We start from the raw sequence: 253,599 nt of genomic DNA on the forward strand, positions 1-253,599 counted from the left end.
GGTTGCTGTGCGACCTGGGACCCGTGGGCTGCCTCTCTGAGCCTCGACCGCGAGGATGGGGATCCCGCAGAACGCTGCGCTCCTCCGAGGGCTGGCGGGAGCGCTGGAAGAAAAGGATCCCGCGTGGGAAGGCAGGAGGACCTGCCTGGCTCATTTGGGGGTCTCAGGAGATAGGTGGCATTTGTGTGATCACTAGCAGCTTCCCCCTAAGGGTACCTTTCACGTGGCTCTTCCGGGACCCATCACCCCCCACCCCCAAGGCAGTGGACGCAGTGGGCCAGAGGTCATCCAAGTCCAGGGGCTTTGGCATCTTCAGGACACCTGGGACCAAGCCTGGTCCTCTCCGGGCCTCCGTGTGCCCTGCGCACCTGAGGGTTGTAGGCTTCTGCCCCTGTCACGGGATCTGCAGAGGAAAAGCTGGGCAGGCCCGCAGTGGGGCCGTTCCCCCACCAGCTGGGCGGCCCCAGCTCTCTGACACTCCTCGAAGGGAGACCCCTCCCCGCCTCCAGTGCAGCTGGCGTGAGAAGTGGTGTGCCCGGCGCTGGCCTGGCCTCTCTCTACTGCCTTCCCCCCCTCCCCCCTCCAACATTCTCTGCGCTTTACTTTTTATTCAAGTCCCATCGCGAAGCACATGAGCTCCAGCAGGGCAGGGTGTGGGTCATCTGTTTCACCGCTGCACCCCCCCCCCCCACTAGCAGGGGCCCTGGCACATACTGGGAGCTCAAAATCAATTTATTTCAATGAATGTGTTTCCCATTCACCTGTGCTGACCTGGCCCCAGGTGTCGGGGGTGGGGGGGGGGTGGGCAAGGTGAATATTGATTAAGCCCTCGCCTGGGGCGGGCAGGACCCCATGCGCTTTACGTGAGGTGTTTCATGTCACCCCACGAAGTAGGTGCTGTTAGTGCCCCCGCTACCTAGATGGGAAACTGAGGCCCGGAGAGGGGAGGCCATTTGCTAATGATGGCAGGCTGGAAGTCTGCCCCTGTGTCTGGCACCCCGTCCCAAGCCTGCTATCAGGAAATAAGAACCAAACTGAGCTGAAACTGGGACAGTTCCCCCAAGGAAAAAGGGAACTGAAACCAGGACAAATGGAGCCAATAGGGAGAGGGCTGGGATTGGGCCCGGAGGAAAAGACTCTGGGGTGCCAGCCATGATTTGGGGTGTCAGGGGGACTGGGACTTGTCCTTCAGGGCCTGGTGAAGAGGTCCAGAAGACAAATGTCAGCTCAGCATAAGGCTGAGCTGAATCAGAAGATGCTCCCTTAGAGGGAGTGAGAGAGCCCAGTCCCTGAAGGGTACACAAGACCAGGCTAGCTGCCGTGTGGCAGACAGAGGTCCTGGAAAGGAAGGGAGGGGAACCTTCCAACTCTGAGATGCAAAAATCCCTAGGAATTCTCAAGTCCCAGCCTCTGGGAATCATGTTCCCGAAGTCTTGGAATTCTGGCCCACGGGCATCTTGGGGAGATGGGTCCCGAGGGGCTGACGGGGCCCGGGGGGGGGGGGGGTTCCAGCTGAGACAGCACAACTTGGAGGTGAAGCACGCTGGCTCTGGGTTGGGCAGATCCCAGTTCTGCCAGTTAATGAGATGTGTGACACTGGAGGCTAGATCTGAGCCTTAGCTTCCCAGCTATGAGATGGAACTAATGACCACGCAGGGTTGGTGCACTCGTTCAGTCATTCTCCAAACCTCACTGGAGGGCCTCTGTGTGTCAGGCGCAGTGCCAGGCACCAGGTCGTGCCCACACGAGCTCTCCCCTGCCGTTGTACTCTGGGTTCAGCAAACGTGGCTGGGATGGTGCTTATAAAGTAAGGCACCTGGTTAGAGGGCCAGTCACCTCCCAGAAGGGCTGCCACAGGCCAGGGAACAGACCGGTTCTGAGGAGCTTCCAAAGGACAGAGTTAGGGCCGGCAAGGCTAGGGTGAGGGTATGAGAAGCCAGTTTGGTGTAAGCGGGGGGGGGGGGGGGGGGGGGGGTGGACTCACGAACAGCTGGAGCTGGCCCCGCATGGCTACTGGGAGAGGTAGTGGATACTGTGTCTTGGGAGGTATGCAAGGCTCTGAAAACTAGCTATCCAGGAGGCCACTGGGTCATCATGCACACGGTGGGCAGTGAGCATGGCTCATCTTCAGAGATGCCTGCCAGTTCTGAGACTTCTAGAAGCTGCAGCCCCTCTTCCAGGATCTCCAGGTGGTGGTGGGGGGCGGGGGTTGGTCTTCAGGCTGGGCAGGCCAGGAGCGCCACCTGCTGCGCGTCGAAGGCACTGGTCCCTGGCAGAAGTGAGCCAGGGTCTGGACCCCTGAGGGTCTCATCCTGCTCCTCACCCACCTGCTGGTGCTCTTCTCGGGGTTAACAGATGCTCCCCTTCATCGGCCCTCGTGCACACAGGGCACCATACGATCACCTCCCCCATGCCTACCTGTGCATTCCAGCTCCGCCCCAGCGCCTGGGGTCTCCCTTCACCCGCCGTGGTGACCCACACAGGCATCTGGCCCACCGGGCCCCTCTGGGGAGCCTCGCTGACTTCCCTGGGCAGGGCTGGACAAGCCCCGTCTTTGCGCTCCCCACCTTGTTTTACTGGCTCCCCCGGAAGTGGGAGCACCTCGGTATCCCCAGTGGACAATAATCGCAGAGCTCCAGCAGGGCTGAGTGCGGGCCCAGTGCTGCTCTGAGAAGTGCGCGTGACATTATCCTCACAGAGAAGCTAGGAGACCTGCCCAAGGTCACAGAGCTGGTGAATGAGAGCTGAGATCCTGACCCAGGCTCTTAACAATCACACTGTAAGGCCAAGTCCAGAGGTAGGTCAGGAAGCTTTGGGTGAATGAGTCAGTAAGGGGATTCCCACTGTCGCGTGAACACAACCAACTCGCGGACATAGTGGGATGAGCCTGGATCCAGATCAGCCCTGGCAGGCACGCCTGACCTCCATACCTCACCACCGCATCCAGTCAGACGGTTCTCTGCCCTCAACCTGGCCCCTGGGCTCCAAAAAGACAGCACAGGGGATGTGGGAGCCTCGGCCAACACCTTTGAGCTCAGTGCCTGAGTCACCCTGTTGACAGTTGCATCTCCAGGCCTGGCATACGGTAGGTGCTCAATAATTGTTGCCTGACGCTACCCGCCCCCCAGAGGTTTGGCTCCACAGACTGGCTCTTTGTCACCCATCATTGCCATGTAAGATGAGAACCAGGATCCACGGAGGGCTTCCTGCTCGCCAGGCACTGTTCTGAGCACCTGCTGGCAATGGTCTCCTTGGCTTGTCCCCACAGTCCTGTGATGTGGGGACAACAAACACACTTGCCACCATGAGGACCAAAGAGCGAACACTTGGGAGCCCTTCCAACAAAGCCTGGCCCCCGGGGAGTATGATGCATGCATTTGATGTTCACGTTTTACACTCGGGGAGACAGGCTCTGAGAAGCTGGTGACAGGCCCCACGTGGCAGAAGCGGGCCTCCCGACAGCCCTCACAGTGCAGCCCCCCGTGGGCACAAGGCACTGCTCCTCCAGGCAGTCAGGGGCTGGGGGGAGAAGTCCCCGTGTCCCCCAGGCTGCCCTTCCTCCCCTGCTCTCCTGCACCTTCCTCGCCACAACTTCCAGCCTTGGCTGGATTCAGGATGGAGGCCGGAGCCCGGGCTTGCTTCTGAGCAAGTCCTGAGGTGAGTGACCCCAAAATTCAGGAACTGAAACAGGATTCTAGCAAGAGCCCACAGAGAGAGCTTGGGACACTCACAGTCAGCTGCCCCAGCAAGTAAGAGGCCCACGGGGGTGAGCCTCAGCTTCTGCGGGAGTCCTTGGGTCTGGGAAGGGGCCAGAGCGAGTAGGTAGATGACTTGGCCTCCGTCCATGGGGGCCTTCATCTGGGGGGGGAGCCCCCACCCACCCAAGGGACCTAGCTGTGTGAGGGACAGGCCCATGCCATGAGCTTGCCCGGAGCCCCACGTGTGTGCTTAGGCAAGTCCTTTGAAGATGAGGAGTAGGTACACAAAAATAGACTCAAAATGGATGAAAGACCTAAATGTGAGACAGGAGTCCATCAAAATCCTAGAGGAGAACACACGCAGCAACCTCTTCGACCTCAGCCGCAGCACTTCTTCCTAGAAACATCGCCAAAGGCAAGGGAAGCAAGGGCAAAAATGAACTATTGGGACTTCATCAAGATAAAAAGCTTTTGCAAGGCCAAGGAAACCGTCAACAAAACCAAAAGACAACCGACAGAATGGGAGAAGATATTTGCAAATGACATATCAGATAAAGAGCTAGTATCCATAATCTATAAAGAACTTATCAAACTCAACACCCAAAGAACAAATGATCCAACCAAGAAATGGGCAGAAGACATGAACAGACATTTTTCCGAAGAAGACATCCAAATGGCCAACAGACACATGAAAAAGTGCTCAACATCACTCAGCATCAGGGAAATCCAAATCAAAACCTCAATGAGATACCACCTCACACCAGTCAGAATGGCTAAAATTAACAAGTCAGGAAACAACAGATGTTGGCAGGGATGCAGAGAAAGGGGAACCCTCCTACACTGTTGGTGGGAATGCAAGCTGGTGCAGCCACTCTGTAAAACGGTACGGAGGGGGGCGCCTGGGTGGCTCAGTTGGTTAAGCGACTGCCTTCGGCTCAGGTCATGATCCTGGAGACCCGGGATCGAGTCCCGCATCGGGCTCCCTGCTCGGCAGGGAGCCTGCTTCTCCCTCTGACCCTACGCTCTCTCTCTCTCTCTCTCTCTCTCTCATTCTCTCTGGCTCAAAAAAAAAAAAAAAAACTTTAAAAAAAAAAAAAAAAAAAACGGTACGGAGGTTCCTCAGAAAGTTGAAAATAGAGATACCCTATGACCCAGCAATTGCACTACTGGGTATTTACCCCAGAGATACAAATGTAGGGATCTGAAGGGGTACGTGCACCCCAATGTTTATAGCAGCAATGTCCACAATAGCCAAACTGTGGAAAGAGCCAAGATGTCCATTGACAGATGAATGGATAAAGAAGATGTGGTATATATATACAATGGAATATTATGCAGCCATCAAAAGGAATGAGATCTTGCCATTTGCAACGACGTGGATGGAACTGGAGGGTATTATGCTGAGCGAAATAAGTCAATCAGAGAAAGACATGTATCATATGACCTCACTGATATGAGGAATTCTTAATCTCAGGAAACAAACTGAGGGTTGCTGGAGTGGTGGGGGGTGGGAGGGATGGGGTGGCTGGGTGATAGACATTGGGGAGGGTATGTGATATGGTGAGTGCTGTGAATTGTGTAAGACTGATGAATCACAGACCTGTACCCCTGAAACAAATAATACATTATGTGTTTAAAAAAAGAAGAAGAAGAAGAAGATAGTAGGAAGGGAAAAATGAAGGGGGGGAAATCAGAGGGGGAGACGAACCATGAGAGACGATGGACTCTGAAAAACAAACAGGGTTCTAGAGGGGAGGGGGGTAGGGGGATGGGTTAACCTGGTGATGGGTATTAAGGAGGGCACGTTCTGCATGGAGCACTGGGTGTTATGCACAAACAATGAATCATGGAACACTACCTCAAAAACTAATGATGTAATGTATGGTAATTAACATAATAAAAAAAAATCTCAGCCTCGGGCAACTCACTGCCCCTCTCTGAGCTTAGTTTCCTCATGTGTACAGGGAGCTGACAATCCCCTCTTGACAGGATCCATCGGGGCCGAGCAGCCATTCCAGAAGCCATCCCACTAGCACACCCCCATTCTTGGGAACAAATTGCACATTTGGAGTCATTTTCCTGGAAGAAAAAAAAAAGCCTCTCTAAAAATATTTTTTCTTTCTCACCTCATCCTGGGGCTAGAGCAGCCCAGCTGGGTGACAGCCAAGGAAGGGGGTGCAGGAGAGTGACCTGGAGTGGGAGGGGGGCACGAGGAGGACTGAGGGGGGCAAGGAGACCCCCCTCTCCCTGAAGCCATGGGATCTGGGCAAGCACCACTGTCATTGAGGTACTTGGTGGGTCTTGTGTTTCTCTGAGTGCTTTGAGGTTCACAGGGACTCCTTCCAAACCTCAGCCTCCAGTCCTGGAGCCCCTGCTCCCTGGCCAGGCGGGCACAGACTGGGAGCCAAGGGAGCTGGCGTCCCAGGGCGGGCGTGGGCAACGGACAAGCAACCACATTCGCGTGGGACAGGTCCCTGCTCTGTCCCTCACCGCCTGCGTGGCCCCGCGCCCTGGGCCTCAGTCTCCTCACCCATACGTGGATCAGGTCCAGGGTGGGTGGCCAACTTCATTCCCAGCACCCCGCAGGTGGCCCTGGGACGGGCCTGGCAGAGGGCAGGAGCAGGGACGGACTCAGCAGCCCGGGTCAAATCCCGGGTCTGCCACCCCCTGCCACGTTCCCGCCATGGAAGTTAGAGTGAGTGGCTGTCCCGCTCCAGGGTCTGAGGGAGGTGAACAGGGTAATGCAGGGCAGCGCCCCGCTCAGGGCCAGACCCACAGTCACCACCCGATTGGCCGCTGTTTTCCCGCCATTCCCTGTGTGGGGCGCTCCAGGCCTGAGGTCGGTGGGCTGGGAGGGGGGGGCCTCCGCTGGGCCTGAGAGACCGGGGCTGAGCCACCTCTGGAATGGGACAGCTGTGGCCTCCTGAGAACCCCTGGTCCAGCCCCACCGCAGAACGCGTCTGCACCCCGGCCTCCGCAAAGCGCCGGGAAACTTCCCAGAGTCCTGGGGAGGGTGTGCAGGGGCCGGAGCCGGCTCTCAGAGGCCGGCACACATGGGGCAGCCTGTGCCTCCCGGGCCCTCTGATTTGCCAGGGACCGTCCTGTGCTACAGCAGTTTCGGGGGCTGTTGCCTATCGCTGCGTAACAAGTTACCCCGAAACACTACAGCTTAAAACAGCAACCAGCCCTGACGGTCTCAGCCAGCTCCTGTGCGGCAGGAGTTCCGGAGCAGCTGAGCTGGGTGGGTCTGCCCTGGGCTCTCCCACGAGCCTGCAGTCCTGGAAGGCTCCGTGGGGGCTGGAGGCTCTGCCTGCAAGGTGGCAGGTGTGACTCCTAGCCACGGGAGACCCTGGCCCCTCCCCACGGGGACCTCGCCATAGAGTGTCCTGGACAGCGAGCAAGCAATCCTCGAGAGAGAGCACGCTGGCGCTGCAATGTCCTGTGTGACCTGGCCCAGAAGTCACACCCCAGGTCTCCACAATGTCCTCTCATGTCCCTGCGGCCCTATTCATCAGGGGGGAAAACACCAGGAGGCAGGGGCCCATTGCATGCGGGCTACTGAGCAGCGATAACTCGGTGCTTCTGCCTTCATGCTGGAAAGCGCCCCAGTTGGGAAGCTAAATTGAGTAGTCGCTCTAGTGAAGATTCCAAGGGCCCCAACATGGCAGGGAAAATCGGAGGCAATGATAATTAACAACAATTCCTACTTATGGCTTACTCTGTGCCCAGCCCTGTGCCGAGTGCCCAAAGGGAGGAATAAGATTCACAGAGGTTGCACGGGGCCAGTGGAGCTGGGATCATAAAAAGACAGAGGTTTTAGTTGTTTGAAAGTTTGGAGCAGAAGCCAGGGATGTGGCCCCATCAAGTGGCACCAGGGCCTCTGGTCATATTAACAGAGACATGGGGCTGCCCCCGTCAGCCCCACCCACCTGACCTCATACCATCCCCGTGAGGGTGGCAGGGCTGAACCAGTGACAGTTGGCTCAGAGAAGTCAGTGATTTGGCAGAGGTAACCCAGTGAGTCAAAGGCAATGCTGGGGCCTGTGAGCGGGATTCACATGACCATACCCTGCCATCCCAAGCCAGAGTGAGGGACTAGCCCTAAACCCAGGAGAAGCTGGGGACGGAGGGGAAGAAGAGGGGAAGCTCCATCTTAGGGCAGATGCCGGACCTCCGGTCTCTGGGTGGGCCTCCACTCTTGAGCCCCTCAAGCCAGGGGAAACCCATCCCAGCCCTGACCTTGGAGGCGGGAGCCCTTTGACCTCTAGAATGCTTTCTTTAGGTAGCAGCACCCTCGTGTGGCTACAGCTGGTAACTACATGAAGTCCCCAGCTTCCTCCCGCAAAATGCTTCCCTCTCCAGCGCCTCCCGCTTCTGAAACCCGACTCTGAGCGCGGGAAAGACAGAACACAGCTATTCCTGGGGCTAACGGAAGGTGGCAAGAGCAAGACGGCACGGATAGAGCCCTGGACTTGGGGTCGGAAAACTTCAGACAAAATCCTTACGTGGTTATTGACTCATTCGTTGTATGGCTGGGATCTCAAACTCCTCATCTGTATAATGGGCTGATAACGTCTACCCACCCTTAGCCCCCAAGGCTTTCATGAGGATCAAGGAATCACAAATACGGATGCGCTCTGTAAACCGTAAAGCACTGCGACCAGGTAAAAGACCATTATATAAACGGTGTTGGAGGGACTCCGGAAGGGAAACCCAAGAACGCAGCTATCTGGCTGGTGGCAGCCCGGGGTACCCCATCCTGGAGCAGAAGTGGTGGGCGGCCAAATGCGCAGGCGAACAGGAGCCCCGGAGAGAAACTCAATCCTGCAGAGGGAGGGGCCTGCGCCGGCCCCGCCCCCTCGTGATGCCCGAAAGACTTGCCTCAGATCCCAGACCTGTTCCCCTGGGGTGGGGCGACCCCATTCCTCACAGGACCGGGGTGAGGAACAGCTGGTTCACAGCAGGTGACTTTATAGTGACGGACAAGGGTGGTTGGCTTCACCAGCACCCGTGCGCAGACGCGGGATGAGTGAAGTCAAAGCTGAAACACGACCCTACCAGCCCTTCATTGCCCCGATGTGCCGGGCACGATGCTGAACTACATAATTTCACATAATCCTCACAACCAACCTTTGATACAAAGCTTCTGTTACTTCCCTCACTTTGCACAGAAGGAAACTCGGCCTCAAGAGATGACACGCAGGGCACCTGGGTGGCTCAGCCGTTAAGCGTCTGCCTTCAGCTCAGGTCATGATCCCAGGGTCCTGGGTTCGAGCCCCACATCGGGCTCCCTGCTCCGCGGGAAGCCTGCTTCTCCCTCTGCCCCTGCTTGTGTTCCTTCTCTGTGTCTCTGTCAAATAAATAAAATCTTGAAAAAAGAGAGATGACACGGGATAAAAGGGATTAAACCCCATGTTTGACCGTACCGCCTCCCCAGGCCTCCAAGACACAGGCCTGAACACGGTGGTGGGGAGGGGGCTTCTCACGGTGCCAAGCTAGTACCTGGCTTGCTACCACGAAAAAGCACCAAGACAAAACATTTCACAAAATGCTAAGAGTAAAAGGGAGAGAGAAGAGACACAGAGTGCGACCGTAAGTGGCCCGGGTGGAAAGGAAGAAAACCAACAAGTGAGCGAATGCCAGGTACGTGCCGGGCACGGGACACCCGTCTAGCAACAGTGCGGGCTCACGCAGTGCCAGTGCTTCCGAGGGAAAGCGGGGTGCCAACAGCTCATGCCGCTCGCCCAAGGTCACCAAGGTGGCGGGTGGGCAAATGGCAGAGCGAGATCCGGGCCTCCTGCTTGGCCTGCTTCGCACGCCACCCCTGCGAGCGGCCGGTAAACCCGCCACCACTTCCCAGCCATGACTTCCCAAGGCATGAAGTGAGATCCCCACCCATGTACGTATTAGCACCTTCAGTTTCCAGGGGGAAGTTTGATTTAAGACGAAGTAACACCCCCAGGCCCAGTGAGTGGAGGGACCCGTATTTGAATCTGGTCCGATTCCAGAGCCATGACACTCGTGTCGCACAGGCAGTGACAGATGGCGATGCCCCTCTAGCTCTAGCGTGCAGTCTCTGGTGGGCCCATGAGGACTATCAGTGAGAGAAGCCTCGGGAAGGACCTGATTTCAGCTACTGCAGCACAATCATCGAAACCTGCCTTAGCTTAGCTTCCTTCCCCTCTCTTATCCCCAGGACCACAGAGCCTGCTAGTGACAGTCCCTTACCTTCGGGAGGGGATCCGGGCTCCACTCGCAGAGGTGAGGTAGTGCGGGCTCCCACCTGGCCTCCCTGGCTGAGCCTATCCCGTAGCTGCCAACACCGACCAGTCTTCGTGGGGCAAAGGTGGTCAAAGGATGAGCATTCCCAGACATAGGTGGCAGGCCCACCTCTGTGAGCTAGAGCCTCCTGTACTAAAAACTGGACGGCGGCCCCAATCTGAGGGTGATGAGCAAGATGAGCAAGCAAGGCTCCTGGGCCAGCCTGGTTGGGCCGGATGAGGACAGCAGCAGCCCAAACTGAGGAAAGGGAGGGGGGCCTCGGGAGGGGAGGCTGAGACAGCCCAGACAGCAGTCCGAGACGCCTTAGGGGCCGCCCACCTCAGAAAAGGAGATGCCCCAGCACGTAGCGGAGCTGGGAGACATCTGTAACTGACTGGATTCAAATCTAGACCCCAGGCTCACAATGTTGCAAAGGCAAGAGCAAATGAAGAGTATCAAACTGGGTCCCGCTGCAGGGCACTGGCTCTTTGAGGATGTTCCCTGTGACTGATGGGCAGACCCTGGGCCCAGGGAGGCAGATACTCTGACTTTTCAATAGAAGTTGGAAATCTGGACTAACAGTCTTGCTTTTGAAAGCACGACAAAGGCTAACGCCAACATCTTTGGGTCAAAATGCACTCCAGAGCTATCAGTCTGCCACCCCAGCCATATTCCAATCCCACTCCCACCGTCCTGCAAACAGAAACCAAACAAGGAGGAAAAAAGGCATAAAGAAGGAATGGGCTGTCCTGGGGCACTAATGTTAAGGGGGAGAGGAGGCGTTAACACAGAAGCACAAACTCAGATTCCAAAGTTCTGTATTTTTCAAAATAAAGATCACACATTGTTTAGAGACAATCTACACGAGTTACAAAAAATAGTTGCCCAGGCATAAGCATACACAGGTTTGTTAATTATACACATATGGTTACAAGTGTGCTTGCAAAAAAGTTCATTGGAAATATACACAAGGCTCTGGAAATGTACACCGTGTAGTGTTACAATTCTATATTCAAACAAGGAAAATTGACAGTATGTTACATTCACTTACAAGTAGACAAAATGCAAAATACAGTTCATCTTCTGTACAAAAAGGAAGGGCAATTCACACTTTACAAGGTGAGGGGGCTCTGATTGTAAGGAAAGCTAGGGCGGGGCTGAACTTTGCACGTCCTTATGACTGTCACAAAATAAGCAAAACATTACTTTTTTAGGATTAAAAAAAACACTAGTGTGAACTGAATCATCTTGAATAACATTTAAAGGATCTTGCTACTGTGGGACTAGGTGACAAATAAAACCAAGCTATTTTTTTCCTTTTTAAACATTTAACTAGGCTGTATAAAGAACATTTATTCCTTCAAAAGAAAAAAAATTTACTTCTGGTTGAAATTACAATTTACAATATACAACACTATATGCTACGACCATAAAAGGTGTGAATATACACTGAATGCACAGGGCTGGCTAATTCTCTTTTCTTACCAAAAAACGCATTTATGTTGATTCAAACTTCTCCACATTTACATTACAGGTATACAAATGTACAATTGTACAATCCAAAGTATGTTCGACTACTAGGGTCCATTATAGATACAGATTAGACATCAAAACAAGAAAATACTACAAATTTGTATATATGCAAAGTCTACACCAAGTATACACTATATATTTATAGAAGCAAGACCAAAAGCAGAGTTGGATTTTTTTTTTCTCATGCTAAATAATCAGATTTTGCCTTTCAATGTTAACAGACAAAAATCCAGTAGGCAGTAAACAAATACACCCACCCGGCCTTGAAACAAGACAGCCTAGGAGCTCACAGCTCCTCCTCCCAAAACAGACTACACATCTTCTTCAGCATAATAGTCTCCAAAAAAGGCAATTTTTCAAAGTTTCCTAAACTTAATGTCATAAACTGAAGCTTTTGCAATTCTAAAACAATTTTCATTTTATATATATATATGTATGTATGTATATATATATATATATATATATATATGTTTTATAAACAGTGTTAAATGCCAGTTTAGGGTCATTTAACAAAATTCAAATTTCTGAGGTTTTTTTGTTTGTTTTTGTTTTTTACTAAAATGAGGAGGTGGGGAAGAGCTATTTGCAAAACTTGCCGGCAAGGCAAAATGGGTTAAAAACCTTTTTTTCTTTTTTTTTTTTAACTTTTTTTGTTAAACCAACCACCCTGAAAGTTTCCACACGTGTAATATAGATACAACATTGAACAAAATATGTGGCCTCCCATGTACATTGGTTACCTATGTACAAGTATCCTATACACCAGTAAAACAACAGGGCAATTAGTCAATTAAAAAAAATAATTAGTACATGTTATGCGTAATAAAATTAAACAAATTTACAAAGGCTTTTCCACTTGTGGAGTTGATTCCTTTTTTTGGAGGAGCGGGTAATCCTGGAGCAACCATTTACCCATTTCAGCTTCTCTACTAGAACATGTCTGGTTGCTGGTTGGATTCGCCAGTGGGCCAGTGAGGTCAGTGGGAATGAGGGGACAGGGTGACTGCCTCAGATAATACCATTAGGGGGACCGCAGATGGGCCCTAAGTCAACGCCATTCTTCATGTAGTACTTCTCCAGCTTGGCCAAAATGTGCTTGCCGTAGGTGTACTTGCGGAGAGTGGCGATGTGGGGCCGGATCTGGGGAGGAAGCAGAGTGTGTGTTACTCTGCGCCCACCGCTCCCAGGCCCCGAAGCGTGCACGCGAGTCCGCGAGGCAACACCTCCCCCGGGTTCTCGGTCAGAGAACAGTGACCACGCTGAGCGCGCTTGGGACGAGCTCCTATTCTGAGCACGGGCACGAGGGCTCGGGAGGCGGCTGGCCACAGACCACTTCCGGGTCAGGACGCGGAACACGCGCGTCCTCACTGACAACCACACCGCCGCTGCATGGCACCCTCCGGGGCGAGCTTTCAGCCTCGCTGGCCCCCCTCGAGGCACCTCAGCTCCCCTCAGCAGTGCGGGAGGGTTCTTTCTGGGCACCATGAACCCTGAGCGCACCATGTGACCCTGTCGTCCAGTTCACAGGGGATGCCAGAAAACGACTGACAACAGTAAAAATGACAAGTGTGGGCGGGGTACTGTTCACTGAAGCCCCGTATGGCAGGTGTGATTGTCCCCATTTTACTGATGAACCCTGAAGCACGGTGGCTAAGCGGCGCATCCAAGGCCGGACGGCTACTCGGGTGCAGGCGCTGGGTCCTGCAGCAAGGACTCTTCTGCCCACCGCGCCCGCCTGGCCCCTCACCCCCTGCACCAGGTTCGGCTCGTGTTCTTCTGTTCTCCAGTCCCCAGACACGAGAGGTGCTTCCTCACTGGAGCCACCCTTTCTCTGCCGGGAGCTCATGGAGCTTTCTACGTGCCCTGGCTAGGGCGTGGAGCACGCCACCTCGACAATCCCTGGCTTAGCCGCCGACGGGTCCACCAACAGTGAAGGACCGTGCATACCTGCTACCCCACCCTGATGCGCACTTGCACACTCACACACTGGACACCCACACCAGGGTACATGGACGCTCTCCACGTCGAGAGCTCCATGCAGGCCACTATTTTTGTCTGGTTGGCCAGGTCCTCAAAGCAAGGAAGTCTCGAGCAGCTCTAGAAACCACTGCTGCGCCACAGGAACAGACCCACAGCAGCTACTACGTTCTCACCTACGAGCCCATGTGGGGAACCGTTAACAGCCCTGGGTTCAATTCTGAGCTGGGTGGCCCAGAGCACTCGCCTCAACAGCTCTGTAAAAAGAACATGCGATAATGCTACACTTTCATTTGGGTAGCAGTGAGGACGACAGACACGGCTGGTGTTTCTGGCATTAGAACGGGAGGTTCAGGACCCCCTGGGTTTTTGGTGGCTCGCCTTTTAGAAACATTAATGACATTCACATTCAATTCTTCCACCTCTCTGTCCCTGGGACTGGTGACTACTAAGTCCAGCTGCTGAACTTGGATCCCTCTCCTTTCCCAGGCAAGAAACTAACGACCCTCGTGCACAAGCACACACACTGTTATTGAACTCCATTTTTTACTTGATTTGGTGGGAGGTGGAAAGGAATCAACCTGCTCCACGGTCTCCTCTTGCTGAAAAGGACACTGCCCAGCAGTGAAAGCTGGAAAACTCTCAGTTTTTTGGATCCGTGAGACTCTTCCTCCTCTTTCCACTCCCTCTACCAGCCAACTGCCAAGCCCTGTTCTGTCCACTTGTCTTCAATCCCAAAGCCATCACCACCTCTTGGCTTTAAAACCACCCATCCAGCCTCCTCACTGCCTCCTCTCCTGCTGCCTGGCCTCCTCTAAGTTACTCATCAGCCAGGACAATCATGTGAAACGTAAATGTGACCTGGCACCACAGGCCTGCCCTACTGAACACGTCTGACTTTTTCAAATACACGGTCTTGTCTCCTGCTCCTAAGCCTTCATGCACCACGTTCCCTCTGCCTGGAAGGGCTCAGGGGTTTATTCAAATGTCACTCTCTGGGGGAGCCTTCTCTGTACCCCCACATTAGAAGAGAGCCTGACACATTCCCGCACAGCCCTCCCCCATATGTTCCCAGCACGACTTCAGCTACCCGTCAAGGTACTGCCCTATTCACAGATACCGGAGCCCTGCTGAAAGGAGGGCTTGCTCTCCAGTCTTCCAGCTCTCCGGTTTCTCCAGCTTTCACTGCTGGGCTTGCTCTGAGGATGCACACGAGCCTTTGACAAATGCAGGACTGAACGAATGGACAGGCTGAAAACTTCTATATGACTCCGACATGGCCTCGGCCTTCCGCAGCGCCCTGACCCGCGCATCCGCGAGCCTCACGGCTGGAAGGACTCTGGACTCCCCCAGCCTTCCACCGCCACCGCCACCACCACCAGCACTGCAGTGTTTCGCTGTGTCGTGCTGTGTTCCCAACTGGAGGCGGGGGTGAAGGAGGGGGCCCTCGTCTGGCTCAGAACTGGAGTCCGTAACAAAGATTCTCATTACCGAACTTTGTTCTCAGTGAGGGCAAGTGGCTCATCATCGCCAGACCGTGGCCAACCTCTCCCATGACAAGGGCCGAGGGAGTCCAGAGCCCAAAGGCTGGGCTTCAGGTCAGGAGCAGCTGGGGCTCGCGGCCCTGCCCAGCACAAACACAGCTGCAGCGGGCCTGCCCGTGGGTGTGTCTTGCTTCCCGAGCCCAGGGGGGCTGCGCGGGGCTGGCTGGACCGGCTCTGCGACTGTTCCAGAAGCCATGGGCGGCTCTCGCTGTCAGCCCCACACACAGCACCTAACAGTTCAGATTTCCGTCCCTGTTCTCCTCACTCGTCCTCAGCCTGGACTTCCCTCCCGCAGAGCCTCCCGCAAAGCCGTGAGCACGGGCTCTCACGTGCTCACCAGCCCTTTCCACTGCTCTTCCCCACCCCAGTGCTCTGTGGGCAAGGACCGATCTGCGTCGTGTCTGCGCTGGTGCCTGGCACAGAGTAGGCACCAGGCCAGGCACCGGGCAGGCACTCTCTCGGTGAAAGTGGGGAGGCGGGGGGGATGAATGAGAGGAAAGAGGAAAGGAAATAAGGCAAGCAGGCTGATTTGCGGGACTGAGAGCTGGCCTCCCAGGAGCAGAGGGGCAGAAGCCTGCCCTGAGGAGCAGACGGAAATCCCCCACAAAGACCGGAGTTTAAGACTCTTTCACACCAGTGAGCTACTAAAACATGAAGACAATGGCCACTCTAGATAAAAGGGAGCACAGCATGAGACCTAGTCCAGCGACAAACTCCACAAAAAGAAGCAAGCTGTCTACCTTCATTTGCATTTCAGAAATGTCAAGAACCTCAGGCCTTGCACCCTTTCTAAGTGAGATCTGCCCAACCTGGCCTACCTTATGCATGACGATCTTCCGCTGGGCTGGCTCTGCCACATCGATCATCTTCTGGACCACATAGTTGGCATACTGGTCCTTCATCATGGTGTATAAGGCACTGTGGGGACCGTCATTCATGGTGCATACCTCATCGATAAGCACAGCACGCTCCGTACGGGAGGCATGAGTGACACACTTCTCCACAACATTGCTGTAATGAGACAAATCCAGGGACAACTCTTAGAACAAAGACCTTGTTAGGCTGTGTTTGTTTGGTCTCTGTCCTGACTCACAGTCAGCAGCAAAAGAGAGCCTGACATTTTTGGAAGATCAATTCACCAACTGTCTGGCTCTATGAGTCTCCCCCTTTGCCATCTGTGGCTGCCAATGTGAACCGTGGCTGACACCAGGTCTCGGGGGAAGAGCAGGCCCAACCTTCTCACAGGTGAGGGTAACAAACCCAGGTAAGCGAAGGGACTCACATATGAGGCTCACGTGACAGCTTAATAGCCGCACTTGTTAATGATTATAATTTCAACACACAACCAAAATCCATGAATCCTCTCCTTTCTAAGTGTACGGAGGTCAGGAACAAGCCTTCCTTATGTCTCTATCTCTAGTGCCCACCACAAAGAGCGGCCCCCAGGAGAGGAGGCCCTGCACGCTCAGTCAAGGAGGGTGTAAGCAGGAACCACAGCACTCATTCAGCAGCCTGCTGCTGCCTCTTCAGAGTCTAAGAACAAGAACCACCCTACGGGCCTGCTGGCATTTCTGAGCACTTCTCAAATACATCGCCTTGGGAAAGGAAGACAGGACTGTGGCTACACTAAATCCAGGGGGGCCAGAGAGGGCGATTTAATTACACACGGCTGTGCTAATGGGTCTTTACCATCTCGGAGTGATTAAGTCCGACACCACTATGCACCTGTGGCTCCGTGGGTATGAGGAGGTTGTGTGATGTCCAAGAATAATATGTATTCTCTGTATCACTGGAGCTGGCAAGGAGGGCATCTGCTGGGTCAGTGTGCAGCTGAGGGCTTCGCACAGAGTTTGTGACTGGGGGAAGAGCTGCTGTGGGTCACAGAACTCTCACAGAGAAAAGGAACTTAAGAGTCCAGACCTAGCTAATGCAGGAAGCTCTTCTGTGACAGTCCTGAAAGATGGCCACTTAGCGTCTGCTTGGGAATTTCTCATCATCCGGAAGTAATTACTTTCTAGGGCAACCTACCACATGGGCGAAGGGCTATGAAACAGTCTTCTCTACATACTGAAGCAAAACATGCTCTCCCCTCAAATTTCACCCATTCGTCTTAATTTTGCCTTCAGGGACTGAAAAAGGACATGTATACCTATGTCAGGAGCACCTTAATGCAGGGACTCTTACTCCTTCCAGAGGCCAGCCCTCCGGATATTTGAATAGTCCAGGAACTATCACCAGAATAATTCCCTCCTCCACAAGTTCTTACACTGTAAGAGGATGCTGTTCCACAGAGCTCTCAGTATTAGCTCACTGTGCACACTGAGCTTTTATTTGGAAAACAAAATTCTCAGGGAGCCTGGGTGGCTCAGTTGGTTGGGCGTCCAGCTCTTGGTTTCAGCTCAGGTTGTGATCTTGGGGGTCGTGGGATCGGGCCCTGCGCTCGGCATGGAGTCTGCTTGGGATTCTCCCTCTCCCTCTGCTCCTCCCCATCCCAGTGCGTGCATGCTTTCTCTTTCTCTCTCTCAAATAAATAAATAAATAAATAAATAGGAAGGAAGAAGGAAAAGAAAACAAAATTCTTAATAAAATTTTAAAAAATACCATCCTACCAGTCATTTCTTCAAACTTTAAGATACACAGTGTCTGGGGTGCCGGGGTGGCTCAGTCGTTAAGCATCTGCCTTCAGCTCAGGTCATGATCCCAGGGTCCTGGAATCAAGCCCCACCTCGGGCTCCCTGCTCAGCGGGAAGCCTGCTTCTCCTTCTCCCACTCCCCCTGCTTGTGTTCCCTCTCTCTCTGTCTCTCTCTCTCTGTCAAATAAATAAAATCTTAAAAAAAAAAAATACAGTGTCTGTCAAGTCTGGTGACCTAATCAATCAAGTCTAATTAAGACAACAGCCTCTCCCTTTGACATAGCATCGTAGAAAAACTTCTTTCCCCACCTTCCTTCTACAGCACTATCTAACTACTATACAGTACTGTTCTAGTGTGAGCTCAAAGTGTAGCACTGTGGAAGTGAATCTCCTAATAGCCATCGGCTTCTCCCTTAGCAGAAAAGGGACTTAAGATATTACTGATCCCGTTCAGAGAGGACAAAGCCTGTCATGATCTCCAAATGTTCAGGCAAAGAATTCATCAATTTTCAGGACTGCTTGGCTGGATTGTACCTTCATCCACTCCAGGCCTGCTTCCCCTAGAAACTAGTCAGGACATCCTACTAAACTGGATTGGGGACAGGACACTCATTCTTCTGTGTACAGGACTCAATCCTCAACACTGACCTGTCTTCCAAGAAAGCAAGCAGGTAAATCAGCTACCACCATGGGATCCCACTTGGCCAAAGACTTCCACCTTAATACATGATCGAGAGTGTTGCAGTCTTTAAAGTTTATTCTAGGCATTCTGAAACTACAGTTCCCAGCCCATTTGTGGGTGGTGAGATCAACTTAGTAATTTGTGACCAGCTTTTTCTTTTAAAAAAAAAAAATGAAACAGAACAGTATCAGAATTAATCATGGACAACACAGTTTCAGTTACACGTGTATGCGTGTGTGTGTGTGTGTGTGTGCAAAGTCAATGAAACTTTTACTTTTTATTTTGGGTCACCATCAAAACTGTAAGTCACTAATCTATTTTATTTCTATTGATCTATGTCCAAATGTATCAGCTCTTTCTTGTGTTATCTCTAATCTGCTGTTGTTAAGGCCACACAGCGAATTCTATTTCAGAGGACTTATTTTTCTATTCTAGAATTTCCATTTTATTCTTTTTATAATAAAGCTTCTAATTCTCTACTAACATCTTTTCATTCATTATGATCATATCTTCCTTTACATCTTTGACTATAATTAAAATAGGTGCTTTATAATCATTCTCTGCTAACTCCAATATCAGGGAGGTCTGGAACTAGCTGGGGTTTTTTCTGTTTTTTTCTTTTTTTTTTTTTTGACTATAGGCCATATTACATTTTCCTGCTTTCTAGACATAATGAATGATACACAACAGAAACTGAGTTCTGTTACATTCCCCCAAGGATATTACTTCCCCCACTCCTTTATTCAGTGCAAGTAACTTGGCTGAACTCAAACTGCAAACCTCCCCTGCAAGAGGAATCTGTTCTTTCACCCTTAGCTGGGCTGCCTCAAGTTCGCCCTATGCAAATGTGGTTCAGGAGTCAAGCAGATTTTTGGGAAGTTTAAATGTGGGCCTCCGTGGCCCCCCCACCCCGCCTTCTCTTCCTTTCCAGGATTTCTGCCCTGTCGCTTTGTCACTCTCATTGACATGGCTGTCCCTAACTCTGCCTTCTGGGAACACTGGAGATTTTTTTATCCCAACTTTAGAAGCCCAGCATGGAGCAGAATGGGAACTGCCTACAGGCTAAAAGCCGATTAAAACTGGGAAGTTTCCTATCATTATAAAAAGTCATTAAGAGACTAGATCTTGGGCACCTGGGTGGCTCAGTCGGTTGAGCGACTGCCTTCGGCTCAGGTCATGATCCCGGGGTCCTGGGATCGAGTCCCACATCGGGCTCCCTGCTCTGCGGGGAGCCTGCTTCTCCCTCTCCCACTCCCCCTGCTTGTGTTCCCTCTCTCGCTGTGTCTCTCTCTGTCAAATAAATAAAATCTTTAAAAAAAAAGAGAGAGACTAGATCTTAACAGTGTTCTCAACATAAAAAAGAAGTAATAATGACATGATAAAGGTGTTAGCTAATGCTACTGTAGTCATCATACTGCAATATATAAATATATCAAACCAACGTATTACACACGTCAAATTTACATAATGTCATTCGTCAATTATATCTCAATACAACTCAATACAAAAAGAAAAATCAAAAGGGGAGGCGGAGAGGGACAGGGAGATTTCCCCAATGCAATTACCTCCTTCCAAGTATCAACAAGCCTCCCGTCCCCCAACCCCTTCTGATATCTACCTACTCTTGGCCACTCTCTTAATGGCTTAATGCCTTCAGGAAGGTTTTTGGCATTTTGTACACAATTTATAGTTATCTGTGGGAGGATTAGGCCCAAAGTAGCTACTCAGTCATTACCGGACCACAAGTCTATTGTAATATTAATACTTACATCTAAGAATGAGATATTAAATACACTGGAAAAAAAAAAGTAAACAGAGGACAGTGACCCAAGGAAGAATTCTAAGAGATTCTGCCCCTACTTCCCTGGTCCTGCCAAATGTCAAAAAAAAGACAATACAAAGGTCACAGAGACCCTGATGTGGTCAGGCTACTGAGACGCTGGATCTATGAGTTTTTATTTTATTTTTTTTAATTTATGGATCTATGAGTTTTTATTTTATTCATGGATCTATGAGTTATTATTATCTACATTTTTATTTCTTTTCTCTCTTTTCCATGCTGCAATGTTACAAAATTTCAAAACTTAGAGATGAACAATCAAGGCCATAGAGTCATACCTGCTTTGCAATCTATTCTAAGAATTCTTATTTGGGAATAAGAAAAATATTCCCAAAATACAAATTACTATATTGTGTGCTATAGGGTACACACATTCCACTTAGAAAGACCATACCGCTAATCCCTTGGAAAGGCCATCAATTTCTTCTCCAACCACTGCTAATAATCATAAGTCACCTAAAACATCTTTCCAAATCTGGAGATAACTAGTGCATTTTATTCTTGAGCTGGCACAATACAAAGACTGGAAAAGAGACTCTAAGAATACTGTATACGTAGAGATGGCACGCTAATTTTGGCACCAGAGAGGAAACTGAGTAAAGAACACCTCACAATTGCGAACAAATAAAGTGAATAAAATGTCCAGTTCACCAAAGTATAAGATTTAAGTTCTTCAGAAACATAATCCCCAGATTTCAAAGTGGGGAGTGAGGAGGCATTAAGGGACCTGCTCTATTTTATACTTTATAGTAGAACCATTTGACTTTTTAAGCTGTGTATACTTTGAGAAAAATAAACATTTAAAAAAAGAGAATGAAAATTCTTTCTCTCTAGACTTGAAATACTATTTCATCATCTTTTCTGGAAAATGGAGTCCATGTGATTCAAAGCACGCACCTTGCAAATTTGTGCTGACTCAATACAAGTACATTGCCTCGGATTTCTGCTACAATTTTACTTTTATCCTCAGGACGACCGTGCTCCAATACATGCTGGATTACATAATTTCCATATTGATCCTATTTGAGAAACAACAGAAATAAAATTTATGTAAAAATGAGTTCTGTGGATTACCTAAATCCTTACATCTAATCAGCACCTACCTACCTTCCTATAGCACCACGATGGCTTACCTGAATACTAATGAACACTTAAGAATTGGATAGGGAGTGATAATTTTTCCCTGTGGTTACAAAAAAGGAACATATTACCAGATGATGGAATATTTCTCTCTATATTTATGCCCAAAGGTCTTTTTTGGGCTCTTACTTCATAAGCTACTAGACACAAAAGAGTAGGCCTCCTCTCGTTTAAAAACAACAACAACAACAACAAAGAAACAAAGAAAGGAAGGCGCAGGTGGGAATAAAGAGCTATTTTTCTGGGACACCTGGGTGGCTCAGTCGGTTAAGCGTCTGCCTTCGGCTCAGGTCATGATCCCAGGGTCCTGGGATCGAGCCCCGTGTCAGGCTCTCTGCTCAGTGGGGAGTCTGCTGCTCCCTCTGCCGCTCCCCCTGCTTGTGCTCTCTCTCTGACAAATAAATAAAATCTTTTAAAAAAAAAAAAAAAGAGCTATTTTTCTCTCAAACAGAAGTTTATCTCTAAGAAAAATGGGAAACACTGTTTATGTCCAACAAAACAGACAATACCTAATTAAATAACATCACAAGCATACAATAGATATATTCACTCATCTAAGGTTAAAGGTATTGGAGAGAATAAATGTGTACAAGGAGGCAAAAGTATTTATTTGTAAGATGGGAAAAATTAAGAATGTACAAATAATATTTTTAAAAACAAGTGCAGGGGCGCCTGGGTGGCTCAGTTGGTTAAGCGACTGCCTTCGGCTCAGGTCATGATCCTGGAGTCCCGGGTTTGAGTCCCGCATCGGGCTCCCTGCTCGGCAGGGAGTCTGCTTCTCCCTCTGACCCTCCCCCTTCTCATGTGCTCTCTCTCTCTTATTCTCTCTCTCAAATAAATAAAAAATCATAAAAAAAATAAATAAATAAAAACAAGTGCAAAGGCCAAATGTGTTTGCTTCTGGATGGTAGGATTATGGATGATTTCTTTTGTTGCTGCTTTCTGCACTTCCAATTTTTTTCTACAATGAGGATTTAATACACTTATAACCTCACACATCCCCCCAAACAAACCACAAACTCCAACAAAAATGCTGCTTCGGTACAAAAATACTACACATAGAAAGTATTCTACTGGTTACTGTGATGGGGGAGAAATTTTTAGTGGCAGAAGCAAAAGAAAGTATCAAAGCTAAAAGAAGTCACCTAATCCACTAAGTTCATTTGAAATGATGAAGTTGAGACCCAGAGAGATGAAGTGGCCCGCCTGAGGGGATGTGGCTGGCCAGGCTACGACAGAGGGACAGAAGGCTGGCAGGCAGCGCATTTCCCTCCAAGGCCGGGGCTCCCTTCATCACCTGTATTCAGAAAGCACAAACCAGGATGGTAGAAACGAGAACTTGCCCCAAAGCTTCAGTGGGCATTTTAAACACATGAACACGAACTCTTCGGGAACGGACACCTGTGCTGAGAAAACACACAAGCTCTGGGCCTGCACGAGCCCACAGTGTTTGCGGTTACTCTACTCGCAACTCCACTACCTGTACAAGCTGCTCTGTGTGCTGGTGAAGCTCCTCTAGGATAGGGAGTGTCTGGTCAGGGAGACAGTGCTCCAGGATCCTCTGAATCACTCGGCAGCCGTAAGGATGTGTGGACAAAGCAAAGACCTAGGGCAGACAACACAAACAACAAAGCCAAAAATGACAGCTGCCACTTTCCATGCCTCGGTGTCGTTCATACACATTATTCATCTTCCCAAAGACTCAGAGAGAGAGTGAGTGATGAGTATTCTCAGCATACGGAAGAGAACTCTGAAGCTCCTAGAAGTTTCTACAGTGTGCTTGCAGTCATACAGACACTGACAAAGCCAGGATATTATGTCCTAGTCTGACTCAAAAGCCCAAATTATAAATATGGCACATTTGAGTTCTCTCTACAAAGAACAAGGTGTGTATGTATGCGTATGTGTAAACCCGTTTCATAACTATACTAAGAATTTAGAGATGTACATAAATTCAGACCTGAAAAGGACTTTTCCAAGAAGCCTAGAACCAACAGAGAATTATTCAAGGTCATAAAAAACACAGTTAAGAGTCCACAGTGTCGAAGAACAGGGTTAAAAATAGAAAAAGAAATGGCTGGAATCAAATCCTAAATGCTTTCACCTAACCGTGCTGCAATCTTCTAAATTTAATTAGGGTGTTTTCCAGCAATAAGAAAAGCTTCCTCTTTTCTTGGGTCTGGAGAAGATAAGCACATGGGCTTTAGCTCTGGACCACCCAATCTCAGTTCTGGTCTTCCTAGCAAGAATGACATGGAATAACCTGCACCTCAAGTCTGTTATTAAGAGTAATCACAGGGGGCACCTGGGTGGCTCATTCGGTTGAGCGTCCGACTCTTGGTTTCAGCTCAGGTCATGATCTCATGGGTCTGCTTGAAGATTGTCTCCCCCTGCCCCTCCCCCGTGCACTTACTTGCTCTCTCTCTCAAATAAATAAATAAATCTTAAAAAAAAAGAATAATCATAGGAATAATAAGAACAGTAACAACAGCTCACACTTGCTAGATATTGACCAAGTGTCAGCACACTAAGTGCTTTTTATGTAGTTTTTTATGTGTAGTTGTATGTGTACAACAGTGTACTTCCACAGTATAAAGTACGGTTCTTCCCCATTTTATAAAAATGCTAAAAACTCGCAGTCTATAACGAATTAACTTATTTCACTCAATGTTATGTTTCAAGTATTTACTTATACTGTGGAGCTTCTGCTGGGCAAGTACCTGAGTTTGTTACTTTAATTTCTAACCCTCTGCTGACCGACATCTAGATTAGTTAGTCTTTCCTAGGAGAATAAGGCTGCTTTCAACATGTCGAAATATGTCTCCTAGTACCCACGTGTAGATGTTCCACCAGATACACACCTAGGCTAGGAATGCTGGGTCACAGGAAATATAAATGTTAGACTTTGAAAGATGATGCAAAATGATTTTCCAAACGGCTGTGCTAATGTCTATTCCCACCAATAGTGACCGGATCCCACAATATTGCCAGGACACAGCGGCCGACCAGTGGGGAAACAGTGGTCTATAATCTGTGCCCTTATTATGCATCTTCCTGATTACTAATGGAATTATTTTGTCTTATGTCTACTGGCAATTTGTGTTTCTTTTGTCTGTTAGTGCTTGTGGTCATTTTTGCACTAATTTGTACTCTACTTTTTGATTTACAGGAGTTCTTTATATGTTCGTTACTAGTTTTTGGTGATTTAGTCTTGAAAGTATTCTCTCCTCTTGGGCAGTTTAATCCTTTTACTTTCCTTGTTGTCTATTTTGATAAATGTAAGATCTTAAAGATCCACTTTTTTTTTCATTAACTCAGAAAACCCAAACAACCCCCTAAGTTAACGCCTGCAATCTCCTCACTGCTTGCCATAATTGAGCAAACCCCAAAGCCTAAACAACTCTAAAATCCCATTTCAATCTAGGCTTAGCAGTACACGTGACTGCACCTAAAAATCTACTTGGTATCAAAAAACAATTTCACAGACCCAAGAAGGAGGTGTGTGTTTTACTCTCTTTGTTCCACATAGCTTAGGAGGGTGTGAGGACGATATTTTAGGAAAGAGAAATTAATGATAATAGCTAATTAAGGGGCAGTTCTGGGAAAATGGTCTAAGAAAATATCAGCTCTGCTTGGAAGCTGGTGCTAAGAGCATAGAGGCTCTTACGACATACAGGTAAATAGGAGAAACTAGAAGCTATCTCTGGTGGTGTGGCCACGTGGGGACACCCCACAAATGCTACCCTGTTCTCTGCTCACGGTGGAAACACCCAAACACTTGTTTCCTTTGTTTCTTTCTTAAGTCACTTACCTGCCCCTTAAACGCATCAATGATAAACTGCAAAGACTGGGGCTGCACACATTCGATGCATTTCTGAACCACATGATTACCATTCTGGTCTTTCACACACTTCAGGACGTGGCCGTCTAGCTCCCGAACCATCTCGTTCTATTAGGAGACAAGGAAAGAAAGCACCACCAGAATCACAGCAAGCCAAACACCTGGAAAATGAACAGTCTCCTTACCCAACACAAAGCACGAGGCAGGGAATCTATGATGATGAAGTGGGAGCACACTGCCGTGGCACCATGACAACAACACAGCAGCACCAAGTGAGGACTGCAGGGTTTCCATGGATTAGCAAATTTCCTGTAACAGCAACCCATCTTTAAAAAAAGTTCCCGGGGCCCCTGGGTGGCTCAGTCATTAAGCGTCTGCCTTCGGCTCAGGTCCTGATCCCAGGGTCCTGGGATCGAGCCCCGCATCGGGCTCCCTGCTCACTGGGGAGTCTGCTTCTCCCTCTCCCACTCCCCCTGCTTGTGTTCCCTCTCTCGCTGTGTCTCTGTCAGAAAATAAAATCTTTAAAAAAAAAGTTCTCTAACTTGCAAAAGACCTCAGATTTTTTAAAAATGTAGACATCTATAGAAACCTGTATGACATACACTGTCTTAGAGAATTTCACGTATAATCTATCATGTTCTAACATGACAACCCTGTAAGGTACATGTTATTAATAATGAGAAGAGTCAATCTACAGCTTACGATAGGCTAGGCATATCTGTAAGTGCTTAACATGTTATGACTCAGTGAATCCTCATAATAATCCTATGCACTGGACACTATTATAGATGAGGAAACCAAGGCACAGACAAATTATCTGACTTGCTAAAATCACAGACCTACACTGCCAAGATTCAAACCCAAGCAATCTGGTCCCTGTGTGGTAAAACAATGTGGGTCAGTAAAGCACCTGTCAGCCAGCTATATATTACCCTGTACACACCCTCCACCCACATGGATGAGGGAGGTGACTGAGAGAGGGAGTAAGTAACCAACATGATCAAGACTGTAGATAGCGACTGACCCAGAATTCTAACCCAGGTCTGGAACTCCAACGTGATCTTTCCACCAGGCCAGTGACAGCAAGGACAGCAGGAACAGTACTCTCAGGGAATACAGAAGACCAGATGTGGAGTTGGGCAAGTGCTTGAGGCATGTGTGTGTACGAGAAACTCAGCGAATACAGAAGACTAGACACTGGAGTTGTGGGAGATTCAGAGTGTGAGCGAGTATGTGCACGTAGGGAATGAGTGGAGGTGACAAGGGTACAGGAAGAGATGTTGAGATCCCTTCCTTAAATCTGAATACCTGCACCATGGCTGGGCTCTGGCACCTGCTGCCCAATCTCCTTGCTGTATCCAATGTCTGTCTATTTGTTCCCTTATGCTGAGTATGTATTTATGGTGGAAACTACAAGCCACTCCATAATGGTGACGTTTATGAGAACAATGTCATAAATCTCTGAGATGTGGAATATGTCAAAGCAACTAAGAGATTATCCCATTAAAGAAATTCAAGATTACAATGCCAGGGACTAAACAAGCCAACGGCAACAGACTCAGGAAAGTTTCCTAAAGCAATTAATCAAATGTTAGGAAGAACATTTATTCTGGAAATATAATTATCGGAATGGTAAGTGGAGAATGATAGTATATATAAAGAGAAAGACTGGAACACTTTTAATCAAAATAAAGGGGAGGTGGCTTCCTTGCATATGTTCTGGAGCCCAAAGAGGTAAAAACTCCACTGGAGAGGAGTTAATTTCACCTAAAATAATAAACTTCCATCTAGAAAACAGTAAACTACCCACAAGAGGAAGAATCATACCAGGCCCAGAACAAGGTAGACAAAGAAACCAGACCAGAAAAGAACACACAGAAATATAGGATAGAAAAGCACAACGAGGGGGAGCGAGAAAGGAAGTGAAAAACTACTACAGTGTAGCCATCCAATCAGAAAAGAGAAAACAGTAAAATCTGAAAAGATGGAGACTAAATCAACAATTTATCACAGTCATAAGAGGGCAAAGACTGAGAAACTGTAACATTCTTCCTGCTTTCTCTGAGCAAGTGAGCATTATAGTAAAAAAAAAAAAAAAAAAAAAAAAAAAAAAAGAGTAAGAAACTTCCATGTTCAAAAGAAACGAGAAAATTTAAGAGGAAAAATTCAACCATGAAGTTTTCATCCATGAAAATTGCACGGAAAATTAAAACTGATAATGATCTGAACATTAGGAAAAAAAAAAAGAGTAGCAGCTCTGCCCTGCTCCTAGCTCCTCACATACAACACCGCGTCATCACCGCCGCACCTGCAGTGCTGAGCGCTGCACAAACGCCACGGTCTCCGACGCGGCCTCGGCCTTCCGCAGCGTCCTGACCCGCGCATCCGCGAGCCTCACGGCTGGAAGGACTCTGGACTCCCCCAGCCTTCCACCGCCACCGCCACCAGCACTGCAGTGTTTCGCTGTGTCGTGCTGTGTTCCCAACTGGAGGCGGGGGTGAAGGAGGGGGCCCTCGTCTGGCTCAGAACTGGAGTCCGTAACAAAGATTCTCATTACCGAACTTTGTTCTCAGTGAGGGCAAGTGGCTCATCATCGCCAGACCGTGGCGGCCAACCTCTCCCATGACAAGGGCCGAGGGAGTCCAGAGCCCAAAGGCTGGGCTTCAGGTCAGGAGCAGCTGGGGCTCGCGGCCCTGCCCAGCACAAACACAGCTGCAGCGGGCCTGCCCGTGGGTGTGTCTTGCTTCCCGAGCCCAGGGGGGCTGCGCGGGGCTGGCTGGACCGGCTCTGCGACTGTTCCAGAAGCCATGGGCGGCTCTCGCTGTCAGCCCCACACACAGCACCTAACAGTTCAGATTTCCGTCCCTGTTCTCCTCACTCGTCCTCAGCCTGGACTTCCCTCCCGCAGAGCCTCCCACGAAGCCGCGAGCATGGGCTCTCACGTGCTCACCAGCCCTTTCCACTGCTCTTCCCCCCTCCCCCGGTGCTCTGTGGGCAGGGACCAATCTGCGTCGTGTCTACGCTGGTGCCTGGCACAAAGTGGGCACCAGGCCAGGCACCGGGCAGGCACTCTCTCAGTGAAGGGTAGGGGAGGACGAATGAATAAGGAAGAAGTGAAGGAAAATTGTAGGTGGGCTAGATCATCTAAGTTTGATTTGTTGGAGTGGTCAGTTCTAGCATTTTAACCTGCTTTAATTCTTGTCAAACAAAATACCCACCTGTAAAATTGCGCCTACTAAACTGGTCAATGAGAGGAGTGTTTGAAACCAATGGCTTTAACATAAGACACCGGATCTATTGTAAATTTACACGATTAATTGCACAGTTCATGCTTGCCATGCACAGGAAGGCAGCCACAAGCACCAAAAAAAAACACACACACAACTGTACAAGAAAACTAAAGACTGACAAATTTACAGGGCTCACTACATGTACCATGGAGAAACATCGAACACCAAGAGAAAAGTTAAAGGGGAAACTTACAATTACCTGCTGGTCTGAGGGAATAAATTCAAGAGCTTTCTGGATAACACGGCAGCCATACATCTGCAGGGCCAGTGACAGGACATGGCCTCGAATCCGTTCTGCCAAAGCCAGCTTCTGTTCAAGGCTGCCAAACTAGACATAATGTGTGGGTGAACACCATTACTTAGGTAGAAGGAAAGAAACCAGAGAAAGCAAAGCATCCATTATTCTGTATCAACCACTGGCATAACCTCTTTTAACCCTGTCACCCTATGATTAATTAACTAAACTTTTTTGTTCAAAAACTCTTTGTTTTTTCAAGCCAAGAGTTCTCAGCCTGATTATGAAGAACCCATTTTAATGTTGAAAAACTTCTCACATACCCAACAGCAGCAGTTTCACTACTTATCTGCTAATTCCTCAAAGCTGCCATTAATTCACTAATACTATGAACCTATATTCCCATTAACTATAAGAGCACTTACATTTATTCTAAAAATAGTAATACATGTGGGAGACACTGTTTACTGGAACCTTAGGAAGTGTATGGGAAAGATTCAAGGACTTCCTAGAGCAAATCTATAGCGCTCAGGTGTCTGAGGCCCACGGGTTAGAAAGTTCCTCTTTCATCCACATGAAATTAAACATATGGACATTCTGTTTTGAATTAGGGTTCTACATCACTCTAAGAATTGAAATTTTCTCTATATATAGGGCAACAGAGTCCGGGGGGCCAAGTTAGCAGAATAATTTAGAGGTAAGGCTGCACAAATGTTAAAGCTCTTCCTAGAAGGATTTCCCATCCCTGGCTTTTTATTTTCATTTGAATGACATAATCATGAGACTGGAGGAGATTTTATATATAATCAGCTTCCCAAACCCACTCAGTTTCCACACAAGGGAACTATGGACCAGGGATGCTGTGTGAGCCAGGGAAGTTCTCTAGCTTGTCCCCAATCATACAGCTATAATCCCCTGTTCAGTCAGCCATCTCTGCCTGCACATGGACCTCTAGAGCTGGAGAGCTCTACATTCTTCTATCTGGAACAAGATGGTGGGAAAAGACATTCTAAAATCAAAAATATAAGTCATTCTATGTTGGTTTCTTATTTTTAATTGGGGATTTTTAATTTTAAGTGAAATTTAAGGGGAAGAAGCATAGGATTCAAAGTCACTGGTTTCTTTTTGTTTTTTTTTAACATTTTTTTAAATTTATTTGACAGAGAGAGACACAGAGAGAAAGGGAACACAAGCAGGGGGAGTGGGAGAGGGAGAAGCAGGCTTCCCGCCGAGCAGGGAGCCCGAAGCAGGGCTCGATCCAGGACCCTGGGATCATGACCTGAGCTGAAGGCAGACAGACACTCAATGACTGAACCACCCAGGCTCCCCTAAAAGTCACTGGTATTACTTTACCAATTCAATAGATGCATCTCAGAAACAAGAATCATCATAAATCGTTTTTCAGTTCTCTGAATTTTTAAAAACAAACCATATCTAGTACAGCAACCCCCAGTTTTTGCTTATTCCCCAAACTGATTTTGACTGATAGTTGCCCCTCAAGTATTGGATCAATTTAAAAAGCACAAACATTCAAATTAAAGATATAATGGATTAACTCTAACCTTTCGCTAGGGCACATGGATTGTTTGCTACCAAATATTACAGTAATTTTACAGGGACCACAAAAAGGTTACTCTTTGTTACAAGAACCTAAAGTAATAGCAACAATTTTTCCTGCTTTAATACAGACCACAAAGATGACAGATGTGTTTATAAAACAAAGTTCCTTTAAAAGTCACTGCATTTTCACTTTGCTCAGAATTTAATCACAAAATCTCAGTAAATAAAAATGTTACAAATATGCTGGTTTCTTAGTGCATCACTAAGGAGTTAAGAGTCAAAGAAGTAGGGCACCTGGGTGGCTCAGATGGTTAAGCGTCTGCCTTTGGCTTAGGTCATGATCTCCAGGTTCTGGGATCAAGCCCCATACTGGGCTCCTTGCTCAGCAGGGAGCCCGCTTCTCCCTCTGCCTCTCCCCCTGCTTGTGCTCTGTCTCTCTCTCAAATGAATAAATAAAATCTTAAAAAAAAAAAAAGAGTCAAAGAAGTTCAGTCTTTGTGAGAAAAGGTAGGAATACAAAGGCTGTGAGTGAGCCTTTTCTTTTTTTTAAATCTTCACACAAACTGAACAAAGTAAGATGTATAAATTGACAAATTTCTTCTGTCTGGAGCAGGTAATGTGCAGTTCCAGCATTTTCCCCTGTAACAGAGGTTCTTCATCTCAATGTCTCATTCCTTTCTGGATTTAGGACTTGGTTGGAATTGCTGATACCGGCACACCAGGGTTACAACAGCATACAAAAAAATCCCTGCCTTTCCGACATTTTAGTTTAGTAGGGGAAACAGACATTAATCCACCAATCTCATTAATCCTTTCCAAAAGCAATGGTAACAAGAGTGGACGTTATTCATAATAACAGAAGTAAAAGAGGAAACCAAGGCTGAAGGATCACCTAAAAAGAAGCATTTAACAATCCTCATGACTGTAGTTTATGATGAAAAACACTACAGTTGACATTCAAAGATAACTCTTTGAAAATAGATAACAGGAATCCTAAAAACCCATTTTTTAGAACACTTTATCGTGATCCTGCTAAAATTATCTTACGAGGATTATTTCCTCTAAAAATGACATGTTTAGTGAATCTATCATAACAATCAGAAATAATGTGCTGGATCCTAATGGGGACAGCGGTTCTCCAAACACATTCCTAAAATAGACTGGCACATCTGCTTGGGTATTTAAACGATATACTGCTGCTAATAACTTGGAGAAACATCTAAAAGCTCTTCAAAAAGACCACACACACTTCATTTTGAGGACTGGAATGAGATTGCCATTCTAAAAACAGCTAATGAAAATCAAAATGCTCCGGAGATTCTCTAACGTCAAAGAATAGAAAGAACAAAGGCTTACTTCAAAGAACTTCTGAATGACGTAATTTCCAAATACATCCACCATTAGCTGGTAAGCGGCCTGGAGGATTTCATTGAAGACAAGCTGGCGTTCAGCTGGTGTGGCTCGTTCCAGTTTCAGCTGAATGAATCTGAAGTACAAAGTAAAAAATGGCAATCCTAGCATCTCAGGAAGACTTGGAAATCAATAAGGATTAGTTCAATTTATATAATGTATCCATTCTGAAACTGTGCGCATGTGCACGCACCCACATATATGGGCACACACACACACACACACACAAATAGTGTTATTTAAATGAATTAGTCGAGCTCACTTCACTGAAATCTCTGAAAAGGAAAAAAATTATAGTGTGAAGTACCCCTAACTTCACTGAGCTTTTAAAAGTATATTTAAAAGTATATTTAAATTTTAGTATATTTCATTACAAACATACAAAACCGTATGTATGTGTGGGGATGAGGGGGAGACAAGCAGGGGGGCAGGGAAATGAGGGTGAAGGTGGGCCTAACTCAGGGAGAACTCTACCTGACTTTCTCTTCTAGAAACCAGCCCTACATCAATGAACTCCATGCTTACAGCCCTTCGTTGTCTCCTTTAGCTCATGGGCATATGAAGCAGTACTCATTCATGATGTGGAAGAGCTGTGATTTATGCCTGCAGTGTCTTCTGAAGTAGTACTCAAGTCTGCGATTTTCAGTTCAGGTAACTATATAAGAAAAAACATGCTGTCTCCCAATCTGGTCTATAGGATCCAAATAGAAGAAATCCTTGCCCGGTAGCAAGATGGCAAAACTGAAAGAGGAGATGGGTTCTTTAGAAGCTGTTTCAGTGGGCACAGAGAGCAAGAAAGAGAAATGGAGACAAATAGGAAAGGATGGGTGATGTCACCATAATTAGGCTTTTCTCCCCCAGAACCAGGGTGGTCCCCTTCTGCGAAGGCCACTAGAACAGCCAAACGGGGAGGGATAAGCCAAAGCAGATTCTGTGTTTTAGAGTAGCCTCTTCTCTCTCACCTCTACGTAGACTCACTTCTACAGAGTGGAACGACACAGAAAAGTAGTGAAGCTATCTTATTCCTGAGCAAGCAGACAGCCAAACTTACATGTGAATAATTTCTCTTTAACAGCAAGACTCTTGGGGTGCCTGGGTGGCTCAGTCAGTTGAGCATCTGCCTTCAGCTCAGGTCATGATCTCAGGGTCCTGGGATCGTGCTCCATGTTGGGCTCCCTGCTCAGCAGGGAGTCTACTTCTCCCTCTGCCCCTCCCCCCCCCCCCCCCTTTTGTCTTCCCCCAAAAAAAAAAATTTTAAAAAAAAAAAAAAAAAGAGCAAGACTCTTAATAGTGATTTAAGTAACAAAAGTGTACACACATCTTTGTGTTAGTGTTTCTGTTCCTTAAATTATAAACATTCTGTGAGGTTCCCATGAACTAGGAACACCACAATAAGATAAAAAGGTTTGTTTGAAGCATGTGATCCAGATTACTAAAGGGCTCTTTTCAATCACCTGTGTATCTGATGACCCTCATATCCCCACATCCCTCTGAAATAAATAATAGGAAGCATACTAAGAGGCAAACTTTGTTTCAATTACTTCATGGCTATTTACTTAGTATATACCTTATCTGAGGCATGGAATTTAAGGCATTAAGATTTCAGTTACCTTAAGTGCCAAAGCCAAGTCCTCACCTGGACCCATGCTGGTCTTGGGAAAACTCCATTATATGCCCAGCGATCTCCCGCAGTTGTAAATTGGGGTACCGGTTATTTCGGAAATCCTCCAGAAGCCTGCTCCTGCCAGAGGGCATGACATCAGACATTCCGTATCGCAACCGGGAGGAAGAAAACAGGGTGCTGCTGGGGCTGAAGAGGCTGGAGGCACTGCTCGCGCTGCGGTACTTGGCTTCAGCGCCTGGTGCAGCAGAGATGTATCTCCCACTGCCATTGGTGAGGCCTCCTGTTGGTTACAGAACAAGACAACTCAAGACTCATTCTTAAGGAATTCTGTTCAAGGAGGGAAAAAGCATCTCACACATGAAAGCCTGCATCGTTTCTGATTTTGTTTCAATTCTATTGCTTTTGTGTTAAGATCTGATTCTATCAGTGCCACAGTTTTTATAAGGCCAACTCACCAAGACGGAAAGAAACTTCTGCACAAAGACTGAGAGGGGAAATGCTTGGACCCTCTGATAGGGGACCGCTAGCAATAACGGAGCAATGGTTAACACAGCCCTTAGTAAGGAAAATGATGGGGAAAGTGCCTGCCCTGTGACCCAACACCTCAGCACCAGGAATCCGAAAACACACAATGCACAGAGACTGCAAGTCGTTTTCTGCTCTGAGCTCTGGGGAGATTCCTGCCATGAGAAGAATAATCCCATTCCCAACGGAAACCCTTCCTTAAAAAAGGAGAAAAAAAAAAAAAAAAAGAGTATCCAGATTGGTCTGTTTTATATAAAGAGCTTCCCAAAAAGCTTTGAAGGAATGGTTCTGCCACTAAACAGAAATCTGAAAAATCACTAAGGCACCCTAGGCTGAGGAAGAGACATAAGGAGTAGGAAAAAAGGACATATGCTTTGCAATGGAAGGTTTTCAAGATCTGCATCCGGAATGGGCAGCTCTTAACACCTTCTTTTGGGACAGAGCCTGAAATGATTGCAGTAGCAACAACTTTCATGCCACGGAGACTCATGACTGAATTGATGACAAGGGAATAATAATTGTGAATCTCTACACAGATAAAATAGAGGTAAGACCAAAAAGCTTATCAAAATGTAAAGCAGAGTAAAAACGTATCATGAGAATATATATTCAATATTCTTTCTTTTTTACAATGGTAGTTTTTTCTTAAGTTTACACTATAAAAAAAAAAAACAAAAAACCCTTTTTGTGTGTTACTTTACCCCACTCCTTTTAAACAAAAAGGCAAAGTAGGTAAGAAAAACCAAAATAAACCACAAAGAGCACAGATGAACAACAACTCAGAATCCATGAGAAAAGTCACCCAGCATGAACTGTCCATTAACTTCATGAGATGTAATGAATGTCTGCTCTGGAGTTTAATGGCAGCTACAAAAAGATACCCAGCTTGGATTTCTCCACAGAATTCTAGGGCCCAGCTTCAAAGGTCTGGATCTCAATGAAAGTGATGGAACCAAAAGGAAATGGCTCAATGTTAACATTTGTGAAACATTTACTGAGCACTTGTCCTATGCCAGGCGCTATGCTAGAAGTATTCCATATACACTTTTACTGAATTCTCACTGGTATTTTGGAAAAGAAGTTTTAAATTACCATTTAAGTAACAGATAATTAAGGCCCAAAGAGGTGAAATGCTCACCCAAAGATACAAAACCCAAGATAATTGTGGCTAGAATCTGTGACACAACTCAACTCCAGAGTAAGTGCCTTTGCAACCAAATGAGACTCATTTTCAGACTCAGTTATATCAAGAAAGGGAGGAGGTTTATAAGAATAGAGAATAGTAAGTAGCCATATGGCTGCTCTTTATTAAACCATTTCAGAAACAATTCTTTATTCCCTGGCCTGAGAAAGCAGAGAAATGGGCAAAGAGGTGAAAATCAAGTAAGTCAGCAGGTCCTGCAGAGTGTGGGAACAGCAAGGAACGTGCTTAAGAAGAAGGAATGGCACAAACACAAAGAATTTTGAAAAGAAAGATATTTTAGGAATGTAGTCACTATAATAAAGGCATTTAGGAAAAAGTAACAAATCAACAGAGAAACAGAACGAAACTCCTAAAAAAACCATCCTAATATGGATGACAAACCTAAGGAAACCTGAACTGTAAATGACAAACTGCTTTATTAACTTAGAATGGGCAGCCCTGAGAGTTAAAACCCCCATATTGTGAGATTTACCTCCGAGATTGCAACCAGGTTCCACAATAAATACAAGAGAAAAATTTTCTCTGGCTTAAGTAAGGTGAAGGGAAAAGAAACCATTCTGAGACAGGCCAGAGCACTCTGTTCTTCACCAAGTCTGCCCTCTGGGGAAACCAGTTAACCAGAGCGTAACCTCCTGGGCTATCATCAAAGACCGACTGAGCTGGGGAAGGGAGATACACAACTCCAGCCTATTCAACCCATCCTGTCCCACCAAAAGGGGGAGGAAACAAATGAGAAGCCCTTGTGAAGCTGGAGGTCCGGAAGCACGGGCTCCCTAAAAGACCGAGCCCCAAAGATGGGACCACAGAGCACTGCCCCTCCCCACACACCTCGCCAACACATGACCGAAAGCCTCTTTACAGCAGTTCTTTTTACCCGGCACATCATAGCTGGCTCTCACGAAACAATTACAAGGCATACCAACAGTCAGACAACACAATGTGAAGAGAAAGCAAGCATCGGAGACATACACGGCAGGGATATTCAAGTCATCAGACTGGGAACTGAACACAACTCTGGTGAATACGCTACAGGCTCTGACAGGAGAAAGTAGACAGCATCCAGGAACAGGTGGGCAATGTGAGCAGAGATGGAAGTCCTAAGAACTAAAAAGAAATGCCAGTGATAAAGACTTCTGTGACCAAAATGAGGAACTCTTTGATGGGCTTCTTAGTAAACAGGACCCACCTGAGGGAAGAATCCCTGGGCTAGAGGATGTATCAACAGAATCCCCAGAAACCAAAAAGGAAAGAGAACAAAGACCAAGAAGAACAGAATCGAATACCCACGGGGAAAAATCCTGCCTTCTTCACCTTTAAAGAAAAAACGGTCAAGGTCCCCAACATCTGACTCTATTTAATACAGGCAGAGGCAACACCGCTCACCAAAATGTTTACAGTAAGTTCTCCCCAGTCTACTCTCTAATACTAATACCACAGCCAGGTAGCCCTAAATTAAAATAAGCCCAAAATGAGTTGTCATCAGTGCATACTACTGAGTACAAAATAAGTTAATTTTCACATGGTTAATTTTACAGATGACAAGTCACTTTCAGAGAATCAGGTGAGCAATCACAAAATACTACATTACCTTTTAGAATGGAGAAGTAGGAAAGGCACACACATGACTAGTAAATAATCCAAAATTAGTACAAGTTACTGAACGATAAATTAGAAACATCTCTTGCAGTTCATGCAGGGACAGAGAAAACCATTTTGTGATTGAACTTTGCTTTTCTTAAAGGACTAAGTACTTATAAGAACAGCAAGAATTAATTTCAAGAAGACAGGAATTCTATCATATAAAACTAAGTGCTTACATTTTTTTTTGCCTTGGACAGATTATGAACTTTCAAGCTTACTTTTATTGTATTTCAACACTGTGGGAATTAACAAGCACAGTATACTTCTTCCAGGACACATGATAAGGCTGGGGGTTGTCAACCACGCACATTATATTACATCTGCTACTTCTTGATGCTTAGAGTTTAAAAATGGCACTATCCGGAGATTGCGGAGAAAACCATAAGCATGAAGAAGCATTTCAGGAAATGGGGAGGAGATGGGTGTGGAATGGAGACATCTACAGGGAGGCAAGACACAAAACTATTAAGTAAGAATCAGACCTTTGGGAGACTCATCTCCACATCCCTTACTTTTTCTAGCTGAGGTAAGATGGAACTTATTAGAGATGAATGTTTTAGGTACAGGTGAGACCCTAAAGGCTTCATCTCACCTACATATAAGCCACAAACGGGGACTGTAAGTCTAGTTGTTAATAATATTATCAATAGTAATATTAATAATTACAAAAACAATACTTTTTAATTTAGAAGTGTAACACACACCTAAGACAAACTATTTCAGCATCTGACTTGCTCGGGGTCATACAAAACTTACTTATATTACTAAACACACATATGCACATATGTACGTTTATGTATGGGAGAGATGGAAGGGAGAGACTGAGAAAGTGGGTGGGAGATTTTATTTCTTAAGACATTTCCACTCTAGGCCAACAAATGTGACAACTTAGAACAAATTCCTAGAAAGTCACAAATTACCAAAATTGACTCAAGAAGAAATGGAAAACCTGACCCCGTAAGATGTAAACAGAAATTGAGCTAGTAATTAAAAATCTTCCCATTAGTAAACACCCAGGCCAGAATAGTTTCACTGTTGAATTTTATCAAATTGTTTAAAGAAATAATACCAATACTCCACAAACTCGTCCAGAAAACAGAGGGGGGCGGTACATTTCCCAACCTATGCTGTAAGGTCAATGTCACCATGCTAACAAGTCAGACAAAGAAAGGAAAATGACAGAACCCTTCATGAATATAGATGCAAAACTCTTCAACAAAAATATTAACCGACTCCAACAGGACCAAGCAGAGTTTATCCCTGGAACACAAGGGTGGATTAACAACCAAAAAATAATTAATGTAACATACCATATTCACAGAATAAAAGATAAAAACCACACAATCATCAATAAACACATAAAAAGCACTGAACAAAATCCAAACCCCATTCATGGCAAAACTCTTAAACTTAGAATAGAAGTGAGCCTGATAAAGGGCATCTATGAAAAACCTACAATGATCATACTTTAAAAGTAAAAGAGTAATACTTTATCCTCAAGATCAGGAACAAGGCAAGGATGTGTGCTCTTGTCTACTGTATTTAACACTGTGCTGGAGGTTCTAGACAATTGACAAGAAAATAAAATAAAAGGCATCCAGATTGAAAAACGCTTTATTCACAAGTGACATGATCCTATATACAGAATATCCTGAGGAATCTACCCATACCTATTGGGACTAATAAGTAAGTATGGTGAATTTGCAGAATATAAGATCAATACACAAAAATCAACTGTATTTCTACAAGCAAGCAACAAACAATCCAAAACCAAACCAAGGATACAATTCCATTCATAACAGCATAAGAAAAAGAAGACAGGTAGGAACAAATTTTTTTTTTTAAAGATTTTATTTATTTATTTATTTGAGAGAGAGAATGAGAGAGAGAGAGCATGAGATGGGGGAAGGTCAAAGGGAGAAGCAGACTCCCCGCTGAGCAGGGAGCCCGATGCGGGACTCAATCCCGGGACTCCAGGATCATGACCTGAGCCGAAGGCAGTCGCTTAACCAACTGAGCCACCCAGGCGCCCAGGTAGGAACAAATTTAACAAAAGGGTGTAGGACCTGTACACCAAAAATTTAGATACTTTGCTGGGGGAAATGGTGCACGCTTAAAAAAGATGCACTTCCACCTCAGGCAATAACACAAAATTAACTCAAAACGGATGATAAATTTAAATGTAAGAGTTAAAACAGTAAAATTTTTAGAACAAAACACATGGGAAAAATCTTTAAGAGCTTGAGCTGGGCAAAGATTTCTACACCAGAAAGCATGATATGCTGGACCTAATCAAAATTAAAAACTGCTGCACTTCAAAAGATACTTTTAAAATATGAAAAGACAGGACGCCTGGGTAGCTCAGTCGGTTAAGCGTCTGCCTTTGGCTCAGGTCATGATCCCAGGGTCCTGGGATTGAGTCCTGTACTGGGCCCCTCACTCAGCGGGGAGCCTGCTTCTCTCACTGCCTGCCATTCCTCCTGCTTGTGCTCACGGGGACTCTCTCTCCCTCTCTGAAAAAAAAAAAAAAAAAAAACTAAAAAAAAAAAAAAGATTGGTGTGGAGTATTAAAAAAAAAAAGGAAGGAAGGAAGGAGAAAAGACAAGCAAAAAACATGCAAAGCAGGTATCTAATGAAGGAGTTGTAGCCAGGAATATAAAAAGAACTCATACAACTCAGTAATAAGACAAACAACCCAAATTTTAAAATGGGCAAAAAATATGAGCAGACATTTCACCAAAGATACATGAATAGTTAATAAGCACATGAAAACAATGTTCAACATCCTTAGTCATGAGGGAAATGGAAATTAAAACCACAATGACATACCATTTCAAGCCCACCAGAATAGCTGTATTAAATGAGGCAAGAACAACACCGGTAAAGATGCAGAGAAGTTAGAGCTCTCACTGCTGATGGGAATGTAAAATGGTGCACCAACTTGGAAAACACTTTGGCATTTTCTAAGTTTAACATAAAACTGAAACACAATTCAGCAATTCTACTACTAGAGAAATAAAAAAATGTGCCCCACAGTAAGACTTGCATGCAAGGTTCATAGCAGCATCATTTCTAATAGCCAAAACCTATAACCAACAAAAATCCTTCAACTGTGAATGGTTAGACAAGATGTGGTATGTCCATAAAGACGACGACAATTCAGCAAGAAAATGAAACAAACTACTGACACATATAAGATTATGAATGAAATCTCAAAAACGTGCAAATGCGGTGGGGGTGGGGCTGGGGGGAGGGACACACCATGAGAAGGGAAAGAAGCCAAACAAAAGAGATCACATATTGTATGGTTCCATTTATATGAAATGTTCAGAAAAGGCAAATTTAAAAACAGAAAGTAGATCAGTGGCTGACTGGGGCTAAAGGTATGAATGCAGATTAATTTTAATTGGTCTTGAGAAGTCTTACTGAAGGGATGAAAATATTCTAAAACTGATTTATGGTGACGGTTGTACAATTCAGAAAGTTACTAAAAATCACTGAACTGTAAGCCTGAAATGGGTAAATTTTATATGTAAAATGTAACTCAATAAAGTTTTTCTTTAAAAAAAAGAATTTTGGTCTTTAACCAACTGCTAATGGAAAAAACATTTAAGAGTCATAAGCAGGCACCAACAAGTGATTGCTGAATAAATAATGAGACACCAAAACGTGTTGAATAAATAATAAGGGGGAAAAAAAAAACTAAGCTAACTAAGCAGGTCAGTGATCATTTGGAGAGTATCCTAACACATGTGTGACTTCGGGGAAGAAGTATGAAAATCGTTATGATGGAGAAAAGATCCACACTGGGAAAACAATAGAGATCTACAGGCTGGTATGTACGTTCAAATACTTGCTAGCTGTGTGGTGTTACGAAAGGCACGAGACCATGCTGAGTGTAGAAGAGAGTTACGAGAGAAGTGAACACAGTGAATGCGCGCACAGCACGGCTCCTGGTCTGAGAACCAATGGCCGGGGTCAGCAGCACAGCACTATTAACAGCAGAAACCGTATCACGTGTGGCCAGTATATATCTGGCAAAGCAATGTTAAGTCTCCTGCACCAAAAATGGCTTCAGGACCTCTACATGAACACTGTTAGAAACCAATTCCCATACCTCTATTTTCTCTAGGTTAAGACTAAAGCACACAAGAACCCTTCTGTCAAGGAAACAGACTGAGCGAAGGCAAAGCTCTACTGATCAAGACACAGGGTTCCTGAGGAATGACATGTCTGACTCACACAGTACCCGCAGCCATGGAAGTTCCATGCAAACACAGGCAACTAAATTGCTTAAATGAGCTCAATTGTTTCTAAAAGAGAAGATACGTTAGAAAGAAAACCAGGCAGACAGCAAGAGTCATTAAAATGAGAAATCGCTTGCCCCAACAGTCATTTCCTCCTTCACAGGGGAAACAGGAATGAAGAAGGAAGTATACTTCATGACAATGTTGATCCACTGGGAAGAGGAAAGGTACCATGCATGCAAGTACTGATTCCAGCTCCATTTTCAAACCCCAAGAGCCACAGCATCTAGTTCAGGGGCTGACAAACTACAGCCCACAGGACAAATCTGGCCTACCACCGATTTTTGGAAATGAAGTTTGACTGCATGATAGCTACATGTCCATTTACATTTTGTCTGTGGCCGCTTCTGTACTTCACAGCAGAACTGAATACTTACTACAGAGACCATCTGACCTGCAAGCCTAAAATATTTACGACCTGGCTCTTGGACCACCACCACCCCACCCCTCACCGCGCCCCCCCCACAAAAAAAAAGTTTGCAAGATTTAGTTGGCTTACTATGAATGTCAATATGAGCTGACATAGTTCAAATGTTTAAATCAAGGAATTAAAAGGGAAGACTTCTGGATTTGATAATGCACTGGTTTAAAAGATACCCTGGGCACATCACGTGACAGGACGTACAATGATGGTGTGGGCTTTGGAGCGAAACACATTTGATGCTAAATCTCTTCAGATAATGAGAAGACTTCAGCAAGATATTTCAGGCAATTTCCTCACTCCTGTACCATGGGCAAAATACCTACACCTGCCAGAGTTATATGTACAGCACTCAAAACCATTAATAGTAGCAGATAATAACTACAATAAGTATTAGCTCCTTCCATCTACACACTAAACTGGGACTTTCATTTACCCCTTACAATTTGCATTAACCCTCAGTCTTTAAAGCCAAGCATTCTGTCACTAGGAAACACTGTTGTGCAATGTACCCCCCATTGCCTTATCTGTCCAACATGGATTTACCAATCTAGAATGGCCTGACAACTTCTCTAAAGTAACGTCCATATGTAACCTGAGACAATGAGTTCCACAAGGACAGCTCTGACCACGTGAGATTTCAGGATACACACACACTCACACAAATGTGTATGTACATACATAGGTACGTATTTTTGCCTTAAAAACCACCTCTCCAACTCAGAGATAGCATTCTTGGTCCTAGAATAAGACCTCTACTATCCTATCCCCTTCAGGACTTCTTTGACTTTTATAAATCACTTCCCAGTCTTTGTCTTTCCAAATGAAAGCATACTATTCATGTTTAGTCCATCCTCATCTTGGAGCCCATAAAGCCACTTATAATCTTGCTGGTTAAAAACTGAAAAGAGTCCATGTAAACTATGAGCTCTGGAAGATAATTGTGTGTCAATGTCGGTTCATCAACTGTAAAAGGTACCACTCTGGCTGGGGGTGCTGCTACTAGAAAAACCTGCTCATGTGCAGGGCAGAGGGTACAGGAGTAATCTCTGTACTTTCCCCTCAAATTTGCTATGAAGCTAAAACTGCTCTAAAAAAATAAGTAAACAGAGGATTAAAAATAAAAACCAAACATAATCTTCTGGGGAAAGTAGCCATACATGATGACTTTTCCTAGGACAGTTTGGGTCTGTCATCACAGAGTTCATTGTTAACAGCACTCCCATCTACTCTCAAATGTGTCCTACCTTGCACCATAAGTTGTATGGTCACTCTACTTCAATGCCTCAACTCTCCTCATCTAAGAAATAAATCAGCACTTCAAAACGCAAACTCGGTAAGTATCTGAGGAAAGGAAGTATGCACCACCTTCCACCTCTTGAAGGACTTAGGAATTTGCCACCCGAAGTATTAATGTTAAGTTTCTTCTCATTCTTACAGCCTGCTGTTTACAATCCTCTTTTCCTTCCTCATTTTAGGATCTAGATGGTAACATTTTTAAATCCCCATACATAATAACAACCTAAACATACAGTTGAGAAATACACATCTATACTCATTAGCATACTAGGTAGTTTATACCAAAAAAAAAAAAAAAAAATCAAGAATCTGGCAATTTTTTCAAATAAAACGTTTTTGTGTGGGAAAGTAAGATATTAGGCGTATATGGGGGGGAGGGAGTCTGAAAAATAAGGCAAAATATTAATTGTGATATTTCGGTGGTGACACTAGATGAACACATTCTTTGTCTATGTCTCTGTGTTTTCCAGCTTTCCTGAAAATGAATCTGTACTGGATTTATAATGAAAGACTCCCACGTGTAGCCAAAGAACAAGATGTTCAGACTGAAGCTGAAGTGAATATATAGTGGATGCACCCAAACTTGAATAAATCCAAAACTGCTATGCTCTCTAGGTACAGCCTAAATAACATGAGGCACTTAAGGAAGGCACAGAACACCCAGGACACTCCTGGGATAAAGGGACTGTCCTTTGCTTACGCAAAGTACTTGTAATGTCATCAGTGGCAAGAGATTTCTAGAGTTCAAGGTGGTGTTAGAGTAATGGTTCTTACCCAGGTTTAAGCTTGAAGAGGATCCATGTGAAGAGAGGGAAGGAGGTGGTGTCTGTGAATGTCCTGGTCCCTGACTAGGGAGAGGCATGCCCACGGGTCCAGGAGAGGAGGAAAAGCTAAGGCCGTTATAAAAACTGTGTCCAATGGGGGTCAAGCTGCTCGATGTCCTCTTATAAAGGTCACTGCTGCCAGTCAGGGAGTCACGGCGGGAGCCACTGCCAGTGTTGGAGTTTGCAACTAAAATGGAATTAAAACAATGCAGATAAGAAAAGGCCTGTTCTTTGAAGAACAAGCCCAGTGACCTGTTCCTAACACTTTGATCCAGACTCCTTACCACCGCAAATTTGTCAGCAGAGACAGCCTAACTGTTCATGTGGCAGTTCTAGGGGGCAGGTAAAGTAATAAAGAGGACATGGCTCAGGTTAACATGAAGCTTTTGTTCAAACCATCACACGAATGCTAAATTTACCTTCCTTTGGTGTCACATATTATGGGGTGGGGATGGGGTAAAAAGCTCGGACGGCCACATAAGCTATGGAAAAGGTGAAAGAAAATGGGCTAGAAAGAATGCCTTTCATCAACCCAAAGGTTCTAGTAGAAAAATGGAATACAGAAAAAAGATTTGTAAATGGGGTATTTCCCCACTACACAAGACTTACATGTGAAAGCCTATCTTCTCAAGATCTTCTCTTCTCAGGGTTCAATCAAGAGTTATTGCTAGCTCCCAATTCCAATCTAAGATTCTCTCTCTCAAACATGCCCTTCTGTTCTGAGATCACATTGTTCTACAAACACTGCAATTATCCCACTGTTTTCCTAACTATTTTCCTGCTTTATCCTCCCATCGAAACATTAAAAATATCTTGGTCTAATGTCCTTCCCACTTTTCCATAATATCCACCTTAATTCTTCTCAAAAGACTGGAGCAAACTCCTGACTCTGTAAGGCCTGCAGATTGAGGGGTACACTACCCTGTCGTCTTTGGTCAGTCCTCCTCCCTCAGTTTTTAACATTCACATTTCTACACTTCCCTCCACGTTCTTCCCAATGCCTGCAAAAAACCTCCCCTGGTTTTCTGATCCCTGAAACAAATCAACTATGAGAGTATAAATAAGTAGCAATGTGAGCATAAACCTGAAATCAGCCCCAAATGTAAAACTTGATTTTAACAGTCCGTCATCTCAAAGATATGTGGGACGGCCGAATTCCCACGGGGCTCGGTCCAGATCTGCCTGGGGTATCTGTCCAGGGTTCCATGCATCATCAGTGTTCCACAAAGATTGCAAAAACAACAAAAATTCAGTTTTAACAGCACTTAAGTCGGATTTCTACCTGCTGTTCCAAACCCTCCGAGGGCTGATCCCAGGGTGGCGCCGAGAGAACTGCTACTTCCGAATCCCAAGGATGTGTTGGCAGGCTGGGCAGAGCCCTGGGAGAAGAGGGAGCTGCTCTGTGAATTGCTGCTCAGAGAGTTGTTGCCATAGAAAGAGCTGGATGCCAGGCTGTTACTGGGCTGCTGCTGGGGCTGGGGCTGGGGCTGCTGGGTTCCTAAAGGGCGAAACGGTCCATTTGTTGTTCCAGCAAGACCACCGGCTGCTCCATTTGCTGAAGCTGCGGCCGCCGCAACAGCTACAAAGAAGAAAGCAAAGCATTGGGCTGGGAAAGGCGCTGGCCGCGTACCCCAGCCTCGGCGCTAGCCTTCCAGAAACGCTGTCACGCGCTCCTAGCTTCGCAAAGCAGACATGAGCTTTGTAAAGAACTACACGAATCTGCCTTTGAGCCCTCCATCTGAGGCTTCTATTTTCTACTTCTGCTTCCAATTTGAAGTCAAAATACCATGGAAGCCAAATTCACTATGGTGGTAGCTTTAAAGAGTCTGCAGTTTAAAATAGGTACAGATGTCAAATGTAGCCATTTTAAATACGACTACTTCCTAAAATCTCAAGTTCCACAAATATCAATGTTGAGGTCTTTTCCAGAACCACTGTTGGCAATATACGCAAGCCCCTCGAATTCCTGAACATATTGCTCTCTTCTAGATGTTCCCACTATTGTTCTTAATTTATATTCCTAATATATATACACACATATTTAAAGCTTAAAATAAAAACCTATTCTGTCCCCCATCAAAATATATTGCTCTGCCCACTTCTCACTATTCCCTCCATCCCGCCCCCCTCCAAAAAACAAAAAACAACATCCCCTCCCCAAAAAAAACCCACAAAAACAAATATTATCTTAAAATAATGTCAAGGATTTCTGTGAAATTAGCCTTGGACTTCTGCCAACGGTGCCATTTTGTGTGAGTAATCCAACTTCCTATGTTCACGGTGGAGCAGGTCCTTGCTGCTAACCAGCTGGTACATGGCTGTCAACAGAATCTATCGAGGTCACTTGCTGCTTCTGATTTTCTCTTTGAAATATTACAGGGCAGAATTGCTATATTGAGAACTGTCAAATAAAGTACATTTCAACATATTGTAAGAACATCATCCATCGCCCCTTTTGGACTACTGACAGGAGTTCACGAAGACAGAAGCTCACCTGCTTGCGCGGCCGAGGAACTGATGATGACTGGGGCAGGAGCTACAAGCCGAACAGGAGCTCCCAGACCATTTCTCGCTCCTGCATTTACCACAAGGGCGCCCGTTTGGTCATAGTAAGCAGCAGGAGCCAAGACTGGGTAACCTGGGAATATTAAGCCACATACAAGTATATATGAAACTAACAGTGTTTCCTGGGTAGTTGAATATTGTCAACAGTCACAGACTCTCAGCTGTGGGGACAGACAGACGTAGATGTCTCTCCTGTCTTCACCACCTAGATAGCTGTATGACCTTGCATCTCTGAGCATCCATTTCTTCAATTAGGATAATAATAATACCTGCCTCATAAAGTTCCTGTGACAATTAAAGGACGAATGTGACAGATCTAGCATGATATCTGGCACAATAGGGGGTAGTACTACTTACCAGCCGCTAAGTGTTAGAAAGGGAACTCGGGGGGACACCTGGGTGGCTCAGTCGGTTAAGTGTCTGCCTTCAACTCAGGTCATGATCCCAAGGGTCCTGGGATCGAGCCCCACATCGGGCTCCTTGCTCAGTGGGGAGCCTGCTTCTCCCTCTGCCTCTGCCTGCCACTCCCCCTGCTTGTGCTTTCTCTCTCTCTCTCTCTCTCTCTGACAAATAAATAAATAAAATCTTTTAAAAAAATAAATAAAAGAAAGGGAACTCGGCAGGATAGTGAACACCCGTGCTCTTCAAAGTGCTAACCAAGGTTATCACCAGAAATCATACACCGACAGTATTTTATGTTTTTTGACTAGAGAAGTAACGGAGGGTACAATTACAGTACTTTCATACCTCACAACAGTGTAAGCACAAATATCCTGCAAGTTAGCAGGTAAAACCTAGACACACTTCAAATAATAGGATCTTTCACATCACCATATGAGATGGAATCTCCAAATCCTACTGAATAATAGGAGAAATTACAGGTGACTTCCCAATAAAACCTGAATGCTTAATAACTAATATAACAAATGATACATGTTAAAGTTACTCAGTGAATTCATAAATAGATCAATTAATTGGGCTACACTCCATGATCAGTAAGAACCCATACATTTATGCTGAGGTCTTACAAGGACCTGTTTCAAAGGAAGAAACACAAATTACTTCCAACCCATGCAAAGAATAGGATCAGGTGACAGTGAGCCAAGAATAACATATATTCAAGATAAATATTAATCACGGGCAGGCAGCTATAAAGCACCTCTGCTGTTGGCTTGGGAGAAATCCTAGAAACGTGAGGGATCGCCCCATCAAGGAACACTAGGAACTTCCTAATAATACTGTTCAGAGACATCAGCATGAAGGCTAAGGCCCTGGAGTGATGCTAAAGTAGCCTGCCCACTCCTTCTATTATCCCTAATCCTAAGGGAGAGAACAGATCATCACAAAGGAATACAGCATACTCCAAGCAATGCGTGAGGAGATATATGTAAGACGAAGACTGGCTCAGAACAATTAGGTGCTCTCATCAGCGAACTACGGTCTAAGTGAGGGCAAGTGTATGTCATCTTTGCCAGTGCCCAAATAATGACAAGCCGACACAAGCTTAAAGCACTGCCTGTTCTCCTCTCAATCTCCCCCAACAAGCAGACTGTTTTTCCCTCCAAGTATTAGAAACAAGAATGCAGCCTCACCTGGCATGCCTGCAGCCAGTCCTTGTCCAAAAGCAAGGGCAGAATTCACTGCTGCAGCTGCCACTAGTGGATCTGTTTGCTGTCCCTGCTGGTTCTGATTTGGGGTCAAAGGACGCTGGCTGGCTCCTCCACGGAGAACCTGGGAGACAGAAATAAGTCAACTACTTTCTTGTCACTGAAAATACCTAAGACCCACCGTGTGCTTAAGTTGGGCCAACTTTTAGAAACTGATAGTTGTAACTGTTTTTCCTATAATGTTTTCTACGACATTGCTGTTAGGATAAAAATTCAATTAGCAACATCTCATTTAGTGAAATCTCATTCTACCATTTTTAAACATTATTACACCTTTATAAGCAGCCAAAAGCATTAAAAAAATGATGATTCATTAATCAAACACATAATGACTATCATCTGGCAGGTACGAGAGATAAAGCAATGAAATAGACAGAGCCCCTGCCCTCTTGAAGCTTTTATTCTAGTGAATGAGACAGACAATAAATGGCAACTCTATAAAATATCAGTGCTCTGACAAAAAGTGGGTGGAGGAGTCTGATGGAGTGGGGAGGGGAGTTTAGATAGGATGAACAAGGGTAATCTACCCACACAGATTAAAATATCTGTGTCTAAAGGGGGGGGGGAAAACCACCAAAAGTCTGTATTTTCTTTATGGAATATAAGAGCACCTTCTCTACCTTATAACACTATTCCCATTCTACAAGGCCCAAATGGCCCCAAATGAGCTCCCCAGATTTGACTTAGGAGGCTTCTGACCTGTTTCTATTTCTCCTCTCATAAATTCCACAATAGACCGCAATCTAAATGGAGATGAGTGTCAAGAACACTGCCTTTTTCAGTACAGAAGACCAGTTCTGTCACTGTGCTGAAGGATCCACTTTTTATGAATGAAACACAGGTATCAAAATGGTGGTAATCATTCTTATTCTGAATGCTCTTAAGAATCTACTCCACATCCCTGGATCGAGTCCCGCATCGGGCTCCCTGCTCAGCAGGGAACCTGCTTCTCCCTCTGACCCTCCCCCCTCTCATGTGCTCTCTCTCTCTCGTTCTCTCTGTCTCAAATAAATAAATAAATAAATAAAATCTTTAAAAAAAAAAAAATCTACTCCACATGATCTATATACTCCAGCAAGTAAAAATGCAAAACCCACAGACCAAGGCTAAAATTATAAAATGTGTTTTGCATGTTTTCAAAGGCAAAAAAAGTTCTTATCAAATCACTTTCACTATCACTCTGCTTTTTATAAAAATTAGACATATGATCAGGAACCTGGGTACAGATTATTCTTGGTACCATTTGGTAAAAAATGTAAAAGAGAAACACCACTAACACTCAACTATTAAAGGAGCATAAGGGAAACACACACCACCATCCATACTGGCAAAAAGAGTCGTGTAGACACTTGGTTGACTCCAAGTCTCTTATTTTCTTATCTGTAAAAGTAGTGAGAGTAATGGCTGATCTTGTAGATCTGTTGGGAATATTAGAATTAATGTCTGCAAGGCACAATACCTGGTACCCAGGAGACAATCAATAACCAAGAGCTAATTACTATCAAAATATTTGTTTGTGACCTAAAGAATCTAATGGACTTTAAAAGAGAAGGAGTGCTTCAATCCACATCGACAGAAGAGTCAAGGGAGGCTGCCCAGTTGAGTGTTTGCACCAAGACTTAGAAGATGCCTCACCAATGACCCAGAAGAGTTCTCACTCTAGGAATAAAGTAAACAGCGTGTACAGAGATATGGCAAATACTAACAGTTCAAAAACGACTAAAACATCAATGAAAGCATCATTTCCATAGGGTATTGTGAACCAGGTTGGTTTATGTATGGTTAGGAGTTGTGTAAAAGGTTGGGGGACAGGCGAAGGGACAAGGTGCCTGAAGAAAGAGGTAGTCCAGACTACTGGGCCCAGTTTTAATGAGAAGAGCAGCAGGTTTCCTTTTTGTCCACTGTCTAGAAATCTGTGTGGGACCCTGATGATTAATCAACGTTCTTAAGTCAGCTGCCAGTATTCATGTATTTTAATTTCATCAACAGCTACCAAGTCTGGATTTTATGGAAACAAATATGTACAATTTTACAAGTAACAGTTTAACATCGAATAAAATCAACAAAAACGACTGAAGATCTGTGTAAAACACTATTCTCAGAGTCTGCTTACTATCTACCTTTACAATGCAAAAGCTGTTAAATTCAAATTTCTTTTCAAAGGTTATTGATCTACATACACAGCTTTTGAGATCTACCAATATTTAATATGCAAGTAGATGCTCAATGGGGATATTTTAATTAATAATCATTCATCCTTCTATAGTTCACTATGCTCAGTAGAATTATCATCTACACAGTCTCCCCCAATCTAGAAAGTTCAGAAGCCATTCTAAACGCTTCTCTGTCAAAATGCCACATCTAACACCAAATCACCACCAAGTATGCCTACGTGTGCTTGGCTTCAACTCAACACCCAAAGAGTTTTTCTTTAGCAAACATTTTGAAATAGAAAAGAACAAAATTTTTGTCAAATGTCAAAGGAACCTTCACAAAAAGGATGAAAAGGAATCAGAAGTAAGATGGAGTGCCTGGAATGTCACTGACTGTGCTCAAAGTTCCAGCAATCAGGTGTGGAACAGTTACCATGCCTAGAACATAACAAATGTTCTGTTTTCTGAAAAAATGTCAAGGCCAAAAAGGTCAAAAGCAAACTTTTTTTTAAAAAGGGCCTCTCATTTCAATGACTATGACAAAGGAGTTCACCAAGAAAATCGTATTTTCCTAAAACAACTGAAACCAAAAACTGACAAAAACAACGCTGGAACTAAAATATGGCTGCTTATCAAAAAAGGAATGCCAGTAACCTTTTCTCAGTGGGATCTGTAATAGTGGATGACAGAAAACCCTGAAATGCAAAGGATTACAGTGCCCATTTTACAGCTAAGGATATAGCTTCTCTATATTCTCTATATTCACGCAACACACCCCTAGGTGCAAAACCAGTCAGTAATAGAACAAAGACCAAATCTCCGGTTTTCTGTAACTCCAAACATCACCATATGGTCAGAAAGTAACACAAGCTGTGAAATGACAGATTTGTGTTCAAATCTTAACAATTTAATATCTGTGTGACCCTGGGCACACAAATTCTATTTCCTCAATCTTATGAAGGCAAGTCATATAATTTATCAGAATTAGAAAATATAAAAGAAATTGTAGGTAGAGCACTTAGCTTTAAACAAAAAGCTTTCGGGGCACCTGGGTGGCTCAGACGGTTAAGCGTCTGCCTTCAGCTCAGGTCATCATGATCCCAGCGTCCTGGGATCATGACCTGAGCCGAAGGCAGACACTTAACGACTGAGCCACGCAGGCGCCCCCTGGGCAGCCATTTAAACACAAAGATCATCACACAACTACATACTGACTATCCACAAAGAGTAAGCTTATTAAATATATTCACAAGGATCACCCATTATGTCAACAAATTATCTGCTAAATTCCCTTACATACCTGGGACAAGAGTTGTATCTACTGCACAGAAAATCATGTATTAGGGCACCTGGGTGGCTCAGTCGTTAAGCGTCTGCCTTCGGCTAAGGTCATGATCCCAGGGTCCTGGGATCGAGCCCCGCATTGGGCTCCCTGCTCAGTGGGAAGCCTGCTTCTCCCTCTCCCACTCCCCCTGTTTGTGCTCCCTCTCTCACTGTCTCTCTCTCTGTCAAATAAATAAATAAAAAATCTTTAAAAAAAAAAAAGAAAGAAAAAAGAAAATCATGTATTAGCTTCCAAAAATTTATCTTACTATAAAATTACTGACCAAGGATAAATTGGCTAGAATTTCAAGACCTGTGTTTTTTCTATAATTTTGCAGAATCTAAAAAATTAAACATACACTCTCTTAGTGGGACTAGTAAAAACCAAAGCGTTCTTGTTTGCATCATGTCACAAGTACATGGACGAGCATGGTGTCTTGCCTCTTTAATTTGACAATGTGTACCAAAGCCTAAATGTTCATTTTATTTGCTTGAAAAAAACTCCACTTCTAGGAATTTATTCCATGGAAATAATCACACATTTATGTAAAGGCTATCAGTTATTTATAACATCAAAATATTGCTAAATTAAATACCAAATAATAGTAAGCTGGTGAAAATAAAATATAGGATACTCTGACAGATTTAAAGATAGCCAGTAAATATTTCTAAAAAGCACTAAATAACATGGAAAACTGTAAAAACTGTAGGAACTCAAAACCATTGGACAGCATAACCCCGAATTTATCAGAACCTGAAAAATAAAGCTAGAACAACAAATACCACCCATTAATTTTGTTTTATCCTGACATGAGGATTTTTCTCCTTTGAGTTTTCCAATTCACCATAATTTTCAGCAATAAACAGGTATTTTTCTAGTAAGAAGGAGAAAATGGCCTATTCAAAATAAAAGGGCATACTTAGTTTTGTAGTTCATTATTCTTTCCCAACTCATTAAAAAGCTCTAAGTTAAAACAGACGTAATAGGTTTAAAGATTTATATCCAGTTCAGCTGATGTTCTCAATAAGCAGTCTGGAGAACGAGGCTCCCCGTCCGTGGCAAGCTGCCTGCGGGAGAGGCAGAGGTGATCTGAGACCAGTGTTTGGAAAGCAGCAACGGCATCCCATAGTTATGGCAGAAAAGTAGCTCTTACTAGCAGTATGAATACCCGTTTGCCACTTGCTAACCATGTACCCTTAAGTGGATGATCCTCTACGTGCTTTGCCCCTACACAATCTCATGATCTTACCTAGGTATGCAGACCAAGAACCTGATCATAAAACGCATTCCGGTAAGCCCCGTTAAGTCTCAGCCTGAACTCAGGTAACACACACAGTGGGAACTCGCCGATCCACAGCATTTCTCTATCAGGAGCAGCATTACCTTTTAATGATACACGATTACTAAAATTCACACTTAGAGGGGGTAAATTCTGTTTACATTTACCTGCTGCTGGCCTTGCTGAGCCTGTGGGGTAGTCTGCTGATTTGCAGAATTAGTTGCTGCCGCGGCGGCAGCCGCTTGCTGCTGGAAAAGACTGGCAGGGTAGACTCCCCAAGGAGTGACTCCATAATACTGGTGAGGGACCACAGCCGGGCCTAAAAATAGCAAGAGAAAAGAAGACAAGTTTAGACTAGTCAGAATCATCTCAGGGTTTCCGAAGGCTACATCGGACTCAGCAGATCCTACAGTAAAATAGTAAGGATATATTGATTCGTTCTAACTGATTATGAATTCTGTTTTTGAAAAAATAGAACATATTTTTATATTTTTATGAAAGTCTTCTGAAGTCACTAATTTACTCCAGGCCTAGATGAAGAAGCTAGTGAAGGACAAAACACCAAAGATATCACAAAAGGGAGAATAACTGATTGAAGTTGGAAGGGATGGGTTTAAGAACAGAAGAACTGGCCTTGGTAGGAAGAAGGCAAAAGGCCTGTGCTTCCCCTGAGAAAGAAAGGACATGGGACAGACAGAAACACAGTTTGTTGTTTGAAGGGAAATAAATGGCGAGTCTGTGTGCATCAAGTGAAGAAAGAGAATAAAAGATTAAGCTGTGCCCTGCTCTCAATGGTAAGGAGGGCACCTGAAATGACTGACAGGGACAGGGGCCCCGGTGCTTCATTAACTCCTGAAGCAGGAAAATCCATCAGTCTTCAACGACATAACCCAGACACTCCACTGGACCTCCACTGCTCAATTTCTAAGAGGCTTGGTTCTCCTATTTCTGTGTTGGAAGTCATTCAACACAACTACATTCAGACATTGATATATGAAATTTTGAATTTAAGTCAATGTTGAAAACAAACAAACAAAACCTTACAGACCTGCCCAGTGTCCTAAACAAAACCAAGCGCTCTGCTTCAATCTCAATGATCTGTTCACCTTTGGCAACAGGCTCTCACTACAGTGTCTGCCGTACACAGTATGCAACACAGAGGTAACACAGCCATGCAGACAGCAGCCTAGGTGTGGCAGAAATCTACACCACAGAATTCTCTGAAGATGGCAGCAAGAAAAACCAAGGCTTCAGTTTGCCAACCAAGACAAGCTCCTCATATCTGCTGAAACACATCCCCCAATCAAAAGTTTCTTAAAACACAGAGTTTAAAATATCTGCAACTTGACTGAATATAGATAGAGTTCCAAAGAGCTATTTCGAATGTGTCTATTCTGACATGGTAGCTAATCCTGCAGAAACACAGATTACAGGGTGCCTGGGTGGCTCAGTCAGTTCAGCTCAGATCATGATCCCAGGGGCCTGGGATCGAGCCCTGCATCAGGCTCCTTGCTCAGCGGGGAGCCTGCTTCTCCCTCCTGCCTGCCGCTACTCCCCCTGCTTGTGCTCTCTGTCAAATAAATAAATAAAATCTTTAAAAAGAAAGAAACATAGATTTCATTAAGTCAAAATTAATTGGAACATATGTTTTGTTTCCCAGTTTTAAGCTTCTAAGATACAAGTAAGTCAAATTACATCACTGCCCAGTACTGCTCTGACATTTCTGATTTGGTATTTTCTGCCCCTGTGGGCCTATTAGCCAAGATCAAGCAGCTCTGTTTATAAGGTTACCCACTGTGAAATACTACATCTGGATGTAAAATAAACATGCTGCTTAGAGAACCTAGGTTACAGTAGGAGCTATTTTTTTTATAATAAGCAAAGGGGTAAAAATCTTTTAATTCCTCAGAACTTGAAGGGTCTAAGAACCATACCTCCAAGTTAGAGAGTAGGGAGCCCCAAACCCACCTGACTAGTGTTTACAAAGTAGGGTGGTCTTGGGCAATTACAGAAGAGAATGGAAGAGACACCACAATGGAGACTTAACCTATGCCCTAGTTTCCTCACCTGCGAATGGGTATAAGGGTGAGGATGTTGCCACATCGATGGGGAAAGGCTGGATTGTAACCTGCAATGACAATCTCAAGGCTCTGCCACATGTCAACAATAAAACCTTCAGCTGTGCACAGACTGCTGTTACCATAAATATTTATATAAGCCTCTTCAATTTTCTCAACTAGCATTTCTACTACTTTCCCTGGTCACATGGCCTCTGACTGCAGTTAGGAAAATACCCCCCGGGATGCATGATCAATGGAGCTTGGCTCATCAGGATGCCTGCTCCAATTCCTGTGTGATGCACACCCCACAAGCATATGCAATTTCATAGTTTGGGTGGTTAACATTTCTGGTTCTGTGTGAAAGCCCTGAAGTCTTTTTCAGTCTGGCTCAGCTGATGGGTAGGTACAAAAAGCAACACTCTCATCACCAAACTATGATTTCAGTGAGGACAAGTGTGTTGTCCCTAAGACAGTTGTTTTAAATAACATATAGTAAGTCAGCAGAGAAAAGAAAGAGAAAAGATAATTCAAGATAGTGTGGGCATTGTACACTATAGTGAAGTGCTTGCAAGGACTCTGAGATAGACCTGGTTCAAACCCCAACTCTGTAGTATTTAAGTAGTGTGACCTCGAAAAAGACAGCTGAGTTCCAAATTCCTAATCTGTAAAATCAACATCCAGAGCACCTAGATGGCTCTGTCAGTTAAACATCTGACTCTTAGTTTCAGCTCAGGTTGTGATCTCAGGGTCATGGGATCGAGCCCCGCATCGGACTCCATGCTCAGCGTGAAGTCTGCTTGAGATTCTCCCCCTCCGCCCGCCGCTACCCCTGCTCACACACGTGCACTCTCGCTCTCACTCTCTCTCTCTGAAATTAAATAAATAAATAAAATCTTAAAAAAAAATAAATCAATCATCCAACAACTCATGAAAGAAAAGCACTCAGCACAATGCTTGGCAAACAGTTAATAAGGGCTGAATCAATATTAAAGATGGTTAGCAAAGATCATTCTGCCAGGAAGAGCTTTCTATCTCCCTCAAAGGCAAGGGGGACAGAGGAACTATACTACATACACTCCCATCACAACGCACACCAAAATGTGAATAATGCTAAAGAAAATAGTAAGAAATTCTATACTGCATCTGAGTTCACAATGGCAAATCGCATGCTATAAAACAGTAAGTAAAATCTTACAATAATAATATTTAATTATGATTAACATGACTTGGAGGGATCTGTTCCCAGAGAATTTTTACTTTGGAAGACACTGACTCTGTCCTAACGTTGAATTCAATCTACCATACATGTGTGAGTCCATTATGGTGCCAGCAACTGTGCTCCAGGGTCAAGTAACAGAAAGGCCTGCTTTTGAAAGAGTTCAATCTCAAGGGGAAACAAACCACTCATGTATATATCCACAAACAAATAAATACAAAATAAAAGTAAGTAACAGAGAAAGAACAGGGGAGTCAGCAAAGGAAGGGTTTCTAGGTGGTGACAATGCCAGCTAAGGAGATCCCCAGGAAAAGAATGGGAAGAGTTTACTACGGAGGACTAAAGAGACCAAAGACAAAGAGGCCTAAGCAGGTGTGGTGCCTGCAGCAAGCTAAAACCAGTTTAGCACTGCTAGAATGTATGGTGTGAGCCAATGACAGCCAATCTGGAGGGGGAGAAAGTGGTATGCATGTAGAGACATCCATATACAAGTCATAGAGAGATCAGAGTGGGTCCCAATCCTCACTAATCCTCAGTATGCCATGGCAGCTCCTTAAAAATAGTGATCCAAGGAACAGCACACCACCACCCAATTAGGATGGAATAATCAGCCATGTCTGATCTATGGTTTGGGTGGATAAGACAGAAATTGGTGACGGGCTTCTTCTCCGAGAAAACACCAAATGGCAGATGACACTGGTGCTGCGGGTTTATTAAAGATAATACAGCATGAGGAGGGGGAAAAAAAAAAGAGAAAGAAAAGAAACTGGTGATGGTTTAAAGCAGAAAGGTAAGATCATGTTTAAAACAGTTTTCGAGAACACTGGAGGGGAGGGGTAAGGAAATTAGGAATACATAAGTGAGAATAGGTGCCAAAGCCTAGGTAAAGAGTATAAGGACCTGCACTGTGGCAGACTACAGGTAGTACGAAGACCTAGGAAAGGGGATAAATTCCCCAACTACCTACAAGCAACTTGGTGGTTTCGTGGATCACAAATACCCATACAGGAGGCAGCTCATGAATTTGCCTTTGGATATGTTCGAGTCTGAGGTTACAGCTAAGGAGAGCTATCCAAACAGGGAGAGGACACTGGAAACCAGGAGAAAAATCTCCACCGGAGACCTGGATTCAGGACAGAGTACAAAGAATGCATGCCAGCCCCCACGACTTTTTAGCAGGGGATAAAGTCCCGCATGCAGAAGAACACCTCACCTAGTGTCGCCGCTGCAGCCAGTCCAGCTGTGTAGGGGTCCGTCCCCGGGGGAGCAGCGCTGATGATGTATGGATTGGGGACAAACGCAGCGGGCGCTAAACCTGCTGAAAACACACCTGTCAGTAAAAACAAACCCAACTAGAACTGCAGCCCTACCAAATACCTACACAATTTGGCTACTCACTGCAGGTGAGGAAAAAAAGAAAAAAGACAAGAGAGGATAGGTTGAGAGGAAAGAGGACTTTTAAAAAGACAACATAATCCCTATACTAAAGATCAGGGTGACATTTATCTGTTGTCTTTCTTTTTGTCGTTTTGTTTTGTTTTGTTTTTTGTTTATCTTTGCTAACAATTTAAACCATGAGGCAGTTTTAAATTCAGCACAATTTCTCAAGGACTATTAAAATTATGGCAGGCTAACATAAAGCAACTTAAAAGACTTTGTAATGGGATGGAAGGAAGAATTTATCTCCATTTAAAACAATTTTCCAAACAGTTTTTCTCAAAGAAAATGTATAGGTATTTATAAACACTAGCATCTTCAATTATAAATTAAACCAGACCTAGGCAAAAGCCATTATGCCTAGCCTTAACACATTTAGGTTGGAAGCACATCTTTTCTTCCACAGTATACCACAATCTATGATTAGCAATCTCCTTTCTATTGACCCATATCATTTTGACACATCAAAAAAAAAAAAAAAATTCTACACGTACTTGTTTACACACACAGCACTTTGTTTCAAAGAGACCTTAAAAAGGTCCGGGGGGGAAGGTCTAGGCAGTAAGACAAAATATGTACACCAAAATATTAACACGTGCTATAGGAAAAGGGCAAAGCTACTTTAAAAACCAGTAATTAAATGAGAATACTTTTTCAGATCCTCAATATATGCGGCCTGGAGAATGGATTTACACATACTACCTGCTACTTAGTAAGATGAGAAGTTGATACATTCACAGTCGAGGCAACCCTAACAAGAGTAAAACTATTCTTATGCCATCCATTTCATCCAACCTTACCAACAGAGTTGATGCTAGTCCCTACCGTAGTTACTTTAAATCCTTCAACAGCGGAGGCAGACCAATACCGGGACACTAAGAAATCTTATGAACTGAAGTCTAGAAGGTTGCCAAAAATGAAGAATGTGGCAAAAGATAGCAGGACAAGAGGAAGAGGCCATCTACTCTGAGGGATCTGCCTGGACTTGATTATAACCACTCTGCACTACTGGGTTTCGCGGCAGCTGGCGCGCTCAGCTCGGGGCATGCGCCGCACACTCACGCACTTACCGATGTGGGGCTGATGAGCCGCTGCCAGGGCGTACTGCTGCTGCTGGGCAGCTGTCAGCTGCTGGACAGCAAGGGCGCTAGGCCTTTGGAACAGCTGAAGTAGGAAAAAGACGTGATGAGGTTAGAGAAACTGTCTCGTGAAATAATTTTAAAACCTCTCTGAACAGAAATTTCTACAAATCCTTGTTCAGGAATGACATTTTTCAACAAAAATGTTCTCCTGCTCTACTCCATTCCCATTTTGATGGTACCGTGAAACTTCACAGTAGGGTTTTCCCTCTCCTTCTTTACCTCAAGTTGGTGCACCTGGTCCCCACGTGCTGCCCACTACTCTCCCAGGTTAGCCTGATGTCCCCTGAACCACAAGCAATCATACAAATGCTCTAACAGCCGTCAACAGGTCTGAGGGTCCTGCCTGATCCAAAGCACACTCAAAATTAAATCTACTACAAAATGAGCCACACCACATTAGCCCTAGTGCTGTTACCTCTCTTCGGCTCTTTCGAGAACCCCACAAACACTTTGGAAAGGAAAATGAAAAGTTCATTTCGTCCTCTGGCTGCCTCTTCCAGGGAAATGATACTGGATACCTTCCTCAACTAGTGGCTTATCATAATGAATAAATTAGACAGCTGCCAGCTTTTGGGAGCCCTCCAGTTTCCTAGGATACCTATTCTTTATGTGTAGGAACTCAAACAACAGAAATACAGCTGCTACTAAAAAAAACCTGGATTTTGAGCTCAGACCTAGCACACTTCTGAATTCACAAGACCAGGATAGGAATGCAAAGGTCCTGACACTAAGAATATGCTAAAATTCTATCTTAATAGAAGGTCAATCATTCACTCATTCATCCTACAAATATTATGAAACCAGTAATACCTGCTAGGCACTGTGCAAGGGACTAGGGATGCAACACTGCATAAGATGGGGACACACTTTAGCATGAATAGTACTGGTGCAAAGAAAGGGGGTCCTCGATTGCCTTGACATGCCACCTTCCAGGGAGTCATACTGAAAACGTCTGCATTTGCTAAGGTCAGACAGAGCTTACTGAAGGCACCTCCCTAGAAAGTACCCTCAGCCTCCCTACCTGCTCTTTCTACAGTTTTCAATAGCTCAGCTGCCATCACTGGAGGATCTTAAATGGATCTTAAATAACAGATTTCCTCATAAAGAGACCTGACTGTTTTAGACATTAAGACATAATGTCATCCCACCAATTCAGCTTAATTATCGTCAGAGCTGGACTTGTAATGCGATCTTAGGTGGTGGAGAGACTTTATACAAGTAGGCAGATTTTAAATAAAAAGAAAAAAAGGTGAATATTTCAAATATACTAACCAACGTCACCTGTTACCTCTCTTTGTAAATACTCATCTTTTTAAAAACCAGAGTAAAATTAGCCATTGCCTTTATAGTATGAAAGGAAATCAAAGTAACCCTGTAGAGATTTCAAAAATACTTTTAGAGTTTTATTTTCAAAGGTTACAGAAAAAAGAAACTTCATTATGATGCTGGTAAAAAGACAAGTACTCCTTTATGGGCAATGATTATCAAGTCTTCAAAAGCAGTACTGGGATTTATAGACAAACCTATCAAAACAACTTTTTGGGAGTGCCTGGGTAGCTCAGATGGTTCAGCGTCAGCCTTCAGCTCAGGTCATGATCCCGGGGTCCTGGGATCGAGCCCCGCATCGGGCTCCTGGCTCGGCGAGGAGCCTGCTTCTCCCTCTCCCTCTGCCTCTCTCCCTGCTCATGCTTTCTCTCTCTCTCTATCTCTGTGTCTCAAATGAATAAATAAAATCTTTAAAAAAAAAAAACTTTTTGCTCCAGGAAGGGAGCCAATCAGTACTATTGGGTAACTGTGATCTTGTGATTTTTCCAAGTTGTTTTTCACGTGTCTGTCTTACCTAAAGGACAGTGTCCCACAGTATTCCTACCAACAGGAAGCAGCTCACCCAAGAGGGGCAGCCAGGAGGGAGAAAACATTACAGTAAAATAGTGGAAAGTTCTAAGTTTTTTCCAACGTTGTAAAAATACCTCATAGTTTCACTAGGTATCTACTGTGTCTTCAGTGGGTCTCTGGAATTTTCCTAGCCTCAAACCTTTTGAAATATTTAACATCTCAGACACTGCTCATGCTAGCCTCTTCCCTCTACACTTCTTTGCCCTGCTACAAACAAAATAATTCATTCAACATTTTTTGAGCACCTATTAGCGAGGCGCTATGACGTGGAACCAGGGAAATAAAGACGGTGTGTTCAGAATAGAACTCTTGAAGTGTAACCAAAAACAGTACTCACTGTCATGCCATCCGACTTATCCCCACTTCACAGGTTTTTAACATGGCGTATAACTCCTTAAATATATGTGTACTACAGCCATATATATCCAGTGTGTGTTAATACCAACCATCCTGCACAACATTAGTTTGTGGTTCGCTATTAGCACCACTTCACCACACTTTGAGAAGTAGAAACTATTACTTTTAACTAAAAACATACAGGTCCTACAAGAGCTCCCACATATTCTGTGTTTGAGAGTTGACTGATATCGCAGTGATTATGGTGAATAGAGAAGGAGCTGTTTTCTTGAGTGCATTTTGCAGTAAACAATTAACAAAAGTAAATTATCATCTACAGCAAGCAGATTTGATCATAGCATAGATTACAGCAATTCTGGCACATTCTCTTTATGTAAATGGTCCAATATTAACTGGAAATACAGGGTATTCAAAACAAAATTGGGTAATTGGCAAGTAATGGATTCCAAAGGATCCTGAAAAACTCATACAAATGCCATCTGCTGGGCAAAGCACTGAGCTCTGTTAACATTTTCATCATTTTCGAAAGCAAGCCAAAGGTAACTGAGAAACAATACTGTTGAGATTTGGAGAGAACACTGGTTTTAAGGGTGGTATAATGATAAATGTGCCACTACTGATTACAATGTACTTGGGTTGAATTCTTAAGTTGTTCAAGAGACTGAATGCAAGGGAAAATATATCAACTATTTCAAGCTCATCGAGGTTCCTAATAAGAAACACTGAAGGCAGGCGCCTGGGTGGCTCAGTTGGTTAAGCGACTGCCTTCGGCTCAGGTCATGATCCTGGAGTCCCGGGATCCAGTCCCACACTGGGCTCCCTGCTCGACAGGGGGTCTGCTTCTCCCTCTGCCCTCTTCCCTCTCGTGCTCTCTGTCTCTCATTCTCTCCCTCTCAAATAAATAAATACAATCTTTTAAAAAATAAAAATTAAAAATAAATAAATAAATAAAAGAAACACTGAAGGCATAATCTGGGAACTACACAAGCAAGCTGATTTGACTCCCTTCTCTGTCACTACATGACTTTACAAAAGATAGCCTGCAGGGTTTTTATTCCAGAAAGGGGCAGTCAAAAACCCCTAGTATAGTGCTAAGTGATAAAGACAGTTACTAGTGTTATTATGTTATCAATAATACCTGTTGGCATAAAAACAGTTGCTGAATTTTCAGAATGTGGAGTAATACCTAAATATGGAGCTGATGTATGTGAAAGACTATCCCCCTCCCCCACCAAAATAAAATGTCCCACCAGCCATGGCTTCTGACCAATTTTTAAAGCTATATACAGAGTGGACAGGGGATAAGAGCACAGACTCTGGGGCCAGAAAGCCTGGATTCATATCTTAGCTCCAACACAGACTACGTGACATGGGGCAAAAATAACCTCTCTGTGACTCACTCTCCTCCTCTCTCGACTAGGGACAATTAAGACATGTCTAACACATAAGGTTGCTGGAAGTATTAAAATTAACACACGTAAAACACATGCTAGGAACAGTCCTTTATGTGTGTTCTGATGAATGGGGGGAGTACCCCCATACAGACACGGCCCTTCTGTGAGTCACCTCTTACAACTCCTCCCCCAACAAGGCAGCTTAGGATGAGGAAAGCAGAGGGCAAAACTCCTTGCAGTGAATGTTAATGTTAAAAATCCCAATGAGTTCATGAGCACCAACTGCTGTCAACAGGGCACAAAGGTAATAGGGAAGGAAGAAAAACCTTTTTTGTTTTGTTGTGGAGGAATATGCTTGACCATATACTCCATGAAGAGAAAACCACGAATGCAACTGAATTTGCAGGTGAGACATCCCCACATTATCAAAAGGCTTTGTGTTTCTAGTACTAGGTCCCAAGGACAGAGCCCAGAGCTAGACACCAGAACACAGACGTTCCCACAGCTTGGAGTATATGACCTTCAATAACTTTCTTAGCTTCATGAGGTCTTAATTTTCTTATCTGTAAAAATGTAGTACCTGCCCTATCCCATGGGGATGTTGTAAGGGTTCACAGAGAAAAGATCTTCAAAACACTTAAGGTATTATTACATCTATGGTGGGACTATAATCTTTTCCAAAAAAAAAAAAAAGTTGATCATGGCAACCAGTCTTTAGTACATGAAATATGTGGAAGTCTGCTACTGTCTGAAGCTTCCAGATCAAAGCTCATTTTCGACCAGGTTATTTGAACAACGACAATGTCCTTCTAACCAAGTAAACAAGTACTTTTGAGGAAAATCATAAAATTTCAGCAAAGTCAAAGAACAATAAAGGTAAGCTTCAACTGACCCAACCGCTAGCTAAAGTCAGCATTTTACCAGTGCCTATACGTGACACTGATAAAATAATCTTCCTCTCACTTGTCAATTGAAAGGAAAGCCAAGAATATTAAAGACCTATATTAAAACTGCACAAACTTGGCTTCAGAAGAATGACATCTAATCACTACCACACTTTTAAAAGCACTGTGTGCCACTTCCTCTCCTATCTGTCTAGAGCTGTGAGGGAATGAATCTGTACTTCCATTATGATCTTTGGAGTACTGTTTCTTTGCTAAAATTCATGCTTAAGAAGTGAGAGTTTTAGTACATCAGTATGCAATTTTGTACAACATGCTACATTAGGCTATTTTTAGATTAACTGAATTCTAAATAAAGAGCATCAACAATTAACCTGATTAATCTATAAAGATGTAATCCTGGCTTTGATTTCTGCTACATATAATTGTAATATAATGAAATCTAGCAGTAACTTTATAAAATATATTTAGGGGAAATATAAATAATTGTATGGCTCTTCATTAAAATAAAGAAGATCACTCATGTACCATAAAACAAAATGGTTCACATTATTATGAACTGTTCACTGTTTCTAATGCTCACTGTTCACTGTCCAGAATTAAGAAGACAATGAAGGGAAAGTGAGGGAAAGAAGGAGAATACTCCAGAGATATCAATGAACATTTCAAAGCGCCATAGATTAGGGGTACTTAAACCACAGATCTTCATACTTGGGATAGTAAAACTGTCCTTATTTTCATGAAATTTAGCATGCCTTCAATTATGATTGTAGGCAATAAACCACATTAACCTTAGCTATACACTTGTGACTTAATCACCAATACAAGTCACGTATGGGGCGCCTGGGTGGCTCAGTTAAGCATCCAACTCTTGATTTCGGTTCAGGTTGTGATCTCAGAGTTGTGAGACCAGCCCTGCGTCTGGCTGCAGCGCTGGATGTGGAGGCTGCTTAAGATTCTCTCTCCCTCTTCCTCTGCTCCTCCCAGCCCCTCTCAAAAAGTCAGATACATTTTCATGTTCCTTTACAACTATTAGACATCCCAAAGCCATGTTTATCCTCATCATGATCATTAGGTACGCCTACTTCTGCTGCATGCATTGTTTGATAAAGCAGATACATACTCAATTTGTTAAATATTTCTGTAACTATTTCTGTATAACTGCTTCTTTTGTAAACTACTTATACTATACATCATTCACAAAATTCAGCCCATAGATCTCACCAAACTGCTAAGGGTTCATGGCACAAAAAAAGGAATCCTTGCTTTAAATAAATCTTAGGTTAAATTTATGATAAACAAGTAACTTAACTATCCAAAACCCAAAGTATCCCTAAGTACCATTATGTTTGTGATGAACTAAATGAAAATTACCTTTCCTGTAGTTACAGGCTGCTCTATACTATGTATCTCAATAGAAGTTGATACTAACAGTTTTATGAAACCAAATCAAAATCCTGATAAAAAGGAAATAGGACACAAGAAAGAATTATTTATTTTGTCAACTTCCAAACCAGATCCCATCATGAAATCACAAATAAAGCTACCATTAACTATAGCAAGTAACTCAAAACTTAAAAAAAGAGAGAGAGAGAGAAGGATAGCCTTTGATGCTCATTTAAGAAAGCCAATATAAAAAAGCAGAAATGTATAGAAAAACACGCACTACACTAGATCTGTGGTTTAATTCTCACAATCATTAATAATGTCTGGGACTCAAGCCTGGCTCTCAAGCCTCTGGGACCTAGACTCAATAGCCCAACGCACCAAGCTGCATTTCACTCTAAGTGTGCCTTCTACTGTTGTCAGTCGATGACCACACCATGCTCATTTCTATCTCCACAACTCTATTCTCTTAACTGCAGCAATATACACTGCATCTGTCTTTCAAGGAAGGTCTATACAACCTTGGTCTCCATCAAGCCCTCCCCTGGCCTGACAGCATTCCTCACCAACCAATTCAGCACTCGGCTCCTCAACTGTCCCATTCAATTCCACGTCTGACAGCCTTACTATGAGCACCAGCTCTGTTCACTACCGGCAAAACCAGCTTCCTGGAAGGACACAATCATCAATAATTAACTGATTAATATGGGTAAGTAATGTCTACAGTTGCTACTGAACTAACAGCACAAAAAACCAAAACATGGTAATTAAGTCATTCCTTCTTAAAACTGTCTTGTCACTGTCAATCAGGTAGCACGACAAAGTTGCTAAGACCCACAACCCTGCCTGTGCGACCTCAGAGGTCGCTGTTTCCCAACCTCACCCACCACCTAGGATGACTACTACGTTATCTACCGAACGTGCACCTGTTAAGTTCTCATAGTAAGCCTTTAAGTTTTACTATTTCCTCCAGTGGAATTTTCACTCTTTTCCTGATATAAACAAGTCTTACAGGACGCCTGGGTGGCTGTCGTTAAGTGTCTGCCTTCGGCTCAGGTCATGATCCCAGAGTCCTGGGATCGAACTCCGCATGGGGTTCCCTGCTGGGCGGGAAGCCTGCTTCTCCCTCTCCCACTCCCCCTGCTTGTGTTCCCTCTCTCGCTATGTCTTTCTCTGTCAAATAAATAAATAAAATCTTTAAAAAAAAAAAAAAAAAAGTCTTACAAGGCACAGCTCAAGATCTACCTCTTCCAAAAATCCTTCCTTCCCCAGAATAGAGTATGCTCTCCCTTGTCTAAGGTTCTAGGACATAGGCATGTCCTACACTTGTCTTCAAGGATGTCCTTGCACTACTGAAATGACCAAATGAGTCACAATACCTAAACCGCGAGCTATGGGAGGGGGGAACCATAGTTCATTCATGAAATATAGGCCAAGCTACAGGTGAGAACAAAAAATGCAAACACAAAGTTATAATCCACAGTCCACAAATCTGTGATCTCCCTGAAATTACCAACAAAATTGGATTTCGAACAAATTACATACTTTTTTTTGATCAGATGGCAACAGAGGGCTATGACCCTAAAAAGGAGGTAATTTCCTGGATATTGTGCAGGTCTAGTTACAAACATGAGCACAAGTTTAGTGGGCTAGATCTAAAGGACTTGCATAGTAGAATACAAGCTAGGCCTCAAAGAATGGCCTCCAGACCTCTTAGAAGGCTAGTTCCAAATTTCAGTTTGGGGAAGTGTATTTAGTAATGGGGGATATTCTGAGATACTATAATAGGAATATGGAAAAAGCTTCCTGAAAAGGTCTGCTAAAGCAAAAGCAGAAGACACAGAAGAACAAGACCCAGGGCTTACCCTCAAGGAGCTTACAATCTAGCAAGGACTCTTAAACAAGAAATTATACACAAGGCAGAACATGGTGACTCCTTCTCTTAAGGGAAGTACAAAGCACTAGAGTTCAAAGGAGACAGATAATGCAACTCATGGAGATCAAGAAAGCTTAACAAGCATTGGATCTTCAAGAATGACAATCAATTAAAATAGGAGAAAGGGAAAGGGGAATAAAACAATGTAGAGCAAAGAGTAAGGAATATTGGAGGGATAAAAAGTAAGATCAAACACCAATTTCCAGTAGAAAAAGGATCCTACCATCTTAACAGCTACTCCTACCTCTATGCAGGAGCCGTTGGGAGGTTAAGGGTCTTGAAAATACTTAGAAGTCTTGGCCCAGTAGTTCCCGGGCATGCTATCAGGGAGCCCACTACATGACCATGTAAAACAATCTACTCAGAAAAGCAAGAATTATAGGCCCACGGGATAAAACAACAATGATAACATCATGTGATTATGGTCTACCTATGTAACAATGCCCCTATGTTACCACAACCAAGACATTCATGGGAAGCCAAAAACCAACAATAGTTTAACTTTCAAAATAATGACATTCACCTTCAAAAATTACTGAAGTGGGATACGTGGTGAAGGCATCCCAGGCTTCATAAATCTGAGTGGGTGTTGTCTTTGATGTAATCATGTTAACTGCTTGTGAGTTTGCCAAAGGACACATCTGTTCAAGTTCTAATAATTATCCAGCCTCCCAAAACATTGGTAAAATTAGTTTGAAACGAGAGATCAATACATCAAAAGAAAATCCCAACTCTGATTATGAAGTAAAGAACAATTCAATGAAAGAGCATCAGATTTTTCTTCACAAAAGGTTGAAGACAAACACTTCTTAAATAACAAGCAAAGGGTTAGACTGGATTAGATGAGGAATGGGAAGCTAAGCACCAAAAATGGCCAGAGTTCTAGGGGCTGCTATGGAAGTTCAGACCACAGAAGACAAAGTAAAAGAAAGAATTCAGATAAAACTTCTTGATATAACCAGGTTAAGAATCCTGATTAGAAGTAGCCTACACTCCCTGAGTGTAAACAGAGATGTCACTTGAGCATGTGACTCTTGATCTCAGCTCAGGTCTTGATCTCAGGGTTGTGAGTTCAAGTCCCTCATTGGGCTCCACAATGAGTGTGGAGCCTACTTAAAAAAAAAAGAAGGAGAAGAAGAAAAAGTAGCCTACACTCACGAACCTCAATTTAGACAGAGAATTACCACCACACTCCTATCCTAAGCTGAGCAAGCTGAAGTCTACTTGGTAACAGTGTCCCCTACACATTTGCTGATGTGGCACAAAGTTGAAGTCTAATCTATCTTCAGCACCTAAGGTAATTTCTGGCTTCACTCAAAACTGCTGTTTTGAGGATTCACTGTGAAAGGGGGCAAAACAGTGAAAAAAGAGAAAAAGCACAAAAATCATCCTTTCAGAGAGATGGCACATCTATTGGGAACCACAGGGAGAGTAGCGGACACTTAAAATTTACTCTCTCTAGAAAAAGAGTCTGTTAATTAAACCTAATAGATCCACCTGATATGACCAGAGCACACATATCACATCATCCCTTAGAGGGATTTCCTTTTGTAAACTTTATTAATGTTATTATTATTGCTATTAATTCTTATTAATATTAAATGGTTAGCTTTATACATCAAAATTCATTTAAAGTCAGCTATTTATAACAACAAAGGGATAGACCATAAGCCAATTTCCCCCATAGATGTAGAATTCCTAACTATCAAAATGAGATTTTAACCTTTCAAGCCTAGAGGTTTATATTTATGTTCCAGTCCAAAACTAATGAATATCAGAAATTCATGGCCCATCAAAGTGCTTTCAGCCACAAGAGAGAGCCTGTGGTACCTGACAAGATGGGGAAGCTACCTGCCCCGTTTTATAATTCAGACAGCTGGTTTTTTACTTTAAAAAAAATTAAACAGAAGGATCAGTAAACCCCAGAGTTAATCATGCCATGCCTTTAAAACCAGAAGGCACATATATAATGTCTTCCAAGGATTCATGAAGAAAAGAAAGAGCCACATAATTTCACTGTAGATTTTTACAGGAGTGATTTGTGTTTTTCCCCTAATTGTATTTTAACTCTTCGGAAAGACAGCAGGTATGTTTGTTATCTATAGTTACTCACTTAATTAAAAGACATGACTAACAAGACGACCTCACACTGGACTCCTGCCAGCAGTAGGTAACAGAGTTTACTATTTTAAAAACAAAACCAACCAACAGCATCACAATCTTATTAATCTTCAGAGAGGTCAATTTAGCATCCAAGAAGATTGTGTCACAAGCGGTAACACGACCTCACCCACTCCCCAGGCCCTGGGGTGACAGAGGAGCCAAAAGAAGCACATGTCGAGCAGAGTGATCTCTTGCCCATAATCTCAGCATGGGAATCCGCCTCTGGAGGGGAAGATACAGAGGCTTTTGTATGCCCACATCACTGTCGGGTTAAGAAGGGCTGGCTACAGCCTAAAATAATGCCACCCTCCTCCCATCCCCCCGATTCTTAGTCACTTGAATCATGTGCTGGCTGGAGGAGAGTAAAGAGAGTGACAGAGAGACACACACAGTACCTGTTGTTGAGAATTGTAGTCAAAAAGTCCCACAGTTGCTGCTGCTGAGTCCACAGGTACCTGCGTGCCTGAATAATCAAACTGAAGAGGCTCCATGCCCACATGTTCCATGGGGTCCAAGGGGACACTCTGGGACTCCATGTTGGAGAAATCCTCCACAGGCTTGGCACCATTGGTGCTGGTCAGCTGGGCTAAGCCCTCAGAACCATTCTGGTTTGGACCCAGAAGATCCACTTCATTAGCAGAGTTCTGGCAATTACCAGGGGTACGGCTAAACAGAGAAAGTAAAGGGCATTAAACCTTATTTTGAGCGGGGAGGGACACTACAGCAACCCAAGTTTAAGGACGATGTCCTTGAACATAGTTTATCATCAACAGTACTTAAAACTATTTCTACAAAACAACCAGAGGCACTTTACGGGGCTTACATGTTATAGCCTATAAAACAACTCTTCTATTGCTTGCCTTCCCACCACAACCCACCCTGTAAATTCACATTAACTAGTATTAATTTACAATTCCTTTAACCAAAGGGCCCAGATTTGAGGAACAATGAATGAACTGGAAAAAACACTGCCTGTGGCAACCATGAAAACAAGATTCCCAAAATGCAGGTAGTAAATTATGACGCCCCCGCCCCCCCCCCCCCCCCCCCCCAGTAACACCTACTCTTTAAGCAGAGAGCCAATGGAAAAAGTAGTTTCTAGGGGGAAATTCCATATATGAGAATGATTCTATTTTTAAAAAAATTTTTTATAGGTGAAAAAAATTTTAAGTATTATCTTGGTACTCCTGGTCAGTGCTAAACCTGTCTGCCTTTTCCCCTTCTAAGAAACCAGAAGCAAACCATTACAAAACAGTACAAAATAAATTCATTATCTAGGATATGCCCCTGCTGAGGAGACAGCTCTAAGAATTAAAAGTAGTGTGAGAGTATCATTTATCATCCAAACCAGGATATTCCTAACAGCAAAAAAAGGGGCACTATGAATAAATATCCTAGGACATGGCAGAAACGAGTACTGTCTCAGGTGACCGGGAATATAGGATCACCCTATGTAAAAGGGACTGCAGGACAGTATAATTCCAAATCAGACTAATATAGAACACTGTTACATTCTAGTAAGGGGAGCATAGCCTGTGGCTACATTCCGTGCCCTTCAGCCCTTTAAGCTGGTACAAGTTAAAGCTACTGCCGTATTCCCTCTCACACACCTGCCCTACCATCACCACCCAGTCAGAAGTCAACTACTACCAGACCCTACTACAGGCTGCCTGAGGTTCAGGATGGAAAGGCTATCTACTTCATCTGAAAGACCTTAGGTAAGTGGTTATTACTCTGTGCCTCAAATTTCCTCCAAAGACTGTAATTCTTTATACTCACAAGATTAACATAGTAAATTAGGAATACTAAACAACTGAATGTTGTTCTGCATACAATGATCCAAAATGAATTTTAATTTTGGCTTTGATAGGTATCAGGATCAGAAATAGATGTGTGTTTAGACACACATATATTAGCTTCAGACTAACATTAAAATTATTCAAAATTAAATTCTCTATCTGTATATCACTGACCAAGGATTTTTACCTTTTTAGAATTATATACCATCACTAAAGGTTACCTACATAAATGAGGAATATTGCCAAGTGTAGAAGACAAATATGCAACATCATCTGAATAGTGTGTATATTAAATTATAGGGTAAAACCTGCAAATCAGGCATCACCAGAGATGGAATGAGAGGCATCCATGGAAGGGAGACGACTAAGAACAAGTCATATAAGCTGCATCTCTGGTTCTTCAAACTGAGGAAAATGATACTGACCCACCTACCTCCCAGGGAGTTTAGGAGTCTCAAATAAAATAATGCGTAAGTTCTCAACTGTTTCTCTCCACACTAACATGCCGGAGAAAGGGGACACGCTTCCATTAGTGACCATGGTTACTCCCAAACTAGTGATTTGGGAGAAATTTAGGGAAAATCCCAAGGCACCCATCCCAGGCGACTTTGATATTTGAGAATCACTGAAATGATATTTATAGAATCATTCTGCAAATAATAGAGCCCTTTGCAAATGCAAAAGTCTATTGTTTTGGGAAAGCACCAGGCATTGACAGCTCTTAGAAGTTCTACCTTACCAGTAAACTTACAGTCTTTGTGGTATGGCCTGCACTGGACCCAATTCTTAAAAAGGACAGGTAAGGAAGGAAAAAAAACCTAAAATCCAAATAAAACTAAATCAAAACAAAAACCCATAGCCCCCATTCAAAAGTCAGAAGTGTAAAACATACAAACCTAAAATCTTTGACGTCTGTGTCAATCCCATTCTGCACTGGCAAACCATTGGTCTTGTCCATCACATCACCCTCCTCCTTCAAATCTCCTAGCTTATCTCCATCAAACGCACCCTTGTTCTTCTTGTCACCTTTGTCGTTTTCATCACTGTCTGCATCCCTTGGGCCCTGTTTAAAAAATAGCTTCAGCTTCACTAATCATCATCAACTAACAACAGCGGGCAACCACTGTGGACACGAGACTACACTAGATGCTAATTAAAACAGGGTAGTGTCCATGCCCTTTCAAGACATTACAATCTAATTAACAGACAACACAGAGGCAGGAACACTGCAGAAAGTCTTGCCAAATGGGGGAGACAGACATACAATTATGTTACAGAGTTTAGGACAGTCTTACCATACCCAAATGTCCCACCATCCCATTTTTTCCTTTCTACCCGAAGCCCAGCCACAACTTTACATCTCTTGGTCCCACTTCTCTACTTCCAAATCTAACACTATTCAATAGCACAACTCCTAGTAAGCCCCAGGTATGGCAGCTAACAGTATAGCTGGAAAATGGTAAGCCTACAAAAAGAATTCCCTACTTCGCCATTGCCTGTGTAAACTCTCTTACTTCTGAGTACTGAGCTAAGTGTGGTCTGACATCATTCCAATTCAATTATCCTCCACTTTACCTTGGGACACACGCCCTGCCAATTTGTACCACCTACCATCACCCCAGCTCCACTCTCCGTCTCAAGGCTTACTGCATCAATAATTCACCGATCATCCTTCACTTTAATTTTTTTCTAATCCTTCAAAACACGTTAAATCTGTGAAATTCTTTGAAGAGTACTCTGAGTGCTTATCTGTTGTTTTTCACTCTGAGCCTGCCCCATACCAGATTATTCTGAGACTACAGGGAAGCCCCGTCAGCTGGATCGCTGATGCAGCAGACTTTATCTCTGAAAGACTAGACCTAAAGAATTATTTTGGTGCCAAGCACACCGATGCTTTCTCTTCTAAGGAAATGAAGTCTGTCCCCTCTTAGCAACATCCTAAATTAAGACCCCGACATATAAATCAAATGTGCCTTGATTTCCAAAAGGAAAAGAAGATTTGGTAGAGTGACTTGACACGGGTCAGAGATCTTGGCAGAATCCTACCAAATGGTAAGTAACCTTTGCTTTTATAAAACTGGAGAGGGGCAACCTTGCTTGTCTTCACCACTGACTTCTGGACCAAATTAAAGCTCCCGGCAAAAGGCAAGAACCAGAGAGAAAAAGATGAGAGCTACTTCACAACATTTCCAGTCACCACAACCAAATTTCACTGGGGCGGGAGAGGATCAGTAATGGATGCTGGAGCAGCAGACACTGGGTTGTGAATAGGCAGGCCCGGGAATGGGCAGTTCCTGGAGATCTCTGGCCCAGAAAGGGTAACTCATGAATCTTGACATTCTTAGAGCTTTCACCTGCCAGTTCAGAGCCCATTTTACTTTCAAAATCATTCTCTGTTCAAGACACAGAAAAAGACTTCATGGCTAATGTGAACCAAGGACCACGTACAAGAAGGACAAAGAAAGGATACACAACTTCATTTCATGCGGCATCAAGATGGTAAACTACAGTTTTGGCAGCCACTGAGATGTGACTTTCACAGTAGAATCTTCAAAGTGTAACTATTACTGGTTCAAGAGGAGTGAATGACAGCCAATTAAGCACCACAGTGAGATCCTAAAGCAGAGATGGAAATATGATAGGATTCTAAAGACAGAAAGATCTTTAAAAACGTCCAGAAACAATACCTCCCTCCTACTGCAAAGGTAAAACTGACAAAAACCATGTATTCATTTTCATATCCCCAGCACTAAATACAGCGCTTGGCAGAAGTTCAAAAACTATGACAAAGTAAACTGAAATGACCAAAAAATCCTGAAAAACTGAACCACTAAAATTAGAAGGATCCTCCCATTGTCTTTATCATAGGAGTCCAGGAAGTAGTGACACGGTCTAGATAACAAACAACTCTGCCTGCATTAGCCACTATTAATGTCAGTAACAAAAGTATTAATTAGAAGGATCATCCCACTAACACACCTAAGTAATCCTCCGTAAATCTACAAGTCGCTGGCTCAGAAGGAGCAGTCCAGCTCCAATTTCTCATCAGCACCTGCAAAGGTCTACCAGCAAAAATAGGAAGGAAATGGGATAAAGAAGCAGTAGGAAGTGTCACCAACAAGCAAGAAAGCTGGTGACGGGGGAGAGTCACTCACCAAATCAACACCCTGCAGTATCTCTCCTCAGTGACCCTTTAAAAGGAGGCCTAACAGAGACAGCTCGGCCTGTCTCTGAAAACAGTCCCTGATACTTAACTTTCTTAATTATACTGCCAAGGGCTAGATTTTCAAAGGAATCCCTAGGATGGGCTGTTTTTCACCAATATTGTACAGTCTATTCATATAAAATATAGCTACCTGGTTTTCTGCTCTGAGTAGGCTATAAATTCCTCAGAATAGTAGGTTCCTTCTATTTGAAGGCGGGGGGCCCAAGGGAGACTTCCATTCCTTGATCTGGATGGTCACTGGGTGTATTCATTTTGTAGAAACGCATGCAGATGAACATTTATGACTTAAACACTTTTCAGCACACAGGTCATATTTCAGTAAAAAGTTTACTTAAGAGAAAAAATTTCAGGAATTCAATAATAGCCCTAAATAAAAATGGTTGACAAGTCTGATTTTTAAGGATACCAAAAGCACAGTGGGAAGACTTTTTGTCAAAAGTCTGCTAGTAAAAGAGAACACAGGGTTCAAGATCATGAAAATGGTCTCTTAGAAATGTGAACACCCTGGGGCGCCTGGGTGGCTCAGTCATTAAGTGTCTGCCTTCGGCTCAGGTCATAATCCCAGGGTGCTGGGATCGAGCCCCGCATCGGGCTCCCTGCTCCGCGGGAAGCCTGCTTCTCACTCTCCCACTCCCCCTGCTTGTGTTCCCTCTCTCACTGTCTCTCTCTCTGTCAAAAAATAAATAAAATCTTAAAAAAAAAAAAAAGAAAAGAAATGTGAACACCCTAGAGAGAGAAGAACAAGGGTAGAAATGGGCTGGTACATTATGGGATTTTTATAAATATTTTTAATATTTAAGATAAGGGTTGGTATTCACAGCTATGTGGTCTTAAAGAACTAATCCAGATTGCACAGAATCTACACTCCATCTCAACTGCAGACACATACTGGCAGAGGACTTTGGACAGGTCATGAAATCCAAGTCTGAGTTCTCTCATCTACAGCACAGGGGTAATTTTGTGATGGTATTTCTTCTGTAACATTATCCATGATATCAAGATTAAAACTCTTAAATGGCCCAATTAAGTGGTTTAACTCTAATAGAAGTATACAGCCAATCTGGCCCTCCAAAGGACACTCATTTTCACAGTGTAGTGGCTGTATGGTTAGTGTTGAACATCACAATCTTTTTAAAATTTACAAGTGTCAGGGGCGCCTAGGTGGCTCAGTCGTTGTGCGTCTGCCTTCGGCTCAGGTCATGATCCCGGGATCCTGGGATCGAGCCCCGCATCGGGCTCTCTGCTAGGCGGGTAAGCCTGCTTCTCCCTTTCCCACTCCCCCTGCTTGTGTTCCCTCTCTTGCTGTCTCTCTCTCTGTCAAATAAATAAATAAAATCTTTAAAAAAAAAAAAAATTACAAGTGTCTGGGCTCGCACCCAGAGATTCTGATTTAACTGGTCTGCAAAAGCTCCCACAAGTGTTATAAAAAGCTTCTCCTCCAGCAATTCTAATAAGCACTCACAAATGAGAACCACTGTAATTAAGTCCAACATAAGCATCATAAAGGCAGGGTTTTTGTTGGGCTTTTTTGTCACATATTCCCTAGTATGTAATAGTGCTGAAAAAAGTCTATTAGCTAAATAAAAGAAAAAACAAAGAAGGATTAATAGCATCTTTTTATTGTGGGCTTCCTTTAAATGAATGTTAACCCAAACCTTTAGTACTCACATATAAGCTTCAATGAGTGCTCAAAACACACATAGCCAAGCCCAATTAAAATCTCAAGAGTGGGGCCAAGAACGGTTCTGAGAGGTCCCCTGCGTACACAGAGGCGCAAGACTATGTTCCACTGCAAGATACCAAAGAACTGAGAGAAGAGCAGACAGAGAGAAGAACCTTCTATTGTGGAGATTAGAGTCCCTCCATTTAGGGATCAGCTTCCTCAAAGGCCTCACATAAACAGGAGGAATATTTCAGAGAGTATCTATTAATTCTGAATGAGTCAGAGAAATGAGAATTTAATTTCTCCTCTTACTGCAGTGATCTTACCCGCAGAGCTCCATGGAACAAGTCATATTCGATAAGATTAGTAATTTTCCTCCCTTCTTTCTAAAAAGGAATATTTTGCATATTTGAAATTAGAATGAAGTTTGAATCCAGGCCCTACCACTTCCCAGAAAGCCTCATTTTTCGCAGCTATAAACTCATAGGGACAACACTGTCTACACCTCAAAGGACTGTTTCAAGGATTCAATAAGGCAATTCATAAAAGTGCAATTCTTTTTTAAAAAATTCTTAAAAGTACTTTATTCCATTTTCACATTTTTCCCTACTGCCTTTTTCAAATATATCCACCTTTCAATCTCCCAAAGCCTCAAAATTGCTAGTTACCTTATGTCTCTCCCCTTGGAAAAAAAACTTACAGCTCTGATCATTAGACCCTTTGTACCACTGATTTTCAGGAGATATGTGTGCAGAACTGAGCCACCACCAACTACATTTCATCAAATCATCAATTAATAACAATACCATCATTTTATGAAATGCTGACAATTAAACTATGATATACTACCATCTGAAAGATGCATCCCAATTTCAAAATGAACAAAGTGGGGAAGTGTATACTTCAGAAACAGTGGAACACAGAATATCCCAGGCACTGTGTACACGATCACCTAATTCCTGGTGTACAGAAAGGTAAGAAGAGTGGTCCCCTCTGCTGTGGTAACCACCAAATCCAGAAGGGAGGAAAAAACAAAAAAACGTATCTTGACCATGCGGAATGGTATGTTATGATAGAGATGAAAACAAAACAAGTTTTTCAAAATTTGATTGGTGCTTTTTTAATTTTTTATCTAGTCAGTACTTAAAAGCTTGACAGGGCAAAGTAGAGCATGTAGAATTCTTGTTCAAGGGAAGTTCAAATCTGAAGTGGCTCTACCCTGTAGATGAAGTTTCTGAATGTGATCCATGGCCTCCTGGTAATTTAATCTCCCAAGAAAATTATGTATTTTTCAAACTTCAGTGTGCATGCAAATCACCCGAGGCTCTTGGCAATATACAGGTTTTGATTCAATAGATCTGGGGTTGAGTCAGAGATTCTAAACTGATAATATATAATAAGCTCCCATGCAGTGATAATGTTATTGGCCCATGGACTTTGTGGAGCAAGATTCTGTAAGGTTTACAAAGCATTTTCATATACAGAGCACCTGGGTGGCTCAGTCAGTTGAGCGTCTGCCTTTGGCTCAGGTCATGATCTCAGGGTCCTGGGATTGAGCCCCACATCGGGCTCCCTGCTCAGCGGTGAGTCTGCTTCTCCCTCTCCCTCTGTGATCCCTCCCGCTCTCCCCCTCCCTCAAAAAAAAAAAAAAAAATCTTTAAAAAAAAGGGGGGGGGGGGCATTGTCATATATATTACACATCCATATAAATTAGGGTTTTTAATTACTCCATTTCACAGATGAGAAAATTAAGGTCAGTTGAAATTCAAACCCCTGACTTCTAACTGCATTACACTGCACACAGTTTTTAAACAAAATCAATTAAGTAGCACTAGTTACCTAAAACAAATGCAGTGAGAAAAACAGTTATCAAGTTTTGTGACCCAAATGAATTGCTAGGAGTGTGTATGCCTCTTCCAGGTCAGAAAGCAGCCAGTCTCTACATACAAGTAGAAAGGCCGGCCAAAGGTATTTTTTTCTAAAAATCTTTCCTATGCAAGGTTAAGGTGATCTTCACCTAAAATTGATGCTTAAGTGGTCTTCTCATTTCCCTAGGCACCATAAACCTTCTCAGAAAGGTAGAAATTATGATCCACTCTTCTGACTGGCTAGACTTCAATCTATTTGAAGATCGACTGGTATTCCAAAAGGCAAACAGCAGCATCCTTCGATGGCATATTTCACTCAGTGGCCTCACAATACAGTAGTCACATGTGGTTTTGTAACCACTCTGAACCATGCTTTGTTGGGGGGGGGGCAGGGCACGGAGGGGAGGCTGTCTTACTCCAGGAATAAATAAAATAAAGGATAGAAAAGAAAACTTTAGAATTGACAGACTCTGACTTAACTGGTATTCTGAGTTTTGCTATTATTCTGAAAACTGCTACCCTGAAGTTTTGGATTCATATGTAGAAAAGTACCAAAATCTTACAGTGGGTGCTAAGAACAAAATATTGCTCTAGGATTCTTATTGTCAGCTTGAAAGTAATCTCATCACAGAAGCCAAAAGTACTCAAATGAGTCCATTTGCATAATCAAAATGAACTTAAGCTCAGGAAAGCTAGACAAAGAGTTAAACACCTTCATTCAAGCTGTAACCAAGAAACAACCTTACCGAAAGTGGAAATCACTGTAGAAGGAGTAGATTTAGTTCTAAACCACCTCTAACTGAAAAGTTATTAGAGTCTGGATTACCTGTTGTCAGTATCCAAGAACGGCCCCTAAAGCGCTTGCTTTGAGATCTACATTTATTACACCATCAGAGATGATGTTTCAGGTCTTGGAATTAAAATGGAGTCTTTCCATGGTTTACTGGATGTACAGCCACCCAAAGTAAAAATACCTGAGTGCTCTGACCCATGAACAATCAATTGCCACTCTTAGAACAATTATCTACAAAGCAGCACATATTCTCTCTTCCCTGGCCTCTGAACTTTCAATGACAGACTGGATTTTTTTTTTTTTTTTTTTTTAAAAAGGAGGTTCACCTTTTCCAAGAAGATGCATGCATACCATGACCACCAACAAGTGATTCAGGTTTCCATGACCAGAACTTTGGTCAAATGTCATCCTAACCAACAGGCAGAGCAAAGCCAGGCCATAAAGCTGATAAAGTAGTTCACTGATCCTCAGGCCTCCAACCACCAGAAGATTGGATATGCAATGTGGTAGCCTGATGTCACCAATCAGTCCTCCTGGATCACCCTTTAGATGCAATTCAAGTCAAAATACACAGCAGTATTTCATACCCACAATCTGCCTTCTGAGAAGTTGGAACACAGATTTAGAGAAGTTTCATTTATCTTCATGCAAACCTCAGAAGCCCAGTAAATTATCCGATTGGGAGAGTTCAATTTTCTGACCTCTTAATTTTCTGAGATCTTAAACTCCTCTAGTGACAATACTGTACAAGAGGTAAAAATTACCAGTCTCTCAGGACAACTAAGGATGAAAGCCACCTTTACAAAATCAAATACAAGACAATGAATGCAGAAGATAATGCTCTGTCATAAGATTAACCGCCAAAGTGATTGCTTAAAAGAGAGAAGCAGGCAAAAATAATAATTCAGTCCCAGTGTTTTATCTTTCTCCTAATTCCAATTATTTTTCTGCCTGCTTACAAACTTTACAGTAACCCAGGCATGTGCCTCTTGGCTAATACCCAAGGATTAGAAACACATCACATGCATAACACAGAATTCATGGGAAGTGTCATACAGGTTCCAACTCACCACACCGACCACTTACCTACACACGATACCGACTTTTCTCCCATAGTAAATAACTAGAAGTTATACACAGAAATCAGCAGGCAGTACTTCCTCTGAGAAATCTGCGCTCATGAGATGGGGAAAGTGTGAGGACAGAAGAAGAGGTGAACCAGGGATATGGTGAAAGAAGAGGCGTAACACCATCCTTTCCATGGGACAACAAGGAAATGATCATTTTGCCCAAATCCATTCCTCACATCCACAGGGTAGATCTTATTGTTCCCAAGCAGTCTCTTGGGAAGGTTCAAATAAGAAGGCTTTTCCTAGCTGATCACAAGCCACTAAACCTGACCTATGTCTTTGCAGTGTCAAAAGACCCAGAAGCAATCAGGTCAGCTTTGGAATGACTAGTACTCAAGACTCAAGACAAAAGCCCCAGTTCAGTCCCTTGATCCTCCTAAGGGTCATTATAAAACAAAAAGATCCTTTTCTGGCTAAATTCCTCACACCAAATTTCTAGGTGTGAAGCTGGGAGAAATCCAAAACACCCTCTTAGAGAAGTTAATCTTTTCTGGTTTTCCTGTGCAATTAAAAGTTCCAGCCACATGGCAAATGTCAATGGCAGCCGAAGCATCATCTTTGGCATGCCTAGAAGAAAGCTAACTCCATGTGGATTCTGGTTACCTTAAACTTCACCTGTTCTCCTCATGCCAACCAAGTCAACATTCATTTAATGTCCACTAACATATGAAGGAATTGTACTTGACACTTGAGGAAGTTGTACCAAGAATGAACTCCTGTTACTCTAAAGAAGTTTCAGGTGGAATGAGGAAAACAGGAACAAGCCTCTGATACCTAGCAACAAACAGACACAGGACGATAAAAATACTGACAACAAATGCTCTAAGGTAACATAAGATAGTTTATGGAGGCAAAATGATTAATATGATTTGGGGGAAAGAAGGCCTTTTATAGGACTGCCAACAAAAAGGATTAGCTGAAAAAGACTTCACAGAGAAAGGACTTTGAAAAGGTACAAAGCAAGCCAAGTCAGGAGGAAAGGAGGGAAGACAGATTCAGGCTGCCTCTCATGACCTTCCTGGCTACCACATGGAATACAAAACCAGGCACAGACCACAAAATGAGGAAGACTCAAATGGAAATGCATCGTAAGACTTCACATCTATAGAGAGCTGATGACAGAGAAGCAGTTTTGAGAAAGAAAGCCTACCAAAGATGCTTGAAGAAGACTGTTTAAGACTTATAAGGGAAAAGGCTATGGACAGACAAGCTGCTTTGGCAGCACAACTGAGCATCGGAGAGTTCAAATGGTGATGAATTAAAAAAAAAAAAAACCCTGCAGATCTGGAACTAACAGAACTTCGACTTTCCTAACAGGCAAGGTGTAAGAGGCAAAGCTGTTCAAAGAGGGCTAAAGACCATACCATAATTAAACAAAGTGAAACAAGAATGATCCTACATACCCATACACTTTAAGGATTATTGGGAACTGGCAAATCACTGCTCTCAGATCTATTCCCTACTGACACCCCAGCTTTGGCTTTCTTATTTTAATTCCTTCTCTTTTTATGTTTTTTGTTTTAAACTAAAAATGGCTTCTGATAGACCAATGAACTGAGAACTAGATTTCAGTTCTACCTCACATTATCAATGTATCCCCCCAAAAACATCATGTCTTTGTTTTTTAAAAAGTTCAGTTTGCATCTCCTACTGTGTATGCTGGCATCTAATTGAAATAAAAGTGTTTTTAAAATACACTGTTACTTAGTGCTGTGAATATCTAAGGAAACTAAACAGGCATGTTTTGCTTTAGGGGGGTAAAAAAAGAGAGATATAGGAACAAGTTCCTCGAGCCAACTTACAAATCCTCCTTTTCTTAGACAGGAATCGCCCGGGGATGAGCTCAACACATACTCCACCATGCTAACGCCTAGTCCCCCACTCTCCGACCGTGGGGACAGTACAGAATTGACCTCACTGTTCACATGGAAACTCTGACCAGGTCTTCTCTGCACCATGATTGGCTGGGAAACTGAATGATCTACAAAAAAGATACACAAGCATGATACAGTGCAGCCAGAGGCTCAAACAAATTATGAGTGATGTCTCATGGATAAACCAATGACTGGGAATCAGGAAGCCTGCCATGGTCAGGTGAGCCAAAACCTCCTATTGTGTTTTTCCCTAAGTATAAAATTCTACATAAACTAAGGAAAACGGAACACACTCCTCATATATCCAGACAGCAGAGCAATACAGCAGTTCACATAACTGGTTTATCTAGCTATAGTGGATAAACTGTTTACCCCTTTCAAGTAGCAGAATTTCTTATTAATATATTTTATTGGTAATATTACTAAAACAAAATGTGATGTTACTGCCCTTTTTAAAACCAACAACATAATTTGATATTTTCTGATGACTCACTGTCATCTGAGGTTCCATTTTTACATTGTGCTGTAACACAGCACAGCAGCTTCTAGGTTTTCGGTCTCCTTCCTCCCTAGCCTCGGTTCGTTCTTTCTGCTGTCAGTGTGTGTCTCTACAGGTTCTCCCCACCCCTCTTCAGGGTTAGTCTGTCAGAAGAGCATCTGTGCCCAGTGACTTGATTTGGCCCCAACCACATTTACAAATAGATCATCCCATACACAGTACACAGGGGAGCAAGGGGAGGAAAAAGAAACATGAACTTCAAATGGCAGGCATGGATTTTCTAATTCCAAGTATGCTGACAGCAGTACAGAACAAGAAGTTATAGCTGAAATTATGGTCATTTCAAATAAGACCACTCCCCTCTGGCTAACACTTCAATAAAATATTGAAGATTTGATTTTGTGTTAATTATGTTTTAATAAATTACATCATATAAGCTCCTTCATGGCAATTATACTACAGGACAGGACATTGCTTGACATGCTTATGTCACTGATGTGAAATTCATGACTTGCCAATTGCTGAGGAAAGGAGCTCTAAGACAGGCATAAATCACAGTACAGATGCTAGATCTAGATTACCTGATGTTCCCCAGGCACTGTCTCGCCATTGATCACCCAGGAATATTCCTTTTGGTCCATCTTTGCTGGATTCATCTGTTTCCCAAAACTTTTTACCTGGCAAGAGCTGCTGCAAATTAAAAATAATAGACGCTTTTAAAGAATTCATAAAGGATGAAAGTACAGCAGTCAACACTTTCTTTTAGACAAGGGTACTGCAGATGCTCACGTGCCCTGAAGGTCTTTAATCACGGTGTTCTGACTATACAGACTGTGCTCAGAGCACTACTCTATATTTGGTAAAAGTCACAGAGAGGCCTAAGGCAAGGAGGGGCCACAGATCAACCCACCACAATAGAGGCTCGGCTTAAATATCTCGAATCATTCACTTAATTTATGCCAAGATTTTTAAAGGGGGTGGGGGAGGAAAGGGAGTAATATTAGACCCATTAGCTAAAGGCTTGCTAAGAAGACTCCTTTTGAAAAAGAAAGTACCTACAACTACTAAAACACTACTTCTGCCTTCATGTGTACTAACTGGCCATACAAAGTTACTCAAGCTGGGGCATGAACTCAGACCCCAGCTATGGAATGCTAGAGGCAAAACTCACCTCCTTCACACACAGAGATTGTGTTAACCCAAAACACTTTCATTACCAGAAAGAAAAAACAAACAGAAAGTTTCCCAACCACAACATTAACCTATTGCAAGATTTTGGAAAGACAGAAGAGCTATTTCCCCATTACTGGAAGGGAAATAAAATCTCTTAACCTCAATTAATTTTAACAAAACTTAGTAATACCATTAAAGTGACCTCACATAACATTCCATGCTTCATAGAAATGTACACACCACTGGCCCTAAACCAATATAACTTTAAACGAGCTATGACCAAAGAAATGCAAAGTACCCTTCAAGTAAAACCCAGTACAGTGTGCACAAGACCAGAGCATTAGTGACCAGGGTTACAAAGTGAAATTCCACTAGACTTCCATCATTTTTCATTCCAGTCATCAGCTTTACTCACTAAAATGTCCCCCTCATTGCTTCTAAGTATGTTTTCATTTCAGCTACTACCAGACAAGAAATTCAGAACTTTGAAACCATACTTAGTAACTGCTTGTGAGCATAAAAGAAGGCACCTGGAGAGCTGAATTTCTCAGAGGAACGGAATCAAAAACCAGAAAGCAAAGCATTTGCTCTCCTCCTTGACAATAAAGGTTTACCTTTCCAATTTATACCCCAATGATAAGGGGGGAATAACTCAACTTTGCCCTCACGAAAATCACATCTTGGCTTTCCAAATGTGAATCGTGGGTTTCTCAGCATAATTTCAATCTAGCTCTATAAATCTGTCTGGTAGGCCTGGGTTACAACCTGCTCAAAGCAGTGTCCCACACACTTTTCTCTTCAGCCCCTAATTTTTTATTTTCTAATCCAGTAAGATCATGACGAAAGACACATTCTGGTCTGACATTTAGTAAACATAGGTTTACTTGAAGATGAGCAGTTATAAGCAGTCAATTCCCAGGGTGCCTCTTGGATTCATTCTCTGAGGGAAACAAGGACAGAGCTGGTCTGTGAACTTGAGGGGATGAGGGCCAGGGGTAGGGAGAAAGGTGGGAGTGAGGGACAGCTAAGCAGTGGGGTCAGGAAGCAGCAGGATCAGGAAGCAAAGGCCTAGACAACTTTGATGTGTCCTAGGACAAATTGCTGAACTGCCCCGAGCCTCATTCTCTCTGTACTGACGAAGTAAATAATTTTCAATTTGTGATGATTAGAGATATTATTGATGAGTGCCTAGCATGATGCCCACCACACAGCAGGTTCTCAATAAATGTATTCAGTGGCATCATACCAATGCAAAATAGCTGTAAATCACAGAAGGGACACTGAAAATTAATGTGAATTACTCAAGCACAATTCAAGAATTCTTGTTTTTAAACTTCTTTTTCTTCTTTTAGTCTCAAAAATGCCCTCTCACAAGATTACAAATATTTCCCTATTGGTTGTATCTTTTCCAACTAAAATTGTGATTTTTCTCCTGTATTTTGTAGGGAGTGTGAATAAACAGGACCAACTTCTCCTTTGTGTATAAGAAAGAATGTCGGCAGAAGGGACACCTCACTTGTTGATGAATTTTCATATAATAATGGATAGTCTCCATATAATAACGAAAAGAGAGCAAAGGAGATCAAAATATGTTCAATATGGCACTCATCTCTCTCCACACAAATTTGGAAATCTTTACTGAAAGCTCAAGGAAAAGCCTCTTCAAGTACCAGCCTCCATATGCAAATACAGTCTGTCTATAATTTGTCAAACTGCTTACTGGCTGAAGCAGCAGCCCTTGAACTCAAGGCTTCAAAAATGACTTCTAGAGCTTTGTCATAACATGCAAAGCCAGCAAAGGCAGGTGAACATGTAAGCAAGGCTGGTTCTGGGCCAAATTCTCTCAAAAGGAAACAACAGCACAACAAACATGTAGAAAGGTGCTAAAAGGTGAAGATTCTACTTCAAAGTAGTAACCGATGCAACAAGTCTCAAAGGAATAAACACCAAAAACCCCAAGACCCTAGTCAGATACTAAAAGGCAACCCTATCTCCCACTATTAACCATCAGTATAAATGTAAATCCTACACAGAGGCTAGAAGCAGCCCCAAAAGTACTAGAACTCCACATGCTTTGGCAAAGTAGTAGTGAGGCAGTCCATTAACTATTATCAATGAAAACAGCCTGGACTGAAGGGGCAAGTGTATAAGAGATAAAGAAAAAGGAGATGGGAGGAAGGTGCTAGCATGCCAATTCTGGAAAGGAGAAAGGTGGAACCTATGGGTTCCAAGAGTGCTGTGCGAATGGGAAGAAAATTTAAATACCAACACGAGGGACATGGGCAAAGACAGAAGCAAACTTAGCAAAGCTCTTCCGAGTCTCTGGATCTTTCACAGAACCTAGCATTTCTCACTTTCCTCTAAAACATACCCATCTCCACCCCTCACTTGTGTGGTAAGCAGCATCAGAAAGGACTCCTGCCTCCTGGTCCTCACGCCCTTAACGTGATCCCCTTCCCTTTACTGTGAGCTGGACCTCGTGACTTGCTCCTAAGGAGTAACACGTGGTAGGAGTGATGGCATGTCACTTTCAAGATTACCTTACAAAAAACTAACTACCTGTCTTGTTTCTTTCTCTTGCCCTCTTGCTCTCGTCTCTCTTGCCCTCTTGCTTGCTCACTTTAATAAAGCTCGCTGCTATGTTGTGACCTGCCCTACAGAGAGACTCACATGGCAAAAAAACAAGAAAGGTCATGGGACATCAATTCATTAAGAACTGAGGCCCTCCGTCCAACAATCTGTGAGGAACTTAATCCTGACATCAACCTTGTGAGTGAGGTGGGAAGCAGACCCTTCCCCAGCTGAACTCTGAGATCACTGCAGCCCCAGTTGGAATCCTGAGTGCAGCTTGTGAGGGACCCTGAAACGGGATCTTTCGAAGCCATGACTGGGTTGCTGACCTACAGAAGCTATGAGGTATAAACAACTCTGTTGTTTTAAGCCACTAAATTTTGAGGTGATCTGCTAGGTAGCAACAGGAACTAATACAGTTATAAATATATCTGAATGGGTTGTTTTGATAGTCTACACAGTTCTTTACAAGTTTGTTTTTAAGAAGCATGTCTCGTTCCATTTCGAGTATCTAAAATCCAAGTGCTTTTGAATTTGGAAAAAATTACATGCTTTCTATTTCATGTTCTCCCCTACTTTGTCTTATAGCCCTTCTGTATTAAAAAATGTATTAACTTATGCAAAATTAGATCGGCTTAGACATATTAAGCTTACCAAGAACTAGTAGCAATCACATATCCAAGTCAACTAAAGACATTAACTGTTCAAATCTGATCAGAGTAAAAGAAGCTGTATCTATTGAGTTATAAAATAAAACTAAGTGATGATGAGTATCCAACTGTTATTTCAAATTCAACAGCAACCCTCTGGAGGTAACATCTCTACAGTACTGGCTAAAACATACTTGTTCTCCAACCCACTGGCATCAACGCTGGGAGTTGCCAAACCTTCACTGAAGCCCCACCTAATCAAATTTAAATCCAACTATTATATTATATTCCTGCTTACCCCATCAAGAACTTGGAAATAAAAACTGTTCTCTGACAGGACAAAAAAGAACAGATCACAGCAGAGGTTTACAAAATTTACTTTAAAGAACGATTAAGCAATAAGAGGATTAAAAGATTTGACAATTCCAAAGGAAGATAACTGGAATTAGGAAGGAGTCCAACAAAAGCAAAAGAGACTCAGGGAGTCAGATATAAGTAGTACGACCCAGTTGGCATATTTAGGGAGAGGGCATATGATGCACAAACAAGCCTATCCTTATAAAAGCAATTAATGAATCGAGCTACATAGTAGCTTGATTACACTAGCCACTAAAAACATCCAAGTAACTTCCCAGGCTCAGACTCTGCTTAGCAAGCAAACTTCTTATGAGAACTTGGCTTCCTCCTATAGCCAAGCATGCTGATCACTGAACACAATTACCCTGTCCACTTGAGAGTTATTATTTCTCCTTATAAATTAGTAAACTGCATTTTGGTTTTCATACAGAATTCTCTTGTGGTTCTCCTTAGTGTAGGTCAATCCCATAATCTAATACCTCTGAATTAGTGATGGAAATCCCTTTCAAGACCTACAAACTGAGAACCAGGATTTGGGAAGTCCCAGCATCCTCCTCAGCCATACAACAGACCTCATGCTCTTCCCTGTCTTGTCCCATTAAATGGGATTCCTAGCTGCCCCAAACCCCCAAAAGTGTCAGTTCTCAAATCTTTGGGGAAAAAAACCACACACTGTTTATCCCAGTTTGAACCACAGGTTTATAAAAGAAAAAGACTTATAGACAGTAAAGAAATCAGTAAGCTTATTCATGAGGCTTCTGGAGAACAAGAGAGAAATCAAGTACTAGTTTACAAGCAATGTCAGCCACTTGGAAAACCTCTAAATTTTGTTTGGAAACACCTTTTCTCTTTCATCATCTAACAAGAGACAATACCCAAGGCCGCAGTTGCACAATCAATTACAACATTAGCCCCCACAAACAGCCCTTTAAACAGATGTGGAGACAATAAAGGTCTTATTTTTAAGAAATAATATAGTAGTAAAACACACGCCAGTGCTCTGAAATCATTTTTAAAGACCAACCTGGTTTTAAATCCCAATTCAGAATTTAACCCCTCTTGGCTTCAGTTTTCTCACCTATAAAATGAACTGTAGTGAACATTAAATGTGATCTGTGTAAAAAAGCAATACAATGTTGAGCCCTGAACAACCACTAAAAAAAATCAGCTGCTACTATGATTTAAGAACACTACTAATGACTAGTCAATGAAATGCTCCTAGGTACTCAGCTAGCAGATGTGAGCACAGCATCACCAGCCCACTTCAGTGTAAATCCCATAAAATTAAGAGCTCTAACAAAAGAGCCATGATTACAGCTTTGCAGAAACAAAGAGGCAACATGATTATTAAGGACTGGAATTGTCTGACCACACAGTCACTAATATTTGCACAGGGAAAGTATCGGTGAGGTTTCCTGATGTTCTCAACACTAAATGCACACTCCAAGTACTCTGTACTCAAGAGGAATAAAATACCAGGTAACTGCTTACACACTCAACAGAGGCTGCATAGAGCTGTCTCTCAGAGCAGAAATTAGGCTTCTAAAGGAGTACTATTCACAGGGGTGCATGCTACAGCCCTGCAGGCACGATCAGGTTTGATCATGTTACCTGGCAATGCAAACTTCCAACACAAGCTCAGTTTCATCACTGGAATGTAACCAATGCAGGAGTCAAATACCTGGTATTTTAGCCAGGTAGTAAGATACAGTCCCCTCCCGAAGAATGAAGGGGGGGAAATCGGAGGGGTAGACGAACCATGAGAGACAATGGACTCTGAAAAACAAACTGAGGGTTCTAGAGGGGAGGGGGGGTGGGAGGATGGGTTAGCCTGGTGATGGGTATTGAGGAGGACACGTTTTGCATGGAGCACTGGGTGCTGTGCACAAACAATGAATCATGGAACACTACATCTAAAACTAATGATGTAATGTATGGGGATTAACACAACAATAAAAAATTTTTTTAAAAAAGTGGATTGTGGTGATGGTTGCACAACTCTGTGAATATACAAAAAATATTGAATTGTACACTTCAAATGGGTGAATTGCATGGTATGTGCATAATATTTCAATAAAGCTATTTAAAAAAAAGAAAAAAGATACAGTCCCCTCCCAAATTTCTTAATCTCTTAGTACATATTCTCATTACATTCTCATTGCATTAAAATAGAATTTGACATCAACTCAAAGAAAGGACCACTCAGAACTGACTGAAATAAAGTATAGTTGGTAACCACTGACAGTCACATGTTCTAGGCAGAGTTCTGATGTATGACAATTGTATAATTTTCAGAAATCCCTTCTCAAAAGCTTAATGCCCTAGGGATTTACCTAATCCCACCCCCCATGCCATAAAGGGTTGTTGTGATATCAAGTGAGACAGTACACAAAGTGCTTTCATAAATACTACGAACTACACTCATTAAGTCATTAAAAAAGCTTTAACAAGAAACAGTTTAAATATAAAAGTATACAACAACATACTTTACAAGACTTTTTTTTAAAAAAGGTACATCCATTCACTGTTAGGACAATTCTTTGGGAAAGGGTTCAGAAAATAAATACATCAAGAGTCACATTCGTTCCTGAGAATTTATCTCAACAACAGCAAAAAGACAATTCAAAAGGAAAAAAAAACCTCTACATTCAAAGTCTAAGAGCAAAAACGTTGGGAGCAAGCTAAATGTTCACCAAGGTAGCTGTGGTACAACAATGGAAGCTCACCCAAAAGAGCCATGACGACTATATGTAATGTTTACAAAAAAATACTAACTTTTAAAAAAGTAAAATACAAAATTGCATGTGTAAAGACTACTTCTCCTTGTGTACCCTTCCCTTCTGGATCAAGACCGTAAAGAAAAATAAAAACTGAAATAGGTGTTTATTGGTGTGGTGGGATTATGAATGATTTGCTACAAAATATACTTTTATGATTTAGAACTGATTTTCTACAAATAAAAATTGAGATTATAGTGGTATGGAATTCACTACAAATAAGGCATTTTCTCTTAAGCAGACACTCTTCACTTAAACCTAATTTCACAGTAACAAAAGTTAGTGGCAATTTTAAGGAGAGAGCTCACCGTATGGTTCAAGTATTTCTAAGCAAGCAGATAATAACATCTAATCCACTCTGAAAACTGTAGCTTACATAAGGAATGTTGAATGTGTTCAATGGTTTAATCACAAGCCAGTTATTTTTTTAATTAAAAATAAATATAGGGGTGCCTGGGTGGCTCAGTCGGTTAAGCATCTGCCTTCAGCTCAGGTCATGATGCCAGGGTCCTGGGATGGAGCCCCACATTGGGCTCCCTGCTCAGCGGGGAGCCTGCTTCTCCCTCTCCCTCTGCCTCTCTGCACCTCCACCCCGCCACCAGTTGTGCTCTCTCTCTTGCTCGCTCTCTTTCAAATAAGTAAATAAAATCTTTAAAAAAAAAAAAAAAAGTATATTTTCTCTTTCAGTTTCAGTTAAGGAATAGGATCTTCTCAATTCAAACTTCCTGTTTATGTATCTACTAATTAAGGAAGTGCCCTGCATTCTTTTTAATCAGTTAGGCAATTCTTATATGTAAAGATTATTTTTAAATGTTAAAACATTTTTGCCCTCGGGGCGCCTGGGTGGCTCAGTCGGTTAAGCGGCTGCCTTCGGCTCGGGTCATGATCTCAGGGTCCTGGGATCGAGCCCCGCATCGGGCTCCCTGCTCAGCGGGGAGCCTGCTTCTCCCTCTCCCTCTGCCTGCCTCTCTGCGTACTTGTTCTCTCTCTCTATCTCTCTGTCAAATAAATAAAATCTTTAAAAAAAAAAAAAAAAAACATTTTTGCCCTCTCCATTACATTCAAATCAAAAAAACAAAAAACAAAAAAAACCCTAAGAATCAATATTTGGTATAAGTTTTTCACATTTTTCTACCAGGCAGATTCAGAACCTGGCACCTAGTAATTATTGCTTAAGCTGTTCATCTAGGTGTCAAGATGCTCACTACTGAAAACAAATTTCCACATTAATGTTCTCTTAATATCTCTTGTGGTTAAAATTTAATGGACTCCTTTTAAATAAAGAAAAGTTTAATATTTTGCATAACTATAATTATGTGGTATATAAAATTAACAGGTTTTTTGAAAAATATTTTCCAGCTATCAAGCACTTTTCATAAGCATGGTCAATAGCTACATCTAACATCCTTTAGAAACACTCCCACCCCTAAGGATGAAATGACATAAATCACTTAGGCCTGGCCAATATGAGGTAAAATTTGACCTTCTCTCTCACATCTGGAAAACCACTACTGCTTTTCTGGCTACTGAAAAATTTCAAGAGTTTCAGCATCTGAAATACTGATGTCAAAAAGTAAAGTATTACTTGAACAGGCCCTGAAATGCACAGCCTGTAGTAGCCACTACTAGAAATTAGAAATAAAAGTAGTAAAATACACACTTCACCCAAAGAGAAAACTAAAAAAAAAAACCTATCAGGAGTCAAAGCGATATAGCTCTAAGGCTTTCATTTCAAGAGAAGCATACAGTGCTTCAGACTGTTAAACTTCACCATCTACTTCAGATGAAGAAGGGAACACTACACTGGCAACAGGACTGGTCAGGACTGCCACAGAGGAGGGGGAGAGCTCAGAGCGAGGGGAGTGGGAAGGACTCTCCACAAGGAGCAAAGACAGAAAGAAAGAAAAGCAGGTGGGACACATGCCCACCAAGAAGAAAGGAGTCTGGACAGCAGCACAGGAAGCAGTAAGGAGAGGTAGAAAAGGCAATTAGTCCAGTGACCAGTGAGGCTTCGTGGGTCACCAAAGCACTGGGCTCTTAACCCAACAGGCAGCAACGGGAAGTAACATCAGAAAAGTTAAGTTCAGAAAATTAATCTGACATTCCTCCATAAAATGGGGTGAGGGCAACTTAAATGGATGCGGAGAAGCTAAGCGAAGAGGTCACTGCAGTAACTAGGCATGAAACAGTAAGAGAGGGGACCTGTGGTAATGGGGCAAGAAAGGTATAAATGGCTGCTTAGATGCCTCTCTCAGCTTTCAAAGCATTTAAAAAAAAAAAAAAAACTGGGGCGCCTGGGTGGCTCAGTCAGTTAAGGGTCTGCTCAGGTCACAATCCTAGGGTCCTGGGATTGAGTCCCACATATGCAGCCTCCCTGCTCAACGGGGAGTCTGCTTCTCCTTCTCCCTCTGCCCCTCCCCCAACTCATGTTCTTTCTTGCATGCTCTGCTCTCTCTCAAATAAATAAAAATAAAATAAAATAATAAAAAAACAAAACTATGTAATTTCAAAAATGAGGATTCGCAGCCCATTATGATGATCAAGAATGATGTAAGTATGCATAAGCAAGTCTATCACTGAAATTCTTTTAACCAGAAATCTACTCTGTAGAGTCAACTGAGTGCAGTCTAGATGAAAACAGGACCCCAGTATATACAAACATGGTATTCTGAGTTTAAGTTCACAAGTTAAAGTTTTTAGAATGCCCTGAAGATCCATGGTGGGTTGCTGGGGAACAGTATGAGCAAAAAGACCAATCAAGTAGACATAAGAATTTGGTAAATCTAAAATTTTAGGACAACCACAGGTTAGACAGAATTGCAGTCAGTTCAACTGATGACTGAACTCCACAGTGCACCCTTCAAAGGAGCACAGCAGTTCTTGACCACACAGAGAACACACTCACTGGGAATGACTTCATGTGGGAAATGAAACACACACAAAACACTGGTCACACTTACATAAAAAAATTCAGAGATACCATTAGCACCTCAATCTCCATGTTCTTTTGTGATAAATTATCCTGGGGCAAGCTCCAAACCAAGCTGCACACCTTTTCACCAATCCAATGAAAGTAAAATTCTGTATACCTTCCCCGTTCAAATTATTGGAACAGGGCCAAAAGAGACTTCTTTTCTCTGCTCTCTTGTAAAACTTGATAGACTGACAGTAAACTATGTTCAGAAAATGAAGAAATGCCAGGGTGAACTAGGCTTTTCTGCAGGACAAAGGAATAGATGTAAGGGAATAGAGGACTATGTTACCTTGGCTACCTATCGGTAGCTATCTATAGGTTACCTACAGATAAGGTCGTTTGTTTTCGTACATGTATAAACTATATGGTTTGACCTATAACATAACCACATTCATATGTTACACTAGGTCTAGACTTAATCATTATATAAGTGATTCCTGCAGTAGCACGTAAGAGCCCAATGTGCAAAAGATAAGCCTCCAGATCACTTAGGAAACCTGTAAAGTTCATGAATAAAACCATGAAAACATCTAGATTTGCTTCATGACCTACCCACCTCATATCCACAAAGCAGGAAACAGCTGAACTAAGAGAAGAGAGAGTCCTTTGCCTCAAGATGGGAGCAAATACTTAAACCCACCCACATACCCAGTCAGCCTCCGGGCATTTTTAATTATTGAATTTGACAAGACAAAGATCTCAGTGTACCAGATATGGATAAGTTCCCTTTTCATGCACTCCAGGAGATGAAAATTTCATAGATATGACTACTATGTATACCAGGAAGACTGATACAGAAAATTACTTCCTCTACATGCTTTCCTATAATGAGAATCACAGACTGCATTAATCAATCAAGAGACAACGGATTAATTGGTTAATTCTGGATCCTCATCAGCAAAATAATAGTGGAAGAGAGAATTACACACAATACTGTTTAATACACACTTGAACAAGAAATATAACAACAAAAGTAATTCCTCTTTTCTAACACTATTATGTCTGGTTGTGTATATATAATGAGGGTATTTCCACGTCTCAGCAGATGGCCCAGAGAAAGTGTCCCATTGATCTAGTTTCAACTATATTAAACAAAAGATCCTCTATAATAAATCCCTTATATCAGATTCAACTTGGATGGTAACAGCATTGCTGATTTACTATTCATCTTATGTACTCGTCTTAGCAAAAGTAATAATCAAATAGTTTGAAAATGTAAAAATATGCAGAGAAGGGTGAATGAATAGAGGCTTTTCAGTTTTGTTAGTTCTTCATCTTCCCCTTCACAACCCCATATCCCTCGGGATGGAAAAGTAATCTGAATAAAGAATACAGGCAATAAATATTTACTGAATTGAACTAAGGTCCCTTAAAGGGAGGGCAATATCAACTTCTGGAATAAAAGAGAAAATAAAGAGGAATCCATGCTTAGAAAAAAAGTATGTGTGTAAGATTCGTTCAACACCATATATTAGGCAGCCACTGTTTACAAAGTATGTTATTGGCTGAAGCCCCTGCCTTCAACAAACTTATGTGCAAGGAAATAGAAAACATTTACACAAATCACTACATATAAAATAAACTAGGGCCATAAGAATGACACAAATAACTTGCTTCTTGAATTCCTCTCCATAGCTTTCTGGTTGGTTAGAGGAAGAAAGATTTTATAGAGGAGCTGTTCACTCTAGATTTTAAATAATGGGTAGACTCTGGACATGCAGAAATAAATAATAGAAAAACCCAAGATTTGGAGTGACAAAGATGTGAGTTCAACCTCTCTAATCCCTTTTTGCCTGGTCTATTAAAGGACATCATAACACTGCAGGACCCCTGTGAAAACTATAATGTATATAAAGTGGTTAGCAAAGCACCTGGAAAATCACATATGCTCAATATATTGCAGCTATTATTATTCCTGAGCCTAACAAAATAGAACTTGGGAGTCAAATCCACATCTTGAATACTCATGACCTTAGCTGGAGTCACTTGACCTTGGTACTCATTTTCCTCATGTAAAAACCATGGTACAAATATCTCCCAAAAATCTGCTGGGACATTCACACAGGCAATGAAATCAATGCCAAAGTATCTTAAAAAGTGTTAATGCGGGCGCCTGGGTGGCTCAGTTGGTTAAGCGACTGCCTTCGGCTCAGGTCATGATCCTAGAGTCCCAAGATCGAGTCCCGCATCGGGCTCCCTGCTCAGCAGGGAGTCTGCTTCTCCCTCTGACCCTCACCCCTCTCATGCTCTCTCTCTCATTCTCTCTCTCAAATAAATAAATAAAATCTTAAAAAAAAAAAAAGTGTTAATGCATTATTGTAGTTCTTTAGTTGGCTTACCCTCAAATAAAGCGTAGTGATGTGGATGAAAAGAATGAACACATTTTAGCCAAAGGAGGGTAAAAGGGGAGAAATTTAATGAAGAGAGACTAAGTATGTGGATAAGTTATATCCTGCTGCAAAAGAACATGTTTTCCTGCATTCAAACATTGCAAGACAGCTCAACATACACAATGGTAGGTCTGTCTAGTCATCCCAATATAGGATAGAAGGCAGATATTGGAATGAGTGGGGTTCCAAACAGGTCTCAAAGTGACGGGACAGAATTCAGAACCAGGTTCCAAACGTCAGATGCATCCACATTCTCAAAGTTAGAAGACACTTTCTTCTATCTTGTTCTTCAAAATGCGCAATCCCAAAACTATTATGGATCCCAAGAACTTCCCCAAACAATATTCTTTAAAAGGTCCCTTCATCTCTAACACACAGTCACTAATCTAATACAAGAAAGTTATGAACTAAGATCTCATTCCTCCAGATCACCTGGTCTGGCTAGCTATGTTTTCTCTGAAGTAAACATTACAATAGCAAGATGCCAAAAATGCCCAACAACCAAATGGTATCAATACAAAGTTCAAGGAACTAGGCAGATTTACCATTCCTGTCCATACTCAAAGGTACATTTTGAGGAAAAAAGGATTCATTACACTGGTCAGGTGTTTTTACATTAATACATCAAAGGCTTTATTAATTTTTCTTCCCTTTTCTGCAAGAAAGGATGCATGATTTTGCTGGCAGACAATATCTCCTTTCCAAAATTCAATCCATTTTGGAGTCAACTGAGTTACTCTTATGGGACTCTAGGTACAAGAAGCTGCCAGTGTAAGGTAGCCCTTCTTAGGCTGTAAATCCTAAAAGTATTTTAGCCAGCCAAAAAGCCTCCAATTCCACAAGCCATTCTGTTTGCCATGATTGAAAGATGTGGAAAAGAACTTAACAGACTTGGTATCCACATCGGGTTTCCACTTGCCCTGATTTCAAAATTAGCACCCAGAAGCCCGTAGAGATAGACACTTCAGTGCCTTAGACAGGTGCAGACTGGTGAATGAGTCACTTAGAAAACCCAGTGAAAAGTTACAGAACCTCAGCATCACAAGGGGGAACACAATCTAAAAAGACATCTTTTAGATGCTCTCTGGCATATCCTAGAAAAAGTAGAACTGTTCCTCTTTTCTATCTTTTTAAAGATAGAGAAATAAGGACAAACTCCAAAATCTTAGACTTGAAAGAGTCCTGGGAAACTAGTCCAATACCTTTGTCTTCAGATGGGAAAAAGCAAAGTCCAAAGAAGATGAACGTCTAAGCCACGGCTGGACGGTGGCTTCAGAGTTCGGGTCCAGAGAGAGCTCTATCGCCAAGGTATACCTTTCTTTGAGTGAGGATCTCTCCAGCTCTCCAAATCACTACGAAATCCCTCCCTCTAATAGCCATTCTGCTATTTTACACTTACAGAGAGAATGCCTATGTAATGTCTAATGAGGATCTGTAGCTTTATTTAAAATAGATCTCACCTTATTCTACTTCCAGGGAACAAGATAGGATTCATTATGTCCCCACATACAAGAGTACTTGCCAGATCTCCTTCCTCAGGTTTACAAACTTGTCTATTCTAAATTTTTCTATCGCTTCAGTTTTCTAAAACAAAGATGAAGGGCCACATATCTACATTCCATTTATTCCTGAAATAATCACTACTATCTTAATGTCCCTGAAAGTGGTCAAGTTTCCTACATGTAAAACATTAAGGAATCTTAAACAGAAAAAGTCCTCAGTTTTTAAAAATTAGAAAACCAATTATGCAGCAGAAGGTGCCTTTTCTGCCAACAGCTCTGCCCTTGGCAAATCCATCCTTTTTTAGGACACAGAAAGTAGTAACGCTGCTGCCCTCCCCCAGGTGGAGCAAATAAGTCCTACAAGATCCTAAACCAAACCAATGCAGAAACCAAGTCCAGTAACCCAAGGTTAGTGAGCCTTCCTCAGTACTACAAAGATACACTCTTAAATATTCAACTAACAGGCTCATCTTTTCATATATAAATTTAAAAAGCTCCTCCAAAATGTGCCTTTAAATTTTCAGGACTACAGGGCGCCTGGGCGGCTCAGTTGGTTAAGCAACTGCCTTCCGCTCAGGTCATGATCCTGGAGTCCCGGGATCGAGTCCCGCATCGGGCTCCCTGCTTGGCAGGGAGTCTGCTTCTCCCTCTGACCCTCCTCCCTCTCATGCTCTCTGTCTCTCATTCTCTCTCTCAAATAAATAAATAAAATCTTTAAAAAAAAAAAAAATTTCAGGACTACAACTTTAAGTTGAATGAAAGTGACCAGCAAGGAGACTAGCTAAAATATTTGTGTTTTTTTGTTTTTTGTTTTTAAAGATTTTATTTATTTATTTGACAGAGAGAGACAGTGAGAGAGGGAACAGAAGCAGGGGGAGTGGGAGAGGGAGAAGCAGGCTTCCCGCTGAGCAGGGAGCCCGATGCGGGGCTCAATCCCAGGACCCTGGGATCATGATCTGAGCCCGAAGGCAGATGCTTAACGACTGAGCCACCCAGGCACCCCCTAGCTAAAATATTTGAAAATAATTTCTGGCCCTACTCCTAAGACATTTTACTATCTCCTTTTTTATGTTGACTTTCAAGAATAAGAGGCAAGTAAAGCACTTGCATTTACTTGCATTTTGAGTCCTTCGGCTAAGAACAACTGTACTTCAGACAACCAGCAAGGTTTGAGATGTTTTAAGTAGCCACTTCTTAGCAAGATTTCAAATTTTTAAAAAAAATGCTCTAAATTTTGCAAAGTGACACCAAGAGGCTAGTATTGGCTTTGATGAAAAAAAATGTTAACAAGAGCCAAGCAGCACTAACTTTACCAGAGATCAATTACTCTGAATGGAGCCAATTCTCTTTCAATTCTAAAGATTCACGCATTCTTGATACAGGTATTGTTTACCCTAATGAAGACTCACACAAGTGCAAGCACACATACACACCCACACCAATACACATGTAGTAAGTGTAGCAAAAATACACTGTGGCTGGCTGAAAAGTCAATGCAATTTACTTCAAATTTTAGTGTTCATATGGGTAAAGACTATATTTATACACATCCCCTCTCCCAGAGATGTTTCATTGCTTAAAGGGAAGGAAATTTAATGAAGTTAAACTAATTAGAAGCTGTGCTTATATTATAAAAGCTTATTAATTCTTCATTTCTCTTTTGCCGTTCTCCCTTGTAACGCTGCAAAACAAAAACACGTTCTCAGGGAGCCTGGGTGGCTCAATCAGGTCCATAAGCATCTAACTTGGTTTCGGCTCAGGTCATGATCTCAGGGTCCTGGGATGGAGCCCCATGACCGGCTCGACGCTTATGGGGGAGTCCACTTGAGGATGCTCTCCCTCTCCCTAATAAGTAAATCTTAAAAAAAAAAAAAATCCTTCCATCCTGCACCTCTGCAGATCCTAACTAAACCAGAAAATGTTTCCCAAGTCTTACACTTTAACTTCCATTCAAGTAATCACAAACTAGTCTGGCCGATACTGATCACTCCCTTCCCTAAATTCGAACCATATATAGGAAACACTATACATTCTTTTTCTTGTCATTCGTATTCACTGCCTCCTTGACTAGCTACAGAGTAGCTCCTTGAGTACAGAAACCTCACTCTATACTTAGTTTGTCTCCTTTGTGCCTGAACAGTAGGTTATGCTTCCAAAAAATAGGGGTACCAATGGGGTGCCTTGGTGGCTCAGTTAATCAAGGGTCAGCATCTGACCCTTGATTTCAGTTCAGGTCATGATCTCAGGTTTGTCTCTCTCCCTCTGCTCCTCTCCCAGCTTCACGCCCACCCTCTCTCTCTCAAATAAATAAATGAGTAAAATCTTTCAAAAAATAAAATAAAATTTAAAAAGTACGGGCACCTGGCTGTCTCAGTCAGTAGAGCCTGTGACTCTAGATCTTCAGGGTCATGAGTTCCAGCCCCACACTGGGGTAGAGTTTGCTTTAAAACAAAAATAACTTCCAGGGGCACCTGGGTGGCTCAGCCATTAGGCGTATGCCTTCGGCTCGGGTCACGGTCCCAGGGTCCTGGGATCGAGCTCCGCATCGGACTCCTTGCTCTGCCGGAAGCCTGCTTCTCCCTCTCCCACTCCCCCTGCTTGTGTTCCCTCTCTCACTGTGTCTCTCTCTGTCAAATAAATAAAATCTTTAAAAAATAAAAAATAAAAAAAAATAACTTCCAGGGTGCCTGGGTGGCTCACTTGGTTAAGCATCTGCCTTTGGTTCAGGTCATCCCAGGGTCCTGGGATCAAGCCCCGCATTGGGCTCCCTGCTCTGCGGCAAGCCTGCTTCTCCCTCTCCCTCTGCCTGCCGCTCTGCCTACTTGTGCTCTCTCTCTCTCTGTCAAATAAATAAATAAAATCTTTAAATAAATAAATATTAATTGAAAAAAAATAACTTCTGGGGCGCCTGGGTGGCTCAGTCGATTTAGCATCTGCCTTCGACTCAGGTCATGATCTCTAGGTCCTGGGATCGAGCCCTGCATCAGGCTCCCAGCTCAGCGGGGAGTCTGCTTCTCTCCCCCTGCTTGTGCTCTTTCTATCTCTATCGCTCTCAAATAAATAAATAAAATCTTTTAAAAAATTAAATTAGGGGCACCTGGGTGGCTCAGTCGTTAAGTATCTGACTTCAGCTGAGGTCATGATCCCAGGGTCCTGGGATCAAGCCCTGCCATCAGGCTCCCTGCTCGGTGGGAGGCCTGCTTCTCCCTCTCCCACTCCCCCTGCTTGTGTTCCTGCTCTCGCTATCGCTCTCTGTCAAATAAATAAATAAAATATTTTTTAAAAATAAAGTCTATTTTAAAAAATAAATAATTAAAAATTAAAATTAATAATTAAAATTTTTTTTAAAAATTTTAAATAACTTCGGTATCTGTATTTTGGGAGGGACGCATATTAGGCATTTTTTTAAATCCTCCCCCAAAACATCAATTTTTATACAGGTCACCAAGATGAGATTTTTACCATCAATCATTTTACAAGTATTGGCTTCATATACTCTAAGGAAACATGTTTTGGAGAGGAAACCAGGTCAGAATCCCAAAATCCATCATATGTGATCTTGGGCAAATTAATTCATATATCTCAGCCTATTTCTTTATCTGGATAATAGATCCATCCTGATAGAGTTATTGATGAGACAATGCATGCAGACCCCTTAGAACCTATGGAATACATGGCCAGCAAATGGTAATTATTATTACTCTATGAATAAATAATGAGGAATGCAGAAGGAAGAGTAACACTGCATTACTGCTGGAATATACTTTGGTTATCTACATATGCCTACATCCAGGTCTGAGGAATTATATATGGATACCAAAAAAATAACATTTCTAACAAAAATAAGAAGAGTGAGGTTTGGAAACCTTGTGGGGGAAAAGGCATTTTTGGAAGGGAAAAATGACTTAAAAATATTATTGTCGCGGGCGCCTGAGTGGCTCAGTTGGTTAAGCGACTGCCTTCGGCTCAGGTCATGATCCTGGAGTCCCTGGATCGAGTCCCGCATCGGGCTCCCTGCTCGGCAGGGAGCCTGCTTCTGCCTCCGCCCCTCCCCCCTCTCATGTGCTCTCTCTCTCTCATTCTCTCTGTCTCAAATAAATAAATAAATAAAATCTTAAAAAAATATATTATTGTCGCCATTTAAATAAAATCAACTTTCTACTCAATTTTGTTCACTATTCTTCAATTAGACTTAAGCCTTTAGAGATTATAAAGTATTGTGTACAAAATAGCAAACGGCATTCCTTTATTTTGTATAATTAATTTTTAAAATCTGGGATTAGATTTTTGGTAGAGTAGACCAGGCTAAAATCACAAGATAAACATGGTTTCCCCTCTGTACTTAGTATCTGATTCATCTGTTAACTTTCTGTTCAAATTTTGCTCCAGGGTGCCTGGGTGGCTCAGTTGGTTGGGCGACTGCCTTCGGCTCAGGTCATGATCCTGGAGTCCCTGGATTAAGTCCCGCATCGGGCTCCCTGCTCGGCAGGGAGTCTGCTTCTCCCTCTGACCCTCCCCCGTCTCATGTGCTCTCTCTCGTACTCTCTCAAATAAATGAATAAAATCTTTAAAAAAAAAATTTTTTTTTGCTCCACAAGCTAATTGGGAAAAATCTCTTCCCCAATAACCATATAAGGTTTATTGCTGTGCACTATTTTAATGATATCAGGCAGGTACAGGAGACATAAAGCCACCTACCTATCTTCTCTTAAAGCTCTAGGGGAAAAACAAGAACAGACCCAAAACCCATAATCCAAGATGACAGGATACTGGGACTCCAACCACAAGATGATTCAGAAAAGTTGGAAACAAAATCTTTTAACACAGGAAGCAAGACTCTCAAAACCAAAACCACCAAAAGAGTTTAACTAATGCCTAACCACAAAGGCAGTCAATGAATATTTACTACAAATCAGAAGAAGAATTACCTTAATTTTGAATCCTCAGAACCTAGCACAGTGCCTAGATCAAAGAATATTTGCTAAATCAAAGAAAAAATGTATTTAATGATTGGTATAAAAGAGAATCCAGAATACAGCTATTCTCCCTCCTTTAAAACATTAAAATAGATGTGGGAGCTATTAAATACTGGATATGCAAAAAATAAAACAGACGGAAAAAACCTACAGTTACTCTCCAGAACAAGAGAACCACAAGCATATGCCCCCAGCTTGAGAACCTAGCATACCTCTATTAATTCAAACTATATGTTCTACCTTATCACCAATACATTCTTATTGTCAACAACTAGAATCACCAGAAGTCAGTTGTACTTTATACTCCCATTTCTTTTAGAATTATGGCACTCTTCCCTATCCATGTTTGGGTGACAGTAAATTTTATTCTTGCAAATTTTAAACATTATAAACAAACCAAAATTCTTGTTCTGTAATTCTGTGTAGGTAAGGGAAGACTGACTGAGGCCTTTACCTTCTGGAATTATTTCACCAGAAATCTAACAATTTCCTCTTCATAATGGAGCTCTAAACAACCTCCTCAGAAAATGGCACTACTCTAAAAATAGGTTATCAACATGTTCTGATTAGCAGCCAATCTAAGACTCCCTTCCACTGTAAAAAGAACCTAGCAACTGGATAATGAGACAAAAGTAAGGACATCTGATGTATATAAAATTATTTTGTAAAATTTAAAGCCTCAATTTACAACTGACTGGTTAATATAATCATCAATAATTTGTGCTCATGTTTTGGTTGCTTTGTTTTGTTTTTAAGACATTAGGGTAAGATTAACATTCTTCCTATAATGAGATCATTTTGGTAAAATTCTGCAATATCCCACTTCTATCATGAGGATGGCAACAAGGAAAAGCAAGCACATACTTCTGGAGACTAAATTCAGACACATTTGATGAAAGACAGCTCCAAACTTCCCTTAAAAACAGTCCCATTTTTCTGACACACCAGTTCACTTACCTCTCCCATCGCTCTTCCCTCCAGAGCAAGTGCTTGAAAATCATGATTCAGTTCATCCATAGAACGTACCTATCATTCAAAATAGAGAAGGGGAAAATTTCAAGTTAGCATCTTGAATTTCACATACACATTAAACACAACTGAAAGGCTTTTCTATGTTTACTTTCAGATACTAACAAAGACAGTAACAATAATCAAGTGACTGACATTAAATATTCACTTACCTTTAATCATCAGGGTTCAAAGCCAATGACCCATTTTCTCCCCTCCCGTTCCCTTTTTTTTTTTTCCAAAACATGAAAAACACATAATCCAGAAAAAGGATATTCCATCACAAGAGAATTGTTAACTATTTTTCATACATTTTAATTTAATAAGTAAAGACCAATAATCTGAAGGGCAATGACATATGATTAGTGACCTGAATATGGCTACAGACTCAAAAGGCCACAGTGCTTGCCCCCAACTGCAAACAGCAAGTAGAAACCAGGGGACTCATTTGATCTGACCCAGCTATTCTTTGATAAACCTCAGGGAAAGGTACTACAAACTATATAACGGAGTGCCCCAACATTTCTCCATGTTGGAAGATTTCTGGGGGCTCCTGGGATCTCAACTCCAGAAGAAAAAAAACAGCACGTATCACAAGAATCCCTTCAAACTTCACCCATCATTAAATGTACGACCCACATCATAACAATCTTTCCAGACTTCAGTTAACTCATCTCTAAGGTCATTGCTACAAGATAAGGTTAGATCAAGGATGAAGTGTAAAAGAGTTCATTCAAAGCAATCATAATTCAAAAACCTGTGTTGTCCAATATTCTATTAGTGCTCTCAGTTATGAGAGGCAAGCCATCCCTGCTGCCTGAGGCTGGAGGACAGTCCCTTGTTTATTCAAGAGGAAGTCTCCTCTACCTACCGGAAAAAGATGGCAGCTGAGTGCCTGAAGCAGCAATCTCCCAAACCCCCTCATCTGACCATCACTACCTCCTGGGGTAGATATACAACTGCCAGCAGTGGGTACATACAAAGGAGGAGGTGAGGCTAAGGCCAGGCAGGGAGAGGGATGAGTGCAGAGAGCATGACCTGGAATACAGGTAAGAGAACCAATTCAAGGATTTTATTAACAGCTTCCTATTTATCACCCAATAATCTTAATTTGACTGAACTGACACTACATAAAAATACAGTTGCACTGCTGTTTTAAATCATATATTTTCAAAACCCAGAGTTGATATATGCCACAAAATGACACATTGTGTCACTAAGACAAAACAGCTCTGGGATGCCTGCTAAAAATGTAAATTTATAAAATTCAAAATGAAGCTAAAATTCAGCCCAATGAGAACAAAGAGACATAGAGACAAAGCTTTTTATTGTGGTAAAACCACTTCAAAGGGCCTTGAAACAGAAGCTATGAACACATTACAAGGTGTTTCCATTATTTAGGTAAACACACTGAATGAGCTCCTGACCTATAGGTAGTAAAGGTAAGAGGGGGGCCAGGGAGGGGATAAGGACAGGATATTAGCTGTCTACAGCTACAAAGGTCAGATGAAATTATTTTGAACCTTCAGACCAGAGTTAACGTTTATAAAGCATGTAAATCAAATGCATAAAAACTCTCTATCTAGCTCTTTCTGTGGAATCTAATCATATGTATAACTAGAGCTAAGCATTTCTTGAAAATCCAAAAATCTACAAAGAACTTTAACCAAAAATGTTGGAAATTCTATTTATATTTCCCAAGGAAAAAGTAGGAGTAGTAAGGGAAGGTACAGAACATGCATATGCATATTCAGGTCATCATGACAAACGTGTCGTCACAGCTATCATTCCCATTTAAAAGATGAGAGGGGCGCCTGCAGTCAGTTAAGCATCTGTACACTTGGTTTGGGTTCGGTCAGGATCTCAGAGTTGTGAGATGGAGCCCTGCATCAGGCTCCGTGCTCAGCGGGGAGTCTGCTCAAGATTTTTCTCTCTCTCCCTCTGTCCCTCCCCTCGCTCTTTAAATAAATAAATAAAATCTTTTTAAAAAAAGGATGAGAAAACTAAGCCTCCGAGAAATGCCCTTCCCAACTACTGTTAAGAGGGAAGAGCACTTAAATGGCACTAACAGAATCTAAATCCAGGTCTTCCAATTTATAATGCAATGTCCTTCCTATGTGACGTCACCATGCTGCCTCCAAGGCAGCCACAGGAAGCTACCAACCGCAGATCAAAGTGACCTCCCTTTCTGCTTGGGTTTTGAGGAGTATGCTCTCTTGGTCTTTTTGCCTTTGCTTTCCCCAGTCTCCTCCCCCCACCTTCAAAGTCAGCCCATCCTGCCCTTGGAGCAATTTGCATTCCTTTCTATATGATCTTCCCATCTATCACATCTCTCTCTCTCTCTCTCTCTCTCATTTCCTAATTTCCTAGCTTGCTCAGGTCTTTCTCCCTCTCTTCAACTCTCTTCTCCAGCCTTCCATCTTTTCCGGGGGTCTCCCTCTGCCTCCCCTACAGGAGGAACACTCTTCCTCTTCCCTCTGTGTACTCCCTCCTAACTCCTGTAGACACTGGTGAGAAGGAGCCTCACTCTCCAAAGTTTGCAGTGCTAGCCCAGAAACTCCATTATAAACCAACTGCCCACAGGTGACTAGACCAGATAAACCAAATCATTCTCACAAAAATGTTTTTAACTAGTCAGGAACTTACTGTTTATTACAGGAGCTATACCTGGTATGGTCATCGACACCAGACCGACTCTGCACACAAATTCTTCCTAAGAAACAAAACTAATGACCAAAGGAAGATGGCTCAGGAATCCAGAGAAATCAAAGAACAGAAATACTTTAGGCAGGTAACAAAGAAGCCCTTTCTATCATAAAGGAGAAAAGGTGGCTGTAAATTATAATCACAGTAAATGCTCCCATCACAACAGAACACACTCTTCCACTTCTTGTGCTCCACCTTCCCTTTCTCCAGAATTTGAGTGCCAGGTTAATGTTAATTTCTAGCACTACTTACTAATTCCTTTTCCACTTTGGCTAAATGTAAGATGTCCTTCATTCCACTAACTGATCTTCCCTATCTCCTCTGGTTTCACCAATCTATTTCTACTTTTCCTCTTTGGGCTATTTGCCAGTAACATGTAACTTTCTCATAACCATCCAAAACTTTCAACACTGCTGCCCCTCCCCACAAAGGCATCTCCTGCTCCCTCTACTGAAGAGGCAAAGCAAGATAAGCACTTTACTGCCTGACCTACCTCTATATTCCTAGCTTCATCCCACCACAGGTATCATCAATACACATACCCTATGCTTCTGAGTTTCCCTTCCACTACCCAGATCCCAGAACTTTCTTCTGAAAGCCTCAACAGCTGCCTCCTCCTCTCAGGGATCCTGTCCTAACTAGAGCTATATAAATGCAGCAAATTAAGTTGCATGTTTTACCACACAGGAAGTTATAAAATCAAAAGAGAAACCCAGAACTATATATCACACTTGGAAAATTAAAAATTAAGCAAAAGTAGCACTTTACAAATCTTTATTTTAAAATAATCACATTCTAAAGTACCTGCCCTTTCCGATGAGGGAGCAGAAGGCTCGCTGAGGACAAAGCATAAGCCTACACCCTGCAACCTCCCCACCCCCCCCACTCCTGGGTGGGACATGTGTGACTTTCTTCCAGGAAGCTCCCAACTGTCTTAATGTTAATACCTTGCTAGAGGGAAAAACAACCTTAACTTGACAATGGCATTGCCTCCGATATGTTGTATCTTTTTTTTTTTTTAATATTTTGTTTATTTATTGAGAGAGAGCATGAGTACAAGCAGGGGGAGCGGCAAAAGCAGGCTCCCCGCTGAGCAGGGAGCCCAATGCAGGTATCTTGTAGGTTGGTCCTCTTTAGCTTATGAAAGTGTTTTTGAAACCTTCCTTTTCCTGGGGCACCTGGGTGACTCAGTCGTTAAGCGTCTGCCTTCGGCTCAGGTCATGATCCCAGGGTCCTGGGATCGAGCCCCGCATCAGGCTCTCTGTTCAAAAGGGAGCCTGTTTCTCCCTCTCCCACTCTGCCAGCTTGTGTTCCCTCTCTCACTCTCTCTCTCTCAAATAAATAAATAAAATCTTTAAAAAAAAAAAAAATGAAACCTTCCTTTTCCTTACTTCCCCCAACTCCCGAGTATATATATAATCACCACTCCTCAAGATCCCGGTGCAGCTCTTTCTGCCGACCGGTCCTGTCCCCCTGCTTCAATAAACGACCATTTTGCACCAAAGACGTCTCAGTAAGTCGTGGGCTCCGGACCTCACCCCACAGAACCTCACCTATATTCCAAAACCACATCATATGGCGCCTGAACGTGGGGCTTTGAGTCTTCACATCTGAACTCAGCTTCCGTGCAAACTTGATGAATACTTTCTTTCCTCTTCCTTTACTCTCATTTCAGGGGCTCTTCAAGGAGTACAGTCTTACTGGAACACTTTCATGTCCATTGCTCAGGCTCCAATCCTCCAGCCCTTGGCTACTTATGGGGAGGAGAAAGCCTGGCTAGAAGTTAGTACCTTGGCCGGGACGGTAATAAGACCCAGAAACTTGGGGCGCAGATGTGGCTCAGATGGTTAAGCGTCTGCCTTCAGCTCAGGTTATGGTCTCAGGATCTCAGGGTCCTGGGATCCAGCCCCGCATTGGGGCTCCCTGCTCAGCGGGGAGTCTGCTTCTCCCTCTTCCTCTGCCTGCCCCTGCTCATGGTCTCTCTCTTCAAATAAATAAAATATTAAAAAAAAAAAAAAAAAAAACCCAGAAACTTGATGCCCCTCTCTTTATTCCTGTTCTTATACAAAGTTGTCTGTCTTGAGCACAGGACAGCCACCTAAGTGACTAGCACGGCTGCCAATCTTAAGATTCCCATGTGAGGTTTCCTCCTGATTGATCTAATGTGATCCCCTTCACATGCCTGGTCTAGCCACTTCTGGCCATGGGACCTCCTCCTTCTGGCCATGGGACCTCCACTAGGAGCTGGCTGAAACCAGTACCTGATGGTATTAAAACCCAACCGGGGACCGTTTCCTGGGGAAGTTGGCTCTGAGGACCACATGTGTTGGAATATCACTTAGAATCATGATGGATTTCCAGCTTTACTGTTTTCTGTCAATGTCCTCTACTAACTACTTAAGCTACAAAATTACATCGGTAATTTCCCCTTGTAAAACTTTTCTAGTGTTCTCCATGGGTGAAAAACAGCAGGTTCTTCAAGGCACGGTATTTCAGTCCATACGCCAGGCACCCATCTGTAGCCTAGGATGCACTGGGGAAGCAGAGGGGAGGGCAGGCCTCCCTCCTACAAGGGCCTTTTAACTGCTGCGGTGATCATAATGACTTTGTTTAGGGACACCTCGGGTCGCTTTTTTTTTTTTTTTAAGATTTTATTTATTTATTTGAGAGAGAGAGAATGAGAGACAGAGAGCATGAGAGGGAGGAGGGTCAGAGGGAGAAGCAGACTCCTCGCTGAGCGGGGAGCCCGATGCGGAACTCGATCCCGGGACTCCAGGATTATGACCTGAGCCGAAGGCAGTCGCTTAACCAACTGAGCCACCCAGGCGCCCTCGGGTTGCTTTGACACCAGGAACCTATGACATACACATCCTGTGCGTGGGACGCCACCTGGTGGAGGGCGCGGCTTCTAGGTAATGGACATTCTCTTTTCTTCAGTTCCCAAGGACTCTCCCGTGGGATGCCTTTTTAACCCACTGGACACAATTCGGATTGCAAAACTTAGGGAAGGTCTGAGCTCCTGTAACACTGCATGGCCTCGGTGGGATCTATTCAGCCAGATCTCTGCAGGAAATAGGGCAAATGGACCTAGGTGCTACCTTCATTGCTCATACTTAGGCCTTCATTGCTCTACACCAGGACCCTGACCTAAGGGCCTCTTGCAAAATGTGTTTGCCCAAATGTGTTGCTTGTAAACTCCCCGGACATATTGGGTGATAATTATCTAAATAGGCCTCCTCTGAGTAAACTCACACCATCCCAGACAAAGGGGACTCTTGACTATCTCACTGTTCTTCCTAATAGATGTGGGAACTTCTCCCTCACTCATTTCCTGGGTTAATGGTTATAACTGGAGCCATCTATGGTTAGTCTACCTAGCGACGAGGACTTTAAGGAATATTCCCAAGCAGCTGCCAAAACTCCCTTTGTTTCAGGGGAATTCCCTGTCTTCTCTGGCCCAACATGGACTGCCTATTCCCCCTTATTGGCAGGAAAACGTGGCATCTGCTCCTCTGGAGCTGATGAAATCAAGAACTGGGAACCCTTTCTCTGCCTCCTGGCAACACTTTGCCTCTCCGGTCTCCCTCTCCCCCTCCTCCTCTCCGCACCACCTTGGGTGTGGCCTGCATAACTGGCTTCTAGACTATCCTCAGTGCCTCAGGCACCATGGCTCCTCCCTTCACTGTCTAGGAGCAAGAATCAAGAGGGAGCAGAAGGCTAGCTGAGGACAAAGCATAAGCTGACACCCTGCAACCTCTCCCCCACCCGCCACTCCTGGGTGGAATATGTGTGACATTTCTTCCAGGAAGCTCTGAACTATCTTAATGTTAATACCTTGCTAGAGGGGAAAACAACCTTAACTTGACAATGGCAAGGCCTCGGGTATCTTGTAGGTATCTTGTAGGGTCGGCCCTCTTTAGCATATGAAAGTTCTTTTGAAACCTCCCTTTTCCTTACATAATCAGCCACTCCTCCAAACCCCGGGGCAGCAGCTCTTTCTGCTCACAATCCGGTCCCTGTGCTTTAATAAACCATCCTTTTGCACCAAAGATGTCTCAAGAATTCTTGGTCGTCGGCTCCGGACCTCACTCCACCGAATTTCACCTATATTCCAAAACCCCATCAAGAGTAGCCCCTGGACTTAACACCACCCATTCCAGTTTTCCCCACCAGGTAAAAAATTGGAAAATGGGGTGGGCCGAGGTAGAATATATTCAGTATTTAAACTAATTTTAAGTTTGTTGGTTTAGTTAAGATAGACATGTCTTTAAAAAATCAACATTAAATGTAAAAATCTACTGAGGTTTGCTGAAGGTCAAATTCATGTTAACTATGTTGCAATTTGTTAGCAAAAAGATAACATAAAATGATGGTTAATCTTTTTTTTTTAAAGATTTTATTTATTTATTTGAGAGAGAGAATGAGATAGAGCATGAGAGGGAGGAGGGTCAGAGGGAGAAGCAGGCTCCCCGCTGAGCACAGAGCCCGATGCGGGACTCGATTCCGGGACTCCAGGATCATGACCTGAGCCGAAGGCAGTCGCTTAACCAACTGAGCCACCCAGGTGTCCCAAAATGATGGTTAATCTTGTCTGACTTAAAGTTTTCATGGGTAACTGTTAAGATAGCTTTCAAAGTCTTTGGTAACCTGAAACTTTAAAAGTTTTCCTTGGGGGCGCCTGGGTGGCTCAGTCGTTAAGCGTCGTCTGCCTTCGGCTCAGGTCATGATCCCAGGATCCTGGGATCAAGCCCCAGTTCGGGCTCCCTGCTCAGAAGAGGCCTGCTTCTCCCTCTCCCACTGCCTGCTTGTATTCCCTCTCACTGTGTCTGTCAAATAAATAAAATCTTTAAAAAAAATAAGTTTTGCTTGGATGATAAATGGGATTTAATTCGTTGGACATCTAGGTCTTTTCCAAATAGGATAAAAAGTGCTAAAAGCATTAATTACTGAATATAGGTTTGCGCTTTTGACTTCTTATTGCAAAGAAACGAAGGATATTTGGGTCTGTCGGTAAATATGCTTTGTGCTTAACTGATTCACAAATTTGCCATCTAAAATTTTGGTGCTGGAGTGCCTGGGTGGCTCAATTGTTAACCATCTGCTTTCAGCTCAGGTCATGATCCCAGGGTCCTAGGATCGAGCCCCACATAAGGCTCCCTGCTCAGCGGAAAGCCTACTTCTCCCTCTCCTGCTCACCCCGTTTGTGCTCTCTCTGTCAAATAAATAAAAGTCTTAGCAGGTGTTAACAGTTCACAATCGGTTACTACTTAGTTTTCACTGGGGACTTAGATTTCTAGGCCTGCAAAATTCTGCTAAATGTAATGAAAACTGATGGGAATAAGGGAAACAACTCTGTTATGTAGAAAAGTAGGAGATATATAAGAAAGATATAAGGAATAGGAATGCATTTTTGTTTAAGGTAAAAGAAGGTAATTTTGTCCTAAATAAGATGCTTGTTTGGAAAGAAATGGCTTGGGACAAAATTTGAATGCAAAGGAAAGTTGCAGAAGATTTGTGATGGGAAATCTCTGGAAAGGAATTTTAGGTGTGGTCAGAACGAATGAAAATAAAGAGATTTTTAAAAGTACAGTGGTGTAAGATTGAAATTCTATCTGTTCAAAAGACAAGTTTTCTTGGAATCTTTGATCGGCTCTTAATAAGAAAATGTAAAAGATTTTTTTCTCTTTTTGTCTGCCCAGAAAACCAGTCTCTATGTTTGACCTTTATTAGGTCTTTGATGATCCCTAATCCTGTTTAGGCACGTGCTTTAAAACTTTCTAAGGTTTTAACAAACTTCCCCCAAATTTAAATCATGAACAGTCTAATTAGGCTTGTTTGGTATGTTACCTTATGGTATAAGAACATCATCACTCAATATTTTGATTATTGAAGTGTTATGTGTCACAGCCTTGCCAGTTATACTGTAACCTCTCCTCAGATTTTTTTAACCATGTCCATTTCTGAGTTTTTGTCATTTATAGTTATTATTATTCTCTTGTAAAATGTTTCATCTTCAAGGAGATACATATAAAGGACTTTCAGGGACAAATACAGGTATTCAATATAAAATCCTAAAACTGAAATGGGTAAGAATTTCCAGAATGAACAAAAGCTGCATTTAAATTAAGCAAGAATTAGTAACATGGGACTAAATGAACTAAAAGATTATTATCGTTTTATGACTCTAGATGTTAACTCTTTTAGATTAAGGTAACTAGTAAGATACCTATGATTTACAAGAGTATGAGAAAATATTCATTTGTAGACAAACTGAAGCATTTAACTTCTATCTGAACCCTCTGAAATTCAAAAGGTTTCAGTTCAGTATTCTTTCTTCCATGGCAATTAGAGTCATTTGCATAAGTTCAATAAGAATCTGTTTCTCCTTGTAACAGGACACACTTGGAAATGTTGGTTATTTTACCAAGGTTTACTGGAATGTCCTATTTGAGAAAGACATGCATAGACTCAGATATGACTGAACTGCTTTAAGGAACTAATAAGGTTGACTTTATGAAACCTGGAGCCATAAAGCCCCTTGAAAATGTTGGACTGATACCTTGTTTACAGAGTTCCCAACAGCCTCACCAGCTGAGTAAGGAATGTCACTTCCTGGCAGGTGCGAGAACCTCAGGATATATTGGGGACCTCAAGAAGAGGAATCTGCCCACATCTACAGGTATTACAGGCATGTCTGATGGCAAGTAGGTGGCTTGGCTTCTAGCCTGAGGCACTACTAAAAGTTCAACCTAGAGATTCCTTAGAAAAGTTCCAGCAAAGCAGATTCTAAAAAATCTATATGATCATTCTTGCTGAGCTTATGTAAATAATTAGGCCAGGTTTGTTAATTGGGACTTGTTTTGCAAACATTAGTCTTGATTTGGCTATCTCTGAAAATGAGGGTGTTTTTTTTTATTATTCGGGGCGGGGGGGGGGGGGGGGCATGAGAAGCAGGCTCCCTGCAGAGCAGAGAGCCTGATGCCGATTCGACCAAGACCCTGGGATCATGACCTGAGCTGGATGCAGACGCTTAACCAACTGAGCCACCCAGGCACCCCTTAGAGAGAAAAATTTGTTTTGCTAACCCACCTCTGGGAATGTTAAATCCTAGTTGGATTGGGCTTAAATGCTGTTTGCTTGAGCCACCTCTATTGAGGTACAACTGCAAACAAAGGCTTTAGCTAAGCATACAACAGCCCTCCTGGTAAAAGGAGCCTCAAAGTTCACTATGGGACAGTCCCTGACTGTAACGACTTCAGTCTTAAGAGACCAAAAGCCACCAATAGATTATGGGAAGTCTACTTATTAAACACCAGACAATGCCTATAGATATGCCTGAAATATTTTAAACCCATCTATCCTTATGCCTGGAACTGACCATGTTCTATAGAGCATAACTGTTAAGAGGTTTTTATTCTAGTTATCCAGATTTAAGACGCCCCTATTAAAAAATGCATATGACAGTTGGTTTCCTGATGGCAATAGTTTCATGGAAAAAGGAATAATAAAAGCTGGGTATGCTATAGTACTCGTGCTTGGCAATTGCCAAAGTCTTAATATTCATCCTGACTCCAAATATGCTTCCCTAGTCCTTCATGCCCATAGAGCAATTTTAAAGAGGGAATTATGGCTTGATAATCAAATATGACCCTGAAATTATTACACAAATTCAAAGGATAGCCCTCCAAAACCAAAAACCCCTTGATACCCTGACTGCACTTCAAAGAGGCCCAGTATTAGACAGCTGGCTCCTATGGTTATGTGACTCTTAAAATTCTGGCCATGGCTTCCCCCAGGTGCTGCTGTACTCTGGGTTTTGCCTGGATGCACGGAGGCATTATTAAAACCATTACCAACCCAGATAACCTTCCAAATTTAAAACAATAGTGGACATGTTCTGTATTACATTGATATGACCACCTAGCATCCATCTTTGTTCCCTTTTTGAGACTGGAGGATGTTTGGCACAGGGAAGCTCTAATACGTACATGGTCAAAGCCCTAAATGACACTGAAAATAGCATTTCTCTATTAAATACTAAAGGAATACAAATGCGTGAAGCAGTTTTACAAAATAGAATGGCATTAGATGTTTAAAGTGTTGCACAAGGTAGAACTTGTACAATCATAAAAACAGAACGCTATGTATACATTCCAGATTACCAGAGAAATATTTCTGGGTTTCTAACTGACATGAATACTCAAACTGGTGCTTTAAATAGATCGATCTCTCTCTCCATTAATGATTGGTAAGGGTCATGTATCATGAGGAATTCTTAATCTCAGGAAACAAACTGAGGGTTGCTGGAGTGGTGGGGGGTGGGAGGGATGGGGTAGCTGGGTGATAGACATTGGGGAGGGTATGTGCTAGATGGTGAGCACTGTGAATTGTATTAAGACTGCTGAATCACAGACCTGTACCTCTGAAACAAATAATACATTATATGTTAAAAAAAAAATCTGTTAAGGGTCACTTTATTGGACTTCTCATTCTTCTAGCCATACTAATCTTAATGTGTTGCCTTTTTCAGTATCTCTCCACTTAGTGCGAGACTCCGTCCCTACAATGACCTCACATCAACATATGATTCTTACCACCCACAGAGAGATTTCCTGACTTCCTGTCAGCCTTAGATTCAGCTGCCTCCCCTTTCGTAACTCCCCTAGATAGGGACATCTCTACGCCCCTATTCAGCAGGACGTTACAGAAAATGAGACCTTCTGCCTTCAACAACCTTAGATTTAAGGGTAAAAACTGCTCAGGGAGGAAATGATGAGGGAGCAGAAGGGGCAAGTTGAAGACAAAGCATAATATGAACAACCTCTCCCACCCCACATCCTCCTCCCCTCTGGGTGGGACGTGTGTGACATTCTTCCAGGAATCTCCCAACTGTTTTAATGTTAATACCTTGCTGGGGGAGAAACAAGCTTGACAATGGCTCTGGTGTCTTGTACGTCAGTCCTCTTTAGCATATGAAAGTTCTTTTGAAACCTCCCTTTTTTTTTACTTGCCCCAACACGGACACAGGACCCATGCTTTAATAAACCACCATTTTGCACCACAGACGTCTCATTCTTTCTTGGTCGTAAGCTCTGGACCTCCTCCCACCGAACCTCACATATATTCCAAAACCGCATCACTTCCCATCACCCCAAGAAGCCCTACTCATCCTTTCTTGGGGGGGGGGGGGGGTTGGTTGTCCAATTCAGCATTTCCATAATCAATGTATTAGAAGTACCTAGATCTGGGACACCTGGGTGGGCCCAGTGGGTTAAGCATCCAACTCTGATTTCGGTTCAGGTTGTTATCTCAAGGTCATGAGACTGAGCCCCCCCAGCCCAATCAGGCTCTGAGCTCAGCAGGGAGTCAGCTTGAGGATTCTCTCCCTACCCCCCCCAACTCCTCAAAAAGCACCTAGATCATGCAAATGTCTAAATTACTTTCTAAACTTAACGTTTCAAAGTACATCCATTTCTCCACAATTCCCAACTAAGTCATCAATTCAGAGGAACTTCCACTCCATTCTCAATCCATTCAGAAGCTCCCCCTCCCCGCCCGCCGCAAAAAAAAATCAGTGGCTAAAGCCCATGTTCTTCCAGTTTTCAGTTTTTTAAAAGAATCTCTATAAAGTTACCTTACACAAAGTTACCTTCCACAGTTCCTTCATTCCTATCTCCTGATTCTCTTCCTACCTCACCATTTAGATGTTTGTCTCTTTTTTTGCCAGCCAACATTACAGTCATAGGGGGGTAAAAAAGAAACTTAGGCACAAATAACAATTTATCAGTTTTTCAAGCAGCTATTACTGAACATTAAAAAATCAAAGAGCAGAATGAAGCAGATGCCACAGTAGGCCATGCAGTCCAGAATAAAAGACCTAAAAAAGAAGCAAGTTTTGATAGCCTTGTCGTTAGGTTCTTGGCCTTACTTTGCTAGCATTCCTGTCCCTTAACTGTTCAGTGTGTCTTTACAATGAATGTCCCTTTACTTGAATCAGCTTGACCAGTTATCTGGTGCTTGTACGGAAGAACCAAACTCAAACACAAGGGTTATCACTGACTTGGTATTTATTAAATCACACTGGAAGTTTATATTTTAATAAAGAGTGAGAGCTATATAGTACACTTAGAAAAGTAAAATTCAACAAATCAATACTTGCTGAGTATTCTCGGTAATGGACACATTTCAAGACACCTGCCTAGAAAGGGGAAATCATGATTCCCACCAACTACGGCAAAAGTATTCCCCTAAATGGCCAAATCACTAGTACCTGGTGAGAAATGATAAACTGACCTACTCCGGTTCCTCTCTAAGCATTTGGACCAGATAGCTAGGAAGAGATAAAATGAAATTCATATCTGGCAGTTGGGACTATCATTTTCATTCGAGTATAACTGGGTGAATAAGCATAAAACAGTCAACATAAAGAGAATGTGTTGAAAAAAAGCAGAAACAAGACTATGGAACCCCTATAGAAACAGAAATCCACCTAGTACCAAGAAGGTCCACATATTTCCTGCTTAGGGGGTCAGAGAATACCCAGTGTTCTTTCATTTAATGCCCTGAATTTTTGCTAGCTAGAATAGATTTCTATACCTTGAGACTAAAACTGCCTTTACTCAAATATTTGTTTCCTTAACTACTGAATCTAAGTTGTCAGCAGATTTTCTCCTCCACAACTACCTTTGTTCTCCTGGAAGATCTTTTGTTCTCCTGGAGGATCTCCTAGATCACGATGACTCTGTTTCACTAACACAGATCTAGAACAATATAAGCAAAAGAGCTGTGTCAAGAACCATTACCAGAAGGAGATACTAGTGAGACAAACACAAGCAAAAGCAGGAGAAACTTGAGGGGCACCTGGCTGACTCAGTCAGTAGAGCAGGTGACTCTACATCTTGGGGTTACATGTTTGAGCCCCATACTGGGTGTAGATTTTACTTAAAAAAATAAAATCTTGGGTCTGGGTGGCTCAGTTAAACATCTGCCTTCGGCTCAGGTCATGATCCTGGGGTGCTGGGATTGGTTCCCACATCGGGCTCCTTGCTCATCAGGGGGCCTGCTTCTCCCTCTGCCTGCTCTGCCTGCTCTGCCTGCCGCTTCCCCTGCTTGTGCTCTCTCTCTCTCTCTCTCTCTCGGACAAATAAAATCTCTAAAAAAATAATGAAATAAAATAAAATCTTAAAAGGCAGAAGAAACTTGACAGAATACGTTAAAAGAATATGAGAATTAACCTAGTTTGAACTTAACCATAAAGAGAAAGGGGTACCTGGGTGGCTCTGGCTTAAGCGTTTGCCTTCAGCTCAGGTCATGATCTCAGGGTCCTGGGATCGACCCCCCCCCCCCCACGGAGAGCTCCCTGCTCAGCGGGGGATCTAATTCTCCCTATGCCACTCCCCCTGCTTATGCGCACGCTCTCTCTCTCACTCATTCAAATAAATCTTTAAAAACAAAATAATTAAGAGGAAAAAAAACTGTTCTACAGCATCTTCTGCACCCCTACTACCTGTATTATAAACAATTAAGAACTAATATTTACTGAGACTTATTTTGTGTCAGACTGTGTCCTATAAATTCTTTATATGCTTTATGATGTCTTTAACAGTCATAGTAATTTGAAAATGTAGGTACTCAGGGCGCCTGGGTGGCTCTGTTGGTTAAGCGTCAGACTCTTGGGTTTCGGTTCAAGTCATGTTCTCAGGATCCTGAGATCAAGCCTGGAGTCAGGCTCCAAGCTGAGTGTAGCTTGGAGCCTGCTTGAGATTCTCTCTCCCCTCTTCCTCTCCTCCCCCCTACCATTCTCAAGGAAGGAAGGAAATGCAGGTACTCTTATGCAGGTACCCACTTTGTTAAAAAAAAAAAAAAAAAAAGGCAAAAAGTGATTACATTCCTAGGAGAGGGGGGGGCCTACTCTTTTGGCCTAAGTGGATGCAAACCCTACTGCATGGCCTTATTCATGAATGTTTCCATTCTTATTTTTTCACTGTCAATAACAACAGTAAATACCATACTGAGTTTCAAGGCACTCTACTGCAAAATAGACATTATTCTTCCATTTTATATATGAGGAAACCAAGGTTCAGTGAAGTAACTTGTGCAGTCAGACAGCAGATAAAGATCAGAAGTGGAATTCAAATTCAGGTCTCTACCCTTACAACTTCTCTGTTCTCGTCAAAGGCAAGCACAAAAGCACACGTGGGTTAAACAGCTGTTCCAGCAACTGATCACTGTACTATTATGATACTGTCTTCCATGATACATAAGGGGGAAATGATGTCACCACAATAGCCAGGGTCAGAATGAACTTCCATTTCTTTATTATCATTAAAGATTGCTACTATCATTAGCAATTAAAAGTAAAAACATTAGAGTTACAGATTACCTAATGTGCCTGTGGCATTCTGCTAAGATGATTAACAGACCCATGTAATAAACTACTATAATTAAGTTACCAAAACTGTTTTGTTACCAGACTACCAGAACATACACACCTCATGTAAATGTCAGCACTTCCTAGACATAAAACAATTTAGAAAGTAAAAGGATGAACATATATTTTCAAAATCACTTAATGATACTAGTGACCTTTAAACACAAAAACCTCACAACTGCTGGTTCTGCCATTCTTTTTCTTCTTTACTTCACCAATCATGTTCAAGCTGAAATCAATGAGGACTAGGCCATTTTAACTACAGAAAGAAACTGTTAAATTGTTATGGAAGAACCTAATTAAAAGTGTAAAACTTAAGATAATGATCCGGGCACCTGGCTGGCTCAGTCAGCAGACTCTTCATCTCAGGGTTGTGAGTTCGAGCTCCACACTGGGTATAGAGATTACTTAAAAATAGAAAATCTTGGGGCACCTGGGTGGCTCAGTCAGTTAAGCATCTGCCTTTGGCTCAGGTCATGGTCTCAGGGTCCTGGAATGGAGCCCCGCAGTAGGCTCCCTCTACTCAGCAGGGAGTCGGCTTCTCCCTCTCCCTCTGCCCCCTCACACCCAGGCTCTCTCTCACAATAAAAATGGAATGGAAGGGAAAAGGGAAAAGGAAAGAAAAGGAAAAGAAGAAAGAAAACCTTAAGAAGATAGTATTATCTCTGCCTGTCTATAAACTACAGCCAGATACCTGAATGGCATATTCCTGACCATCAAAAGAACAAACTTCAAAAACATGAAAGGGACTCCCATACAGCTATATAGATTACATCAAAAAATGTTTATCTGCAAATAGAGCACACACCAAAAAGTGTTTGTTAGCAGTAAAAAACTTCATTCTAAAATATCAATCTAAAGAGAGGACATATGGAAAAAAAAAAAGATAAATGAAAAATACTCGTCCAAAAATTCTTAAATCGGGCTATGGCAAATCTGTAAATATCAGGATCTTTTCAAAAAAATGAAAATGTAAGGGGCGCCTGGGTGGCTAAGTTGGTTGAGCGACTGCCTTCAGCTCAGGTCATGATCCCAGGGTCCTAGGATCAAGCCCTGCATCGGGCTGGGCTCCCTGCTCCTCAGGAGGCCTGCTTCTCCCTCTCCCACTCCCCCTGCTTGTGTTCCCTCTCTCGCTGTCTCTGTCAAATAAATAAAATCTTTAAAAAAAAAAAAGAAAGAAAGAAAATTTAACATGTTTGCCATCACTGGAATCAGGAACAATCCTACTGGCAGAGTACTGGAATCTATGTAAAGTAATGTGAAAGTTATTTGTCCAAAAAAAGGCACAGAGCTGGCTTTTCCAAAGTTTTACTATTATCAAATTTTCTGAGATTCACTTTGTCATTCCTTGTGCTAACAGGTATGTAATAGTAGGCATAAAAGCTTTACGAGTTTGTCAAAGAAAAAAACTATGGGCCTACACAGTCACTGATAAGAATTTTCTATAAATTATAAAACAGTGAATACTTTTTTTTTTAAAAAAGATTTTATTCATTTATTTGACAGAGACACAGCGAGAGGGAACACAAGCAAGGAGTGGGAGGGAGAAACAGGCTTCCCGCTGAGCAGGGAGCCCAATGTGGGGCTCGACGGGGGGGGGGGGCCTCGATCCCAGGACCCTGGGATCATGACCTGAGCCAAAGGCAGACGCTTAAAGACTCAGCCACCCAGGCGCCCCAAAACAGTGAATACTTCTAAACAGATGTACAACTTACCACCAGTGAAAACTACCAATTTTGGAAAATAAGTTCAGAGGAGAAATTATCTGCTACAAGGTATGCCTACAGTGTTCGTCTCGGCGTAGGAGGAGTATTTAAAGACTACTTCTCGAGTTAATCTGCTCTCCCTTGTCGATGGATATAGACAGAAGTTCAAAGACCATGGTACCTATGTCTTATTGCTCTCTTAACTGCTGAAGTTAACAACCACTAAGTAGTAAAACTGCACTCTATCAATAGTGCCATGGTAATTCACCTTATTCCCCTAAAAGTAACCCCCACAGTATTAAAAATACGACACGCATTACACACAATTATTTGTAATGTGAGAAATTACCCTTGGTCTTAGGAGTGATAAAAATAGCAGAAAGACGACTTCTAGTGCGCAGCTTCTTTAAAATGGTTCTTATCCTGCTTAATACTTTGTCAGGCTTTTTAGAGCTTTTCAAGAAAGAAATTTGACAATATGCATCAAGTTTCATAAATAGTCATGCCCTCTGATGCAGTAATTCCAATTCCAGGAATTTAGCCAAGGCAAATAATCAGAAATATGATAAAAGATTTGTTAACAAAGGTCTTCAACCAGGCATTGTGATGGCAAAAGTGGTAAAAAGGTTTTATGGGATGCCTGGGTGGTTCAGTCGGTACAGAGACCAACTCTTGGTTTAGGTTTGGGTCATGATCTCAGGGTCGTGAGATCAAGCCCCACACTGGGCTTCCTGCTCAGCGGGAGTCTCCTTGAGATTCTCACTCTCCCTCTGCTCCTCTCCCACGCACACGTGTGCGAGCGCTCTCTCTCTAATAGATCTTTTAAAAAGTTTAAATAAATCAGGAATCATTAAATATAGCATATATTCGTTTACAGAATCTTACACAGCTAAATAATTTAAGACATTTTTAAAATTGCTAAACAGAAGAAAATATTTATCTGTAAGGATTCTACAAATCTCCATACATAAAAAGTTACATATATATTTCCATATAGAGACATAAATAAAACAAAACTCAAAGATAATATACTCAAATGTTAATTTAAAATTTCTTTAGTAGTTTCTATATTTTGTGTAACGCCTATGAAAAAAAATCAGAAAGAATCTTCTAAAAATGAATCTGACAGACAACATTTATGTCTTTAAAATATGAATACCTTTCAAACCAAGAATCCTCTTCTAAAAACATCTTAAATAACCAAAATCAGGGAAAGGTTCTTAAGCCAAGGTGCTCACTGTGCAGTTACTTTTATCATTAAGAAAAAACAGTAAATACTCTAAATAAAAAGTTAGGGGTAGGAATAGCCACGAGTAAATAAAAAGGTTCGTTATGGTATGTCCAGAAGCAGTTTCCACAGGGACAGCACTGTGAAAAAGAACAGAAACAGGAGGGCCTTTTATAACTGTTTTAACAACTAGTACTTATCGACTATGTAGGTAGCAATATGTATTATTTAATTCTCAAACTATGAAATAATTCTTTAAGATTTTATTATTTATTTATTTGAAAGAGAGAGTACAAGTCAGCAGAGCCGCAGGCGGAGGGAGAGGGAGAAGCAGGCTCCCCGCTGAGCCCGATGCGGGACTCGATCCCCGGACCCTGGAATCATGACCTGAGCTGAAGGCAGACGCTTAACCAACTGAGCCACCCAGGCACCCCAGCTATGTGAAATAATTCTTAATCATCCTCCATTCCCCACTTTTTTAATGGAGGAGGAAACTGAGGCAGAGAAAGGTGAAAAATTTGGCCAAAGTTACCCAGGCAGGCAGACTCCAGAGTCTGACTCTTACCAGTGTCCTAGACTGGGGGATCAAAATGTGTCTGGGGTACTCCAACTGTTTCAGCAACAAAGACAAAAGGACCCATCCAGATCCAACAAAGCTGCACTAGATGAAGTCTGCTAGAAACTCAAAAGTGGAGAAGGAGCTATGCACATTACTCTGCCACCCAACTGTGTATCTGAAGATATAACAGCCGCCCACACAGCCCATCTGTGGCCAGAACTCTAGGATTCTTCCTTCTCTGTTAATTCAAGGATGATCAAAAGGAAGTAAGTCACCATGAGACTATAGGGAGTTAACTACTTAACGAGGAAAGAGAAATCACATCCTGAAGATATAAGAGAGAAGATGTCTGAAAATGATTTATCTATTGGAAGAGGGAATGAACAGAGACAAAAATTCATAGCAAAATTAAAACCCACAAGGCAGTAAGTAGTAAGACAAATAATAATGCAAACAAATCTGAAAAGAACTCAATCTGGAGGAGAAGATCAAAGATTACAAGATAAATGAAAAAAATGGAAATCCAATGTCCATCAACTGAAGAATGTATAAAAATTATATACTGTATCATATAAAGGAATATTATTTGGCCATAAAAAGGAACTGATAACATGCATGAACCCTAAAAACATTAGGTAAGTGAAAGAAGTCAGACATAAAAAGCTACACATTATATGATTCCATTTATCTGAAACATCCATAATAAATAAATCTACAGAAAACAAGAGTAGATTAGTGTTTGCCAAGGACTTGGGAAAGGAAAAAATAGGCAACGACTACTAATGAGTACAAAGTTTCTTCTGGGAGAGCTAAAAATGTCCTATAGTTATATAGCTGATAGTTGCATAACACTGTGAATGTACTAAAAACCACCGAATTATAAATATAAGGACGAATTTTAAGGTATGTGAAAAACATCTCAATAAAGCTGTTATTTAAATAATAAGAGTTGGCAAACTTTTTCTTTAACAGGCCAAATAATACAGACTTTGTGGGCTACACAGGGTCTTTGTCATATATTCTTTGCTTTGTTTTTATTTTCAACTATTTAAAAATGTAAAAACCATTCTTAGCTCAAGGGCCATACATACACAGGCAGCAAGCAAGATCTAGCACAGAGGCCATAAGTTTGCCAAATCTGGTTTAAAAATAAATCATTAAGGGGCGCCTGGGTGGCTCAGTCCATTAAGCATCCAACTCTTGGTTTCGGCTCAGGTCATGATCTCAGGGTCGTGAGATGGAGCCCCTCCTAGGTGCCATGGCTCAACAGGGAGTCTGCTTGAGATTCTTCCCTCTGCCCCTCCCCCAACTCATGCTCACACCTGCTCTCTCTCTAAAATAATCTTTAAAAAAATAAAATAAAAAATAAATCATTAAGAATTTTTCCAACTGGGCCCTGGGTGGCTCAGTCGGTTAAGCGTCTGCCTTCAGCTCAGGTCATGATCCCAGGGTGCTGGGATCGAGTCCCAGGTCAGGCTCCCTGGTCAGCAGGGAGTCGGCTTCTCCCTCTGCCCCTCCCTCCCCCGCCATGCTAGATGTCTCTCACAAAAATAAATAAAATCTTTAAAAAAAAAAAAAGAATTTTTCCAAGTGAATACATACTAAGTTAATGTTGATCCATAAACTTAAGAGATCTCTTCTCAAACTTATAAATGGAGTTCTGCAAATATTATTAGGATAAAGGGAACAGGGGAAATTTATCAAACAGAATTTAATGTTTTTATTCATAATTAAGATCATATAAAAGTAAAACAAGAATAAAATCACATTAAAAAATAAAGAAACTGCTCACATGAAAGATGCTGAACATCATTAGCCATCAGGGAAATACAGATTCAGACCACAATGAGATATCATTACGTATCTAACAGTAACACCACCAAATGCTGGTAAGGGGACAGAAGAACTGCACTGTTCCAACATTGCTGGTAAGAATGCAAAATGGTACAGCCACTCTAGAAAACAATTTAGCAGTTTCTAAAAAACTGCACATGCAAGTATCACGTGACCCAGCAAATGCACTCCTGGGCCTTTTTATCCCAGAGAAATGAAAACTTATGTTCACAGAAACACCTGAACATGAATGTTCATAGCAGCTTTATCTGTAGCAACTAAAAACCAGAATCTGCCCAGAATCTGCAGGACCCTCTGCAGAGTAAGAAAAGGCCAATCCCCAAAGCCTATATACTAGATGATTCCATTCATATAACAATTCTACAATAACAAAATTGCAAATTTTGAGAGTAAGTTAGATTAGTGGATGGGGGGAGCTCTCCTACCCCTACCTCACAAAGGGAAGGTGGGTGTGGTTATAAGAAGGGCTACTCAGGGCGCCTGGGTGGCTCAGTTGGTTAAGCGACTGCCTTCAGCTCAGGTCATGATCCTGGAGTCCCGGGATCGAGTCCCGCATCGGGCTCCCTGCTCAGCGGGGGGTCTGCTTCTCCCTCTGATCCCCTTCCCTCTCGTGCTCTGTCTCTCATTCTCTCTCTCTCAAATAAATAAATAAAATCTTTAAAAAAAAAAAAAAAAAAAAAAGAAGGGCTACTCAAAGGTCTCTGTGGTTTTGAACTATTTGGTATTTGGTATTTTGACTACCATGGTAAATATACGAACCTACACAGGTGATAAAATTATACTGAACTTAATACACACACACAGATGAGTCCAAAACTGGAAATACCTAAGATTGGGTGGATTTTTATATTATCTTAGCTGTGATGTCATACTACAGAACTGTTACATGCAAAATGTTATGGGGGGGGGCGGGAGGAGTAGAGCAAAGTATATAAAGGATTTCTCTGTATTATTTCTTACAATAGTATGTGAATCAACAATTAACTAAAAAAAAGACAGATAGTTCTTGAGGAAAAAATTAAAATAACTATATATATAACCAAAGGAACCTTCTCTCAAGCTACAAAACTACGAAGATAAAAAGGTCTCACTCATATAGCACATAAAAATCACATCCTGAACAAATTGTCCTAATGTTGGAGTATTCCCTAAGTATCCCAACAGGGGGAAAAAAATACCTTATCCTTGGTTCTCTAAAATACTATGTGCCAAAGACAATAAAATAATATATACTATCTATGGCCCAAAGATTTTTATGTCCTGACACAACTGTCTTAAACACAATACAGGGGTGCCTGGGTGGCTCAGTCAGTTAAGTGTCTACCTTCAGCTCCGGTTATGATCCCAAGGTCCTGGGATCAAGCCCCGCATTGGGCTCCCTGCTCAGCTGGGAGTCTGCTTCCCCCCCCCCCCCCTCCCCCTGCCTCTCCCCCCAGCTTGTACTTTCAAAAAAAAAAAAAAGGGAAAGAAACACAAATAGAAATGTAATAAAATATGCCACCCACATGCCATCTTTCAAGTAATGAGTGTACCAAGAATTCCAGCTGAGAATTAAAATTAAGCACACAAAATGGATAAAGTCACACAACCATTTAATGAAATACTACTGAGCAATAAAATGGACCAATGTATTGTTATACAACACAGATTCTCCAATGCATTATGCTAAGTGAAAAGAACCAGACTTAAAAGTTACATACATTTACAATATACAACATCTGGAAAAGGCAAAATTAGAGGGGGAAAAAAAAAGATTCATGATTACCAGAGGCTGGGAATGGAGTTAGGAACTATGAAGGGACTCCAGGGAATTTGCAGAAGTGTTGAAACTGTTTTATATCTTGATTGTGGTGGTTACAAGAATATATCCATTTATCAAAACCTACAAAACTGTAAACTAATATATTTACTGTATGTAAGTTATATCTTAAAAATGGGAAAAAATAATTACACAAGAGGTAGAATAGCATTATAAAGGACTAAGTATTTTTCCGCTTCTAAGGCTTAAGTGAAGAAAATAATTCAAACTACAACTGATAAACAAAAATATTCATTAGAGCACCACCTACAATGGTAAAAATTTAGAAGCCTAAATGATCAATATTAGGAAACACAGAAACGAATGAGACCCTTAAATAGAAAAGAATATTACATAACCTTAAAATTATCTATGGAAATATTCTACCATAAAATATTTTGATATGTTAGCCCAAAAAAGATAGAAAACTATTAATCACAGAAATGTTTTTATTTTTATCTCAACTTGTTCCAAAAAGGATTCAGAGTGACTTACAAAATCAAATAAATTCAACTAGTGAGAAAATTAAGGCAAAGGGAAAATGAGAAGAGCCTCATTTATAAAATAATGTAATTGAGTCCTAAATACTTGCTAGAAATGAGTCATAAGTTTAGCTCTAATCTCTCCAATGGTTAACCAAAACAGAAATAATCAGTAAAAATTCATACTGCCTATCAGATTTAAAAAAAAAAAAAGCAAAGCTCAAGAAGCAATCATTCTTTTAATAGCACCAAAGAGATTTTTCTGTCTATAAATATAATCATTTACATTTTTACAAGTTTTGAATAAAAAACCAGATGGTCCTATCACAAAAGGTAAACTAACAGGAGAATCTTGTAGAAGACTGAATTACAGTTAGTTGGTGGTTGGTTGGCTGGACTTGAGGTTTGCTTCTTGAGTGTTTTATAATTTTTTAATCATATGTACTTTCCAAAATACTTACAATAAGCATTTATCAATTTTAGAAATCAAAAGTAATTATAAGTTATATTGTATTAAATAGGATGGGAAAAGATTTTATTTGATTATTTATTTATCAGAGCGAGAGAGAGAGAGAGAGAGAGAGAGAGAGAGAGAGAGAGAGAGAGAGCGAGCGCACAGCAGGGGGAACAGCAGGCAGAGGGAGGAGCAGGCTCCCCGCTGAGCAAGGAGCCCGATGCGGGACTCAATCCCATCAGGACCGAAGGCAAGACACTTAACGGACAGCCATCCAGGCGTTATTTGATTTTTAAAACACTGTTTATGATGATACACAGAATGAAACTGGGCCATGGAAAAAGTCCTTAGTTTACCTGTAATATTGAGAAACATAATTATACTCGTCGCCAATAACAATGACCCTTGTTTTAACCTATCTGTTTTAACCTATTTATTTATTTATTTAAGTAATCTCTACACCCATCATGGGGCATGAACTCACAATCTAAGATCAAGAGTCACAAGCTCTACTGACTGAGCCAGCCAGGTGCCCCTCTCCATGTATTTTTAGATGTAAGGAAAATAAATCTGGTGAGATAACCCAGAAAGTTTCATGAGTTGAACACTTCATTATCATTATTACAATACAAACAACTGGCACAAGAAATAGGAGCTTCCTGTATTTAACAAGTCTTTAGCCAGGAGGCCTACAAACTGTCTTCCTCCACTCAGCAGCCTTGACATGAACCCTCACTATACCTTCTCATTGAGTAAATCTATCCAGGTAAGTCACAGCAACATAATTAAGAAGGCAGCTATCAGGGGCACCTGGGTGGTTCAGTTAAGCATCTGCCTGTGGCTCAGGTCCCAGGGTCCTGAGATGGAGTCCCACCAGGGCTCCCTGCTCTGCGGGGAGTCTGCTTCTCCTTCTCCTTGCCACTCCCCCTGTCTTGAGTTCTCTGTCAAATAAATAAATAAAATCTTTAAAAAAAAAAGGAAGGGCAGCTACCAAGCACATCAAATGGCTCGTTCTGGACTTTATGATCCTAAAAGAGTCATAAATCCAAAACTGTATCTGTAGGAGAATATATTTTAATAGAGTTCCTACCTCCTTTGAATTAAAAAAAGAAAAAGATGTGCTAATCAAAATAATCTTTTAAGCACTGGCATATATCAACTTATGTGGTTTGATTCTTTATGGAATTCCACCTGAGGGAGAGAAAATAAGAATTCCACCTGATATGATGCGAACAGTAAACCTTAATTTGTTCCTCTTTTGAGCAGTTACTATCTTTAGCTCATTACCCTACAGTTTGTATTACTGTGAGGTCATGATGCATCAAGTTTTCCATCCTGGGGTTGAGAGGAACTTAAGGTAGAGCAAATTTATTAGGCTTTTAAACTTAAAGACTATGGGTGCCACGGGTGCCACAGAATAATGTTTGAAATTGGATTTAAAAATCAAAACACAAAGGTTTTTTTTTCCTCCCATTAAAGTTAATGTCTTTGAGATAATTTTGATTTCTAAAAACAATAAACCTTGACAGCAAACATTTTGGAAAGTACAAAAAATTACAAAATGGTTTAAAGGCTATTGAGAAAATTAAAGTGGACAGAGCTGCAATTTAAATAATGTTAATGGAAGGCCTCAATGAGAAAGTAACATTTAAGCAAAGGACTTGAAGGAGGTAAGGGAGCCACTTTTTTTTTTTTAAGATTTTATTTTATTTATTTATTTATTTGACAGAGAGAGACAGAGAGAGACACAGTGAGAGAGGGAACACAAGCAGGGGGAGTGGGAGAGGGAGAAGCAGGCTTCCCACAGAGCAGGGAGCCCGATGCGGGGCTCGATCCTGGGACCCTGGGATCATGACCCTAGCCGAAGGCAGACGCTTAACCGACTGAGCCACCCAGGCGCCCCAAGGGAGCCACTTTTACAGACATCTGTGGAAGAGCATTCATCCCTTCAGGATTGGGGCATACCTGTGATTCTACAAATAACAAGAATTGTTTTACTGTCATTCCAAATGCCATTAAAATACAATAATTAAAGTCTAGACCTAGGCAGAAAGCAGATCAGCAGTTGCTGCTGGGGGAATTCAAAGAGGCCCACAAAACCTTTGGAGAAGATGGGAATTATCATATGATTATAGTGATCATTCCACAGGTTGAATACTGATATGTCAGTACTCATATTACACACTTAAAATGTGTGCATTTTATGTCAATTATACCTCAATAAAGATAATTAAAAAAAAAATTTTAGCCCTAGAGTAAGAATAAATGTATCAATAAAACAAATGAGTCAAAACAGATCCACATATAGAAGGAGACCTAATTTACTGTAAAGGAGGTCTTTCAAATCAATGAACGGTGCTAGGATCACTAGTTACCAATGTGAGAAAAGTAAAATCACATCACTACTTCCTGCCCATACAATACACAGAAATAAACTCCAGATGAATTACAGATTAAAACATAAAAAGAGAACTACAAAAATATTACAAGAAACACAGGAGACTGGGTGAGGGATGACCTAAGTATATAAAGAAGTCAAAAGCAAAAGACCAACACTTTTGATTACATACATTTTAAAACTCTGCATTGCAAAAGACACAACAAAGTTAAAAGAGATATAAAAGCGATCTTATAAATTTAGGAAAATGAGGGGCACCTGGGTGGCTCAGTCCGTAAGTGTCTGCCTTCCGCTCAGATCATGATCCCAGGGTCCTGGGATCGAGCCTCGCATCGGGCTCCCTGCTCCGTGGGAAGCCTGCTTCTCCCTCTCCCACTCCCCCTGCTTGTGTTCCTGCTCTCACTATCTCTCTGTCAAATAAATAAGTAAAATCTTTAAAAAAAAAAAAAATTTTAGAAAAATAATATATACACCAAAAGAAAAAATAAACAATACTCATACAATGTTGGCAGAACTTTAAATTGGTGAAAATATGTATCAAAATTTTAAATGCATTCTTTTGTTTGATCTGTCAATTTCACCTCTGTAAATATATTCTAAAGAAATGATTGCAGAATACAAAAATAAAACTACCATATTGTTTACTACAGCACTGTTTAGAATGTCAAAAGCCAAAAAAAAGTTCAGTGATCTGGGATAAGTAAGTCAAAATAAAGTATTGTAGTTCCATGCACCATGGCCCTTAAAGAATATACAAAGTTATTTACTAACCTGAAAGGATAGCCACAATGTATTAAGGGCAAAGACTATCATACAGTGTGTTCATACATATGTGCAGGTGTAGTACATTTACAATGTTCCCATTTGGCTTAAAAGTACAACACATTCCTGGGGGCGCCTGGGTGGCTCAGTCGGTTAAGCGACTGCCTTCGGCTCAGGTCATGATCCTGGAGTCCCAGGATCGAGTCCCGCATCGGGCTCCCTGCTCGGCAAGGAGTCTGCTTCTCCCTCTGACCCTCCCCCCTCTCCTGCTCTCTCTCTCTCTCATTCTCTCTCTCAAATAAATAAATAAAATCTTAAAAAAAGTACAACACATTCCTGAATCTGTCTTTATATACGCGCAGGAAACATCTAGAAGGAAATGACCTACCTGTGCTATTAAGTATTTAACTCTGAAAAAGTTATTGAAAAGTTTTAGATCATAAAAAAATTTCCTTTTTAGACGGAAAATAGATTAGTGGTTGCTTAGGGCTAAGGGGATGGGAAAAGTAGACAGTGACTGGTATTGGGTACATAGTTTCTTTTTGGCACAATGAAAATGTTCTAAAATTTGAATGTGGTGACAGTTGTACAACTCTATACTAAAAAACCACTGAATAGTACACCTTTTAAATGGGTGAATGGTATGGTATGTGAATTATATCTCAATAACTTTTTAAAATTCCACTTTAGAACAAAATTCGTAACCATAATACAGAATAAAAATTGTGCATTTTAAAATTCACAGTTTGGGGGCACCTGGCTGGCTTAGTCAGTACAGCATGCAACTTGATCTCGGGGGTCATGATTTCAAACCCCACACTGAGTGTAGAGATCACTTACAAAATATTTAGGGGCGCCTGGGTGGCTCAGTCGTTGAGCATCTGCCTTCGGCTCAGGTCATGATCCCAGGGTCCTGGGATCAAGCCCCACATCAGGCTCCCTGCTCCTCGGGAAGCCTGCTTCTCCCTCTCCCACTCCCCCTGCTTGTGTTCCCTCTCTTGCTGTCTCTGTCAAATAAATAGATAAAATCTAAAAAAAAAAAAAAAAAAAATTAAAGATTTAAACAATAAGATAAAAATAAAATTCACAGTTTGTAACTTATACCATGCCCAATAGAAAGCTCAAATCCAAACAGCACTTCTTAAGAAGCTTTAAGTAGGAAAAGTGAGTCACTAGTCTTAAAAGCAGTTAACCACTGACAATATATGGTTAAATTACAACCTTAAGGTTAAATTACAACCTTAATCCTACGTTCATAAGGATACTATCTTCTTGAACTATGCTGGCACATACTATTCACTTCAGAGAACAGGAATGAACCTTGTAAATGTATTAAGCTGAAAAGGTATGGCACTGTTTTCCAATTATGTGTTGTAACTGTGAACAGAAACAAAGTTTCAAATTTTTACAAATTAAGGAGAGTAAACCTTGCTCCTCCAGGCCCTTATGGTTTCAAGAAATCTCAAGGAAAAAAAAAAAGCAAAGCAAAAAAACCATAAAAGCAGAGTTGATAAGAATTAATTTAAAAGTTCTTTAATGCAGTCCTTCAATAAATGCTAACTGGCTCCTCATCTTCAGGCCCAAAAGCCTTTCAGTATTCAAGATCCCACATTCTGTTACAACTTACACCTTATCAATTCAAAATAACATCTTTTTTTTTTAAAGATTTTATTTATTTATTTGGCAGAGAGAGAGAGAGACAGTGAGAGAGGGAACACAAGCAGGGGGAGTGGGAGAGGGAGAAGCGGGCTTCCCGCTGAGCAAGGAGCCCGATGTGGGGCTCGATCCCAGGACACTGGGATCATGACCTGAGCCAAAGGCAGGCACTTAACGACTGAGGCACCCAGGCGCCCCTCAAAATTACATCTTAATACCCTTCAAAATAAAATACTTCACTCAATAAAGCTCTTCAATATGCCCTGATAACAATGTATTCATTCATCATTTATGAGGTATACACTATTTGTCAGGTGCTAGAGATAGAAGGCTGAAAGATTCTTCAAGAGGAACCATCACAGTAGTTCTGAACCAAAGTGCACATGAGATCACCAGGGAGTGCTTTTTTAAAAACGCATGAACTGCATCTCATCACTGGAGATTTTGATTCAGGAGGTCTGGACTTAAGCCCAAGAATGTGTTTACTGAAACAGCTTCCTAGCACCCAATGGTAAAAGAAAAAGTAAATACTCAACTCCAATACAGGGAGCTGAATGCTTCCATAAGATGAGTATCAAATACAGCACCATGAGACATGGTGCAAATGACAACAGCACCAAAAGGAACCCAACCTTCAAAAAAGAGAGGGGGAGCCCCTGGGTGGCACAGTTGCTTAAGCGTCCGACTCTTGGTTTTGGCTCAGGTCATGATCTCAAGGTCGTGGGATCAAGCCCCATGTCGGGCTCTGCACTCAGTGCAGAGTCTGCTAAAGTTTCTCTCCCCCCCATGCTTGCTCACTTTCTCTAAAATAAATAATCTTAAAAAAAAAAAAAAAAAAGGAGGGAACAAAGGAGGTTTACCAGAGATGGAGATACTTTAGTTGAAACTTGAAAGATGAGAAAGTAGCTAGGTGGATGAGAAAGGAAGGGGGTTCCAGAGAAAAGTACATCAATAAAAATTGCCCAACCATGTTGAGAAATTACACACACTATAAAATCAGCATCTGTGTTCTGAAAATTACAAATACTTCAGTATAGCTGAGGTGGAGTACCAGTAAAGACTGGTAAGCTGGTTCAAAACATGAAGGGCCTAAATTATGCTACGCTGAGGAGCCTGGAAGTTATTCTAAAAGCAACTGAAAAGCAAAAAAAAACAAGATTTAGGCAAGGATGAGACACGAGATTTGTGTCTTCAGAAATAGCAATTTGGCAGCAACACAGAAAAGAGCCGGGGCGGGAGGGGGGGGAGGGACACAGAAAACCAATCAGAAGACTACTGTAAATGTCCTGGCAAGAAATATAACCCTACCAAATAAGGCAGTATGAATATAACCTGGGAACTATTGGAGGCCGGATGCAGGAAGCTAAGATTCCTAGGTTGCCCATAATGGGGATGGCATCCACAGAAATAGGATGTAGGGAATGATGGACACTAATGACTTCAGTTTTGAAGAGCATCACAGCACTCCCTGAGCACCTATTATGCATCCATACTGGGCTCCTATAATTAGACATACAAACTAAACTCTTACTGCTGTCCCTAAACTTTAATATATGCACAGCAGGTAGGGCTTAAAATGTGTGATGTGTAAAAAGAGGCCTGTTATGATTTAAGGAAAAGTTGACTACTCCATGATGAAGAATGGTAGGTCTCCAGACTGGTCCGGTGATAAAAGCATGAGGTATATCACCTTTCAACATGTATCATCTGAGACCATTAAACATGGTGTCTCATTTTTCTGACCCTGCATTTCCTCATTCATAAAACGGAAATGATAAAAATCAACAGTTACTGGGGATCCAAATCATATGTAAAACATAATGAGAATGGCTCCAGCACACCGCTTATGGAGAGTAACTGTCATTATTACTTCCAGATACAGAAAGGCAGTACTCAATGCTCAAATAAAATCACCTCTGGATCTCACTGGATACACTCAACCTATCCTAGCAACCTCTGCTCAAAACACGAATGTATAAGCCAACTCACTTTCATTCAATACAGTAAACCAAGCTCTTTATTTTTTTTGTATGCATTTTTGGTGGTTTTTTTTTTTTTTAACAATTTATTTATAAGTAAGCTCTACACCCAATGTGGGGCTCAAACTCAAGACCCAGAGATCGATCGAGCATCACATGCTCCACTGAATGAACCAGGCAGGCGCCCCAATAAGCTCTTAATAGAAAGTATAAGGTTGGAGTGCCTGGGTGGCTCAGTTGGTTAAGTATCTGCCTTCAGCTGAGGTCATGATCAGGAGTCTGCTTCTCCCTCTCCTTTTGCCCCTCTCCCTGCTTATGCGCTTGCTCGCTCGCTCTCTCTCATTACTTAATTAATTAAATCTTTTTAAAAAAGGTATAGGGCGCCTGGGTGGCTCAGTCGTTAAGTGCCTGCCTTTGGCTCAGGTCATGATCCCAGGATCCTGGAATCGAGTCCCACATCGGGCTCCCTGCTCCGCGGGAAGCCTACTTCTCCCTCTCCTACTCTCCCTGCTTGTGTTCCTGCTCTCACTATGTCTCTCTCTGTCAAATAAATAAATAAAATCTTTAAAAAAATAAAAACAAAAAAGGTATAAGGTTTATCTTTTTTTCCTTTTTAAACCTATAAAAATTTCACGGTTTGAAATTTGGAAAATACAAAACATACAAGACGAAACCAAACTACCCATAATCTCCCCACCCACCCAAATAAAAGGAGGATTTTGTCATATTCCTCCTAGTCATATTTTTCCCATGTACTCACTCTTAATGAATATACAGAGCTTAAAGCCCATTTTTTAGATAATAAATTAACAAAGGAACTGTATTTAATATAAAATTAGTCTCACCTGATTTGTCACCCAAACGCACCACAGCCCCATCTTAGAACTCATTACAATGTAGACGCTCACTGAAATTCTCACCTGGAAGAAATTTTCTTTATAATTCCTTCATCACTTCATGAAACTAGGTTTCTTCATAGAAAGAATATATTAATTTCATTGGTTTGAATTTTACTAGGCTTCTGACCCCTATAAGTAGTATCTCCTTAATTTGGCCAACTGGGGAAAAAAAAAACAATTTAAATAGATTCTTAGCAAATTAAAGAAATTTTTTAATTAACAGCAGGTATGGTGCTTTTAAATACATACGATAACTAGAATTAGGTTAATGAACTGTTTCCTTGTTAAAATCCTTAGGGAATTTCCTTTAACAGAGAAAAATTATTTCTCATTAGTGGATCAACTGACTGTATATTCATGACATCTAAAGAGGAGAGTTCCCTGAAAACACCAGTTCTCTGTATTTCAAGCATTCCTCTTCCTAAGGTTGTAAACAAGTTTACTTATGCCATTAACTTGAAAACACTTACTTCACAGAGAAGAAAGTTACCCTTAGTTCCAGTAAAACTTGTTGCTTAGAAAAATTCTAAATCTATAGTGTAAAGCTGTAAAAAAAACTGACCCTCCCAACCTTATTTCTAAAAAGCCCTGGCACATATATGGCAAAAACTCTCAACAAAACGGGTATAGAGGAAATATACCACAACATGATAAAGGCCATATATGACAAACCCACAGCTAACATCATACTCAAGGGTGAAAACCTGAAAGCTTTTCCTCTATGATCAGGAACAAGACAAGAACTCCCGTTCTCGCCACTTTATTCAACATAGAACTGGAAGTCCTAGCCATGGCAGACAAGAAAAAGAAATAAAAGGCATCCAAATTGGTAAGGAAGAAATAAACACTATTTGCAGAAGACATGATACTATTACAGAAAAGACCCTAAACACTCCACCAGGGCTCCTGGGTGGTTCAATTGGTTAAGCATCTGCCTTCGGCTCAGGTCACGATCCCAGGGTTCTGGGATGGAGCCCCAAGCTGGGTTCCTTGCTCAGCGGGGAGCCTGCTCCTGCTTCTCCCTCTCCCTCTCCCCGTGCTTGTGTTCCCTCTCTCGCGGTCTCTCTTTCTGTCAAATAAGTAAAATCTTAAAAAAAAAAAAACTCCACCAAAAAAATCTATTAGTATAAATGAATTCCGTAAACTCACAGGATACAAAATTAATATACAGAAATCTGGTGCATTTCTCTATTCGAACTATGAGAAAGAGAAATTATGAAAACAATCTCATTTACAATTGCATCAAAAAGAATAAAACATCTAGAAATAAATTTAACCAAGAAGGTAAAAGACCTGTACTCCGAAAACCTGTAAGACATTGATACAAGAAATTGAAGATGACACAAATAAATGGAAAAATATACCATGTTCACAGAATGGAAGAATTAATATTGTTAAAAATGTCCATATACAGGGCGCCTGGGTGGCTCAGTTGGTTAAGCGACTGCCTTCGGCTCAGATCATGATCCTGGAGTCCCGGGATCGAGTCCCGCATCGGGCTCCCTGCTCAGCAGGGAGTCTGCTCCTCCCTCTGACCCTCCTCCCTCTCATGCTCTCTGTCTCTCATTCTCTCTCTCTCAAATAAATAAAATCTTTAAAAAAAAAAAATGTCCATATACAAAGCAATCTACAGATTCAATGCAATCCCCATCAAAATACTGAGTATTAGGGCGCCTGGGTGGCTCACTTGGTTAAGCAGCTGCTTTCAGCTCAGGTCATGATCCCAGGGTCCTGGGATCAAGCCCCATATCGGGCTCCCTGCTCAGCCGAGAGCCTGCTTCTCCCTCTTCCTCTGCTGCTCCCCCTGCTTGTGCTTGCTCTCTCCCTCTCTGTCAAGTAAATAAATAAAATCTTTAAAAAAAAAAAAAAATAGAGTATTTTTCAGAGCTAGAATAATCCTAAATTTGTACAGAACCAAAAAAAAAAAACAAAAACAAGTAACAGGGGCGCCTGGGTGGCTCAGTCGGTTGAGCGACTGCCTTCGGCTCAGGTCATGATCCTGGAGTCCCGGGATCGAGTCCCGCATCCGGCTCCCTGCTCGGCAGGGAGTCTGCTTCTCCCTCTGACCCTCCCCACTCTCATGTGCTCTCTCTCATTCTCTCTCTCTCAAATAAATAAATAAAATCTTTAAAAAAACAAACAAACAAACAAATAACAAAGAGCCCAAGCAATCTTGAGAAAGAAAACAAAGCTGGAGATATACTCCCAGATTTCAAACTATACTACAAAGCTATAATAATCAAAACAGTATAGCACTGGCACGAAAAAAACACACATTCTGCATCAATGGAGCAGAATAGAGAGCCAGAGACTGGTCAATTAATCTACAACAAAGGAGGCAAGAATATACAATGGGGAAAGAATATAATGGGGAAATAAACAAGACAGTCTCTTCAATAAATCGTGTTAAAAAAACTGGACAACTACATGCAAAACTATGAAACTCACTCTCTTACACCATACAGAAAAATAAACTCAAATGGATTGAAGACCTAAATGTAAAGCCTGAAACCATAAAACTCCTAAAGAAAAACAGAGGCAGTAAACTCTTGGACATGAGTCTCTGTAATATATTTTTGGATTTGTCTCCTCAGGCAAGGCCCATCAAACTCCTAAAGAAAAACAGAGGCAGTAAACTCTTGGACATGAGTCTCCGTAATATATTTCTGGATCTGTCTCCTCAGGCAAGGCCCAATAAATAAATAAATAAATAAAACTACATCAAACTAAAAAACTTTCACAGTGAAGGAAACCATCAACAAAATGAAAAGGCAACCTACTGAATGGAAGGAGATACTGCAAATGATGTACCTAAAAAGGGGTTAATTTCAAAATATGTGAAGAAACCGTACAACTCAACACCAAAATATCAAATAATCTGATTAAAAAATGCACAGAGGACCTGGATAGAGATTTTCCGAAGACAAACAGATGGCCAATAGACACATGAAAAGATGCTCAACATAACTAATCATCAGAGAAATGCAAATCAAAACCAAAATGACATACCCCCTCACACCCGTCAGAATGGCCAGTATCAAAAAGACAAGAGGGGCACCTGGGTGGCCCAGTCAGATAAGCATCTGCCTTTGGCCCAGGTCATGATCCCAGGGTCCTGGGATGGAGCCCTGCATCAGGCTCTCTGCTCAACAGGGAGCCTGCTTCTCCCTTTCCCTCTGCCTGCCACTGCCCCTGCTTGTGCTCTCAATCTCTCTCTCTCTGACAAATAAATAAATAAAATCTTAAAAAAAAAAAAAAGACAAGAAATAGGTGGCTCAGTCAGTTAAGCATCTGCCTTCCGCTCAGGTCATGGTCCCGCTCCTTCCACTCCTTCTGCTCCTCCCTCCCCCCAAGCTCGTCCCCTCTTGTGCGGGCAGGCACACTCTCTCTCAAATAAATAAATAAAATCTTAAAAAAAAAAAAAAGCCAAGAAATAACAAGTGTTGTCAGGGATGTGGAGAAAAGGGAATCCTTGTGCACAGTTGGTGGGAATGTAAATCAGTACAGCCACTATGGAAAACAGTACGGAGGTTCCTCAAAAAATTAAAACTAGAGGGGGGGCACCTGGGTGGCTTGGTCAGCAGAGCCTTCGGCTCCAGTCGTCATCCTAGGGTCCTGGGATAGAGCCCTGCATCAGGCTCCCTGCTCAGCAGCAGTCTGCTTCTTCTCCCTCTGCCTCTCCCCCTCAACTCGTTCTCTCTCTCCCTCTCTCTCAAATAAATAAAATCTTTTTAAAAAATTAAAACTACAGGTGTGCCTGGCTAGCTCAGTTGGAAGAGCATGAGACTCTTGATCTCGAAGTCATGAGTTCGAGCCCCATGTTGGATGCAGAGATTACTTAAACTTAAAAAAAAAAAAACTAGAAATACCATACAATCCAGCAATTCCACTTGTGGGTATTTATCCAAAGAAAATGAAAAAACTAATTCAGAAAGATATATACACCCCTACGTTCATTACAGCATTATTTATAATAGCCAAGATATGGAAACAGCCTAAGTGTCCACTGATAAATGAATGGATAAAGAAGATGTGGTATATATATACAATGGAATATTACTCAGCCACAAAAAAAGAATGAAATCTGGGGCACCTGGGTGGCTCAGTTGGTTAAGCATCACCTTCGGCTCAGGTCACGATCCCAGGGGCCTGGGATTAAGTCCCATGTCAGGCGCTCTGTTCAGCGAGCAGCCTGCTTCTCCCTCTCCCTCCCCCACCCCCCACTTGTGCAGCGCACTCTCTCTCTCACTCTCTAATGAATAAAAATCTTAAGGAAAAAAAAAGGAAATCTTTGCATTTGTGACAACATGGATGGTCCTAGAGGATAGTATGTTAAATGAAATCATACAGAAAAAGACAAATACTGTATAATTTCACTTATATATGGAATCTAAAAAACAACACAACAAACAAAACAAAGCAGGTTCATAAATACAGAGAACTGGTAGTTGCAGGGACGGGGGGCCTTCGGGGAATGGGCAAAAAGGCAAATTAAGAAGTACAAACTTAAGAAGTCATGGAGATGTACAGTGTAGAGATTATAATCAATAACAGTGTAATAAGTTTATATGATAACAAATGGTAACTAGACTTATCATGGTGATCATTTCATAAGGTATGTGTCAACTCATTGTGTTGTACACCTGAAACTAAAATGTCAACTATACTTCAGTAAAAAAATTAAAATTTAAAAAATAAAAAATACACAGAGTATCCGGCTGGCTCAGTCAGTAAAGCATGCAACTCTTGACTTTTGATCTCAGGGTCATCAATTCGAGCCCCACACTGGGCATAGAGCTTACATTAAAAAAAAAAATTAAGCCTACAGAAAAGTGCCACCAGACATCTGTGATTCAGATCCTGGGTTTCAATCAATTATTAAAAAGGTAAAACCAGGGGCGCCTGGGTGGCTCAGTCGTTAAGTGTCTGCCTTCGGTTCAGATCATGATCCCAGGGTCCTGGGATCGAGCCCCGCATCCGGCTCCCTGCTCCGCGGGAAGCCTGCTTCTCCCTCTCCCACTCCCCCTGCTGTGTTCCCTCTCTCACTGTGTGTCTCTCTGTCAAATAAATAAATAAAATCTTTTAAAAAAAGAAAAAGGTAAAACCACCTTAAAAATAAGTAAACAAGTGGGGCGCCTGGGTGGCTTAGCCGTTTAGCGTCTGCCTTCGGCTCAGGTCATGATCCCAGGGTCCTGGGATCGAGCCCCACATCGGGTTCCTTGCTCGTCAGGGAAGCCTGGTTCTCCCTCTCCCACTCCCCCTGCTTGTGTTCCCTCTCTCGCTGTCTCTCTCTCTCTGTCAAAAAATAAATAAAAATCTTTTAAAAAAATAAATAAAATGTTAAAAAAAAGTAAGTAAGTAAAAATTAAATAAACAAAAAATACAAAGCACTGCCACCAGGGATGAATTTCCATTATGTTTATATTTATACATTAGAGACTTATATACCTTTAAAAATCTTTAGGTATCCAAAAGAAATGAAAGCATATCTCCAGACAAAAACTTGTACGTGAATGTTCATAGCAGTATTGTTCGTAATAGTCAAAAAGTGGAAACAACCCAAAGGTCCATCAATCAATAAACAGATAAATAAAATGTGGTGTATACCTATAAAAAGAAATGAGGTACTGATACATGCTATAACATGGAAGGACCTTTAAAACACGATGCTAAATGAAAGAAGCCAGTCACAAAGGACTACATATTAGAGGACTCCATTTAATGATGAAATGTCCAGAATAGACAAATCCACACAGAGTAGACTAGTGGTTGCCAAGGACTAGAAAGTGACTGCTACTGAGGCACCTGGGTGGCTCAGTTGGTTAAGCATCGGACTCTTCATTTCAGCTCAGGTCATGATCTCAGGGTTGTGAGATCGAGCCCCGCATCGGGCTCCACGCTGAGCACAGAGTCGGCTTGGGAACCTCTCCCTCTGCTCCTCTCCTCGCTCATGCTCGCTCATGCTCTCTCTCTCTTTCACACTTTCTCTAGTCGGCTTAGGACACTCTCCCTCTCCCTCTGCTCCCTCTCCCATGCGTGCGCGCTCTCTCTCTCAAAAAATAAATAAAACCTTTTAAAAAAAAAAAGTGAATGCTACTGGGTATATTTTTTGCAGGGTGATTAAAATATCCTAAAACTGGGATATGGCTGGACAACTCTGTGAATATACTAAAAATTACTGAATTATACACTTCAAATGGATGAATTATATATCAATAAAGCAATTATTAAAAAAAAATCTTTAGGGCCCTCAATTTCCATAAACCTAAGAATTTTTCCTGATGAAATTCATAAATACACTAAGAAGGGTGCTTTAACCATAAAAGAGCACTTACTAAAGGAAATAGACAAATCCACGTCTGCTAAATCTTCTGAAACCATTAAGAAGTCACTTTAAAATCAACAGTTCTCCCACATTACGTGAAAAAAACACAGAAAAGCCTTCCTCTGAAAAAGGTGCAATAACTCTTCAACTGCAGGCTGTATCACCAATGCCATGTACATCCTTCAGGCCCAAGTTCTTTAGACAAATTTCCAAATATTAAGCTCCCAACCTAATACTGATCACTGACCATCACTCCTTACTACAGTGGTAGGCAGGGTGCAAACTACCAGAGCAGTCCAATGAGCAGAAGCCACTCTCTCATTACGTCTCCTCACTATATCCAGAAAATGAAGAAACTAAATGTAAAAAATAGAGCAAAGAGGTCCAGAAATCCGTCAACAACGACAACAAAAAAAACTATTATTTACCCTATCCTCAGCACTAACTACTCTCCTAGCAGTGTGTTGTCTGTCAGTCCTATGTTTCTCTATGAATGTTAGATTCTAAGCAAGTGCTAGAACTTTTGTTTTTTAAGTATTTTTTTCCACAATATGCAGAAGCATAGTTCTGTAATTGGGCTCAGCCTGTAGAAAGTATTCAGCAAATGCTGTTGCCTGAGAGAAAACAGACACATGCACAAAAGATGTGTGCCTCTTCTGCTAGTACAGAGAAGTGTACTGAGAAACAGTATCATATTACTTTACTTACAAAGCACTTCAAACACGTCCATAACTGAAATCTAAAACACAGCTCTTCCTAAATAACTGTTTTTCTCTAAGAATCTCATAGTAAAAAATTAAAAAAAAAAAAAGAATCTCATAATTCATCACATTTCCCTCTTTTTTGGCCACAGGGACTCCAAGAGCAAAGTCTATAACCCACCCCCCCTCTGGTACATATTTATAAATTCTAAATTTACTCCCTTCATTTTCCTGACATACCCTTATTTTCCCATTGTTACATCTCATTACCACCTATTTTATAACTTTTTTTTTTCTAATTCCACACCAAACACCTTGTGAAACAAAACAAAGATGTATCATAAACCTCTGCAAGTTGCCATCCAGGGGGCACATACAATCAAGTACCACACACAGTATTAGAGAAGAGCATCTGACTAAATGCTATTTTTTTTTTCACACTGGAACCTAATTCTTAAAAATGGAAAACAGTTCGGGGCGCCTGGGTGGCTCAGTCGTTAAGCATCTGCCTTCGGCTCAGGTCATGATCCCAGGGTCCTGGGATCGAGCCCCGCATCAGGCTCCCTCCTCCTCGGGAAGCCTGCTTCTCCCTCTCCCACTCCCCCTGCTTGTGTTCCCTCTCTAGCTGTCTCTCTCTCTGAAATAAATAAATAAAATCTTTAGGAAAAAAAAAAGGAAAACAGTTCTAAAAGTTATAGTCAAAGAAAGCCTGCTGACGATCCTTTTGACCAAGTACATAACGTTAAGTCTTTGTGAACTCCAAATATAATGAAAAAGACTCCAGGAGTACTGGTGTAAAACAAAATATGAAAGCATGGACTACTCAGCTTTCGAGTATGATGTTAACCAAATGGCAATGGCCCAAATGCTGAAACATCTAAGCAATCTACCCAGGAAGATAAGAGGCTCATAGTCTAACACAATCATTCAGCAGGGACAACAGAAAAGAATCTCCAGGGAATGACAAGATTGTCAGTATGGGGAATACTTGGGCTCCCTCCCAGTTTAACACAGTATTTAATAATTACAAATGCAAGTATTAACTCACAGTCATTGGAGAGTAAGAACAGCCATATCAAGGGTGGGAGTCAAGATACCACTAAAAGATGACACCACCAAGTGAAAGAAAATGGGGGTACAAAGAGTCAAAAAGAAGGTTTATCCACTGACTTTTGCCTGGCTATCTAGAATTATCTCCCAATGGCTGTCAACCCTACGGTGGATACTGACCCATCCTAGAGCCAACAGACTACTAGCAAAAGTGAAAAAGATCTGTGAAGTTGTCCTCTAAATTTCTTTTCACCAAAGCAGAGCTACCTACTTCTGCCCCTTAAAAACCAGTACAGAGGTCACACAGTTCAATTGGTCAACCCTAAAATTTTTTCCCAATTTCATCACTCACTTTATCTCACAGCAGTTTACAGAGCAAACAGATTTCACAATAAGAGAATAAAACAATCACAAGTCAAAGACTTGACCTTGGGTTTTGCATGACGAAACCTTTAACACTATTCAAAACAGAAGTTCTCAGGTTATAAAAATTACTGTTACAATAAACACACCAATGTTTTGTAGGCAAGATTTTTAAATAATACTATTAATACTATTTAAAATTTACTTAGATAGGAAGATGTGTTTTCTAGTATTTTATAATATCCTGATCCACATCCATTGTCTTGTTTACTATGGGTATGTTTTACAGGCCAAAAAAACAAAATTCATGAGACTTCTTTCCCTCACTCCCCTCCAAAGACTTCAATTCGGCCCAAAAATGAGGCTTTGAAGTTTCTAAGTATGGCAAATACAATAATTTTAAGTATTAAAAGAAGTGACACTTGGGGCACCTGGGTCAGTTAAGCATCTGCCTTCGGCTCAGGTCATGATCTTGGGGTTCTGGGATGAATGGGGGTCCCTGCTCGGAGGGGAATCTGTCTCTCCCTCAGCTCATGCTCTTTCTCTCTCGCTCTCAATCTCTCTAATACATAAAAAAATCTTTAAAAAAAATTTTTTAATAAATAAATAAAAATAACAAAGTTTCATTTTAAACTTAAATTTTATTTTAAATAAATTTTAAAATATTTAAAATTAAACTATTTTAAATTGTAAATAAAGCTTGCAAGATTTTTAAAGTAGTGCATATCACCTCAACACATGTTCTCAAGCTGTTAAGTTTTTATTTATTTTTTTTAAAGATTTTATTTATTTATTTGACAGAGAGAGACACAGCGAGAGAGGGAACACAAGCAGGGGGAGTGGGAGAGGGAGAACCAGGCTTCCCGCAGAGCAGGGAGCCTGATGCGGGGCTCGATCCCAGGACCCTGGGATCATGACCTGAGCCGAAGGCAGACGCTTAACGACTGAGCCACCCAGGTGCCCCTAAGTTTTTATTTAAAGAGCCTCATGCCGATTATCTGTCAAAGTTTATACTTTGAAACTAAAACTTAAATATTTAAAAAAGGCATATATATATGATACACACACACAGACACAGCCACATTTAGGCAGAGCTTAAAGAGCTCGCTATTAAAAGAGGGGAAAACTAAGACACTAAGAGAATTTCTACATCAGACAGGAAAATCCTAACTTTAAAAGGTGGGAAAAAACTAATTGTTCATAAACAAGAGTAATGATGAGAGAAATGGCTATAAAGTACTTGGAACAATAAATAGCTTCCTTCCCTCCAACACTGCTGGGTGGCATCACAGCCTGTGATAGTCTTTACTTTACCAGTTCACTGCTAAAAGCATTCTGCCAATTTGGTCTTAAATTTTGTTCCATTATGCCAGAAGGCCTTAAAAAAAAAAGCTAAGGAAATAGGCCCACCAAACAGGAATTAATAGCCCAGGGGTTATGGCAAAATGTGCTGGCAAGCAGATCACTTTATATTGAGTCACTCTGTCTCAATATAGATAAGTTTCCCACAATTACTACGTAGAAAACACATGTAAATAAAAACAAATCTGGAAAAAAAATGCACTTTTGCACTACTGCTTCTGTGGAAAAAAGGCACTCTTGCAATTCTAGGAGAAAAGTCAACATTTGTATTCTTCTCCTTATTATCAAGTTTATCATCTCTAAAATTCAAGCAAAATTATGGCCACTAATTCTCTGACCTCAGAGTGCTACTTTGTTGTTGTTGCAATCGCTTTGTTTGCTTTGGTTTAGTTTTTAAGGCTGGAACTATGGGGGGGGGGCAGAAATATAAAGAGAGCATGGGAACTGGAATCACAAAGACCTGATTTCAAAACCAGACTCTACCTGGTAACTAAGCTTCAGTTTCTCATCTCTCAAAAAGGATATTACCTCCCCCATGACATTGTTCTGAGACTTAAATACAGGAAATATAGCCCAGTGCCTAAAATATAAATGCTTCTATCCCCATCAGTAGTTCCCATCTGACAGATCAAACACCTCTTTACTCCTCCAATCAGTAAGTGGCTGATGAGGGCAGTGATTCTCCACTTAAAGATAAGCCCCTCCACTCACCTCTGCCTCACCTGCTGCCATGTGTTTCCCCGCAGGACAGCTGAGCTCTAAGATCTACCACTTTACCTGAGTACAAATCTGAAGAACTTATGGTCCTCCCTCATTCAATCAACACAAAAATTACAGACATCACCTGACAAAGGGGTATGAAAAACCTAACAGTCTCTGCCCTGGAATAGTTCAAACCAAGATGAGATCAACACCAAAACCAGTAAATTATAATACACTATAATGACTACAGAAGAGGTAATCTGTGTGTGGCCTACATCTGCAACACAGCAACTACCCTGAGTTTCTCTAACGCTCTTCATTATATCATGTGTCTGGCCCAACAGAACTGTGTTGTGATGAGTGCCAATTCCAAGTTGGTTCACTGACTTAGGCCCCTGGGTATGGAACAGGCTTTACCATTTAACAGTAACTCCAGTTTGCTAACTGACCCAGATAAAACTGCTCAACAAGTCAGAAGTAGTTCCTTATGATAAGGCTCAGCATAAGACACAGCCCAGACTAAGCCTTCAATAAACACTTGTTGACTTGCACAGTACAACCAGATTTTAGATCTTAGAGCTCTGCCAAAAACTGACCCGGAGTTTGATTTTCCCACCTCGCACAGGACAGGCGAGCACCTTGATTCTCTGTTAAGCTTTACCCAACAGCCTATCATTAGAAATGCCAACACAAGATCTATAGTAGAGATTTTTCAAACCAATGTTTATGATTTCTAAACAATGTTTAGCCAAATAAGGCAAAGATTACAGGCCTTCCACATTTGCCCCTACACAGATACCATCCAAACCAAACACCTCCTCCTTAGGTCTCTCTCTACATGTACAGCTGCCTACATCTCAAACTCAACATATACATTACCAAATTTAAATATCTTGTCCCCAAATCAGATACCCCTCTATATTCCTTTTCCTCTATTACTTCATTTTCCCAGGGACCTAACATTTCTAATTCAGTCACCGAACTCTGTACTTCTCAGTCCCCTAATTTCTTTTTCATTGCTCACTAACCCTTACCCACCCTAATCTCTCACGGCCAACTCAATCTTCCCAAACACCACTGGATAAAAGCCACACATACACATTCAAAAACCCTGCAGCCTAGTGAATTAATAAATCTTAGTCTTGGCATTCAAGGCCCTTCTCTTTGTGACAATAACCTTTTTCTCCGATTTTATTTTAAAGCCAAAGGATTAGGGACTCATGTGTTTAATAGATTTCCTCTGAAGCTCTGTTATATGCCAAATTCTAGGGAATGGGATATTGAGGTGAATAAAATCCAATTCCCACCCCAAGACTCCTAGCAAATAGGAAAGAAATACAGTGCCTTAAAGATAAAAAGCGCCCTGGGGCACCTATGTGGCTCTGTCGGTTAGGCATCGGAATCCTGATTTCAGCTCAGGTCATGATCTCAAGGGTTGTGAGATCAAGCCCTGTGCTGGGCTCCATTCTCAGCAAGGTGTCTGCTTGAGATTCTTCCTCTCCCTCTGCGCCTGCCCCAACTTGTGCTCTAAATAAATAAATAAAATAAAATCTTTAAACAAACAAAAAAGACAGAATGTGCCCTAAGTGCATAAGAAGCCCCACAGGGGCACCTGGGTGGTGTCTGGCTCTTGGTTTCAACTCAGGTTATGATCTCAGGGTCATGAGATCAAGCCCCACATCGGGCTCTGCACTCAGCATGGAATCTGCTTAGGATTCTCTTCCCCTCTTCCTATGCACCCCCCAACTCTCTCCCCTTCTCTAAAATAAATAAATCTTTACAAAAAAAAAAAAAAGCCCTCTATATGTCTAACTTCTTAGTGTCCCTCACCTACCTACACATAGTAGGTTCTAATAAAGCAGCACTAACGTTGAGGATTGTTCCAATAAACCAAAGACATATAATCAATGTGCTCAATAAATCTCGTGAATAAGAAGTAAATTCCACCTCTTCATTTCTACTATGGTAAAGAACCATGGCACACACGCTGCCTTTTTTGGAAGGGTCAGGGAAAGCACAACTGAGAATTCAAATCTGCAGATGTGCTCGTACCTGATTTATTTCTGAAGCAGAACAGAAGCACCAGAGACCTAGTGAAAGATGTCCGTTCTTTCCTCTAGAATTTGGCATATAACAGAGCTTCAGAGGAAATCTATTAATCTATTACTCAGATATGGACAATATAAAATGAATGCTCTACAAATTCAACCTATATCCTATGTCAAAGAATAGCCTGATTAAAACATTCTAATCCTTTCGTCACTATGAGGAAGTTAGGAAACACAGATCAGGCAAAACTCTCTTCTCAGTAAAATATGCTGTGATTCCAGCTGTGGTTTTGGATTAGTAAAAGTAAGCATGTTAAAATTAACCAAACCCAACAAGTGCTTAGAACAAGAGGACAAAGATGGTTGAAACCTAAAAGCCACAACCACTCCTCTCTGACACAAAACATCAAATATACCAGTTCCATTTCAAATAAATTTCACTTGAGCAGCTAATTTGTTATCAACTTCCTAGTACCTTCAACTATAATATCTTAAAAAACAAAAGTCACCCACACCCAACAGGAAAGGCTTTGAAAATATGGATGCAGCCTATAAACAGCCCAAACAATTCTTAAAAGAATACATGGCAAAGGGAAAAAAGTATTCTTGGTTTAAAAAGTATGTATGAGGGGCGCCTGGGTGGCTCAGTCAGCCAAGCGTCTGCCTTCGGCTCAGGTCATGATCCCTAAGCAGGAGCCTGCTTCTCCCTCTCCTTCTCCCCACTGCTCATGCTCTCTCTTGCCATGTCTCTCTCTCTCTAATAAAATCTTAAAAAAAAAAAAAAGTATATGTGAAAATGTAGCACATGCCCATTAAAACAATCTTGTCTTTTCTTAAATGAATTGGTGGTTTACTATTTAGCACCAGAATGATAAATGACCCAGTAATAATATTACAACATTTATCCTTTAAAACAAACGACTCTTAAGTTTAGACCAAATGAAATTAGCAATTTAGGCTTTTAAAGACATTCATTGAAAGCACATATCCTAAGTGAACACAGATTATAAAAGAGTTTCAAAGCTGAAATAGTGAACTTTTTTTTTACCTGATGTTCTGCATGAATGTTATCCCCAGTAGGCCATCGATGTTTGCTATTATTATAGCCGCCTCCACCACTGCCTCCTCCCCCAAGCTGCTCACCATGCTGCCTCTGAAAGAAGTAGTCCACCATAGCGTCGTCTTGGGAACGGCCTGCAACTCCTATGGATCCTGGGACAGGGCTGGAGTGTGTCCCAGCTGCAAGAGCCTGATTTGCAGCTGGTTGTGGCTGCGCTTGCGACCCTGTTCCAGATGTCAAAACAACAGGCATGTTGGGATTAGCTGGTTCTTGAGGGTGATGTTTCAGGTGGGGGCTGAAAGAGTCCTGCCAAAGCACTGCTTTTCTCTTCAAGACACATGCAACGCTCATTCCACCAACACCTAAGGACAAAGAGGTTACAAATGTTTAAAATTTGCGTTTTTTAAAACATAACTTGATATATACCAAGAAAAAATATGAGCCCCATGTCTTTTGCAATACCACATCTACAACCAATTTCTACCAAGTAGCTAAGCGTTTTATAATATATACACAATTTTCCAAACTGAGACCTCTATTGTTAAGTTGCTGAATATGTGCAGGTGTGGAAATAAATGTAGTTGGTTGGTGGCAGGCAATATGACAAGGTACTGAGATCAGAATTCAATACAGCAACTTCAGGAAAGCTTATGTTGTTACCAAACCTAATAATATAGAATTGGACTTCAATCAAAGGCCCCTCTACCCAACTTATTTACACCTTAAGCCAATTTTGCAGATACTTCTGAAATGAACAAGAGCTCTATAAAATATCACTTTACAAGTCAAGCAGACATAAGCCAATAAACCAAACAAAAATCCAAACTCCATATATAATTAGCAATGACTCACTGTCTAAAACTTGAAAAGATCCTTTAAAATGTACAACATATTCACAGGATGCTCCTTGAAGAAACAGTAAGGCCCCCTAACCAAAAACAGCAACAGAATGTTCTTAGCCTGAACCTTTTTAGCCGCTGGTGGGGGGTGGGAGGGGGAGGTGGGGAGTGTCAAAATTTTTACGAATAATTTACAATTGTAATCACATCATTATTCCATTATAAACAGGATGAGACCAACCAAGTTCAAACAGTTTACTAGTGTAGAAAGGCTCACTGTAAAAAAAAGACACTTCAGTAACAATTGTGTGGCAAATATACTACAGACAATATCTTAACAGTCCTACTTTACAAATGAAAATGCTTAGCTGGCTCAGACTGTGGAGCTTGCGACTCTTGACCTCGGGGTTGTGGGCTGGAGCTCCAAGTTGGATGTGAAGATTACTTAAAAAATAAAATCTTTAAAAAATAACAAACAAATAAATAAATCTGTTTTGCACCCAAGCTTAGTTCTATCAACCCTTGCTACTCCCCTGCTACTCCCCAGTAAATCAACACAGATACTATTTCTCTCACTTGCACCCACTACTCTTCTCTGGAACAAAGAATCTTCAAAATGTTACTATGAAACATTACTATTTAAATTTCTTAAATCAAAAACTACATTTGTACATAATATAGAACATCTGTCAGCCTGTGGGTGCTTTAAAAATTGCTACAAAGTAATTAATCAGTTACCTATTAGACTACACCTGTCTATACTCTCTGGAGTCTAATTTCAAGGCTATCAATTTAATAGTCCACTGCTACAAATGCCTTCTCTCTCTCTACCAAGCCCTACTGTAACATTTCAAAAACAGATTCATAAGACTTATGAGAAATCTATTAAGTTATTTCTTTATAGAATTAAGCCTCCTGATAAAGAACTGCTTCTCGCAATTCATGTTCCGAAGCCAGAAGATACAATGGAATCTGTAATTTATTCAAAGCCTAATTTGGAAATGCCTAGTTTCAGTTAACAATTCCAATCCATCAGAATCTTACCAGAGTAGTGGGCAGTCTAGCTTTCTAGACTACAGTTTCTGCTTTCATGAATAGAATCATGTTCTTGCTTAAGTACCAAAACCAAAAAGTCATAGCTGTGTTTACCATAGGCCTTTGCAAAGTGCCAAGCAGCCTAATAACCTCCCGTTTGATTTTTCAAAAGAATTAATTGCCCTTTTTTATGGAGGTATAACTGACATATAACATTGTATTAGTTTTCATGAGTGCAACATAATGACTGGATATTTGTATACACTTGAAATGATCACAATAAGTCTATTTACCATCCATCACACCGCACAGTCATTACCCTCTTATTACCAATAGTAGCCAGTCCCATTTTCTTCCACGAGGGAATATCAATGTAACAGTCTGTTCTAGAGCAAGCCAGGAATCGCAAAACCCAAGTTTTACCACTAACCCAGCAACCTCTCTGAGCCTGTTTCCCCATCTAGAAAATAGAAGAAATGCTTTCTCTAGGACTCACAAGTTTTTTTTTTAATCAAAATAAAATGATATAAAACTTTTTTGGTAACTTTAAAGTCACCACACTGAGACCCCAAGCATTCAGTTACCACCAGTTAAGGCAATGAAGCTCCAGTCCCTAAGAGGGTTCCTAAAATAGCAAATGCAATCTTCACTGAAATAAAAGATTTGCCACAATACTTATCTAACAAAGAATTTCCATATGAAAAAGGTTTACCTCTGAAACTCACAGAACACTACTACAGTCTAACAAGGAGTTGGGGAGGGGAGAGGAGTTCCCATAAAAAAGTTCAAACAAAACAATTGGCTTTTGTAAAGCTATCTGGATGCCCTAAGACTTCCTGCTTTACCTAATGAGGCAAGGCAGTTTCTCAAACAAGAGAAAACCTGGCAGAAGGGACAGTTCTGAAAGTGAGCAAATACCTAAGCAATTAAGATGTGTCTTGGGCTGTTGTGTAATATCTTGGCAACTACAGCACAAAAATTAAGAAATCAGTCACTTAAATTAAATCACAAAACATTTAAATTGCTGATACCTTTTAGAGAACTCTCACAGCCCACTAAAAGGTTATGTGTAGCATTTGAAATGTGACTTTTTTACAAATAGCAATTATAAAAACATTTTAAGCAACTAGAAATAAGTGCTGATTCTAGTTACTCTTCCAAAGTTTTCAAACTGTACATCAAAGTGTTTGGGTTTTTTGTGGGGTTTTTTTGGAATATCACTAATAGATTTTATTTCAAGCAAAGGAGCACAGTTTAATCTCTCCACCACTCACCTTTTTTTTTTAACTAAAATGCTTAGTTTAAAAGGTGTTTATTTTTTTGCCACAATGAAAAAAAAAAAAACAAAAACCTCTGTGGTCATAAATTTACTTTAAAGCAGTTCATCTCAAACCCAAACTAAACTTCAAACCCAACTTCAAAAAGCCTTGGACAAAATGAATTCAATTGTGGCTAAGGCGAAATAAGAATTCAAAGTTCAAAATCCAGTGAGTATTTCCCAAAGATCCAGGTAAACAATCAACAGCCCCAAAGAGTATTTTATAAAGTTAAAATTAGCAATGAGTCAAAATGTTTATTTTGTTTACGAAAAGTGCTTTGGGAGCCACGTATCTTGGCTTGTTTTGGTGAGTTTTTATGTGTTTCTTAAAACAAACAAAAAGCTAAAGCTACAAGCCTATTGTTTCAGAAGTAAGTGACTTTAAAACAGAACCCCAAAAAACCCTCCATAAACTCTCATTCTTAATCCCAGGAAGAATAGGAAGTGAACGGATTGGGTATCGACAACTAAAAACAGTGTTTTCTCAATTAGACAATGAAGAGTAACAATTCCTCAAGTTATGGGGAGGATAAAACCTTCCATAATGCGCTCGCTCGCTCTCTCGTGTGTGTGTGTACACGCGCGCGTCGGGGAGTATGGGGGGGCTCTAGTGGGGCGAAAAAGTTACAGGAGCTTATTTCTCACTTGACGTGGGAGTGGTACTGACAAGTATAACAAACGATGTCTGTTTACCAAGAACGTCTGTGAGGACTAAAACTATGTGGTACTGCGTATCTGTTTTCCTACTACCGAGGGGTGAGCCCCTCTTTGAGTTAAGACAGACACTCACCAACACAGGGAGGCTCAAGAGGAAGAACCCACCAAAACCCAAGCTCTCACGGAAACAAAAGGCCACAAGCACCCAGGAGACTAAAAAGCGATCTGAAACTTCCTGATCGCCACTTCTCCACATTTAAGGCTCGCAAAGTTCCCCCATGGTGGGTCTCGCCTGTAGACAAGGGCCAAGGCTGTTCCTAAAGCGATTTATTGTTCCTCCTGCTTCGGCGCTGCCACGGAAGCTCAAGAAGTCGAAGAAATCCAGGGTGGCCCAGAATTACACTTCATGGCCACACAGAAGACTCGCGGCTTCGCAAACCCATCAAAAAAGCAACCCGAATGGCAACATCAATCTTCGGGGGCTCCAACCGGGCCGAGCAGAAATGTACAGGCACGTCTATGCCCTGGGCCCGGGCCTAAACCCTCGGCATTTTCCTCGCTTCGACCCCGCTCCCCACCCCCTCCCTCCTTTGATAACAATAGGGGCCTTGCTGCTGACTCCAAAACATGTACGAGGAACAGCGAGTGAAAAGCCTCAGCCAGGGCCCCGGGCGGCTTTTCTAAAGCCCTTCTCACCCGCACAACCGCTCTCAAACACCAATACAAAGGGACAATCTGCTCGCTGGGGGTCCGGAGCAGCGTCTGGGGCCGGCGGGGTGCGGATACTCACGGGCGGAGCGGTTGGATGAAGATGGATTTCAGCCCCCCGATCTTCTCTCTCCGGCGCTCTCGCTCCCCCTTACCTTTCACTCCGACAACATGGCGGCCCACTGGGGACGGGGCTGGCGCGGTGCATCCTGGGATAGGCTCTGGCCCCGGCTCCGGCGGTGGCAGCGGCATGTGCGGAGAAGGCAGGCGGCTCTGGAACAGGTTGCCTGGTTGCCATGCCAACCCAGGGCCTGTGTGAACTTGGGAAACTCGCAGGCAACACAACCGCTGCGCGCGCGAGTGCCCGCCCGCTAGGCGAGCGCGCGCTGTCGCGAGCAGAAGGCGGGGTCCCGCACCCGCACTGGAGCGCCCGCGGTGCTCGCGGGGCCTCGCCACGCGCGGCACGGAGCAGGGCCCGGGGGCCGGACAGGGGCGCCTCGCCGGCTGGCTAGGAACCATAGACGCAGCACCGCCCGCCCCCGCGCGCTCCCAGCTTCACCGCCAGATTGCACCAGCCTACGGGGTTAAGGGACGCTTGCTTACTCGCTCGGCTCGGGCTGGACAGGTGCTGGCTTCTAACCCCTTTGCTGCAGCTTTCTGGCTCTGGGGCCTTATTTAATCTTCCTGCCTCCATCGCCCCATCTGGAGAACGAAGAGGAAAATGAGAATGGCTACTCAACAGAATTGCCGTGAAGATTAAGTTAAATAATGTGGTTTGTTACTCCTTTTAAAGATGTCCAGCGCTTGGTACAGTGCCTGTAAACGGGACCCATGCATAATTTTCAGGGTTCCGTGCAACGTGAAGGTGCGGAGCCCCTTGTTCAAAATTGTTAAGGAATTTCAAAACTGCTGTAGCAGAACAGTAAACTAAAACCAAAGACATAAAGCCGACCCTGTCTGTAAGCACTCAACCAGTGTCCGCCATTGTCATACTATTCAGTTTCAAAGAGGAATAGAAATTTGGCCATCTGATGCAACTGACTTTTCAAATCAGTAGTATTTGATAAGATATTGCTATTCTATCTCCAATTAAGCCCAAGATGGATTTGAAAACTTAGGCAAACCCCAATAGTACATACAAAAGACCAGAAGGGGATATGGAGAGAAACTTTATAATAATTGGAGGAGGGAAAAACGTTTATAATGAATGAAAATCAATTAGTTATTTTTAAAATTGAGAGATATTTAAACATCTGTCAGGAAGAGATGCCACCAACAAAGTAGAACAAATGAGAAAATAAGCTTTAAAATATTGCGATATGCATGGTAGACAGATGGTTAATCTTCACGATAAATACAGAACGTCTCTAATCTATTTAAAAAAAAAAGAGTAATCCAAAATAAACAGACAAAATCACTAGTGGCCAATAAACACATAAAGATAACTAGCCTGGGGCTGATGGGAGCAGGAGTAGGGGAATGGGGAGGGACAGCTAGTGGGTATAGGTTTCTTTCCTGGGTGTTAAAAAGTTTTAAAGTTAGATTGTAATGATGGTTGCACAACTCTGAGAATACTGTGTGCTAAAAACCACTGAATGATGTACTTTCTATGGGGAAAGTTTATGGCATGTGAAATATATCTCAATGAAGCTGTAAAAAATGGGAAAATAATAAAAGAAACACAACTTTGAAATATATTTTCACCTATTAATACACTGGCAAAAATATAAATGATTATTAACATCCTGTTGTGGCAAGTTTTGTGAGAAAATCGGCACTCTTGTTTAAGTTGTTTGAGTATATATTTTATTTTTTAAAAAGAATGTTATTTTTGGGCGCCTGGGTGGCTCAGTCGTTAAGCGTCTGCCTTCGGCTCAGGTCATGATCCTGGGGTCCTGGGATCGAGTCCCACATCGGGCTCCCTGCTCCATGGGAAGCCTGCCTCTCCCTCTCCCACTCCCCCTGCTTGTGTTCCTGCTCTAGCTATCTCTCTCTCTGTCAAATAAATAAATAAAATCTTTTTAAAAAAAGAATGTTATTTTTATTTTAAAAATTAAAAAATGAGATTTTCAGGGTGCCTGGGTGGCTCAGTTGGTTAAGTGTCTGCCTTTGGCTCAGGTCATGATCCCAGTGTCCTGGGATCGAGCCCCGCATTGGGCTCCCTGCTCGGCGGGAGGCCTGCTTCTCCCTCTCCCACTCCCCCTGCTTGTGTTCCCTCTCTCCCTGTCTCTCTGTCAAATGAATAAATAAAATCTTTAAAAAAAAAAAAAAGTGAGATTTTCATTTCTGAAAAAGAAGGCAAGGCACGAAAGTTAGAGGTCCTGAGCTCTGCCACTTCCTGGCTATGTGGCCTTGGGCAGGTCCCTTCAGCCCCCTCATCTACAAAATAAGGATGTCAATACTCTTCTCACAGGGTGGTTACAACAGTTTAATGAACCAACATATACAAAGTGCCTGACACAGAATTAACACTCAATAAATATAGCTGTTTTATTGTAGTTGTAGTCTTGTACTCATTTCTGAATCCCCAGAGACCAACATAGTGCAGGGCATATGGTCATTGCTCACTAAATATTTGTTAAATGAATGAATTCAACAGCCATTTGGAGTGTCAACTCTCAAATTCAACAACCCTAAAAGTAATATGTTGTGTTCAGAGATCCAGCTCTTAAGCCAGACAAGAAATTACTTAACCTCTCTAAGTCTCCATTTTCTCCCATGAAACATGAGGTTAATATAACAGCACTAAATGAAATAAAGCAGATAAAACATTTAGTCCCATGGGGCCAAGACACTGTGTGCTGAGTAGCCATAATAGAAAAGCATGTTAGAGGAAGAAACATAGTAGACATGACAAAATTACAAAGTTTCCAGAATCTTACCAGATTCTGTGCTCCATGATTTCATTCTAAGATGCATGACTAACTCCTTAGTTTTTAGCTTTAGCTTTTATTACTCAGCCGTAAAGATTCAAATACCCGTGTAGCCACAGCCATGTGCTACCATGCCACACCCAGGCCCCTGCCCAGTCAAATGTTGCAATCTCAACAGAATACTAGCTACCCATCCCTGATTTCCCTTAATTGCCCTCAAAGGACCTGAGGCCCCTGTCCAGCCCCAAAACAACCCTAGCAGAGCATCACCTTCCAACAAATTCATGAGACAATGCTTACCTATGTGCCATGTACTATGCTAAGATTTTTATATTCATTATTTCATTTCAAACTCCCCAAATACCTATGACATGGACAACATAATTAGTCCCATTTTAAAAATGAGAAAATTGAGGCCCCTGGAGGTTAAGGAACCAGATTAGCATATACCCAAACGTATCATCTAGGGCTATTTGCTGAGAGTTGTCTGGTCAGCAGGATGTCGAAATCATCCCCAAAACTTGGGACTCTCCACAACTCATCTGGTTAAACCTGTCTATAATAGATAATATAACCAATCTCTGGAAGCTTTCAAAAACCAAGTCTAGGGGTACCTGGGTAGCTCAGTCGGTTAAGCATCTGCCTTCGGCTCAGGTCATGATCTCCAGTCGGGCTCCCTGCTCAGCGGGGAGGCTGCTTCTCCCTCTCCCTCTGTCTCTCCCCCTGCTTCTGCTCTCTCTCTCTCAAATGAATAAATAAAATCTTTTAAAAAAACAAAAACAAGTCTCATCAAGCTGGCCTTGGGTGAAGATTAGGGTAGATTTGAGAAGGGTACTTTGGTCTAATCAGTAGAAACCTAATCCATTCCTTTGTAACCTAATCAGAGAAAGACAGAGATCTCAAGACAGAAATATTTAGTGAAGGCCATTTAAGAAAGCCTTGGTTCAAGGATTTCAAACAGTTGCTTCTTCCTTCATAAGGTAGAGTGGTTCTCAAAGTATGGGCTGAGGCTCACTGGTGAGTCAGCCAACCTGGCCAAGCTGACAGCTGAGAACAAATTCCAGAATGAGCAAATGCTTTTCAATTCCACAGACCTTTATTCTCTCTCACAGCCAACTGCTATGGGCTAGTAAATGTTGCTATAATAGGGTATTTGTAAACTGGATATAAAGCATTCTCAAGCAGAGTTGGGATACTCCCGATTTTCAGGAAACATAATTTGTTAGCAGTGTTGGTTTGAGTTGCTTTTTTAAACTTGTGTTACACTTGTGTTTTTGTATATTTGTGGAATCTCCCTTAGGTGGCACTTCCTCTCCTTGTTTTGGGGCTTGGGTAATGGTTACAATGTTAATATTTCCATTGTAATTTTGTTTCTTATCAAATCTTGGCTATTACAGCACTTTTTCCATAAGAAGGTAAGAGGGAGGGTTGGTTTGGGATTGCAGTATGAGTGACTAGGTAATTCTGACCAACTCTCCCACTGAGGAAAACTAGTAAAATTGGAAAAATCAAAAAATCTCTTCTTGAAATCATTGGAAAGTTAACAAGTTAGTGAATTACTGAGTCAGGATCTGGGAAGAAAGAAATTAAGGAATGTAAGACCCACATTTAGGACTACTATTCCAGGTGGGGCATTTCCTGAGAGGTAGCTAAGAAACAGAGTGGTGCTTTTAGCAGCCTTGGGGAGTTAGAAGGGCAGAGACTGCAGTCTAGAACCCACTGAGAGAGGAAGCACCTAGTAAATAACTATCACTTTGGATTGGGATCCCAAAGGACTCCACTTTAAAGACTTACTATATGAGAGAGAGTGCGCACACGTGTGGGTGGGAAAGGGAGAGAGAGAGAATCTCAAGCAGACTCCCTGCTGAGCATGGAGCCCCGGGCAGGGCTCGATCTCACACCCCTGAGATCATGAGCCGAAATCAAGAGCCAGCCACCCAACCCACTGAGCCATCCAGGTACCCCGGTTTTTGTTTTTGTTTTTATTTTTTAAGATTTTATTTATTTATTTGACAGAGAGAGTGAGAAAGCACAAGCAGGGGGAGCAGCAGAGAGAGAGGCAGACTTCCCGCTGAGCAGGGAGCCCGACATGGGGCTTGATCCCAGGACTCTGGGATCACGACCTGAGCCGAATGCAGACACTTTACAACTGAGCCACCCAGGCACCACTCAAATAAATAAAATCTTTTTTTTGGTAAAGATTTTATTTATTTATTTGACAGAGAGAGAGAGAGCGAGAGCAGGAACACAAGCAGGGGGAGTGGGAGAGGAAGAAGCAGGCTTCCCGCTGATCAGGGAGCCCAATGTGGGGCTCGATCCCAGGACCCTGAGATCATGCCCTGAGCCAAAGGCAGACGCTTAATGACTGAGGCACCCAGGTGTCCCAAATAAATAAAATCTTAAAAAAAAAAAGGAGTTGCATGCTGCACTGACTGAGCTAACCAGGTGCCCCAGAATTACAAGCTTATTAATCCCAGAACTAAAATTTTAGACAATATGACCATAAATAATCACAGAGGAATCCAATGGCACATGAAAAAGATACAAAAGTACGGACTTGTTAGGGAAAGATAAGGTATGAAGAGATTTTAGGAATTGATAGGAACTAAATAAACATGAGTATGGGTTTTAGGATAAAGACAATTACCAAAAAATAAAAATAGCATTTGCAACTTTTAAACCAACAGAAGAAAACATCACCCTGAAAATGGGAAGAAAAAAAAAAGAAGAAAACAAAAGGGTATCTGGCTTCCTCAGTCTGTTGAGCACACAACTCTTGATCTCTAGGTAATGAGTTGGAGCCCCACATTGGGTGTAGAGATTACTTAAAAAAAATAAAGAGAGAGAGAGAGCGCCTGGGTGGCTCAGTTGGTTGGGCAACTGCCTTTGGCTCAGGTCATGATCCTGGAGTCCCAGGATGGAGTCCCGCTTGGGACTCCCTGCTCAGCGGGGAGTCTGCTTCTCCTCTGACCCTCCCCCCTCTCGTGCACTCTCTCTCTCTCAAATAAATAAATAAGTCTTTTAAAAAAAGAGTAATTCCAATAAGTATAAAAAGGTTAAACTTGCCAATAAAAGACAAGAATTCTATGATATGGATGAAATTATGAGAGACAAACTTAAATATAAATACAAGCTAAATATGAACCTAAATGGTAAAGAAGTATTTCGCATATTGGTAAAAACATCAATAGATCATGAATTATAAATATCACAGACCTTTGTAAATCAACATCACAACCTCCAAATGTAGTAGTGTAACTGACAGAACAACAGGAAGAAATAGATAAATCAATCATGAAAATGAAAGATTTTAACATAACTTCCTTCAAAATACAAACAAAAAATAAGTAAAAATATAAAAAATCTGAACAACACAGTTTTTTTTAAAGATTTTATTTATTTGACAGAGAGAGACACAGCAAGAAAGGGAACACAAGCAGGGGGAGTGGGAGAGGGAGAAGCAGGCCTCCCACGGAGCAGGGAGCCCAATGAGGGGCTCGATCCCAGCACCCTGGGATCATGACCTGTGCTGAAGGCAGACGCTTAACGACCGAGCCACCCAGGCACCCCAGAAGTATATAATTTTAAATAGACTTTATTTACAATATATTTTTTGGAGATAGAATTGTTCCAAATGAACAGGCCAACCACTCCAGTTCAAGAAGTTAGAAAAAGTTATAGGACAAACCCAAACGAAAAAGAAAAGAGAGCCATGTGGATCCTGTGAGAGAAAACTAAGGGTATACTAACACAAAAATCCAACTGCAAAAGAATTGTTGGCTCTTATACTCTGTGGAGAGGCCCATGGTCAATTGTATGATCTTGTTGGACTTTTTAAAAAATGATGAAAAATCACCAGACAGAACCATCTATTCATAGGCTAATATTTGGATAAATACAATTAGTCAATGGACACAAGCAGAGTCTGCTTGTGACACTGAAAGTATATTGTCTGGAATGCATTATGATATTGTGAGGAAATAATGAGAACTGAAAAATTACCCAAGTAATTGACTTTTTCTTTTTCTTCTTATTTATTTATTTATTTATTTATTTTTTAAGATTTTATTTGCTTGTTTGACAGAGAGAGAGACAGCCCGAGAGGGAACACAAGCAGGGGGAGAGGGAGACGGAGAAGCAGGCTTCCCACAGAGCAGGGAGCCCGATGCAGGGGCTCGGTCCCAGGACCCTGGGATCATGACCTGAGCCAAAGGCAGACGCTTAATGACTGAGCCACCCAAGCACCCCCTTTTTATTTTTTTTAAATATTTATTTACTTATTTTAGAGAGAGAGAGAGAAAGCACAAGTGGGAAGGGCAGAGGGAGAGGGAGAGAGAATCCCAAGCAGACTCCATGCCCAGCACAAACCCCTCACCAGGCCAGATCCCACCACCCCAAGATCACAACCCAAATGGCAACCAAGAGACAGATGCTCAACCGACTGCACCACCCAGGCGCCCCAATACTTGACTTTTTAAAATTAATTAATTAATTTATTTATTTTAAAGATTTTATTTATTTAATCGTCAGAGAGAGAGAGCATAAGCAGGGGGAGTGGGAGAGGGAGAAGCAGGCTTCCTGCCGAGCAGGGAGCCCAATGAGGGACTCGATCCCAGAACCCCGGGATCATGACCTGATCCAAAGGCAGATACTTAACTGACTAAACCACCCAGGTGTCCCAGTACTTGACTTTTTAAATGAATGTAATAACACGTGGGAACGCCAGTGTTTAGAAATACTCTGAACATGGGGCACCTGACTGGCTGAGTTAGTAAAGCGTGTGGCTCTTGATCTCAGAATCGTGAGTTCAAGCCCCACGCTGGGTGTAGAAATTACTTTAAAAAATAGATAAAATTTGGGCGCCTGGGTGGCTCAGTTGGTTAAGCAACTGCCTTCGGCTCAGGTCATGATCCTGGAGTCCCTGGATCGAGTCCCGCATCGGGCTCCCTGCTCAGCGGGGAGTCTGCTTCTCCCTCTGACCCTCCCCACTCTCATGTGCTCTCTCTCATTCTCTCTCTCAAATAAATAAATAAAATCTTTAAAAAAAAAAATAGATAAAATTTGGGCGCCTGGGTGGCTCAGTTGGTTAAGCGACTGCCTTCGGCTCAGGTCATGATCCTGGAGTCCCGGGATCGAGTCCCACATCGGGCTCCCTGCTCGGCGGGGAGTCTGCTTCTCCCTCTAACCCTTCCCCCTCTTGCGCTCTCTCTCTCACTCTCTCTCTAATAAATAAATTTAAAAAAAAATAGATAAAATTTAGGGGTGCCTGAGTGGCTCAGTCAGTTAAGAGTCTGCCTTTGGCTCAGGTCATGATCCCAGGGTCCTGGGATGGAGCCCCACATCAGGCTCCTTGCTCAGAGGCAAGCCTGCTTCTCCCTCTTCCTCTGCCGGCCACTCCCCATGCCTGTTTTCTCTCTCTCTCTCTCTGTCAAATAAATAAATAAAATCTTTAAAAATAAATACATAGATAAAGAAAATGTAAAAATAAGTGCTTTGGGCATCTATTTGCTAATACATAGGCTTTTATGACCTATCTGTTCAGATGATAAAAAAGAAAGTGGATTACTTCTCCATGTGATCACACATTTTTTTAAAGTAATCTCTACATCCAATGTGGGACTAGAACTCACAGCCCTGAGATCAAAAGTCGCATGCTGTACCGACTGAGCCAGCCAGGGACAACTGGTCACACATCTGATGACACATTTCTGAAACATTTAACTTTGTCAACACTCTCACACTGCTTTCTTGTGGTCATCAATTTGGAAGGATATAACTGGTGTCACCATCCACATGTGGCTACCATTTTCCAAGTATCTGATTACCATTCATTGCAGTCATGGCGGGAATAAAGTTGCTACCATGGAAGTAGACGAAACTTTCAAATCTTTAATTTGACCCAGCACCCAGCATCATTTTACCTGGCACATAGCTGACTACATTCTATAGATAACTCCTGGGAAAACCTCACTTTGTATACCAAACTATATCTGGAGTGTGCGTGTATGTGTCACTTTATTTATATATTTTAGAGATTTTATTTATTTATTTGTCAGAGAGAGAGAGAGCCCAAGCAGGGGGAGCGGTGGGCAGAGCAGGCAGAGGGAGAAGCAGGCTTCTTGCCAACCAAAGAGCCCAATGTGGGACTCAATCCCAGGACCCCAGGATCATGACCTGAGCCAAAGGCAGACGCTTAACTGACTGAGCCATGGAGGCGTCCCTATGTGTCACTTTTTAAAGGAATAAAATAATGTACATGTATTGTAACAAAATTGAACATGCCTGGGAGTTAAAAATTCATCATTGACCAAAACTTTCCATAATTATGATAAATGTTTTGCCAAATTTGAGGCTAAAATTCAATATATTGGGCACCTGGGTGGCTCAGTTGGTTAAGCATCTGCCTTCCACTCAGGTTGTGATCCCGGGGTCTTGGGATCAAGCCCCTCATCAGGCTCCCTGCTCGGCGGGGAGCCTGCTTCTTCCTCTCCTGCTCCCCCCTGCTTGTGCACTCTCTCTGTCAAGTGAATGAATGAAATCTTTAAAAAATAAATAAATAGGGCGCCTGGGTGGCTGAGTCGTTAAGCGTCTGCCTTCGGCTCAGGTCATGATCCCAGGGTCCTGGGATCGAGTCCCACATCGGGCTCCCTGCTTGGCGGGAAGCCTGCTTCTCCCTCTCCCACTCCCCCTGCTTGTGTTCCTGCTCTCGCTATCTCTCTCTCTGTCAAATAAATAAATAAAAATCATTATAAATAAATAAATAAATAAATATAAAATTCAATACATCATGTCTGAGATAAATCAATTCCACAATCCATTTGTCTGATGTATTTGAGTTAACCCTTTACTTCTGGATTGTTCAAGAAGAAAAGGTAAATAACTCCATTTTTTGCATTTATTTATAAATTTTAGTTGTATTATGAAACTAGCAAGTTAAAGAGGAGTTTGAAAATATATTTAAGTGAAACACAATCTAACTTCCACTTCTATTTTATTTTATTGGAATGTATGAGTAACTTAAGTGGAGAGCAAAAAGATTCCTCTTGCAGCAATGTTGTCAAAACATTTAAAGAGAGTTTCCCATTTAGGATGAAATGATGTAATGTCTAGGATCTGATTCAAAATAATCTGGAGTGGGGGAAATAGACGAGAGTATAAATGAAACAAGATGGTATAGGAACTGATAGTTGTTAAAACTGAACAAGTATATGAGAGTTTTATTATAGTATAGGAAGAATAAAAGACAAAGGACAGACAAGATTTTTAAAAAATCTTTACTGTAGAAAATTTCAAATATACATAATAAGTTTAAAACTAAAATTTATTCTTTGCCATTCTTGGGTCTATTCTGACGTATACATTTCAGAATCAGTTTATCAATCCAGTACTGATTTTGAATAAAAATCTGTTGAATCTTAGATCAACCTGCAGAGAATCGTCTTTTTCTGCCATTAAGTGTTCCTACTGTTAATATGGAGTAGCTCTCACTTTTTTAGGTTTTCGTTATCTTTTGGTACAGTTTTATAATTTTCTATGTACAGATCTTACACCTCGTTTGTTAGGTTTATTTCTGAGCGTGTCACAGTCTTGTTGCTATTTTAATGGCTTCTTCGTATAATTACATGATATGATTGTATAGAATTGCAATCAAGTTTGTATATGGACCTTATAATCACCTACCTTACTATACTCTTTTAATACTTTAATAACTTGTCTATAGATTATTCTGTGTTTTTTAATGAAAATAATCATATCGGGACACCTGGGTGGCTTAGTCAGTTGAGCATCTGCCTTCAGCTCAGGAAATGATCCCAGAGTCCTGGGATTGAGCCCATTGCCAGGCTCCCTGCTCAACAGGGAGTTTACTTCTCCCTCCCTCAGCCCCTCCCTCTGCTCGTGCTCTCTCTCTCTCTCTCAAATAAATAAATAAATCTTTATTAAAAAAAATAATAATAATCCTATCATCTGAGTATAATGACAATTTCACTTCTTCCTTTTCAGTAGTTATGCCATGAATTTCTTACTATAATCTTATTGCTCTGGCTAGGACCTCCATCATATTGTTGAATAGAAATAATGATGGGGTGCTTGGGTGGCTCAGTCAGTTAAGCATCTGCCTTAGGCTCATGTTATGATCCCGGGGTTCTGAGATGGAGCCCTACGTCAGGCTTCCTGCTCAGCAGGGAGCCTGCTTCTCCCTCTCCCTCTGCCGCCCCCGCCACACCCCCACTCGTGCTCTCTCGCTCTCTCTCTCTCTCAAATAAATAAATAAATAAAATCTTTTTTTTTTTTAAAGATTTTATTTATTTGACAGAGAGAGACACAGCGAGAGAGAGAACACAAGCAGGGGGAGTGGCAGAGGGAGAAGCAGGCCTCCCGCGGAGCAGGGAGCCCAATGTGGGGCTCGATCCCAGGACCCTGGGATCATGACCCGAGCCGAAGGCAGCCGCCTAACTGACTGGGCCACCCAGGCGCCCCTAAAATCTTTTTTTAAAATAAAGATTTTATTTATTTTTTGACAGAGAGAGAGAGAGACAGAGAGAGGGGAAACACAAGCAGGGGGAGCGGGAGAGGGAGAAGGAGGCTTCCCGCTGAGCAAGGAGCCTGATGTGGGGCTCGATCCCAGGACCCTGGGATCAGGACCCCACCCGAAGGCAGACGCTTAACGACTGAACCACCCAGGCGCCCCTCAAATAAATAAATAAATAAAAATCTTAAAAAAAAAGAAAGAAAGAGGGGGGGCCTGGGTGGCTCAGTCGTTAAAGCGTCTGCCTTCAGCTCAGGTCATGATCCCCAGGTCCTGGGATTGAGCCCCGCATCGGGCTCCCTGCTCCGCGGGAAGCCTGCTTCTCCCTCCCCCACTCCCCCTGCTTGTGTTCCCTCTCTCGTTGTGTCTCTCTCTGTCAAATAAATAAATAAAATCTTAAAAAAAAAAAAGAAAGAAAGAAAGAAAGAACGATAGTTAAGGTTTTTTTTTTTTCAGGTTTTTTTTTTTAAGATTTTATTTATTTAGTTGAGAGAGATAGCATGGGCGGGGGAGAGGGCAGAGGGAGAGGCAGACTCCCCACTGAGTAGGGTGCCCAACATAGGGCTTGATCCCAGGACCCTAGGATCATGACCTCAGCCAAAGGCAGATGCTTAACCACCTGAGCCACCCAAGTGCCCTGAATATCAGGTTTATAATTTTAAAGGGAATGCTTTTAAAGTTTCAAAAGTTTAACAATTATTGTTAAGTTTTTTGTAGGTCTCTTTGGGTTACCATTCTATTTTTAATTTATGTTGGATTTTGTCAAATAATTTCTTGTATTTTTTGAAATGTTTATATGATTTTTTTTCTCCTTAATCTATTATTATAGTGAGTGACATCTAGAGATATTCTTTTTTTTTTTTTTAATTTATTCATTTGAAAGAGAGCGAGACAGAGACAGAGAGAGCACAAGCAGGGGGAGAGGCAGAGGAAGAAGCAGGCTCCCTGCTGAGCCAGGAGCCCGACATGGGGCTCAATCCCAGGGCCTGGAGATCATGACCTGAGTCAAAGGCAGATGCTTAACCATCTGAGCCACCCAGATGCTCCCATCTAGAGATATTCTAACTTGGAGATACATTATTCCTGGCATAATCCCAAACTGGTCATGGCATATTGTTTCTTTTATTTCATTATTGGATATTATTCACTAATATTTTGTTTAGGATCTTTGCACCTGTATTCACAAGTGAAATGAGTCTATAATATCATTTCCCTGTTCTTCCTTTAGCTGGATTTGGCATCAAAGTTATATGGGCCTCATGTAATTGGCAGAAGGGGATAGTCCCTCTTTTTCCACAGTCCAGAAGAGTTTGTATATGATGAGAATGATCTCTGCCTTGAAAGCTGACAGAATTTGCCTGTAAAACCATCAGGGTCTGGTGTTTTGTTTGTTAGATGTTGTTTACTGCTTCATTGTTTAAAAACTTTATTATGAAGTAATTATAGTCTCATAGGAAGTTGCAAAAATGTATTGGAATGTCCAGTGTAGGCTTCACCCAATTTTCCCCAAAGGTAATATCTTGCATAACTAAAGTACAATATCAAAACCAGAAATTGGCCTTGGTACAGCCCACACAGCTTATGCAGATTTCACCAGTTTTGCATGCGCTCATTCATGGGGGGGGATGTGTGTATACTTTTATGCAGTTTTATTGCACATGTAGATTTGTGTAACTGTAATCAAGATATAGAATTGTTTTTATCATCACAAGGATTCCTCTTACGACCCCTTTATAGCCATAACCATCCCCTCCCTCATTTTTAATTCCCTTCAACAATAAATCTGCTCTTCATCTCCATAATTTTGCTATATATACATTTTTAAAGATTTTATTTCTTTATTTTGACAGAGAGAGAGGGAATACAAGCAGGGGGAGTGGGAGAGGGAGAAGCAGGCTTCCCGCTGAGCAGAGAGCCCAACATGGGGCTTGATCTCAGGACCCTGGGATCATGACCTGAGCAAAAGGCAGATGCCTAATGACTGAGCCACCCAGGTACCCCAATTTTGCTATTTCAATAGCAAATGTTATAGGAGCCCTTGGCTGGCTCAGTAGGTGAAGCACACGACTCTTGATCTCAGGGTTGTAGGTTTGAGCCCCATGCTGGGATTGCTTAAAAATAAAATCTGGGTGTTTTTTTTTTTTAAAGAATGTTATAGAAATGAAATCATACAGGATGTAATCTTTCAAGATTGGCTTTTTTTCACTGAGCATAATTCCCTTGAGTTCTAGTTAAGTTGTTGTCTGTATCAATAGTTTGTTCCTTTTCTTGCTGAACAAGTAGTATTCAGTGCTAGGGATGAACCACAGATGTAAGCATTGAAGGACATTTTAATTCTTTCCAGTTTTGGGCTCTTACAAATAAAGCTGCTATGAACAATCGTGTGTAGGTGTTTTGTTTTGTGAACACTATTTTCATTTCTCTGTGATAAATGCTTAAGACTGTAATTTTAATAATTATAAGATTACTTGCCTTTTTGTTTTTTCTTGAGTCAATTATAGTTGTTATATTTTCTAGGAAGTTGTCCATTTCATACAAATTTGGAAATCTATTGGCATAAAATTTATGATAGTTTTGTTATTATTATTATTTTTTTAAAGTAAACTCTATACCCAACATCAAGCTCGAACTCACAACCCTGAGATCAGGAATCGCATGCTCTACAGACTGAGCCACCCAGGCGCCCCTCTCTTATTATCTTTTAAATCTATCTTGGGGCGCCTGGGTGGCTCAGTCAGTTAAGCATTTGCCTTTGGCTCCAGTCATGATCTCGGGGTCCTGGGATCAAGCCCCCTCACCTGGCTCTCTACTCAGCAGGGAGTCAGCTTCTCCCTCTCTCTCTGTGCTCCCTCTCCATCTGTGCTCTCTCTCCTCTTGCTCTCTCTCAAATAAATAAATAAATAAAATCTTAAAAAAATAAATCTCTTTTTTCTGTTGTTATAACCCCTTTTTAATTTGTAATATTATTTATTTGTGTTTCTTTTTTTGTTCTCATTAAATCTTACCAGAGATGTGTCTATTCCATTAGATTTAAAAAAATTTTTTTTCTTCCCCTTTTCCAGCTGGAACCACACAGGGTACAGAAGAGGAGAAAAAGAAGGTTCTTGCTGTGCCAGAAACCCTTAATAAAGAGGGAAGGAATTTCATCAAGCTGAAAATCAAGCATCTGAGGAAGAAGTTTGACCAAAAGATGCTTTGAAAGACAAGGAGGAAGTTTCTCTCTACCAGGTACACCCTACTGGAAAATATAATTTAAAGATTTTATTTTATTTTTATTTTTTTAGAGCAAGAGAGAGAGCAAGCACATGTGGGTACATGTGTGCACACAAGAGGGCAGGGAGGGGCAGAGGGAGAGGAAGAGAGAGAATCTTAAGCAGACTCCATGCCCAGCATGGAGCCTGAAGCAGGGCTCAATCTCACCACCCTGAGATCATGAAGTGAACCGAAATCAAGAATCTGACACTTAAGCAACTAAGCCACCCAGGCACCCCTAATTTAAAAAAATAAGAAATGTCATAATAGCAACAAAAACCTTAATGTGGGGCGCCTGGGTGGTTCAGTCAGTTAAGCGTCTGCCTTTGGCTCAGGTCATGATCCCAGGGTGCTGGGATCGAGTCCTGCATCGGGCTACTTGCTTAGCAGAGAGCCTGCTTCTCCCTCTGCCTGCCGCTCCCCCTGCTTGTGCTCTCTCTCTCTCTGACAAATAAATAAATAAAATCTTTAAAAAGAAAAAAAGAAAAAGAAAATGCTGAGTAAAGAAGGGGACCAGCTGTACCAGATATTAAGACACACTACAAAACCTTTGGAATAAAATATATTGTAGCATTGCTCAAGAACACATTTTTGTTCATGAACAAATAGACCAATGGAATAAAATAGGAAACTTGGAGACAAACCCATGTAGATATGAATACTTAATGTACAAGAAAGTTAGCACCTCAATCAATGTAGAAGGGCTAGTTCATTTAGTAAGCGCAATTGGGAAAATTGGCTCAAATAAACATGACTACTTACTATTTTTTTTTTTAAGATTTTATTTACTTGACAGAGCGAGAGAGCATAAGCTCGGGGAGTGGCAGGCAGAGGCAGAGGGAGAAGCAGGCTCCCTGCTGAGCAGGGAGCCCGATGAGGGGCTTAATCCCAGGATCCCGATGCGGGTCTCCATCCCAGGACTCCGGGATCATGACCTGATCCGAAGGCAGTTACTTAACCAACTGAGCCACCCAGGCGCCCCAACTACTTACTATTATATACAAAGATAGACTCCAGATGAAATAAAGACCTAACCATGAAAAGCAAAAGTCTCAAATTAATAGGAAAACATATTTGTGACCCAGAAGGGGTAAGTATTCTTTAAATAAAACTTAAATCTGGGGGCTCCTGGCTGGCTCAGTCGGTAGAGCATGCAACTCTTTATCTGAGGGTTGTGAGTTCAAGCCCCATATTGGGTACGGAACTTACTTAAAAAAAAATTAAGGGACTTCTGGCTGGCTCAGTTGCTGGAGTGTGTGACTCTTGATCTTGAAGTTATGACTTAGAGCCCCATGTTGGGTATAGAGATTAAAGATAAAAATCTTTTTTAAAAATTAAGGAAAAAAAACTACTTAAATCTGAAGGACAAACCATTTTGACCACATTAAAATTAAGGGTTTCTGGGGTGCCTGGGTGGCTCAGTCGGTTGAGTGTCCGACTCTTGATTCTGGCCCAGGTCATGATCTCAGTGTCCTGAGTTCAATCCTCACATCAGTGGGGAGTCTGTCTGAGATTCTTTCTCCCTCTCTCTCTGCCCCTCCCTCGTCTTTCTAAAATAAATAAATAAATCTTTAAAATTAAGGATTTCTTTTCAAAGCATGATACAATGGACAAAGTCATAAGAAAGAAGACAGAGTGGAAGAAGATATTTGCAAGCATTAAAACCAATAATGACTAAAAAACAAGGAATTCTTGCAAATCAATATTGGCAAAGGATATATGAGCAGATAATTTGAAGAAAAGGAAAAGCAAAAGACTAACGAGCATATGAAGAGACACTCAAGCTTATTAGTCATCAGAAAAATGCAAATTACAACCATGGTGAGATACCACTTCATACTATTAGAGTAGCAAAAAGTAAAAAGCTAGATAATCTGAACGCTGTTAAGGAGAGAGACAGACATATAAGATCCCTCAGGCCCTGCAGCCATTTAGGGATCAATATATCTGAACTTGATCAGATCAAAGATGAACACCTCCTATGATGCAGCAATTCACCTCCTAACTTCCATTCCAAAGAAATGTTTGTAAGGGTCCTAACAGCAACGTGTATAAGGATGTCCATCAAGGCCTCGTTTGCGGCAGCAGAGACCATGAGGCAGCTGGTGGTCGTCACTGGGGCCTTGGAAGAATGAAATGGGGTGGATGCACTCAGTGAAGCATTATGCTTCAGTACACATAGCACCATGAATAGATCTTTAAACTACTGTTACACGGGCTCCTGGCTGGCTCAGTCACTAGAGCATGTGACTCATGATCTCGGGGTCAGGAGTTTGAGCCCCACGTTGGGGGCACAGTTCACTTAAAATATATATATATATATATAATTTTTTTAAAGATTTTATTTATTTATTTATTTGTCAGAGACAGAGAGAGAACAAGCAGGGGAGCAGGGGTCAGAGGGAGAAGCAGACTCCCCGCTGAGCAAGGAGCCCGATGCGGGACTCAATCCCAGGACCCTGGGATCATGACCTGAGCCGAAGGCAGACGCTTAACCAACTGAGCCACCCAGGCATCCCAAAAAGAAAAATTTTTAAGAAACACAGTCCCGTTCTCATAAATTAAATTCAAACTCACAAAAATACTAGTATTAAAATAGAATTTATAATTTTACTTCATTATAATTCTAAGTATAATACATTTCATGATTGTCCTTGAGGGGTGAGGAGAGTTAAGTGAATGGAAATGGGGAAAGAGAGATGTATTCGGGCAGGAGTGAAGAGACTGTATCATAAAGGGTTCAGAATGAAAGCAAAGAGGTGAGAACTGTGATGGAAAATTCTGGATGGGGAAAGCTCTGTTGTCAACTACATATTTGGATCCCTTTGAGGTAGGGAAGATGAGAGAACTCCATTTTATCTTATTTTATTTAATTAATCAATTTTTAAAAAGATTTATTTATTTGGGAGAGTGAGACAGAGAGCATGCGCACGCTTGCAGGGGAGGGAGGGGCAGAGGGAGAGGGAAAGAATCTCAAGCAGACTCCCCACTGGGTGCGGAGCCCGAGGTGGCTGGATCTCACAACCCTGAGATCAAGCCCTGAGCCAAAAGCAAGAGTTGGACACTTAAACCAACTGAGCCACCCAGGTGCCCCATCTTAATTTATTTTTTTATTTATTATTTATTTTTTTAAGTAATCTCTACACCCAACGTGGGGCTCTAATTCACAACCCCAAGATCAGAGTCTCATACTCTGCAGATTGAGCCAGGCAGGCACCCTGGGGCCCCATTTTAGAAAGGTTCGATCTCTGTTGTTTTTCTGTTGGGCCCCATTTACTCATGTTCCATATTTGCCTCTGAATAAGACAAAGAAACTATGTTCCCTTTCCAAGCAGGAGACAAGAAAGTTAATCATTCTCTGAGTTTTGTCCTAGGCCCCAAATACCTGATAATACTAAGAGAAGCCAGATCCCAAACCTGTTCCAGAGCATTAGTTTCAAACAAACCTCGGCTGATGCTGACTTTGATACCCCCTACCTTTGATGATTTATAAAATAGCACCTACTTTTCACCTGACACTCTCCTTTGATTGGACCCTACCGTGGATTCCTGAAGGAACACGTACCCTAGACCCCTTTTCTATATAAACCTCTCACTCGAAGCAACAAGGAGACCCATTCTCCTTTCCTTTCCGAGTCTCCCAGACACTCCGTCTGCCTTTCTCTACCTGTCACGCTATTCAGTAAATTCTGCTTTCACTTTCTTCAGCTCCCATTTGATTTCTATCCTGCACGAAGGCAAGGACCTTCCTCTGGGTCCTCAGACCCAGTGTGCAGCAACTTCAAAGATTTTCATATAAGCAGGTGAAAAATTTGACTCTATCTGTGCCTTTGCGTAGGATGACCTTATGCCAGTTTGCTGGCAAAAAGTCTCTACACCCAAGATATCACAGAAAATCACCCCTTCTTTCACTCTGGGTTGAGATGATAAATGTCATGGTTACCATACCTTTGGAAACATCAGTGAATAAACAAAGATCTTTGCCCTCTAGGAGTTTACATTCTAGTCTGGAGAGAAAGACAAGAAACAATAAACATAATAAGCAAATTATGTAGTACATTAGGGAAATTGCTAAAGAAAAAGGAAAAACAAAACAGAGATGAGGGTAAGCGGACTCACACCACCCCTCTCCCCGCAGAAATGTAGCTTTAACCAGTCAGTCAGGAATTTTCCACTGAGTGCCAGTGAGTTTTTCACAGAGCCATCTTCATTCCCTAAAAGAAGATGAGGTCATCTGCATGATGAGACCCCCGTCCTTCCCCCTAAGAGAAAGTGATCTTGCCTGGAATAATCCTCATTGTCTTAAAGTAAGCTGTAGGCCCAACATGGGGCTTGAACTCATGACTCTGAGATCAAGAGCCAGGGGCCCCAGGCACCCCAATCCTTTCTTTTCTTTTGCTTATAACTTTCTTGCCCCACCTTCCTTTCTACAAACACCTTCCATTTTGAGGGCTCCTGGCTGACTCAGTCGGTAGAGCACGTGGCTCTTGATCTCAGGGTCCTGAGTTCACTTGATCTCAGGGTCGTGAGTTCAAGCCCCACGTTGGGTGTGGAGCCTACTTTAAAACAAAAAACAAAAAAACCCTTTTATTTTGTACACTTCCTCCTTGAAGCACCCCTCTACTTGCTAGATAGGATGCTGCCTAATTCATGGGTCGTTTAGTAAAGCCAATTATATCTTCAAATAAAAAGAAAAGGTAAGAAGATTCACACGTGTCTCAATTTCTGGGTGGGGGAAGGCAGCAAGGATGGCAGCTTTGCAAGAGGGTGGTCAGTGTAGGTGGGCCTCATGGAGAAGGTGACACCTGAACAAACACTTGAGGGAAGTAAAGGAGTTGGCCAAGCTGACATCTGGGGGAAGAGCAGTCCCGGCAACCAGGACAGCTCTTGCAAAGGCACTGGGGTGGGAGCAGCAAGAACAAGGCGGGGAGACACAAGAGTAGAGAGGAGGAGCGACTGAAGGGGCCGGGCTGACTGTGGGACATAGAGGCCATTGCAAAGACTGAGATGAGGAGCCATTGCAGGATACTGAGCAGGGCCTCCACACGGCATGACTCATGCTTCTAAAAAAAATCACTCCAGCTGCTGTGTCAGGAATGACTGAGGGGGCAAGGCTGGAGGCACAGACCTCGTTGGAGGCTACTTATAATAGATGTGAACAAGGGATGATGGTGGCTCAAACGAAGTGGCATCAGAGGAGGTGGCAGAGGGTGGATTCTGGATATTTCTGAAGGTAGAAGTAATAGAATTTCTTAAACGGAAGAATGAAGAAGATGAAAGAAAAGGCAGGACTCAAGACAGTAGCCCACCAAGGGAGGGGTGGGATGCGTGGCAATGAGATGGTTCTAGAATGTCTGGGTGTAGGTAAGAAGGATTAAGGGGGGGGTGCCTTGTCTGTAGAGAATTTAAAAATCATAATAAAATAGACTAGATGTTGTTCTGCTGTTTATTATCATCATGCACCACCGACTTCATTGAATTTTTAGTTTTTAAAAGATTTTATTTTTAAGTCAGCTCTACACCCAACATGGGGCTCGAACTCACGGCTCCGAGATCAAGAGTCTCATGTCCCACCGACTGAGCTGGCCTCCACACACCACCAATTTCAAGCATGGTCCAAAAAGTTATAAAATACTCCCTCCCCACTATGGCAGGCTACTGCCACTCTCTCTCCCAACCCCCACCCCCAATCTTGGCATGTCACTTAGATGACTTGAGGATTGGAGGCCTGAGTACTAGAGAGTTGTCCTCAATTTGGTTGGGGAAGACTATGGAACAAGGAAGTGGGTGGGGGAGAGATTAGGAGTTCAGTTTTGAACATTTTACATTTGTGATAGCTATTCAACATTCAAGCAGATTCGAGCAGTTTGTTGTCTAGACAGATAAGGAAGTCTGGAGTTCAGGAAAGGGGTCTGGGCTAGAAATACGAATTTGGAAGTTGCCAGCACACAACTAGTATTCAAACCATGAGATTGGATGACCCGGGGGTGGGAGGTTTGGGGGTAGTGACAGTAGATGGAGAAAGAGAATGAGATCAAACCCGGGTCCCTGGGGCACTGCTACATTGAGGTCTGGGAGAAGGGCAGGGTTCCACTGAGAGACAGAAGGAATGGAGGTGAATGATGTAGTGTCCTGAAACCAAGAAAAGAAAGTATATGAAGGAGGAATAAGACAGTCAAACTAGAGAAAGAAGGAGAATTAACCACTGAACTTAATGAAGCGGAGGTGAATGGTGACTTTGCCCAGAGCAGTGTCAGTGGAATGCTGGAGGCAAAAACCAGATTGGAGAAGAAGGGTTGACAGAGAACGAGAGAGGTCAGAGACAGTGGGTAGGTCAACTCTTCGGGGGAGACTGACTTCGAAGAAGATTAGACTGGTTGGGAGGTAGAGTGAAGAGGAGTTTCTTCTGGGGTGCCTGGGTGGCTCAGTCGTTATGCATCTGCCTTCAGCTCAGGTCAGGATCCCAGAGTCCTGGGATCGAGCCCCGCATTGGGCTCCCTGCTCAGCCAGGAGCCTGCTTCTCACTCTCCCACTCTCCCTGCTTGTGTTCCCTCTCTAGCTGTCTCTCTCTGTGTGTCAAATAAATAAATAAATAAAATCTTTAAAAAAAAAAAAGAGGACTTTCTTCTAAGATGGGAGAAACAGCAGAATGTTTGTAAGCTGGTGGGAATGAGCCAGCAAAGAGCTAGAGTTGATGATGTAGGGGAGGGAGGAAGATGGCTGTCATTGAGTCTGGTGGCTCAGAGGAGAGATGATCGGCTTTAGACAGGAACAAAGAAAGTTCATCTGTTGTGGCCAGTGGGAAGGCATGTGTGTGGGTGCAGATTCCGAAATTTCCATTGTTTACTAGACCTTTCTTTTTTTTTTTTTTTAAAGATTTTATTTATTTATTTGGCTGAGAGATACACAGCGAGAGAGGGAACACAAGCAGGGGGAGCAGAAGAGGGAGAAGCAGGCTTCCCGTGGAGCAGGGAGCCCGATGTGGGGCTTGATCCCAGGACCCTGGGATCATGACCTGAGCCGAAGGCAGACGCTTAACGACTGAGCCACCCAGGTGCTCCTAGACCTTTCTTTTTTAAAGATTTTAAGTAGCCTCTATAGCCAACTTAGGGCTCGAACCCACAACCCAGAGGTCAAGAGTCACATGCTCTACTGACTGAGCCAGCCAGGCACCCCAATCTTGGATTCTCTTTTCTTCATCAGTCTTTCCTTGAGTGATTCTATCCATGCAGCTACAATTTATATACTAAATATGCTCAAATTCAAGGGTTTAGTACAGACTTCTCTCATAGCCACTAACTGTTTATAGACTCTCCTGCACGGATAGCCCACAGATATTGAAAACCTGGTTTGTCTGGACTCTCACCCATCATCTTGCTCCTTCTCTCCACAGCTACTATTTATCCCTATGTCTGTAAGTGACATCACTATTCACCCAGTTGCTCCCCAAAATTATACTAGACTTCTGTTTCATCCAATCAGCCCAGAAACCTCAGGTCACTGCACCTCCTCTTTCTCACATTCTTTCCTCCAATCCACTACTGAAAGTGTAGCAAGGATTAAATGAAATAACCCATGTAAAGTATTGAGAACAGGGTCTGAAACATAGTAAGTCTACCTGTTTGTGTCTTCCATTAGGTCCAGAGGCCAGGGACCATGACTGGTCCATCTTCAAATCTCCAGAGTCTAGCATGAGGTCTGATAGGCTTATTGAATGAGTGAGTGAATGAGTGAATGAATGAATGAATGAATGAGTGAGTGATCGAGAAGATGGTATAGGGAGAAAGACTAGAGAAGCAATAAAAGGGAACATCACTGTGGTCCTGAGGAAGGCAGGAAGAGCCAGTCAAAAAGCTTTGAGAGGGAATATGCGAACCAAAATGGCGCTGCAGCTCAGAAAGGCAAGCAGGAGTAAGCTTGAGTAAGGACTAGGTTGTTGCCAGGGGCCAGTTCTTCAGGTCAGAGAAATAAGAGGAAAGAGGCCACACTGTAGGATAATTGGGGGTAACCTTCAGGGAAGTGAGTCATTTCAGGCTCTATCTGTAGCCCTCCTCTTATCTCCCCTTCCACCCTCTCTTGGCAGTTGTGGTCATGGGGTTAAAATAAAATCATGCCCCTCATCTGAGATCAGTGTCCCTTCCCATGGCATTAATCACCATTCTCATCTTATCACTCTCATAGCAGAGCCTCTGGGTGTTGTTGTTAAAGTTGTACACTGCACAACACCACCTTATCTAAGGGAGTGTCCTTCAAGTAGTAGATAGCTTTGCTATTTAGAATTTTAAAGAATATCTCATTATAGGGACACCTGGCTGGCTCAGTCAGTAAAGCATGTGACTCCTGATCTCAGGGTTGTAAGTTTGAGCCCCATGTTGGGTGTAGAGATTACTTAAAATCTTAAATTTTGCTGACTCCAAAGATTAGTGATTTGTATCATTACTGCAACAATATTTAAGCGCATACTAAAATATCTTTTTCTAACAAAGTCACCATATGTCATTCCATTTTGACAATAATAAAAAAAGTTTCTTGGGGCGCCTGGGTGGCTCAGATGGTTGAGCGTCTGCCTTCGGCTCAGGTCATGATCTCAGGGCCCAGGGATCGAGCCCCGCATCAGGCTCTCTGCTTGGCGGGGAACCTGCTTCTCCCTCTCCCTCTACTGTTCTCCCTGCTTGTGCTCTCTCGCTCTCTCCGTCAAATAAATAAATAAAATCTTTAAAAAAAAAAAAAGTTTCTTGCACGCACAAAAAAACCTTGTTGTTCTAATATCATCTAATATAAACAAGAGGTGCTTGACTCCTCTGCACAGTTGAAAATCCACATATAACTTTTGACTCCCCCAGAACGTAACTACTAATACCCTACTGTTGACCGGAAGCCTTACTGAGAACATAAACAGTATTATATGTTGTATGTATCATATACTGTTTTCTTACAGAGAGCTAGAGGAAAGAAAAAAATGAAAATGTTGTTTTTTTAAATATTTTACTTCTAATAATTTCTACATCCAACATGGGGCTTGAACTCATGACCTTGAGATCAAGAGCCACATGCCTCACTGACTGAGCCAGCCAGGTACCCTAGTACTGTACTGTATTTATCAAAAATAATCCATATATTACTGGACCCATAAAGTTCAAACCTGTGTTATTCAGGGCCAACTGTATTTTATCTTACAGTTCATACCATCTGCTACTATGTATCTATACCATGAGGTTATTACTGAGTTTCCAATTAAATTTATCAGAATTTTTATTGTGACAAACTTATGTAATAACTAGTATGAATCTACCATTAAAAATCTGCAAAGTAGGGGCACCTGGGTGGCTCAGTCGGTTAAAGCCTCTGAGTCTTGGTTTCGGCTCAGGTCAAAATCTCCCAGTTATAGGCTTGAACCCGGTGCGGGACTCTGTGCTCAGAGTCTGCTTGTCCCTCTCCCTCTGCCCCTCCCCTCCGCTCGTGCTCTCTCTCTCTCAAGTAAATAATTAAAATCTTAAAAAAAAAAAAGCAGCAGCACATACACCACAAGCAGGGCAAAGCATTCCTTCTGCTCCTCCTCTTCCAGCAGGGACTCTAGAATATAGGGCCTGAACCCTTCCCTCAAGCCTCTCCGGTTCTGTTCCCCATCACACTCCAGATGCCATCTCGTACTGGGGAAAATTAGCCCTCGTGCCCCTCCTCCCTCACCCCCCAATCTGAGCTTCACTCTGCTATTCAGCCCTAACTAGCTAGGGAAAATGGGAGCAGAATTACCATGGGCTGGGGCACCTGGGTGGCTCAGTCGTTAAGCGTCTGCCTTCGGTTCAGGTCATGATCCCAATATCCTGGGATTGAGCCCCACATCGGGCTCCCTGCTCAGCGGGGGCCTGCTTCTCCCTCTCCCTCTGCCTGCCTGTCTGCCGACTTGTGATCTCTCTCTGTCAAATAAATAAATAAAATCTCTAAAAATAAATAAATAAAAGAATTACCATGGGCTAACACCAGCTTCTCACTACTTGGGTAGAACTTCCAGCTGATGAGTTTACCAGGAGAACTAGTTTTTGAGGATGTTGAGACCTAGATGCCAAAGATGAGTTTAAGATCTGTAAAATGTGATTTTTTTTTAACTTTCGTTTGTAATACTTGTGGTTGGGCGGTGTTATAGAAATGTAATTATGGACAAAGAGAAACTGTACCTTTTTTTGTGATGGTGGCTGGCACCTTTGGTGATTTAGTGGCAAATACAATTCCCAGCAGCCTTTATTGATTGTACTAACTGCAAGGCTGCTGGGAGGTGGAGTCCATTTGGTTGATGAGCTCTGCCTGCCATTTTGGCACCTAATCTCACCCCTTAGCTCAGTAGGCTGGCTCAGGTCTCTCTCCTTCTCCAACTCTCAGTCCAAATAAAGCTGTTTTCCTGGAAAAAATAAAATAAATAAAATATATTGTGTGTCAACTGTACTTAAAAAAAATTTTTTTTAAGTAATCTCTACACCCAATGTGGGGCTGGAACTTTCGATCCCAAGATCAAGAATCTCGTGTTCTACCAACTGAGCCAGCCAGGTGCACCATAAAAAATTTAAAAAATAGATAGTTAGATAGATAGATAGATGATAGATAATTTGCTTACAAAATGATCTAGGCACTCTCTTATGCATTTCGGTTCCAGTGGCCAAACTTAAGGACTCCTCCAGATGATTGGATTTCTGGAAAAATTAGAAAGATTGCTAGAAGAGAAGGAAACACATCAGAGGTACCAGTTTTAGCAAAATGTAGCACTAACACAACTTACAAGTTGTGAGTTTACCTTGGACTTCAACACTCTGTAAGAGAAGGAATTTGAGAAATGCTGTAAAAGAGGACAAAACAAAAACAAACAAAACAAAACCCTCAAAGAATCCATTCAACTAAATGCACTTTCTGCCTGTCAGGTACCTGACCACATAATTTCTTTTTTTTTTTTTTTTAAAGATTTTATTTATTTATTTGAGACAGAGAGAATGAGAGAGAGAGAGCACATGAGAGGGGGGAGGGTCAGAGGGAGAAGCAGGCTCCCTGCCGAGCAGGGAGCCCGATGCGGGACTCGATCCAGGGACTCCAGGATCATGACCTGAGCAGAAGGCAGTCGCTTAACCAACTGAGCCACCCAGGCGCCCTGACCACATAATTTCACGTATTAAATGGGCAACTCTGGTGGAAATGATCTATCTCAGGTAAGAAATGTTAAATTTCCAGATAACATCACAGGTAGGAAGTTTTAGAAACTTAATATGCATACTTCTGGGGCACCTGGCTGGCTCCGTTGGTGGACATGGGACACTTGATCTTGAGGTTGTAAGTTCAAGCCCCACTTTGGGTATAGAAATTACTTTAAAATAAAATTTTGAAAAAAAATACTCATAGTTTTTCTAGAAAAAAAAATCACTAAATTTTGGTTACTTTATTTTACTCCAAAGGATTCTATATTTTGTCTACATTGTAAAATCTTCAGGGATGGGAAAAATCAAATCAACATGAGAACGGGAATGCAAGCAAAGATTGGCAGTGTTGACTGCATATTCTAATAAACATGAAGTGAAATGCACACCAACCAAATTGAAATCGGATTCCAAAAATATATGATATCCATGTGAAAATGAGAAGAAAAACTGGGTGCTGTTTTTGAGCATATGATACTTATGATTCACTTTTTGGTGAGGGAATATCTAAGCTCGGCCAAGAAAGTTAATGAGTGTGATAATGAGAAATGTTCTTTATTTGGCAGGAATCACAGCAAAATTTGATACAATTATGCCAGAACATTTATGCAAAATACAAACATTGACACAAAATAATATTACACATTGTTTAGGGAATAAAAGACAAAACTAATTAAAGTGAGAGATGCAATGAATAAGATCATGTTGAATAAAGAAATGTTAGACGTTACTCAATTATTTCAAGTACAACTCCAGGAACAAGCTATGCAGAATACATAACAATTATTTTAGATTTGTTGATTTCCAAAACGCAAATATATCTATGTGTGAACACTTGGGGGATTTTGTTTAGCAGATGACTCGACTAGGGAAAGATTTTATATTCTCAGTAGACGACTTATAAAAACTGAATTGAGAAGAAGACAAAAATAACCCAAAGGGCCAGGAATATGACAATGCAACAAAAATGCATGGAAAACTATGATGGATTGTAATAAAAGAGCCTTGAAAAATAGTTCTAGGGAAATCTATTTTATTTTGTCTTGTGCATTCTTTAAACTTGATAGTGAATGATGTGTTAAAAAATTCCTTTGATATCACTGAATTTTTTTAAAAAGATTTTATTTATTTATCAGAGAGAGAGTATAAGCAGGGGCGACGGCAGTCAGAGGGAGAATCAGGTTCCCCACCGAGCAAGGAGCTCAATGCAGGACTCGATCCCAGGACCCTGGGATCATGACCTGAGCTGAAGGCAGACGCCCAACCAACTGAGCCACCCAAGCGTCCCGACATCACTGAATTTTTAAAGAGTGTCTAGGAACTACACAGCAAAATTTCAGTTTTGATGAAATGTTGGAGTGTTTTGAACAAGTATTTTCTTTTTTTTAAAGATTTTATTTATTTATTTATTTGAGAGAGAGAGTGCACGCACAAGAAGCGGGGGGAGGAGTAGGGAGGGAGAAAGAATCTCAAACAGACTCCCTGCTGAGCACCGAAGACCGATGCAGGGCTTGATCTTATAACCCTGAGACCGTGATCTGAGCCAAAATCAAGAGTTGGATGCTTAACCGACTGAGTCACCCAGGCACCCCTTGAACAAGTATTTTCAAACAGAAATTTTCAAATGTTGAACGTCAATGTTGAATCCACAATGAGAAAGTCAAGTGGGTGCCATCGTGTCACTAAAAACTTAAAAGGTAAGATACCTTTTAGGAATGGTTAATTATATTAATAAAGAGATAGATTCTAAAATGCGAAGTACACTCCAGCAAATTTCAACTTTTAAATGTATTAGCTAATATGAAATGGCATTAGGGTGAAATCTTATAAGTCAATCAATCCTACCAGAGCCAAAATTTAACACACATACTGCCCTTGAAAGCATTAAAAGAATTAAGATGCTCTTTAAGAGCTTCTTTCTGCTTGCTAGATGGGATGCTGCCCAATTCATGAATCACTTAATAAAGCCAATTAGATCTTCAAAAAAAAAAATAAAAAGATGTTCTTTGTTTTAAAAAGAAAGCAAAAAAAAAAAAAACACAAAACCCACAAGGAAGCAAGATTTATGAAAAATAGGTTACTGATGCCAAATTACAGAATTTCAATCTTGGTGCCCTTACTCATGTAAACAATGCTAAGAAAAGGGAGGAAGACTCATTTTATTGTGATTTCCAAGATCCAAAACTAAATTTCAAAATTATTTCATTTTATTTTGCTATTTGGGACCCACTAGTAACATCCTTAAGAGAAATTTGTGATTCTGAAAGATCACGGCCTTTTAAAAGTATTCTAATCCAGACAACATATGAAATTGAAAGGATTATGATAAATATGGACCATTGCCACTCTGTAAAAGCTTACAATTGAAATCAACCGTATACATAGAAGGAAGTGATTTTTTTTTAAGATTTTATTTTTTTATTTTAAAGATTTTTATTTATTTATCTGTCAGAGAGAGAGAGAGAGAGCACAAGCAGGGGGAGCAGCAGAGGGAGATGGAGAAGCAGACTCCCCGCTGAGTGGGGAGCCTGATGTGGGACTCGATCCCAGGACCCTGGGATCATGACCTGAGCCGAAGGCAGACGCTTAACGACTGAGCCACCCAGGCGTCCCAAGATTTTATTTTTTTAAAGTAATCTCTGCACCCAGTGTGGGGCTCAAACTCACAACCCCGAGATTAAGAGTCGCAGGCTCCACCGACTGAGCCAGCCAGGTACCCCAAGAAGGAAGTGATTTTGATGGGATATTAATGTATTAAGAACCAAAAATCTTGTTCTTCTCTAAAATCTAGTATGATTACTGTTGAAAACTGCAATATATTTGCAACAATGATACGTTTCCATTATTTTATACCAACATTTGATTTGTATAATTTATACAGAATGATTGAATATTTGTCATAATTGTTATTATTGAGAAATAATTAACTAAATCATACAATGTCTTAATGGAGGATGGGGCTACTTTTCTTTCTTTCTTTTTTTTATAAAGATTTTATTTACTTATTTGTCAGAGAGAGAGCACACAAGCAGCGGGGGGAGGGGCAGGCGGAAGGAGAAGCAGGCTCCCCGCTGAGCAAGGACCCTGATGTGGAACTCAATTCCAGGACCCTGGGGTCATGACCTGAGCTGAAGGTAGACGCGCGTAACCGACTTAGCCACCCAGGCATCCCTGGGGCTACTTTTCTAATTCTTCATTCAGGGATCAGCGAAGTACAGCTTGAGGGCCTAATTCTCCCCCTGTTCCCTGTTTTTATACAATCCCCCTAAGTTAAAAATGGTTTTAATGTTGGGGCGCCGGGGTGGCTCATTCGTTGGGCATCAGCTTTCAGCTCAGGTCATGATCCCGGGGTCCTGGGATGGAGGCCCGCATCAGGCTCCCTGCTCAGCGGGAAGCCTGCTTCTCCCTGTCTCACTCCCCCTGCTTGTACTCCCTCTCTCGCTGTGTCTCTCTCTGTCAAATAAATAAATAAAATCTTAAAAAAAAAAAAAGAACGGTTTTAATGTTTTTAAATGGTTGAAAAAGAAATCCAAAGAATACTATATCTTGACACATAAAGATGATATGAAATTCACATTTCAGTGTCCCTACATAAAATTTTGTTGGAATACAGTTACGTCCATTTGTTTAAGTATTGTCTGTCTGTGGCTGCTTTTATGCTCCAACAGCAGAGCTAAGTAGTTTCGACAGAGACCATATGACCTACAAAGCCTAAAATACATACCATCTGGCCCTTTACAGAAAATTATTGCCAACCCCAACTCTAAAAACCACCCTATGGGTTTAGGGCGGCCCCATAGAAACTTGAATCCAAGCAAAGGTCCCTCTGGATCTCTCAAACACCTAGCTGCCACCTGAGCATCTCACTTTGATGGCCCTCAGACATCTTGAATTCAGCATGGCCCCATACTTGCTCCTTCTGGCACCCTCATCAATCCAGTTGCTCAACCAGAGATTTGGAATTATTCTTGATTTCCCTCCATTTGAACTTCCTTGTTCCTCTATCCTATTAATCATCTCTTGTATCTTCTAAATTCATCCCTTCTCCACGCACCTCCTGCCACCACCATGGCTGAAGTCATGGGAGTTTCCTGAAGGATGGCTGGACCGGTGTCCTTGGTGGGGCTCCTGGCCCCCTCTCTGGAGCCCTCTCACCCATCTTCCACCAAGTACCCAGAGTGGTCCTCCTAGAATACAATTCTGACCTCATCAGCCCCTCCATGGTGGAGAACTAGACCATGTGTCCATTCATGATCTCATCCTGTCATGACGCCATCTTTCTTCAGGCCTCTGTCTGTGTGGGGATGATGAGATTGACAATCCTGGCAAATGGCCCCAAGGACCACCCCTTGCTGGGTGTGTGTCCCACGCTGGGCCAGTCATGCTCTCTTTCCTGGGAATTTCCATCTTGAGTGAAGATGCCTAGATGCTGAATTAATCGACAGGAGAAGCAGCTTTATAGGGTAGGGGTTTGGGGATGGGCTCTAAAGCCATACTGTTTAGATTTGAATTGCAGCTCCACTGCTCGTTCAGCTGTGACTTTGGGTGTGTCACATAACCCCCCTCACCTGTACAACGGGGGTCAGAACAACAGGTCCTACTCATTGGGGCCAAACCACTTGAGGATTAATTAGGTTCATACACATGAAGGACTGAAGGACCCTTTGCTGGGTCAGGGCGCCTGGGTGGCTCAGTCCATTAAGCATCTGACTCTTGATCTCAGCTCAGGCCCTGATCTCAGTGTCTTGAGTTCAAGCCCTGCAGCGTGGAGCCTACTTAAAAATAATAATAATTTTTTTTTAAAGATTTTATTTATTTATTTGACAGAGAGAGACACAGCGAGAGAGGGAACACAAGCAGGGAGAGTGGGAGGGGGAGAAGCAGGCTTCCCGCTGAGCAGGGAGCCCGAAGCGGGGCTCGATCCCAGGACCCTGGGATCATGACCCGAGCCGAAGGCAGCCGCTTAACTGACTGAGCCACCCAGGCGCCCCAAAAATAATAATAATTTTTAAAAAGAAAAAAAAAAGAGGTTCCTTTGTCTTTCTGAACATAGTTCCAGTGGAATTTTATCCCTTTTAACCAAAGAACTCTAGCCAACACCCCCTGTGGCTTCCCATTGCCCCTGGGGACACAGGGCAGAAACTTTGTCCTAAGTGTCACCTCCCGCCACTACCCTTCTGAGCACCTCCCCCCTCCAGCTTCTGGTGTGTCCCAGAATTGGCCAAGTTCTCCCTTTGACCCCCAGGGCTCAGATCCCTGCTTCCTATTCAGGACGGTCCTTTAACCTCCCATTTACCAGTCCTCCCCCATCCTTTTGGAATCCACCTTTTTCAGTCCTCCTCATTCTGGTAAATAAAAACAGGTCATACCTATCCATTCCTGATAGGAGTCTGGGAAGGGGCAAGGCCTGGCACCCCCTCCACTCCTACCAGGTTTGGGGTCACTGTATAAGAATTGTGATAACCCCAAGACCAGATTTCTTTCTTCTTTTTTTTTTAAGAATTTATTTATTTATTTATTTGAGAGGGAGCAAGCTAGAGAGAGAGAGAGCACAAGCAGGGGGAGTGGGTGAGGGAGAGCAGGGAGCCCGATGCGGGGCTCGATCCCAGGACCCTGGGACCATGACCTGAGCCGAAGGCAGACGCTTAACGACTGAGCCACCCAGGCGCCCCCGCAAGACCAGATTTCTTGACCAGATTTCCTCCCACTTTACTTTCCATAGTCTGCATTAAGAAAAAAGTTTTGTTTTGCATTTTCCAAATAAAAATGCTGTTATAATATATAATATTCGTTTTTAAATGGCCCACACACATTTTAGATTTTGCTACAGGTCCTTCCTTCTCTCCTTTTCCCCCCTCTCTCCCCCTACATCTCTGGGGTGCCCATTGGTCATCTTCATTATCTTACCTTCCCCCTGTCCCCAGCAGGCCTCAGAGAGCTGTTGGAAGGCCAGGAAGGCCACTTCTCACAGCCTGGCGAGGTGAGAGTCAGTTAATGTTTAATGAGTGAGTGAATGCGTATCTTTTAAAGGAAGATGGAGGAAAAAGGAGTCTATGCCCTACCCTCTGGGAGCCCTTCTGCTGAATCAAGGGGCCCAGATGGAATCTCTGGTCAACTTATCATTTCCCAAAACCATTCCCACAACAGCAAAGGCACAAATTGACTCGGGTTCCTGCCCAGTCCTCAGCTCCAGCCACCCACTTCCCAGAGCCGTGCCCCTGACTCTGTCCTCTCCATGCTGGAGGGGGGCAAGGAGTGAGGGGGTGCAGTGACAGGTGGCTGTGTCTTCCCCAGCCCGGGGGGTAAATAAACATCGCAGGTGCCCTGTAACCCAAAGAGAAGAAACCAACTGTTAACAAAAAGGTTGGCTTGCTCTTGGTGCCGGGAGTAGCTGTGTTTTCCATTTTGCGCTGTCGAGAACATGTATTACCTTTCAAAGCAAAAGCAGAACCAGAATAAATATTGCTTTCTAAGTTGCCTTTTTGTGTATGTGTTTTGATTTTGTGGTTTATTATTCTTTATTTTCAGTTGAGTAGAAGCCAGACTCCTTTCCACAAGGCACACACAGACTCAGCACACATACAAACCCCAGGAATTAAATTATTATACAAAATTATAAGTAGGAAGAAGAGGGTGGGGGAGGGGTCCAGGTCCTGGAGAGGTCAGAGTGTGGGCAAGCTTTTGGGTAGGAAGAGACCCGTTGACCAGGTGTCAGGCTACACCCCACGGAAGGTTCTACCCCCTCCACGCACACCTAGTAGGGGGGAGATGGGGAGGGGCACAGGGAAGGGGGGGTGTGGGGCCAGCCCGCGTAGGGGCAGCCCAGAGGAAGCCTTGGCTTTTGCCACATTCCCTCTGTGACCTCAGTTTTCGTAAAAAGAAATGATTTCACATCTGCTCTTTTTCTATAAACATCTAGAAATTTTCGATGCAAAACTATTTTTGAAAGGTGATTTTCCAAACAACCTTCTGCGTGGCGCTCTCTCTCACTTATCTCGCCGTGCGGCCGCCACACGGGGTCCCCGGGGATGGGGCGGGCCAGGGCCTGTCCTGCGAGGGTCCCGCCGGGCCGCTTGCACAGGCTGCCCTGTTGGCGGGGAAGGAGCAGCGAGCGGTGCTCTCAGACCCTCACCACTCCAGCCCCTCGCAGGCACTCGGACAAATTCGCTTTACGCCCAGCATACAAATCCGGAGGCTTTGGGAGCGCGGAGGCCTTGCTTCTGGTTTTCCCAGGGCTGCCCCCTGCTGTGCTCCGCAGCTGAAGAAACACAGGAAGGAGCAAGAAGGGGCCTTCTCCCGACTCCGCCTCCCCACTCCGCCTCAGAGTCCAAGTGAGGCCTTGGTTCCCAAAATAGGGCCGAGTGGAAGGACCCAGCAGGCTCTGGAGCCGGGCCGAGGGATGTGGGCACGCATCCCCGCTGGCTTACCTCGATTTCTTCCTCTGTGGGATTGTGCCAGGCCCTGCTCTGGAAGTCTGATAGGGAGCACTTCACTTCATCCTGACCACAGCCCTGCGAGGGGAGTGCTATTCTTCTCTTCATTTCACTGAGACACTTAAGGGGAAGAAAGTAACTAAGGCCCCACAGCTGGTGGGCGGCACAGGGGAGCCTGGAACACAAGCAGTGTGACAACCCTGAGCTCTCGGGGCCCCACACCGGAGGTACCTTCACCAGCACCTGCCTCAGAGACTCCCTGTTAGGGGTATAGGAGACGGGGAATGCGAAGTGCTTTCCACTGCACCTGCTCTGAGGATGCCCCCAGTAAACACCAGCCCCCCCCCCCCCCCCCCCCCAGTACACACCCGCCCCCCCGCCTGGAACCCCCCAGTAAACACCAGACCACTGCCATCCATCATCGTCAGGTGGCCTTCTGAACCAGTCCCAACCTTGGCCCCAGTTGCGCAAACATGATAGAGTCTTTCTGTGCTTAAAACAAAAACAAAACAAAACAAAAACAAAGATACTGAATCTAAAAGAAGAAGGAAGGGATGCCTGGCTAGCCCAGGAAGAAGAACATATGACTCGATCTCAGGGCCATGAGTTCGAGCCCCACACTGGGTGTAGAGATTACTGAAAAATAAACATCTTTAAAAAAAAAAAAAAGAGGAGTAAAAAGAGAAGGAGAGAACTAGTAAAGAAGGAGGGAAAGGAGAAGAGGAAAAAAACCAAAACCCCCAAATCCAGACTCTGGTTAGGCAGATTGCTGATTTTTTCTCTTTAGTGCTTTTTGTTCTAAAACAATACTTATGGGCGCCTGGGTGGCTCAGTCGGTTAAGCGGCTGCCTTCGGCTCAGATCATGATCCCAGGGTCCTGGGATCGAGTCCCGCATCGGGCTCCCTGCTCAGTAGGGAGCCTGCTTCTCCCTCTCCCTCTGCCTGCCTCTCTGCCTACTTGTACTCTCTCTCTCTAATAAATAAATAAAAAATCTTTAAAAAAAAATAAAAATAAAAATAAAATAATACTTATGTCTCATTAACTTTTCTTTATTCTTCAATTATAATTCTAATATGTGCTCATGATAAACATTTCAAACAAAACCAAAAAGTCACAGCCATTATGGAAAACAGTATGGAGATTCCTCAAAAGATTAAAAATAGAACTACTGTTATGATCCAGCAATCCCACTTCTGGGTATACATCCAGAGGAAATTAAATCAGGATTTCAAAGAGATATCCATACTCATTACATAGTATCCCATGGTAAAAATTGTTTTTGTGCATCCTTTTTACTGAGGAACATTTATTTTGTTTGTCATCTTTTTTTTTTTAAGGTTTTATTTATTTATTTGACAGAGAGACAGACAGCGAGAGAGGGAACACAAGCAGGGGGAGTGGGAGAGGGAGAAGCAGGCCCACCCATGGAGCAGGGAGCCTGATGCGGGCCTCGATCCCAGGACCCCAAGATCATGACCCCAGCCAAGGGCAGTCGTCCAGCCGACTGAGCCACCCAGGCATCCCTGTTTGTCATCTTCTTTTCACCATTTCGTATAATGCTTCGATGAATTTTTTCTTCTGAAGGTTTTATTTTTAAGTAATCTTTATTTTAATTTTAAGGGCTTAATTTTAAGCCTCCAACATGGGGCTTGAACTCACAACCCCTAGATCAAGAGTTGCATGCTCTACTGACTGAGCTCCTTCAATAAATATTTTTATAGGAATGGCTTTGTCCACTCTTGGAAGTATTTTTCTTTTTTCTTTTTTTTTTTTAATTTTAGTTAACATACAGCGTAATACTGGGATTTCTGGAGTGAAAGTATTTTTTTTTTTTTTTAAAGATTTTATTTGACAGAGAGAGAGAGAGACAGCGAGAGAGGGAACACAAGCAGGGGGAGTGGGAGAGTGAGAAGTAGGCTTCCTGCAGAGTAGGGAGCCTGATGTGGGGCTCGATCCCAGGACCCTAGGATCATGACCTGAGCTGAAGGCAGACGCTTAACAACTGAGCCACCCAGGTGCCCCAAGTATTTTTTTTTTTATTCTTATGTTAATCCCCATACATTACATCATTAGTTTTAGACGAAGTGTTCCATGATTCATTGTTTGTGCATAACACCCAGTGCTCCATGCAGAATGTGCCCTCCTCAATACCCACCACCAGGCTAACCCATCCTCCCACCCCCCTCCCCTCTAGAACCCTGTTTGTTTTTCAGAGTCCATCTTCTCTCATGGTTCATCTACCCCTCCGATTTCCCCCGCTTCATTCTTCCCCTCCCGCTACCTTCTTCTTCTTTATTTTTTTCTTAACATATATCGCATTATTTGTTTCAGAGGTACAGATCTGAGATTCAACAGTCTTGCACAATTCACAGCGCTTACCAGAGCAATACCCTCCCCAGTGTCTATCACCCAGTCACCCCATCCCTCCCACCCCACCCCCCACTCCAGCAACCCTCAGTTTGTTTCCTACAATTAAGAATTCCTCATATCAGTGAGGTCATATGATACATGTCTTTCTCTGTTTGACTTATTTGGAGTGAAAGTATTTTTAACAAGAGATTCTCTGGAATATGGGGTGCCTGGGAGGCTGAGTCGGTTAAGCATCTGCCTTCAGCTCAGTATATGACCCCAGGGTCCGGGGATCGAGTCCTACATCAGGCTCCCTCTGCAGCAGGAAGTCTGCTTCTCCCTCTGCCTCTGCCACTCCCCCTGCTTTTATTTTCTCTCTTGCTCTCTCTCTCTCTCTCTCTCAAATAAATAAATAAATAAATTTTTTTAAAGACATTCTCTGGAAAAGAATTTCCACACCTAGAGAAACATGAATGTAAAATTCATGCCTCCGTTGAGTGAGTTAAATATTTATCAAAGGTCTACTGCGCTCTGCCTATACTCTTCCGGGTGCTGGGAATATAGCAGTGTGGATGGTAGATGAGGTCCTTGGACCCCCATGGATCTTATGCTCTTGGGGGCGAGGGGAGAAGGAGAGAGCAAATAATTTAAGTGCTAATACATACAGTCAAACTGTTCTCCAAAGTAGTTGTCCAATTTCAAAACCATTATTAAAAAGGGTGCACAAGGGCTGGCTCAGTCGGTGGAGCATGGGACTCTTGATCTTCAGGTTATGAGTTCGAGCCCCACATTGAGGGTAGAGTTTACATTAAAAAGAAAAAAAAGGTACACAAATACACAGAGACACACCACCACCAACACAGGCTATAATTAACTTTCATGAAGTTTGTCAATCGGATAGATAAAAAAGATTGTATTCCTTTGTTGGATTTTTCATAAATAGTAGGAATTTTAAACATCTTTTTATGTTTCTCAGTCATTTCTTTTGTGAACTGTCTACATTCTTTGTCTTTCTGTTGCTTATTTATAGGTGCTCTGTGCTTATACTATGCATGTTATATTTGTTAGAAATATTTACCCCCAATCTGTCATTTGTCTTTTAACTTAGTTTTGGACTCTTGCAGTACTTATGTTTAGATTTTTTCCCCCATCAAATTAATCAGGCTTTTACATCATAGCTTCTGGTTCTATGTTTAGGAGGGATCACCTTTCTCAACCCTGTACTGTAAACTCATTCACATATTTTCTTCCTGAACTTTGTTGGTTGTAGGTGTAACATTTAAATCTCAAGGGAGCTGGACTCCATCTGGATGACAATCCAGTCTCTCTCAGGGAACTGTCCCTCCCCAACCATGAGCGACCTGTGGGTCCTTAAATCTTATGGCCCTGTCTTCCCTGCTACAGAGGTTGACATATACTGAGCCATCCTCAAACAAAGAACCCTTTTCCTTATAATCCGGCAAAAAATCATTGCTGCTGTGGGAAAGTACCTTTCCAGTCTGCCCTCCGGCAAAGCTCCACTAATCCATAAAACCTACCCTTTATTCTGTGTGCCCGCCTCCCCCAGTGTGTCCGTCACCCCTAACTGGCAATTAGAGGCTCACACTCCCTGCCTGGCCTTGTCACCTACACACAGCACTCTGTTCCCACCACAGCAGATGCCTCCCACCCTCACCCAGTGCGAATCATACTGGGAACTTCTTCAGGGCTCAAATCCCACATACAAGTTCTTATAGCCAGGACCTCGTAGACAGTAGATGCTCCCTAAATGTTTGTTGAATAAATAAACACAAAAGCAAGTGAATTGAGTGCTTACTATATGTACTTAGCTTGCATATATATATATGACATATTCATCTATACATATTTTTCTACTTACAAAATAATACATGATTATTATAAAATATTTACAATTATAGAAGTCTACGAAACATGTCTCCCATAATTCTGCCCCTTAGTGATAACCACTGAGAATAATTTGACATACAAATCTTAATTTGGGGGTGCCTGGCTGGCTCAGCTGGTGGAGCGTGTTGCTCTTGATCTCGGGGTTGTGAGTTCAAGCCCCATGTTGGGTGTAGAGATTATTTAAAAATAAAATCTTTAAAAGAATCCCAAATGTTACCCTATGACCCAGCAATTGCACTACTGGGTATTTACCCCAAAGATACAAATGTAGTGATCCGAAGGGGCACATGCACCCCAATGTTTATAGCAGCAATGTCCACAATAGCCAAACTATGGAAAGAGCCTAGATGTCCATCAACAGATGAATGGATAAAGAAGATATGGTATATATATACAATGGATATTATGCAGCCATCAAAAAATGAAACCTTGCCATCTGCAATGACGTCGATGGAACTAGAGGGTGTAATGCTAAGCGAAATAAGTCAATCAGAGAAGGACAAGTATCATATGATCTCACTGATATGAGGAATTTGAGAAACAAGACAAAGGATCATAGAGGAAGTGAGGGAAAAATGAAACAAAATGAAACCAGAGAGGGAGACAAACCATAAGAGTCTCTTAATCTCAGGAAACAAACTGAGGGTTGCTGGAGGGGAGGGGGGGTGGGAGGGATGGGGTGGCTGGGTGATGGACGTTGGGGAGAGTATGTACTACGGTGAGCGCTGTGAATTGTGTAAGACTGATGAATCACAGACCTGTACCCCTGAAACGAATAATACATTATATGTTAATAAAAAAAAAAGAACCCCAAATGTTAATTTGAATTCTTACAACAGCTGTGCAAGATAGGTTTTATTATCCCAATTTTCCAGTTGAGGAAACTGAGGCCCAGAGGGGTAAAGCAACTTAACTGGGGTGGCAGACATGCCAAGTGGTTGAGCCAGGAGACTCTTGTAGGATTGGATGGAATAATGGGTGCCAAGCAGCCAGCAATGCCTGGGATACTGACATCTACTAGAAGTAGGAGGGTCCCTAATCGTCTTTCACGGGCTCACTACTTCTGATCTTCTAGCGGTTCCAACATTCTGAGGTTTGGTGCATAACCCAGGATCACACATGGTGTTCTCTGCAAGAACCAGGCCCTGGATAACCTAATCCCCAACAGAGGAGGTTGCAGACACGGACAGGGTCTGAGACACAGTGTGATGGTAGGATGCACCTAGACAAGCTCCAGGAGACTGGAGCCCTAATCCTGGCTCTGCCACATATTTGCTGTGTGAACTTGGGCAAGTCGCTTTACCTAAGTTTCTCCTTTGTGTTTATAAAACAGAGATAATCAAATCTGCCCTCACTGAGTCATTAGAGGGTTGTCGGGAGTGATGGGCATGAAACTGGAAGTGTTGGGGTGGTCTTCTTCTCCTAAAGCCCTTTGCACGTCCTTCTTTCTTTGTACTTATCATTCTGCATTGGAGATATCTTTTTCCCAATCCGGCACCCTTGAGAGGAGAAAGGGAAGCAGTCATAGATAAACATATACATAAGGGACAAGTTCTACGTGTGCCTTAGGTTTGTTACACAACGAGGTGGTTAAGTTTGCAAACTCCAGAAGTGAACTGCGTTGGTTCAAATTCCAGCTCCACCACTGAAGAATTATGTGAATTTAGGGGGCGCCTGGCTGGCTAGAGCACATGACTCTTGATCTCGGGGTTGTGAGTTTGAGCCCCATGCTGGGTATAGAGATTACCTAAAAAAAATAAAATCTTTTTTAAAAAATTATGTGAATTTGGGCAAGTTATTTAAACTCTCTGGGGGCGCCTGGGTGCCTCAGTTAGTTAAGCATCTGCCTTCAACTCAGGGCATGATCCCTGGGTCCTGGGATTGAGTCCCACATCGGGCTCCTTGCTCAGCAGGAAGCCTGCTTCTCCCTCTCCCTCTGCCTGCCGCTCCCCCTGCTTGTGCTCTCCCTCTCTCTCTCTCTGACAAGTAAATAAATAAAATCTTCGAAAAAAAAAAAAAGAAGAAACAACTCTCTGGGATTCTCTGTTTCCTTGTCTGTAAAACAAGGATAAAGACAGCATATCCCTCATCAACAGACATCCCTGTTGATGTGAAGATTAACTGAGCCATTACACCTAATACAATGAATAGGGGTCAGCAAACTACAGTCCATGGGCCAAATCTGGCCTGCTGCCTATTTCAATTTTTTTTAAGATTTATTTATTTAGAAAGAGAGAGAGAGCACAAGTTGGGTGAGGGTCAGAGGGAGAAGTAGACTTCCTGCTGAGCAGGGAGCTCGATGTGGGACTCGATCCTGGGACTCCAGGATCATGACCCGAGTCCTTTGACACTTAAAGACTGAGCCACCCAGGCGCCCTGCTGCTTATTTTTACACAACTTACGAGCTGAATGTGGTTTTTACATTTTTAATATCATCAAAAAATTAGTGGAAATTTGTTTTTCTCTCTTGTCATAAACATACCTACATGATAGCCTCAATTTTGGCTCTTTGCCTACAAATCATAAAATGTTTACTATCTGGCCCTTTACAGAAAAAGTTTGCCAACCCCTGGTTTCGTACAATTCCTCACCCTTACAAAGAGCTCATTAACAAAATGAATGTTAACTATTTATTACAATGGTAAGAGATCAGTAGTTTTATCTCTATTTTTACAGATGGTGAAACTGAAGTCAGAAATGACAAGTGAGGGGCAGCCGGTGGGCTCAGTTGGTGGAATATGTGACTCTCGATCTCAGGGTTGTGAGTTCGATCCCCATGTCGGGTATGGAGATTACTTTAAAAAAAGGAAAGAGAGAAAGAAACGAGAAGTGCCACTAGCCATTGCTGTGATTCTTTAGCATTGTTCCGGGGTGTTTGAGACTTCGTGGCAGTGCCCCGTGTGGGAGACCTCCCATACAGGTGTCTCTTCACTCATCGCCCACACCACACACTCCTTGGGTACCATGTTGGAAAAAACCCAGAGGCTTCCTGGCCTTGGCATAGGAGGTAAGATGCAGATTCCCTTCACTGTGGATTTCTCCTTAACCATTCTGGGGATTCTAGCAACCCAGCACCATCCACGCATCACACATTCATAAAACAAATATTTATGGAGAAGCTCTGGGCTTCCCTATTTCCCTGCTGGGGCTGAGGGTGGGACAGGTAGATAGCTGGGGAGCTCCTGCGCACAGCTCAGGATGGGACAGAAAGCTCCGCGGGAGGATGTGGGGGAGCAGGCTGAGCACGGCTGCAGAGACAGGAGACATGGCCGGCACGCTGACCCTGGAACAGAGGTCTATGTGTCCGTGAAATTGAAGGCTCCCTCCCCATGAACTGGGCATCGTAAATCTGTACTGGTTTAAAAGTTCAGGGTTTGGAGTCAGGCCGACCTGGATTTGAATCCCAGCTCCAGTCACTATCTCTGTGGCTTTGGGCCAACCACTTCCTGTCCCTGGGTTTGGAGGAACTTAACAACTATCCAGGCTGAAGCTTTCGTTTTGCCATTGAGAGACTGTTGCGGGTTAAGTCGTGTCCCCCTAAAATTCATATGTGGACGCCTTAACCCCCAGCACCTCAAAATGTGTCTTTATTTGGACACAGCATCTTTACAAAAATAATCAAGTTAAAATGAGATCATTAGTGTGGGCCCTAATCCAATAGGACTAGTCGGGGAAATCTGGAGACAGACACACACACAGGGAGAACAGCATATGATGATGAAGGAAGAGATTGGGCTGCTGATTCTACAAGCCAAATATCACCAAAGATTGCCTGCAAACCACCAGAAGCTAGGGGAGAGGCATGGAGTAGATTTTTTCTCATAGCACAAAGAATGAATAAGGAAGGAAATGAAATAATAATTACTACTATTAATAATAATATTAATCTTTAAAAAAATTTTTTTTAAGTAATCTCTATCTCCAATGTGAGGCTCTTTCACTTCTTCATTCATTTCTGGAGTGTAGATCTATTTTTTTGCAACATGAAGTTAAGATCAAGCATGGTAGAGCCACAAAAATAGAGGAAACCTATTTTCCTGACAACAGAATGACATAGAAACCCTGGACCACCACTCAGACACAGTTGCTTGGGGCGTAATTGCATTTGCAGCTAACCCGATCGTAATAAATGTAGCTTGTTTTGTAGTCTGTCTCTCCCAGTGGACTTTAAGCTCCATGAAGGCAAGTACCATCAGCCCTGACTGCCCTGTCCACCTTTGTATTATGAACATCTAGCACAGTGCCCAGCACAGAGTTAGTGTTCAATAGTCAGCTGAATGACTAAATGAGGAAATTGAGGGCCAGAGCAGCTGATTAACTTGCCCAAGGTCATACTGTGTACCTGATAAGAGGCAATTTGAGTCCAGGTCTATCTGCCTCAAGGGTCTGTGCCCCCCTAAAACTCTACTCCATTGACCAGGCTAATTCTCAAGGGCAGCCTTATTTCCCATCTCTCTACTTTTTTTTAAAGATTTTTTAGGGGGGTGCCTGGATGGCTCAGTTAAGCAGCTGACTCTTGATTTCAGCTCAGGTCATGGTCTCAGGGTCCTGGGATCAATCACCAATCACTGTGTCCACCTCCACACTCAGCGGGGAGTCTGTTCCCTCTCTCTCTGCCCCTCCCCCTGTATTTTCTCTCATAAATAAATAAATCTCAAAAAAATTTATTTATTTATTTTATTTTAATTTTTTTAAAAGATTTTATTTATTTATTTGACAGAGAAAGAGAGACAGCGAGAGAGGGAACACAAGTAGGGGGAGTAGGAGAGGGAGAAACAGGCTTCCTGCTGAGCAGGGAGCCCGATGCAGGGTTCGATCCCAGGACCCTGGGATCATGACCTAAACCAAAGGCAGACGCCTAACCGACTGAGCCACCCAGGCGCCCCATTAAAAAAAAAAAAAAAAAGATTTTAAAGTAATCTCTACACCCACTGTGGGGCTGGAACTTACAACCCTGAGATCAGGAGTCACATACTCCACTGACTGAGCCAGCCAGGTGCCCCAAGCTAAGGGATCTTGAGTTTGATTTTTATTCTAAGGGGAACAGGAAGCCTTGAACAGATTTAAGGATTTAAGAGCTATATTTCTTGCTTTTTTTTTTTAAAGATTTTATTTATTTATTTGACAGAGAGATAGACAGAAGAGCACAAGCAGAGGGAGTGGCAGAGGGAGAGGGAGAAGCAGGCTCTGCACTGAGCAGGGAACCCGATGAGGGACTCGATCCCAGGACCCTGAGATCATGACCTGAGCCGAAGGCAGACGCTTAACCATCTGAGCCACCCAGGCGCCCAAGAGCCATATTTCAAAAGGATCACTCTTGCTGCACAGACAACCTCATCTATAAAATGGAAAAGTAATATCAGTGAAATACAATTATGTTCATAAATTACTTAGCATGATGCCTAGTAGTAAATACACAGTAAAATTGTCACCAGCAGAAGTAACAAAAGTGTCCCATAAATCAGATGTGATTAAAAACCTACAGGATTAAATCAGAAGTAACAAATGTGGCCTTAAAGCCTGTTTCCTTTGGCCAGAACAATGTTTTAAATTTTTAAAAATTGGTTATCAGGGCATTTGTGTGGCTCAGTCTGTTAAGCGTCCGACTCTTGATTTCGGCTCCGGTCATGATCTCAGGGCCCTGGAATCGAGCCCTGCGTCATCTCCTTTAGATTCTCTCTCCCCATAGGGGGCACCTGGGTGGCTCAGTCAGTTAAGCGTCTGCCTTGGGCTCAGGTCAGGATCCCAGGGTCCTGGGATAGAGCCCCAAATCAAAAGATTCTCTCTCTCCCTCTCCATCTGCCCCTCCCCCTGCTTGTGCACTCTCTCTCACTCAAATAAATAAATAAAATCTTAAAAAAAAGAAAAGAAATTCACACCAAACAAGATTTGCTAGGCATTTGAAGAAAGCCTCTGTGGGAAAGAGTGAAAGAGGATACCAAGAGAAACAAGGAGGAAAAAAAGTCTTGGAGGTAGCAAAGGTACTTCAGGGGACCCTAGTTAGTATCCTTAGAGAAATTTGAAGTTATTATAATCCCTTCAACAACAACAGCACACTTTAAAAAAATAAACAGAGGACAGGAAAGACTTCTTGAAATTAATCATATGATTGCTTAAGTTTTTCCTTTAGTGCAGTTAAATGATTTTAAACAAAAGGTGACAAAATTCCACAGAATGTAGAGCTAAGAAGACGGGCAGAAAATTTAAGAGCTAACCCAAGAATAAATAGAAAAGTTGGAACACCGATCATCAAGAAGAGATTGGAAAGTGATGAAAGCTCTATTATTTTTCTAAAAGAGGTGAGGCCAAATGTTCGATAAGGACAGGATATTTAAGTGGACTCTATGTCCCATAAATATTTATTAATTACAAAGAGAAAAATGGGGACTTTGCAGTGAAGGCACTTGGAGGACACCAACTTAACCAAATGTTCAAGAGTAGCATCCCCATGACTGGGACAAGCTGACAGTTTACCAGGGTCCTAGGCACCAAGAAGGACACAGCTCACTTTTGTTGTATTCCTGCTAAATGCACGACTTGGATCTAATCACGAGGAAACATCAGACAAACCCATCTGACGGGCGTTCTACAAGGTAATTGGCCTGGACTCTTGCAAAATGCCAAGTCAGAGGAACTATTCCCCAGATTAAAAGAGAGTGAAGACAGGACAATTAAATGCGATTTGTGATCTTGGAATTAGAATCCTGGACCTGAAAAAAATAGCTCTAAGGAGCATTATTGCAACAATTGATAAACTTTGAATATGGATTGTATATTAAGCAATAGTCATGCACTAATATTAAATGTTCTGATTTTTTATAATTGTACTGTGGTTATATAAGAGAATGTTCTTGTTTTATATACACAGAGAGAAAGGGAGATAGGGAGAGAAAGATGAGAGAATTATGTAGGGCAAAATGTAAATATTTATTGAATCTGAAATCCTTGTATGGTTCTTATGACTTTTCTGTAAGCCTAAGATTATATCAAAATAAATTTAAAAAACATTAAAAAAATACCAGATCAGATGATTTTCATAGCTCAATTTTCTCTAATCGTTAAAAATTAGGTATATCTAATGCTATTTTATTTCTTTTTTAAAAAGATTTCTTTATTTGAGAGAGAGAGAGTGTGTGTGTGTACGAGTTGGAGGGAAGGGGCAGAGGGGGCTGAGCAGGGAGACCCACACAGTCCTCAATCCCAGGACCCTGAGATCACGACCTGAGCCAAAATCAAGTCAGAGGCTTAACTGACGGAGACACCCAGGTGCCTCCTCATTAATTCCTTTAAATATGGATTTAAAAATTCTTTGAACATTATTTTTTAAAAGCCCACAACTTCCTTACCAAAATTCAACAGCAACTATCATTCTAAGTGGTTGAACCCTAAAACCCTTTCCATCAAAATTGGCAAAAGAAATGGATTTCTGCTTGCATGCTATTATTCAATATTGTTTTCAGAGGTTTTATCATTCGGTTCGACAAGAAAATGAAGTAACCAGTATAAATATTGGAAAAGAAAGGACAAAATTATTATTTTTTAAAGATTTTATTTATTTATTTGATAGAGAGAGAGTGATAGCGAGAGCAGGAACACAAGCAGGGGGAGTGGGAGAGGGAGAAGCAGGCTTCCCGTGGAGCAGGGAGCTGGATGTGGGACTCGATCCCAGACCCCTGGGATCATGACCTGAGCCGAGGGCAGACGCTTAATGACTGAGCCACCCAGGCGCCCCAAGAAAGGATAAAATTATTATCTCCAGATCCCACGAGGCTTTCACCCTACTTCTCTGGTCCCCTTGCCGCAGAACGTCTCAAAATAATTATCCAGCCTTATTGTCTCCACATTTTCTTCTTTCATTTTCCTTAAATCTGCTCCAGTCAGGCTTTTGGTCCCACTCCTCCACTGAAACAAGGTCACTTGATGACCTTCCTGCTGCCAAGTGCCGTGGTCAATCTCAGCTCCCTTTTACTTGTCCGAATAGCTGCTCCTGATCCGGCTGGCCACTTCCTCCGCCCAGAAACCTTTTCTTATTTTTACTTTATTTTTTAAGATTTTATTTATTTGAGAGAGTGAGAGATAGCAAGAGAGAGAGCCAAGGAGGGGGGAGAGGGAGAAGCAGGCTGCCCACTGAGCAGGGAGCCCGATGTGGGACTCCATCCCAGGACCCTGAGATCATGACCTGAGCCGAAGGCAGATGCTTAACCAACTGAGCCACCCAGGTGCCCCCAGAAACCTTTTCTTTTGAATTCAGTTGAATTCTAGAACATCAGTCTCTTGGTCCTCCTACCTCCCTGGTTTCTCTTCCTCTGTATTCTTTGTAGAATCTTTCCTACTTTTCCAACCTCTAAATGTTAGAGTTCCCCAGGACACAGTCCTTGGACCTCTCTTATCTACATTCTCCTCCTAGGTGAGTTCATCCAATTCCATGGCTTTAAATTTTGTTTCTATCCTGACAACCCCAGATTTGGATCACTAGCTCCGACCTCTCCCCTGACCTCCAGACAAGGAAATCCACTGCCGGCTAACCTCTTCCACTTGGTGGCCCAAATAAGCATCTCAAACACAACTTAATCAAAATGGAAACTTGATTTTCCCAGCAAAGCCTCCATTCATCTAGTTGTTCGGGCCAAAAATATTGTGTCCTCCTGGATTCTTCTCTTTCTCTCACGTGTCGCCTCTTCAATCCATCAGCAATGATGTCAGCCCTGTCTTCAAAATACATCCCTAATTTGAACACTTCCTACACCCCACAGTCACCAAGCTGGTCCAAGCCACCATCATCTCTCTCTGGATTGTTCAGTTTGGCTCCTAACTGCTTCTGCTCTTGCCCTGTGTGGTCTACTCGCCAACTCAGCAGCTAGAGTGATACTTTCAAAACTTGTAACTTCTCTATTTATCTTTATCCCCCAACTCTTTATCCCCCAAACACATCAAGCTCACCTCAGGACCTTTACCTTCATCAAAAATATTCTTCCAGCAATTCACCTGATTCAAGTCACTACTCAAATGTCACCTGATCAGAGTGGTCTTCCCTAATCAATGTATTTAAACTAGCCCTTCTAGGGGCGCCTGGCTGGCTCAGTCAGTGGAGCCTGCGACTCCTGATCTCGGGGTTAGTTTTGGGGCTGTAAGTTCAAGCCCCATATTGGGTGTAGAGATTACTTAAAAAAATAAAATATTTAAATAGATAAATAAAAATAAAATAGCCCTTGTAGTCACTCTCTATCCCAAAGCCTGCCTGACTTTTATTATAACAGTTATCATCCCCTGATACACTTTATATTTATTTGTGTGTGATTATTTACCTCTCTCCACTAGAATATTAGCTCTGTAAGGACAAGAACTTTTTTTTTTTAAGTAAGCTCTACTACACCCAACGTGGAGCTTGAACTCACACCCCAAGATCAAGAGTCACATGCTCCATTGACTGAGCCAGCTGGGCGCCCCAGGACAAGGACTTTTATGTTTGTTTATTAATGGTATCCCAGTGCCTAGAACCCTTGGCCCATTGTAGCTGTTCAATAAATATTTGTTGAATTAATGAATGCTGAGTGGGAGCGCCTGGGTGGCTCAGGCGTTAAGCATCTGCCTTCGGCTCACGTCATGATCCCAGGGTCCTGGGATCGAGCCCCGCATCGGCCCTGCTCAGCAGGAAGCCTGCCTCTCCCTCTCTCACTCACCCTGCTTGTGTTCTTTCTCTCGCTGTGTCTCTCTCTGTCAAATGAATAAATAAAATCTTAAAAAAAAAAATAAGACTGCTGAATGATATATTTATTCTCTTAAGGAAAACCCAGTAAACTCCAGGTATTAAAAAACAAACAAAATAAAAAACAAAAAGAAACACCAAACTACCTGCAGTAGGTAGTTTCCTTCTCCTTAAGAAGATATGTCTACCTTCTGGGACCCATGAATGTGACCTTATTTGGAAAAAGAGTCTTTGCAGATGTAATTAAGCTAAAGATGTTGATGGGGGGGGGCGCCTGGATGGCTCAGTCGGTTAAGCGTCTGCCTTTGGCTCAGGACATGAGCCCAGCATCCTGGGATTGAGTCCTGCATCGGGCTCCTTGCTCATCAGGGAGCCTGCTTCTCCCTCTGCCTGCCACTCCCCCTGCTTGTGCTCTCTCTTTCTCTCTCTCACTCTCTCTCTGGCAAATAAATAAATAAAATCTTTAAAAAAAAAAAAAAGATGTTGATGGGGCGCCTGGCTGGCTCAGTCCGTAGAACATGTGACTCTTGATCTTGGGGTCGTGAGTTCAAGCCCTATGTTGGGTGTAGAGATTACTTAAAAATAAGATTTTTAGGGGCACCTGGGTGGCTCAGTTGTTAAGCGTCTGCCTTGAGTTCAGGTCATGATCCCAGGGTCCTAGGATCGAGCCCCGCATCCGGCTCCCTGCTCAGCGGGAAGCCTGCTTCTCCCTCTCCCACTCCCCCTGCTTGTGTTCCCTCTCTTGCTGTGTCTCTCTGTCAAATAAATAGATAAAATTTTTTTTAAAAAGACGTAGAGACTAGATCATCCTGTATTATCTATGTAGGCTCTAAATCCAATGCCCTTTTAAGAGAAACACAATACATAGATGGACAGAGAAGAGAAAGCCATATGAAGACAGAGGCAGAGATTGGACTTAGCCACAAGCCAAGGAAAACCTGGAGCCATCAGAAGCTGGAAGAGGCAAGGAAGGACCCTTCCCTACAGAGCGCGGCCCTGCCACCTTGATTTTGGACTTCTGGCCTCTGCACCTGTGAGAGAGAAGATGTCTGTTGCTTTAAGCCACCAAGTTTACCATAATTTGTTGTCAGATTAGGAAAACTAATTTGGCAAGGAGGATGACAACAAGACAAATATGACTAAATCAAGAGTTTTTCTTTGTGTTTACAATAAACAATTAGAAAAAATATTTTAGGAAAGCCACATAATTAAAAAAAGTTACTGCACCTAATTGTAGAAAAGTATAAAATCTTATAGAATGCCCCCCTCTCATGCTCTCTCTATCTCATTCTCTCTCTCAAATAAATAAATAAAATCTTTAGGGACGCCTGGGTGCCTCAGTTGGTTAAAATCTTATAGAATGATATAAAACAAGAGCTAAACACAGAGGGAAATATGCAATTATTTCAGACTTCATGCAGAGGAATAACATTTGAGACCAGCCAAGAAAATTGTAAAGGAGAAAAATAAAGATGGGGTCTTGCCATACCAGCCAATAGAAGTGAGCAAATACTATAATATTGTAACAATAAATATATTAAATATGATAAAATTAAAAGCAATAAATGGAATCCAGGGGTGCCTGGCTGGCTCATTCAGTAGAGCATGCAACTCCTGATCTCAGGGTTGTGAGTTCGAGCCCCAGGTTGAGTATAGATAGTACTTACAAATAAAATCTTAAAAAAAAGAAAAAGGGGGCACCTGGGTAGCTCAGATGGCTAAGCGTCTGCCTTCGGCTCAGGTCATGATCCCAGGGTCCTGGGATGGAGCCCCGCATCAGGCTCCCTGCTTAGCAGAGAGCCTGCTTCTCCTTCTCCCTCTACTGTTCCTCCTGCTTGTGCTCTCTCACTCTCTCTGTCAAATAAATAAATAAAATCTTAAAAAATAAATAAATAAAGTCCTTTAAAAAAAAGAAACAGAATCCAGAAATAGACTCATATGTATGTATACACACACATATATAAACACACACCTGCAAATAGGCATGTATAACAAATGGCAAAGATGGTATTTAATTTCAGATAAAAAAGGTGGTCATGTATTAAATGATGCTAGCACAACTGGTGTTGGTGTACTCTAGAAAATAATGAAGCTGGCTTATTCCCCTCTTATATCTTATTAAATCCTTATTATAGGAATTCCAGGGACACCCAGGTGGCACAGTTGGTTGAGCGTCCAACTCTTGGTTTTGGCTCAGGTTGTGATCTCAGGGTTGTGAGATAGAGCCCTGTCCCCCTGTCAGGTTCTGCACTCAGCATGGAGTCTGCTTAGGACTCTTTCTCTCTCTCCCTCTGCACCTCCCCCCGCCCCCCCGCAGTCTCCTCTCTAAATAAATAAATAAAATCTTTTTTAAAAAGTGAATTCCAGACAGGTTAAAGATTTAAATATGAAAATAAGGGTGTCTGCTTGGCTCAGTCAGTTAAGTGCCTTCAGCTCAGGTCATGATCCCTGGGGTCCTGGGATGGAGTGGGGCTCCCTGTTCAGTGGGGAGTCTGCTCCTCCCTCTCCTTCTGCCCCTCCCCACTTGTGCTCTCTCTTGCTCACTGTCTCTCTCAAATAAACAAATAAAATACTTAAAATATATATAAAAATATATATGAAAATTGGGGCGCCTGGGTGGCTCAGTTGGTTGGGCATCTGCCTTTGGCTCCAGTCATGATCTCAGGGTCCTGGGATCAAGCCCTGCATCGGGCTCCCTGCTCAGTGGAGTGTCTGCTTCTCCCTCTCCTTCTGTGATTTCTCTCACTTTTGTTCTCTCTCAAGTAAATAATAAAATCTTTAAGAGAAAAAAAATATATAAGAAAATAAAACAAAAATTTTAGAAGAAAAACTAGAAGAATATGTGAATGACTCTGAGTTCAGGGAGATAATTTTTTGCAAGATAGGAAGTAAAGAAGTTTTAAAGAAAAGATAGATGTATTTGTCCCATAAAAATTTTAAAAGCAAAAACAAAGCCAAAGGACAAATGTCTAACCAATAAAATTACCTGTAACACAGATGACAGATAAAAGAGCTTCCATAGTTTGATTTCATACAGAGCTCTTATAACTTGATAAGAAAAAGGCAAACTCTCTAAAACAAGTTGGCAGAGAATGTGAACAAGCAATTTATAAGAGAGGGACTCCAAATGGCCAGTAAGTATATGAAAAGATGTTCATCCTCCTTAGTAATCAAATAAATGAAAATCTAAATAACAATAAAATACTATATTTTGTCTCTCACCTGGTGAAATTAAAGACAATGATAACCATGGCTCTTAGCAAGGCTGTGAGAATGTGAATTTTAAATTAAAATTTACAATTTAAACTTGTCCATTTGGAAAAGTATTCGATAGAATTGAAGGCATAGTAAAAGGACAGATGCATAAGAATGTTAATCACAATATTGTTTGGAGAGTCAAAAAAAAACAAAACAGAACGCAATCTGCAAAGAACCTGAATGCTCATGGGTAGGAGAATGGTCGAGTCTGTGGTGGCCCATCACCACTATGGAATATCTTGCAGCTATTAAAAGAAAAAATGAGGTAATTCCATTCATTGACTGGTAAGATCCTCCATGTCAAATTGACAGGTGAGAGAAAGAAATTGCACGGAAACGTACATAACACGATCCTATTATGGACAAAAAAAACCACGATAAAGTGTGTGTATATATATAATAACTATATGAGCGCGAGGAAAGATGTAGAAGGATATACATTATCATGTTCACAAGGTTCAAACTGATTACCTTCGGGCGGGGGTGCTTGGAAGGAGAGGAGGAGAGAAGAGGTTAAAAAAAGTCAAAAAAAAAGTTTTAAGTCCGTGAAACAAGGACAGTAATATGGTTGTTCTTAAACAAGTACGATAAATACATTAGAGGCAAAAATTAGAGGGAACGATCTCACTGTTAGCTTCAGGGGTTGGATTAAATTAATAATGGGATGGAAATAGCTCCAGAAGAATACATGATAACCATTGGACAACGATGCTGCACTTGTACATTTCTATGACAAATATGTCCGGTAAAAACAGAGGCTGCAAATGCACATATATAGTGAGATCTCTTCTATGTGTGTATTTGAATATAAACGAAAGGCAGCCTGAATGGGCGAGAAAGTTCGCAGCAATATCTGCGCTTGTGAGATCTGGGGGCGGCGGTCCCTTTTCCCCATGCTGGCCTTAATTTCATTTACATGCATTTTCTAATTTTTCTTTTCTTTTCTTTTCTTTTTTAAGATTTTATTTATTTATTTGACAGAGAGAGAGCACAAGCAGGGGAAGTGGCAGGCAGAGGAAGAAGGAAAAGTAGGCTCCCTGCTCGGGGCTCAATCCCAGGACCCCGGATCATGACCTGAGCCGAAGGCAGACGCTTAACCCACTGAGCCACCCAGGCACCCCTCAAATTTTTCTAAATTAACTTCAGATCTGAGGGGGATAAAGAGAATTGAGTTCAGAAGAACAGCGTCTAATGACAAGGAATTCCAGAAAGAGAATAGAAGACATGTTAGTCCTACAGAAATGGTCTAAAAACACTGACCTTCAAAGGGAAGGGGTCTCAGGGTCTCCAGCTGGTCATTCCCATAATGCAAATTTCCTTCCTTCCTTCCTTCTGTCTCCGTCGAGACTCCAGTTGGAGAAGCAGCCCTTGTCAGGGTACAAAGTGTGCCCCCCCCCCCCCCCCCCCCCACACACGGAGAGACAGACAGGCAGAGAGACAGACAGGCAAAGAGATAGGGAGCAAACCAGCCTTACATTATATACCTAATAGGGGTCACTCCCGGAATGCTTGCCTAGACAACTCAGCCCCTAGGTGACTTTCTGTGTCCTTCCAGGGTGAGAAGCAAGCAGTCATTTTAAAATAACAGCTTCTCCTGCCAAACCAAAAATTAAGGCCTGTCTCACCAGGCAGCCTTCTACATTATTAATGGCTAAGAGACCATTAAAACCTGCCTGGTCCTGTCCATCTCTGCCTGGGCCCTATGGCCTAGAAGAGTCAGATTTATTATTTTTTTTAAGATTTTATTTATTTATTTGACAGAGAGAGAGAGAGAGAGAGCACAAGTAGGCAGAGAGGCAGGCAGAGGGAGAGGGAGAAGCAGGCTCTCCGCTGAGCAGGGAGCCCGACGTGGGCCTCGATCCCAGGACTCTGGGATCATGACCTGAGCTGAAGGCAGCCGCTTAACCGACGGAGCCACCCAGGCGCCCCATATGGCCTAGAAGATTCAGAAAGTCCCAAGTAGATGTGCGATCAGGATCCTAACTCCATATGCCTTGGCTTGCTCCTCCCCTCATTTTCAGGGGATCAACCCGAAACTCAAGGGTGAGCAATGAGCTCAAGGATCACCCACCTAGTGGACTGCCGAACTCAGCTCTGATGCTGGTCTCCTGGGCCTTTTCCACTCTGCTGTTCAGGAGGGCTGATCTGACAGTGGACGATTCTGCACAGGCAAGGGCGATCGGCCTGACAGGTGTCACTAGCAGCATGCCATTCAGTGTCCACCAACTGGCCCCAGGGTGAAAAGACAGCTTGGGTCTGCAGCGTTTGCCGATTTCCTTGGAGCGAACCCTCTTACTGTGGCTGATTTCATGCTGGTTGCCAACTCTGCATCAGCTTGCTTCGATGGTCTGCTCTCAAGTGAGGCGAATGCAGCATACCTTCCTGAGGGCCTGCAGACCCAGGGTTCTGGTACCTTCTAGGTCAAGTCTGGCCTCTGTCCCACCTCAGCAGTCCCCTATTATTAAAAAAAAAAAAATGTTACTTGTAAGGCATTATGTGGAGGCAACGTGAGCAGAATGGGACAGAAACTTGGGAGTCTCATAGCCTGGCTTCCCAACAGCAGTCCCACCACTTAAGACCAGCACTATTAATTAAGCCACCTGACCAACCTGGGCCTCAGTTGCCTCACCTGTAAAACTGGGCTATTGATACCTGACCAGGTTGTGGTGAGACACAAATGAGGTAATATTCGTGAAGTACTTGACAATGAGTCGATAAATCTGACTTCCTTTTTCTTTTTTTTAAAGATTTTATTTATTTATTCATGAGAGACAGAGAGAGAGAGAGAGAGAGAGGCAGAGGGAGAAGCAGGCTCCCAAGGAGCAGGGAGCCCGATGCGGGACTCAATCCCAGGACCCTGGGATCATGACCTGAGCCGAAGGCAGACGCTCAACCATCTGAGCCATCCAGGCGCCCCAAATCTGACTTCCTTTTATGCATTACTACGAGTAGTTGCTTATGCTATAACACAATTTGCAAAAATCGGAACACCAAACTCCTCCTGTGCTTTATTATCAGGAATGCACCGGTAGCTTGGGATGGAGGTGGGGGAGTTTAACAGAGGAGAGCTGAAGGACCTTTGAAGGGTGATGAAAATATTCCTTATCTTGAGAAGGGTGGGTTACCTGGTGTATGCCTTTGTCAGAACCCATCTGACTGCATACTTGTGACCTGAGGATTTCATTCTATGGAAATTTAACTCTATTAAGAATTGAAGGGATGCCTGGGTGGCTCAGTCGGTTGAGCATCCAGCTCTTGATTTTGGCTCAGGTTGTGATTTCAGGGTCGTGGGATCGAGTCCTGCGTCGGGCTCTGCACTCAGTGCGGAGTCCGCTTGCCCCTCTCCTTCTGCTCCTCCCCCTGCTCTGTCTCTCTCTCAAAGAAATAAATAAAATCTTTAAAGAAAAGAAATGAAAAAAAGTGGGGACAGGGCATGATTATGATTACAACGGACTTTCAAAAGCATACAAATTAACAAGTGGACATGAGGAAGAGCTAGGTGAGCAGCTTCACCGGGCCAGGCCAAAACCCTCCTCTTACCCTACCCCAGAGATGGCCCTAATCTCTCTCTCCATCATGGAGGTGTCCAGGCAGCTGTTGATCACAGAGACCAGGAGGGCCCTGGGTTTAGGCAAGAGTACTACTCTGTTGTGGGCCATCATTACAACCCCAGCCTCCATCTCTCTATCCAGTCACTGCTCCAAGACCACACACCCAGGGAACCAGAAGCCAGTGTTCAGTCAAGACTTTCATTGTGGGACGCCTGGGTGGCTCAGTTGGTTAAGCATCTGCCTTCCACTTAGGTCATGATCCCAGGGTCCTGGGATCGAGCCCCACATCGGGCTCCCTGCTCAGGGGGAGTCTGCTTCTCCCTCTCCCTCTGACCATACCCCCTGCTTGTACTTTTGCTATCTCTCTCTAATAAAAAATCTTAAAAAAAAAAAAAAAAAGACTTTCATTGTGCATGGGATGCTCAACCCAGGCAGTGTGACTCAGCTGAAAAACCTCACCCCATAGAGCTGGATGTTGGACCAAGTTTATCTGACAGAGATAGTAATCAATCTGAGCATGCCTTTGAAAGACCATGAAGCAATGCCTTCCTACTTCCTGGGTTCCTAGAGATAGTGCCCTGAGTCCCGTGTCAAATCCAACTCTCCCCAACCCACTGGTATCTGTGATCTGACCAGACACTGTTGCCAAGAGACCAAAGGCTTAGGAAGCCCAAAGGAAACCTGTCCTGCAGTCCTCAATATTAACAGAAAAAAAGAAGAAAAAGGATGTGAGAAACATTCTCCTGATAAGAAACCAATAAGATCTGGCCTTATTCATATCCTTTCCTACAAAAAAGCAAGCAAACAAAAGTGCCATGAAGAAGGTAGAAAGCAGCAGTTATTTCAAGATGAAAAATGAGTAATTAGTAAAATGAGCAGAACTTCCCTTTCCTGTCATTCAGAAGACACTTGGCCTAAGACCCTAGCCAATATAAATTCTTTCTGATCGTGTTCCCATTTCATTTCCACAGATTTTAATCTGGATACCAAAAGATGAACAAAAGGGTTCAATATTAAGATTTAGCTTTTAAAGAGCACACTTAGCATGACGAGCACTGAGGAAGGTATAGAATTGGTGAATCACTATATTGTACACCTGAGACTAATATAACACCATATGTTAACTCTACTGGAATTAAAATGAAAAAGCTGAATAAAATTTTTAAAAAAGATTTAGCTTTTAAAACAGTCTCAAGTGGTTTACTTAGTTATCTCCTGTGAATGAAAAATTAACATAGAAATGTCTAAACATCTAATTATACTGAACTTAAAAAAATGTTTACAGTAAAGAATAATAGAGCTATCGGTTGTTACCTCTTTTTATCTGTAAGGGTAATGTGTTTATAGTGTTTCCCTGTTTTTCTGGGAAAGTAATAAAAAATTACATGCTACTAATTTGGGAAAGTACCTCAGCAAGAGTTTTTGTGTGGACTCCTGTCAAAAACCCACATTTCCTACCCTAGGACACAGTCTGTGATGCTCTGTTATCTATAAAATGCAATTCTGAGTAAAAATAACCTGATTTGCAGATTGGATATTGCAGAATATAAATTCCCTACTGCCTTTAAATAAGAAACATGTAAACAAGTTCGCTACATGTACTGAATTTATTCCATTGGTGAACACATTTCAGTTTATCTGTTTCAAAAATAACTCAAGATTGAGTTTTGGACACCCAAATCTGCTGTAAAAATCCATCAAGTGACATTTAGGAAAACATTATTTTTTTTTTAATTTATTTTTTTTTTAAGATTTTATTTATTTGCGAGAGAGAATGAGAGACAGAGAGCATGAGAGGAAGGAGGGTCAGAGGGAGAAGCAGACTCCCTGCTGAGCAGGGAGTCTGATGCGGGACTTGATCCCGGGACTCCGGGATCATGACCTGAGCCGAAGGCAGTTGCTTAACCAACTGAGCCACCCAGGCGCCCCAGGAAAACATTATTTTTAAATGGCTTGCTTTTATTTTTGTTTTGAAAGCACATGTGTGGGGCGCCTGGGTGGCTCAGTCGTTAGGCGTCTGCCTCCAGCTCAGGTCATGATCCCAGGGTCCTGGGATCGAGCCCCGCGTAGGGCTCCCTGCTCAGCGGGAAGCCTGCTTCTCCCTCTCCCAGTCCCTCTGCTTGTGTTCCCTCTCTCGCTATGTCTCTCTCTGTCAAATAAATAAATAAAATCTTTAAAAAAAAAAAAAAGAAAAGAAAGCACATGTGTGTTGAGAGCTGTGATTTATGCTAGAAATTGACACCATGGTCTGAATGTTTGAATAAGCACCAAAGTTGCTTGAATTTTCTCCAGCGGCAAGCTAAATTAGATCTTGTGTTATCAGAGGTTACTCAGCTTGAGAAATGTGTGTGTTGTGATTGACTTCCCAGTTTTTCTTTCTGCCCCAAAATGCCTTGATGGGGAACAAACCAAAGGACAATAAAAAGGGCAAAAGATAGCCGTGGCCCCGTGGACCGCCAATGTTCTCTGTCATCAGGAAGCAGAAGGACGGCAGGCATATCTGGGGAAAAAAAAAATCTCCAGACACAAATTGCAGTCATCATGAGTAAACAGGAATAGCAATAAAAGACTTCACATGGCAAAGGTCACAGGTTAAGAAGGTCTTGGAAAGTAATTCAGCGACAGAGGGATCTTTGTTCCTGCTGGAAGCAGGTGGTACTGGCCACAATTTTCAGGGCCCTCCAACCTCCGGGCTACTGAGTGTAGTCTGAATGGCCGTTTTGTAATCATTATGGCGCTGGAGTCCCAAGTGAGGCAAAGGGGGTTGCCTGCTTGTGCCAGGCATGGGGCGGGTGCGGAGCAGCGTATCAGAGACCGACAGGCACATTTCACCTTCACTTCCCTTTGGGCTAAATCCAATAAACATTCACAAACTGAATGTTATTACTCGCCTTTGAAAAAAATTGTTCTGCCTCCTAATATTTTACTCAAGGCACTTAAAGGACAAATGTTAGCCAATGGTTCTTGAAATGTTTTAGTGAGAAATTTTTTTTCCATACTTCAATTTTAAAAAAAAAGATTATTATTATTTTAGAGAGAGAGAGTGAGCGGAGGAGGGGAAGGGTAGAGGGAGAGGGAGAGAGAGAATCTCAAGTGGACTCCATGCTGAGCGCACAGAGCCTGAGGCTGGGTTGGATCTCACCACCCTGAGATTGTGACCTGAGCTGAAATCAAGAGTCTGATGCTTAACTGACTGAGCCACCCAGGTACCTCTCCATATTAAAAAAAAAAAATTTTATATTCAATATCCAGTTTTTCAAAATGGATAAGACTTTTAAAAGAAGTACAATTACATTTTACTTTTAACATTTGTTAGTGAAAAAGTTTTTATTTTATATGGCTACATTTTTTTAAAAGATTTTTATTTATTTATTTTTCAGAGAGAACGAGTGAGCGAGCACAAGCAGGGGGAGAGGCAGGCAGAGCAGGTAGAGGGAGAGGGAGAAGCGGGCTCCCAGCTGAGCAAGGAGCCCGGTGCGGGACAAGATCCCAGGGCCCTGGGATCATGACCTGAGCCAAAGGCAGACGCCACCCAGGTGTCCCGATATTGCTACATTTTAATATTAATATCATGTGCCTTTCAATATTGTTGTGAAGTGTTTAGACACCTCATTGGTGTCTAAAGCATTCTTTATTGCCTATTATAACACAACCAAATGTCGGGGGGTGGGGGGAAATGAAGATACTACTAAGAAACTGACCCAAAAGGAAAAGAGAGGCGGGAAAAGAGAGAGAAATTAAGACATTTGGAGGTTAGACTGAGAGCATCTAACCAGCATTCCAGGAGTGGAGAATGGGGCAAATGGCAAAGAGACCGCACTGGAAGAAAAAAGGGGTGAGGATTTTTCCAGAATAGAAGAAAGATATCGGTCTCCAGGTTGAAAGTACCCAAGTACTGAGCAGCTTCAATAAAACTAAGCCCTCAAACTGATAGCAGTGGGCAGCTCTGAAATGGTTGGGATTGGCGTGATGCTCAAAGCAGATTTTAGCCTTAGCGGTAATGCATACATTTTTAATAAGGAGATTGGATTTGTGTGTTTCATATGCAATCAGGAACTATTTTTAAAAGAACCTAACCAGACTCAAATGTTGAGTTCCTAACTGGGAAGCCAATCAGTTGGAAGGTGGGGAGAGGTCTTCGGTGAGTAGCCACTTGGATCACCACAGAGGATCTCTGCCCTGGAGATGCCAATGCTGGGGTGGAGACAGAACCCCAGAAAAGTACACTGTGGAAGATCTCGAAATAGATGGAGATGGAGACATCAGTTTCTGGCAGCTCCTGTTCATGGTGTGCTGATAATGTTAGGTGCTCACGAGCAGTAGCTGATCTCAATCTCATGCTAATCATGCAGGCTGGACTATCATTGTGTCCACCTTATGGATAAAGAATCTAAGGCTTAGAAAGAGGAAGGGGGTTGCTTGAGGATAGAGTCATAGCTAACTCTATCCTCACTACATTTATTGAATGCTCACTACAAAGCAGGCACCAAGAACTTGTTATAGGCATGTATTAAACTCAGTTAATCCTCCCAAGAACCCTGTAAGGCAGTACTAGCTCGTCCCATTCTACAGATGAAGAAACTGAAGCCCAGATGTGTCAAAACCCAGGTATGTTAAACAAGTCAGTGGTAGAGCTAGGATATAAATTCCATCTGAACAGAGCTTATGCCCTTAATTTCATAATATTTTGCCTCTGGGGTGAGGAGAGAGAAGAAGCTAGGAAGTAATCTGTATTTGAGGATGAGGAGTTCAGGATGGAGCAGGGCAGGACACTTATTATTATTATTGTTATTTTTAAGTGAGCTCCATGCCCAATGTAGGGCTTGAACTCACGACCCTGAGATCAAGAGTCATGCGCTCCACTGGCTGAGGCAGCCAGGCCCCCCACGGCAGGACACTTTTGAACAGATCTGAAGGTGGGGAGGCGGTGTGAGGAGTGGAGTGTGGAGCAGGAGGGAGGGGTCCCATTGAGGGGAGGGTCTCCGATGGGTCTCCTAAGTGCCTGAGCTTTAATCTCAGAGTGTGAAGAAGTAACCCACCTGCTGTGCCCTCAGTTTCTTTCTCTGGTTTATGGAGATGATAAAAGGATCTACCTCGCGGGTCTCTTGGGAGGATTCAGCAAGATAATATGCTGAAAACATGTGCACGGTGCCTGGCATCGCCTAAGTCCCAATACATGTCAGTTCTAATGATTAATTACTACACCAGAAAGTATGGTTGCCCTTTACGTTTCTGTACGATGCACAAGACTGTTTCAAGTGACGGGAACTCAGGTCAGACAAATGTGTTTTGTTGTGTTTTGTTTTGGAAGACCTCACACCGCCACAGAAAGCATAAGGGTCTAGCTTGCACTAGTTTCAGGGACAGCCAGATCCAAGGGCTGTGACTCAGCCAAATCTCACCTCTGCTTCTCTCTGCTTGGACTCTAGTCTCTTAAACATCTCCTGGGCTCATGGCAGCCAGCAGCTATGGAAGCTTCCATCTTTACCTCCCAGCAGGAAATCAGTAATGACTTTTGAGCTCTGTTTTCATAATTTTGGAGGTGGTTCTGATATAACATGGCCACGGAGGAAGGGGCCTCTAAGACTGGGGAGCACCCACTCGAAACACATGGTATATGCGAAGGAAGTAGGGACAGAACCATTTCCCAGAAGAGTGACATGTACTTCCAGACAGACCAAATGAGTTTACCCACACTTCACTCACTCTCAAAAAAAGTACACCCTTGGGGCGCCTAGTCATTAAGCGTCTGCCTTCGGCTCAGGTCATGATCCCAGGGTCCTGGGATCGAGCCCCGCATCGGGCTCCCTGCTCTGCGGGAGGCCTGCTTCTCCCTCTCCCACTCTCCCTGCTTGTGTTCCCTCTCTCGCTGTGTCTCTCTCTGTCAAATAAATAAATAAATAAAATCTTTAAAAAAAAAAAAAAGTACACCCTTGCACATATTGCTTTTTGCACCATAACAGAATCAATGTCCTTTGTATAGCAAGTTTTACACCATAACCAGACTCTCTGTGTGTGCATGCCTGTGGAAAACTTGTTTTTGTCTCTGCAATCTTGTAACATCTTCTCTTTGTCCCTATTGTTCTGAAATTTCCTGCCAATGTAACACGGCATATGCCAATTTTCATCTACTTTCCTGGGAATTTAGTGGGCCTCACTATGGTAACCAGTGTTCTTTGGAGTTCTTGAATTGTTTTCTTGGAGGATTTCCTCCCCTCTGTTTCCTCTGTTCTTTCTGGAACTCCTGAAATGGAGATAGTAGACCTCCTAGACTGGCCCTCTAAGGTTCTGATAATTTCTCAGTTATTTTCCATCTCTGTTCTTTTGTACTTTCTGTGACATTCCCATACCAGGATTTACAGCTCTTCTGTTCTAATCTTCCTGGATGTTATCATAATTTTAATTCCAAGAGCTGTGTTCTATGTGCGTAAGACATCATTTGACACAGAAGAAAGGTTTGAATTTTTTTTTAAAGCATCTCCTCATGCAAAATACAGAACAAAGTTCCTTTTATGAGATTGGTTTTCACAGTATCAGGTCCAGCTCAAGAAGGTAGTTTCAACTCCAAACAATTAGTAGCTAAAACCAAGACACCTTTGTGCAATTGCCAAAGCACTGGTTTTCCTGGCTTGCATGTAACTAGTCAACACCGCATCTTGGACCAAAGGAAACATCACATTTGGAAGCGCTGGAAATGAGAAAGGTGTTACTTTAGACTAACACCATTCCGCTGGTGGGCACATTGACAGTAAAGCTTTCCCCGTAGACTGATGACCCTATAGATCTTACTAACTATTGTATTTATGTGGTATCAATTAGAATCCCGAAAGAGAAATGTCTGGAAGAACTTCCAAAATTCCAAGACAATCTGCTGGGATGAAACACTCAAAGTGGTAACAAATATTTTGAAACACATGAGATATTTTGGAAACAATGTGTAAGTCTGGGTACTGATGGTATAGAGGTATCAAGAATTCCCTCTGGGAGGGGCACCTGGCTGGCTCAGGGCAAGAAGCATGTGACTCTTGATTTCAGGGTCGTGAGTTCAAGTTCCACATTGGGGGCAGAGATTACTTAAGTAAATAAAACTTAAAAAAAAAAATCCCTCTGAGAAACATGAGGCAGGTGATATTTGTCTTACTCTGAGAAAAGCTTTTCTGTGCAAGCATGTAGAAGTTTGCCTATAGATCTGAATTCCATGTTAAATGAAGATATTGAAGGGGCATCTGGGTGGCTCAGTCAGTTAAGTGTCTGCCTTCGGCTCAGGTCATGATCCCAGAGTCCTGGAATGGAGCCCCATGTTGGGCTCCCTTCTCAGCGGGGAGCTTGCTTCTCCCTCTCCCCCTGCTTGTGCTCTCTCTCTCAAATAAATAAATAAAATCTTTTTTAAAAATGAAGTTATTGAAAACGATGAGTCTGGGGTGCCTGGCTGGCTCAGTCAGTGCAGCATGTGACTCTTGATCTCCAAGTTGTGAGTTCAAGCCCCACGCTGGGCATGGAGCCTATTTTAAAAAAATAAAAATAAAGAAAATAAAATAAAGAAAAAGAATATGATGAATCTAAGTAATCCAAACCACTACAATCCCTTTGATTTTGGATCAGAATATCACTTCCAATATTTCATATCAAAGTACATAGGCTTCCAAGATATAAATTTTATGGCTCAAATAAAGACTTTTTGTGAATAATTCTTACTGCTCGGATTTGTCAAAGGTTACTATTGTCCTTGTAAAAGGTTTTATTCATTTGACCTCTTTTTGACCAAAAATTTCAAAGAGGACATGAAAATAGTTAACTGGTACTTAAAACGTTCATAAATTTGACCAAATTCAACTTTGGGAGGCAGAGGTTGAAAATGGTGTGTCAGTGGTACGAAAACTAGGAGAGGGATCTGAGGTCTACTCATTCAACACAGCATTTCAGCAAGGCTCCAGTGCCTGGCCCCCTCTCGTGGAGACCAGAGCCCCTTGGCTCTACCGTCCCTGGAGCTTTGGGGTCTGCTTCTCTGTGGTGCCCTTGCTGGTGTAGATTCAGCTCTATCGACTTTCCTCTCCTTTTTGTCAGAAGGGACACAAAGGGTGTATACAGTCTGCCACACTTACCTGGGAGTAGACAGTGCTTTTTTAAACTCTTTTGCACTTTTTTAAACCAGAGAATCTGGTTTCAGAGGGAAGCTACTTGGAAGTCCAATATATTAAAGAGAAAAAGTACAGTTGCTTTGGTTGGAGTAGGAATGAGATGCTCTTCACATTGGATGCTTTCTATGTTGGAGTCCAATGAATGGGCAGCAATCATAAGATTTTTCTAAGCCAGGCCCTGCACTAACTCCTGAGGATGCGGATGTGGACAACGAAGTCTCTGCCCTTGGGGAGCTCAGGGTCCAGTGGTAGAGACAGACACGTATATGAAGAATTACAAGGTTTCAGGTCGCTGAAATGAGAAATGGAGGGACGCATCAGGAGTGGATTATCTCTCAGTTGATGGAAACCCACTCAAACTGGCTTATGCAGAAAGGGTGGGAGTGGGGTTTTTTTTTAAGAATGATCAGAGTGCAGGTTATGGGTTCCCAGGGCCAGATTTGCGGGCAAGAGGCTCTGGATCCAGAAAGCAGCAAAGCCACCCGTCGTCTGCAGTGGCCCTCTGGCGGCCACTTGGGCCCTTTCTGGGGGCTCTGCCAGTCCCCCGCGGGAGTCAGCCTTAGCTCTCTTGTTTCCGACACCTCTCTGCAATCTATGGCAAGTTCTGTTGGCTTTTCCCTCAAAATACGTCCAGAATCTGACCCTTCCCACCAACTCCACTGCTATCCCCTAGGTCCAAGCTACTGGCACCTTGGGCCTGGAACCTTGCCGTGGCCTCCTAAGAGGACCCCAGATTCTGCCCCTGTGGCTTCTCGGCCTGAATCTCCCACTCCTGTCCCCTTCCCCATATTGCTGCTGCCACAGTTTCCCCCTCAGGGCCTTGGCTCTAACCATTGCCTCTCCCTGGATTGTTCTCTCACCCCCCCCCCCCCCGCCATGTGACAGCATCCTGTCTTCCTTCAGATCCTTTTTTTTTTTTTTTTTTTAAGTAGGCTCCACAACCAGCATGGAGCCCAACACGGGCCCTGAACTCTCGACCCTAAGGTCAAGACCTGAGCTGAAATCAAGAGTGCTTAACCAATTGAGCCACCCAGGAGCTCCATCTTCCTTCAGATCTTTACTATTTCAGTACCTGCCCTGTCCTGCCCCTACACTTCCTACCCCACTTCCTAGCTTTCATTCTTTTTCCTCCTTAGCTCCTACCACCACTTATTATTTTTCTTATATCCCTTATGGTCTCTTCCCTACTAAAATGTACCCTCTAAGAGAGCAGGGATTTCGGCTTTCGTGTTTCATAGATGCATCCCGAGCACACGGAATAGTGCCTGACACACTGTTGTTGCTTGGTGAATATTTATTTATTTATTTAATTTATTTTTATATAATCTCTACGCCCAACGTGGGGCTCGAACTCAGGACCCTGAGATCAAGAGTTGCACGCTCTTCTGACTGAGCCGGCCAGGCGCCCCCTTTAGTGAATATTTATTGAGTCAATGAAAGTCTGGTCTCTCCTTTCTCTCTGTAGTCTCCCTTCTCTTCCTCCTCCTCCTCTTTATCCTCCTCCTTTTCTTCCCCCTTCTCCTCCTTCCTTTCCTCCTCCTCCTTCTTGCTTTCCTCAGCATCTGGTGGTAAATTGCAGGGTCAGTTCTGGAGCTCTGTGATAAATTCCAAATTCTCAGCCCAAGGACTCCAACTGACCTAGTTTGAGCCAAGTTTTCAGCCTGGGACCCATCAGCTCTGGCCTCTGGGATGCATATATCTATATACACACACTTCTCCGTGGTACGGGTCAGTTCCCAGAGAATCAGAGCTGGACAGATGGCCCCAAAAGGCGCTGTGAATGTGAAGAAGCAATCTAGACAGTGGTAGCAGCCACCTAGATTTTCTTAAACCAGAAACAAAACAGAACAATAAAGTCCTTTGTATTTTTGGTTCCCTTTTACATTTGTGGCAAAAATGCCAGTCAAGTTTCCTGCCACATTCAACTTCCCCTTTTGACTTAAGCTGGCTTGGCTCTCACAGTCCCTCCTAGGGCGGGCCTGGCCAGCAAGGAATGGCTAGGATGGATCCCTGGCCTGAGGGACCCCAGTCTTTTTGTTGGGTTGAGCCAAAGAAGACTCTTTCCCAAGGACTTGAGCACAGGGACCCAAAGGCCACGGGCAGCTGGTGGTGGGCTCCAGGGTGGAAGGGTCCTGGTGTAGAGTCGGGACTGCAGTTGGCTGAGGGCATGCTGTGGGGAGGCCAAAGTGAGGAAGAACAGCAACTAACCGAGAGCCGTAGCCTTTGGTCTGCAGACAGGAGAAGCAAGGAGGCCCCTGAGCACAGCGGAGACAAGAGACAGGGCTGCCTCAGAGAGAGGGAAACAGAGAGAAGCTCTCCGACAGCTTTTCACTTCTTCCTTCCACTCACTCAACAACCCCTGAGCCTCTCGTCCTTGCTTGGAGCTGTGCCGGTCACTAGTGATGTGGGCAAACGAGACAGAAGGGAGTTTTTCCTTGTGAAGCTTGTACTCCAGTCAGGGAGAAAACCATGAAACAGAGTCATAGGGATAATTAATTCATTCATTAGCAGCCTAATGACCAATGTGCATTAATGACAAGATGAATTAATTCTTTACAAGGGCTCCAAAGGTAAAATAGAATGTAGTATAAAGACTTAGGGCCCGAGATGTCACCCAGTCTGGGGCCTAGGGGAAGGCTTTTCTGCTGGGACCTCAAAGATAAATGGGAGTTAGCTGGGCAAAGAGGAAGGGAGAAGAATATTCTAGAAAGAAGAAATGGGCTGTGCAAAGGCCCTGAGGCAATAAAGAGTATATGGCACATTCAAGAAAACCAGGGCAGTCCACTGTGGAGCGGGAATGGGCAGGCAGTGGTGGGTGGGGCCAAGTCAGGGGTTTGGATTTTATTCCAAGGGCTGTGGGAAGCTTTACTTCAAGGGCTCTAAGCAGGAGAGCAGCTTCATGTCAGAGGCAATTTACGAAGGTCACCCTGGAGGCTGGACTAGTTGGGCTGACATGGAAAACCATTCAAGATGGATTCTTAAAGAAAAAAGGCAGGTTGCCAAATGAAACATGCAGAACTATCCCAGCTGTGAGAAAACAAGCAGACAAAATACAAGTCTGAGTGAAAACACACAGTCGAAGTTCTGAAAGGACACATGTATAATCAATCAATAGCATAATTTGCCTTCTCTGGGAGCCACAGACTTGGGATTTGTGAAATTAAACACTGTTGTGGGCTCAGTTTTATTTGAATTTTACAGGGATAGTAAATGTCTGTATTACTTAATTAAGTGACCAAATAAATAAATAAATGTCATTTTTTTTAAAGATTTTATTTATTTATGTGAGAGAGAGAATGAGATAGAGAGAGAGAGAGCATGAGAGGGGGGAGGGTCAGAGGGACAACACTTTGGGTTTTACCATATGCTCCACTGGAGAATCCATTTCTTTTACCTGCCTTACTCCTGAAGGTATTTGAATTTACCACTGCTGGATAACTGAAGGCATGGAAATGAGAGAGGCTCATGCAGAGAGAAGTGGAAAGACTGGCTTGATCAGTTCAGAGTGTACACTGGAATAGTGGGAAATAAGGTTGAATAAATGACTTAAAGGCCATATAATGGAGGATTTAGAAAATTAAGCCAGATAATTTAGGTATGATGCTTTATTTTTTTTTTTTTTAAGATTTTATTTATTTATTTGAGACAGAGAGAATGAGAGAGACAGAGAGCACATGAGAGGGGGGAGGGTCAGAGGGAGAAGCAGGCTCCCCGCCAAGCAGGGAGCCTGATGCAGAACTCGATTCCGGGACTCCAGGATCATGACCTGAGCCGAAGGCAGTCGCCCAACCAACTGAGCCACCCAGGCGCCCCTAAATAAATGTCATTTTAATAAAAGCAAACAAATAGGTTGTTTTTTCCAGAAGCAGAGCCCAAGGTGAAGATTCTTGTACAGGTGATATATTAAGAAAGGCCCCCCAGGAGAAGCTGGTAAGGGAGTGTGGGAAGCAGGACAGGGATGGGGAAAAGAGCAAACAAAGATGTGGTTTCAGTAAAATCCCAAAGCCGGTAGCCTCTGCCTGATCCCTGTGGGCACTGGGAATGCTGGAGTTGAAGTACAACCTCTGTGTTGTCTTGCCCTGAAGCAATGAAGCTGGGCTTTCCTTTCTATTCTGATCAGTCACTGGCCAAAGCATGCCCATAGTGGGCGTGGGAATGGGGCCAGGGCAGGAACTTAAACTCCGGGGTACTTCCAGCTCTCCTGAGGGCAAAGTGGCTCCAGTAGCTTAGTCCAGTCTGCACAGTCTGCAGACAGCTCCCTCCCCCGGGGGGGGGGGAGATAGAGCGGGGAGGGAAGCATTGGAAGCTGAATCACCATCATGGAAACCAGGGGAGGTGCACATAGAAATGATAAAAGGGGGGCACCTGGGTGGCTCAGTCATTAAGCATCTGCCTTCGGCTCAGGTCATGATCTCAGGGTCCTGGGATCGAGCCCTTCATCGGGCTCTCTGCTCAGCAAGGAGTCTGCTTCTCCCTCTCCCTCTGTCCCTCTGCACCTCCCCCCCACCGCTCGTGCTCTCTCTCTTGCTCGCTCTCTCTCAAATAAATGAATAAAATCTTAAAAAAAAAAAAAAACTAATATAACACTGTGTGTTAACTAACTGGAATTAAAAGAAAAACTTAAAAACAAAAATAAAAACAAATACAAAGGGCATACTGTGTATATCATTTTTCACTTTCCTCATTTCACACCTTGGAAACGGTGCCATGGCATTACATTGAGATGTTCTTCATTCTTTTCAGTGACTACATAGTATTACGTTACATGGAATGACCTAACTTTAAGCATTTCCTTACTGAGGGACATTTAAATTGCATCTAGTCTTTATTACAACAAACAAAACTGCAATGAGTATTCTTTGCTTATATCTTTGTGTACATGAACAAGTATAACTCAAAGTCAGATTTATAGAAATTTTTGATCCAAGGTTATACAGAGTTAAAAAATTTTTTTCTCCTGGGGCACCTGGGTGGCTCAGTCAGTTGGGCATCTGTGTCAGCTTAGGTCGTGGTCCCGGAGTCCTGGGATCGAGTCCTGCATCGGGCTCCCTGCTCAGAGGGGAGTCTGCTTCTCCCTCTCCCTCTGCCTGCCGCTCCCCCTGCTTGTACTCTCTCTCTCTTTGACAAATATATAAATAAAATCTTTAAAAAATTTGTTTTTCCTAAAGATTTTTAACTTTGGGACACCTAGGTGGTTCAGTCGGTTGTGTCTGCCTTCGGCTCAGGTTCTGATCCCAGGGTTTTGGGATCAAGTGCCGCATTAGGCTCCTTACTCAGCGGGGAGCCTGCTTCTCCCTCTCCCTGCCGCTCCCCCTGCTTGTGCTCTCTCTCTCTCTGACAAATAAATAAATAAAATCTTAAAAAAAAAAGATTTTTTTTTTAAGTAATCTCTCCACCCAATATGGGTCTTGAACTCACAAACACGACATCAAAAGTCCCACGCTCTGACCAAACCAGCCAGGTGCCCCCCAAAATTTTTAAATAGATATTTGCCAATAGCCTTCCCTAGGCCTGGTACTGAGTTACACTCCCACCAAAAATTATGAAAATCCTGACAGCTTATTTAACTCAGGTGAGGGCATCTTCTGTAGAAGTCTTTTACGTCTCTTTGATTGGTGCTTCTGTCTTCCCCAGCATTGAAGCAAAAAGAAGATTATAGTTTATGAAAAGGAAAAGAAAGAATTTTAGGTATAAGATGATTCACAGGAAGTAACAAGTTTGTTTAAACAACAACAACAAAAGACCACCGCAGTGTGGTAAGTGGACAGAGAGAGACACCAGGGCTGGGGCTGAATTGGGAGATGGTTGGAGGGGTCTGGCAGTTCTCTCAAATCTTTTCACAAACCCCTTTGTATTTGATCGAGGTTGAATGGAACTCAGTTTCTCATAAACAAATAGCCTCCACCAGGTCCCTATCAAAGACCTTGCTCTCCCTGGATGCAAGGGCCATCTGACATTGGCCTTCCTCGAACACATCACCTAATCAGAGGAGCATTCCAAGATGGACATGGAAGGGAGCTCTTTGTAGTTGAGGGCCCACCAGGCCCTTGACATCTATCACCTGCATCGGTCCGTGGTGGCGTGCTCAGCCCCCTCCTCCCGAATCCATTCCACACCCAGAGGATGTGTCTGAGCCAATCATGGTAAGTCCTTCCTTTAGGCAGGGATGGCTCAAGACTGGTCGCGAGACCCAATTCTGTCCAACGGGACCCGAGAGGGCTCTGCTGGAGAGCGTCTGGGAAACGTTTTCTCCAAAGAGAGAGCCACAGACTGGTATGGACTCTCCTCATTCCCTGAACCCTGTGGCGCTCGGGTGTGAGCACTAGGAACTGCAGCTCTGTCTTTCTACCGGCCTGAGGATAAAGCCGACCCTGAGACTGGCAGGGCAGAGAAAGCGCCAGAGCCTGCATCCTGGGCAGCACTGTGGAGTCATCATCGTCGGCCAGCCCAGAAGCTCTCCCCTACCTCTGGACCTTGTTTGATGGGAAATGATAAGCATCCATGTTGCTCCGACCAGTTTCCGTTGGGATTCCTGTTCTGGGCCACAGCTGCACTGGAGCCGATTCAGGCCGGTGTCCTCAACTGTCCCTCACTGCAGTCTTCACGGGTATGCTGCTGAATCCGGATCCATGTGTGCAATGCACTTCCCATGCTTTTCCTGAGCACACCTACTGCTAGCCTCATGTCCGGCAGACAGATGGCTGAGAGGTCCAGCAACCCCAGCTGAGGGCCGGGAGAGACGTGTCTTGACTGTAACATGCAAGACCTTGGCTTTCTGAGTATGAAAGAGCACGGTGAAGGCAGGAAATCGTTCTTCTCAAACCATGCAACAGTACTAAAAGCCTTGACCTGACAGGATCCTTGTGAGCACTGTGCACACATCATGCAATATCCAAGTTCCGTGCTCCTCTTGAACTAGAATGACTTCTTTTAATCCTGTCCAGGTTGCTATCAAAAAATTCATGACTGAATCACTGCCACATAACAATGCTGTGAGCTAATGATGGAGGCTCGAAGAGCTCAGTGTCAGACCTTGGACTTGAACTCAGGCCTGTTTGCCTCCAAAATCTGGCCTCGTTTCAACACAAATTCCCAGGTTCAACAGCATGAAGTCATAACGGAATGGCCAGAGCTTTCTGAAGTAGATTTGTTGTACTGGTCTGCCAGCACTCCTTCCTTATCCTTTTGGGGAATAAAAACCTCCTTCTTAATTTTTGTTTTATTTTTTTTAAGTATTTTTATTTATTTATTTTTGCGCGCGCGCACGCACACAACAAAAAGAAAGAGAGAGAGCATGCGAGCAGGAGCATGGGGTAGAAGCAGAGGGAGAGAGAGAAGCAGGCTCCTCGCTGAGCAAAGGGCCCGATGTGGGACTCGATCCCAGGACCCCAGGATCATGACCTGAGCCAAAGGCAGATACTTAATGGAGTGAGCCACCCAGGCATCCCTGATCTCAGTTTCTGCCTCTTTTAAGAGGATCAGTCCTATCATACATTACAGTTCCCAATACTGACACATGTGTTTTTTGAGTCTCTCACATACATGAAGATGCTCTACGTATAACTCGGTCAATACTGAGAACTTGCTTGAGAACTTGAAGATCCCTCTCATTTTGCCTAAGTACCATGTAAAGAGGTAAGTGGGATTCTGATCCCTTGAGGGCTCTTTTGGAGCACAAGGTCTCATGCCACACCATGGAACTAAAAGGCCTTGGGTTCTCCTTTAGGGTAGAGCAAAAGGAATTGAGGGCCAGTCAGAAAGATGGTATTAGGTAGGCCTGGGTGGGTATAGTTTATAACCTGTGGCCAGTAGGGTTAATTGCCCAGGCTTTGGGGTTAGTGACTTGGTCTGAATCCCACCTCTATCACTTCAACTCTATATGGCCCTGGGCAACTCACTCTCCCTCTCTAAGCTCCCGTTTTCTCAACTGCAAAATTGGGCTAATAGTGGCAATCCTAAAGATTTCTTTTGAAGATTAATAAAATAATACACATAGTTGGGGCGCCTGGGTGGCTCAGTCGTTGAGCGTCTGCCTTCAGCTCAGGTCATGATCCCAGGGTCCTAGGATCGAGTCCCGCGTCGGGCTCCCTGCGTGGTGGGAAGTCTGCTTCTCCCTCTCCCACTCCCCCTGCTTGTGTTCCTGCTCTCGCTATCTCTCTCTCTGTCAAATAAATAAAATCTTTTTAAAAAATAAAATAAAATAAAATAATACACATAGCTATGACTCATCTTACTTCCAAGCAGCAGAATCCCATCAAACTATCTTTAATCACAAAAAAGAATTTATTGGCTCATATAACTGGAAAGTTCAGGAGGAAGATCTTGCTTCAGGTATAGCTGGATCTAGTGGCTCAAATATTGTCATCAGAAACAACCCTGTAGGGACGCCTGGATGCCTCAGTCGTTGGGCGTCTGCCTTCAGCTCAGGTCGTGATCCCAGGGTCCTGGGTTCGAGCCCCGCATCAGGCTCCCTGCTCGGCGGGAAGCCTGCTTCTCCCTCTGCCACTCCCCCTGCTGTGTCCCCTCTCTCTGTGTGTTTCTCTCTGTCAAATGAGCCACGCTAAATCACTTACTTTTCACCACAGCTACTACCCCACTCCAAAGTCTGTGGTTTCTAGCTCGATGCCTCCTAACTGTCTCCCTTCTTCCTATGCCCCTGCTCCTCATTCCCAGCATCATCTCCACAGAATGATCTTTTAAAAATGTGAATCAAATCATATGACTCCAATAGCTTCTCAGTGTGAAATCCAAATCCCTGTCCATGGCCCACCTGGCCCCTCAAGCTCTGGCCTCTGTCTGACCCAGTGAAGGGTCCTCCTCTTTCACGCCACTGCACTGGCCTTCTCGTTTTTCCTCACCCCTAGGCCTTGCTGCCTAACTTCATATATAACTCCCTTGATCTCATCTCTCACAGGTTTCCAGCCCCACAGTTCCAAGTCCAGTAGAAAGGAGAGAGCCCACTTGCCCACCAGTTTGAACACGAGTCCAGGGCTGGCTTTCATTGGCCCAAATTGCATGGTGGGCATATCCCTGAACCAATCACTGTTGCCAAGGGGCTGAGACGCTTTGCTTGGTTAGGCTCAAGTCACCTGCCCACCTGGAGCCAATGGAAGTGCGGGCCAAGTGGAAGACAATTTCCCCGAGAAAACCTGAGGTCCTGTTACCTTGAGGGTGAAATAATGCTGGGCAACAAAAATAGCATGTATAGGGGCGCTGGGCGGCTCAGTCGTTAAGCGTCTGCCTTCGGCTCAGATCATGACCCCCAGGGTCCTGGGATCGAGCCCTGCATTGGGCTCTGTGCTCGGTGGGAAGCCTGCTTCTCCCTCTCCCACTCCTCCTGCTTGTGTTCCCTCTCTCGCTGTGTCTCTCTGTCAAATAAATAAATAAAATCTTTAAAAAAAAATAGCATGTGTAGTTTTTGGTTTGCACAGTGCCTGACACGTAAGAAGTGATGGGAAAAAAAGAAAAGATCCAGCTTGCACTGCCTGCAAGAACCCCCAGGGGTCTCCTTCATCAACATTCATTCAGTTAACAAAATTTTATTGATATCACTTAATTCCACGCTTCCTCCAAAGGGACTCTGCTACCCTCTTGAATCAAAATGAGATGATGTAATAGGTTATATGTCTTGTCTAGAACAGTGCCTGGCATTCAATCCACAATATTTATTGGGCTTTTATTAGCACTGGAGAGGAGCTCAGGCTGGTAGAGAGGAGCTCAGATAGTCAAAAAGAACAATTTGAATGGAGACAAAAGCCATTCATAAAACTGATACCTTGTAGGGAGAAAAATTGAGTGACCTGGGCCTCTTTTTTTACTGAATAGCCTTTTGTACCTTTGCAATTGTATACGTCTATTAATCACTTTTTAAAAAAACATTGATCTTATTTTTAAAAGTAATGCCATAAAAAGATGTACTATATCCATTACATGACTAAAGTAAAAAGTTTGGCAATGCCAAATGCTCAGGAGGATGGGGAACAACAGAACTTCTCACACACTGATGGTGAAAATGTAAAATGCTACAACCACTTTAGAGGACTATTTTGCAGTTTCTTACAAGATTAAATCTATGATCCAGCAATTCCACTCCTTTATCCAAGATAAATAAAAACTCAGGGCCACAAAAAAATTTGTATAAGAATATTCTACAAACTGGGCGCCTGGGTGGCTCAGTTGGTTAAGCGACTGCCTTCGGCTCAGGTCATGATCCTGGAGTCCCGGGATCGAGTCCCGCATGGGGCTCCCTGCTCGGCAGAGAGCCTGCTTCTCCCTCTGACCCTCCCCCCTCTCATGTGCTCTCTCTCTCTCTCTCATTCTGTCTCAAATAAATAAATAAAATCTTAAAAAAAAAAAAAAAAGAATATTCTACAAACTTGGGGTTAATAACAACCCCAAACTGAAAAAAATGCAACTGTCTATCAACAGGGGGGGAAAAAGGATACGCAAGTTATGGTGTAGTTATATAATGAAATACTACTCATCAGTTTTAATCAACTTTTAAAAATTACTGATACACCCATATGGATGACTCTCAAAGAAGGAGGAGGAGGAAGAGGAGAGGAGAAAGGATATGGATGAATCTCAAGAAGATTATACTGAATGAAATAAGCCAGATTCAAAAAAACATAGTCTAGGGGTGCCTCCGTGGTTCAGTTAGTTAAGCTCTGACTCTTGATCTCAGCTCAGATCTTGATCTCAGGGTCCTGAGTTCAAGCCCTGCATTTGGGGCTCCACCCTGGGCAGGGAGTCTACTTTAAAAAAAGAAGAAAAAACACAACAGATTGTATGCTTTAATTTATATTGTTCTAGAACAGGCAAAACTTACCTAGTGTGAGAGAAGTGGGTACAGTGGTTGCCTGGGGTCGGGTGTGGGATTCATTGGAAAGGAACTCCAGAGAACTTTCTGTGGGGCTGGAGATGTTCTGTCTTGAAAGAGATGTGGGTTACAGGGGTGTTTTCATTTCTCAAAACTCGTGGTACTGTATGTGTAAGTTCTGTCTGTGCATTTCATCAAAGGTAAACTATAACTCATTTTTTTAAAAAAGTATTTGAATAGGGGAAGTTACCGTATACTAGGGAAATGTGCGACAGGATGACTCCATGCGGGCGTGGGTGTACCCTAGAGATCAGGGAGGGCCCCCACTAACAAAGAGAGATTTGAAAGGCCCTAGGGGAATAACAAATTGTCCCTGCGAAGTAGGATGAGGGAGGGCCTAACTCAACACATAAATGTTAGCTTTTTATCAGTGTAGACCTTCCAAAAGCAAGTCTCTAACGTTCACTTTGTGCCTTCAGTTTTAAAGTACTGTTTTCGCATTTAATCTCACAGGGACCCTTCCAAATCTGGCATTCTGGCTCCCACATTACAAGTGAGGAAACGGAGGTTCAGGGAGGTCGAAGGACTTACGGAAGACCAACAACTAGGACGTGGCAGGAGCCAGGTTTCAGGGCGGCTTACTTGGTGTCAGTTTCCCGAAACATAACCTGAAACAGTAACCGCAGACTCTCCAGGTTGGGAGGGCCGGAGCAAAGGAACGTCCTGGGGAACAAAAGAAGGGCTGGGCCGGCGCACTCGCACCTCCCACCTCCCGGGGCGCCAGCCTCCAGGGCTCCAGGGAGAGTGGGGTGGGGGCGAGGGCGCCAAAGGCTGGCTCCACTGCGCTGAGTCAGCGGCTCCGGGGACCCTGGCGGGCGGCTCCGGAACAAAGAGAGTCCGCGTGGGGCTGGGAGGCAGGGGGCAGGCGGGCTGCGGAACCGGGGCAGTGGGGGCGGGGCCCGAGCGCGGAGAGTCGGCGGGGAGCGGTGGCGCCCACGCGGAGTGGGGCGGGGCCTGCGCCGGAGAGAATGGGGACAGGAGGCGGGGCCTGCGCCGGGGCAGTGGGGGCGGGGCCCAACCCCGGGGAGAGGGGCGGGGCCTGTGCGGGAGAGAGTGGGGCCAGAAGGGGACCGGCCCGGGCCCGGCCGGGCGGGGAGCCGCGGGGTCGCGCAGCCAGGAACCGGGCTGTTGGAGTGGGCCGAGCGGTGGGCTCCCGCCCGCCCCGAGTGCGCGCAGGCCCGAGGCTCTGCCGCTCGGGGCTGGGTCCTGGACCGAGCCCTTCTCCTGCGTGGTCCTGCCTGTTTCCTCTTCTGTGAATTGACAAGACCGGTCTTGTTTTGCCGGGTGTTGAAGAGTGGGTTGAGAGAACGGAAGTGAGGAGGAGTCTCCTTAACAGACAGCTCCTTCACAGACGTCTGTTTTGTACTTGCTAGGAAGAACTGTCTTAATAGCTGTACTAACACTTCACTCACACATTTCCATTTATTGTAAGAAACAATCCATGAAAAAGGTAATATTATCATCCCCATTTTACAGCTGAGAAAACAAGCTCAGAAGAGCTTGTGTGGCATGCCCACAAGAAGACAAGTGGCAAGAAGCAGGACTTCAGCCTTGGGTCTCACTTGGCGTTTTTGGAGTCTTTCTCACCCTAAAGCCCATGCTCTTAAGTAGCATGCATGCATTCATTCTTTCATTCATTCAGAGCTATTTACTGATCACCTCTGTGCTAGGTCATCTGTTGGGTGTAAGGAATACAGGGAATAAGTTACAGTCCCCACACAAATGAAGCTTACAATGTAGTTGGAAGACAGTGAGCAATTAATGACAATAATTACTCAATTAAAATTGTGATATGTACTTTAGTGGACAAGTACAGGGAACTACAGGAACGGTGTTTCCTGAATGATGAGTGCCTATCATGTGCCAGGTTCTATCCTAAAGCCTTTATGAGGGGCGCCTGGGTGGTTCAGGTGGTTAGGCGACTGCCTTCGGCTCAGGTCCTGATCCTGGAGTCCCAGGATCGTGTCCTGCATCGGGCTCCCTGCTCAGCAGGGAGTCTGCTTCTCCCTCTGACCCTCCCCCCTCTCATGCTCTCTCTCTCTCTATCTCATTCTCTCTCTCAAATAAATAAATAAAATCTTTTTTTAAAAAATAAAGCCTTTATTATTTGACTTGGGTTTCCTGCCCACTTAAGATCTTAATCAGATTTATTTCAACATTGTGTTAACCAGATTTCTAGCAGTTGCCAATGACAGGAACCAACCAAAAACTAAAGCAAAGAAGGGGGTGAGGGAGAAAAGAATTACCGACAATCTCTAGAAGTACAGGAGTTTGGGGTATGGCTAGATCCTAAAGGCTCAAGAGAGGTTTTCAGGGCTCCCTCTGTCTCAGCATCCCTCAATTCTTTCCATGCAGTCCAGAAAGATGGCTATAGGGCACCTGGGTGGCTCAGTCGTTAAGCGTCTGCCTTTGGCTCAGGTTGTGATCCCAGCATCCTGGGACCGGGTCCCAATCGGGCTCCTTGCTTAGTGGGGAGTCTAGTTCTCCCTCTCTCTCTGCCCCTGCTTGTGTCCCCTCTCTCGCTGTGTCCCTATCTGTCAAATAAATAAAATCTTTAAAAAAAAAAAAGAAAGAAAGAAAGATGGCTATAGAACAGCTCTAGGTTTCATTGACTTGACAGCTCTCAGTCCCAGAAGAGAAAGCCTACTTTCCAGTGGCTTCAGCGTAAGAAAAGCAGTCTTGGGACTGTTTCCCCCTAAACTCCCTGAAGTTGTCCTAAACCCTTGCAAAAGCTGAATCCCAAAACCAGGTCTGTCTGAATGCCTCACTGTCTCCTATCTAAAGATACAGCATTAACTACTTTTCTTTCATAACAACGACTGAACTTAATGTCTGTACCATTTGGCTCCAAATTAAGCATTGTTTTGTCACATTCTGGGTTATGGCAACATTCACAGGTATTGATCCGGCTCCTCTCCATCACGGATTGGGGGATAGCTACATGGATATCCAACTTATTCATTCAACAAATATTTGCTGAGCTTTTGATGTGCTACATAAAACCATCTGGTAAAGCAGAACAGACCCCAGTCTTGCCCTCATGGGAACTTACTGGCTGGTGGAGAGACTGCTAACAGACACTAAACACAAATGAGTATATAATTATACTTGTGAGTAGTGCTATGAAGAACAATAGTGTGCCCTAAAAGCTTCCAAGCAGGGGCCCTGGCCTGGTCTGGAAGGTAAGGGACGATCTCCTCAGAGCAATGTTTGATGTGAGATCTGAAGGATGAATAGTTTATTTATTTAAATTATTTTTTTAAAAACTGACATTTTTATTTATTTATTTTTAAATATTTTATTTATTTATTTGAGAGAGAGAGCACAAGGTGGGTGGTGGGCAGAGGAAGAAGGTGAAGCAGACTCCCTCCTAAGCAGGGAGCCAGATGCCAGGCTCGATTCCAAGACCATGACCTGAGCAGAAGGCAGACACTTAACAAACTGAGTCACCCAGGTGCCCCCAAAACTAACATTTTTCAAAAAGTTTATTATTATTTTTAAGTAATCTCTAACACCCAATGTGGGGCTCAAACTCCTGGTCCCCCCAACCCTGAGATCAAGAGTTGCCTTCTCTTCCGACTGAGCCATCCAGGCACCCCTGAAGGATGAATAGTTTAATTAGGCAAAATAGGAGAAAGAGCATTTTGGATGAAGGAACCTGAATATGCAAAAGTCCTGGGGTGGAAAAGAGCATGGTATATTCAAGGACTCGAAAAAAGTTTGGTGCATGCAAGCAAGAATGAAGGACTGGCATGAGATGAGGCTGAAGGTCTGGTGGATTTTCCCAAAGCTCAGCCTGAGAAAGGGGGGTGGTGCTCAGAGGCTAATGAGAGTGCTACATTTTTTTGTGTGTAAATTAAATGAGGTGATGTATGTATGAAAGGGCATAACAGTGCTTAGCACACAGCAGACCCTCAAATGGTAGCTTCTAATATTGTTCCCTGAAGTATAAGTTCCTAGAGGTCAGGGACTGTACCTGTTTCGTCTCTGTGTCTACAGGTCCACGATAGAGGGAGAGGGCTCAGCAAATGTTTGTGAACCAAACTGGAAAGGGGGGGCATTCAATCTGTGTCTCAGAAAAGGAGGAATAAAAAGGGCGCTTCTGGCCAAGTGAGGGTCCAGGCCAAAGGCAGGAGGTAGGAACAGACTTAACTGATTTGGGGAAAGGGGAAGAGACTTCCAGGCTGGTAGCAAGTGGAGAGGGTTTGCACCATAATGGTCATTGGTTGGCTGCCTCCCTAGTATCCATCCCCTGCCTGATGTTTATTTGGAGAGCCACTGTTCCCCTCCCACGTAGTGTCACGAGGATGGGTCTAAACCCTCAGCATCAGGGATGAAGGAAGCATATGATCTAGCTTGGCCAACTTTTTTTTTTTTAACTATTTATTATTTATTTGAGAGAGACAGAGAGCGTGTGCACACACTCAAGCCGGGGGAGGGGCAGAGGGAGGAGAGAGCGAATCTCAAGCCATCTCCCCACTGAGGGCACAGCCAGACGCAGGGCTCCAAAGTCGCTCAATCCTGAAAACACGCCCTGAGCTGAAACTGAGAGTCCCACTCTTAACCAGCAGAGCCACCCAGGCGCCCCCCGCCTTGGCCCATCTTTATATCACTTTCTCTTGGCTGTGATGTTTGGCGCATGCATGGTCACATGACATCTACCAGTCCAATCAGAATGGGTTTCAGAAGTGAGGACAGCCTCCTTATGCCTGGCTGGCTCAGCAGGTGCAGCCTGCCACTCCTGATCTCCAGGTTGCGAGTTTGAGCCCCACCTTGGGTGTAGAGATTACTTATAAATACATGCATACATACATACATACATACAGTAAGTAAGTAAGTAAGTAAGTTAATAAGGACATCCCAGTGAGGTTGGGGGCTGTAACATCCATTCACAATAGGACCTAAGAGCTGAGCCAGTCCAGAGGCCTTGCCAATGCAGGATGAAGATAAAAACTGATCCCTGGTGACATCACTTGAGAACCTGCGGCCAGGCCTATTCCTGGGCTGTTGTGTTATGAGGCCAATAACTTTGTGCTTCCCCTGGTGGGCATTAGGCTTTCTGCCACTTGGTTCTTGAGGTTGGAACATTGGTGAAACCCATCTGGGAAGGGCCTGGATGTGAGTCCATCCTGCCTTTTTTTTTTTTTTTTTTTTAATTTTTTTTGGGGCACCCAGGTGGCTCAGTCGGTTGGGCATCTGCCTTCGGCTTGGGTCATGGTTTCGGGGTCCTGGGATTGAGCCCTGTGTCGGGCTCCCTGCTCAGTGGGGAGTCTGCTTTTCCCTCTCCCTCTGCCTGCCGCTCCCCCTGCTTGTGCTCTCTCTCTGTGTCAAATATATAAATAAAATCTTTTTTAAAATTACAAAAAAGAAGATTTTAATTATTTGAGAGAGCAAGCGCACACGCACATGCACACACACGGGGGCGGGGGGGGGGGGGGCTGAGGGAAAGGCAGACTCCCTACTGAGCAGGGAGCTGATCCCAGGACCCTGAGATCATGACCTGAGCAGAAAGCAGACGCTTAGCCTACTGAGCCACCCAGGCACCCCATCCTGTCTTTTCAGTGAAGCGATGACTTAGCCCCATGCTGTGTCTTCTTGGAACAGCAAGACGGTCATAGGCATGTGGAGGGAGGAGACAAGGGCCCTCAGTGCAGACTGAGCAGCAGGAGAGGAACAGGCAGCCAAGGTGTGAGGGCCCTACCACTGCAGGGAACTTTTATGACACTTTTACCAAGAATGGCCCAGGTCCCTGCATCACTACAAGGAGCCGCTCACCCACAGGGAGCATTCATATGGGGGCTGCTCTGTGAGAAAGAGAAAGCCCCTGCACGGTTGGGTCTCTCTGTAAGAGCAGTCTGGCCTTACACCAATTAGTTCACTCTCCCTGAGGCCTAGGGAGCTCCTTCTCCACCTTTGAGACTCAGCTCAAACATCGCCTCACCATGAAGTCTTCTCTGAACTCACCCAGAAGAACGATCAGCTCTCCTTGCTATGTGCATTAAAAAGAAAACCACAGGCCCAAAATGATGTCACTTGGGCCTGTGCAAGTCCAGGCCAGGACTTAATATCCAATCTAATGGCCATTTCGACCTCCCCTGGAAATGTAAGTCTTAACTGGTCAGTCAGGAATTTTCTTTTCTTTTCTTTATTTTATTCATTTATTTGACAGAGAGAGAGAGAGCAGGAACACAAGCAGAGGGAGTGGGGAAGGGAGAAGCAGGCTTCCCACCGAGCAGGGAGCCCGACGTGGGGCTCCATCCCAGGACCCTGGGATCATGACCTGAGCCGAAGGCAGACGCTTAATGACTGAGCCACCCAGGCGCCCCAGAAATTTTCTGATAAGCACCAGAGAGGTCATCTGTCACATGGGTCCTCTCCATTCCCCAAAAGATGAGGTTATCTGCATGACCCTTCCCCCCTAAGGGAAAATGACTTTGCCTGGAATAATCCTTTCTTTTCTTTTGATCATAACTTTCTTGTCCCTTCCTCTTTCCTATAAAAACCTTCCATTTTGTACACTGTGGAGCTGCTCTCCACTTGCGAGATGGGATGCTGCCTGATTCATGAATCATTTAATAAAGCCAATCAGATCTTCAAGTGTACTTGTTTGAATTTTTTAAAGCTTATTTATTTAAGTCATCTTTATACCCCAAATGGGGCCTCAACTCATGACCAAGATCAAGAGTTGCCTGCTCTTCTGACTGAACCAGCCAGGCACCCCTGAATTTTGTTTTTTCACCTGTGTTTCAAGGTTGTACTCCTAAGTCCCTCCTATAGGCTTCTGTTACAACCCCCACCAGATTCCAGCATGCTCTGGTGAGGTACGGGGGCCCTCCCCCATCGGATTGTGACCCTGCAAGGGACTGTGAACCCAGGTTGTAATGGATCACTTGATTCCTCCGTTCATACCCTGTGACAGTCCGTAGTGCTTGAACTTTGCAAAACCCTGGGACATACAGGGGGGTGATGAAATTAGGGCTCTCGAGGTCAGCTGACTATCTGAGCTGCTGTTCATTCTTAGTGAGTTCAGCTCATGGAAGCATCTCCATCCTAGTCTCCTGTCTCTGGAACACATTTTGTTAAACCAGATTTAGAATTCATCCTCTTGCTCTGATTTCCAAAAATCCCCCTCACACAGGTCTTAGCACAGGTAGCGGACTTTACAGAAGATTTGATGGACGTGGGGGGAGGGTTTTAATATATAAAGTTGATCCCTGTTCACTTCTTTATCTCGGCAACTTTTGAGTTTGCTTCACAGGACTTATCACAATTTGCAATTATTTTATTTCTGTGTCTTTTAACTTTTTTTCTTGGTTAGTTTGCTTCCTCCACTAGTTCCAGAGCACGGACTGATCTTGCCTGCCGTCATGTTTGCAGTGCTCAGCACTGGAAGGTGTGAGGTAGGCAGCTGTTGAATGAATGAATGACTGTGAAATCAGACATCCGTCTTGAATGTTCATCCTCCATTGGGAAACCCCCTCGAAGTTTCTCAGGCCTTCTCCCTGTCCCCTTTCTCACCTTTTTTTTTTTTGAACCAATTTGTCCCATAAGGCTTCCAAAATTCTCACCCAGTTATGCAGAACATGTTTCGTTCTCTCCAGCCCCTACTTCCAGACCCGCCTGTGAATCGAACAGGAATTCAGAAGAAACCAGAGGCCACACCTTAGGACACAGCCATGGGCTGAAACGTCCCCTTTCCTCTGCCATTACACCTTCATCAACATCACCCTCTCCAGGGCTTGGCACAGGAGGGGCTGAGGCTGCCTGTGTCCTATTAAACTCAGGGGAATGGAGACTTCAGGTGGTGTGGCCAATGAAAGTGGTCACAGACTCTTTGCCAAGCTTCCTAGCGAAAGGTAGGGCCAGGGGCACCTGGGTGGCTCAGTCGGTTGGGCATCTGACTCTTGGTTTCAGCTCAGGTCATGATCTCAGGGTCCTGGGATCAAGCCTCACATCAGGCTCTGTACTCAGTGGGGAGTCTGCTTGAAGATTCTCTCCCTCTGCCCCTCCCCCTGCTCACACACACTCTCCCTCTCTCTCCGGAATAAATAAATAAATCTTAAAAAAAAAAAAAAAGTAGGGCCAGTGGTTCCTGCTCTTGAGTCTGAGCTGGCCAGTGGCTGCTTTGACCAATGGATTGTGCTGGAAGTGACACTGTGCCAGTTGCAAACCCAGGTTTTTTTTTTTTAAGTAATCTCTACGCCCAACATGGGGCTCGAACTCATGACCCTGAGATCAAGAGTCGCACGCTCTACCGACTGAACCAGCCAGGTGCCCCCCAAACCCAGCTTTTTAAAATTTAATTTAATTTAATTTAATTTTTTTAAAGGTTTTATTTATTTATTTGACAGAGAGAGATACAGCGAGAGAGGGAACACAGCAGGGGGAGTGGGAGAGGGAGAAGCAGGCTCTCCGCGGAGCCGGGAGCCTGATGCGGGGCTTGATCCCAGGACCCTGAGATCATGACCTGAGCTGAAGGCAGATGCTTAACGACTGAGCCACCCAGGTGCCCCTGCTTTTTTTTATTTTTAAAAAAAGATTTTGTTTATCTATTTGACAGAGAGGGAACACAAGCAGGGGCAGTGGGAGAGGGAGAAGCAGCCTTCCTGCCGAGCAGGGAGCCCGATGCGGGGCTGGATCCCAGGACCCTGGGACCGTGACCTGAGCCGAAGGCAGCCGCTCAACGACTGAGCCACCCAGGTGCCCCCAAAACCTAGCTTTTAAGAGGACTGGCAGTATCCTCCTTGGTCTCTTGGGGCTCTCAAGTTCCCATGTAAAACTCCAGTGATCCTTCTGGAGAGACCATGTGGGAAGAATCAGGCTACACAGAGCGTGTCCAGCTGGGCTCCATTTTATCGCTAATGCCACCAAGCCACCAGGCATGTGAGTGAAGCCTCATGGGTGTCTTAGACCCTCAGGTCCAACGAGCCACCCACTAAATATCGCCAACTGACCCCAGTTGATGCCATCTGGAGCAGAATAACCCAGCTGAGCCCTGCCTAAATTCCTGCCCCACAAAACTGCGAGATACATTGGAATGTTTCAAGCCACCGTGCTTGGGGCTGGTTTGTTATGCAGCAATAGCTAATTGGAACAGAGAACAAGACCCTGGGGGAGCCAGCCCGAGGATGCTGGCTGGGCAGCCACCAGGACGTAGGAGGGCAGGTGAGTGATATTCTGGTGGGAAAAGGAAAGCAATGAGAGCCTCGTTTGCACCCTGGCAGGGCTGTGGTTGGACAGGCAGTCACTGGCAACCCCATCTCTCCCTGGCTGGCCTAAGCTGAGACAGTCCTTAGTGGTCCCCATGGCACTGGCCTCACAATGGAGGTGTTGATGTATCTCACACTGATGACACGGGACCAAAAGGGCACATATATATTGAGCACCTACTGTGTGCCAGGCACAGTGATGCATGGTTTCTTACAAACCCAGCACAATCCAGAGAGAGAGATCAAGAGACAGAGACAGAGAGGGAGAGAAAGAAAGAGAGGGAGAGAGACACACACAAATGCTGGATCTGCATTTCAAATATGTAAAACTGAAGCTTGGAGGGGGAGACAGAGCTGGGATCGGAGCCTGGGCTCCAGTTCTAGAACTGTGGCCTGGCCAAGTCAGAAGGATTAGAGGGCCTGGAATATGTCACGGTGGTGGTGGTGGTGACCGCAGCTCCCAGCGGGGCTGAGTGGGGGCCCCCAGCACATGTGCACAAACCCTGGAGGAGGGGCTGCGGCGCCCCCTGCCAGGATACCTGGCCCGGAGAAAGGAGGATGGGTGACGTGGGGCCCCCAGGGCCCTTAAAACCCAGGGAATCAAGCCAACTGTTCTCACCATGCCGGTGGAGAGCATGGAGTGCTGCATGAGGCAGGCAGAGAAGCAGGGTCTCTGCAGGGGGGAGAAGAAGGACTTTTAAGCGGGGAGTGGCCAGGTCAGGGAGATGGCATTTTGCCTCACTGTGCCTCAGTTTTCTCGTTTATAAAAAGGAAATAACCACAGCACCTACCCTGCCCTTCCTTCCTTCCTTTCTTCCGTCCTTCCTTCCTTCCTTCTTTCCCCTTCCTTCCTTCCTTCCAATTCCTTCCTTCCTCCCTTCCTTCCAATTCCATCCCTCACTTACTCAACAAACACCTACCAAGAGCAGACAGGACCAGGCCTAGGACCAAAGCTATGGTGTGACCCCAGCAGTAGCTCCAGCCTGGCCAATCCTTGCAGGCAACAGGGGATGGGGAGATGACCATCGCAGGGCCTGGAACCGTTTATTCCTTTCCAGGGGCTCTGTTGTCACCTCTAGGCAATGGGAGTGCTCATCACAGTGGAGGCTTGGAGAGACTTCACAGGGCCACAGGGCCACAGGGCTCCTGGGCAAGGCTGCAGGAAGGTGAGCAGATCCCGGCTAGAGAAAAGGCAGAAGGAAATGGTGGCTGGTTCTCAGGGCCAAGTTCTGTGACAGCGAGAGAGGGCCCTTTGCCCATCGCCATCCTGGGAGGGCAGGCAGGGGCTGCAGAGGTGGAGGGAGGAAGGCAGGGGCTGAGAGCTGCCCCAGGCCAGAGAGGCCTTTGTAAGCCCCTGGGGAGGCAGAGCAGAGAGTCCAGTCCCTCCAGACTGCTCCAGGTGTGATCCGGCAAGGAGGCCTCAGGCCACCCCCAAATACAATGAGTTCTTGCCCTGGGGAGCCCTTACCCTTACCCACTAGGGCCTGAAGACACACATCATTAGGGTCGTTTTACAGAGAGAAATATGGAGACTCAGAGCAGCAGGCTAACCTGCCTGAAGGGATCCATTAAACAGACAAGAACTCACCATCCGGGTCACTCCCAGGGCTCTACCTCATCCCCGCTCCTTCCAGCTCCCCACTGACTTCCTCCCAACCCCAGCTCCCCATCTACCCCCTTCCTGGGGCCCTGAAACCTCCCATCCCCATCCGTGGTGATCTCTCAGAAGGGGCGGGGTGCCAGGGGAGGGCAAGATGCGGAGGTTCCCAGATGAGTGGGATGCTACTAGGTCACACTCTGGCTCTAGGCAGGCGGAGAGGACCCATTCCAGCGCCGGAACACGCCTCCCTCCTGCGGTCCTCCTAGAGCCCCGCCCGCTGTTCTTAGAGCCCTCGCAGAGCCCCGCCCGCTGCTCTCAGAGCCCTCGCAGAGCCCCGCCCGCTGCTCTTAGAGCCCTCCTAGAGCCCTGCCCCGGGAGGCGTGTTTCAAGTGAGGGATTATAAGACTTGGCCAAGTTTGCCCAGGTTGCCCCTGGCAGAGCTAGGACCCAAAGTTCAGAATCCGTGATCTTTCCTGGGCCAAGACCAAGAGAGGAGACGGGGAGGGAGGGCGCTGGCCCGGCAGCAGGAAGCCCAGGAATGCAGGGAGACCCGGACTCCGGGTGACCTGCGCGAGGAGGGGGCTGACACGCAGGGAGGGGTGGTCTCTTCGTTTCCGGGTCTGGAGGGGCGCACATGCCGCGCCAGCCAGCAGGCGTCGCTGTGACAGCCGTGCTCCCCCGTGTTCTGATGGCAGGGGCAGAGTGGGCTACTCAAGGACAAGACGAAGGCTGTGAAAACAGGGGCTGTACCTCTGCTAGAGGTGATGGGGAGGATGCACGATGTCGCTTGTGAAAAGTGCCCAGCAGGCTCAACAAACGGGCTTGTCTTCCCACTTTACCACCTGTGCAATCTTACTCCATTTTTCTGTGCCTCAGTCTCCTCATCTCTAAAATGGGAATGCAGCAGCTGCTTCACAGGGTTGCTGTGGGGATGAAGAGTGTTATGGAAGTCTGGCACATTGTAAGAACTCGGTGAGTGTTTAATGTTGATTGTGTTCCTCCTCATCAATAGCAACCCACCCTGTTACCCCCACCTCCCGCCCCCGGGGCTTTATTTCCCACCTGGCTCACAAATCCCCCAGTCACACTGAGGGCAGGAGACCAAGGAGGTGGACGGAGATGCATACAGGGTGTGTTCACCAAGGGGGTGGGAGAATTTGGAAGTTGGTGTCCTTGGCAGGTGCTCCCGAATTTCTGACACACCGAAACTGTGTGAGATAATGTTTGTTGATTTAAGCTGCTAATTTTGGGATAACTTGCTAGGCAGCAATAGAAAACTAAGAGAGTTCACCCCCCGCCTCTCCAGTCCTAGAGCAGTGGTTCTCAACCCTGGCTGGGCACCAAAATTCCCCACAAGGCAATACATGTCCACGGTTAGAGAATGAGCCTGGGGTCAGAGTGGCTGGATTTAAACACCTATCTCACCACTTACTAGCTGTGTAACTTTGGGTATGTGATTTAACCTCTCCCAGCTTGGGGGGCTCCACCTATAAATGATGGTAATAGAACTTGCCTTCTTGGGATTGTTACAAAGACTGAACATGTATGAAAACATATTCTGCCTAGAGGGTAAGCTGTGAGAGAGCTAAGGCCTTGCTGGTCTTGTTTGTTGCTGTAGCCTCAGTGTCTAGAATGGTGCTTGGAACATAGTAGGTGCCCAGTTAATAGTCCTTGACAAAGAGGAATCAGTAAACTTGAGACAACTCAAAAATGTTAGTTCGGATGAGCCACTTGGCTTCCCGACTTCAGCGCTCTCTGCTGGCTCCATGGAATGTTCTTCGACTCCAAATGGGGAAGAGCCCCAGGACTCAGGCTTCAACCCTCTCCCCTGTCTGCATTCATTCCTTGGCGACTTCATCCGTTTTCATGACTTGAAACATTATCTCGAAACCAATGATTCCAAACTTTCTGTATCAGCCCAGAACTCTCCTCCTTGACATCTCCACTTGAACATCTAATGGGCATCTTAGACTTTCCTGTCCAACACCAAAATGCTGAAGTCCACCTCCAAACCTTCTCCTGTTGCGGTCATCCCATCTCAAGGGCAGCTCCAGCCGCTACTTGCTCAGGCCACAAACCTTGGGGTCCTGTTTGACCCCTCTTTCACTCACCTCCTCCATCCAGTCCATCAGCAAATCTGTTGGTCCTACCCTCAAAACGTATTGAAATCCAGTCGTTTCTCACCCTCTCTACTGCAGCCACCTTGACTGAACCACCAGCATCTCTCACCTGGATTGCCTCGATGGCATCTGACCTGGTCTCCGTTCCAGCTCCTGACTTCCTAGTCTATTCATCACACAGTATCCAAAGGGATCCTCCCAGCTCTGTGCTCTATTACTCCAGTGGTTTCCCATCTCACTCAGATTAAATGCTAAAACCCTGATGATATCCTTCAAGGTCAATAGAATCAGACATGCCACCTCCCACCCCCTCCTTCTGTGACTTCATCTTCTACCACTCTCCCCTTTCCATGCTTTGAACCACACTGGCTTCCTTGCTTCCCTCCAATGTTCAGGCATGCTCCTGTCTCAGGGCCTTTGCACTTGCTCTTCCCTTGCTTTCTAACCTAACCTTCTTCAGGTCTTTTATTTCTCTTCCCTATCATTTTGCTCTGTGACACTTCTCTGATATACCATATATTTACTGGTTTATTTATGTAGGTCTCCTCCCAACAGATACCCTCCCCAGAGCAGGGATTATTACCGTTTGCTTTGTTCACTGCTATATCTCCAATTCCTGGCACATAGTAGGTGCTTCATAAATATTTGAAGGATGAATTCAGATGCTTGGGTCCCAGTGAATTAGAACCTGGGATGCAAGTGGAATCCAGAAATCTGTGTTTTAAAAAAGGCATCCTGAGTACAGTTAGGGTTGAGAAGCCCTGTTGCAGAATGTCTGCAGTTTGAAGAAGCCCAGGAAGATCAAAGTCCAGCCCTCTCATTGCACGCAGGAAGTCACCAAGGCCGGAGGTGGAGAAGCTGCCCCGGGTGGGTGCGGGGCACAGGAAGAACTAGAATGTAGGTCCCGGATGCCCAGCACAGGCCTCTCTCTGCAGCTCCAGCCTGCCCGGGCCTGCCCAGTCCAATTCCAGGGCGAACTTTAAGGGGAAGTGCTGAGTCACTGGAACAGAGGCTCAGGGCAGGGTGTGGTCCCCAGCTCAGGTGGCAGTGGGACAACTTGGAGCTGCCCTCGCCTCCTCCTCTAGGCGACTGAGGCTAAGGGAGCGGAAGGCAGGGCTTGGACCTGCCTTTGCCCAAACTAACCTAGGGGTGAAGTTACGTCGATGTTTAAATTCAGGAGTAGATCACAGCCTTTGAAATGACTAACACACTAGTCTACGGCCATACCACCTTGAACGCGCCCGATCTCGTCTGAAATGACTAACGCACTAAACACACACACGCGCGCGCGCGCGGGCGCGCGCCGTAAGATTGTCAGTAACAAAATCCAGCTTAGGGGAGAGAGCCTTAAAGTCTAGCTCTGGTACGAGGAAGCTGGCAGGTATAATTCGGTGGGAACTCGAAGACATTGGAGTAAGGGGAGTTCCAAAAATGTCTGAATGCCTCTTTATCCAGGTCTAGGATTTCCCAAACCTGGATCACAGGGGGCACTCGCAAAAAAATGCAGTTTTCCTGTCACTGCCTAGGAGATGTTGGGTTCAGTACATTCTGGCTCAGGATCAGGAATTCGGATGTTAAGGGATTCTTATGCTCTGGAAACTAGAGAAACAGTGCCCTGGGGCAGCAGCCTGTGGAGTAGTGAATCCTGTAAGGCAATGGGGTCTTGGTGTCAGCCAACCCCCCATTCCTAATCTGTTTAGAAACTGCAAGATCCAATTCCTATGCATTAAAGAAAACACTCGTGTGTGTATAAGTCCCAGTAGACTCTTGCGCTTGTCAAATGTACCTTGGGGAATTCATATTCTAGTTTTATTTTTTTTTATTTTTATTTTTTTTAAAGATTTTATTTATTTATTTGAGAGAGAGAGAATGAGAGACAGAGAGCATGAGAGGGAGGAAGGTCAGAGGGAGAAGCAGACCCCCCGCTGAGCAGGGAGCCCAATGCGGGACTCGATCCCAGGACTCCAGGATCATGACCTGAGCTGAAGGCAGTCGCTTAACCAACTGAGCCACCCAGGCGCCCCATATTCTAGTTTTAAAGAACGCTTTGGGTCCCTTTGTGATTCAGCAGTTACTGGAAGATGGCCTGTCCTACCTGGATTATTCTAGTGTGTGGAGGTTGCTGGGAGGAGGCCCCAGGATGACAGAAGCTGGGGGATCTTTACTGGGCTTTGTAGGAAGACCAGCTCAACTGGTTCCAGAGTCATGAATTTGGACCTAGGTACGCCTGCCTCCTGCAGTTCATGCTGATCATTACCCTCCCAAGTTTACACATAGAGCTCATTGTCACACATGGATCCCCAAGAACACACATCTACATCTACAGAGGGTTGTGAGAAATCTGAGGTCTCTTCCAGATGAAACACTGCTTCCTGCCTTCTTCCTCCACCCCACGCTTCCAGCCCTGCCCGTTCTTGCTAAAGGACAGCTCTAATGTTTCTTAAATTCCACATATGAGTGAAAACATATGGTATTTGTCTTTCTTTGACTTATTTTGCTCAGCATTATACTCTCTAGCTCCATCTGTGTTGTTGCAAATGACAAGATTTCATTCCTTTTTATGGCTGAGTAGTGTTTCATTGAATATAGACTCCACATCCTCTTTATTCATTCATCAGTTGATGGACATTTGGGCTCTTTCCATAATTTGGCTATTGTGGACATTGCTGCTTAAAACTTCAAATTAGCATTTTTGTATCCTTTGGGTAAATACCTAGTAGTGCAACTGCTGGGTCATAGGGTAGTTCTTTTTTAACTTTTGGAAGAACCCCCATACTGTTTTCCAGAGTGGCTGCACCAGCTTGCATTCCCACCAACAGTGTAAAAAGAATTCCCCTTTCTCTGCACCTCACCAACACCTGTTGCTTCCTGTGTTGTTAATTTTAGCCATTCTGACTGGCGTTAAGTGACATCTCATTTTAGTTTTGGTTTGTATTTCCCTGATGATGAGTGATATTGAGCATCTTTTCATGTATCTGTATGTCTTTTTTGGAAAAATGTCTACTCATGTCTTCTGCCCATTTTTTAACTGGATTAACTATTTTTTGGGGTGTTGAGTTTTACAAGTTCTTTATGTATTTTGGATACTAACTCTTTATTAGATATGTCATTTGCAAATATCTTCTCCCATAAAGACAGCTCTAACGGAGTAGCTTCTGCTCAAAATCCTTCAGTAGTTCCCATCTACATCACTCAGGCTGATGTGCTCTGATTTGACATTAGGGCTGCTATAAAAACCTGGATACAATTCCTATCCTGGAAGGCAGAATAATGGCTCCCAAGGGTGTCTACATTCTAGCCCCTGGAACGTGTGAATGTGTTACATGGCAAAAGGGACTTTGAAATGGGGAGATCATCCTGGATTATCTGGTTGGGCCCAACCTGATGACAGGAGCCCTTAAAAGTGGAGAACCTTTCATGGCTGTGGGAAGATGTGATGATGGAAGGTCAAAGAGATAGGATATTGCTGGCTTTGAAGATGGAGGAAGGGGCCACAAGCCAAGAAATGGGGATAGCCTCTAGAAGCTAGAAAAGGCAAGGACATAGATTCTCCCCTGGACCCTCCGGAAAGAAATGCAACCCTCCAGACATCTTGATTTTACCCCAGTGAGACTCATGTCCAACCTCTACAGAACCATAAGGCATTACATTTGTATTAAGACACTAATGTTGTGGTAATCTAGGACAGCAATAGGAAACTAATACATTCCCAATCAAAGTTCCCTCCAACCAGTTTGTCCCTGGCTATTCTTCCCCTCCCCCGATACCACGTGTTCCCCTCCCTCCACACTTGTGCTCATGCTGCTGTCCCTGTCCAGGACCCTCAGGTGGCCTTTCACTCCACCCTGTCCTCAGCACTGACCACCCACCAGTGTTCCCATCCTGGGGGCTCCCCACTGAACCATAAACTCCTTGAAGGCGGTATCTGTGATTGATCTTCGAACTCCATGGCCAGGAGGCATCCGCAGAGGTTTGCATCATGAACTCGGGCCATCTTGTGTAGAACCTCTGGTTCTTAGCCCCTAGCCGCATCAGGATTACCTGGGAATCTTCACACAAGTCCTAATTCTACCAAATCACCATGGAAGAAAGGGAGGCAGCTCCACGTGTATTATTGGGGCAAGGTTTCCAAGATTCAGAGTTAAGTAGAAGAAGCAGTAGGAAGTCAAAGATTGAGTAGAGCATGTTGCCATTTGTGTGAAAAGGGGCAAAAATATTTACATCAGTTAACGAAGAATTGTCTCTCTTTGGAAAGATATGAAAAATAGGTAAAAAGACATAAAGTCCTGGAACTTTCTGAATTCTGTACCAATATACATATTATCTACTCACAAAAGTAAATAAAATTTTAAATATTCAAAATACTGATTCTGGCTGTCTTGCTAGAAAAGATCCAGGATGTCCCAGGAATCTACGTCTAAAGCATTGTCTGCCAGCTCATTCTAAGTCAAGAACTGAGTTGTCAGGAAGAGGGCAGACTTGAGAAGCAAAGGATATTTGGAAGCATAAACTTACAATCCACATACTCAGAAAAATGAATAGAAAGTTCTCCAAGGGATTGTGAGCCAGGCTTGGGAACCCACTGATTGAGCCCCACCTCTGCATTTTATGGATGAGGAAAGAGAGGAAGAGTGACTTCCCAAAGCTACACAGCCAGTCAGAAGCACAGGCCAGTGCCCCAGGAATGATAATGACAATGACATTGACTCCCAGCCCCTGCTCACCCTCAAGCAGGGACCCTGCTGACTCACTGGGCAGGAGGACAGGATGATAGAGAAGAAAACACCATCTTTAATTAACCCACCTGCACAGAAACCAGGGTACACTCCCTGCCTTGCAAGGTCCCAGTGAGAAAAGAACTTGGTCCCTTGCAAAAACCATCTTATAAAAACAAAAGGCTTCAAAGCACCAGTGGCTAAACCCGTTGAGTAGAAAGGAGGCTGGGGAGTGGGGGTGGGAGGAGAGGGCTGGAGACAGGAGAGGGCTGGTGGCAGGACAGCAGCCAGGTCCGAAGGGAGCTGCCCCCTTCTTGAACGGAACTCCTAGCTACCTGGGCAGACCATATGGGACCTCAGTGCCTGGGGTGACCAGTGGAACTCCTGGGGCTGGCTCCTTGGCAGAACACTACCGAGGGGATGGCGGGGTGGGGTCTTAGCTCAGGATGCTTTGGCCTCAGATGTAGGGAAGGCTAGATCAGAGGGTAGAGAGCAAGGAGTGGAGTGGTCACCATGGATGGGCTCAGGCATACAAACCATCTGTGTTTCCCTCCCATTCCCCCACGCCTCCTGCCCTCCCTCCTAATCCAAGGCCACTCCTGTTTCACAGACTGGGAAGCTGAGGGCTGCCCCTCCTGCCCTTGGACTCACGGCCAGTACACAGGAAGTAAGGTCCTCAGGGGTGTCTGTGGAAGGAGATGGGGAGAATGAGCTCTCATCTCTGTTTGCTCTCAGGGGTGCTGGCCCTCCCGACCCCACACCACGACCCACACTCCTAGTCTGCCTCTTCACAACTCCTTCTGGGCTTGTTAGAGGTTTCTCTTTGACATTGGAGTGGTCATAAACGCTGGTGATCTTTGAAAACTGGTGATCGGGAGGTGCTGACCAGCTGTCTTCCATTCTGGAACCACAAGTCTTCCAACGGGTGACGTGGATGGAGCCATCAGGGGTTGGTGGGGTTGCTGAGAGGACAGGGGATCATGGCTGCAGCAGACCCGGCCTCAGGGACCTGGAAGGGGGTGGGGTGGCTGAGATATGCCCACCCCCCTTACTGGAATGAGCTTGAAAGGTTGGCCAAGTGTGGATGGGGGCCGAGTCTAGGAGGGCTTCCCTGTGGGTCAGGCTGAATTCAGGGCTCTGGGCTCTGTTCATCTGGTTCCCAACAGGAGAACAGGTATATTGCTTCAAGAGAGGCGCTGGCGAGGGGTGGTGGTGGTGGTGGTGTGTGTGATGTAGATCACGTGGGTTCTAGAGTGTCCCAGCTGGATGGGGGGCTTGGAAATGGGATTCAGAGACCAGACACTGGGTTTTGGAGTCTGAAACTACAGAAGGTATGCTGTGTTCAAGGCCTGCCTCCACCAAAAGCCTAGCTGTGTGGCCTCAAGCAAATCACTTCATATCTCCGGGCCTCAGTTTCCATATCTGCAAAATGGGAATTATAATCCCAGCCTAGCCCCTGGAATTAAGAGTCAAATGAAAAGGCTAGAAAGAGCTCCATCTGCTAAGAGATTAGTTTAATTGAGGGAAACTGAGGCCCAGAGAGGGCAAGGAAGGGCCTTGCCAGATGTCACACAGAGAGTCGGTGACGGAGCTGCAACTGGAACCCAGGACTCCTGCTTCTAGTTCACAGTAACTCTCCCCAGGGCTGGTGAACGAGTGTGGTGAGATGGGGCAAATGCCATTTCTCCCTGGACAGGGGACCGGAAGTGGGGTGAAGGGTTTCGAAAGGGAGCGGCTGGAGAAGGGAGGGAGGCCCCAGCGCACGCCAAGGCTGAGATAAAAAAAATACAAACCCCGCGATCCCCTCCCCCGCCCAGCCCGTCCCACCCCTGGAGTCGGGCTGGAAGGGCCAAGTCCAAGTCCGCCGCAGACCCAGCCGGAGCAGGCTGCAGTCGGTTCGCGAGCCGCCAGGGGGCGCGCCTGCTATTTCGGCCCGAGCTCGCGCCAGGGCTTCAGTCCAGCCAGCAAGCTCGTGGCAACTGGATGGGCGCGAGACAGAAGCTACCCCGACCTGCAGGAAACAAAGGCAGGTTAGGGAAGTGGACCCGCAGAGAGGTTCGGCTGCCCTCCCCGCGCCTCCCTGCCTTTCCTTCCCTTACAGCAACGCCCTAGTCCCTCCACCCCACCCCGCTGGGCACCATGACCCACGTGTACAGAGGCTGCAGTTGTAAATGCGACGTCTTCTGGGGCGCCTGGTATCCGTAGGAGTCAAAGCCACCGATGAAGTCAACTGCGGAAGGGGAGGTGGCGCATAGTTAGGGATGAGCCTGTGGGGTATGAGTTATGGGAGGCTAGGTCCTGAAAAGGAAGAATCTGAGGGCCAGAACCCTGTACAGAGCCTTAGGGCGGGGCTTTGCTGCAGGACCTATGCGGAGCAGAGCGGGATTTTCAGGAGCTCAGCCAGAGTGGGCCAAAGCCCAAGTGGATGGAAAGCCTCGGGGGGTGGGCCGTCCTTTAAGGGAGCAGGGCTTGAGCCACTTAAGGGGGCAAGACCTGGGAGGTGGGGGTGGACGGTAGTCGGGGGACGAGGCTGGGCGCGGGAGGTGCTTGGTAGGGGCGAGCCCCGTGGAGGTCCTCGGAGGGACAGAACCTAAGAGGAGTGGGTGGAGAGCAGTGCTGGAGCCGTGCACTGGGCACCTGGGTGTCTGGGTCACAGCCCAGAATGCGCTGGCTATGCCGACCGCCACCACCCCTGCCGCCTCTTCTTCCCCACCAAGAGGAACCAGTTGGCCAACCCAGGTCTCCTCCCTCCCAGGCCGCGCGGGGCTCTGTCCAGGGTGCTGAAGGCACGGGGTGGTGTGTAGCCAGGCTTCCCCGTTCCCTAGGGGCTCGGCACTCACAGCTGTCCTCCTCCTCCAGGAACACTTTGCTCACGTAGCAGGCGAACACGAAGCCAAACAGCTGGGGGTGAAAGGAAAGAAGACAGAAGCTCTTCCTCCACCCCCTGCCTGGCCGGGCCCAGAAGGACAGGAGGGACTGGGTGTGCGAGGATGAAGGCCAACCCATAACAACTTCAAGTTAAATGACTGGGCCTTATAGTCAAACATACCTGGTCCCATTATCCGTTCTGTGAGTGGACTTGGACAAGTCATAATTTTACCTCTTTGGGCCTCAGTTTTCCCAGCTGGACCTGGGCAATACTTCACTGGTTTGTTAAGAGGAATGAGGATTATGTGGCTTTGGGTGTGTGGGGTGCTGAGGGCAAGACTGGGAACTATATTACTATCTTGGAGCCACTCTTCTTTAACTCTCACAACTCTACACAGTTGAGGTGGTCATGAATTTCTGTTAATAAGCATATAAGCTTGGAGAGGGCAAGTGACTTGCCCAAGGTCACATAGCAGATACACTGGAGACTGGGTTGACTCATAGTCTGATGACTCATCCTATTCATTAAACCTGCTCACTCCTAGAATGGGAGCTGGGGCAGGGGGTGAAGGGAGGAGATACAAGATATGGAGACAGAGCCAGGCAGAAGCACAGGCAGGCTGGAAGATCTAGGTTCTCCCCTTCTTAACTAGAGCTAAACAAAGGGGTTGCGGTGGAGTCCACCTCTGGGAGTGTGTGGGCCAGGGGGGACAGAAAGACTCACAGCCAGGAAGATCTGCAGGGCACTGCTGAGTGCTTCGATGTAGGGATAGTCAAGCAGGCAGCCGGTGACAGAGATGACATGGTGGTCTTCCAGTGCCAAGCGGGAGTTCAGGACAGGTGTCACCAGGCAGCCTGGCCCATTCTCCATCCACCAGGAGCGGTGCAGGGATGTGTTGAAGGTCATGATGAAGTCCCGGTCCTGGGGGCAGAGGGGCCTAGAATACTGAGCTAGGGATCTTCCCCAGGCCCCAGGAAACTTTATATAAGATCTACGTCACACCTGGACTGTTGTAGCAGCCTCCTCTCCTGGCTTGCTTTCAGGAGTACGGAGGGAGCCCATTTCTGCAAGTCTATATTTGGCCAGTAGGTGGCGCTTGATGACTACGTAGGTCTCACACTTCCATCAGAGATGAAAGGGGCTGGTGCTGACCGATCCACAGGAACCCCAAAGTTTCAGGGATGGAAGGGACCCTAACAGTGGCTGAGTCCAGTTTTCCAGCCATGGGTGAAATCCTCAATACAGACCACTTCACAGCCCGTTCAGCCTCTCCACTGCTCTCTGGGTGTGGCCCTGGGCAAACCTGTCCTCTCTAGTCCTTGGTCTCCCCATCTGAAATGCAGAAGGGGCTGGCCTAGATCAGAGGTTCTCACCCACGGTGTGCATCTCTGTGTTTATCAATCCATTCATCATGCAGCCTGTTAACAAATATTCACTGGGTGCTGACCAGGTGCCAAGCCCTGCGATGGGATGTATGATCTCATTTCATCCTCGGCAACCACACGAAGTGGTTATCTGCGCTTACTAGACAGGGAAACTCAAGCTCAGAGAGGGTGAGATACATGCCCAGGGGTCACAGTTTGGAAATGCCGGAGCCGGGACTTAGATCTACCAGAACTACAAAGCCAATGTTCCCATTCATATATTTTCCCCTCTTACATACTAAAAATAGAAGTTGTATCCTCTGGGCCTGCTCTTCCACAAGCTAAAAACTTCCCCTTTCTTCAATAGTTCTGCATGGGATCTGGTCCACTCGATTTTCCCCAAAGACTACTTCGTCTCTTTCCCTTCTGAAAATATTGATCAGAACTGGACTCAAATCTTTGTGGCCTAAGCAGTTACCAAATGCTGTACATGACATTTTCACCTCCCTTGCCCTGAACATGTGTGGAGCCCAAGAGCACTTTTATTTCAGGGCCACTACAAGTGGTTGGTTTCTACTGAGCTTGTAATCAAGTGGGACCACCGCCCATCTTCACGGCCCCTCAGCCTTATCTGCTCCATCATTTGTTTCTGAGAAGTGCAGAAGAGGCCAGAAACTAAAATGTGGGGGTAGGGTCTGCGGAGCACAGATCATTTGGGTGTGTAGAGGGAGGTCTCTTCAAGAGATGATGCCCCAGACCAAACTAGGAGCCCCTGGGGTAGGGGATAGGAAAGGTCAGGCTCTGCCCTCTGGCATTGCCAGGCCTGAGGCTTACCTGGGACAGCTGTCCAACCTCTAGGTAGAAGCAGATGATAAATGCATTCCAGCCAACCCAGAGCACCAGCCAGGCTGCATACTGGAGAAAGGAGAGGTGGGATCAGGGTGGGGCCTGGGGGAGCGGGGATGGGGCTTGTCAATGGAGACAGAGCTCAGGGACCGAGGGGACCTTTGCAAGGAGAAATGATGGCACTATCTCACGCAGAGAGCACTTTAGAGTTTACAAATCATTATTACATCCGTCCGGTCCTTACAACAGCCCTGCATGGAAGGCACTGTTCTTTCTCTAAAGATAACCAACGTAAGCGCTAGAGAGGAGGTTTCAGTTTTCCAAGATCACACAGCTAGGAAGAGATAGGGCTGCTCCTCAGGCTCCAGTCCTCTGGCAGCTAATCCGATGCATTCTGCAGAGAACAATAGACACAACCTGGCTCCACAGAGCTGGAGAGGAGGGGGTATTTCCACCCAAGTCCTGGGCCTGCAATTCCAGTTCTGTCACCCAGCACACAATGCTACTTAACAGAGTGCCTGGGGCTTTCCCGAGAGCTGGAGAGAAGGATTCTCCCAACCCGGGTGAGATAGATCTTTGGAAGGGCCCTGCCCACCCAGCTTCTGGGAGGTTCAGCCTGTGGGAGGTGGGCGAAGCCCAAGAACGAGCCAGAATGGGCTGTGGCAGGAGCATGGCAAAGCATGTCATTGTCATCACAGGTGTCCCTTTTCCCTCCAAAGAGGCATGTGAATGGGTCACTGAGGAAGAGCAGGGGAGAAGGGTGAGCCTAGCTAAACACAGGAGTTTAACAGAGACCATCAAGGACCAAGGCTTGGGAAGAGGAAGCAGGAGGGAGGCAGGGACACAATCCACTCCTGGGATCAGAGCACAGAAGGCACTGACCTCAAAGCCCCACTTGCCATCATACCACATTCTTGATGAACAGCAAAGGACCAAAGCCAAGCCAGCCTCTTAAAGCAACCTGAGAAGCTAGAGAAGATGAAGTCCGTCCCTGCACTGGCTTACTGAGGCAGTGTGGGCATGTATCAAGAGCCTTCGCTCTGGGTCTGATGCTCTAATCCTGCCACTTATTAGCTGTGTGACCTTAGGAAGCCTCGTAACCTTTCTGAGCCTCATTTCCTCATCTGGAAAATGGAGATGGTAAGATATCCCTTGCAGGGCTGTTGTAAAGATAAGTAAACATGCGAAACTTTTAGCAGTGCGCTTCGCACATGGTAGACACTCACTAAATGACCTAGCGGGTTAATATTTGGATTCTTCCCTAGGAAATCCTTTAGGGAAAATATCAATCTCGTCTCTCTGCTGAGCAAAGAAGCATTGGGACTTGGGCATCCACCACCAGCCGGGCTGGAGCTAAGACAGGGCAGGGGTCTGGGCACCCAGGGAAGGGGGGGCAGTTCATGCCTGGAGGGGCAGGGGGTGGGAGGGGCCAAGGGAGCCATACCAGAATGAGGTACCGGGAGCGGTACTGCACGGTGCCAAAGATGCCCAGGATGACTGCCATGATGTGCAGGAAGTTGGCTAAGATAGGAGCCCATTGATAGCCCAGGAAGTCAAAGATCTGCCGCTCCAGCGCAGCGACCTGTGGGAGAGAGCAGGCTGAGGCCACGGTCACCGCCTGAAAGGGGAGGACAGGGACTCCTCCTCGACCTCGTGGAGCAGGTGACACCCCTTACCATGGTGACGAGGCACTGTGGCCTGACTGTACACAAGTCCAGAGCCATCCCAGCCCCGCAAGACCACGGGGAGATGGGGAGATGGAAGCAAGTCTGCGGGGATGAACTGAGACGGAGCCCTGCTCATCACTTTGGGGACAGCTAACAGAAGGGAGCCGGGGTTCAGAACACCTTCCTCCCTGCCAAGAGGCGCTCCCCCTTAGCACCTGCCCCTGCCTCATGTGGGGCTCGAAGCAGGTGGAGTTAGGATCCAGACCGCTTCCCCCAGCCCTGGCCAAGGGCTGAGCCACGGCACTGAAGGGCCCAGGAAAGTCCCTGGGCCTGAGTCCCCTCTTCCAAGGACTGCTATCTGGAGGTTGCCCTGGCCCATGAAATCTATGGGCTGCAGAGAAAGGAATTTTTTTTTTACTCCCCTTCCCCAAGGGAGCTACAGTAGGTTGCAAAACTGACCTCAAGTTCTTTCTCTCCCTGTCCCCATGCTCTTTGGCAGTACCCTTCTACAGTAACTCTGTGCTTGGTCATGTGACTTGCTTTGCCCAATGGGACTTTAGGAAGCATAGTGCAAGTGAAGACCTTTTGAAAAAATTGCTTGTGCCCTGGAGCTTGCCCACTTCCTACACCTGTAACACAGAGAACACCATGTGGAAGAGCTCCTGTGACCTGCTGGAAGATAAGAGGAGAACCAAGGCCCCCCAGATGATAGCCCGTCAACCATCAGACATGTGAGTGAGGCAATCCTAGCTCATTCTGATGCCAACCAACCCACCAACTGACCAAAAAACACGTAGCCAGACCAGAAGAATCACCCAGCTGACCTACAGAATCAAGAGCTAAATAAAATGATTGTTTTAAACTGCTGCTCTGGAATGATCTGTTACCCAGCAAAAGCTAACCGATACAGGATTCAATCAATCCTCCCTTTCCAGGAGCCCCTGGTTAAATGTTTCAGCTGATACACTTAAGAACAAAGGTGCCAATGACATCCATTGTTATTGACTGTCCAATACTTCTTCTCCTGGTGAAAGAACCCATCTCTTTGTTTTGGGAACCGCCTCCTGGACCTTTAGTCCATGTGCCTTGGGTGGGGCTGAGCCTACCTCTAATTTCAGCAGTGGGCTCATGACTCAGTCCTAACCAGATAATTGACACACAGGGATCTGGTCAGGGCTGGGCACTCGCCCTGTGGCCTGCTCCCGAGAGTCACCCCGGAGAGCTGCTGGAGCAGCCGGGACAGAGATGCTATCTGCCAGGGTATCTGAACGGGTACAGTGTCGCTCAGAGCTGTTGGTGGCTGTCTTTGCCATCTCAAAGGGACAGAAAGGGAGAAAGAGTGAACAAGCGAGGGGAGTGCCCAGGTCACATCGTTTTCGGTCTGAGGATCTAGCCATGCTGAAAACGAATTCTCCCTCCTTGTACTTGTGATTTCTGTCACTTGCAACCCAGAGTCCTGATTAAAATAGAAGGGGAGAGAAGAGGATCTGGCTGGGAAGGGACAGGGAAGATCCCAGAAGCCGTTTTCCTGGCAGGGAAGCGGGAGGAGGTGGGGCTGACGCTACCACACAGATGGTAAAGCTTGGGCAGAGACCCAGGAAGCTGCAGGCCCAGCCCTGGCACCCACCCACCTGGCGTCAGCCTGCCTCTTGTTGGTGACTCCTCCTGCAGGGCCCTGCAGATTGTAAAGAGCTTTCATCGCTCACTGGATGTTCCTTGGCAGAAAGGCAGAGCTGAGATCATGATCTTGTTCTGAAGCAAGAGACCATGAGGCTCAGAGAAGGGAAGTGACTTCCCCAAAGTCACATAGTAGGGAGGTGGCAGAGCCGGGCAGTCGTTCTACTTTTCTCTGTCACCTGTCCCATCTTGGCACCAACTTATCAACTTTCCCTCTTGGCATTGGCACTGGAGTTAAGAGGTGTGGATTCTGGTTGAGAGTCTGACAGACTCTTGGGTGACCTGGGGCAGACCACCTTCCCCAGTGGGTATCAAGTTCCTTCTTCCATACAGAAGAGACCACTGGACTACATGACCTCTAAGGGCCTTCCACCTTTGACTCTAATGGTCTGCTGACCTTGGGGAGAAACTCCCCAGGTTGCTCCCTGCTCCCAACAGCTTCTGCCCCACTTCTGCTCTTCTCCTTTCCACCCTGACTCTGCCAAGCCTTGGGGAGCCCTGGTGGTTTGGGGCCCACTTGATGCTCTCAACTCAGTTCGCATCTGGTCCTGGCAAGGAGACTGCCATCAGAGGACAGAGGAAGTGGCTGAGACAGACTTGCCCAGGCTCATAGTGTAGCTGGGGAGACATCTTGCCTAGAAATGCCCCCGTAAAACATGGTATCACCCTGCTCTGCCCCTGGCCCTTGCTCCAACCCCTCTGGGTTCTCGGGGACCTCACTGACAAAGCAAGCAGTGGGACTGTTACCACGAAAAGCTATGGAATCACTAAAACTCAGGTTCAAATTGCAGCTCTGTGTGACTCAGTGCAAGTTACTTTCCCTCTCTGAGCCTGTTTCTTCAACTGTAAATAGGGAAGGCAATCCTTTCCCCGAGAAGTTGTTGTGAGGATATGGAGACATCACAAAGACTGAGAGACAACTAGACTTAATAAACAGTGGCTAATTAGTAGGAGACTCAACAGTGGAGCTTCTTAGTTGGGCACCGAAGGCTTGCTGGGAGCTGCCACACTCCTTTACCCTGCCCCACCCCCGCCCCAGCTACTACCCCTGAGTGGCTGAAACAACAGTTGAAGTCCTGCCTTCATTTCCCTTTTCCTTTTTTTAAAGATTTTTTTATTAATCTATTTGACAGAGAGAGAGACAGCGAGAGCAGGAACACAAGCAGGGGGAGTGGGAGAGAGAGAAGCAGGCTCCCCGCGGAGCAGGGAGCCCGATGCAGGGCTCGATCCCAGGACCCCGGGACCATGACCTGAGCCGAAGGCAGACGCTTAATCGACTGAGCCACCCAGGTATGAACTTAATTTTTTTTAAAGTAAACTCTATACGCAATTCAGGGCTCAAACTCACGACCCTGAGATCAAGTGTCCCACGCTCTACCAACTGAGCCAGCCAGGTGTCTCTCCATATATATTTTTTTAATTGAGATTCTGCGTCTTATAAATATCTCAATCCTAAAGTTATTATTTTTTATTAGAAAACCAAGTCAGATATTCAAGAATTTCTGCTTGTGCAGCTGCGAGATGTAGCTAATTACAAAATCAAGAACAAACAAATGGGGGAATATCTTTCCCATCTGGTTGCACCAGCTCAGAACAATAATCCGAGGGCTGCAGTGATTGTAAATCCTAGCTGGCCTTGTTAGTTTGATGGGAGGACTAGGGTGGAGACGATGGCAACCTGCTCCTTCGAAAAAATTTCAAGTGCACATGCGCCGAGGGAAAAAGTGACTTTGGGCTAATTGTTTTTAACCCGGTCAACCGGTAAGCCAGGTCTTGAGTCTCTCTCCTAGGTGGGCCAGGGCTAGACAGAAGCTCCTGCTGGCAACTGATGCAGCCTCCTGCGTGATGGGGGTGCGGGGTGGGGGCTGGCCACTACCCGTCTGAGTGCTTTTTCTTTGCATGCTTTTGTTGTCATTTGTTTGAAGGAGGCTCCACACCACCATGGAGCCCAACGTGGGGCTTGAACTCATGACCCTGAGATGAAGACCTGAGCTGAGATCAAGAGTTGGATGCGGGACGCCTGGGTGGCTCAGTCAGTTGAGCATCTGCCTTCGGCTCAGGTCATGATCTCAGGGTCCTGGGATCGGGTCCCGCATCGGGCTCCCTGCTCTGCGGGGAGCCTGCTTCTCCCTCTCCCGCTCCCCCTGCTTGTGTTCCTTCTCTCTCTTTGTCTCTCTCTGTCAAATAAATAAATAAAACTTAAAAAAAAGTTGGATGCTTAACCGACTGAGCCACCCAGGTGCCCCGTCCAGTTACTCCGTCATCAGGGCAGCCCACAGGGTTTGGGACAATCGCTGAAGCCCCTGCGCCTGCCAATCCCCCCCCCCCCCAAGACCCGGGATAAGCAGGACGCGTGCCCTGACCACCCCAGAGTGACGGATGAGAACAAGTCCCCTGGATCCTATGTGGATCTGTCAGGCCCACAGCATAAGTCCCACCTGCCTGCCCCTCTGCCTCCCCACCCTCGTCCCCTCAAGGCCCGGTGCCGCTTTGCCTGACCCACCCACCCCGCCCCCACCCCTCACGAGCCCTTCCAAACCAGCCTGTGGCCCTCAAGCCGCAGCTCCTTCCGTCAGGGCCCCCTCAGGGCCCCCCCAGCCCTACCGTTTGCACCCAAGGATGCTCTGTGCTCCGCTCACATCCCATGTTCCTCCGGCCAAAGGCAAGTGGGGAGCCTCTGGGGTCCCCAAGTTGCTTGCAGACCCGGACAGCCCCGTGCCCCTGGGCTCAGGCCCCACGCGGCTAGTCTACCTCCTTCACTGCTGCCTCCAGGCCCTGCCCTTCCCCGGACCTGAGTTTCACCCCTGCGTCACCCTTTGACATCCAGGAGCCACCCCCTCCAGCACCTCAACCTCTCAAACACTATCCCCGTGACCTCCCCCTCCCCATTGCTCCTCCTCCACGGCCGCTGTTTGGACTGTGGCATCACCACAGCTGTCCCCCCTCCAAAGTCACCAAGTCGACAGCTCCCACTGGACCGGTCCAGCTGGCTTCCCTACACCGCTGACGGGGATGGTGACCAACTGGGTCCAGCGCATCTGGTTCCCTGCCTCTCACCCTCCACCCCTCCCGTTCCCCGGTTCCTCATATCCCTGCTGCGTTTGCTGGGACCCCACAATGCCCCCTCACTTCGGCACGAGCTTCGCTTGTAAGCCAGACTCTCATATCCCTCTGCCTTTCCCTCGCACCTGTCAGGGGAAGCCCACACCTGCACAAACCCAATTAACAGTTTTCTCCCTGCTTTCAAAGCAGCCTAGCGCTGCTAGAGAGTCACTCCCCAGGCAGATCCGGTGCGCGACAGGTGCAGGTCCGTAACCACCAACTTTGAGAGGCCCCCCTGCCACCCCACAGCCCAACTAGGCTTCTCTGGGGAACCCACTTTCCCCACTGACCACTTCCGATCTCACTGCCCTCCACCCTCCTGGGACCCCTCCAGCCTCACTCTCACACTGGGACCTGGCCTCTGCCTGCCCCCGCCTGCCCTCTCCTCCACCCGGTGCCTCCGCCTACACTCTGGACCCCATCTCCTGTCTTCTCAGGCGCTCACACCATCCTCGGACCCTTCTGGCCTGGAGCTCAACCTCTCCCTGTGCCCAGGATCCTTCGCACTAGCTCCTAAGCACACTCAAGCCAGTTCCACTAAAAAAGTAAAAGAGAGGGCGCCTGGGTGGCTCAGTCGTTAAGCATCTGCCTTCGGCTCAGGTCATGGTCCCAGGGTCCTGGGATCGAGCCCCGCATCGGGCTCCCTGCTCTGCGGGAAGCCTGCTTCTCCCTCTCCCACTCCCCCTGCTTGTGTTCCCTCCTC

The 253,599-nt window shown here is 43.7% G+C and overlaps 2 protein-coding genes and 3 non-coding genes across 16 annotated transcripts in view; all 5 read right to left on the reverse strand.

Moving 5' to 3' along the window:
* Positions 1–12,079: 12,079 nt before the first annotated feature.
* On the reverse strand, positions 12,080–150,859 carry PUM1 (pumilio RNA binding family member 1). Of its 12 annotated transcripts, XM_044914453.1 has the most exons (23): positions 150,758–150,851; positions 146,107–146,480; positions 101,546–101,614; positions 81,800–81,908; positions 80,648–80,826; positions 71,062–71,228; positions 68,762–69,032; positions 58,261–58,354; positions 57,893–57,895; positions 56,967–57,083; positions 52,645–52,796; positions 47,647–47,785; positions 45,984–46,127; positions 44,772–45,068; positions 43,440–43,676; positions 33,281–33,548; positions 31,591–31,720; positions 28,639–28,767; positions 25,120–25,257; positions 22,789–22,914; positions 21,066–21,187; positions 15,832–16,024; positions 12,080–12,632 (listed from the first exon to the last, which is right to left on the reverse strand). In XM_044914453.1, exons 2-23 carry the CDS (start codon positions 146,467–146,469, stop codon positions 12,501–12,503), a joined length of 3,579 nt encoding a protein of 1,192 aa, XP_044770388.1. In that variant the 5' UTR covers positions 146,470–146,480; positions 150,758–150,851; the 3' UTR covers positions 12,080–12,500. The 12 variants fall into 12 exon arrangements, with proteins under 12 accessions (XP_044770388.1, XP_044770384.1, XP_044770387.1 ...); XM_044914449.1 differs by lacking the exon at positions 57,893–57,895 and having other exon boundaries at positions 28,633–28,767; positions 56,967–57,071; positions 150,758–150,859; XM_044914452.1 differs by lacking the exon at positions 57,893–57,895 and having other exon boundaries at positions 56,967–57,068.
* Positions 14,920–15,004, reverse strand: LOC123324749. The gene has a single exon (XR_006540015.1). It is a non-coding gene; the product is annotated as a small nucleolar RNA SNORD103/SNORD85 (small nucleolar RNA).
* On the reverse strand, positions 27,666–27,750 carry LOC123324750. The gene has a single exon (XR_006540016.1). It is a non-coding gene; the product is annotated as a small nucleolar RNA SNORD103/SNORD85 (small nucleolar RNA).
* On the reverse strand, positions 47,453–47,530 carry LOC123324751. The gene has a single exon (XR_006540017.1). It is a non-coding gene; the product is annotated as a small nucleolar RNA SNORD103/SNORD85 (small nucleolar RNA).
* Positions 150,860–243,204: 92,345 nt separating the features above from the next.
* Positions 243,205–253,599, reverse strand: part of NKAIN1 (sodium/potassium transporting ATPase interacting 1) — a 38,147-nt gene continuing 27,752 nt past the window's right edge. Inside the window, exons 2-7 of the mRNA XM_021683634.2 lie at positions 247,895–248,032; positions 246,439–246,519; positions 244,964–245,161; positions 244,212–244,272; positions 243,520–243,601; positions 243,205–243,382 (exon numbers count right to left, since the gene is read on the reverse strand). Of these exons, the coding sequence (XP_021539309.1) occupies positions 243,373–243,382; positions 243,520–243,601; positions 244,212–244,272; positions 244,964–245,161; positions 246,439–246,519; positions 247,895–248,032 (570 nt within the window). The 3' untranslated portion in view covers positions 243,205–243,372. The remainder of the gene's footprint in view (positions 243,383–243,519; positions 243,602–244,211; positions 244,273–244,963; positions 245,162–246,438; positions 246,520–247,894; positions 248,033–253,599) is intronic.

This window comes from Neomonachus schauinslandi, chromosome 4 (genome assembly GCF_002201575.2).
Source record: "Neomonachus schauinslandi chromosome 4, ASM220157v2, whole genome shotgun sequence".
Taxonomy (NCBI): Eukaryota; Metazoa; Chordata; class Mammalia; order Carnivora; family Phocidae; genus Neomonachus; species Neomonachus schauinslandi.

Bases quoted from the DNA above. Each gene is read 5' to 3' on its own strand.
- PUM1 (XM_044914453.1), bottom strand. From the start codon at position 146,469: ATGAGCGTTGCATGTGTCTTGAAGAGAAAAGCAGTGCTTTGGCAGGAC. The intron at 31,721-33,280 runs GTGAGGACTTGG...TTTGTACTTCAG, and splicing joins CAAGACCAGCATGGGTCCAG to ATTCATTCAGCTGAAACTGG. The intron at 22,915-25,119 runs GTAAGTGACTTA...TGTCTGCCCTAG, and splicing joins TTGATGCGTTTAAGGGGCAG to GTCTTTGCTTTGTCCACACA.